Here is a 267,078-nt window from a genome sequence, read left to right as displayed (position 1 = left end):
AAAAAAAAAAAAAAAAGCTGGGTGTAGTGGCGGGCACCCATAGTCCCAGGTACTTGGGAGGCTGAGGCAGGAGAATTGCTTGAACCCGGGAAGCAGAGGTTGCAGTGAGCCGAGATGGCGCCATTGTACTCCAGCCTGGGTGACAAAGTGAGACTCTGCCTCAAAAAAAAAAAAAAAAAAGAAAAAAAAGATAAAATGAAGACTCAGAGAATGAAATCCAACTTAGACCTGAATTCAAAAACAAATTCTTGGCCGGGCGCGGTGGCTCAAGCCTGTAATCCCAGCACTTTGGGAGGCCGAGGCGGGCGGATCACGAGGTCAGGAGATCGAGACCATCCTGGCTAACACGGTGAAACCCCGTCTCTACTAAAAAATACAAAAAACTAGCCGGGCGAGGTGGTGGGCGCCTGTAGTCCCAGCTACTCGGGAGGCTAAGGCAGGAGAATGGCGTGAACCCGGGAGGCGGAGCTTGCAGTGAGCTGAGATCTGGCCACTGCACTCCAGCCCGGGCCACAGAGCGAGACTCCGTCTCAAAAAAAAAAAAACAAAAAAAAACAAATTCTTGGCATTTCAAAGACATTTCACTTTATGTCATCATCCTGCGTGGTGGCAGTTTGTACCTGTGTCAGCCAAAACGGTGATATCACTGAGCTTTTCACTTGGTAAAAAAGGACATCTTCAAGTACTCAGACTTCAGTTAGTTACAACTGAGCCTCAAGTCATGCTGGTTCGAAGTGCTGCAATGCTTGGATTTCCACCAGATGTCACCATTCACCATTGTTCTACTCCCTGCCTTTAAAAAGCATTAGCAAAGAAGAGCCCATCTGCTCTTGGGCCCCTGAGAATGCTTATTGCATCTGGGAGTGAGGTGGAGGGCTGTATTCCAAGAAGGGAGCAATGAGCTCTGAATCTTGACTCAGGGAGAAGGAATTTGAAAATGTCATGGCTGGGCATGGTGGCTTACACCTGTAATCCCAACACTTTGGGAGGCTGAGGCGGGTGGATCATCTGAGGTCGGGAGTTTGAGACCAGCCTGACCAACATGGAGAAACCCCGTCTCTACTAAAAATACAAAATTAGCCAGGCATGGTGGCACATGCCTGTAGTTCTAGCTACTCGGAAGGCTGAGGCAGGAGAATTGCTTGAACCGGGAGGCAGAGGTTATAGTGAGCCGAGATTGCGCCATTGTACTCCAGCCTGAGCTACAAGAGCGAAACTCCATCTCAGAAAAAAAAAAAAGAAAAGAAAAGAAAAGAAAATGTCATGAGCTCTCTGGTTCCCGATTTCCTAAAACCCAAAGGCATTCATTTCCCCCTCCCTTTGTGATTTAATGTATCTAAAAACCCAGCCCATTTCTAATGGATAAACCAAGCAGAATTATAACCTGGCTTTTGGCCAAAACTGCTTAGAAAAGGAGGAGATTTTCTTTTCTTTTTAGAGATAGGGTCTCACTCTGTCACTCAGGCTGGAGTGTAGTGGCATGATCATAGCTCACTGCAGTCTCTAACTCCTGGGCTCAGCAATCCTCATGCCTCAGCCTCCTAAGTAGCCGGGACTTAGGGGCATGTGCCACTCACCCAGCTAATTTTTAAATTTTCTTGTGGAGACAGGATCTCTCTTTGTTGTCCAGGCTGGCCCCAAACTACTGGCCTTCTAAACTGCTGGCATTACAGGGATAAGCCACTATGACTCGCCCTCCAGCTAATTTTTTATAAAGGAGGAGGTTTTGAAGTGAAGACAGAACCAAGGAACGCTGCACCTTCTCTGTGATCAGAAGTAGAAGCCAGCGGGATTTGCATCACGCTGGAGTGTGGCTTCTGAGGAGGGGCTGGAAGTAGCCCTGAACCCCAAGTTTCCCACTTGCTCAGATTTTATATGGTACAAATTACACTACTCAGATTCATTCTTGTGGATCTAATATGAATGTTCCCTATAGATTTCATGAGCAGGAGTAATATATGAATTCATTTACATCTAAGTGCGTATGAATTTGAACTTTTATTTCTTTGATTAAAGGGAGAAACTAGGCTGGAATAAGAGAATGAGGTTCCTAGGGTATGTCTAGGTGAGGAGTGGGTGAGAGAGAGGGGAGGTGAACTTCTCTTAACTTCTAGTTTGGTCCAGGCTAACGACCAGGGGCCTGAGGGACCCTCTTTTGCCTCCTGTTCCTCACATCCTCCTCACCTTCACTCCGTTTATCTTCAGGGTAGCAAAGAATCCATGCGGGGCAATGTGGGGCAATGGTTGGCGCCCCAAAGCTTGGACTCCCCATGGGCCAGCAAATGATGGGAGATGTGTGGCTTCTCCAAAACTGCAGCTCTGGGAAAGGGGAAGCTTACAGATCTTAATGATGCTAATAAGTTGTTAAAAATTATCAGGTGCAGGTATTTTTAAGACAAGGCAAAAACAGAAAAAAGGAGGCAATAGTACCTGGATTTTATTTGCTGATCATAAGCTTGCTTTTTAATTCAGCAAACTCATTCTTCAACAAAACTCTTGCAAAATTAACTGCATGTCCTCTTGGGATGATGTTGATGGTAATAATACTTTCTCTTCAAATGAAAACTTCAAAAATATGTCCTTCAGAACATGAACCTCTGGGCAAATGGTCACAGATGAAAGCCTTAAATACAACTCGCAGAAGCAGAGAGAGCAGATTTATGGCAGAATTCAGAAATGCAGTGTGACATTGGTGATATCAACTGCTTTGATCATTTCTTTCAAGTAATGTTTTATTCATTTCATTTGGTCATATTTTGTTCTACTATTTTTATGCAACTTCACACAGTCTATATATTTTGTTGATAACTTATAGGTAAAAATACTCATGTATCAGTGTGGGTGGTTATCTGATGACCCACACTGGGTCAACTGGCTTGACTCAAGAGAGGACAGAGGGTCACACAAGAACTTCACGGCCTGTGTCCCCTAGGGGCTGAGGGTCTGCTGACTCTAGACTTTAGTTTTGTGGGGCTCATCCACAGATACTTTTCAGAATGTCTGGTGGTGGGAATAGGAGATAAATAGAGAAGATGTGTAGAATCATCTCTGAGGCATGATTACACAGCTTGTGGGTGATAGATATAAATATGCCAGGCCTCAAATATCTAAATCAGGGCTGTCTACTTCAGGTGCCATCCTTGATTTGGGAACCCCATAAGCTGGTTTAAAGTTGCAATCAACCAAAATATGTGCTGGATGATGCCTTAAGATTGTCTTACAACCTACAGAACAGCTAGGACTGATGGATTTTTTTTTTTTTTTTTTTTTTTTGGAGACAGGATCTCACGCTGTTCCCCAGGTTAGAGTGCAGTGGTGCAATTTTGGCTGACTGCAGCCTCTGCCTCCCGGGTTTAGGCAATTCTCCTACCTCAGCCTCCTGAATAGCTGGGATTACAGGCATGTGCCACCACACCCGGCTAATTTTTGTATTTTTTAGTAGAGATGGGGTTTCACCATGTTGGCCAGGCTGGTCTCAAACTCCTGACCTCAAGTGATCTGCCTGTCTCAGCCTCCCAGAGTGCTGGAATTACAGGTGTGACCCACCGCACCCAGCAAGGCTGATGGATCTTGAGACAGAAACCACATGTATACTGGGCCAGATCCTCTCTCCTAGGAATTTGGAATGAGAACATGGAGCCACAGCTCTTAGAGGCGGTTTGCTGGCGTTAAACTGTCTTTCTAGCATCTTCCACATATTCCTGGGATGAGGTTCCTGGGCTGTTAGCCTCCTGCTTCCTTGCCATTACCTTTTGTCTTCTAGTCACATGCAATTTGAACAGACAGTTACAAAGATGTGAGACAATGTCTTCCATATTTTAGTTCATTTCCAGTCTTATTTTGAATAAAAGTTCTTAGAGTGATCTATCACTTGAATATAAATCCTTACAATTTTTAGTGTTGAGAATTCGAAATCATATAAGCCAAATGTAGTCTTATGGGAAAACATATTCGGTTACATAGTTGATGTCAAATCAAATTACTTTCGTAGCCTGTGATTTGGGTTTCTTTCTTGAATATTTGAATATATTCCAATTGTTACTATATAGTTTAAACTATTATCCTTTCAACATATTTGCTTCATCTTAAAATTTCATTTTTCAGTCATTTTAAATTCAAGAGCTATAAAACTATTCTATAGAAGTTTCTAAAATAAACTCTTAAATGACACAAGCTTGATTTGGATCACCTTTTCTTATAGAATGGAATTAAATGGTTTCTAGAGAACCTAGAAAAACAATTTTACTCCCTGATATGGTTTGGCTGTGTCCCCACCCAAATCTCATCTTGAATTGTAGCTTCCATAATCCCCATGTGCCGTGGGAGGGACCCAGTGGGAGGTAATTGAATAGTGGGGGTGGGTTTTTGCTGTGCTGTTCTCATGATAGTGAATAAGTCACACAAGATCTGATGGTTTTATAAAGGGCAGTTCCCCTGCACATGCTTTCTTGCCTGCCACCATGTAAGACATGTTTTTGCTCCTCCTTTGCCTTCCACTATGATTGTGAGGCCTCCTTAGCCGTGTGGAACTGTGAGTCCATTAAACCTCTTTTTCTTTATATATCAACCAGTGTCGGGTATTTCTTCATAGCAGTATGAAAAAGGACTAATACATTCCCTGAGGTTCCCAGTATAGTTTATCCACATCTTTATCTTGCAAGAGGGTAAAACTTTAATGTAAATTTTCTAAAGCATTTGCAGTGATTCTGTGGCTTTGTGAGGACTGGCTTGATTTCAGCAGGGAAGCCAACATGATTTTATGAGATCTTTTGAACAATGGAAATGATACTAGATATATTTTTCCCTAACCATTAAAACCATTTAAAATCTGAGAGTTGTAAAATCAATGAAAAGATAAACAGACCAGTATACTAAAGCTAGCCAGGATTTTTGCAGTATGCTTCTTTGATTTTCATATGGAATTTTTTTTCCATTTAAAAAAATTCCCCTGAAAGGTCAAGATGATGTGCGCAATTACTGAATGTTTGCTAGGTAGCATACACAACAGCTCCCACTGTGGTGTATAAATAGAAGATGAAAAGTTTGTTATTTAAATTTAAAGGCACATCGTAAGCTCTAGTCTTTGGGATTCTTAAAAATAAATGTATTATGTTAATTTTCAAAATACAAAAAACTGAGTGATTATCTTCATAAACCCTCATATCCATCACCCAGTTTCAATAATTAACAACATATTGCCAATTCTGTATTATCTCTTACACTCCTACTTCCCTCCTGCCCTGGATTATTTTAAGGCAAATCAAAGATCACATGTCTCTTTTGAAAACACTTGCAGTACTTCCCACTTCCTCTGCCTCACCCCCAATAGTTTTTTTTTTTTTTTTAACATAACCCCGGTTCCATTGCTGGATATTTTTCAGACAGTCAAGGAGGCATTGGACATGGCCTACAGGTTAAAAAACATGGGGCCACCTTAACTGTCACAAATAATCTTTTGAGCTTGCCCCAGCTGATCATGGGAGACCCTTCTCCACCTTCCTTGCTTGGGGGCGTCTCAGTTGTTTCTAAAACCTCCAGGGTGAATCAGTTATCACGCGCCATCTCCCTTTTCACTCTTTCCTGCCTCTCTTTATTCAGCAATGCCACCTCTGGCTCTTTGTGATATTACATTGACTTTTTTCAAGCCAATGTATATCTGGAAAGCACAAATACACATTATGCTTTCTTTCAGGTATGTGTATATATGTTTTTAAAAGGATGTGTGTGTATATATATTTAATTATATATATATATATATACACATCCATTTCTGATATAAAGACTGCTTTACTTTTTATTTATAGTCACTTGAGTTTTCTATTTATGACCTCTTCTGCTACCAGAGGGCCTTACCACAGTGAGATACTAGTCTGTTTCACTGATAGAATGGTTTTCCATTTTTCCTGTTCAGAGTCTCAATCAGAATTGTAAGTGGAGTGTGTAGGTGTTCAGATTAGAGCCCAGTGGATGGTGTGGTGACGGCTGCCAGTGTAATCCCAAATGTTGGGACTACAGGTGTGAGCCACCACATCTGGCCACCATTTACTTTTACATTGATCACCATTTCATTTATTACTTTGAAAGGTATTAGCTGGTATCTTAGGTGCTTAATTAATGTAAGGGATTGTCCAAGTTAGCTATATAAGAAAAGTCTCTGGGATAAGTACCTTTTATGACAAGCTGAAACACTATTTTATTTTTATTTTGTTTATTTTTATTTTTAATTCACACATAATAATTACATGTATTTATGGTACAATGTGATGTTTTAATATTTGTATACATGGTAGAAACCTTAAATAAAGCTAACATAACCATCACCTCATCTATTTTTTTTGTAATGAGACAGTTAAAAATTTACTTTCTCGCAACTTTGAAATACGAAATATACACGATTACAAGCTGAGTATTCCTTACACAAAATGTTTGGGACAAGAAGTGTTTTGGATTTCAGATTTTTTTCAGCTTTTGGAATATTTGCATTATATTTACTGGTTCAGCATCCCGAATCTAAAAATCCAAATCTGAAATGCTCCAATGAGCATTCTTTTTGAATGTCATATCTGCACTTAAGTTTCAGATTTTGGAGCATTTTGCATTTTGGACTTTCAGGTTAGGGATGCTCAAGCTGTATTAACTACGGTCACCATACTGTAGAATAGATCACTCAAGATTTATTTCTCTAATCTCGCTGATACTTTGTGGCCTTTGACCAATGTCTTCCCTTTCTCCTCATCCCTCTTTGTTTTGTTCTTAATGTCACATGGATTGTCCTGGGTTCTGTGAGCTTAGAGGCTGAATAATTGAAGACATTTTTTCACTTTCCCAAAGATCATACCCAAGGTCTTCCTTATGGTCTCCATCAAAGGAAGATCATGTAAGTACTGCTCACTGAGAATCCAAGGCCCTGAGCCGCAGGCCTGTGGAGCCACATCCCCTGGGCCTCACTTGGGAAGACCCTGCAGCAGGTGCCAGAGGGCCACTGAACGTATGCATGCTAGCCACGGCAGACAGAAGCATGGCTGACTTCCAAATGAGACTTTTCCTCAATAGGTTTGTGAACATCTCAAGTGTTAAACTAATTACTATGGAATTATTTTTGGAGGGCCTTCAAGAAAATAAGAAACAACTTTATTCTTCTCAGTGAACTTACTCTTTCACAAAAGGAGGCAGGACAGAATAATTCTGTCTTCTGAATACACTAATGGTAAGGTATTTGGCCAACAGGCATAATTGCTCTCTTACTAAGCTGTTTTTCTTTCCTTCTTTCCTCTATCATTTTCATCACACAAGGCTCCATTGTCTTTGTAGCTGCCCTTTGGTGCCTTGAGATTTATTTTCTCCTTTCTGTGTATAAGGTCTTAAAATAAGTGCTTTGATCAGCTGCTCAAGGGATCACACGTCTGGAACAGCAGAGCACTTAGAAGCCCACACTTTCAGAAGGGCATTGACTTTGGAATGGGCTGAAAAATAACCTTGTGGAAACAGCTCTCTTGTCTAAACTCTGACCACGTTTATTTTTGAGAAAGAATGCACACACATAAACATATATATTGACAGAGTTGACTTCTCACTAGAGCAGCTGTAACGCTTTCTCTTCCTCATGTTGATTGTCTAGAAAAACTGCTGGCCTAGAGTTCACCCACCCTCCCGCTTGCATTCCTGCCCTGAAAGGAAACAAAAACCCTGATGGAAGAAAAAAAATTCCGATCAGCTGGGCACGGTGGCTCACACCTGTAATCTCAGCACCATGGGAGGCCAAGGCAGATGGATCACATGAGGTCAGGAGTTTGTGACCAGCCCAGTCAACATGGTGAAACCCTGTCTGTACTAAAAATACAAAAAAAAAGTAGCTGGGGGTGATGGCGGGCGTCTTTAGTCCCAGCTAGTTGGGAGGCTGAGGCAGGAGAATCACTTGTACCTGGGAAGCGGAGGTTGCAATCACTGAGATCGCGTCACTGCACTCCAGCCTGGGTGATGGAGCAAGACTGAGTCTCAAAAGAAAAAAAAAAAGAAAAATAAAATACATAAAAAATAATCCGATAAAGACAAGTGTGTGAGTGTATATGCAGGTGTATGGGATTTTGTAGTAAATTAGTGGCCTGTGTTGGACTATTTTGGGCAGAAACCATACAGAAAGTACTATTAAGAAGACTGGCTTCAAGTCAAGGAAATTACAGTCCACTTTTTAAATCCCTGTCAGAAGCTATCAAATACTTATTGAAATCAGCGTCAGAAAATCCAGGTTCATTTTGACCTAGGATTGTCTTGGCAATGCGGGCTCTTTTTTGGTTCCATATGAACTTTAAAGCAGTTTTTTTCCAATTCTGTGAAGAAACTCATTGGTAGCTTGATGGGGATGGCATTGATCTATAAATACCTTGGCCTATGGCCATTTTCACGATATTGATTCTTCCTATCCATGAGCATGGTATGTTCTTCCATTTGTTTGTGTCCTCTTTGATTTCACTGAGCAGTGTTTGTAGTTCTCCTTGAAGAGGTCCTTTACATCCCTTGTAAGCTGGATTCCTAGGTATTTGATTCTCTTTGAAGCAATTGGGAATGGAATTTCATTCCTGACTTGGCTCTCTGCTTGTCTGTTACTGGTGTTAAGAATGCTTGTGATTTTTGCACATTAATTTTGTATCCTGAGACTTTGCTGAAGTTGCTTATCAACTTAAGGAGATTTTGGGCTGAGACGATGGGTTTTTCTAAATATACAATCATGTCATCTGCAAACAGGGACAATTTGACTTCTTCTTTTCCTAACTGATACCCCTTGATTCTTTCTCTTGCCTGATTGCCCTAGCCAGAACTTCCAACACTATGTTGAATAGGAGTGGTGAGAGAGGGCATCCCTGTCTTGTGCCAGTTTTCAAAGGGAAATTTTTCCAGTTTTTGCCCATTCAGTATGATTTAGCTGTGGGTTTTGTCGTAAATAGCTCTTATTATTTGGGTACGTTCCATCATACCGAATTTATTGAGCGTTTTTAGCATAAAGGGCTGTTGAATTTTGTCAAAAGCCTTTTCTGCATCTATTGAATAATCATGTGGTTTCTTGTCTTTTGGTTCTGTTTATAGCTGGATTACGTTTATTGATTTGCGAATGTTGAACCAGCCTTGCATCCCAGGGATGAGCCCACTTGATCATGGTGGATAGCTTTTTGATGTGCTGCTGAATCCGGTTTGCCAGTATTTTATTGAGAATTTTTGCATCGATGTTCATCAGGGATATTGGTCTAAAATTCTCTTTTTTTGTTGTGTCTCTGCCAGGCTTTGGTATCAGGATGATGTTGGCCTCATAAAATGAGTTAGGGAGGATTCCCTCTTTTTCTATTGATTGGAATAGTTTCAGAGGAATGGTACCAGCTCCTCCTTGTACCTCTGGTAGAATTCAGCTGTGAATCCATCTGGTCCTGGACTTTTTTTTGTGGGTAGGCTATTAATTGTTGCCTCAATTTCAGAGCCTGTTATTGGTCTATTCAGGATTCAACTTCTCCTGGTTCAGTCTTGGGAGAGTGTAAGTGTCCAGGAAATTACCATTTCTTCTAGATTTTCTAGTCGATTTGCGTAGAGGCATTTATAGTATTCTCTGATGGTTGTGTATTTCTGTGGGGTCGGTGGTGATATCCCCTTTATCATTTTTTATTGCGTCTATTTGATTCCTCTTTCTTTTCTTCTTTATTAGTCTTGCTAGCGTCTGTCAATTTTGTTGATTTTTCAAAACCACACTCCTGGATTCATTGATTTTTTGAGAGGTTTTTTGTGACTCTATCTCCTTCAGTTCTGCTCTGATCTTAGTTATTTCTTGCCTTCTGCTAGCTTTTGAATGTGTTTGCTCTGAGGCGTCACGCTACCTGACTTCAAACTATACTACAAGGGTACAGTAACCAAAACAGCATGGTACTGGTACCACAACAGAGAAATAGACCAGTGGAACAGAACAGAGTCCTCAGAAATAATACCACACATCTACAGCCATCTGATCTTTGACAAACCTGACAAAAACAAGAAATGGAGAAAGGATTCCCTATTTAATAAATGGTGCTGGGAAAATTGGCTAGCCACAAGTAGAAAGCTGAAACTGGATCCTTTCCTTACCCCTTATACGAAAATTAATTCAAGATGGATTAGAGACTTAAATGTAGACCTAATAACATAAAAACCCTAGAAGAAAATCTAGGTAGTACCATTCAGGACATAGGCATGGGCAAGACTTCATGTCTAAAACACCAAAAGCAACGGCAGCAAAAGCCAAAATTGACAAATGGGATCTCATTAAACTAAAGAGCTTTTGCACAGCAAAAGAAACTACCATCAGAGTGAACAGGCAACCTACATAATGGGAGAAAATTTTTGCAACCTACTCATCTGACAAAGGGCTAATATCCAGAATCTACAAAGAACTCAAACAAATATACAAGAAAAAAACAAACAACCCCATCAAAAAGTGGGGAAAGGATATGAACAGACATTTCTCAAAAGAAGAACATCCATACAGCCAACAGACCCATGAAAAATGCTCGTCATCACTCGCCATCAAGAAATGCAAATCAAAACCACAATGAGATACCATCTCACACCAGTTAGAATGGCAATCATTAAGAAGTCAGGAAACAATAGATGTTGGAGAGGATGTGGAGAAATAGGAACACTTTTACACTGTTGGTGGGATTGTAAACTAGTTCAACCATTATGAAAACAGTATGGCGATTCCTCAAGGATCTAGAACTAGATGTACCATATGACCCAGCCATCCACTACTGGGTATATACCCAAAGGATTATAATTACTCTACTACAAAGACACATGCACACGTATGTTTATTGCGGCACTATTCACAATAGCAAAGACTTGGAATCAACCCAAATGTCCATCTGTGACAGACTGGATTAAGAAAATGGTGCACATATACACCATGGAACTATGCAGCCATCAAAAAGGATGAGTTTGCGTCCTTTGTAGGACATGGATGCAGCTGGAAACATCATTCTTAGCAACTATCACAGAACGAAAACCAAACACCGCATGTTCTCACTCATAGGTGGGAACTGAACAATGAGATCACTTGGACTCGGGAAGGGGAACATCACACACTGGGGCCTATCATGGGGAGGGGGGAGGAGGGAGGGATTGCATTGGGGAGTTAACATGATATAAACGTCATGCACATGTACCCTAGAACTTAAAGTATAATAAAAAAAAAAAAAAAAAGAAAATCCAGGTTCAATCACCTCTCAGCTGACTTCACATATGCAACCAATAGTATATCCAAACTTGTTTTCTCATCTCTAAAACAGGTCAGACCACATCAATGCCAAGGAGCCAAATGAAAAGAACAACTGGAATAACCACAATACATGTAGGCGATTTGTGTGTCATATTGTCAGTTTAACCTACCTTTAGAGGTTTGCTTTTTAAGATTGCTTATTTTGAAATAATGCTATAGTCATAGGAAATCACGTACACAGAATGCACAGAGTGGTCCCATGTACTGATCACCCACTTTCCCTCAATGGAGACTGCATAACTAAAGAACAACATCAAAACTAGGAAATGAAAAGGGTACCATTCACAGAGGTATTCAGATTTCACTCATTTCTGTGTGTGCACATGTATAGTTTCATGCAACTTTAGCACATTACATGTGTAATGTGCATAACTGCCACTGCAGTCAAGACACAGACCTGGTTCATCACCACCAGGCTCCCTTTAAAGTATGACCCCTTTGTAGCTATACCCACCACCCTACCTAATCCCTAATCTTTGGCAACCACGAATCTGTTCTCTATGTCTATAATTTTATTTCAAGAGTGGCTTATGTAGGCTGGGCACGGTGACTCACATCTGTAGCCCCAGCACTTTGGGAGGCTGAGGTGGGCAGATCACTTGAGGTCAGGAGTTCAAGACCAGCCTGGCCAACATGGTGAAACCCTGTCTCTACTAAAAATACAAAAATTAGCTGGGTGTGGCGGCGCATGCCTGTAGTCCTAGCTGCTTGGGAGGCAGAGGTGAGAGAATCGCTTGAACCCAGGAGGCAGAGGTTATAGTGAGCCGAGATCACCCCACTGCACTACAGCCTGGGCGACAGAGCAAGATTCCATCTCAAAGAAAAAAAAAGAGTGGCTTATATAGAGTCATACACATATATGTAGTGTGTGACTTTTTGGAATTGGCTTTCTCTCCCCCGCTCAGCATCAGTCCCTGAAGTCTACCCAAGTTGTGTTGTGTATCAGTAGTTCATTCCTTTTAGTGGCTCCATGGGATTCCACGGTATGGATGTACCACGGTTTGTTTAATCATTCATCCCTTGAAGGGCTTTTGGGTTGTTTCTGGTTTTTGACTATTACAAATAAAGCAGCTGTGGACATTGGCATACAGGGTTGGTGTAAATGTAGGTTTTCATTTCTCTGGGATAAATGCCTAATAGTGAAATTGCTAGACCATATGGTAGTTGTATCTTCAATTTTATGAGAAACTGCCAAATTGTTTTCCAGATTGCTTGTACTATTTTACATTCCTATCGGCAATGCATGAATGATTCAGTTTCTCTGTATCCTTTCCAGCAGTTTGTGTTGTCACAATTTTAGTCATTTTAGCCATTCTAGCCATTTTTATAGCCACTATTTTTTCTCCATTTTACCCATTCTGCTGGGTGTGTAGTGATATTTCACTGTGACTTTAATTTGTATCTCCCTAATGGCTAACAGTGTTGACTGTCTTTTCATATATTTATTTGCCATCTGCATATTCTCTTCAGTAAAATGCCTGTTCATGTCTTTTGCCCATATTCTTGTTGGATTGTTTGTCTTTTACTCTTGAGTTTTGAGAATTCTTTATTCTCGGTTCAAGGTGTTTGGCAGACATGGGGGTGAAAGTATTTTCCTACTGTCTGTATGCTGTCTTTTATCCTCTCAATAGAGTCTTTGGCAGGGCAAAAGCTTTTTAGATTCTAATGAAGTCTTATTTATTGATTATTTTTCTTGCGTGGATCATGATTTTTTGGTGTCTGTGTACTCTTCACCTAGCCCTAGCTCATAAAGATTTTCTCCCATTTTTTCCCTAAAAGTTCTATAGTTTTCCATGTAGTTGTACATTTAAGCCCATGATCTATTTGGGGGTAATTTTTGCAGGAACTGTAAAGCTTAGGTTGAGGATTTTTGGAGAATTTGTGACTGACCTCTTGATGTCTAGATACATTTTAGCCCATGTTCCCTCTTTCTGCCTCTATATGTACGTTCTTAGACATTATTTCACGTCTACCTTCGATTTCACTGCTTTCACTCTAACACTGGGCTTCTTCAATCGTCTTACCCCAGAGTGATCATATTCCTCCTCTAATATCTTACTGATTGAAAAAATGTACAATAATTATGTAGGTACCTTATATTATTGACATGAGTCATGCTGATAATATGCTAAATGTTTGTCTTTCTCAATATACAGTAAGTCTCTAGAAAGGAGGGAGCATATCTTGCTCTTTCTCTTTATTCCCTATGGCTCCTAGCCCAAGGTTTTGCAGTTAGTAAGGATTCAATGATATCAGCAGACTCAAAATGAGTTGAGTGTTTCCATCCTTACAGTTGCTAGAAGAGGCACGTCTCCTCTTTCTGCATTCAGATGCAATATAAAAAGATTTTTTTCAAAAGGCAAAAACTGAATGAAGGAGCCAGTAGCATCCCAACTGGATCGCTTCCTTCTACCCTCACCTGTTGCTGTACAGACTGGAACCTGTTAACAGATTAGTGAGGTTAGGATAGAAGTTAGGTTGCCCAGCACCAGCGTGTGTGGTTGATTCCAGGATGCCATGGGAAGGTGTAACAGTGAATTTTAAATATTTTTGCATTTTATTTGTCTTTGATTCCACTTACAGCATACCTTCTCAAGACAGAACTTGGAAATTATATACATGTGTGTGTGCGTGCATATACATACATACATATACAACAGCATACATATGCACCATATAATGGGTATATTTGTTGTTTTTGCTGTCTGTTTCCTCAAAGTAGTCTCCACATTCTGTCTTTTAGAAATATCTTTTGCATGTGTTGCCTACATTAAGATGTCCATTAATTCAGGACTCTTGGCCACTACATCCCATTTCATTAGAGCTTGCTAAATTCTTAGTGCTTATGATAACAGGGGGTGTGGGAATTCATGTGTTATTTGTTCACATACGTCTGAAAGCTCAAAAGAACAGGCCCTTATATATTTACAAAAAAAACCTTTGTGTTGACCCTTTTTATTTTTATTATTTTCCCCTCCACTTGTGCCAAATGGTTAAAATAACACTAGGAGAAAGGGCAGACCTAGATAATTATATAAAGAGTTTGCAAATAAATAATGATTATTATCAGGATATGAGCCGTGGCAAAAGAACAGGTGAATTTTCTGGTGTTAAGGTATTTGAACAGTTTTATAGTTTTGCAACACTTAATTTTGAGTGTGCTCTTGCTTGTTAGACATTAACACATGTCCATATTCTATACCAAGTAACCTTTTACGAGATGTTAATAGCTAAGAGGATTTACAGACTCAAACTGTATGTTCTTCAAACATACACACAACATCCAGCAGGTAAATTGTCACTCTTTGGAGAAATAATGTTATTACCTACTGATAGAAACTCAAGCTTAGGAAATTCACCTTAGGAAACTTTTAATTTGGAAAAAACATCCCTTAGCTCCTTAATGTTCTTATGTTCTTAGTTTATCAATTGTTTTCCCTAGGAATTTTTTTTGTAGAAAGCAGTCTACAATTTTTCTTTCATTATTATATGGGATATAATATTTATATCTGAGAAAGACATCCAAGGGCTAACACTTATAGCCACAAAATCTGTCTAGATTTGTTGAATGTTATCACCTGAAACAAACAAACAAACAAACAAACAAAAAAGCAGTAAATAATAATTTGTTTTGGTAAGGGGAATCTGTTTAGATTGGAGAAAACTAGATAGATCAGGTAATTATCTTCTAGGTTCTAGATGTCCCTTGGGGTTGGTTTGAAAACATTTTTGATAAAACATTAAGATAAGAGAGCAATGACTCTAAAGCTTGCATATAGTTTTATATTCTTTCTGGTAAACACTTTCCCTTGATAGGAAAGGATCATGGATTGTAGAGATCACCTTACCTTGATATCAGGAATGGCCCTGGGGTCTCCTTCATTTTCTGTGATTTGGTGAATGTCTGCATTATATCTCTGAGCCCTAAACAGGGGCAGAAACGGTGTCCATATAGATGGCCTGGAGAAATGTTTCTGGGGCCACTCTTGGTTATCTTGGGAAAGCTGGGGCATGTTTTCACAATAAAGGCCCCAAATGAGTCCTGTTGCCTGGTTTTCCCAATATTAGCACAGGATCCACTCTGTTTCTCTTTGTTTGGTTAATGCTGGGCTGGCTCTGAGTCTGTGGGGAGCCTCCTTGGAAAGTTACACTAATGAAAGCAAAAGGATTATCTGCTTTGTGGATCAGTAGCTTATCCAAAGATCTTTCATGTTCTATTCCTGGTAGAGCTGCTTATTTTAGATGTGTAAGTGCTGTATGTTATGAGTGCCCTCTAAAGGTAGAAATGTATTCTTAATTAAAATGTAATCCTAAATCAAAAAGGAAAGAAATGATCCAAGTGATATATAGCTTAGCATATAGTGATAAATTAAATAGACTGTTTGGCAAAAATTCTTGTGTTAGTGGTGTTTGATAGCCAATAGTACTTGACAATCTTGGGCTGTGCAATTGACAGGCAGATGGTTGGCCTAATCTTTCCAGGTTTCTTAAAAGGTCATTTTAATAGCAGTCATCTCTGTAGGTAGTAACATATGCAAAACTCATACCCAAACTTAAACTCAAGGATTATTATACTTTTTACATACATCATGTGGAGTATGTTAAATTGATTTTCTTATGAGATGACTAGGTACCCAATGAGTAAGCCAAGAATTGGCTTCTAACACCATACTTCATATTTATAAACTGCTTTGTAAATACAAGATTATTAAGCAGAGTGGAAAAGGTAGAATACCTTTCTGTCAAGAGGCAACTAATGCCCAAGTAGCTTCTGTTGGGTTTGAGGGTGCACAAAGGTAAGAGATGTGTATTACTGGGGTTGATGTACTGGAAAAGTTTCCTTTTGTAAAATTGCTTTATAGATTCAACACAATGCCTATCATACGTCGGCTCCTTTCTTTTGCAGCGGTTGAAAGTTGATTCTAAAAGTCATATAAAATTATAAGGGGCCAGGCATGATGGCTTACACTTGTAATCCCAGCACTTTGGGAGGCTGAGGTGGGTGAATCACGAGGTCAGGAGTTCGAGACCAGCCTGACCAACATGGTGAAACCCCGTCTCTACTAAAAATATAAAAAGGTAGCCGGGTGTGGTGGCATATGCCTGTAATCCCAGCTACTCAGGAGGCTGAGGCAGGAGAATCGCTGGACTCCAGGAGGCAGAGGTTGCAGTAAGCTGAGATCGTGTCACTGCACTACAGCCTGGGTGACAGAGTGAGACTCTGTCTCAAAAAAAAAAAAAAAAATTATAAGGGACCCAGAATATCCAAAACAGTCTTGAAAAAGAACGAAGTTGAAAGATCACACTTCCCAATTTTAAAACTTACTACAGGGCCGGGCGCGGTGGCTCAAGCCTGTAATCCCAGCACTTTGGGAGGCCGAGATGGGCGGATCACGAGGTCAGGAGATCGAGACCATCCTGGCTAACACGGTGAAAACCTGTCTCTACTAAAAAAATACAAAAAACTAGCCGGGCGAGGTGGCAGGCGCCTGTAGTCCCAGCCACTCGGGAGGCTGAGGCAGGAGAATGGCATAAACCCGGGAGGCGGAGCTTGCAGTGAGCTGAGGTCCGGCCACTGCACTCCAGCCTGGGCGACAGAGCAAGACTCCGTCTCAAAAAAAAAAAATAAAACTCACTACAAAGCTACAGTAATTACCATTAACATTCTTCACAGAATTAGAAAAAACTATTTTAAAATTCATGTGGAACCAAAAAAGAACTTGTATAGCCAAGACAATCCTAAGCAAAAAGAACAAAGCTGGAGGCACCATGCTATCGGACTTCAAACTATACTACAAGGCTACAATAACCAAAACAACATGGTACTGGTACAAAAACAGGCACATAGATCAGCGGAACAGAATAGAGAACTCAGAAATAAGACCACACACCTACAACTATCTGATCTGAAACAAGCCTGAAAAAAAAAAACAAGCAACGGGGAAAGGATTCCCTATTTAATAAACAGTGTTGGGAAAACTGGCTAGCCATATGCAGAACATTGAAACTAGACCCCTTCCTTACACCTTATACACAAATTAACTCAAGATGGATTAGAGACTTAAATATAAAACCCGAAACTATAAAAACCCTAGAAGAATATCTAGGCAATATCACTCAGGACACAGGCACAGGTGAAGATTTCATGACAAAATCGCCAAAAGCAATTGCAACAAAAGCAAAAATTGACAAATGGGATCTAATTAAATGAAAGAGCTTCTGTACAGCAAAAGAAATTATCATCAGAGTGAACAGGCAACCTACAGAGTGGGAGAAAATTTTTGCAATCTATCCATCTGACAAAGGGCTAATATCCAGAATCTACAAGAAACCTAAACAAAGTTACAAGAAAAAAAAAAAAAAAAACCCATTAAAATGTGAGCAAAGGACATGAACAGACACTTTCAAAAGAAAACATTCATGCAGCCAACAAACATACGAGAAAAGCTCGACATCACTGACCATTAGAGAAATGCAAATCCGGCTGGGTGTAGTGGCTCAATGCCTGTAATCCCAGCACTTTGGGAGGCTGAGGTGGGTGAGGCCAGGAGGTCAGGAGTTCAAGACCAGCCTGGCTAACATGGTGAAACACCATCTCTACCAAAAATACAAAAATTAGCTGGATGTGGTGGCATGTGCCTATAGTCTTAGCTACTCAGGATACTAAGGCAGGAGAATCATTTTATTAGAGATTGCAGTGACCCGAGATTGCCCCACTGCACTCCAGGCTAGGTGACAGAGCAAGACGCTGTCTCAGGAAAAATAAAATAAAAAAAAAGAGAGAGAAATGCAAATCAAAACCACAATGAGATACCATCTCTCACAAGTCAGAATGGCAATTGCTTAAAAAGCCAAGAAACAACAGATGCTGGTGAGGTTGTGGAGAAATAGGAATGCTTTTATACTGTCGGTGTGAATGTAAATTAGTTCAACCATTGTGGAAGACAGTGTGGCAATTCCTCAAAGATCTAGGACCAGAAATACCATTTGACCCAGCAATCCCATCACTGGGTATATACCCAAAGGAATATAAATCATTCTATTTCAAAGATATATGCACACGTATATTAATTGCAGCACTATTCACAATAGCAAAGACATGTAATCAACCCACATGCCCATCAGTGATAGGCTGGATAAAGAAAATGTGGTACATATACACCATGGAATAGTATGCAGCCATAAAAAGGAGTGAGCTCATGTCCTTTGCAGGTATATGGATGGAGCTAGAAGTCATTATCCTCAGCAAACTAATGCAGGAACAGAAAACCAAACACCACATGTTCTCTCTTATAGGTAGGAACTTAACAATGAGAACATGTGGTCACAGTAAGGGGAACAACACACACTGGGGCCTGTCAGGGGTGGGGTTGTGGGAGGGAGAGCATTAGGTAAAATAGCTAAGTTATGCTAGGCTTAATACCTAGGTGATGGGTTGATAGGTGCTGCAAACCACACGTTTACGTATGAAACAAACCTGCACATCCTAAACATGTATCTGAGAACCTAAAAATTAAAATAAAAAATTTAAAAAAGTGACAGTAATTAAGACCGTGTGGTACTGGTGTAAGGATAGGTATGTACATGTGTAGATCAATGGGACAGAATTGAAAGTCCAGAAATAAACCCATACATTTATGGTCAATTGATTTTTGACAGGGTGCTAAGACAATTCAATGGGGAAAGAATTGTTTTTTCAGTAAATGGTGTGGGGACAACTGGTTATCCACATGCAGAAAAATTACATAGGACCTCTATTTCACGCTCTTTACAAAAACTAATTCAGCATGAATCATAGCTCTAAATGTAAGAGCCAAAACTATGAAACTCTGAGAAGAAAACATAAGGTTAAATCTTTGTGACCTTGGATTAGGCAAAGCCTTCTTAGATACAATATCAAAAGCACAAGAACATAGGTAAATTAGACTTAATCAAAATTAAAAACTTTTGTGTTTTAAAGTACGTCATGAAGAAAGTGAAAAAGCAACCCACAAAACAGGGGAGAATATTGCAGATTGTGTAAATAATAAGGGACTTGTAATTCAGAATATATACAGAGCTCTTATAATTCAAAAACAAAAAAAAATTAAAAATGAGTGAAGTGTTTAAATAAACATTTCTCCCAGGAAGATGTACAAATTTCTAAATAAGCACATGAGAAGATGTTCAACATTATTAGACATTGGGAAAAGGAAGTCAAAATCACAGTGAGATACCTATTCATACCGAAATGGATTTACTTTAACTAAAAAGACAGACAATGACAGTGTTGGTGAAGATGTGGAGACATGTAGATCTTTCATTCATTACTGGGTTGAATGCAAGGCCTTGCAACCACTTTGGAAAACAGTTTGGCAGTTCCTCAAAACGTTAAACATAGAGTTACCATACAAGTCAGCAATTCTACTCCTAGGTATCTACTCAAATAACAGAAATGAAACCTATGATCACACAAAGACTTACACAGAAATGTCTAAAAAATTGAAACAATCTGCATGCCCATTAACCAGTAAGCAGATAAACAAAATGTGGTACATCATACAATGGAATATCATTCAGCCGTAAAAAGGAATGAAGTATAGATACATGTCGCAACATAGATAAACCTTGAAAACTTTATGTTAAGTGAAAGAAGTCATCCACAAAAGACCCCATATTGTATGATTACATTTATTAAAGAAATCTCCTGAATAGGCAAATCTTGAGATATAAAAAAAATTAGTATTTGCCTAGGGCAGGGGGGTTTTTGGAGAGGAAGAGAGTGACTACTAATGGGTAAGAGGTTTCCTTTCAGAGTGACGAAAACGGGCTAAAATGGATTGTGGTGATATTTGTATAGTGCCGGGAATATACTAAAAACCATTGAATTGTACCTTTTAAATGGGTGAGTTATATGGTATGTGAATTATATCTTAATAAAGCTGTTAAATTTTCTAAAAAGAAAGGCAACTTCCACAAGTGACCAAAGTTTTAGAGTGGGGCAATAAATCTCATGCATTATTGGAGTTTCAGGAAGCAAGCTGCAGTATAGCTGTGTTTTCTGGTGCCAGGTATCTCGCAAGGCTGCAGTGAAGGTGTTGGCTGCTGACATTTCAAAGCTCAACTGGGCTCACTTTCAGGCTCACCCATGCAGTTGTCCATATTTGGTTCTTTGAAGCCTGTTGGACTAAGGGCTTCAATTTACTAGTTGTTCACTGGGGGCTATTCTTAGTTTGGCCACATCAGCCTCTTTATGGTTAACAAACAGCACCTTGCTTCATCAGACTGAGCAAGTAAGAAGAACCCAGGAGAATGCAAGCAAGGCAGCTTGCATTGTAACCTGATCTTAGAAGTGACATCCCTTTACTTTTGCCATTTTCTGGTCCTTATAGAAACATCAGTAGATCTAGCCCACACTCAAGAAGAGAGGATTCCACAAGGATATGAGTCACTGGGAGGTGGGGATCATTAAAAGCCATTTCAGAAGCTGTCTACCACATGGACCATATTTTTAAAATGTCAAATTGTGGGAGGTTGTCCTTATGGGGCCAATGGTGCAATGCAATGAAATTAACTTACCTGGAAAATCTGAAGCTTGGTTGCCATGAGTATTCAGGACACTGGTATGGAGTGTAAGTAAAAACCTGCATGTTTGATGATAGATGTACTTCAGCAATACCAAAGCAATCAGAAGCTGTTAGGGCAGTTGGTGAGAGCACTTTGTGAAGAGGTCATGACGTCACTACTCAGTGTTACCATTAGGCCAAACTAGGCCAGCTTCTTTCAAATGCCTGTTGTTCCCAAGGGGACTGTGTGAAAGAATGGAAAAACCATTCTTCCATTAAACTAATAATTTATTCAGTCACCTATAAAAACTTCTCAAAGTCCTTGTGTAACTGAAGGTAGGCTGGTAGCATAATCTTCACTTGGGGGTAGTAAGTTTTCATGACAAATATTTTAGAATAGGATTTTCTTTGACTAGAACTCTTCTATTTCTGTGGGAAAATATAAGTTCAATTCATACTTGGAAAGAAAAGATTGGAAATAATGGTGTTTATAGCATTCCATATATTTCAGACTGAAGAAATTCCTTTGAAATGTCATACATTGTCTACCTTCTGATGACTTCTAAGTGGTAGATCTTCCCCAAACATATAATTGTATTCCAGTGAAAAACTAAACATTAACTTAATAAATATATTATTATTTTCTCCTGTCCATATAGATTTATCTAACTTCCCCTTATGTGATTTCTGAATAACAAATCTGAAGCTCAATTTTAAAGAAATTACAAAGTAGCTCAAAGGTTATCTTTCTTATGTCATAATACAGCAGTCCTCAACCCTTTTGGTACCAGGGGCCAGTTTCAAGGAAGACAATTTTTCCACAGGCAGGGTGGGAGGTGATACAGCTGGTTTCAGGATGACACTGTTCCATCTCAGCTCATCAGGTATTAGATTCTCATACGGAGTGTGCAACCTAGATCCCTTACAATGCGCAGTTCACAATAGGGTTCATGCTCCTATGAGAATCTAATACTGCTGGTGATCTGACAGGAGACTTGCCCGCGGCTCACCTCCTGCTGTGCAGCTGGGTTCCTAACAGGCCATGGACCCCATCAGTCTGTGGCCCAGGAGTTGGGGACCCCTGGTATGATATATAATTAGGTAACTGAGATCACTGCTATGGTCTGAATGCTTGTGTCTTCCCAAAATTCCTATGTTGAAATCTTAACTCCCAAGTGATGGTATTAGAAGGTGGGACCTTTGGGAAATGATCAGGTCATGAGGGTGGAGCTGTCATGAATGAAATTGATGTCCTTATGAAAGAGACCCCGGAGAGTTCTCTCACCTTCTCTCCACCAAGTGAAGCTACAATGAGAAGTTAGCAGTCTGCAACCTGGGACAATCCTCACCAGAACCTCACCATGCTAGCACCCCAATTCTGAACTTTCAGCCTCCAGAATTGTGAGAAAATGAATTTCTGTTGTTTATAAGCCACCCAGTCTACAGTACTTTGTTACAGGAGCCTGAATGGACCAAGAAAAATCTCCAATAGAAGTGTTACAGAAATAATGTTAAGAGAGATAATGCCTGGAGTACCCGCCTCTTCTCTTCTCCCTATTCCAGGCAAATTGCCTGGTAATGTTGTGATGCTCGGAGAATGCCAGCCCAGGTGACCTGTGAAGCAGTCCCCTCTGCTCACTGCACTGTTCCTAATTTTGTTCCATATCTTTGTGCCTCCCAGAAAAGAGAGCCTCCTGAAATCTGACGAGACTCGCTGCATCACGCCTGTCTGTGGCTGCCGTGATACAGAAAGGAAATGCGAAGATCAGGCCTCATTGCCAGCTTTGTTCAGTTACACAGAAAACATGCTGTTTCAGCTTTTGGGAGTTCATTAGTACACGATCGGTTTCTTTTTCTCTTTTATGAAAGCTTCCCCCCTCAGATTTGCTTTCAAAACAACACTCAGACTTTCACTTCTGGCTAAGACGGAAGGACTGACCTAGTACAATTTTTGACACTGTTATTATATATTTTTATTCATAATCAATGCATGACTTTGATTAGTCTGACTTTAATTTTACTAGTAAAAATGTGTTGGTTATAAATCCTTTTCAATGAATTTTTTTTTTTTTTTGAGACGGAGTTTTGCCTTTTCTGCCCAGGTTGGAGTGCAATGGCGCGATCTCGGCCCACTGCAACCTCTGCCTCCTGGGTTCAAGCGATTCTCCTACCTCAGCCTCCCCAGTAGCTGGGATTACAGGCATGCGCCACCACATCCGGCTAATTTTTTGTATTTTTAGTAGAGATGGGGTTTCACCATGTTGGTCAGCTGGTCTCGCTTCAGCCTCCCAAAGTGCTGGGATCACAGGCATGAGCCACCGCACCCAGCCCCTTTCAATGTTTTTTAAAGAAAACGTGCTATCATATACACCTCACCTCAGGGCAGTACATTCTTACCTTAAGGCAAAGGTAGTTGGTGAGGCCTGGACTAGGGGAAAATTTGGGCTCCAGATGGGACTGCTGGATAAAATACCGGACGTCCTGTAAATGTGAATTTTAGATATACAACGAATAACTTTTTAGTATAAAAGTAAATACTGCAATGGAATTTATTATTTGCTAAATGTGCAACCCTAGGTTAAGTGAGCTTTTCTGACCCACTTTTCAGCCCCAGTTTTCTATTTAAAATCAGAAAAAGAACGCCTGCTTCATGGAGCTGTTAAATCCAAATGGAATTTAATTCGAAAGCGCGAAATCAAACTTTTCAAAAGAATGACGGTTAAAATAAGAGAGTTTTGGCCTCTGCTAGCTGCTTCCGGACGGAAGTCCTCGGCCTCCGCTAGGCGAGGCGCTGGGTCCGAGGTCGGCGGGTCTTAGCGTGCTCGCCACGCTCGCCGCCTCCCACCTGCCCTGGCTGGCTGGGGCCCGAGCCTTGCGTCCCTCCCGGACCCAAGTCACGGACTACCGCCCTCCAGTTGCCCGCACCGAACAAGCATCGCCGCAGCGGTAGCCCCTCCTCCGGCTGCTTTGGACTCTCCCAACTTCCGCCTTCCGCAGCAGTCACGTGCCTCCGATCACGTGACCGGCGCCTCTGTCATTCTCCTGCGGCCGCGCCGGCTTCCTTCTACCTGTGCGGTCCTCAACCTCTCCTTGGTGCGGGAATCGCTTCACTTTCCCTCCGGTGTCTCCCGCCGCTGCTCAGACCTCCGGACCTGACAGGAGACGCCGACTTGGCTCTGACTCGGCGCCTCAGCCCGGCTGTGGCTCCGGCGCCCCTGACCACCCTTCGTGACAGCTTTGGGTGCATTGTGGGGTCCCGAGAATTCGCGAGGTAAGGACTCCGTCGGTTGTTTGGTCTCAGGGTCCAGATCAGGTCAGGCGACTCTTGCAGTTTCTCCAGCTTGCCTGATGCGTGCTGGTTTCTCGCCGCTTGGTCTTCTCCTTCGGCCCCCGGTTGCCAGATTGCTTTTCTTCCAGGCCTCAACCAGGTTTATTAAACGAAATTCTGGAGCCTTTCTCGCAGAGGGAAGAAACGTGAGCGGCGGACCGGAGAGTGGAGGGGGAGGGGTAAAAATTATACCTTCTCCAGGACTGGGCCACGGCCCTGGCTCGCTGGGTGTGCAAGTAGTTCAGGGGCTTAGGTAATTGTCCAGAGACACCTTGAGCTACCCCAGGACGGGCTGCTGGGCCTGAGCCTCCTCGGCTGCAGAGTTCTAGCCTGACCCGGTTTAGGCCTGTTTTTTCCTGGGCCCTGTGGTTCCGCACTGCCCAGGGTTGTTTATGCAGCAAATCTTCAGATACAGAGATTAAGTTCCAAATTGATTAAGATCATTGGGAACCCGGAATAGAATTTTGGATTTTAACTTCTTTGTGGCCATGGCCATGAATTTATATTTTGCAGATGGCAACCTATATTTTGCGTTGTGTTAAAATCAGTCGTTTGTATCTGGAAGTTTAGGAGTGAGAATTACATAGAATTTGATTACTGTAGGTTCTTGCGTCCGGCCAGACCTCCATTGTTGGCTTACCTAAATTGTAATAGGTATTTGTTCTAAAAATTTCTCTCTGAATTTTGATTTTGTAAATACTATGAATTTTATTTGAAAAGGAAGACACTGTCTTCTGTTACGTTCCCACTTTGTGTATTTTAATTTGAGAAATTTTCGAAAGAATTCAGAATTTTTAATGTGCCACTTCAAAATGATGCTTAGTAAATGCTTATAAGGTAACTAGCCTTATCTGTACTATTCATATTTTTATTGTTTCTCTATGAGAAAAGTTAACCACAATTGTATAAATTTACAGCTTTTTCCCATATTTATACCTATTCTATTTAATCATGATTTCTGATTTCAGTATATTAAGTGATTACTTTAAATATCTTACTGCAATGTTAGTGCCAATAATGAAAATTTTTTTCTAGAAAAGCAAAAGCCTAAAGAACTCCTTCATGGAGCAGTGGACAAGATTTGAAATATAATGATACTTTCAGACTTAGGACATTTAATATTTTGAGTTAAATGCCTGGGGAGATTAAAGTGATCATGATATTCATAGTCACAATAATAATAGTTGTAAGAAAAAGAAACACCTAGTATTCTGATTTTACCTTGCATCTAAATTGAAAATTTGTTGAAAGACATTCAAGATTACGAAGTTTAGATGACCAAAATGGATATCAGAGGTGCTGTGGATGCTGCTGTCCCAACCAACATTATTGCTGCCAAGGCTGCAGAAGTTCGTGCAAACAAAGTGAACTGGCAATCCTATCTTCAGTAAGTACCAATTTGCTGTGAATCATGGACAGTCATATGCTTTTGTATCAGACTTTTTCATGGTCATGCTTCTATGAGAGAAATACTAGGAAAATACTGATAAATATGGAAGAAACACTTCCTCCTCAGAATAATTAGCTGTCTTGGAGAGTTAAGTGTAGTGGGATGGAAACAGCCTGGCGCCCTTGTGGGGAAGCAGAGCTGCTCATAGTGCTTTTGACCTTCCCTGGCTGCCTGGGGAAGTACTTTTTGAATGAGTGGGAAACATAGGAGGAATGTCCTTGGGCTATGGGGGGAGGAAGGAGATAAGGGGCAAAACCTGCTAGACTGGTCTTATATGCCCTGGCAATCAGCATGGGGGCAGGTGGCCTTGTTAGAGTGGTGTATACAACTAGTAAGAAGCATACATATTTGAGTTGAGAGACCTAGGTTTGAGTTTTGGTTCTTGCTATTAGTTTGGTGTTCTTAAGCAAATCACAACTCTGAGGCTCAATAAAGTAAAATGTGAAATGGGGAGACATACCCCACAGGCTTGTTGCTGAAATAATGTATTTAAAGTATTAGCACATTAGAATGCAAGCATTAGTATTGCTTGTTGAATACAATATGTTGAATACAATAAGTTTTAGTTCCCTCTTCTTTCTTTCGTGTATTAATATTTAATGTGCTGGTGTTTCAGTAGTTTGTATTTATCTGTAAAGTGAGCATTCATGTATTCTTGATCATATTTTATTGACTTCATATTTATTTTGGTATATTTATAACTGAGTTACCAAGGAATTGAGTTCAGATTTGCATATGCATTTTGAAAAACAAATTGAGGAATCTGTAGTTTTATATTAGTGTTAATTTTATATTAGTATTAATAGTTTGTATTGTTGTAGGAGGGATATATAATGTACAAAAATGATCCTTTAATTTCTGTTAATTTAATCACTTATCAAACATTTATTGATTACCTACCAAGTTTGAGGCATTTTTCCAGACTACAAAAGTTCTATATAGAGTACTATCCCTAGAGGAACTAAAGCTCTAGTAGGGAAGTCAGAGATATTAATGGATCATTTTAATTCAGTATTTTTTTTTTTGTTTTTGAGATGGAGTCTCGCTCTGTTGCCCAGGCTGGAGTGCAATGGGGCGGTCTTGGCTCACTGCATCCTCCGCCTCCCAGATTCAAGTGATTCTCCTTCCTCAGTCTCCCGAGTAGCCGGTATTACAGGCACCAGACACCTCGCCTGCGTAATTGTTTTGTATTTTTAGTAGAGACGGGGTTTCACCATGTTGGCCAGGCTGGTCTCGAACTCCTGACCTCGTGATCTGCCCCACCTTGGTCTCCCAAAGTGCTGGGATTATAGGCGTGAGCCACCGCGCCCGGCCCTAATTCAGTATGTTAACTGCGGTAATAGAAAGATGCACAGGGACTGGCAAGTGCACATAAAAAAGACAACTAATTCTACCCCCTGGAAATTTTCCTGAAGGGACTGGTCCCTGAACTGAGTGTTTGAGGATGACGGGTATGTAGCCATGTGGCAAGTAGGAGCAGCCTTGGGAATAGAACAGATACTGTGAGCAAAGGCAGGGAAGCAAAAACAGCACACTGGGTGGGAGTCATACATGTTTTGGAGGCAAGCAATGCAGAGAGCTGAGGCTAAAGAGGCAGCCAGCGGCCGATCATGAAGGTGCTGTGTGTGGGTGTGTGGTTGGAAGGAGTTTGGACTTGATCCTGTCAGTCAGTGCTTTTCAAGCTGATTTTTAAGCTGTGAAACCCATGACTGATGTGAAGTCAGCATGTAAAACAGACGGAAATGATAGAATGCAGGTAGGAGTGTGTGTCCCAGAGCTCTCTCTTTTTTTTTTTTTTTGAGACGGAGTCTCGCTCTGTCGCCCAGGCTGGAGTGCAGTGGCCGGATCTCAGCTCACTGCAAGCTCCGCCTCCTGGATTCACGCCATTCTCCTGCCTCAGCCTCCCGAGTAGCTGGGACTACAGGCGCCTGCCACCTCGCCCGGCTAAGTTTTGTATTTTTTTTAGTAGAGACAGGGTTTCACCGTTTTGGCCAGGATGGTCTCGATCTCCTGACCTCGTGATCCGCCCGTCTCGGCCTCCCAAAGTGCTGGGATTACAGGCTTGAGCCACCGCGCCCGGCCTCCAGAGCTCTCTTTTTGAGACAATTCACCATTTTCCAAGGAGCTGTAGGTGTTGGAAACCAATGAATCTTGTAGCTGGGAGTTAGAAGATCATATCTGCCTCTTGACTGAATTGTTCTACCAGCAGCGTAAAGGGTGAGTTGAGTTTGTAGGTGATAAGCCTAGAGGTAGAGAGAAGCTATAGCAGTAATTAAGGTATTGGAATAGACAGAATTGGATAGATTTGAGAGTCTTAGTGATTGATTTGATATGTGGGAGTGAAAGAGAAGTCTCGGATGACTTCTGGATTCCTACTTTAAGGAACTGGGTTATTGTGGGGCCACTGACTGAAGACAGGAGGAGGGGAGACTTGCTGATGTTTTCTCTGTTCATCACCGTCTGTGTAATTGTTTAAATTCCCTGTGAAATTAGGATTCTGAGCTCTGTTTCTTAATTTATTTAGTCCAGAGTGCATTTAGACTAGAGGACAGGGAGTTTTATGTTTATAAAGTCTGGATCTGTTTATAGCCTACATACATTGTTGATCATAAAGCACTGGTGGACTGGCCAGAGCTCCCCGTAACATTGGTGTTTGGAATGTTTTTAGTTACATGAAGTTTTTAAAATTGGTTTATTTCTGTTCTTCATTACCCATGGTCTATGACTTATGTTGTATTTTCCCGTTTTCCTATATATCCATCTTTTGTTCTGTTGTCCATCTCACAAATTTCTTTTGTAAAACCCCTCCACTCTGTAGGTCTGTGGGCAAGTGTTCACCAAATGGTAACTGTGGCCCTGTTGAGCCTGTTGACGTGTGGGCACTAGTGGGTGTGAAATGTGTCTCTCGTAAAAGAGCTTACAGATTGTTGGGGGCTGGAACCAACACAGGGAGAATCAGTGAATCTTCTATCACAGTCTATGCTGAGATAATAAGACCTGTGGAAGCATCCCCCAGTGTCGAGAGCCCAATATGCTTTTGTCTTTCACAAATTAACGTATTATTATGAAAATACAATATTTGAAACGTGCATTTGTATTTGATTAAGCTTTTTCTTAATAAATAGATGGTACATAAATGAATGGGTATGGCTGTGTTCTAGTCAAACTGGAATCTGGTAAAACTGTACCTTGAGGATACAAGAATTATAAAATACTATCCTTGCTCATGAGTTTAGATCTCATGAGGAAACAGACTTTTACCACATTAAATAACAAATTGTGCTAAATGTTAAGATAGAGAAATATATAAAGTATATATATTTACAACAAAAGGAGATACACAACAAAAAGTGGGAGCGAATAAATGCTGGGAGTATTAGGGGAGTTTTCTCAGAGTGCATAAAGACAGTCACAGGAGGCCAGGCACAGTGGCTGACACCTGTAATCCCAGCCCTTTGGGGGGCCAAGGTGGGTGGATCATCTGAGGTCAGGAGTTTGAGACCAGCCTGGCCAACATAGTGAAACCTCGTCTCTACTAAAAATACAAAAAAATTAGCCAGATGTGGTGGCAGGTGCCTGTAATCCCAGCTGCTTGGGAGGCTGAGGCAGGAGAATCGCTTGAACCCAGGAGGCGGAGGTTGCAGTGAGCTGAGGTCACACCAATGCACTCCAGCCTGGGCAACAGAGCAAGACTCTGACTCAAAAAAAAAAAAAAAAAAAAAAAAGACAGTAACAGGAGTTGTCCAGGCCGAGGAACAGCTGGAGTTATCCAGGAAGGGAGGTCCAGGCAGGGAGCTGAGGCCTGGGAAGACATGCAGTGCTTGGGAGCTTCAGGTGATTCAGTGTGGCTCTCTCCAGGCTTCTTTATTTACCAGCTTTGGAGGCCAGAAACCTTGGGGCCATCCTTGTTTCTTCCCTTTTGCTCACAGTCCATGTCCAGCCCATCAACACATTCTTCCAGCTCTATGTCCAAAAGTTGCCTCGAATCTGAGTGCACCCCTTTGTCTGTAGCTCCTGCCTTGGGCCTGTTGTGTTCCCCTCGCATGTGCTCTGTTGTTATTGCCTGTTGCCTGCTGTCTCTCTCTGCTATCCTTGCTGCCTCAGTAGGAGCAATTCTTTACAGAACTGCAAGAGTGATTTCAAAAAATACAGGTCTGTTCATGCCGCCTCACTCACAGCTCTCTAGCTCCTGCCTTCTTGATCTTTCTCACATAGCAAACTTCAGCTCTTTGGACCTGTGTGTCTGTCTCTCCAGAAGTTCCACTCTTAGATTCTTTGGCCTCTTCACTCACTTCATTCGTGTGGCTGCATAGGGGATCTCACAAGCCCCCTACCTGAACTGGTTTTTTTTTCATAGCATTTACAGCCTCAGCATTATAATGTGTGTGTGTGTTTTCAAGATTATTTGTTTTTGTATTTGCGTATGTTCTGTTTTCCTCACTGGAGTGTAGGCTCAAAAGAAGGGGTCTCTAATTTATTGCTGTGTCAACTGTTCTTAAAGGTGCCTGGCACGTAGCAGGCTGCCAGTTAATATTAGTTGACTAAATTATGAATGGAGTATTGTGCTTATCAGGAATTAGTGGAGATGAGTATTTGGAAAAGGAAGTAACATGCTTGGTCACTAACATCCTATTTAACATTATTTTCATAGAAATACAGTGACATAGGTTTTTCTATCCTATTCTCTCTTTTTTTTTTTTGAGATGGAGTTTCACTCTTGTCACCCAGGCTGGAGTGTAATGACGCGTTCTCGGCTAACTGCAACCTCCACCTCTTGGGTTCAAGTGATTCTCCTGCCTCAGCCTCCTGAGTAGCTGGCATTACAGGCACCTGCCACCACACCCGGCTAATTTTTGTATTTTTAGTAGAGACAGAGTTTCACCATGTTGGCCAGGCTGATCTCGAACTCCTGACCTTAGGTGATCCACCCGGCTCGGTCTCCCAAAGTGCTGGGATTACAGGCATGAGCCACCATGCTGGCTTCTTATTCTCTTTTAAAGATGAGTAGATAACTGTTCAGATAGGTTAAGTAACATGTGCGTGATTGTATAGGTGTTAATTAGTCAATTGATTTTAAATATTTTTACTGAATGCCTCTGCCTAAGTGCTAGGTAGAACTCATAGTCCAAAGGGAATAATATGACCCCATATATACTTGAGAAGGCCGCCTGGTAGTAGGTAAGAAGATGGTTTTGAAGAAGGTTGGATTGGAATCAGGGAAATCCACTGGTGGAAGGTTGTCCTAGTGCTGAGCTACTCCAGAGGCAGGGAAGCAGAGAGGAGAGTAGTTTTAAGGGGAAGATTATTAGATCTGGTGCCTGATTAGCTGTGGGTCATTATAGAAGACACCAGAGCCCTGAACCTGCTGGATTATGGAAATGTCAAAGGAAGACCCAGAGACAAAATAAATTAAACAAGGAAAGAAAAAGGTTAGCGAGTGGCTTGACAAATAGGAAACAGCTATTTAAATGGAAAAGAAAGCTGCAAAATTATAAGGTTACCAAGTGTAACCTTCATGGTATACCTTCTTCATGGTAGAACAACCACCACCTTTTGACATGATTTTCTTCACAGAGGTTGTGACATCCCTTTACATATCAGCATAGCAAAATTTAGGGGTAAAATTGCTTTCATCTAGGGAGTTCAGAGTTATGGGTATGCTCAACATTTCATTTATTTGGGGGCCAGATCTAGACCGGATGACCTTGTTATCTTAGTCTGCACCCAGAGTGCAGAGTGCTTTTTTCCTGACTGGTGTGTGAAGTGATTGGCCAGAAGGGCAAGTGGGCAAAATGTCTGTTTTTTGCTTCCAACTTCTAGCCTTTGGGATTAACAATCTCAGTTCTGTGCCTGTAGGGTCTGGAGTGCCTCTGCCATCTGTGGGAGGAGATGAGTGGGGACTGGGGAAGATCGTGCCAGAGTTCAGTGCAGGAGGTGGAGTGAGAAATGAAGAGAGCCTTTCATAGTAGCTGAGGCACAGGAGGCAGTGAAGACGAGTGACTTCAGTGGGATGCGAAGAATCTGGAAGCTAACGAAGAGAGTGTCAAGACGTAGTCATAGTATCACCTGCCTCAGAGAGATCTAGAAAGACAAAATTCTACTTTGGGTTGGTAATTAAGAAATCGTTGAAAAAAATAAATGCTTGAGAATAGTTTAAAAATGTTAAAAAATGAGCATGTGTGAAAAAAGTTACAGTGCATAAAACAGTTTGAAACTGATATAAGAAGACAGAACAGTGAAGTACAAAGTCCAGAAGCAAATTTGAACTATACAAAACAATTTGACATATAGCAGTGGTGTGTACAAAACCCAGAAGGGACACTGATAGATTTTTGAATGTGTAATAATCAAGGTCTTCTTGGGAAGAGGGTGGGATTAAGGGTAGAAGTAGCAGGACGTATGCAAGTTCAGGTCCCTTCTCTTGGGGAGGGAACAGTTCTGAGTGCTTCACCTTACCAGGCTCTCCTGTGGGCTTAGGAAAAGCTATCCTGGGTTCTTTGCTTGAATCCTGCTGAGTTTTTTTGCTTCAGTGTCCTGTGCCCTCCTTGCTTTCCCTGGCCTCTCCTGGGGGCTCTTCTTTCATAAGTCACTTGTACGTGAATCTTCATCTCAGGGCTCAGCTCTGGGAGCCTGACCCAAGGCAGCTCTGGAAGTGGGCCATCCTTCTATAATTATGCTTTTTTTTTTTTTTTTTGAGACAGGCTTCAAAAAATCACCCAAACTGGAGTGCAGTGACGTAATTTCAGCTCACTGCAACTTCTACTTTCTGGGCTCAAGTGATCCTCCTGCCTCAGCCTCCTGAGTAGCTGGGACTACAGGAGTGTGCCACCACACCCAACTTATTTTGTTATTTTATTTTTTGTAGAGATGAGGATCTCACTGTTTTGCCCAGGCTTGTCTTAAACTCCTGTGCTCAAGGGATCCCCCATCTTGGCCTCTCAAAGTGCTGGGATTACAGACATGAGCCACTGCACCCAGCCTAACTGTGCGTAGTGGGAACCTGCTTTACATTCAGTGTTTCTCCGAATGGGTTTTGTAGAACACCAGTCTCTCAAAATATTTGGGGTAAGGAGAGGAGGGACAGGTTTTTTTTTTTTTTTTTTTTTTTTTTTAATTTTTTATTTTTTATTTTTTATTTTTTATTATACTTTAAGTTCTAGGGTACATGTGCATAACGTTTATATCATGTATAACTCCCCAATGCAATCCCTCCCTCCTCCCCCCTCCCCATGATAGGCCCCAGTGTGTGATGTTCCCCTTCCCGAGTCCAAGTGATCTCATTGTTCAGTTCCCACCTATGAGTGAGAACATGCGGTGTTTGGTTTTCTCTTCTTGTGATAGTTTGCTAAGAATGATGGTTTCCAGCTGCATCCATGGGAGGGACAGGTTTTTAAACTACTGAGTTAAAAACTATATTGGGGCTGGGTGCAGTGGCTCACACCTGCAATCCCAGCACTTTGGGAGGCTGAGGCGGGTAGATCACAAGATCAGGAGTTTGAGAGCAGCCGGGCCAATATGGTGAAACCCCGTTTCTGCTAAAAATACAAAAATTAGCTGGGCTTGGTGGCATAAGCCTGTAGTCCCAACCACTCGGGAGGCTGAGGCAGGAGAATGGCTTGAACCCAGGAGGCGGAGGTTGCAGTGAGCTGAGATCACACCACTGTACTCCAGCCTTACAACAGAGTGAGACTCCGTCTCAAAAACAAACAAACAAACAAACAAACAAAAAACCAAAAAAATTATATTGGTGTTGTTTCAACAGGAAAATATATTACAAAATTTTTTAATTTTACACTTGCTTTTACCCATGTTCTAATATACAGCAAATGCTTTTTCTTATATTTTTTCATTTAATCTGCATAACCACCTAGTGGACTAGGGCAGGTAGTTTAATAGTTGCTGTTTTACTGGTGTGAATAGTGGTCAGATGAATAGTGACTTGCTAAGCTTTCACGCCTGGAACTGGAGCTCTTCCCCATATTGACTCAAATGCTGTGCTTTTCCTACCACACTGATGGCTTAAAGGAGTTGACTTGAATGAATCCTGCAGTGCCCAGTGTCTTACGGGGGGCTAGCAAGGCTGTTCTGCTGACACAGCTTTTAGACAAGGAAGGGTTTGTATTTAGAGATTAGGATGGGGGTTTGCCTATGGTATGTTTGAGTCCCTGAGGAGTGGAGAAGTTGGGAAGGTTGAGCTGTGTTTTCCTACAGAGATAGTCTTACCATTTTCAAATTCAGCACCATCACCACTGGGGAAGATGACAGCGGGATATCATCTTCACTGGGGATGACAGGAAGATGATGCTGAATTTGAAAATGGTAAGACTCTCTCTGGAGGTAGAAGACAGTGGAGATGATTGGGAGGGAGGGAAGATGGGACTCTTGATTGAATCTCTCATAGGAAGGAGTTTGGAAATCAAAAGCAAGAGTTCAGTGATTGAGTGCTGGGGAGGAACCTTGAAGGGTGAAGAGCCAGTGATGAAGCAACCCCTGGAAGAGATGGAGGAAAATAGGAGAGTGTGGGGTCAGGATGGAGAGTTATTTTCCAGAGAGGAGGAAAATCAGTTTTTTTTTTTTTTTTTTCCATCTGGAGGGAAAGAATATACTCGAGAGAAATGGCCATAGAAATTCATATAAAGTGGCTTTGAACTTGATAGATTAGATAGCCATGTGAGTTGTTTGGCTTGAGAGGGGGAATAAGGGTGAGACACTGGGTAATGCTGAGAGGTGACATTTTACTGAGTGCCTACTATTTGCCACATGCTACTAACCACCTTATGTGAATATAATTTTATCCTCAATACAGCCCCTTAGAGGCAATGTGATTATTGTTCGCATTTTGCAGATAAATTAACTCAGGTTCCAGAGAGTTCACACTGTCTTATTTGTGGTGAAACTAAGCGTTGAATCCAGGTCTGTCTGATGCCAGGGCCCTTGCGTCAGCCCTTGTGGTTTGCTGCCAAGGAGAGAAGAGAAAGACTGAAAATTCCTCCATCACTTGCTTGCATATTCAACTCTTACTGAACAAAACATCTTATTCTTACTTTCTAGGGGACAGATGATTTCTGCTGAAGATTGTGAGTTTATTCAGAGGTTTGAAATGAAACGAAACCCTGAAGAGAAGCAAGAGATGCTTCAAACTGAAGGCAGCCAGGTGATCGATAAACATTATCTAATGAACACTTCCTCGTGTCATCCAAAAGTTTTGAAAAATCTTAGTGATTATAAGTGATCCAGTTTTTTTGTTATTTTGGAAAAAATGTCATATTGAGTATGTTTACCTTCATCCTTTTCTGTATTTCTGAATATTTTGTTAGAATATACACCTAGAAGACAAATTTCTGGAAAAGAAATTACTGTTTCAGAGTATATTAAGTTTTAAAGGTTGCTTAACTTTTTTTAGAGAATTTTTTCCACTTGGTATTCTTACTAGTAATGTTTGAAATACCTAATATAATTGAAAATCTTTGAATTTGCTAAGTTAAAAGGGTTATCACTTTGATGACATGGGATTACATTATTTTCATGTTGATTTATTAAGTATTTTTATGTCCTTTGAAAATTTTTTTGGGTGGGCATTCTTTTTATTTTAATCTATAAGGTTTTGTTACTTTTTGATAAACAGTCTTTTTACATCAAACTCTATTACTGTTTGCCACATTTATAGCAAACATAGTTCCTTTTTTACTATGTATCTTTGAAGTGTTGTGGAGTTTTTTTTTATACAGTAGTTTAAAATGTTTAGTTACATATGTTGATGTTTTACCTTCTTTCATGGTAAGTTTATTGTAGAAAAATAAAATACTATTAAGCAAAAGAAAAAAGTTATTCTACCTAATATTGCTCTGTTCAAGGTGGCTTGTTAACATTTAGTGTATACCTCTCTAAATATTTTTCTGTGTGTAAAATAACTTACACACTTATTTCTATAAATGTGAACTTTTTACAAAAAGGGGTGATATGTACATATCTTTGCTCTTTTCATTTGACTGTATATTCTTCCCTCCCCTAACATGCCTGTAAAGATATTTCTGTGGTATTTAAAATAATTAATTTATTATTATTTCCCATTTATGGAAAGTTCCATTGTGTAATTTTCCATTTAATGGATGAACCATAGTGATCTAAACTAATTCTATACTGTTGCATATTTTGGCTACTTCCTTTTTTTTTCTGTTTTGAGATGAATAGTTAGTAATCTCTTTGTAATTAATTTGAGAAGTGCAATTATCTGTCTGGGTGCAGTGGCTCACACCTGTAATCCCAGCACTTTGGGAGACTGAAGCAGGCAGATCACTTGAGGTCAGGAGTTCGAGAACAGCCTGGCCAACATGGTAAAACTTTGTCTCTACTAAAAATACAGGAAAAAAAAAAGGTGTAATTATTGATTAAACTATTTGAGCATGTGAGAGTTTTGATACAATGAAAATGCCTTCTTGATAGATTGTACCAGTTTGCAGATCCTGCCAGCAGTATGTGAAGGGCCCATTCCCCTGCTCCAGCACCCACTCTGGGTCTAGCCATTCATCTTTTGGTCATTTTGATAGGTAAAAGGTAGTATCTTAACGTAATAGTGTTACACATTTTCAGATGGTTTTTGGCACCTTTTGTATCCATATCAATTGCTTCTGTACTGTCGTGCACTGACCACATAACGATGTTTTGGATGTTTTGGTGTCAGACTGTGTATGCAACAGTGGTCTTGTAAGATTATACTACCGTGTTTTTACTGCACGTTTTCTATGTTTAACTATGTTTAGACACAAGAATACTTACCATTGTGTTATAGTTTCCTATAGTATTCAGTATAGTTACATAGTGTACAGGTGTGGAGCCATAGGTTCTACCATATCGCCTAGGTATGTAGTAGACACTACCATCTGGGTTTGTGTAAGTACACTCTAGGATGTTCGCACAACAAGGAAATTGCCTCATGAATTTCTCAGAACTTTCCCCATTGTTAAGCGACACATGGCTGTGTGTTTTTTATTTACTTTTCTATGGAAGTGTTTATAAATCTTACTGATTTGTCAGATTCCTTTATGTTTTAAGTGTACCAGCTTTGTGCATGCCATATTTCCTCAGCTTGTTTGTTGAATTTTTAACTTGGTTGATGGGGCTCTTTGCCATATTGAAGTTTATGTTGTACAATGAAATCTAGTTCTTCCTTTCCTTTGTGATTTCTGCTCTTGGTGTCATCCTTTGAAAAAGCTTCCCCACCCCAACCGCTTGTGTAATGGAACATGCAGCTCATTCACTGTTTGTTCAGCACATGCACACTGAGTCCCTGCCATGTGCCTGGTGAGACTGGGGATGTATGTTCATAAGACAAGACTTTTCCCTTAAGGAGTTAGGAGTTAAAACAGCCCTTTCTTTTTTTTTTTTTCCTCATTTTTTTTTTTTTAACTTGTTTCTTAGTATGTGTACAAAAACAGTTCTTTCTTAATAGCAGTGTCTGGTGTAATGGGCCTTTTATGGGGCAGTTTCCAGGAAGCTTTTTATCCTAACAAAATGGCAGTATATCTGAAAAGAGTTCTGATAGGAATACCTTGGGCAACTTACATCTTTTTGTTTTATTTTTGCTTAAAGAGGTTAAAGTGTTTCCGCTTTAATGTTTTGATTAAAAAACACAATTATTTGTTACTGTTAACTTTTTACATTCAGTATGGTGAGTGGGCTGTCTATCCATGGAAGACATGTTTCATAGATAGTCGTAAGTTGTAGGATGAGTATGATTTTGATAAGATCTCTTTTTTTTATAGCATGGTTTTTATCACATACTGTTTGTTACATTGGGGATTTATTGAATGAATGAATGAGTGAATACCAAATGAAATACACTTTAATTTATACATCCTTAGGGTAGGGAAGTTTTTCAGTGTATGACTCCAAACCTATTACTGAATGATGTTTTTTGGGGAGTGATTTAAGGGATTTTATAGAGTGTTTTGATTTGTACCCTATTTGATTTATATGCTGAGTTTAGAGCCTGGCCCTATAATAAGGTCCAATTCTGCTGCCTATCAGGGAGGCCTCACTGTCTAAAGAAGTCCATATACAAATTGGTCTGATTCTTACAACAGTCCTGGGGAAGTTGGTAGGTAATATATTGTTGGCTCCAGTTTTTATTGAATTAAGGAGAGGTTGTCATGTAGTTGATATGCTGTAGAATGGAGACTAGTCAGGGCCTTCTGATTCCAATCTCTCGTACTCTTGTTGCTCTTGTGTTCTATTCCTTTTAAGTACAACAAATAAAATACTCAAAACCAGTTGTAATTTTTGATTGCCTATATAACTTTATGCTGTCATCGGTAATCAAGAGTTATTAGTGGCTCAGTATATCTATTTAAATATAGTAAACATTCTGAAACTTATCACTAGAAATGTTCATAAGCTGATGCAAGTCTAGTAAGGTCTTCCCATACTTCACAATATTTGTAAAAGGTGTCTGTTTTCTGTAAGTAAAATTTGTTAGTTAATAGTATTTGTATTCTAATTTATGAAAGAGAAACAATGTTTTACTGAAGTTCCATTGAAATGTTGTATTTGCAAATAAAAACAATAACCTTAATTTCATTTTTTTTAGTGTGCTAAAACATTTATAAATCTGATGACTCATATCTGCAAAGAACAGACGGTTCAGTATATACTAACTATGGTGGATGATATGCTGCAGGTAGGTACATTCTTTACTTAACACATTCGGTGACTTCATTTTTTGGCCGTACCTCACAGTAGCAACATTTTTGGTGAGATTTCACTTAGAACATTGGTTCTTTTCCAGAGCATAATAATATATTTTTCTTATTTATGTGGGTTGTAATTTGCTAATAGAGCTAAAGACAGAGATACACACAGACTATTTTTATGTTTCAGAATACCAAGTAATGAGTATATATGTTTTTCCCGGATACCTCAGAGTTTTTTGTTGAATGCCAGCAAAGCTTGCTGTATCACCTGAGGCTTTCTGGATTCTCTGTGTACTTACGGATGATACAACTTCTTCTCATTCAATTAGTCAACACATTTCAGTGCTCATATGTTCTAGGCCAGTGCTGGGCCCTGGAGGTTTGGTGCTTTTGTTCCTTTTGGGAACAGTTTTGTTTATCATTGAAAACTTTTCCAGTTGCATACAGTTTCTGTTTTCTGGTTGCTCATATCCTCAGATACTGTCCATATGTTCTTATCTATAAATTAACACCATGACATGCTGGTAGCTCCCATTACATTTCAGCGCAGCACCACAGGGTTCTTTGTCTCTCTTTTCCATATGTGTACCTCTTCTGTAACAGTGAGATTGTGAGTTCCTTAATCTCAGTGTGTTTACTTGTTTGTTCTACCCTAAAATACACAGAAAATAGTTTGAGAGTTGTGGACCCATACAACTCAATCATTGAGGAAAAGCAGTGTGGTGATTCTTCAAAGAGCTAAAAACAGAACTACCATTTGACCCAGCAATCCCATTGTTGGGTGGATACTCAAAGGAATAGAAATCGTCTTACTGTAAAGACACATGCCTGTGTTTGTTCGTTGCAGCGCCATTCACATTAGCAAAGACATGGAATCAATCTAAATGCCCATCAATGGCATATTGGATAAAGAAAACGTACATATACTCCATGGAATACTATACAGCCATAAAACAGAATGAGAGCACGTCCTTTGCAGGAACATGGATGGAGCTGGAGGTCTTTATCCTCCAGCTAAACTAGTAAACTAACACAGGAACTGAAAACCAAATACCACATGTTCTCAATTATAAGTGGGAGCTAAACGATGAGAACACATGGACACAAAGAGGGGAACTGCAGACACTGGGGTCTACTCAAGGGTGGAGGGTGGGAGGAGGGAGAGGATCAGAAAAAAATAACTTGGGTACTAGGCTTAGTACCTGGATTGTGAAATAATCTGTACAACATACCCTCTTGACAAGAGTTTACCGATATAACACACCAGCACATGTACCCCTGAACCTAAAATAAGAGTTGAAAAAAACACGTACACACAAAAAACAAGCCTTTTACCTAGCGTTCGGTATTTGTTTGCAGTTTTTTATTTTAAACTCAGGGTATATAGTCAGAATACCATGTTCAAGTTTCAGAGTGATTATTTTTCATGAAATACTGTAAGAGTAATTTGTTTCTGTTGTATTCTGTTTTAGTTTTTTCCTCATCCTTGTGCATTTCGTTATTATTACTTTTTTTTTTTATTTTTTTGAGACAGGATCTTGCTCTGTTACCCAGGCTGGAGTGTAGTGGTATGATCTCGGCTTGCTGCAACCTCTGTCCCCCAGGTTCAAGTGATTCTCCTGTCTCAGCCTCCCGAGAAGCTGGGATTATAGGTGGCTGTTACCACGCCTGGATAATTTTTGTATTTTTAGTAGAGATGAGGTTTCACCATGTTGGCCAGGTTGGTCTCAAAACTCCTGACCTTAGGTGATCTGCCCACCTTGGCCTCCCAAAGTGCTGGGATTACAGGTGTGAGCCACCATGCCCAACCTGTTTTTTATTTTTGAGTATGTAAAACATTAACATGTTTCCAAAAGTCAAAACTATGCAGAAAGATATACTCAGAGAAATGTCACTAATCCTAGCCCATTCCCACCTCCCTCTCGTAGGTGACCATTATCATTGTTTTTTTTTTTTTTTTTTTTTTTGAGACAGAATTCCATTCTGTCGCCTAGGCTGGACTGCAGTGGCGCAACCCTGGCTCACCTCAACCTCTGCCTCCTGGGTTCAAGCAATTCTCCTGCCTCTGCCTCCCGAGTAGCTGGGATACAGGCATCTGGCACCATGCCTGGCTAATTTTTGTATTTTTTTTTAGTAGAGACGGGGTTTCACCAAGTTGGCCAAGGTGGTCTTGAACTCCTTACCTTAAGTGATCTGTCTGCCTCGGCCTCCCAAAGTGCTGGGATTACAGGTGTGAGCCACTGTGCTCAGCCCAATATCATTGGTTTTTGATTTTTTTTTTTTCTGTGAACATAGACAGGCAGACATATGTATATTTTCTTATTTCCCCCTAATTTCTATAAAACACTTATTAGATATAGTCTCTTATTTTTTGCTTGTTTAAAACTTAACAAAATATGCCAGAAATCATTACATGTCAGTTCATAGAGCTCTCATCTCCCTGTTCTGTTTTTGACCGCTACATGGTACCCCATTAGTGGATGTACCATAGTTAACTCAGCCTCTGATGTAATGATGGACATTGTGATTGGTTCCAAATTTTAGAATTAGAAATCATGAAGAAAAGAATAACCTTGTGCAAATATATTTTTGTGTTGTTGGGTGTATATTTCATGGTAAATTCTTAGAAACGGGATTGCTGGGTAAGAGGGAACTCCATATGTAGTTTTGTTAAGATATTGCCAGATGTTCCATTTTGCATTCTCTTTTTTTTTTTTGTGGAGAACGAGGTCTCGCTGTATTACCCAGGCAGGTCTCGAACTCCTGGGCTCAAGCTATCCTCCTGCCTCTGCCTCCCTGAGAGCTGGGATTACAGGCGTGAGCCACCGCGCCCGGCCCCATTTTGCATTCTCATCAGCAGGGTGTGAGTGCCTGGTTCCCTGTAACCTTCTCAACAGAGGGCATTGTCAAGCTGTTACATTTTTGCCTATCAGAATGATGTCCAAGGCTGAAGATCTTCAGATGACCTTATAGGTTGCTTTTACATTTTTTTCCCTGAATTATTTGCTCATGTCTTTGCCCATTTTATTTTTAAGAGTAAGAGTTCTTTATATATTAGTCATATATCTCTGATACAAACTGCAAGTATTTTCTCCCAGTTTGTAATTTCCCTTTTTGTCTTAGCTTATAACATTTTTCACAGGGTAACACAGTTAATTTTTATTTTTTATGTAGTCTAATTTATCAAATTTTTTTAAAATCTAGATTTTGAGTAATAGAAAGCTGTTCCTTATACCCGAGTTTACAGTGGAATTCACCAAGGTTTTTTTCTAGTACGTGTATAGTTTCATCTTTAGTTAGACATTTGGCCTGCTTAGAGTTGGTTCTTGTCTATAGAGGTGTGTGTCTAATTTTATGTTTTCCAAGTGGCCATTCAGTTGACCATTTATTAAATTGTCAGTCTTTGCCATAGTGGTTGGAGATGCTGCCTTTAACATTAAACCTCCCTATATAACTAGGTTTATTTCTGTACTTTTTATACTTTGCTTCTGGAATGCCTGTGTATTCATGTTCCAGCACCACCCGGTTTAATGATAGAGGATCTTATGGCTAGTTCCCTTCGCAGTTTTTTTTCCCCCGAGTATTTACCTAGGTATTCTTGAATGTTGTTTTTTTTTTTTTATATGAAATGGAATGTCAGCTTATTTGATCTATGAAAAAGTTTGTTGGCATCTTTACTAAGTTGTGTTAAATCTATAGGTTACTATTAAAAAAAAAATCAAAACAAGGCCTGGCACTGGCTCGTGCCTGTAATCCTAGCACCTTGGGAGGCTGAGGTGGATCACTTGAAGCCAGGAGTTTGAAACCAGCCTGGGCAACATAGTGAGACCCTGTCTCTATTTAAAAAACTAATAATAAATGTATAAGTTAACTTAGGGAGAAATGACATCATTATATTACTGAATTTTTCTGTCCAAGGACAAGGTATGCCTCATTTGTTAGGTGTGTCTGTGTCTTCAGGAGTGTTGTAATTTTCACATAATGGTTTTGCAACATTTCTTGTTAAGTTTATACCTTAATATTTTATCTTAATTATTACTGTTAAAAACAGCATTTCTCTTCCATTTTATCTCTGAACTTTTGTTTGTTAATGTATATGAAAGTCATTGATCTCCGTATATTTTCTGTTCTGGTACCTTAGTGAATTCTTTTATTTGAATTAATTTTGTGATTGAATTTTTCTCTAATTTATAAAATTTGTGAATTATAAATTTATAACATTTTAATTAAAAATTTTTAATTAAAATTTTATAATTATCTGTTTTTGCAAAAGCATAATTTTACTTCTTCTTTAATTCTTATGGTTATAAGAACTTGTCAGTTCTTAGTTTTTGAGTGCTATTATTAAGAATAGGTGTCGAGGCTGGGCGTGGTGGCTCAAGCCTGTAATCCCAGCACTTTGGGAGGCCGAGACGGGCGGATCACGAGGTCAGAAGATCAAGACCATCCTGGCTAACACGGTGAAACCCTGTCTCTACTAAAAAATACAAAAAACTAGCCGGGCGAGGTGGCGGGCGCCTGTAGTCCCAGCTACTCCAGAGGCTGAGGCAGGAGAATGGCGTAAACCTGGGAGGCGGAGCTTGCAGTGAGCTGAGATCCGGCCACTGCACTGCAGCCTGGGCGGCAGAGCGAGACTCCGTCTCCAAAAAAAAAAAAAATTGGTGTTGAGTTTTTTCAAAGGCTATTATTTTCTGGGTATCTGCATAGATAATTGAGTGACTTTTTTCCCCTCTCCTTAGATATATCAATATGGTGAATTATAGTAATGGATTTTATAGTACTGAACCAACCTTGCATTCGAGGTTAAATCCCACTTGGTCATGTGTCTTATTTTCTTGATATGATATTGAATTCTCTTTTCTGTTATTTAGGATTTTTGCCTCAGTGTTCGTATGTGTAATTGGTTTATAATTTTATTTTATTTTTTGTTTTCTTCATTTGGTTATGTATCAGCATTATACTTGCTTGATAAAAAGGATTTGGCAGTTTTTCTTTATTTGCTATGCTTTGCAACAATTTATTTAGCATTAGCACTACAAGCTCTAATCTAAGTTTTGGTAAAATTCCCTTGTGAATACATCTGAACTTGTTGTTTTTGGTGGGGTAATTATTTGATAGCTTTCTCTATGTCTTCTACAGAAATTGGTCACTTGAGGCTTTCTATCTCAAATGGTGATAATTTTGATAATCTGTATTTTCTCTGGAAATTATTGTATTGAAACTTTTACATTTATTTTCATAGAAGACTGTAATCTTATTAAATCTTATGCTTCAATTTTTTTCTCTATTTCCATATTATGTCTCCATGTCATTTCTTAGTTCATTTATTTGTGCTTTCTGCTTTTTTTTTCCTTGATTAATTAGTGTTTCTCCCCCATTTTGTTAATTTTTTTCAGAGTCAGGATTTTCATTTTAATTGATATATAGTTTTTCTGTTCTCTACCTTAATTTCTGCTTTTGCCTTTATTATATTCTTCCTTTACTCTTTTTTGTTGTTTACTTTGTTCTTTTTCTAGCATTTCGAAGTGGGAGTTTTAACTTATTTCAATTCTTCTATTAAGAAGAAATAAATATTGGCCGGGCATGGTGGCTCACGCCTGTAATCCCAGCACTTTGGGAGTCTGAGGTGTGTGGGTCATGAGGTCAAGAGTTTGAGACCAGCCTGGCCAACATGGTGAAACCCCATCTCAACTGAAAATACAAAATTAGCCAGGTGTGGTGATGCACACCTAATCCCGGCTACTGGGAGTCTGAGGCAGGAGAATCACTTGAACCTGGGAGGTGGAGGTTGCAGTGAGCCGAGATTGTGCCATTGCACTGCTGCCTGAGCAAAAAGAGAGAAACTCTAACCCCTCCCCTCCAAAAGTATTTAAATATATGCATTTTCCTTTGATTACTGCTTATAGCATATCCCTTCAGCTCTGATATGTAGTGATTTAGGATTTTCTTAATTCAGTTTCTGTGTTCCCTTTCACAGAGGGTTGTTTAATATTTATATTTTAATTTTCAGGCAGAAATGCTTAAAACATTTTGTTAAAGATTTCAAACTTTATCATGTTTTAAAAACATTTCTACTTTGTGGAATTTACTGATACTTTTTTTATTAGTATATGATCAATTTTATAAATGTACCAGGTGTACTTGAGAAGATGTATTCTTTCTTAAGGGGTATAAGTTTGATTTATATTTATCAGATCTACTTTATTGATGATGTTATTATTTAGGATACAGGTTTTCTATACCTTTACTTTTTGTCTACTTTTTTCTTGGTCTGCTTTTTTTTTGTACTAAGAGTGGTATGTTAAACGTCTCCCCCTTATAAATGCATTTTTTAGTATTCTAATATCTTTTGTAGTTTTCACTTTATAAAGGTGGATGCTGTATTTGGTGCATATATACACATTAGTGTTATATTTACAGTGAATTGTGGTGTTTATCATTAAAAGTGTCCCTTTTATCATACTTAATACATTTTGGCTTAAATTATACTTTAATACTGGTATGGCAACTCATGGCTTCTTGTTTCTACTTGTCTGCATATCTTTCTTTGCCTGTCCCTTTTTTAGGTGAATCATTTTGTTCTAGGTAAGTCTTTTGTATACAGTGTAGATTTGGGTCTTGTTTGTGAGTTGAAACCCCTTTTTCTTTTAATAGGTGAATTAAACCATCCACATTTATGAATATTACTAAGAAATTTGATCTCAACTGTCATACTGTGTTATAATTACTGTGTGCATTACTATTTTATTCTTTATTATGTGTTTTGTTTGCATTTGTATTAAACTTTTTTGGCATTTAGGAAGTTTTCTGTGTTCTATTGGTTATCTTTGTATTTATATTCCTTTAATGCTGTTAATCCCCTGTTTTATTCATTTACAATTTCACTTGTAATTTTTAATAGTATTTTTTGATTTGCAACAATCAATGAATTTATTCTACTTTTCCTCTCTTCTCATTTTTAGTGGCTATTTTTTACTTTATCAGGACATACAACATTTATATATTATTATTCTACCCTTGTTCCCACTTTTGTTTTGTTATATTAAATTGTCACCACTGGGTCTTTTGCCGAAGTTTTCCCAGGGATCTCTTGATTAGATGAAGCTTATCTGCTAGTAGGTTCCTCAAGAATGTTTTATGTGTACAGTAGTCTTTAAATTTTTGCATTAAAATTTTTTCCTGTAGTCTTAAAGAGCAGGTTGGCTGACACAGGATCTCTGGTTCACAGTTCTTTGACTTTTGAGTCTGTTCTCTGTTGAACACTGTATAATTTAGTTTTAAATTTTGAGACCATTTTGCTCTTTTCTTTCATTTCTTTCCTGAATTCCATCAGCTATGTTTAAATTTTCCTTTATTAGGGGCACATTTCTCAGTTTTGGTTTTGAATTTCTGATTCAAGGTGGTATTTTATTTTTCTAGATGTTTGAGGATATTTAATTCAGTTTGCATCGTTATGTTACAGTTTTGTTTTGCAATTTTTTTGGGGGAGAGAAATTTCATCACCTGAGATATTTTGATTTGCATCTTTTGGTTTCTTTTTATGGTAGTTTTGTGTCTGTGTGGGGTTTTTTCATCTATTCATATCATGGATTTGGGTGGTTTATAATATTCTCACTCAAGAGTACCGTTTTTTTTTCTTCTTTTTTTCTTTGATACATGGTCTCACTTTGTTGCCCAGGCTGGAGTTCAGTGGTGCAATCTCAGCAATGATTGCAACCTCCACCTCCCAAGTTTAAGTGATTCTCATGCCTCAGCCTCTAGAGTAGTAGCTGAGATTACAGGCTTGTGCCACTGTGCCCAACTAATTTTTGTATTTTTAGTAGAGGTGGGATTTCGCCATGTGGCCCAGGCTGGTCTCGAAATACTGGCCTCAAGAAATCTCCCTGCCTTGGCTCCCAGAATTCTGGGATTCAGGTGTGAGCCATCGCACCCGGACTCTCTCTCTCTCTTTTTTTTGAGATGGAGTCTCGCTTCATTGACCAGACCAGAGCGTAGTGGCATGATCTCTGCTCACTACAGCCTCCACCTCCTGGGTTGAAACGAGTCTCCTGCCTCAGCCTCCTGAGTAGCTGGGACTACAGGCATGCCCCACCTTGCCCAGCTAATTTTGTTGTATTTTTAGTAGAGATGGGGTTTCACCATGTTGGTCAGGGTAGTCTCGAACTCATGACCTCAAGTTATCCACCTGCCTCTGCCTCTCAAAGTGCTGGAATTACAGGCATGAGCTACTGCGCCTGGCCTCTCTCTCTTTTTTTTTTTTCCTAGTGAGATGCAGTTTGTTTGTTTTGTTCTCTCTCTCCTCCCCCTTCCTTCCTTTCTTTTCTTTCTTTTTTCTTTCTTTTCTTTCTTTTTTTTTTTTTTTTTTTTGAGACAGGGTTTTGCTCTTGTCATCCAGGCTGGAGTGCAGTGGCACAATCTTGGCTCACTGCAACCTCTGCCTCCTGGGCTCAAGCGATCCTCCTGCCTCAGCCTCCCGAGTAGTGGGATTACAAGCGTGTGCTACCACGCCTGGCTAATTTTTGTATTTTTAGTAGAGACAGGATTTCATCACATTGGCCAGGCTGGACTCGAACTTCTGACCTCAGGTGATCCGCCCGCCTTGGCCTCCCAAAGTTCTGGGATTACAGGTGTGAACCACCGCACCCGGCCTCTTTTGTTGTGTTTTGTTTTTTTTTTTTTTTTTTTGAGACAAGCTCTCACTCTGTCACCCAGGCTGGAGTGCAGTGGTGCCATTATAGTGCACTGTAACCTTGAACTCTTGGGCTCAAATAATCCTCCCACCTAAGCCTCTTGAGTAGCTGAACTACAGGCGCTTACTACCACACCTTGTTAATTAAAAAAATATTTTAGTTGTAGAGATAAGAGTCTCATTATATGCCAAGGCTGACAGTTTCTTTAATAGATGACTTTCTTTTGATGGGGGCAGATTGTATGTCCTTGGATGTTTTTTTTTTGGTCTCATTTTGTCTTGCAGAACCCTGAAGTTTCCTCTTTTGTTTCTTTTTCTTTTTGCCACCCAATCTCCTAAAGATACTTTTTCTTCTTCTTCTTTTTTTTTTTTTTATACTTTATTATCTCTCAAAAATGATGCCTTTCCAAGACTGCTCCCTGCTCCCTGTAGCCTGTGCTCTGGTCTACCACTAGTCTTTTTCAGTTTCTTCATAGTTAGCGTTTATTTTATTTTATGGTGGTGATTGTAGATCCACCTTAGAACTTTTCCTTTCTATGCGCATATCCTTCCTTCTACACACATTTTTCCAATGCATCTTATCATCCACAAAAGCTTGTGGTGGAGTATGAGAGATAGCTTTTGCTGGGACTTGGTGTTTCTTTTATTATGGTTAATTACAAATGTGAATTCTCTGTCTTGTTATCCTGAGGGCATGGGTTTTGTGTAGTAGTTTTTTATTTGATCTTTTTGTTAACCTTTATTTATGAAAGATCAGTGGAGAGATTCAGATTTAGGTAACTGGTATTATTCTCATCCACCATTTCAATGTATGTATATGTATGTGTATATATATACACACACACTATATACAAAGTATATATATACTATGTATACAAAGTATATATGTATACAAAGCATATATACACTATGTATACAAAGCATATATACACACTGTATACAAAGTATATATATACTGTATATATACAAAGTGTATATATACTTTGTATGTATATACAATGTGTATGTGTGTATATATATACATGCTTTTTTTTTTTGAGATAGAGTCTTGCTCTGTTGCTGAGGCTGGAGTGCAGTGGCCTAATCATGGCTCACTGTAACCTCCACCCACCAGGTTCAAGCGATTCTCCTGCCTCAGCTTCTGAAGTCACTGAGACTACAGGCACATGCCGCCACGCCTGGCTAATTTTTGCCAGGGGTTTCATCATGTTGGCCAGGCTGGTCTCGAACTCCTGACCTCAAGTGATCTGCTTGTCTCAGCCTCCTAAAGTGCTGGGACTACAGGTGTGAGCCACTATGCCTGGCCCAATGTATATATTTTTATTTTTTTAATTTTATTTTTGTTTTCTTGAGACAGGGGTTTGCTCTGTCACCCAGGCTAAAGTGCAGTAGTGTGATCACAGCTCACTGCAGCCTCCAACTCCTGGGTTCAAATGATCCTCCCACCTCAGTCTCTTGAGTAGCTGCGACCATAGGCGTGTGCCACCACACCTGGCTAATTTTTTATTTTTTTGTAGAGATGGGGTATCACTATGTTACTCAGGCTAGTCTTGAACTCCTGGGTTCAAGCAGCCCTCCCACTTGGCCTCTCAAAGTGCTGGGATTATAGATGTGAGGTACTGCACCTGGCCCTCATTATAGTTTAGCAGTTGATTTTATTTGTAAAATTTTAGTTACATGGAGAAGTTTATATATACCTTTATCATTCAATTCCTTGTGCTATTTATAATAATTTTCTTTTTCTATTTTTAATCCTATCATTTCATCCTTATCACTTCTGAACAAAATGCTTTTCAACAGAATTGCTTATGTTTCCTCACATGCTTAGTTTTTAGCACATGATTTTGAGGATTAAATTGTTTTCTTTGCCTAGATGTCAACAGCAGTTGCTAAGTGTACCTGACCAGAAGGATTTATTTATCCTTATTCTCTTAAAGATCTGTAACCTGGGTACCTCCACCAATGAAGCAATGATGGCTCATCTGAATTTTGGATTCCTTGATAAAATCCTTGTCACAACTCTTTCAAATTGTTATTCTAAACAATAATGACTCATTACCTAAGGAGACAGTAGGCTATTCCTCGAATAGGTAATTATTAGTGTAGACCAATATTAACCAAAAAACAAAAAAAACCAAAAAACACTATATTTAAAAATAATTAAATGTTAATCTGAAAATAGGAATTTTTTGTTTATGTGGTTCTTTGTGCTTTTAAAAAGTATTAAGACCCACAGATCACCACTAAAGAACTTAACGTAACCAAATACCACCTGTTCCCCAGTAACCTAGGGAAATAAAATAAATAAATAAATTAATAAAAGTTTAATCAGAAAAAGTATTACTATTGCTGATATGGTGGTGTAGTAAAAGAATTTTGAAAAAAGTATTGCTATTTAACAACTATATGCACATAATGAACCAGAAAGTGGATCTCAGCCAATGATAGAGAAAATTTAGGTGAGTGGTGAAGTTTTAATGATTGGAACTAAGAATTTTCTGTTACTCAGATCCTATGTCCACTGGTAGCATATGCTGTTTTCTGCTGTCTTTATTTATCCCAAGTTTTCTACCGTGATATGCTAAGAAGTAACTTGAACATTTGAGATTAATTTAATTCTCTATTTCCCTTGCCTATTTGTTAGTAGTTCAAGGTGTATCTAGACCTAATTTGTGCTCTTCCTGCTGCCTTTCCGATTTTGATTTCCCTTGTGTGGCAGCCAGGTGCTCACACTTGGGTGTTGGTGGTGGGTGTAGACCTGCTACATTGGGAGTAACAGGTCAGAGGTGCAGGCCGAGAAGTGTAACTTGTAGTCTTACACTTTGTGATTTAAAATAATCATAATCATTAAAGGTGATTTTTTTAGTAAAATATCTGTCCCTACTACCATCCCTACCCCCTGCCCCGTAGTAATAATGACAGGCAAATCACACATACACACACACTGAAAAAAGAAAGAACACAGACTGATGGGAGGTTGAGAAGTGGTGTACAATTGTTACGTTCTTTAGCAAAATGTGTTCTGATTGGTGATACCATTTCTTTTCTTTTTTAGGAAAATCATCAGCGTGTTAGCATTTTCTTTGACTACGCAAGACGTAGCAAGAACACTGCGTGGCCCTACTTTCTGCCAATGTTGAATCGCCAGGATCCCTTTACTGTTTATATGGTAAATTTTGAATTGATTGGATTCTTTTTTAAAAATTTTTTAAAGGAGAGAGGGTCTCACTATGTTGCCGAGGCTGGTCTTGAACTTTAGGGCTCAAGCAATCCACCTGCCTTGGCCTCCTAAAGTGCTGGGATTACAGGTGTGAGCCACTGCCCCCAACTGGATTTTTTTTTTTTTTAGTACAAAGAAGAAAGGTTTTTATTTAAAAAATTTTGTTTAAAATTGACAGAATTGTGATTACATTCTCATTTAGGTAAGAAAGAAACCTGGGCCTTTTATGACATAGTAACCTGTCGGTTCCCATAGGAGTAACTACTGTGCCCTTTATAACATAGTAACCTGTCCGTTCCCATAGGAGTAACTACTGTGACATTAGCTTTCCGTATTGGTGTTCAGTAGAGAAAGGACATTGGGAGTTGGAAGGAGATAGGGTTGCTCTGACGCAGTTAAGGTTTTGTGGACTACAAGGAGTGCATCAAAGCCTGTGGAGAATTCTCACATGTATAGTGTTTGTAGTGGGGTTAACCACATTTTACTATATAGAAATTAAATTTTACTTTGAAGCAGCTACTGTGTTTCATTTTTATTTTACGTAATTACTTGATTGCTTTTCAATGTCTTAAATGCACTCTTGTTTTTTTTTTTTTTTTTGAGGCGAAGTCTCACTGTGTTGCCAGAGTGAAGTGCAGTTGCGCGATCTCGGCTCACTGCAACCTCCGTCTCCCGGGTTCAAGCGATTCTTCTGCCTCAGCCTCCCCAGTGGCTGGGATTACAGGCATGCACCACCATGCCCAGCTAATTTTTGTATCTTTAGTAGAGACGGGGTTTCACTATGTTGGCCAGGCTGGTCTTGAACTCCTGACCTTGTGATCCGTCTGCCTTAGCCTCCTAGAATGCTGGGATTACAGGCATGAGCCGCCACACCCAGCCTACACTCCTGTTTTAAACGTAGGCTATGTTTGGAAGCCCTAGTACTGAAGAATCTTTCATGGAGTCTGAAAGCAGGATTGAGAGAATAAACCTTTGTACAAACAGGCATTCTCTGTTTCCACTGGGGAGTGGGCTACGGGCTGGGGATGGCAGGAGCTGTTGGGGGGCATGTAGCTCCAGAGGCTGCTTGTTTCAGTAGATGTTTTTAAAAGTTTTCAAATCAGGGGCCACTGGCAGTGAAACATTTTTGAGCATGTATGTTGTCTCGCTCCCTCCCTCCTTCCACATGTATATGTATTCATATGGTATAGTTATATATTGTATTCATATAGCATATTTATATATTGTGGACATTATGAAATATCTAGAAAAAGAAATTAAGGAGGACTGATGAAATACACTGTATTTTAAAGAATACTTTTTTAAAAGCCAGTAATATATTTCCCTCTTTAAAATTGTAGAGGCTTGTTGTCTTCACTGTTTGATTTAAATGTCCTCCTAATGGTATAACAACAAAACTGACAAATACATTAAACAAATATACACTTAGGGAATGGTTCATTATTACTGTGTGGCCAAATCCATGTTAACTTCTTGATGATTTCATTTACTCTTGGCCAATCTTTGACATTCTGAGGGAGACTCCCATTGGTTTACCATGTGCTGATAAAGAGCTTATACTAGTTTATGCTCTTGTTCCTTTGTCTTGTGCATGCACTGCTGATGATATTTTCAATCCTTGGCCTCCTAACAGTAATCCTTTTAAGTCAATTGTCTATTTTGTGACAATAAGATGAGTTTAAACTAGATAATGTATTTATAAATTCATTTAGCTGGGCATGTGAAAACCTCAGCATGTCACAACTCAGTGAGCAAGTAAAGGTACCCCTGTTAGTCCCTATGTTGTGGAATTCCAAATACACCAGAACACTTAAGTGTCTGACATTCTGACCTTAGAAGTTCACCTGTCAGTCTGGTTTGCTGTATTCAAATATAAAAACAGACATGAGTCTACCAGCATGGGAAATTATTTTGAGGTTAGCTAGTGTAGCCTTTCATTCTCTACTGGGATGAATTATTGCTGAATGATTTGGAGTTTTAAGACAGTGATTTGCTCTCAGTTCTGATAGAATATTTATTAAATTGGTTTGTGTATGGAGAACTAGTCCTTTATATTGCCTATTTAAAAAATGGTTAGTTTTATAGCTTGAAGAAAATGGAGAAATCTTTGAGGAGAAAGGACATTTGTTTATGTTGGGAGAGATGACTAATACCTATGATATATATTATCCTAAGAAATGGATTTTTAAGTGTTAGAACTCCCAAGTGGCTTGGAATGAGTGTCGGAGAGGCTGGCAGTTTGTTGTAGAGATTGTTTAGATTTCTGGCAAGTGGTTTGGTGACAGTCTGCTTCTAAGACAGATTTTTGTGTTCTGTTTTTTGCTGGTCATATAATGAATTCCAATCTTACTTTTGAAACCCAAAATAATACAGGGAGTGTCAAGAAATTCCTAAGACCCAGCTAATTTGGGTTCACTTTGATGGAAATATTTAAAAATATATTTTTAATGTTTGTTTCAAAATATATTTTAAAAAATGAAATAGAAGCTATTATTTTTAGAGTGGTTGAGTGTTAAGAAATTGTGTAGCAAAATTGTTACAAATCCTTTTTTTAAGGTATATGATGTGATTTTTAGAATTAATGTTGCGTTCAAATGGATTTCTTATTTGTTTTCAGGCAGCAAGAATTATTGCCAAGTTAGCAGCTTGGGGAAAAGAATTGATGGAAGGCAGTGACTTAAATTACTATTTCAATTGGATAAAAACTCAGCTGAGTTCACAGGTAAAAGAAATTTTTTTAAAGTACCTTTGAAGGGAATATAACATCCATGTTCTTTTAAGCTATTTATAGTAAATATGTTAAATTACAAAAATGTTTTATTAAAATAATGCCATTTTGAACTTGACAAGTAAACCAAACTACTGTCAGATATGGGTGGTGTGCTTTGCTTTTGCTTTCTTTGACTGGCTTCATTTCAATCCTTTCTGTCTTTTCTGCCACTTGGGGTTTCTTATTCATGCTTTTCAGGGGTCAGGGAGTACCTTTCTTCTAGGTGGCTGCCGAGATGATACAGGCTGGAGAATTGAAAGGACCCACACAGCTCCAAAGAGCACGTGCGTGTGAGGCTTCAATACTGGAAAAGAAACGGTACAGCAGGAGAGAGCATGCCTCGGGCTGAGAGATTTCCAGGTGCAGCTCCCTCGGCTGCCCCAGGATTGTGAACCACCAAGATTTGTGTGGGAAATCTTGGTTTTGGGAGAGCTCTCTGAAAGTTTCGAGTGAGATCTTTTATGCCCTTTTGGTTACATAACGAGGCTAAGCTGTCTAACCGATTACACTAATAAACAAACTGGTCCTGGGTGCCACTAGGGGCATTTCAAACTGCAAACAGCATGTTCTAGATCTTTATTAGCTAACCTGCTTGTCCTTGTCTGGCCGAGTCCCTCCCATGCTTCCAGCTCCCCCTGGGTGAGCCTGGAGCTGTCCGGTCCAGTTGCAAGAGGACACTGTCCCATACAGTGGCTCATTCTCACAATTTCTCAGTTTCAGGGTGGGATTAGTTAGGCCTAATGAACAACTTGAAGCATGCCTACTGGTCATCTTGGTTGCTTGCAGGCCTTTCTAGCTCTATGTCTTCGTGGAGGAAAATAGCCTGCAGGTGTGATGGCTTGGAAAATGACAAATTTTCTGTTTTGTCTTCATGTTTCCTCAGGATAGGGCAAAAGGTAGGACACAAATGATGGTTCTGTGGAATGATAGTTTCAGGCTTACAGGGATAAAGTGTAGTAGGTATGAAGAGGTGTGGTGTTTGATACTCAGAAGAGGAGAGAACTGAAGGTGGATAGGGGAGGAGGATTCTGGAGATGAAAAGGTAGAAGGGAATGAGATTTTGATGTGAGAGTGACCTAGAGGAGGAATGGGACCAGGAGAAACAATATTGGTAGGTTGTTAGATTACAAATAAATGTCTATTCAAAATTTTTTGAAAGTTGCCATTTAGATTTCAGGTGACTTTATTAACAGATTTTAGTTTGAGGCATAAGAAAGACACCATATTTTGCTTAGATTTACTTTTTGTCTTGTTGCCTGCCTTTTTTAGGGGAGCCTAATTGCTATTTATATTTGGATAGAGATATTTTAGAGTTTCTTGATCAAAATCTTTTTTATGTTAATAACATCAATTTTACTGGTTTGGGGCTTGGTTTTAAAAAGTGTTTTTACAAGAGTCAACGTTTTATTGAGTTTGTGAGGTATTTAAAAAACAAGCTATTTAAAACATGTAAGAAACAAGCTTCTGAAAGAGTTTTAAAATTTCTAAATGTAGCATATCGTTTGGGATCAGAATGTTAGTTAAATAGGATACATCTCTCCCTTTTTTTCCTCTTTGAAATGATCTCTCCCCTTTAATAAACTTAATTCCAGGCCTGGTGTCGTGGCTTATGCCTATAATCCTAGCGCTTTGGGAGGCTGAGGCACGCCAATTGCTTGAGCCCAGGAGTTTGAGACCAGCTGGGGCAACATGGCAAAACCCTGTCTTTACGGAAAATAGAAAAATTAGCTGAGTGTGGTGGTGCACACCTGTAGTTCCACCTACTCAGCAGGCTGAGGCAGTAGGATCACTTGAGCCTGAGGAGGTTGACGCTGCAGTGAGCTGTGATCGCGCCACTGCACTCCACCCTGAGTGACAGTATGAGACTCTTGTCTCAAAAAAAAAAAAAAAAAAGACAACAAAAAAATCCCCAGAAAAACAAAACTTTATTCTGGGGTAATGTTAGCTTTCAGGTATAGTGGTAATAAGGCTCTGTAGCTGAATTCATAAAATGAAAATTGGTAGGGAAGAATGGATGCTGTGGCACGCTACTAGCTTTTTGGGCACTTTTACCTTAGACTTTTCCTCCTAGGAATAACATATACGTTGTGCCTCTCAGGTGACTGTCACTTCTGGAATGATTGACCATGCTTGTGACGATGTCCAACAACTGGGTGGAATATTTTTCTCATCACTAGTGGAAGTAAATATTTCAGTGTCTAGAATAGTTTTCATTAGAATTGAGCTTTTTATAGATAGATGCTCTTCAAGAATTTTCTGCATCTTTTTAGTGCACTCTTTTTATCACAGAATCTTTGGCTTTAAGTTGTAGACTTTAAGTTGTGCAATGCCTCTGCTATGTGAGTCCTTCTGCAGGGGACTTCTTCAGGGTACCCAGGCTTAGCCTGGCCTTGCTTCTTAGTCTGGCTACTGCTTCTGCTTGGCTCTCATTGCACTGTCCCTCTTGCTATGGGCAGGTACTTCTTCATAGCCTTCTATCATGATTAAAATCTAGACTCTTCGTTTTAAAAAGTAACAATTATTTCTGATATTACTTGCTACTTTTCTCAGTTGTCATGCGATAGTGCTACGTCTGGAGTGTCTCTTTTTTTTCTATCACAAGTGTTTTTCTCTCTCACAAAAAGTACCACAATTTCATGATTCTAATAGAAATAAACTTTCAAAAGTCCCAGTTAGTTGCAAGTTTAGGTGTTTTGTTCTTTGATCTTATAGTGGCCTTTGAAGCCTTTTTGGGTAGTTTGGAGTGTTGCACTTGGGTTGTGGGGACTCATGCCTGCACTTCGTAGATAGTAGTTATTGAATAAATACAAAATTTCCTTTCAGAAATTCATTATTGCTTTTCTCTTGCACTTTCAGCCTCTGACTTTCTTTAAATTTTCTTTGGTCATTTCTGTATGACATTTGAGATTTTGATTGGTCATTATAATTTGTTAGCTTTGCTGTGGATAACCAAGTCGCATATTATACCTTCCTGACATGAGGCACCTGTTTTTGAAAGCTTTGCTACAGAATATAGTGTGGATAGTTCAATTTAAGGCAGTCATCTTACTGGAAAAACAATTCAGTAAGTAAATCTTAAGACTTGGAAATTTACACTGGCTTTACCCATGACATTTACCTGGAGCTTAGTAGTCAGTTTATTATTGTTCCATTTTTAGCTATTTACTGATTAATATATTATCTGGAAGAGCGTAACGATATTTAGAGCATTTTATGTCATCCCCTTGCTTTTCATTGAGTAGGATTAGGAATAAAATTATGGGGGAAAAATTATTACATAGAATTAGGGGAAAAATTTGCTTAGCTCCCTTTTGTAAGCTGATACATTAGGATAAAATCAAAACAAAACAAAACTAAATAATGAGTTATTTATTTCATAATAGAAACTGCGTGGTAGCGGTGTTGCTGTTGAAACAGGAACAGTCTCTTCAAGTGATGTAAGTATATTCCTTCACTGGCCTCCTAAACATCCCCAGAATAAATTATTTTGAGTCATTATACACTTAAAATTTTGAAGATGTTTACTAGTTCCCCAACTATAAATCCGTGGTCACCTCCAGTTAGGTTAATTGTAATATAAACTATATATAAATATTGATAGTCTATGAGGATCATCTTTTCTGTGGTAGTCATAAGACTTGTTCTTCCCTGTTGCTCTTTTTTCCAGGTGACTTTTGTTTCAGACCTGAGAATCAAAGCAAAAATATGAATTCAGAAGCACAACTGGAGCAAATAATCATAAAATTTTCCTTTAAACTTCAGTTATCTGATTAAACTGTCTAATATCTGTCTAATCAACAGGTGAACAAAAGCATCAAACATTTGAAAGAAATTTGGTTACATTTATTTATTTATTTATTTTTTGAGGCAGAGTCTAGCTCTGTCCTCCAGGCTGGAGTGCAGTGGCACAATCTCAGCTCATTGCAACCTCTGCCTCCTGGGTTCAAGTGATTCTCCTGCCTCAGCCTCCCGAGTAGCTGGGATTACAGGCATGCACCACCACGTCTGGCTAATTTTTGTATTTTTAGTAGAGATGGCCAGGCTGGTCTTGAACTCCTGGCCTCAAGTAATCTGCCTGCCTTGGTCTCCCAAGGTGCTGGGATCACAGGTGTGAGCCACCGCACCTGGCCAAGAAATTCAGTTCCTTGATGGCACTAAAACTGACTGCTGTACTGTGAAGCTCAAGGCTTTATGTGGAGCTACATGGTAGCCAGCCCCTTGCTCTACTTTCTTTTTTGACTAATCTCTTTCCACATTTTTTTTTTTTTTTTTTTTTTGAGATGGAATGTCACTCTGTCACCAGGCTGGAATGCAGTGGTGTGATCTCAGCTCACTGCAACCTCCGCCTCCCAGGTTCAAGTAATTCTCCTACCTCAGCCTCCTGAATAGCTGGGACTACAGGCGCCCGCCACCACGCCCAGCAAATTTTTGTATTTTTAGTAGAGACAAGATTTCACTATGTTGGCCAGAATGATCTCAATCTCTTGACCTCATGATCCGCCCGCCTTGGCCTCCCAAAGTGCTGGGATTACAGGCAGGAGCCACCACACCAGGCCTTCTTTCCACATTTTTGTAGAGCCAAAAGGTTAAAGGTTAAAACTAATTATGGCTCTCCAAGTTCCTTTCCTGGCTAAAGTTACGTTTGCCATTTGGGAATGGCTTAACTTTGCTGTGCTGTAGGAATAGCTCAGGAATTGGAAGTAAGTTTGGACAAATTAACAGTGTTCATGATGAGAGCTAGTTAATAGAAAGACAGGGAAAATGGAGACAGAAACAGAAGTGTGTCTAGCTTCGTTTGCTAAAAGTATCTCTAGGAAACTAGGAAGCATCTTTAGAGGGTAGTTTCTGCAATCTGCCTGTAATAGACCCAAGTGAAGCTCTGTAGGCGCCATTTAATATCCCTATTGGTTACTGGTACTTCCATAATCTGAATGAATGTCATGGGTATGTATGTTCCAAGACCATAGATGGCAGCAAAATCCATTTTGAAGCTAGGCTTCTCTTGGAGCGTGGGTTGAAGTGTTTGATGACTCTCATGTTAGGCCAGAAAATGGCTATTAGCCTTCTGAAGTGGAATCAGAACAAGGTATGGAACTAGATGCGCGATCTTGGGGCCATGGTGGACTGAGGAAATTGTGGGTAAGACTTGTTTCTCAGTCAGAAGCAGATGTTTACATAGAGAATCTTTATTTTGCTTAAATTGGGAATCTTTATTTCATGTGACTTGAATTTCTACCGGCTTGAAAAATTATTTAGCTTATTTTAGACATATAAACTTATTTAAGTGATTGTCAAAGCATTTTAAGTTATTAAAAGCTTAAATAAGGAAATGCAAACTCTGCTGACATAACATCCTTATTTTGCTGCTTTCTGTGCAATGTATTAGAAAAAAAAAATTGAGTTGGCAGTGTGTTGGTCTAAGTGGTTTACCTGGTAGATTCATATATATCCTAAATGGAATTCACATCAGGAGTGATTGTGAGTTAGGAAAAGATGGCCTTTGGTTTCCTACCTTCTTCCCTTTAGTGACTCTCAACCCTGAACATATTTTTGGACTCCTCCTGAAGTTCTTACTTTTTTAGATGGCTGTCTACTTGAAAAGCAGACCTCCATGTGTTGAGAGTAGGGTGTCAGCCCTTCCTTTGATTCTTGTATTTCCATAGGGAAATCTTAATCTAGCAGCTAATATTCATTGAGCACTTACTATGTGCCTGGCACTGACTCATTTTACATTTACATCTCCTTGAATATTTACACTCCCTGTTCAATGTAAGTCATATCATTAGCCACATTTTATGGATGAGTAGTGAGACCAAACAGAAAAACATACCAACATGCCCAAGGTCACACAGAGACTGAAGAAATGGATTGCTTAGGGAATTACTTGTGAGGCAACTGAGTTGGAATTGCATCTTCAGGCATTCCTTAAGTCACATTGCCTACTCAGACTTTTTAAGGTATCAGTATCATATATTTAAATCGTATCTTTTCAGAGTGGAGAAAAGCAGTTTGGTAAACTGCATTACAAATTATTGCCACTTGATGTCAGTATAAAACAAGTTTTACACTGCAAAATGTGAAATAAACATGATTCAACAGTCTTACCTTTCCGAAATGACCTCAGAAGCATCATTTTAAGTTGAGTGGATCATTAAAAACTTTTTTTTTTTGAGATAGAGTCTCACTATGTCACCAGGTTAGAGTGCAGTGGCGTGATCTCAGCTCACTGCAACTTCTGCCTCCCAGGCTTAAGCGATCCTCCCACCTCAGCCCAACCACCACCGCCAAACCCTGACCCCGTCCCGCCAGTAGCTGGGACTACAAGCACGAGCCACCGTGCCCCGCCAATTTTTTTTTGTATTTGGTAGAGACAAGGTCTCACTATGTTGTCTAGGCTGGTCTTGAACTCCTGAGCTCAGGCAATCTACCTGCCTTGGCCTTCCAAAGTGTTGGTATTATAGGCGTGAGCTAGTGTGCCCAGTGAAACATTTTTATTTAAATGACATTAGATAAGTGGAATTTCCTTAAAGTCTATTATTTGTCTTCTCCTAATTGTGAAAATAGACATTAGATTATATGTACTTACTTTAGACTGATTCTTAAACGTGAATTGTAAGTCTTTTCTTCTGAGGAAGGCAGGACAGCGTGGAAGTGGATTGTTGTACTGATGCCCTGAGGAAAGAATACTGTGACTCTGTAGCAGGATGAGCCACAGACAAAACTCCTCAGACACCGAGTTAAAGAAGGAAGGGTTTATTTGGCCGGGGGCATTGGCAAGACTTCTGTCTCAAGAGCTGAGCTCCTCAAGTGAGCAATTCCTGTCCCTTTTAAGGGCTCACAACTCTAAGGGGGTGCATGTGAGAGGGTCGTGATTGATTGAGCAAGCAGGGGGTACGTGACGGGGGGCTGCATGCACTGATAATTAGATCGGAATAAAACAAGATAGGGATTTTCACAGTGCATTTCTATACAGTGTCTGTAATCTACAGATAACAGAACCAATAGGTCAGGGATCATTCTTTAACTACCAGGCCCAGGGTGTGGCACCAGGCTGTCTGCCTGTGGATTTCATTTATGCCTTTTAGTTTTTACTTATTCTTTCTTTGCAGGCAGAAATTGGGCATAAGACAATATGAGGGGTGGTCTCCTCCCTTATTCCCCCCTTTTGAGACTCTCACTCATTTTATTAGTGGGAGTTCTCACTTTCATTTTCACTACCCATGTCTTCTTGCAAAACAGATCAATAGTGATTCTTACAGCACACTTGTGCATTATGGTGAACTAAGGTAGCAATGAAGCTTTTTATTATTCGAAGAAGTACAGGTAGCAAACAAGAGAGCAGTAAGTAGGTTCTTATTACTATTACAACTCTTATTATAAGATTTTAAAATCCTCCTAGCTCTGGGAGCCATCTTCTAAACATGACCCTAGGATCAAATCTATGCCACACTTGGATGGGCATGTGTGCCAGTTTTGTCATATCTCTAACCATGTCTTCAACTGCTTGCACTTGATTATCTATGTGTAGGCAGCAATTAGTAAGGTTAAATTTCCTACAGACCTGTCCTTCAGCTGCTAGCAAGTAGTCGAGAGCTAATCTATTTTGATAGCATTTCTCATCTGAGTTTCTTGCCGGGCCAGAATAGTCAAGACTCTGCCCGTTTTATTAGTGGTTATTTCTAAGACAGCTTGTAATTGTGTGATTCGGTTGATCATGTAAATGGGGGTCCGGTATCCCCACGAGCCATCTTGTGCCCGTGTAGCAGGCCCATAATATTGTATCATTCTCTCAGGGGGCCATTTATCATTTTTTCAATTTCTTATAGCTATGTTCTCTTTTCGCGGGACGCATAGACGGGGAAGCCCAGTAGTTCGCCTGTTTTTGTGGGCAGTAGGAAGAAAGATGGTTTAATAGTGCCAATAACACAACTACCTGCCCACTGATCAGGTAATTTGGCATAAGCTGTATGCCCACATATCTAGTATAATCCAGTGGGGACTGTCCAGGCCCAGTGGGACTCCGGGTGGGTTCACACAGTTTGCAACTTTGGGAATTTACTAAATGGATTTCTTTCTGTGTGATTTGAACTCCACCAAGTAACTGTTTCTGTGGTACCGTTATACAGTTTCTGTCTCAGACAACTAAGTCGTCCTACGGGGGAGTGAATTCTTTCCCTTTTCTAGCTATGGAATATTGTCCAATAATTGAGGCTTTTAGGACCCAGAAATTATCAGGGTAATTCTTTTGAGCTGGGAATTCATCAGGTACTGGGTCTGTAGGTACTAATTCTCAGGCTTCCTATGGCCACTGATCTCTTATTACAGTTCCTCCACGTATATAACATGGAGTGACATTGAGAGACTGGGCTACATGCTCGGCTAATTGCAAAAACAAATTTTGGTTTTTCCTGGAATTTTTGGTACTGGCACATTTAGTTCATCATAGAAAGTTTGAAACACTGGTTCAGGAGAGCATTTGTGAACTTCTCCTCGAACCAAGATGTTTACTCGATCCAGTCCGGCCCCATTGATTCCTAAGGTCACACACTCCCCTTTTTTCCAGCGAGGATCAAGGGGATTGGTTATTACTAGCTCTAAGGGGTTACATTGTCCTTTAGGAAAGGAAAGGCCATTTTTTCCTTTCTGAAGGTGGACTGGATCCTTTTCATCTTTTTTTTTTTTTTTTTTTTTTAATACAAGTGGCCTAAATGACACAAGACCAGTATTTACATTTATTTCCACACAGTCCTAATTTATGACAAATGTGCTTATTTTCTGCCATATAGCCTCTTTTCTAATTAAGAGAACCACACCTTATTCCTCACTTATTGCTGTTAATGATAGCACAGGCATCAAATTTTAAGGTGACTTGTTTGGGCACCCTTTCTTCTTCTGTTTTGGCTAACACTTTACTCGTATCATTTGTGAGCTCCTACCAGTCTTCAGTTCTTAATCTTATTTCAAAAACTGTGGTCCTGGGAGGCTCAGATGGGTCATAACACACATCAGGTTGGTTATTTCCTGGGCTACATACCTTGTATAGAATAACATTATGCAAACAAGTTATTTTTAGAGTTCCAGTACACTTATAATAACTGTAAAATGGTAGGACCATAGCAACCTTTTGTCCTACCTCAGTGACTTGATGTATACACTGGAAATAGCCCTCAATCTGAGGAAGGTCAGTTGAAGTCCTTACTGTACAAGTCCAAATTCTAAGGAAAATGAGTCCCGCGATGAGTTTCCTTGTGCTTCGGCCGTGCGTGGACCAGTCAGCTTCCGGGTGTGACCGGAGCAGGGCTTGTCGTCGTCTGCAGAGTCACTTTGCAGGGGTTGGCGAAGCTGCTCCTATCCATGTACCACTTTCAGTCTACTCATATTCAAGGATGGTCTCGGAGGTTGGGCCTGCTAGAATAAACTGAGTCCAACACCTCTACACAGTTAGGTTCAACTGGGCTCTCTGATACTGGGAGTAAGGTGGTGGGGTTTAGGGTGTTGCAAACTTCAATGGTTATGTGGAGATTTTCACATAGCAAGGTTTGGTACTTGGTTAATCCAGCATTTGTTAACCAATGATGTCCTTTGGTATTTATTAAAGTTACCACAGCATGGGGGGCCTTTATATTCAGGTTTTACCTAAGGGTTAGTTTATCTGCTTCTTGTGCTAACAGGGCCTTTGCTGCTAGGGCCCTTAGACCTGGGAGCCAGCCTTTGGAAACCTTGTCTAGTTGTTTTGAGAGATAGGCCGCTGGCCTTGGCCAGGGCCCCACAGTTTGGGTTAAAACTCCAACTGCCATTTTTTTTCCTCTTTCTGACGCATAGAGTGTAAAGAGTTTTGTCAGGTCAGGTAGCCTCAGGGCTGGGGCCAACATGAGTTTTTCTTTTTTCTTTTTTTTTTTTTTTGTTTTTTTGAGACGGAGTCTTGTTCTGTTGCCCGGGCTAGAGTGCAGTGGCCGGATCTTAGCTCACTGCAAGCTCCGCCTCCTGGGTTTACGCCATTCTCCTGCCTCAGCCTCCCGAGTAGCTGGGACTACAGGCGCCCGCCACCTCGCCCGGCTAGTTTTTTTGTATTTTTAGTAGAGACGGGGTTTCACCGTGTTAGCCAGGATGGTCTCGATCTCCTGACCTCGTGATCCGCCCATCTCGGCCTCCCAAAGTGCTGGGATTACAAGCTTGAGCCACCGTGCCCGGCCTGAATTTTTCTTTTAACTCATGAAAAGCTCGTTGCTGTTGGTTGTAATAGATGTAGTTTGTCTAATCTACATTTTTATTAACTGTCACCTAGTAAAATATTGACTCAAATCCTGCAGCAGTTTGGGTTCGAACTTTAAATTATTCTGGTATTCCTCGTGGGACTCCAATTGCATCTAAATAAACATGAGAGTTGAAGGACCCATAAGGGGCTTCTCTTGCTCTATGATGTCTTATTTTTTTTCCTTCTGGTTGATGAAATGCCAGGGAGAAAGGGATAGCCAATTGGACTAAAGCACAAGTGCCACTCCAGTTATTCAGCCAAGTATAAAGGTCCACCACAATACCACCACACATCCGCTCGGGGATGAACAAGGGCTGACTGATTGATAAGCTCTTGAAAATTCTTAAGCTCACTGCATCCTTTCAGGTCTCCAAGGAATGCTAAGTTTCCTCCCTGTCGTGAGAGACACGAAGTGAACTTAGTGTTGAGAGACGGAAGCTGGATGGCCCTCGGGGGCTGAATCACAGGGTGCTGGACTTTGGGATATAGCAGAGAGAGCTTGGCATGACTTATTACTCCAGGCTGTAGAATCCTGCAAAAGAGCTACCATGCAGCCTACGCCTGGTCGACTGGAAGACCACCTTAGTGGAAAGGGGACAGTCTGGGCCTCTGGCCTGCCATGTGCCCCAGCATAACAATTGCTTTTGTTTAACGTGCAGATGGAATATTTGATCCATTTTAACCAGGCATTTGCATCTTGGTATCCTGTCTTAATTGCTAAAGTTTGTTTTAAGTCTTTAACTTCTATGATCCTCTAGTAAAATGAATGTATGGTTTTAGGGAAATTACAGAAACTGGTTGGGGCAGGCCATCCTTGCTCTTTAGTGGTCCACAGAATGTTGGACCAACTATGGCATGAAAGCTCTACATCGGGGTGGGCCAACACCCTTGGTTGGCACTGGGGTCTTCATCGACATCTCCCCGGATTAAATGGTCCTAGTTTACTAATGTCTAGTCTGAGGAGAGTCAGGAGGGACAGAAATACTTTTCTGAAGTGGAAAGCTATCTTTGACTTGGCAAGTCCTCACAGGGTATAACAAAGCAAGCATTAAATGCAATAGTTTGAGGCAAAATTGACTTGGTTATATTAATAACTAGACGGTCAGCAATAGAGCGAGGAAAGAAGAAAGAGTAATAGAATAGATGAAAAGAGTTAGATTTTTCTTAGCTTTAGTTTGGTAGGGTTTTCCCCTGGGACTATGGCCATGACTCTGGAGGGGGAGGCGCTTTCTTGACTCGGGTTTGTTGAGTCCATCCTTTTTTTGCTGCAGGAACAGCAGTCTTGGTGGTTAACAGCACAAGGTAGGGTCCTTCCCAGCCTGGCTCGAGGTTTTCTTCTTTCCACCTTTTGATGAGAACGTTATCTTCAGGCTGGTGCTGGTTTGCTGGAAATTCTAAGGGTGGTACATGTGCTAAAAGACTTTTAGTTTTTTTTTTTTTTTTTTGTGAGAAAAGAAAGTGGAAGGTAAACCAAGTATGTAATTTTTAAGAAACTGACCTTTTGTTTTAAATGTGGGGACCTTGGCAGTGGACTTTATAGTCCTTAGTGCCTTTTTACTGAGAAATTTCCTTTAGCACCTATTTTTAATTAGTTTTTAAACCAAAGAAAGCCAAATACCATTTTTACATTTAGCAATGCTTCTCGTATGATTTTTATATCAGATCAGCTAAATGTTATCTTTATAGTAGTGTGTTATTAATGTGAAACCTAATTTTAATAAAACCTTGTAGACATATTTATTTAATTTTTAATATTTGACCCTAAGGTAAGATTTTATAGACTCTTTTCAACCTTTTATAATTTTTGCTAAAGAGCGGGTTGGTGCTTTAAGAAAAACCTGTTATGCTTTTACTTTAATGTCCAGTTCACAGAAAAACTGGATGATACGTCTTTAACTTTAGCTAATATGTTTACACAGAATGTTCTTTACAATTAACATTTTAAAACTTGCTTAAACCTTCAAAGCAATAATTTTTTAAAACTTTTTAATGTAGGTAAAAATGTACATTCTTATGCCTTCTTAAAATTCTTTTACCAAAGGTATATTTTTCTTTTCTTATACACCTTGCACATAAATTTTTTGGTTTTTTTTTTTTCAATAGTTTTACATTCAGGAGGCCTAGTTACTTTTAAATTATACAACATTTTTTGCATAAATCCTTTTTTTTTTTAACATACTTTTTTTATAACCTTTGTTTTTCTTTTACGACTTTTACAGGCAATTTTTTGACATGCCTTAACTTTCTGACTTATTACAAGTACTTCTTTTTTTAAACAACCAGTTAATTTATTTCAGGACAAGAATTTACCATATAACACTCTTTTTATATAAATTCCGCCCCTCCCCCCTTTTTCCCCTTTTTTTTTTCGAAAGTGATAACCATTCTTTTCCAAAGCAAATCTTTTTTTATGTCTGTGGACTAGACTGTCTAAGGCCACAAAAATAGAAGTTACTATAATACATGTTACACTGTTAACTTTTAGCAAACTTGACTTTTGTTGAAAACCTTGTAAGTCTGGGATTTTAATTATCCTTTGCTATTAATAAGACCTTGTTTTGTCCACATTAGAATTGGTATGATGGCTTTTAAAGGAATAGTGTAAATTTTTTTTTTCTTTTTTTAACTACTTGTGTATCTCTCTCTTTCTCTCTTTGACTTTGTCTCTCTTTGACTTTCCTTTTGCCTCTTTCTCTTCTCTCTCTCTGCCTCTGTCTTTCTCTCTCTCTCTCTCCTTGACTCCCTCTTTGTCTGTCTCTTCCTCTCTCTCTCTCTGCCTCTTTTCCTCTCTCTCTCTTTCTTTTCTCTCTCTCTGCTGGTCTTTCCTTGCCTCTGCCAGCCGCTTATGCTGCTCTTCTCTCAACCACTGTGTGTTGGGGGCAGGGGGTCTAAAACCAGCTGTAACCAAGTGTCTGTGTACAGGAACTGGTCTGGGTTCCCTGGCTTGCATGTCACCTTGTGCTATACCTTTGAAACAAGGGATCTGTCCAGGTATCCTTCTAATGGCCAACCTACCTCTAATGCTGGCCAGTCTATCTTACACAAAGTTTTAAGTTTTCCTGGTGTCATAGTACTCCATAGTCTCCCTTAAATTCTTTTTTTGAAATGTTTCAACATAGTTCCTAGTGGGGTGGGCTTACTTTGTGCCTCACCCATGTTTCCTCTAGACAAAACACCACGCTCATACCACACACACACCACAAAACAAAGAATGGGTAAAAAGGGCACACACACACTTTTGTAGTTTACACAAAACCAAAATCAAAACCAAAATCAGAGTATCCAGAAATCCAAACCAGGTCAAAACCAAAACCAGAGTATCAAGCAATCCAAGTCAAGTCAAAAACAAAAACCAAAGTGCCGGTACAGGCACACCGTGGGTGATTAGGCCACGCTTCCACTCAAATGGAGTGGGCAAGTTCCCAACACCGGTCCTGTCAAGCAAATCAAACCAAATCAAAACCAAAACCGAAGTGCCGATAAAGTCACACCATGGGTGATAGGCCACGCTTCCACTCAGATAGAGTGGGCAAGTTTCAAAGACTAGTCTTACCAAGTTTGAGATGTCCAGATTCCAAGTGCCCATTCCTTCCCGGTGTTCAGCCACGGCGTTGATCCTCCACGGGGGCCTGCACACACTGCCCTGGCGAGGCGTCCCACCGGGGCAAATGCCTACCCAGGAGCGCTCTCAGGATCCGCATCGCTCAGGCTGGCTGGAGTCCCCCGCAGGGATGTTCCACAGGGCAGGCTTAAGCCGCCTAAGGAGCTGCCTCGACCATCCGCCAGTCACCTCGCTTCCGGGTCAGGGAACCAAGAAATGTAGCAGGATGAGCCACAGACAAAACTCCTCAGACACCGAGTTAAAGAAGGGAGGGGTTGGCCGGGCGCGGTGGCTCAAGCCTGTAATCCCAGCACTTTGGGAGGCTGAGATGGGCGGATCACGAGGTCAGGAGATCGAGACCATCCTGGCTAACATGGTGAAACCCCGTCTCTACTAAAAAATACAAAAAAAAAAACTAGCCGGGCGACATGGCGGGCGCCTGTAGTCCCAGCTGCTTGGGAGGCTGAGGCAGGAGAATGGCGTAAACCCAGGAGGCGGAGCTTGCAGTGAGCTGAGACCCGGCCACTGCACTCCAGCCTGGGCGGCAGAGCGAGACTCCGTCTCAAAAAAAAAAAAAAAAAAAAGAAGGGAGGGGTTTATTCCGCTGGGGGCATCGGCAAGCCTTCTGTCTCAAGAGCCGAGCTCTCAAGTGAGTAATTCCTGTCCCTTTTAAGGGCTCACAACTCTAAGGGGGTGCATGTGAGCGGGTCGTGACTGATTGAGCAAGCAGGCGGTACGTGAAGGGGGGCTGCATGTACCGGTAATTAGATCGGAACAAAACAAGATAGGGATTTTCACAGTGCATTTCTATACAATGTCTGTAATCTACAGATAACAGAACCAATAGGTCAGGGGTCGATCTTTAACTACCAGGCCCAGGGTGCGGCGCCGGGCTGTCTGCCTGTGAATTTCATTTCTGCCTTTTAGTTTTTACTTCTTTCTTTGGAGGCAGAAATTAGGTATAAGACGATGTGAGGGGTGGTTTCCTCCTTTAACTCCTTCACCAGCTTTGGAAGATTTAGAAAGAACCTGGAGATTTGTTTCTTTCTCGGTTTTCCTTTTTGCTCTGCCTCGCCTCATACAGTGCGCATAGGCAGGAGAACGATTGATGAGGGAGCCCTCCATGTGTCTGTGTCTTGTTCTCTGTGATTTGTGTTGCAGAATCAGTCCGGCATGAGTAGTTGCTAGATGAATGCGGTGTCACTGGTAGTGACTTAAGTTGCCAGGTCCTTCTTGCTTGTTTCGTCTTGCCTCTTGATTTAGTGGAGCAGTCATGTCCAGTAGAATTTTCTGTGATGGTAGAAATGCTCACGATAGCTCTACTGTCCATTAGGGCAGCCCCTAGCCATATGTGGTTCTGGATCCCTTGAAAGTGTGGCCAGTGTGAGTGAGGAAGTAAATTTTCAATTTTATTTAGTTTTAAAAAGAGCTTTATTGAAATATATTTCAAATGCTATAAAATGCATCATTTTGCCATTCAGTGGTTTTTAATATATTTACAGAATTGTGCAGCCATTACCACAGTCTAACTTCATAACATTTCAACATCTCAGAAAAACAAACCAACCAACCCTGTACACATTAACAGTCTTCCCCATTCCTGTTCTTGCCTCCAAGCCCTGGCGACCACTAACCTACTTTCTGTCTTGGGATTTGCCTCTTTTGGACATTCCATATAAATGAAATCATACGTGGTCTTCTGTGACTGGTTTCCTTCACTTCGCATAATGTTTTCAAGATTCATCCGTGTGTTAGCATGCAGTAACAGTATTTTAGATTGAGAGGAAAGGGGACTTAGGTTTTTTTTTTTTTTTGTAGAGATGGGGGCTTCGCCATGTTGGCCAGGCTGGTCTCGAACTCCTGACCTCAGGTAATCTGCCCATCTCAGCCTCCCAAAGTGCTGGGATTATAGGTGTGAGCCACCATGCCTGGCCCAGGACTTAGGTTTTTTTTGGCTTTTGACCAGATTCCTTAAATTGTTTTCTGTGGCAGTTCTAATATTCTTGTTAATGGGAGGCTAGTTTCACTGCTTTGGCTTTGTTTTTAATTTAATGCTGTGCTGATAGAATACTTGTCACCGCTTCAGAAGAGGTGGAAGACTTATTTGCTTTAGTTCTTTACTGCTTTGTTTATAAGTCCATCAAAAGTGTTGATTAAGTAGCAGAAATTAGTGGGCCACATCATTTATATACTTCACATACTGCAGGCCTGTTCTTAAATTGCAGTCTGCTCTAGCTGGTGAGTTGTGAAGTTTGTGGGGACCTGGAGTAACTCACAGGCAATTACAGACAGTCCCTGACCTATGATGGTCCAACTTATGATTTTTTCAACTTTACAATTGTGTGAAAACCATATACATTTGGTAGAAATAGTACATCAAGTATCCATACGACCATTATGATTATCACTTTCAGCATACTCTTCAATAAATTATACAAGCTGTTCAACACTTTATTATAAAATGGGCTTTGTGTTGATTTTTGGAAGGATTGCCTGGAGATATATTCTGAAATGCAAAAGAAAATTAACTGGTAAAGTGAGTATAAGACTTTCTTTTACATGTCATTTTCAAAGTATAGCACTGATAGCAATAATAAGCTAACCTAATACCATGTATTTATTAGTTATGTTCTTGGAAGTTGCATACAAAGCAATAATTTATAAAGAAAATCACGTTTTTTTAATTAAATGCCAACAATTTTTTTCTGTAATAAAGATTCTTACTAGTCATGTAACTGAATTACTAGATTAAGCACATTAGATTGAAAGCAGTACTTTGAAGATTTATAAATTTTTAAAACATTAATAAAACTATTTTTTTTTTTGTAAAACTGTATCTTAATTTAGGTATTTTGTGACTTGACTAGAGGGTGTCTTTTAATCAACCAACTTCAAGAGAATTCTTGGGGTATATCTGTATTTTAGTTCCTGAATATTGATGATAATAGTATACTTTACAATTGTTTAGTGTTTTATAGCAATTGATTTCAGTGTCAGCAGTTTTTTTCCCCCAGTGGTAGAGATGATATTATTTTTCTTTTTCTTTGCTAACAAGAAAACAATTTTCAATAAGTTAAGTGATTTGCCCAACATTATGTGACAAAACTTCTGATTCCTGTTGCAGTGTTCACTCTGTCCTTCTCCCTCTCTAGTCCTCTTTTACTTTTTTTTCTCTATTTCTTTTTTAAAATTATGTCATAACTTACATAAAGGAAAATGCACAGATATTAAATGTTCAGCGGGATACATTTATACCTCATAATTCCTCCTACTGCCTTGACCTCAACTTGCACAAAGTTTATCATTATTATGACATCTATTACCATAGAGTAGTGTTGTCTGATCTTGAACTCCATTTAATGGAATCATATACAGTATAAACTGTTATGTGTCTGAACTCTCTTGCTTAATATTGTGTCTATGAAATTCATTCGTTGCATTAGCAGTAATTCTTTTTCACTACACTGTAGTATTTCATTATATGAATATTACTCATTCTCTTATTGTTGGATATTTGGGTTGCTTCTAGTTTTTTGACTGTTGTGAATAATTTTGCTGTGAACATTCTTGTACATATCTTTTGGCAGATGTATACCTTTATGTCTGCATCACCTAATTTTAAAATTAATGGGGTGTATGTAAATTTAGTTTTAGTGAGTCTTGCCAGTTTTTTGTTTGTGTGCCCTTCAACAAAGTATGCAAATTCCATTTGTTTCAGTTCTTTACTGACACTTGAGATTGTCCTGTGTTTCTTTAAGTAAGTGTCTGTATTGAAGTAAAAATCACACATACACATGTATACTATCACCTTTTAGTTTTAAGAGAAAAAAAAAGTTTAATAGTCATGAAACATATTAATTACTTTTAGAACTTTGATCAGCATCTTTTCATTTCACTTAAAACTGCTTTCTGGGACTTATTTTAGTCAATTGTGTATTTGAAAAGTTCATCTTTGTGCTTCACTGATACCAATGTACTGTGCCTTTTCATCATGTATCTGTGGAACAGATGCCTTTTATTCCAAGCAGACTTGTTTTCTCAAGTGCTGACAATTCCAGAATGTAGATGAATACTTTCTTTATTCTTTTTCACTTAGTTTGCACTTAAATCCTAGCATTATGAAGATGAATATTGAAAATTTGTAAACGTTTTTATAACATTAGTTTTACTTTAGTACATACAGTATCCTTGATGTTTTTATGTTTCTTTTATTGCCGACTTATTTTGCAGTTCCTCAATTATTGAATTTGTAATTCTGTATTGTATGGATCTTTGAGACCACATTCACCAGGAAGGTGAATACTGTGTTTGCTATTTTCTTTGTGCTGTGACTTTCACTGTAATATAGTAAGAGTTTGCATTTTCAGCAACATTGAAGAATTTATCTAAATGACGTTCTCTTAAATGTGTTGAGAAGTGAAAATAGTGTTTTTCTCTGCCATTGAGGTTTGCCGCATTGAAAGTGCATGTTGTGGCAAGTTCTTAGCCCAGAATGCTTGGCACAGTACAAAGAATACTAGCTCAAGCGTGAAGAGAGTTGACTTCTAGTGCCAATCTAAGATTAACTCACTATTTTCTTTTTTTTTTTTGAGAAAGGGTGTTACTCTGTTGCCCAGGCTGGAGTTCAGTGACGCCGTCTCTGCTCAGTGCAGCCTCCGCCTCCTGGGTTCAAGCGATTTTCCTGCCTTACCCTCCTGAGTAACTGGGACTACAGGTGCATGCCACCACACCCAGCTATTTTTTGTATATTTAGTAGAGACAGGGCTTTGCCATGTTGGCCAGGCTGGTCTCAAACTTCTGACCTCAAGTGATCTGCCCTCCTTGGCCTCCCAAAGTACTGGGGTTACAGGTGTGAGCCACTGTGCTTGGCCAACTCAGTATTTTCATTTCAGCAAATTATATCACCTTTTTATGTCTTGGGTTCCTCTTCTGAAAAAATGAATATCATAATAATAAGCTGTTGGTATCATAAAAGGGGAAATTTTTATATCACCTTTAACTTCAATTTAAGTGAAAGACAAGGATGTAATGCACTCTACTTTGCATAATTGAAGGCAATAATTTAATCATTTTTCATGCTGATTCTGTCTATACTGTGAAGTAATCTCTGGAATGGTACGGCTACTGCCTGATAGTGTGCAATAGGAGAGAGTATGTCAGGTTTAGGACCAGCACTTTTTATATGCTCATTTGTAATGGGAATACTGAAGCTATAAATAACAACCAAGAATCCATCCTTGTGGTTTGTTATGTATTTCAACATAGCATGGTGAGTAGCCACAGAAAAGAAAGACTTACCCTGAAACAAAGAATTTTTGTGATGAGAGGAAACTGATGGTAAATGGGAGAGAAGAGGGTGCTCAACGTTGCCATTTTATTCATTTGTCTAGAAATCTTGCTTGGTTATCTCTCTAAACAGGAAAGATGGGATTCCTCTTCTTTAGAAAAAGTTTCTACCTGATGACTTAATTGGAAAAAATATGTATTTTTTTCATTATGGAATATTGTTTTAGAGCTGAAAATGCACTATTTATCTGTCTTTAATTTTTGCTAATGTTTTGAGTTTTCAGACAAATTATGTTACTAGATTTATTGTCTTTTTTTGTGGAACTAAATTAACTGCTTTTTAGGTACAACCCAAGATAACCTTTTCTTGAGACGTGTGACTGTTCCCCCAAATGTACTTATATTGTTGTGTTTCTGTATTAAAATGCCTGGAATTTCTTTGAAGTGTTAGGTTTTTATGAACGTTTTTTAAATTAGAACAAAGTTTAGTAGCATCATGTATGTTAGGTTCTGTGAATTTATATAACACCCATGATTCTTTCCTTAAAAACTTTTTTTTGAAATTAGCATGTTCATTTTGAAGGCTGTTGTCTGAAATTTCCTTTGCTTTCTCTACTTCTTGTTTTTTTTTTTTTTTTTTTGGGGGGATGGAGTCTTCCTCTGTCACCCAGGCTGGAGTGCAGTGGCGTGATCTTGGCTCACTGCCACCTCTGCCTCCTGGGTTCAAGTGATTCTCCTGCCTCAGCCTCCTGAGTAGGTGGGATTGCAGGTGTGCGCTACCATGCCTGGCTAATTTTTGTATTTTTAGTAGAGATGGGGGTTGGCCAGGCTGGTTTTGAACTCCTGAGCTCAAGTGATCCGCCCGCTTCAGCCTCCCAAAGTGCTGGGATCATAGGCGTGAGCCACCACGCCCAGCCTCCTTTCTCTACTTCTTAAAGTCTTAAGGCTTATTGTATATATTTAAGGAAAAGCCCAGGTCAGATGTTCCCACTAGCTTTGGTAAAATGAAGGGACTTGCAACTTTCTGGGAGTATTACTCCTGTTTAAGTTTCAGGTTTAAGCACAATTTGTAAGGGACAGTGTTATTGAACTGATGATTTTAAAAATCATAGTCTTTTTCAAGTGTTTAATTAGACCTTATATACCATATGGGTTTTTTAATAAAGTTTTTATTTATTGAGTTCCTGTGTTTGTCTAGCTGTGTTGTGAAATGAATTATTTATTTATTTACTTTTTTTTGAGACAGAGTCTCACTCTGTCGTCCAGGCTGGAGTGCAGTCGTGTAATCTTGGCTCACTGTAACCTCTGCCTCCCGGATTCAAGCAATTCTCGTGCCTCAACCTCCCAAGTAGCTGGAATTACAGGTGTGCGCCACCACGCCCAGCTAATTTTTTGTATTTTTAGTAGAGGCAGAGTTTCACCATGTTGCCTGGGCTGGCCTGGAACTCCTGAGTGCAGGAAATCCACCCACCTCAGCCTCCCAAAGTGCTAGGATTACAGGTGTGAACCACTGTGCCTGGCCTGAATTTTTTTTCTTAAATCTAACAATATTCAGGGTGCTTGGCAGTGTTGTTCTCAAAAGGATGAAGAAATTTCATATTGAAAAAGTTCAGTAACTTGTCCGAGGTTATTTACATATAGGCCTATCTTGAAGTTTTTACTCTTCTTTTTGTTAATTTTATTGTTCTTTGATAGTTCTGTAATTATGTGGAACAGTATTCTCTCTATATAGTATCTTTATTCAGGGATATGTGAAACGTTGTAAGGCAATATGCTTATTTATCAAACTGTATCAACTATAAATTATTTTGTTCCAGATTTCCCTAACTGTGTGTTAAGTAGTCTTGACTTGTGTAGATTTAATTCAGGAGACAAAACCTTGTTCATTTCTAAGAGGTAGAGATTAAAGCAAACATGAGGATTAACTTTTGAAAAGAGATTAGGGAATTTTGGATGCTCAGATGCTAATTCCAGTAAGTAATCAGACTTTTCATTTAGAAATGTGTGTCTGATCGCATAACTTTAAATGCTTTCCAATTAAAAAACTCAACATTTCTTCTTGTGCAGAGTTCACAGTATGTGCAGTGTGTGGCCGGGTGTTTGCAGCTGATGCTTCGGGTCAATGAGTACCGCTTTGCTTGGGTGGAAGCAGATGGGGTAAATTGGTGAGTGCCCTTTACTTTTAATGTAAAATAACATTTACAAGCGTCTCTCCTTGACATTTTCAAAGAAATATGTAATCATCTAAAAGAAATATTTTATTTTTTTCGTATCTGTTTAACAATTGACTATACTAACCTTCTTAGAAGTCAGTAACTATCAAACTGAGCGCCTTTCCTTGATGTGTGCTTTTATAAGAGGTTAAGGCCTCTTAAGAACCCTAATGCTTAACAGGACAGATTCCAGGTACTCAGAATATAAAAAATTTTAAAAAATATTTTATGATGAATGTAGGCAAAAATCAACAAGAAAAGTTCTTACCTAAGAAAGAGTGAATATAAACCTTTCTTTCTAATGCCATATAATTTAACCCAGTCTTTGTGAGATTCTAATTTGCAGGTATAGAAACTTTGAGGAGCTGTCTGTTCAGGCTTATATAGACAAGCAACTGAAAACCTCCAAAACAATGGAAATCTTGTTTTACTGTCAGAAAATCAACTTATTTGTTCATAATGAGAGATCTAACTGCTCTTTTTTTTTTTTTTTTTTTTTTTTGAGACGGAGTCTCGCTCTGCCGCCCAGGCTTGAGTGCAGTGGCCGGATCTCAGCTCACTGGAAGCTTCGCCTCCTGGGTTTACGCCATTTTCCTGCCTCAGCCTCCCGAGTAGCTGGGACTATAGGCGCCCGCCACCTCGTCCGGCTACTTTTTTTTGTAATTTTTAGTAGAGACGGGGTTTCACCGTGTTAGCCAGGATGGTTTCAATCTCCTGACCTCGTGATCCGCCCGCCTCGGCACCTCAAAGTGCTGAGATTACAGGCTTGAGACACCGCGCCCGGCCCTCTTAACTGCTCTTAAACCAAATATTCTTTTCAGTTAGCAAGGCATTGTTTCTCTGTTAGAAAATCTACAGAGGAACTTAGGTTATCAACAGTAACTTGCTTGGTGGGTGAGGATTTAAAGCAAGCATTGGACTCTTACCTGTATCTCCAGTGTAGGATATACCTGTGAAGGGACCCAAATATTCTAGATCTTTTCAGTCAGTATTTGTATGCAATTCCTTAGAATGGGTTACTTCTGCAAATAGCTGTTCTTAGGAATTGTATTCGAATTGTCACAACTATTCAAGATCCATCAATTCAGTAAGTTAGTAATTATTTTTCTATTAATCTGTAAAATTTCAGTCCATTCTTGTTTATTTAATCATCAGTTTGCCAGGAAAAATAGCCATCACAGTTTGTCATCTGGGTCCAACAGACCCTTTAAAAATATATTTTTAGTCATTTTGTGAAAAATTGACGGAACTAAGAATAGAGTGAAAAACAACTATTAGAAATTTCAATAAAAATTAAAATATAGCAAACCTTTTTGTAAAAAGTACGTTTTGATACACAAGTATCATAAAAGATGACAGAAAATCATCACATGTCCTTGAACGAAATGGTCTAGGTTCTTGTTGCAAAATACTGTCTGGAAGTCTTTCATGTTCAATGGCTAACTAGTTGAGAATACTATATTTCCCTTTTGTCCTTATAAATATATTCCTCATTTATCAGTTCTTGAGTTTGAGAAAAGTCATTTATAATATAGATATCTAGAGACTCACAGTTTAAGATTTCACTTATTTGACCCATTTCACCATTATTGTTAGAGAATAGAGTGTAGTCTATCTCTTTGTTTTCATCTTCTGAATAATCTAATAATTGTGAAACACTTTCCTCTGTTGGTCATTATTATAGGCAGAAAATAAAACATTCACACGTGTCCGGAGGTTCATTAGACTCACCGACATAGCATATAGTTGTATTCACAGATAAGATTTATTACGGAGATGTAGTGAGGACACACAACTGTAGCATAAGGGACAAAGACACAGGCAGAATGTGGAGGAATCCATGCGCAGGCTCCCTTATGCTCTCTTCCTCCCAGAGGGGTCTCACAGGGTATCTTCCCCTAGCATTGAAAATGCAGCAACATTTGTGTGAGGTTTCTGTCCAGGAAACCCATCAGAGACTCAGCTCTCAGGATTTTATTAGAGGTTAGTTATGTAGACACACTCTGCCTAGAACACACCAAAATTTCAGACTCCTGAAAGAAAGTAGGTGTCTTAATCTATTTGGGCTGCTTTAACAAAATACTGCGTGGCTTATAAACAGTGGAAACTTACTTCTCACATTTCTGGAGGCTAGGAAGTCTAGGATGAAGGCATGAGCAGATTTGGTGTCTGGTGAGGGCCTGTTTCCTCATTCATAGATGGCCATCTTTTCACTGTAAACTCAGATGGCAGAGGGACAGGGGTCTTTCTCAGGACCCTTTTAGAAGGGTACTGATTCCATTCATGAGTACCCTGCCCTAATTGTAAGATAAAATGAATTTTAATTCTACTAACCAAAAATTAGATTTTTTTCCCCCTGTGGAGGACCTATAAGAAAGAATCAAAGTCATGAAATAGCAATCTCTACAAATAGTTGTAATTGTTTATAAAATAAGCTCAAATACCAAAATTTGGTCTCTCTGAACTCTCATGGTATACTGAGTACAACAAATGCTGCTGTCCTAATGACTAGTACCTTAGTATTTTAGAGACCATTCAGCAATGTTAACCATTCAACAGCAACAAGATCAGGCATAAATATGATCTAGACTATTTCATGTTCAACCAATATATTTTGGTATGCTAATGACCACTAATAAGATTAGCAGTAATCAGATTAAACCTTTAAGTGGAGAAATGGGCATTAATAAAGGTGTAATAACTTGCTGAAAGTATAGCAATTTCAAAAAGTCATTTAATCTTTTCATTTTTTCAGAAATAGGTACTTTCTACTTTTTGAGTTTTTGCTCAGCATTGAATTTGTGTGTGCGTGTGTGTGTTTCTCACATTGCAAATGGGAATAATGTGAGGAGAAAAATTTTCAAGTATAGCTCATTTGAAGAGTGGAAGATAACTGAGGTCTTTTTTTTCTTCTTTCTGAGACAGAGTCTCGCTCTGTCGCCCAGGCTGGAGTGCAGCGGTGCAATCTCAGCTTACTGAACCTCCTGGGTTCAAGTAACTCTCCTCCCTCAGCCTCCTGAGTAGCTTGGATTACAAGCGTGCATCAACACGCCTGGCTAATTTTTGTATTTTTAGTAGGGATGGGGTTTCACCGTGTTGGCCAGGCTGGTCTTGAACTCCTGACCTCGTAATCAGCCTGCCTCTGCCTCCCAAAGTACTGGGATTGCAGTTATGAGCCACCTTGCCTGGCTGATAACTGAGGTCTTAAAAAAACTCAGTACATTTTAATCTATATAGTTTGCTGACTTTTTTGTTGTTAAAAAGCCTATTATATACATAATACAACACTGAGTATTTGTATACCTATATAAGATAAAACAATTTACATTATATTGTGCTATGTATTGTTAGCCTCACAGGAATGTCTGAAGGTTAACGTTAACTTCCTAAATATTGGAGCTATAAGTGGACCTTTGCTGGGGGTAATTGCCTCTACTGCCCAAAGTAATTTATAGATTCAGTGCTATTCCCATTCAACTATCATCGACATTATTTTTTATTTTAACATAATTTGATATGAAGAATTATTAACTAAGTATACATTTGCTAACTATTTTTGTATTTTTTTGGAAATCTTTTGGTATTATTATTATTATTTTTTGATAGAGATGGGATTTTGCTATGTTGCCCAGGCTAGCCTCAAACTCCTGGCTCAAGAGATCCACCCACCCTGGCCTCCCAAAAGGCTAGGATTAGAACCTTGAGCCACCATGCCCAGCCACTGATTTTGTTTAAAATGAAACAAACAAAAATGACTCTTGAGTGTCAGAAATGTAGCAAGTATAGATACCACCCATAAGGCGGGGTGGGGGATGTAAAGTAGGCGTGCAGTGGTAAGAGATTGGAATCATTAAAATTTGCATGCTTGGAGGAGGGGCCGATGGTACAGCTGAAATTTAGACATTTGAGGAGGTTTTGCCCAGCTGATGTTGGTGTCTCTGAACTCCGAGGAAAAGCCTCGTGGATTTAGAACCCAGGACTCTGGGGAGGGGAGCCAGCTGGCTGGTGCTGATGTCTCAGGAAATGTGATGAGGCTTGTTCTGCTAGAGCTGAAAAACTGCAAACTATATTTGGCTGCTGCCAAGGGAAAGAACTGCTGCTGCCGGGTTGAAGGAGTGTTACTGGGGTAATGCTCTCAGGATCAGGAAGCCAACAGGAGGAAGTCCATTCTTCCTTCCTTGAAGTCAGCCTCTAGCTCCTGTTCTTGGCATAGCCTAACAGGGAGCCAACTGGTAGAACAGAAATGTGGTTTTCAGGGTCTCAGCAACAGCATCACAAAGCCAAGTGCAGAAGGCTTGCCTTAATAACTGGAACAGAGAGCAAAGGAAACCAGGGACTAGGGTTTTTACAGTATAAAATGACATGATTTTACAGCAGCTTATATACCAATGTCAATATTAATTAAAAAGCAAGTTTTGCATAGAAACCAAAAATAGAGAAGACAAGGCAAAAGTCATGCATGAGAACATTAAAAACAATTAGTGAACTGAACTATATACAATCATACAAATGGAGAAATAACACAGATAAAAGCCTTTCAGTAAGTTACAGTAGGATTAGATTGTAAAATCAGGCTTAGCATTTTAAACGTGTATATTATTAGAGCAGCTTTAGTTTTACAGAAAAACCGAAGTGCAGAGAGTTCCCATTACATCCTCCACTCTCCCCGCTGCAAACTCCCTTATCATGAACGTCTTGCATTAGTGTGGTATGTTTGTTCCAAATGATGATCCAGTGTTAATAGATTTTTATTAAAAAGTTCCATAGCTTACATTAGGACTCACTGTTTGTGTTGTACATTCTGTGGTCTTCGAGCTCTTAACCCCTCTGGTCTTTTTTTAAATAGTAGGCTCTGCTCCAATATGAAGGTTACTTTTAATGGTCTTATTTGATGATTTTTTTTTTTTATTTGATGATTTCTGAACTCCATTGTTTGAATGTAGGTATTCCCTAGGGCGGTTTCCTTAGCTTTTCTTCTGTTGTATATATTATCTCTCTTGGTGTAACCTCCTTCATTTCCGTGTCATTTTCCTAGTTTCCTTATCAGTAAAGTAAGAGATCAAAATAGAAGTTTGATCAAACTGAGTTTTTGATCTCTTGATCAAACTGAGGTTTTTCCTGACCCCCGAATTCAGTAATTGGCTATGTCAAATTTGAACCTATCACAGGTTTTCACCAAACTCATCCCTTCTTTTCTCTGTTTCCTCTATATTTTAAAGCTATCAGTGGTCTTATTGGTTGCCCGAACTCAAAATCTCCATGTAACTTTTGGCTCTATTGTCTGTCCGATTGCTGTTTCCATTCCCGTTGCCATATTGCCTGTCTTTGTTCCCTTCTTGCCGCACAGCAAGAGCTCCTGCTTCCTGAGGTCCTGTGACTTTTGGAGAGAGGGTTAAGTGGAGCTGTACTGGAAATTGTTCTCTGTGAGTAACAATCTAGCTGCTTGTTATTGCTGGCAGGAAAGAAACAGAACATAATTCAGAGAGACCTGTTCCGTTAGTGCAAAAAGAAAATAATTGCTTATTTCTTCTTTCTTCTGCTCTCATATTAAATGTTTTGTAAATGTGTTGGTTTTTTTTTTTTTTTTCCAGCATAATGGGAGTGTTGAGTAACAAGTGTGGCTTTCAGCTCCAGTATCAAATGATTTTTTCAATATGGCTCCTGGCATTCAGTCCTCAAATGTGTGAACACCTGCGGCGCTATAATATCATTCCAGTTCTGTCCGATATCCTTCAGGAGTCTGTCAAAGAGAAAGTAACGAGAATCATTCTTGCAGCATTTCGTGTAAGTGTTTTATGTTGGTTTGTGTGTAAGTGAGGCATTTTTGACTGCAGTATATTTGAGTTTTTAGCAGGTGGGAAACAGTTACTTGTTCTTCTAGTGGTTATGAAACCACAGAGTGTTGGTGAATATAGAGTAAAATATCACTAATTTGTATTTATGGTGTGGGCAGTGGGATAGGTGAGAGGAAACCATCTAAGTGAATGAAATATGTGAGTTATATAGTATGCTTGTAGGGAAATGTAATTAGATTATGTTCAGATGGAGGAAATCCTTTTCTGCTGCAGTGTATTCCAAGAGACTGTTCTTGAAGGAGTTTCTCTCTTATGGAGCATGTATTTTAGTATGGAATTGTGTTTCAGGTTCTGGACCTACTGACTGGAGTACATTTTTGAGGCAACTATAAAAATCTATCATGATTTAAACAGTAAACTTTTTAGGATATTAGATTTGTCAGTTATCTAAGTCATCTTCCTCCTTTGAACAGATGAGGAAGTTGAGGACAAGAGAAAGCCTAGCTAGAATCGAAATCCTAGGTTGCCAGGCGGTTTTAATGCTTCACATTGCTAATTGGCTACCGAGAGCCAGTGTATTTGCTGTGCCCATTGTCTACTGATAATTTTGTTGGTCACTTTAGATGGGCTTCTGTGGGATGGCTTGGTTGAAGTAATCTAAGAATGCTCTTCAAGGTTAGTAATAGTGGACATGTCCCATATAGTGCCTACCCTCTGCCATACATTGTTCTAAGATCTTTCCATTTAACTCATTTAATGCTCACCAGAGTTCTGTAACTCAACAGTTATCGTTGTTACTGTTAACGTATAGGTGTCATTGCTATACACTGGGAATACTGAGGCATAGAGGTCACATTGCTGATAGGTAGCAGACTTGCAAATCTAGAATGTTGGCTGTATAATCTGTGCTTTTAACCATTTTTGTTCTTATACTTTCTTTAAAAAACAAGTAAAAAATAAAAAGTAGGGCTGGGTGTGGTGGTTCATGCCTGTAATTCCAGCACTTTGGGAGGCCCAGGCAGGCGGATTATGAGGTCAGGAGATCGAGACCATCCTGGCCAACATGGTGAAACCCCATCTCTACTAAAAACACAAAAATTAGCTGGGCATGGTGGTGCGTGCCTGTAATCCCAGCTGCTGAGGAGGTTGAGGCAGGAGAATTGCTTGAACCAGGGAATCGGAGGTTGCAGTGAGCTGAGATCGTGCCACTGCACTCCAGCCTGGGCGACAGAGTGAGACTCTGTCTCAAAAAAGATAAAATAAAATGAAAATAAAAAGTGGTGCACATGTATTGCAAAAATTTAAATAATGTAAATATCACATTTGCCAAATATAATTACTAGCATCTTTCAGATGTTTCTAAGCACAGATAAATAAATAGATGTGTAATTTTGTTTTATATTTAGAAATAAAAATGACATGTTATACTGGTCTATAACTTTATTAATATATAGTGAATATGTTTTCATTTCTGTATATGTGGATATTCAATTTTTTTTAATGGCTGTTTTCCACTGTGTTGGTGTAAAGCTGTGTGTTTAACCAGTGCTCTATTGATGGCCATGTGGTGGTGTTTCTAGTTTCTTTTACATATGTTTGCCCACTTTGATGAATATTTCTTTTGGATTTAGTTCTGGAGATGGAACTGCTGGGTCAAAAGAATGTGTTTTTATACTTTTTTATTTTTATTTTTTTAAGACAGTCTCACTGTGTTGCCCAAGCTGGAGTGCAGTGGTGCAATCTCGGCTCACTGCAACCTCCACCTCCTGGATTCAAGCATTTCTCGTGCCTCAGCCTCCTGAGTAGCTGGGATCACAGGCATGCACCACCACGTTCAACTAATTTTTGTGTTTTTAGTAGAGACAGAGTTTTACCATGTTTCCCAGGCTGTTCTCGAACTCCTGAGCTCAGGTGATCCACCTGCCTCGGCCTCCCAAAGTGCCAAGATAACAGGCATGAGCCACTGCACCCCACCTTTTTTTTTCTGAGACAGGGTTTTTACTCTTGTCACCCAGGCTGGACTAGAGTGGCGTGATCATAGCTCACTGCAACCTCGGACTCCTGAGCTTGAGGGATACTCCTGCCTCAGCCTCCCAAGTAGCTGAGACTGTAGATGCATGCCACTGAGCTTGGCTAATTTAAAAAATAAAATCTTTTGTAGAGAAGGGATCTTGCTTCATTGCCCAAGATGATGTTGAACTGCTGGGCTCAAGCAGTCCTCCTCCCTCAGCCTTCCAAAAATTGTGGGATTACAGGTGTTAGCCACAGCACCTGGCCTACACTTTTGATAGATAATATCATACACTTTTCAAAAATGTGCAGATTTACATTTCCATCAACTATGTATTGGGAGTGCATATTTTTCTGCTCACTATGATTTAATATTACCCTTCTTTTAATTTTTACAAAATCTTGGTTGGAAAACTAAATCATTGTTTTTTTTTTTAGACGGAGTCTCGCTCTGCCGCCCAGGCTGGAGTGCAGTGGCCAGATCTCAGCTCACTGCAAGCTCCGCCCCCCGGGTTTACGCCATTCTCCTGCCTCAGCCTCCCGAGTAGCTGGGACTACAGGTGCCCGCCACCTCGCCTGGCTAGTTTTCTGTATTTTTTTGGTAGAGATGGGGTTTCACCGTGTTAGCCAGGATGGTCTCGATGTCATGACCTCGTGATCCGCCCGTCTCGGCCTCCCAAAGTGCTGGGATTACAGGCTTGAGCCACCGTGCCCGGCCTAAATCATTGTTTTAAATTTGCATTCCGTTAATAATGAATGAGGCTGAGCATTTTTTAATATTATTGGCCATTTATATTCTTTCTATAAATTGCTTATTCATAGCATTTGTCACCTTCCAAATTTTAAAATTTGATGTGCAGGAACTCTTTTCTAGATGTCTGTAGTTAATTAACAGCTAATGTCTATTGAGAGCTTATTCTGTGTCAGGCACTGTCCTAATTACTTTAAATGTATTCCACATATAATTGTCCCAGGAACTCCATTTAGTGGTCACTAGGACACGAGAGGTTAAGTAATTTGCTGGAATAGCTAGAAAGTGGCAGAGCAGGAATTTAAACTCAGGCAGTATGATGCATGCTTTTAACCATCATGTTAATCTGTCTTTGATGCAGAGAATAATAATTGTTAAAATTTATTAAGTAATTTTTATGCATTGCCTTATTTAAGCTTCGTGATTACCCAATAAGTTCTATTACTATTTTTATTTTATTGATAAGGAAACCAAGACTCGGAGATAATTCCTCAGTAAGTGAAAGGATTGGAATTTCACTGAGATCTGCCCAGCTCCAAAGCTGTCCTCTTAACCACCCTGCCATCTCCTTTTTTTCTTGTCTTGTTGCATTTTCTCAGGAACCTTAAGACTGGCATTAAAAAGGGGGAAACGTGAAAAGGAAAACCAAAGCTACCATCAGGGGAAGATTTCTTTGCTTAAGATACCAGCTGGATGTGTTGAGCCCCGTGTATTTCCTGGCTGCCTGCAAGGGCTGAGTGAGTGAGTGATGGCATGGAGGAGTGGTGTTCAGTGTGGATTCTGAGGGACTGTACAGTAAGATCCAGGTGTGGCCTGCTGGGTGTGATAATCACTGACCAGCTATTGACCAGGTGTTAGGCTGAGCATTAGATTTTCTTTCCATTATGTTTATTTATGAAAGTAACACTCTTTTTCATATAAAAATCATTCTGTGGTCCTTGAAGTTCACGCTTGAGAAAGAGGCAAATGCGGAGCCTCCTTGCTTCCCTCCCTCCCCATGGTGGCTCTGCTCTTCGTACTTCCTGCGCACTCTGTCCACATGAGTTGTCACAGTAAATTCAGTCCAGCTAAAATAATAATCAGTTCTTAAGTCGTTAAGGTTGTGTTAATGAGGCTTTACTTTGAAGTATTTTAGTAGGTAAACTGAATGTATGTTTTTCTTCTACTTACGTGCTTCATTATCCATATTCTTATTTATTTAAAGTAAAAAATTCCAGAAATGGAGTCTTTTGCCAATCTCTCCTAAATCACAAAACAGTTGTGGATTCCATGTATGTGCCAGGGGCTATGCTAATTATTAGGGGACACAGATGACCAGGATAGAGCTGGACATCGAAGGTCTTATGGTTTGGTGAAGACAGTCGACATGAATAAGCAATGCCAGTGCAATGCAGTGATGAGTGACGAAGGGAGGAAAGGCGGTAGAAGAGAGGTGGACAGCCAGAGAGGGGGTATGAGGAGGAGACAGGGCCCGAGGGGCCTTTTGAACGGGGGTGTGAGGAGAAGAGAGGGCTCAAGGGGCCTTTTGAACCAGGAATAGTTATCTTGGAAGTGCAACGGTGGGGAGAGGTTGAATGTTAACAAGTGAAGAAAGAATCGTCTACAATCATCAGTAATTTGTTCTTGTAGGATTTGTTATTCCTTTCCCTGACCCAGGTGAATTCTGAGAGAGTAAATGCAGCACATGAATCTGGCTCTTGAAGATGCAATCCTGGGATTTGTGGCTGTTTACTTTCTGAAGGCACAGACTTGTTCTGTGAATGGATCTTTTGCCCCTACCACTCTGGGCATAGAACTAGTGGGGCCAACATGAATATTTCAGTCATCCTGGTTATCACCTGACACTAACTAGGCACAGACTTGTTCTGTGAATGGATCTTTTGCCCCTACCACTCTGGGCATAGAACTAGTGGGGCCAACATGAATATTTCAGTCATCCTGGTTATCACCTGACACTAACTAGGCACAGACTTGTTCTGTGAATGGATCTTTTGCCCCTACCACTCTGGGCATAGAACTAGTGGGGCCAACATGAATATTTCAGTCATCCTGGTTATCACCTGACACTAACTTGTGCTCACACTCTTGGGCATCACTCACCAAGCATGGCACCTTCAAATAAGACCCTTTGTCAGATCTACTTTTAGCACTTTATTCTGTACTCTCCTGCTCTGAGGGAACATGGAATAATATCTGATTCCTCTTTTAAATTTGTTCTCTGTGGCACAATAGATATTGCATCTTTTCAATTCAATAAATTTGTTCTCTGAGGGCTTAATGCTCCTTCTGTTCCATTTGTCTTAGTTTTGAGTTTCTCCCTTGTCTTTCCTTTTTTTAATTCTACAGTTGTCACAGGAGCCTTTATTTTGTCAAAATCTTCTAGTGTAAATTAAGCATCTACCATTTGCAAAAATAGAGCTAGTTTGATCTTTTACTGTTATAAAAATTATATGGTTTTATGGTTAAAAAGATACGATAGAAAAATATTAAGTAAAATTGTAAATTACCCACAATATCACTCCCACATATGGAACCCCCTTGATGTTTTAAAACCTGCAGTTTATCTCTGTTCCTTTACTGCATACAACTAGGCTTCAACTCTGGGTGAATTGTGGTAGGCACTGAATAGCTGAAGGAGTCGTTGAAATCTCATCTCTTCATGATTTGGGTGAATCATGCTTGACGTTCCTCACTAGAAAGTCTGTATGCACTCAGGCCTGTAGTGAGTGTCCTGGCATGTGCAGTGGCAGTCAGGTTCTCTGGGCTGTTGGGCTGGCCTCCAGGCTTTTGGCCAAGTTACTTAGCCTCTCTGTGCTTTAGTTTTTTTCATGTGTCCTGTTAGAGTAATATCATCTCTCCTACATCCGTTACTTTGTTGATGCTCACATGATAATACCCTTTGAAAAATGTGTGCTAAATGAACCTTTGGCACCTAATAGACCCTCAGTAAATATTTGTGACTATAAAGGGCTGGTCGTGGGGTGGTTGTTGGCACCAGGGCTACAGCAGTCATCGTGAACTTACTTCAGGTTATGTGAACACTGGGTTCATATGGTTGTCTCTGTGGGGTTTGTCTTTGGATGTTACCTAGACAGAAAGAATAGTGAAAAGCCTTTTGGAATGAAAGTGTGTTATTTATAAGGGAATTGCGATCCAATGAAAAAGTTACCTGGAAGTAAAGACTGGCCCAGTTACTAAATGTTCACATTTTTAAAATTAAGAGAAAAGTAAAAACATGTTTACTTAATTTGATGAACATATCACAGAAAGCAAGACTGGAGAGAGAGGGTCCCTATTTTCTGTTAGTACGTGGACTTTTGTCTAAATTGGAAGCTGTTAATAAACTTGGTACTGAAAGCTTTTTTTCAGAAAAGGAGGTATATTTTGTAATTGCTAAACTGTTAGGAAAGATGGTTACCTTTGACTCAATGTCTTTGCAATTAGATTATCCTAGAAAGGATATTGTTATCCTAGAAAGGATATTGATAAAAACAATTATTATTGTTTTTATTATCTTTTGTGTGACTTTCTCTGATGGGCAATGGAAAGGTCAGCAGTTTCCTAAGTAGTTAATATGGCATTTACCTCTACCTGTTCTTTTCTGTATGTTATATAGTTTTTGGAGTTAAAATAACTATTTTTCAAATTGTTAAAGATTGTAAAAAATTATAATTATTTCTTGTTATAGGCTTTTGATAATTTGTTAATAACTTGTCTATTTAAGGTGAAATAGAGGTGTGGGGAAGAGTTGTAATAGAAGTTGGGGTCTTATTTTAGCTGTCCTGTTTTTTCAAAGAATATTCTTTCCCTTATATCTTTTTCTCTCAGTTTCAAGAGACTACATGACTTATTATTTAGAAAATATTTTAAGTGCTGCAAGTTTCTATGAAAAACCAGGTACTAATAATTTTTTTTTTCTTTTTGAGACAGAGTCTTGCTGTATTGCACAGGCTAGAGTGCAGTGACATGATCTTGGCTCACTGCAACCTCTTGCCCCCCGGGTTCAAGCAATTCTCCTGCCTCAGCCCTCCAGAGTAGCTGGGACTACAGGCATGTGCCACCATGCCCACCTAATTTTTGTAGTTTTGGTAGAGACGGGGTTTCGTCATGTTGGCTAGGCTGGTCTCAAACTCCTGACCTCAAGTGATCTGCGTGCCTCGGCCTCCCAAAGTGCTGGGATTACAGGTGTGAGCCACTGCACCTGGCCTAGGTACTACTTTTTACTAGTGGGCTGAGATTTAATCTAAAGTCCAGCAAAAGCTGCTTTAATCATTATATGATATTCTATCTAAGCTTCCCACATACCCTACTTTTTTGTCCCCACTTAGTTCCTCCTCCTTTCCATTATTTTTCGTTTTGAATCATTAATTAAAATAAAAGGTTATTGGAAGCACATATCTAATACTGTAATATCACAGAAGAGAGATGTTAGTTGATGTTAATTGAATCCTGCCTTTAAGTTCTTCCTTCTCCTTTTCTCTTCCATTTTTCCTCTTGTATTTATTCATCTATCTATCAGTGCATCAGATGTTTATTGAAGACCAAATATATGTAAGGCAATTTGTTGGTTACTAAATGTGTGGAAAGATGCATAAGATAGAATACCTTTTCTCAGAACCTTTGCATTTTGTTTAAACCTTTGATAGAGTAACTTGATGAAGTCACTGTGTTTACCATATACAAAGCTCAAAAAGTCACCATAAGTGTAGAGCCAGACTGAGATTCCTAAGTTTTTTTCTTTTGACCTCATTTGGGAGCTTTCTGAATTAATTATGCACTTTTATGGAAATTTGAGAAATAGAGTAGAGTAGCTCTTTTGTAATGGCGCAGTAGAAGGATAGACAAGAGTCTCTCTGGAATGGATAGACCTAGGTGTGAATTCCAGCACTTGATTGTTTAGTGTTGGGAGAGTGGCTTGAACTCCCAGAGCTAGTTTCTTTATGGTGAAAGGTGGTAGATGGTACTTAACTCATTTAAACTCATTTAAACATTAGGTAAGGAATCCATGAAATAACAGTTAAAGTGTCTGCAATAGTAAATATACAGTATGTATTTATTTCCCTGCCTTTTTTCTCCATAAAATCATGGAATAATAACATTTTCCTCTTTATCTCTGTAAGTTGGATTCTTGCTAAGTTAATATTAAGCCCAGGTAAAGATCTAGTGCTGTTTTGTTTGATTTAAAAGAGACAGCATGAATATGTTACTAATATTTAGAAAGATTTAAAAATCTTCTTTAAACTATATTTATAATTTCAAATTTTTACCTATAATGCATAGAATCTCATGATTTATGGGCTTCTATTGTCTAATTTTGGGTTTCAGAATATTTAAAATAGACCCAATCCAATGGCAGAAATACTAGTTTTTTTTAGATTCTCATACACTAAATTTGGGGTAATGCAATCATTATGTGAATATGCTGAGAGCAGAAAGAAGAACATCTTTAGACATCCACAATTTTGATATGCACAGTGGAACTAAAATTGAGCCATTGATAAAGACATAGTAAAGCCATTTGATTTATACCATCAAATTATTTTAAAAATGATGATTTTTAAAGTCATTTTCAAGTTCCTATAACCTTTAAAAAAGATTTTACTGATGAGGTTATTTGGAGATAGTATAGACACATCCTAAAACTTAGGGAAATATATTTTTGTGGGAGGCTTTAGAAAGCTTGCTGAACTACTGTGAGCTGAACAAATCTAGCAGCTGCTAATGATTATTATTAGTTTTCCATTTGGCTGGATGAATTTTATTTTTGAAAATGTCCATCTCATTTATTCATAGTACATGCTGAACTCCAGGTCTCTGCATATATTACTGCTGTTGGTTAAATTGATTTGTCAGTCTTTAGGTTCTAAAATAAATTAGGATGTTTTAGGGCTGTGACTGATAAAGACATTGAAGATCATCTTTGTTGCCTAGAGTTTTACATCTGTATGTTGTGCATTTGATTTCTCTTTTGGGCTCTGCTTAGTCAAAAGCCTACATTATATGTCAGATAAAGTGAATCATATTTTTACAGTGATATGCTTTTCATCAGAAAGGCTTAAGAATTACAGCCAAATTAGATAGACTAATCATGATGTTTAACTCATATCTACACATGTATACTCACTAGACATAAACATGCACACACATGTACATGCATTTTTCCATGCAGGCAGTTCATAGTAATAACCCTTTCAAAGAGGCTAGCTCTAGGCTGAGTGTGTGGAGCTGTTCTGGCCACTGCTATGGAAGTATTGCCAGGAAGAAATTTTATTCTAGAGTCTGTCGCTTATACCCTGTTTCAGGAATTCTGCCTCATCCTCTTTGCCTAACCTCTATCTTGCTTAGTAGATACTAGGTTTGGATGAGGTCTCGTAAGACTGAGACTTTTTAAATTTTGAGGTGAGTCCTTTAATACAGCATTTTTTAAAGTGTGGTCCACATTATCAGTGCAGTGCAGTGAACTGTTTGTTAGTAACCTGCAATGGATAAGTACAGAAAGTGAAAGTCAGCATAAGTACAGAAAGCATAGAAACTTGTGGGAATTTGACAGAATAATGGTTTATTGAATTTTATAGGAAAATTGAACTTGTATTTTACATGTCTTAAAATTTATTCTTACTGTGTTTTATAAAAGTATTTGTTCATGAGTGATTGAAAATCAAAAAACAAGCAAAACCGGTCTTTACCACCGATGGTTTTCGAAGCACTGCTTTCACATATATTTTACAAGGCCAGCAGTTCAGTTTTGCTGACAGAAAGATCTGAATTGTCACCTGATTCCACCTTGTTCTTAGAGATGTCAATATCCCTCTGCACCATTAATTTGCCAAAGGCAAAAATGATGTTTATACTGGATTGGTCACTTTTGCTTTTGTTGAGGTGAAGATATCATTTACTTTTAGAGAAAGAATAACGTATTTCAAAGAAAGTGTTGCTGCCAGATTAGGTAGATTGTTTCTGGCAGATTCAGTTTCTTAACTACTTTTTATAACCCATTTATTCCTTCTTTTCATTTTTTATAGTAAGATGAAGCAATGAAATGAGAATATGTATTTAAAGAAGAATAGAGAAGGCTTAATGATTGATTTGACACAGTTGAAGAAAAAGGGAGAATCAAAAATGACTAATCTTTGAAATGCTGTTATCTTGGACAATTGAAAGAGAAGTTCGTTTTAGAAGAATACCATAGGACTGTTCTACATTAGTTATTGAATGTGTTGAAGTTATAGTTGAAGCCATTAGTTATGATAATATCTTTTTTTTTTTTTTTGAAACGGAGTCTCACTCTGTCGCCAAGGCTGGAGTGCAGTGGTGTGGTCTCAGCTCGCTGCAACCTGTACCTCCTGTGTTCAAGCGATTCTCCTGCCTCAGCCTTCCATGCAGCACGACACCTGGCTAATTTTTGTATTTTTAGTAGAGATGGGGTTACACTGTGTTGACCAGGCTGGTCTAGAACCCCTGACCTCAGGTGATCCGCTTGCCTTGGCCTCCCAAAGTGCTGAGATTACTACAGGCATGAGCCATCGCGTTCAGCCGATAATATCTTAAAGATGGAGTTTAATTCTCTGGTCAACAAATACATGTAATGAAATTAACAAAACATACAAACAAAAGAGCTTTGGTATGTTTCTAAAGTTAGAAGAGAGGGTAATAGGTAAAGTAACTGGAAAAGACCATAGAAAGTTTAGTAGAAAAATAAGTGAAATCTCACAAAAGGAAAGGAAGAGAGGAAGAGTTTTATAAGAGTAAGAGGTTAACAGATTTACGCCTCCCCATAGTTGAAGGTCTCAGAAAATAATTTGTTTAGAAAGAAATAACAGGTGTTCTGAAAGAGAATAGTTTGTAGTAGTCATACAAGGAACTGGGGATTAAGAAAAGAATTAAAAATAATCTGTGATATCTAATATGTCCTATTTACTAGGATCTCACATTTTAGTAAAGGAGACAAGCGTGTAATAATATTAGTGTCATACATCATGATTTTTTTCTTTGACTTTGGATTACATAGGAGTGCATTGTTAAATTTCCAAGTAGAAAGTTACTGGTGTTTAGCTTAATTCCATTATGGTTAAGAACATATTCTGTAAGAATTCAACCCTTCAAAATTTGAGACTCATTTTATGGCTTGTCTTATAGTCTGTCATAGTGGATGTACCAAGTGCACTTAAAAGAATGCATATTTTGCAAGTGGAGTTGTGTTCTGTGTCATTTAGGTCAGGGTGGTTGACAGTGTTATTTAGATCTTCTGTGTACTGATTTTTTTGTTTAGTGGTTCTATCAATTGCTGAGAGAGCTGTTAAAATCTCTAGCTATTACTGTGGATTTGTCTCTTTCTTCAGTTTTGTCAATTTTTGCTTTATGAATTTTGAAGCTCTGTAATTAAAACACTTACGAATGTTACATTTTCCTGGTGAATTGGCCTTTGTATCATTGTGAAACATCCTTCTTTATCACTGGTAATGCTCTTTGTTTACTTTATTTGAAGTTAATATCACACTCCAGCATTCTTATGCTTATGGTTGCATGCTATATCTTTTTCCTTCTTAGTTTCAACTTACCTGTGTCATATTTAGTTTGTCTCTTTTAGGCAACACATTCTTGGGTCTTAAATTTTTATCTGTTCAAATATTTTCTGCCTCTTAACTGGAGTATTTAGTTCACTGGCATTTACAATAACTGTTGATATGATTGGATTTAGGCCTGCCATTTTACTCTTTGTTTTCTCTTTGCTTATCTGTTTTTTTGTTCTTCTGCCTTCCATTTTTGCTTTCTCTTGGGTTAAGTGCATCCTTTAAAAATTTCATTTTACTTACCGTAATGACCTCCAGTTCTGTCCATGTTGCTGCAGATGAGAGGATTTCATTCTTTTCTATGGCTGAATAATCTTCAGTTGTCAGAGGCTGAGAAGGGTACCAGGATAGGAGGGGATGAAGTGAGATTGGTTAATGGGTACAAAAATACAGTTATATAGAAGAAATAAGACCTAATGTTGTACAATTCAGTAGGTTGATAGTAAACAGTAATCTACTATATATTTCAGAATAGCTAGAAGATAATAATTTAGATGTTCCCAACATAAAGAAAAGATAAATGTTTAAAGTGGTGGGCATCCCAATTACCTTGATTTGATAATTATAAATTATATATGATTGTATCAAAATGTCACATGTACTCCCCAAATAAGTCCATCTGTTATATATTAATAAATTTTAAAAAATTATCATAACATTTCTTTGGGGTCTTTAACTGTTTCTTTTTGCACTATTTTATTTCTTAGAGGTGATTTTGGAGTCACAGTCCACATCCTTTCTATTGTACTAACTTATGGAAAATGTAAGCACTTGTCTTTCATGCTACAGTTGTCATATTACTGTATTTACATGTTGTAAGCCCTACAATACAGGGTTTTAACCTGTGCTTTAAGCAATCTCATGTATATTATGGAAGTAAAGAGGGAAAATAGTGTTTTATATTTATCCAGCTATATATTAATATGATATCTGCAGTTCTTTTTTCTTTTCTGGACACTCAGCTTTCTGCTTGTGGTATCACTTTCCTGTAGCTGCAGAATTTTCTTTAGCCCAGGGATCAGCAAACTGTGGAAGCCTATGGGCCAAATGTGGTCCACCTGTTTTTATAAATAAAGCTTTATTGGAACACTGCTTTGCTCATTTATGTTTTTTAATGACTGCTTTTGCACTGTAATAGTAGAGTTGTGCAGTTGTGACAGAGACTGCAAAGCCTAAAATATTTACTCTTCGGCCTTTCACAGAAAATGTTAGCCAATCCCTGCTTTTGGATATTTTCCAGCGTATGTCTGCTGGTGACTGATTATCTCAGTTTTATTATACAAAATGATTTTATTTTACCTTTATTCTGGAAGGATATTTTTGCTGGATATAGTTCTGTTTTTTTTTTTTTTTCTTTCAGTACTTTCAAGATATCATTCCACTTTCTTCTGACCTCTCTCCTTTATTTTTCTCTCTTTTTTTAATGCTCTCTCTCAGCAGAATTATCTCCATCATTTCTGATGAGAAGTCACCTTTCCTTTGTGTTTTTGTTCCCTGTATATAATGTGTTATCTTTTTCTGGTTGCTATGAAAATTTTACTATATTTGGTTTTCTGAAGATTGACTATCGTGATGTGTCTGGATTTAGTTTTATTTGTATCTACCTTTTACTGAACTTATAGATTTGTAGAGTTGTATCTTTTGCTAAAGATGGAAAATTTTGGCCATTATATTTTCAGGTATACATTTGCACCTTTTTAATTATCCTTGCCTTCTGGCATTCTGATTCCACTTACATTAGACCTTTTGATACTGCACTGCAAGTCACCGAGCCTTTGTTCACTTTGTTTGTGGGAGGGAATAAACAGTATTTTTTTCTATCTGTCTCTGGAGTTGAATAATTTCTATTGTTCTGTCTTCATGTTCACTGACTCCTTTGTTATCTCCAGTCTACTTTTAGGCTCATTTGTAAATTTTAAAATTACAAATCATCTATATTTTTATTTCTAGGATTTCCATTTGGGAATTTAGTGTCTGTGTCTCCACTGAACTTTCTTTTGTTGCTTTTTTATTGGTACCGTTTTTTTCTTTGGTCATAGTCGTAATGTTTACTTTAAATCTGTTTTTGCAAACTCCAATATCTAATTCATCTCAGGGTTGGTCTTTCTCTGACTTTTCTCTTGAATGTTGGTCACATTTTCCTCTTTCTTCATATGCTTATTAACTTGGGAGTATATTCTGAATGTTGTAAATGATACATCCTAGAACTGGTTTCTGTTATGTTTCTCCATAGGACATTGAGGTTCTTTAGCAGGCAGTTAACTTGGCTGGGCTCCAACTCCAAGCTCTCTCTTCCTGTGGTGAGAAGCAGCTTAAATCTTTTTTCAGTTCTTTTAGATGTAGTTGGGCTGCTGGGAGTCTGTCCTTGCATTGCATAGGTCCCTGGTCAGCTAGAGATTTGGGCAGAGTTCATATACAGAATTTAGGTCTCCTTTATGTTTCTCTCTGATTTCTCCGCTCACTTTCTAGCTGCTATCGTCACTCTAAACTGTCCTCTGTTTCTCTCTGATTTCTCCTCTCACTTTCTAGCTGCTATCGTCACTCTAAACTGTCCTCTGTCTCCTTAGGCGATTGAGGCTGTGGTTTCTGTCTGAGTTTTACCTGAATTTTTCTGAGTGGAGCCTATCTTCAGGAGGAGAGCCATATATAAAACTAGAAATTTTCCTAGTGCCATTCCTTTCTTTTTTTCATATCTAGACTCCATTCTAGTTTCTGCTACCTTTTGTTCCTTCGGGTAATCTTTTATATTTCATCCAGATTTTATAGTTGATTTCTATGGAAGGGTTGATCCGATAGAAGCCACTTTACCATTCCTGGAAATGGAGTCTCTGGAATATATTTAAAATTGAACCAGTAAATATACACTTTGTTCACAATGTTTTACATGAAAGGATAAAACAGTAACATGATAGAAATTCAGAAGTAACCTGATGAAAATATCACAGAATCGTAGTTTTGTTTTTCTGACTTAAGATAACAGTTCAAACTGAACTGTCCTCTCTCTCTGAAATGAATACTTTCTACTTTAAGTAGATGGAAGTTTTGTTAACTTCAGTAGTCTTGAGCTTGATATTCACTGGACATCTTGTGTCTGAAAATTTCTCTGACATTGAATTTGGGAAACTTTCAGCCATTATTTCTTTAAATAAAATATCAGCCCCATTCTCTTCCTCCTCTCCTTTTGGTATCCCAGTTGCTCATATGTTGGGTCATTTGATAATATGTAACAGATTACTGAGCCTCTATTCATTTGTTTAAAAAAATCTTTTATCTCTTTATTCTTCTCCTTGGATAATTTTAACCATTTTCAAGTTCACTTACTCTTTTTCTGTTTTATCTCCACTTGGTTCTTAACTCCATCAGCTGATTTTTTTATTTCAGAAATTGTAGTTTTACTTCTGGGATTTCTGTTTCTTTTTAAATAATTTATATGTTTTTTGTTTGAAATTTTTCATGTATTGAAAGCATTTTATTTCATTGAGGATTTTTATAATAATTGCTTTGAAGTCTTTGTTCTAGTGTCTGGTTCATTCTGGAGCTGTATTCAGACAGGATTTGGGTCTCCTTTATTGCTCTTTGTTTTCTGGGGCTCCCCCCAGCCTTACCCCTCAGCGTTCATGTTTTTCCAGCTTCACTTTCCTGGTTCCCCAGGCGAGAAAGACTATTTTTGGCTTTTCTGTGGCTTCTCTGCCACTGTGCCTTAGCTTCAGGATAAAAATTGCAGTGACAGGAACGTACTTGTATTGTTCCTTGACTTCCCTACTGTATGTGAGTATGAACTTCATACCAGTGTGTCTGCTTCTATTTACTGTTTTTTTAAGTAGTTGCCTTTTCAGTCTGTTCAGGTTTTATAGTTGTTTTCTGCCAGAGAGAGGTTGGTTCAGTAGGTTCTTAAATCCATCATACCTGAGTGGACGTTCATGTTTTAGTTTTGAAGTAATTTTAAAAGCAAATTAATTTAGTTATACTGTTGCTGTTACTCTACTCATCTATTCATAATAAGGAGGATTGCAAGTAATTTCTCCTATCTATAGATGTAAGCACTGAGGAGGAATATTAGGTTCACAAACATTTTATTATTAAATATCAACTCTGAGCCGAGCACTTGTGATAGAAAGAAAAATAAGGCAAACTACTCTCAGGGTACTTAAAATCTGGTAGAAACATAAAGGGAAGATTGGTGGGCATTGGTTTCACTGACTTCTGCATGCTAAGCTAAATCACTTTGTGCATTTGTTCAGCCTCATTATTAGGGATAGAACTAACTTGTAAAAAGAAAAAAATTCAAATTTTGTTACAATTGAAGTTAATTGTTACTGTGTGTGTGTTTTTTTAAATTTGACAGGCTTTTTAAACTAGCTTTGTGAAAGTAACTTTTTTGAAAACAGAGGTCTGTCTTGTTGCCTCTTGTTCCAAGAGTTTATAGCCTGGTCCTTACTTAGAAACATTGCTTAATTCCATGACAGCTTATTGTTACAAATTTGTGGATTCTTTTGCTGTTTTCTTAAGTATTTTTAAAAATAGAAAATCCTAGAAGAGAACTCAGAAATTTGCCTGAATGTTGCAAAACTTTTCTGATAATTGTTCAAACAAGGGAGTTTTAAAAATTGTTGTGCCTTGTGCACTTACAGTTTTGTTACAGACGTGGGAAAATGGTGACAGACTGGGAACTGGAGAACTTGGCTTGACTGCGAACTTGAAGAAACACTCTTTCTTAGTATCCTGTGTGGTCTAGGTGGGCAACAAACGAGAGCTCACAGCCAGAGCAAGGCCGTGAGAAAGGATTCTGGTGGATTTCATTGTAAACGTGTTCAGTGTTGTAGGGCTCATCTGGGTCAATAATTAAAGATGTTTGGTAATCCAGGAAATACAAAAGTGATCAGAAGTAGGCTTCTGATATGGGACAGACACTCAGGAGCGAAGTAAGGATTTGAGATAGAGTCATCCACTTAAAGGTGATAGTTAAATTTGAGAATAGGAGGAGGAGAGAGACTATAAAAGAATGTGCGGAGGTCTGTAAACATCACATAACAAATTATATAATTTCTCACTATCACTTTGTCTAACCCAGAACTTTTTAGAAAAATCAACTGAAAGAGAAACTCGCCAAGAATATGCCCTGGCTATGATTCAGTGCAAAGTTCTGAAACAGCTGGAGAACTTGGAGCAGCAGAAGTACGATGATGAAGATATCAGTGAAGATATCAAATTTCTTTTGGAAAAACTTGGAGAGAGTGTCCAGGACCTTAGGTGTGTTATTCTTTTTAATTCTCATGTGCTAGATCTGTCGGACTTTGTTTGACTTGCATAGCATTTTAAAAAAACCTGAATTTGTTGTCACCTGTACAAATCAAGAGAGTTCACTAAAATACATTAATGTCTCCTGTGAAGACATCATACTGACATGGCAACAGCTGGACAGAACTGTGTGTTATCTCTTCTCATTTAGGGAGATTCCCACTGTTTTCTGCTGTCTAAACTCTGACCAGCTTTACTGCCTCAGGATGTGACTCCACCCTGGAGCTCCTCGAGAGTCTTCTCTTAGAGTCTTTTTAAGCAACAACGGTAGTTTGTTAATTAGTGGAGGAGGTTTGCCTGTATATGGAGAAAGTATTTGTTTTCCTGCTTTTTGAAGGACTTTTGTCTCATTTTTTAATATTAAAAGTAATGTAAATAATGTATATACAGGGAAAGAATTAGCCAGTATGGAAGGAACGGCATGCCACTCCCACCACCTTCACTGCCTCGCCTCACTCTCCCTCGGGTCTCTTGTGTTTGCTTCCAAAAAGCCCTCTAGCCCCTCTCTGCCTGTCCCCTACAACCCACAAATGGGGCTCTGCATATTCTTTTGGATCTTGTTCTTTTTCTGTTTCGTACATAATATCTTGATGATCTTTTCCATTAACACTTGTATTCTTTGTTTTTAAATTACCATTGGCACTTTTTTTAAAGAGTTACTCTCTGGAAATAGATACTTGTCTTAGGTGGACTGGGGTTTGGAGCCAGGCTGATTCTTGGAATTGTTTGGCTACTTTTTCCATGTGTGGTCTTGCACAAGCTTCTTGAGTTTTTCAAGTCTGTTTTCCTTTTTGTAAAACAGTAATAAAAATGTTAACCTTGCAGGATTTGTTGTGAGGTTCCGTCTGCTCTGCGAACGCCTTCAGCATAGTATGTGCTCCAGAAATGTATTTACCAGATGATTCAGTGCAGCCATAATCCCAAGGCCCAAAGATTTCCCAGAGGTGGGAGGTGTTATCTGTATCAGTGGTTTGTAATGGATTTTGTGGAGGAAGAAAAATGATTTTTATTATTCTAGAATTTCAAATATTTCAAATATGGATACATTGATTATAATAGGCAGGCCAGGAATAGGCTTCACAGCTATACATTCTGTTACTATGTTTATTAAAAACTGATGACTGGTTCTCTGTAATAGTCATTTAAGGCCTGTTTTTGTAAAAAATAAGATTAGTGATCGCTTTCTAAATGATTTAATCCATTTTAGCTAATTGTTATTGTTTTTTTACCTTGAATATGGTAATTTCAAAAATACTATTTACATAAAGCTAATAGGGTGATGGGCGCAGCTAAAAGAGGCTGGTCTCTGTTTTTGCTATTATAGGATTAGGATATGAATATTAAAAATACTAGTTTACTTCTTGTACTAACTGGCCCTACATTAAAGTATTTTACTGCTTTATTCAAATGGTACCCTCTGATCAACTTATCTAGTACAGCTTGGTTATACTGAATTACTCGTAGTATTTGAATGGTTACATCTTTTTTAAATTTTTACTTGAGAGAAAGTCCAAGTATGTTCTGACAGTGTGTTTGTCTGCTGGCTAACCACATTAAAAATTTTCATACTGTAAAGCTTGGAGTAATCAAGTTATTCTCCAGTGAATGGTTTTAAAATTAAGGTGAATTGCAGTTTGTTATATGTACAGAGGCTTTTGTCTTTAGTCTGTAATGGATTAATTCAGTTATTTCTGTCTATACTCTTTGTCATCACATTGTAAAATATTGTGCCAATACGTGTGATTTTGTTTTTGTGATGTATTATTATAGTTTATGATATTTATAGTATAATGGAGTTTATTATGTTAAAGTACTATGCTTTTACATAACATATTATTTTGCCTATTGGTCTGGGAAATATAGTATTTCAAGTGTCATGGTAGAAATTCTGATAGATCTATCAATTTTTTTCTTATACACATTCATGTATATATTGGAGTAAGAATTTTGAAAGCAAGTGTTGATTTTTATGTCTCATACCCAGCATTCAAATTTGACAGGAGGGTTGGACGTTACTACACTGAAGGACATTTCACATGATTTATTAAAGATTATTTAAACTGTTTAAAGTTCGTTTAGTGGTAGTTTGTTAATGTACAGGATGGTCAGTCTTTGTAATTAAATAATAAGTGAAGACATTTTATTTTGCTTAATTTTGGAGTAACTGTCAGATTCTTACAAACCTTGAATTCTTTAAACATTTTTATAGTTCATTTGATGAATACAGTTCAGAACTTAAATCTGGAAGGTTGGAATGGAGTCCTGTGCACAAATCTGAGAAATTTTGGAGAGAGAATGCCGTGAGGTTAAATGAGAAGAATTATGAACTCTTGAAGTAAGTTTATTGTTCCACTTTACACTCTTAATGTCTGTTATCCCAAATCCTCACCAACACTTGTTTTTGTCACTCTAAATTTTAGATATTCTGTGGTTTTAATTTGTATTTTCTTGCTGACTAATGTGGTTAAATACCTTTTCATATCCATTTGGCCATCTGGACATCTTTTCTTGGAGAAGTGCCTGTTCAAGTCTATTTTCTTTCCTTCTACAGGAGTTCTATATGTATTCTGAACATGAGGGTGTTGTCTCATATGTGTATTTTCATCACAGCCATTTTGTCCCCACTCTGTCGCATGCCATTTTACTTTTTAATGGTGTCTTGATGAAGAGGTGCTCTAAATTTTGATGTAGCTCAATTCATCGGTCTTTCCCTGTATGGCTAGTGCTTTTCTGTGTCCTGGTTAAGAAGTTTTTGCCTACTCAAGGTCACGAAGATGTCTTTATATGATATCTCCTAGAAACTTTATTGTTTAACTTCTTATAGGTAGATACCCAGTCCATCTGGAATTGATTTTTGGGTAAGGCATAAAGTAGGGAACAGGATTTATTTTTTTCTTTCCATAGATATTTAATTGAACCAGCTCCATTTGTTGAAAACGTTTCCCCCAGTGCTCTCCGGGTTTACCTTTGTCATAATAAGATGACTGATATGTGTAGGTTTGTTTCTTTTTTTAGTGAGATGTAGTTTATATAGCATACAATTCATATGATTAAGCGATAAAATTCAGTGGTTTTTAGTATATTCAGGTATTTGTGCCCATTGCTTCAAAAAGAAACCTCATATCCTTTGGCCATCAGCTCTGTATCCACCCATCTGCCTAGCCCTAAGTAACCACTGATACCTGGATTTGCCTGTTATAGAAATTTCATGTAAATGGAATCATGTATGTTTTTCGTGACTGGCTTCTTTCACGTACCGTAATGTGTTCAGGGTTCGTCCATGTTGTGGAATTTATCACTACTTCATTCCTTTTTATGGTTGAATGATTTTCCATTATGTGGATAAGACCACGTTTTATTTATGCACTCATCAGTTCATGAACTTTTGGGTTGTTTCTACCTTTTGGTTATTATAAATATTGCCCATAATAGTTGTGATACAAGTTGTGTGGGCATATGTTTTCATTTGTCTTGCTGTTAGATGCTTGGGCGTGAAATTACCGAGTCATATGTTAACTCTGTGATTAACCATTTGAGGAACTGCCAGACTGTTTTCCTAAGTGGCTACACAATTTGCTATTCCCACCAACAGTGAATGAGGGTTCTGGTTTCTCCACATCTTTGCCAACATTTGTTATGACCTGACTTTTTGATTCTAGCCACCTGAGTGAGTGTGCAGTGATATCTCATTGTGGTGTCTATTTGTATTTCCTGATGGCTGATAATGTCAAGCATCTTTTTCATGTGCTCGTGGGCCATTTGTATATCTACTTTGGAGAAATGTCTGTTTAGATGCTTGGCTCATTTTTCAGTTGGGTTGTCTTTTTATTACTTAGTTGTAAGAGTTCTTTATATATTCTGGATACAGGTCCCAGATCAGATATGTGATTTGTAAATATTTTGTCTCATGTTGTGGGGTATCTTATCACTTTCTTGACAGTGTCCTTTGAAGCACAAAAGTTTTAAAATTTCTATCAAGTCTAATTTATTTTTTCCTTAGTTATTCATGCTTTTGGTGTGTTGCCAAAACTGAGATTATGAAGATTTACTCCCATGTTTTCACAATATTTTTATAGACTTGGCTCTTACATTTGGGTTTTTGATCCATTTTGAGTTAATTTTTGTATATGGCATGAAGTAAGGGTACAACTTCTTTCTTTTGCATGTGGCTATCCAGTTGTCCTAAGTACTATTTGTTGAAAAGACTATTCTTTACTTATTGAATTATCTTGGCATCCTTGTTGAAAATCAGTTGACTGTAGACTTGGGTTTATTTCTGGACTCTCTGCTGGTCAATAAGATTACAGTGATAGCAGTACCACACTGTTTTGATTGCTGTTGCTTTATAGTCAGTTTGGAAAACAGGAAGTATGACTTTCTACCTTTTTTCTTTTTATTAAGAAAAAGAGTGTATCTTTAATGAGTCTGTAATTGGTAGATATTTTAAATTGTTACTAGAGTTTGCTGTCACACACAGGGTGAGAATTGCTAATATATACCTTACTACAACTTTTAAAATAGACTTTAATTTTTAGAACAATTTTAGATTCACAGAAAAATCGAGCAAAAAGTAGATTGCTTTCATATGCTACCTCTACCTCCACCAATACCATTTCCTGTTTCTAACATCCAGTTTTTAGCATTAGTGTGGTACGTTTGTTACAATTGATGAACTAATATTGATATGTTATTATTAACTAAAGTTCATACATAGTTTGCATTAGAATTCACTCTTTGTGTTGTGTAGTTTCCTCATTCTGAACTTTTCAACTTTGTGTTTAGTTCTGTGGGTTTTGACAAGACTTATCTTTGCTCCAATGAATTGCCCTTGCTCCACTGTCACAAGATCAGTTGACTGTATTTGTGTAGGTCTATTTCTGGGCCCTCTCTTCTGTTTTAGCGATCTATTTGTCTATTCTTTTACCAATACCATATTGTTTTGAGTACTGTTTTTATAGTAAATCTTGAGGTTGGTAATGTCAGTCCTCTGACTTTGTTGTTCTTTAATATTGTGCTGGCCATTCTGGGTTTTTTGCTTTTCCATAACTTTAGAATATATGGAAACAAACTTTAGTTTGTCAGTATCTACAAAATAACTTGCAAGGATTTTGATTGGGATTGCATTGAATCTGTAGATGGAGTTGGGAACAGTGGTATCTTGACAGTATAGAGTCTTTCTACTTGTGAATGTGGAATATCTGTTTATTTGTTTCGATTTTCTTTGATGCCTTTCATTTGGCTTTTGTTTTCCTCATATAGATCTTGCACATATTTTGTTACATTTATACCTAAATATTTCTCTTTCTCTCTTTTTTTTGGTGCTAATGGTCTTGTGTGTGTGTGTGTGTGTGTGTTTGTGTGTGTGTGTGTGTGTGTTGTTGTCCACCCCCCTGCCCTTTTTTTTTTTTCTGAGACAGAGTCTCACTCTGTTGCCCAGGTTGCAATGGTGCAATCTTGGCTCACTGCAGCCTCCGCCTCCTGGGTTCAAGATTCTCCAACCTCAGCCTCCTGAGTAGCTGGGATTACAGGAGCGCACCACCATGCCCAGCTCATTGTTGTATTTTTAGTAGAGACGGGGTCTCACCATGTTGGCCAGGCCAGTCTCTAACTCCTAACCTCGTGATCTACCCATCTCGGCCTCCCGAAGTCCTGGGATTACAGGCGTGAGCCACCGTGCCTGGCCTTTTCCCCCTTTTTTAAGAGGCAGGATCTAGCTCTGTCACCCAGACTGGAGTGAAGTGGTGTGATCATAGCTAACTGTAATGTCAAACTCCTGGGTTCAAGAGATCCTTCCATCTCAACCTCCTGAGCAGCTAAGACTACAGGCATATACCACCATGTCCGGCCAATTTTTTTTTTTTTTAATTTTTGTGGAGATGGGATGTCACTCTGTTGCCCAGGTTGGTCTCGAATTCCTGGCCTCAAAGCAGTCCTCCTGTCTCTGCCTTTCAAAATGCTGGGATTATAGGCATGAGCCACCATGCTTGGCCTAGTGCTATGTTTTTAATTTGAAATTCCAATTGTTCAGGGATAGTGTATGGGGAAACAAGTGAATCATAGATTTACCTTGTATCCTGCAACTTTACTGTAATTATTTCTTTTATTTCCTTTTTTGTTTTATTACACTTAATAATACTTCCAATATGATGGTGAATACAGTGATGAGAGGGTACATCCTTGCCTTGCTCCTGATCTTAGGGAGGAAAGCATCTAGTTTCTCATTATTCAGTATGATGTTAGTTATAGATTTTTTTTTTTGCACACCATCTTTATCTGATAAAGTTGAGAATGTTTCCCTCTATTCCTAATTTGCTGAGAGTTTTTATCATGAATGGATATTGAATTTGTCAAATAATTTTCTTGAGTCTATTGGTATGATTTTTCTTCTTTAGCCTGTTGGTGTGATGGGCTACATTAATTGATTCTCAAATATTACACTAGCCTTGCATAGCCAGACTCAATCCTGTTTGGTCATAGTTTAATAATTCCTTTTATATGTTATTAGATTTGATTTGCCAATATTTCTGTTGAGGATTTTTGCATCTGTGTTCATGAGAGATAGTGCTCTGTAAATTTCCTTTCTTGTGATGTCTTTTTCTGATTTTGGGATTATGGTAATGTTGGTCTCATAGAATGAGTTAAGAGTTGTTCCGTCTGCTTCTATTTTCTGGAAGAGACTGTAGAGAATTGGTATTGTTTCCTTCTTAAATGTTTGACATAATTTACCAGTGAGAACATGTGGGCCTGCTGCTTTCTGTTTTGTAAGGTTATTAATTACCCATTTCTTTAATAGATATAAGCCTATTCGATTATCCACTTCTCCTTTAGGTGAGCACTGTGAAGGCCACCTAACTTCCATAAGACTGGACTCCTTGGGGTTTTTATTTCTGTAGCTAGTTTTTGTTCAATCTTTAGCAATTAGTCAGTTTCCCTTTAAGTGTTTCTACCAGTTGATAGATCCAACAGCAGTTTCTGCTCCCAATAAGCTTTGATTCTCTGTCACCCATCTCTCTAGCTTCCAGGGAGGTGGTTTGTCCTGGGACCTCAGTTCTCTGGTGGATCCCGATGGATCTAAGAAGACGTGTTTTGTTCAGCATTTGTTTTTTTTCCTGCTGTGAGGATCGGAGTGATGATTTCCAAGCTCTTTACATGCTATACCAGAAACTGGAAGAAGTCTGCTCTTTTGTTTCCAAGATGATTTTGGCTATTCTGGGTCCCTTAGCATTTCATATGAATTTTAGAATCACCTCGTTAAAATCTACAAAGAACCCAGTTTGGACTCTAATAGGGATTCCGTTGAAGCTGTATGTCAGTTTGGGAAGTATTTGGTATTCAGATCCATGAACCTGGGATGTTTTCTGATTTGTTTAGATCATATTTGATTTCTTTCAACAGTGTTTTGTAGATTTCAGGATATAAATTTGGCATGTCTTTTGTTAAATTTATTTCTAAATATTTTGTCCTTTTGATGCTATTGTAAATGAAGTTGTTTTCTTTTTTTAAATTATTTATTGCAAGTTTATAGAAAAACAATTGAGTTTTGTAGATTGACCTTATAATACCCTTTTCTTTATTGGATTCCTTTGCATTTTCTGTCTGCTGTTGGCCCTCGAATATGCAGGAATTAGGGATGCCGACCCTCCTTCCCCACAGTCAAAAAGCCATGTATAATTTTGAGCTTCTCCAAAACTTAACTACTAATAACTTGCTGTTGACTAGAAGCCTCACTGATAACAAACAGTTGATTAATACATATTTTGAATGTTACCTGTGTTATATACTGTATTCTTACAATAAACTAGAGAAAAATATTATTAAGAAAATCATAAGAAAGAGAAGATATATTTACCATCCATTAAGTGGAAGTGGATAATTGTAAAGATCTTCATCCTCCTCGTCGTCATGTTGAGGAGACTGAGAAAGAGAAGATGTTGGTGTTGCTGTTTCAGGGGTGGCAAAGGTGTAAGAAAATCCATGTGTAAGTGGACTTGTGCAGTTCAGACTTGTGCTGTTCAATGATCAACTGTACAAGATTATGTCATCTGTGAATACAGAGTTTTACTTTTCACTTTTTCAATCTGGGTGCGTTTTATTTCTGTTTTTTGCCCAATTGCTCTGGCTAGAACCTCTCCTATGCAAATGTCTTTATGAATTCTTTGTTACATTCCATAATCTATTTGTTCTTACTCTAATACTATGTTATGTTAATTGCCATTCATTTTTTCTGTCTTGGTGTCTGGTAGTATGAGCTTGCCTGTTCTTCCAAGGTGTCTTGGTGCTTTCTGGACCTCTGCATTTCTGTATGCATTTTAGAATCAGCTTGTCAAACAAATGGTTTGACTGGTAGTTCGATTGGGATTGAAACCATAGTTTATTCCAGGGGGAACTGATATTATTTTAATTTGGAAGGAGGGTCCTCCAATCCATGAACATGGTAGTATATCCCTTCATTTATGTAGGATTTCCGTTGGATAATGTTACCCTCTTGTCCGTCTTTCATTACATTTTTTCCTTTGTGTGTGATTTTTTTATAGTGTTCCTATAGATCTTGCATTACAGTTTTTCACCTTCTACCTCAACTTCAATGGAACTTTTTGTGATGATAGAAGTAGTTTATATCTGTGCTGCTCAGTACAATAGTTTGTCACTAAAGGGCACTGGAAATGTTCTTGGTAACTGGGAAACTAAATTTTAACCCAATTTAACTTTAAAACAAACCACATGTGGCTAGTGATTGTCCTATGAGGCAGCACAGTTTGAGTCTGGTATCTAAAAATACTGGTATAAATAGTTCTGTGTTGTAAATCAGGTTGCTCCTTTGGCTTACCTCCCTGCCAGCTTGGTATTTGGTTTTCTCATATTTAACATTTGTTCTTCTGACTTTCCGCTTCAATATTTTATTGTTTTTGTTTCATTTCCCATTTCGTCCTTCCTTATAGATTTATACTTTTAAGAAATCCTCTTACTGTCATTTAAATGACGCATCCAGATGGAGCATTTTTTAGATCCACCTGTCTGTGTTGTTTAGACTCAATTTTCTGTGTATTACTGAAAATGATACATTATTCTTATTTAAACAAAGTGTGGCAAATCAGAGTGAGTGATTAATGTCAGCAAGACTGACAGAATAGGAAGTGGGAAGGAATGGATTAGTTTTTCATTGTTACCTTTTGACTTTGAGTTTTAACAACAAAAAGAGCTTGGATTTATTTTTTAAATCTAGTTTTTAGAAAACTTGAATATCATGGAGGGGAACATTTTACAAATTGTTACAAAAGCATTATGTATATCTTTATTATGATACACTTAAAGAGACTTTTGAAAAGGGTACCTTCTATATTTTGGTGTTAGGTTTTAATTTTTGTGGCTTCTTCAGATTATTCCCTTTTCCTTTGTATGACACTGTGATTTTTCTGAATAGCCAGGAACAATGGTATATGGTATTTTTCTTTTTTTTTTTTTTTTTTTTTTTTTTTTTTTGAGATGGAGTCTTGCTCTGTCACCCAGGCTGGAGTGCAGTGGCACGATCTCGGCTCACTGCAAGCTCTGCCTCCCAGGTTCACACCGTTCTCCTGCCTCAGCCTCCTGAGTAGCTGAGACTACAGGTGCCCGCTACCACGCCCGGCTAATTTTTTCTATTTTTTAGTAGAGACGGGTTTTCACTGTGTTAGCCAGGATGGTCTCGATCTCCAGACCTCATGATCCGCCCGCCTCGGCCTTGCAAAGTGCTGGGATTACAGGTGTGAACTCACCGTGCCCAGCTGATGTATGCTATTTTTCTTTTATGTTTGTATGATGATGAAAAATTTAAAATTATTGTTTGTCTTTAGTTTTTATTCTTGTTAATGGAGAAACCAAACTCTGTGAAATATTTTTAAGAGGTTTCTTCTGAGCCAATATGAGTGACCACCATCTTGGGAAAAACAGTCTTATGGAGCCCTGAGAAAGTGTACCTGATTTCTGATTTACATTAATGGTGGCCAGTTGTGCCTAAACTCCAAAAGGAAAAGGGTATTATGAGTTTTGTCTGATCCCTCTTCCCATCATAGCCTGAAACTCAGTTTTTGAGGTTTCTCTGGGGTCCCCTTGGCCAAGAAGGGAGTCTCTTCTGTCACTTGGGGTGTTACCAGTTGTGAATCTGTATGGGTCTGCAGCAACTCGATCCTTGCCTCCTTGGAGGAAATAATACTGCTGAGGGGCAGAAATAGGTTTAAGGCAGAGTGAGAGACCAGGGCAAGTTTTAGAGCAGAAGTGAAGGCTTATTAAAAAGATTTTAGAGCAGGAATGAAAGGAAGTAAAGTACACTTGGAAGAGGGCCAGGTAGGTGACTTAGGAGATCCAAGTGCCCTGTTCTGCCCTTGACTTGGGGTTTTATACATTGGCATGGTTCTGGGGTTTCCATTTCTCCTCCTTCGATGTTTCCCTTGGGCTGGCCTGTCACGTTCAGTGGCCTGCCAGCACTTGGGAGGGGCCACATGCACAGTATGTTTACTGAAGTTGTGTTCATGCTCACTGGAGGCATTTTTCCCTTGGTTGAGCATTCCTAGAGGAAGGTCATATACCAGTTAAACTCTGCCATTTTGCACCTTAGTGCGCAGGCTTGAGCCTGCCCACCCCCCACTCTTGAGATATTATTGGGAAGCTGCTAATCACCAGCTTCAGGTGTTTTCTATTGTTGGGAAACTGTCTTTCCCTGGCGCCAGCTGCAACCAATTATTATTTTTTTTTTTTTTGAGACGGAGTCTCGCTATGTCGCCCAGGCTGGATCTCAGCTCACTGCAAGCTCCGCCTCCCGGGTTCACGCCATTCTCCTGTCTCACTACAGGCGCCCGCCACCTCGCCCGGCTAATTTTTTGTATTTTTTAGTAGAGACGGGGTTTCATCATGTTAGCCAGGATGGTCTCGATCTCCTGACCTCGTGATCCGCCCGTCTCGGCCTCCCAAAGTGCTGGGATTACAGGCTTGAGCCACCGCGCCCGGCCGCAACCAATTATTATTTTAGAGCGGCAGCTTAACAACCTCCTGATCATGTCACCTGATATTCTTTACATTCTTATAAATTATCTGCAAGAAGTCAATGACAGGTACTAGTGCTGCCCATTTGAGATAGATCTGGATGAAATCTTTATTTGATTCTGCTGTTTAAAAAGCACCATGCATACTGGTCTTCCTTTTATCTGTGGATAACCACACTTACATCAGGTAATTCCAGACTTGGCAAGTAGGTAAGTTAATTTTTCCCTCTCGCTTTTGAACTGTAGAGAAAATACCTTGTAGCTTGTATGTTAGTAGTTTTGAAATAAATAGATATTTTGAATAAGGAAATACTCTGAAATATAAGAACCCATGGTGATAGAAGAAAAGGAAAAGCTGAGAGGGAAAACAAGTTTCTAAAACTGAGGGAAAACATTGTGAAAGAGAATGAACGTATTTGTTGAGTGATGAATTAGAATAATAATGTAAATTCTAATTTGATTTGAACAGATGCTTTTCAAGATTACATTTCTAGCTAATGTCGAGGCAGAAATCACATTTGGTCTAACTACAGAGCTGTGGTGTGTTGCTGCCTGGATCCATTGGACTATTTGATAGAATCATGACTTGTGGTTAATGTGGCAAAAGAGGTTTGGATTGTGATTGATGAATCTATTGTTGACTTAACTGTATTCAGATACATCTTGGAGGGAACTCTCTCATTGAGTACCATAAAAATCTCTTTTTTTGAACCTGTTCTTTTGAACATTTTAATTGATGATTTGACATGAGAAATAGCATGCTCAGCAGGTTTATAGCTAATAATACAAAGATGTTTTCTTTGTTGCTGAAGATATTCAGTGGACTTAATGGTTCTGAAGGGTAAGAATTAAAATCATGTCCACATTTTGCAGATTTGACTAGAAAGTCTGTGATTCCTTCCAGTTGTAACATTATTTGACTCTAAGACTGTGCTTCTCAAATGTTAATGGAGATCTTGTTAAAATGCAGATTCTAATTCAGTAGTCCTAGATTAGGGTCTTTGATCAGCATTTCTAAGTAACCAGGTGATGTCCATGCTGCTGGCGTGTACACCGTATTTTGGGTATCAGGGAGGGTCTCAGCCGTATGGAGAATGGCTTAAATCACTGAGAATGGTTTAAGGCAGGGATTGGCAGCGTGATTTGGTAAAGACCCAGGTAGTAAATATTTTTTACTTTTTGAACCATTTTGTTTCTATCCCAAATTACTCACCTCTGCCATTGCAGTGCCAGCTATGGGCAACAAGTAAACTAATGAACCTGGCTGTGTTCCAGTAAAACATTTACAGAAACAGATGGCATCTGGGTTTGGACTTGAGCTGTTATTTCCTGACTTCTGGTTTGATGTATTCAGAATGTCAGTCTTAAATAACGAAATTCAGAAAGTAAGATTAAATACAGAGATTGTTCTAGCTCAAAGCTTGAAGATGGCTACCTGAGAGCATAGATTCAAGTTGCCTTGAATATACACTCCAATTAGTAGCAGTTACAAGTGGGCTTTTAAGGGAAAAAGAAGAGGCCGTTCCTAAGTTGTTTATCAAGAATTTACATTAAAATGACATAAACTGTTGATTAGCTGTACATTGATGTTCGTATCACAAATTCCAGGAACATGAGGGTAATGAGTGGGACAGTTAGGGACAAACTGCCTTTAAATAATTGCCCTTGGACCCACACTCTTGTTTCTGGGTGTGAAAAATTTTATATATTTCACATAGCTTTGACGACTCTGAGCTATTTTTCTTTTCTTGAGAACAGATGTTATATTTTAAATAATTTTTGTTAATGTAATTTGCTTATAATTTCATAAAATTTCTTGATATTTAAATTTTCAAAATAAAAACATAGAAGTAATCTTTTGAAATTATCAAATTGTTTCAGTTGAATTAAATTTAATTTTAGAATAATTTGCAAGTTAGCCTTTTAAAAACATACATAGTTTGAAATGTTAAAAACATAAATAGATATATGAGAAACTGAATATATGTCTTGTTTCATCTTGAAGGCAGAGAGAACTAAAGTGGAGAGGTTTCTTCACTGCTATTCAATCTCAGACTCTTCCTGAGGAGGAACTAGGATCAGCAGGCCGTGGTCTCTTTCGGTGCCTAGACATACCTTACCTACATCTTTATATACCATTACTTATACATGTCATCAGACTAAATGTATTGATCTGTGATCTGTCATTTTTCCTTCCTATGACTTGAAGTCATTTAACATGACTGTCTTAATACATATTACAATGGCAGGTGGTAATTAGTACTATAAAGAAAAGTGGAGTAGGAAAAGAGAGTGATGGGAAGAGTACTGCCTTAGGGTAATCCTGGGCTCTTATACAAGAGATGACATTTGAGCTGAAAACTGAATATTGTCTCTCAGTGTACTAGTGGGTTCAGTTGGCTAATTTGTTAAGGTTTATGTATCTGTTTCTGAGTTGCTGGGATATTAGAAAGAGTTGTTTTTATATGTTGGTCTTCTGCCAAGCCATTTAAAAAACCTTCATTCTGACTGATTATCACAGTTATGCTCTGCTTTTAGAATGAATTGAGAAGTTTTCCATCTATTTTTAGGCCCTTGAGCATTAAAATACCAGTAGGTCCTAGGGTTTACAAATAGCTTATGGAAATATATATAATTAGCAGTTTTGTGTTAAAATAACTTTTATTCATGTTCTAGTTTTCTTGAGGCGGGGAGTCCCTGATATTTTGGAAATTGTGCATGGCCTACATTGTGAATCTGAAAGAAACTTGTTATATATGTATGACGCTTTGAAGGTTTGAAAAGTGCAAATTTATGTGTAATAGTGAAATCTTTAGAAGAATATGAATATACTAATAAATGTCTATTTTCAGGAAGATATCTTCATTATACCTGTGCTCTGTTGTATTCTATAGAAAAATTAGAACTTGATCTCTCTTTGGATAAAATTTGTTTCAGAATCTTGACAAAACTTTTGGAAGTGTCAGATGATCCCCAGGTCTTAGCCGTTGCTGCTCATGATGTTGGAGAATATGTGCGGCATTATCCACGCGGCAAACGGTAAGAAAAAGCCATTCATTTCATTTGGTTTCTTGAAACCTTCAATGTAGAGTCTAAAATAATGTACTTATCTAAAATGGAGTAGGTTAGCAAAGGAACTAACAAAGTAAATGAAATCAAGTTTGCCACAGTAGTGAGAATTATGATAAACCCAGTTAAAAATGAGTAGTATAGGCCTGGCGTGGTGGCTCATGCCTGTAATCCCAGCACTTTGGGAGGCCATGGTGGGCAGATCACGAGGTCAGGAGATTGAGACCATCCTGGCTAACACAGTGAAACCTCTTCTCTACTGGAAAAAAAAAAAAAAAAAAAAAATTAGCTGGGCGTGGTGGCACGCGCCTATAGTCCCAGCTACTCGGGAGGCTGAGGCAGGAGAATTGCTTGAACCCAGGAGGCGGAGGTTGCAGTGAGCCGAGATCGCACCACTGCACTCCAGCCTGGGTGACAGCGAGACTGTCTCAAAAAAAAAAAAAAAAAAAGTAGTATAAAAATATAAGTACACTTGTATAATACTACTGTGTAGATCACATTAGATATTTCATGTTAAATATTTTCTTTGGTTTGTATGATTTAATTCAGTAGCCATTTTGCGAGCACTGGCTATTTTTTGTCTACTATTTGTACTTACAGAGATGAATTAAGCATAAAATATTTACTTATCTGGCCCTTAGGAAAAGAATTGCCACCCCCCGTAACCTGAATCATAAGGAAAAGGACTGCTTGGTTAGTGCTTGCCAAGTCCCTCTGTAGTGACTCACGCACACTAAGACGAAAACTTTAATGGATTTCTCCAAGTTTCGCAGAAATGCGGTTGTCCCTTTTGTACGTGGCCCTTTCAGACCAAATATCTGGATACAATTAAGGGATGGTTAAAAAGTAGTGAGGTTTGCTATTGGAATGGGCCACATAGATTTTGTAGCAGTGGAAGGATAACAGCAACCTCAGCATCTGAAGAATACCTCAGAACCTGGAGATACAGGGGAGGGAGGGACATCAGTGATCTTTGTTTCCAGTGAACTGCCTCTAGAGCTTTCTTCAAAGGAAAACACACAGATCTCCCAAGCTGTTGCCAGTGACTTCTGTTTAATTGAGTGCTGGACCTGTCACCAACTGCCAGATAGCTCTCACTGCTATACCATGGCCACTCTGTTTAACCTTACTGAAAAATTTATTGGAAACAGAAGAGATAATGGTAGCTCCTGCACCTCCTAAGCAAAATGCCTGTCAGCAACTCCGTATGTCTCTCCCATTTCCCCAATTCTAAAGCTATCCCTCAGCCATCCCATGGTGCGGACAAATGTCCTCTGACTGGTGGCATCGACAAATAGGCCAGTCTCTCCTTAAAATAAGGACTCAGTTATTTGAACTGAACTCAGACTCTGAAGGTTTATCATCCAGCCAGGAGGTCACCCAGCCTGTTTCCTTAACTCATGAAGGTCTCACTTGGGTGGCCCTAGCAATGATAAACCACTTTCCAGGGGCATGGTGAGTACCCTGGTGTTATACTTTATGGAAGCCAGGCATTAACTCATCTGCCTCTTACAGGGACAGTAACTTGCACTTTAGGGGTGGTCTTAAGGAACCTTCAGGTAATTCAGGAAACACTACCAGTAGATTGCGTAGTCATCAGACAGGTGTGGAGAGCTCTGTAAAAGCAGGCTGTCCTTGTAGACTCTGATGATTCATTGCATTTGTTTAGGTGGTTGAGTTCAGGACCCTGCGGGACATGGGTGGTGAGGTCAGTGCTGCATGTTGGCCTTATCCTGGTGCTTGGAGTTTTGTAGGTAGTAGCCTTAATGAAATGGCATATAAAACTAATTAAGTGGACCTGGTCCCAGCCTGTGCCAGCCAAATTCATCAGAACCACCCACAAGTGTTGTGTTTATGGATAAATTTTTTGGAAGGTAAGATGGTGTAGAAATGAGGGGTTGATATTGTACAAAGACATTTCTCATGCCTTTCTTTTTTCTTTGTTTCCCAATAAGCCTTTTGGACTCCTCTCTCTCAGCTTTCTGAACTTCTTGCAAGACGAGGCACTGAATGCCCTTTACAGAGAGGTTCGTCTGCCTAAGAGCAATGGGCAGATGTGCTTACTGCCATATGAGAGATTGGGGTTTCTCTAAGTTTAGGGTTCCTCTTATACAGTGTACAGGGCTCATCTGGCTCCCTTTATGTTGGCTTGTGGAAATTGAGGCTTGGGGGACCAGCACTAAAATGCTAGTATCTTGCTATTTCTGTTACTGTGAACAATAAACTATCTTTTGTCTCAGACCTAGGAGTCTCATGTCTTCTACCAGGATCCATGAAACTATGGCAGGCTAACTTGTTAGCTGCAAGTAGGGTAAAAACTAAGACCCTCATAGTTCTTGACACTGTAATATCAAGAGCTGTCCAAAATTAATACCATTCCAAAATAATCTGTTTTTCTATGGAAAATTAAAGATCTTTAGATAAGGCAAATATAAATGTAGCTAATAGTCAAATCTGTAACTCATCTAAAATGTGTTAAACATGAAAAACAGATGATCGATGGTATATACAGTTCTCTTAGATTTATAAGTGCTAAAAAGCAAATGAAGATAAAAATATGATCGTTCTAAAATCCTGAAAGTGAAAAGCTTGTTGAAGAATTTATCTTCTCACAGCACTGCCTCAGTAGCCAGCCAGTGTTTCAGATGTTTCTTATGGCTGTGTTGTGCACACCTGACCTGCAGCCCAGGCAGAAACCTGCTGTGCCTTCACGTGATTCTGCTCTACTGCTCTGTTCCTTTCTTTCTCCCTGCCTTAGAAAGGATGATCTCTCCCACCGTGCTGTACCTTCGTTAGACTTCCTATCACCAGTAACTGCTGTAGTCGACCCTCCGTGCTTTTCCTAAAATAGCCTTTTTTGGCCCAAAACCGTGGCCATGCTAACTCTTTTCTACGTCCTTCCAGTGGCTTATATTTACATCATGGACTAATATAGTCATTCTTTATTCTGAAGCCTCTCACCAGCATAACTTATTTTCTATGCAAGCTCCAGATCCTTCTGCTTTGAGATATATTTTTGAATTATTTTCTCCTCATTAAGACTCTGCCTTTTGAAACTTCTCAAAAAAAAAAAAAAAAAAGGCAGTGTTTTCTCTCATGGTTATAGGAGGTTTTTTTTTTTTTCCCCAAACTTTATGGATGTTCAGTGGATTTGCAGACCAACAATTTGAACTAAGTTTTCAAAAAGATTAATCATAATACTCAAACATTTTAAATTACGTAATTCTTTCATGTCAAGTATTAGAATTATTTTGTTTTTGAACTTTTACCAAGTTATCTAGAACAGACTTCTTGAGTCATAAGAAAGGATCGCTGGGCGCAGTGGCTTACGCCTGTAATCCCAGCACTTCGGGATTCAGTCGTATTTTGCTCACAACATGGCAGTTTTCTGAGATTGTATTTTGATCCTCATTATTCATTGGTTCCAGAATTGTGAATTTGCCCACCTCCTAAAAAGTTTATTTTCAACACCTGTGCCAGTGCTGAGGTGCTTTCGCAGTTATCCGTGGACGTGTATAGAGTTGTTGAATAATTGGAGTCGCTCATGGACACATCCGCAGCTGTGGGGGAACAAGGCAGCGTTTCGCCATCCTGTGTTTTCTCTTATGCTAGAAACAAGCGTCCTTTACGTGGTCTGTTTAGTGCCATATTTTTTTTGCAGTTTTGTGGGGTTTTTGTGTGTGGGGGGGCGATTTTGCTGTTTAAAATTGCCTCAAACCTTCTGCTGGAGTGCTGTGTAATGTTCCTAAGCGCAAGAAGGGGCTGTTACGTGCCTGTGGAGAAAACTCCTGCATTAGGGAAGCTTCCTTCGGGCAGGAGCTATGGTGCTGTTGGCTGCTAGCTCAGGCCTCAGAGGCAGTCTAGAGAACAAGCAGCCTGTGACTGTGCTCTGTGAAGCTCAGTGGGGCTCCAAAACCGACTGTGAAAGGACCTTGTCAGCTATTTTAAGGATTTGGGTCCTTTGTTTTATTTTTATTTATTTTTTTAAGAAACAGGGTCTCACCCTGTTGCTCCAGCTGGAGTGCAGTGGTGTGATCATAGCTCACTGTAACCTTGAGCTGGGCTCAAGTGATCCTCCCACCTCCGCCTCTCAAGTAGCTGGTTCTACAGGTGCACACCGCCATGCCTGGCTAATTTTTTATTTTAATTTTTTTGTGGAGACAGTGTCTCATTGTGTGACCCAGGCTGGTCTCGAACTCCTAGGCTCAAGCAGTTTGTCCTAACTTGGTCTCCCAAAGTGCTGGGATTACAGGCATGAGCCTGGCCTGGGTCCTTTTGTTAAGAGAAGTAGAAGCCACTGGATTTTAAGTAGTAAAAATAATATGCCGAGTTTTGCTAAGATCCCTTGGGCTACAGTGAGAATGAGAGGAGAGCATCTTGTATCATCGTCGCTGCAGAGCTGGGCTTGGTGTCCTGCAGGGACATAGGCTTTATGTCCTTTAATCATCACAGCAACGCTGTAAAGATGTCCTTGTCCTCCCTATTTGTCAGGGAGGAATTTACCAGGTAAAGGACTCGTCTAATGAACATGTTTGATAAATGGCTGAGCTGATATGTTAGATAATGTTTTAAAGTACGGTGCCTGGCATGCAGTAAGCACTCAGTTAATGTTTGATGATACTTACATTATGTTCTTTTTGTTCCCCTCAGTTCAATACATTTTTTTTAAAAACCATGCTTTAAAGAATAAAATATGAAAAGGTATGCAGATAAAAGCTTCCCTTTCACTCCCACTCCATCTACTTCTTTCTTTCTGACCCCAGAAACCTTACTGATCTGTGAGATTGTCTTAAACCACCAAACACCGTACTGTATTAAGGTGCCACTTGTCACTGACTGTATAGTAGGTATCCTCCACTAGACAGGACTGGTGACTGAAGAATGGACAGGGCAGTCCACACTGTTTTGTGGAAGTTGAGACTCCACAGCTCTGTCTGTAACCACACTTTTGCAAAGAACAGAGGACCTATTTCTGTGCATGACGAAAATAACCATTTTTACTTTCCTTTGTGTATGTAATAAGTGGATTTTCAGGGTGTTGGAAGTGTGGTGATAGAAAGCAGTGTTGGTTGTCAGTCATCTTGGTGCTCTCAAAGATATGAATGTTCTCCTCCATCTCACTGCCCAAGTCACATGGCATATCCCGTTGTTCTGAGAAATGGGTGGTTATCTTAAAATCAGTAGTCTTTTCCAGAAAATTACCATGGGTGCTCTTTAACCCTCTGTTCCCTGCTATCTACATCTAAGCCCCTATCTGTCACACAGCACAGTCACTGGTGGGCTTGATATTGATTGTATGTTGTGATGAAAATTAGATGGTGTTCAATACTGATTTTAAACAAGCAAGAAATACTGATAATAAAAACGTTAATACTCAACCACTTAGAAAACCACGATCTAAAATGCTGGTGACTGGGTGATAACTGGGCAGATCATACTTTTCTGGATTAGAGATGAGAAATGAGAACAACTGTTGGATTTATCATTAGGAATTCAAAAAAGAAAATATTTGAATACTGTAAATCTGTGGTTCAGGGAAAATGATGTAAAAAAAAAGACACGTTTGGTTTATTTACACACATCATTACTTTCCTTTTTAGCATTTTGGTATTTGAGATGCTTACAAACTGTGAATTTGAGAGTAATTGCATCTTCCTCACCACGTCTCTCCTGTTTGCAGGGTCATCGAGCAGCTCGGCGGGAAGCAGCTGGTCATGAACCACATGCATCACGAAGACCAGCAGGTCCGCTATAACGCTCTGCTGGCCGTGCAGAAGCTCATGGTGCACAACTGGTATGCCACAGCTTTTTGCTCACACTCGTACATTAGTCTGCAAAATCTCACTTGCCATTCTAAAAGTTCTTATGTAAATGCCTTGAATGACCATTTTTAAAATCAGTGATTTTGATTCAAAATTTAGAAATATATTTTAGTAATTCAAAGCAATAACACAATAGTTTTAAAAAGATGGGCTGCACTCAAGGTCTCAGGTGTATATTCAAAATAATAATTTCAAAAACAACTCCAGAGGTAACTCAAAGGATCCTGTGACATAAGTCAGTCAGTTCTTTTTGGAGTTGAATGCAGTTGGACTACTGATTCCTTTAGAGATGCCACAATTTTGCAAGGCTTAACTATTCAGCATATGGTAAATTGAATGAATTTTACCAATTCACATAAAAACACTAAAAGCTGATGAAACTCAGATTCAGCTCTCACATTTCATTCATATAGTTTATGCTTTTGAAGTAACTAAAGTTGTGCTTCTTTGTTGCCTGTTTTCATTTTTAAAATAAAAATTAGTGACTTTTTTGTATCCACTTAAAACAAGATCCATTAAAGAGTAACTACTTAGACATAATGGTGAGCCCTTTGTGTACATAATAGAAGAAATGAAGAAATGAAGATTCCCCTTGGCATAGCTGCTTTTTAGCTGTAGGTTGGGTGTTCAGTGCCTTCATCACTATCCTAAACAGTTCAAATGCCTCTCCATTCCCCAGCCTCTGGAAGGATGCTCTGTTTTGGACTATTTTTGTTAAGGCATCAGGAACAAATATACATTGCTTTTAACTGACAGTAATGCTACCAGCCTTTCCAAAGGAGAGGATTAATGATGCACTAGCATGGGTGCGTTTTGAGGATGCAGGCAAATACAATGTAGGAGAATATCCAGGAGTGCTGCTGTGGTATCATGTGTTAAATATTATGTTCCTGCCACTTAACACTTTTATCATAAATAGTGACATTTATGTAAATTCTTACAACTGCTTTTTGAGCACTTTGTACTCTAATAAGTTAAGTGTACAAATTTGTGCCCTGATAAGTTAAATGATGTTAGGTATGATGGAAGTGGGTGCAACTTTATATAAGATGATTAGAGAAAGCCTCCCTGAGTAGGCCACAGAGCTAAGATGACAGTAATGAAAAGGAACCAGCCATACAGCTCTATTACTGGGGTGAATAAGCATTTTAGGTAGAGGGAATGAGAGGTGAAAAGGCCATGAAGTAGTAATGAACTTGGCTTGTTTAAAGCAATGTATAGGGACTTATGTGGGTTGTAACACTCAGGGTTGGAGGTGCTGCTGGCATCTAGTGGATAGAGACCAGGAGTGCTGGTAATATCCTGTAATGCAGACAGTCCCCAGCATTAAAGAAGTCTATGTCAGTGCTGAGGTTGGGAAACTCTGATATGAAGGATGGTCAAGGGCAAACTCTGACATGAAGGACGGTACAAGGGGAAAAATACGGTTCAGGAGAGGTAGGCAGAGACCTGATTGTGTAGGGCCTTGTAGGCTATAATTTGACTCCAATAAGATGAGTTGAAAACCATTGCAAGGATATTAAATAGGGGAATGACAAGATGTAGTTTATGTTTCGAAAAGGTCACTTTGGCTACTCCCTGGAGAATGGATTGTGCAAGGGTAAGTGAGAAAGAATGAAGAACATTTGAACTGGTTCTCATGATAGTCTGGGGCTGAGATAGTTGGTGGCTTGGTATAGACGATAAACATTGAGATAAGAAGTAGATGGACTTGGGGTAGATTCACAGCTAGTGCTGACAGCACTTGATGGGCTGAAAATGTTTTTACTTTTTTCCATAACTTCAGTGCAAGAAGAATGGGATCAAAACAGAAGGTAAAAACGCCAGAATGGTTTTTATCTGTTTAGCAGGAGGAAAAACTTCAGGTCTGTCAGTAAAACTTAGGATACACCACTGGATTTCTCTCCTTACTTCACTTTACCCCAAGCTAGATTTTTCAAGATAAATCAATTATTTAGTAATTGCATATTTTATGGTTTGTTTATATCTCTTTCAGGAATTTAATTTAAAGGATGTTGGCATTTAATAGAATTTGAGTCCATTGCAACCAATGAGCTTATAGTTGCCAGATGTTTTTCTAAAGTTTCTATGAAAGTCAAAGTCTTATTTTCCCATTGTGTCGAAATTAAGGCTATTGAAATATAATTATTATTTTATTTATTTCTCTTGAAATCTTTCTTGTTGGATCTAGTGGTTTTCTTGTTTTAAAAAATGTATATTCCTAATATGAAAGTCAAGATGTGTGTGAAACAGGATGTTTGCCAGTGGAGGAAATTTTTTGGTTGAGAATTTTTGTTGTTCAGATGATCATGTATTGAAGGTGAAATATTTAAAATTTGACTTTTTTCTTGAATTTAGAAACTTGGTGTAGCCTCATAGTACCTTTCTCCGTGTATGATTGTAAGAGGAAGAGTATTCTGTCTTTACAGGGAAATACTAGTTTATTTGCTCTTTATGAGAGAGTATTCTTTTTTCCTTTATCTTTCTAATTATATGCCAAACTTTTAAAATTTTAATGTTTTAGCTATGATTATTTCCTTTACATTTAATGGAGAAGTTTAGTGTTAGTATTTTCCCACACTTCCTTCATAGAGAAATTTTTGTATAAAGGAAGATTAAAATTCACCTGTGATCTCTGTATTTGATTGTGACTTATAAATTTCTGTGGCTCCGTGTGCCAGAGAATGAAAGTTACTCAAGTAATAACAATTTATTACAATACCAGTTTAATATGAGACTAAATAGAATACCATTTGGAAAGTAGTCTTTTGCAAATTATATCCCCAAATGTAAAAGAAGTTTGGATCAATATCTTTTTTCAGGTAACCTAGTTGTCTGTACTAAACTATACTTATAAAGACTACCTTTCTACCTGCCTAAAATAGGGGCTTTTTAACCTAAAATATGTTACTGGGGTTATAAAGAATCTATAAATTTCTCTAAATTGTTTTCTTTTGCATCAAGTGAAAATTTGAAATACAGTGGAGTTTTTCTTTTAGCATTGGCTTGATTTAAGTGGAAACGAGTTATTATAAATGGTGTATTTTAGCCCTCCATAGTGAAATAGTTATTTGAACATAATTAAAATGCAAGCACAGATGAAAGCATGAAGGTCTGCATAACAGGCAGCAGCAGCAGCAGCAGCACTTTGCCTGCATCCCTGGGCTTTTCTGCCCTAAAGGATTTTTAGGTTTTTGGTATTGCATTATTCCTGAAGTTTTTGTTTATCAGATTACATTGTAACTTTGGATACAATAAAGTTAACATTTATTACTTTCTGCCATGAATTTAAAAAATTATAATTTCAAAATTACATTTTAAGTGTAATTTATGTTACTTAAGAAATCATGGAACTGGGTCAGATATGGATTTTGATTTTGATTCTGTTACAAGGAGTTAAATATTAAGTTTCTTGATAATGTAGAGATACATTTTGAGTTTATATCACATGGAGTATAGAGTTATATAATGGGAAAATACTTATTTAATTATTTTATGATTGATTTTAAAACTGCATCCTTGAATTGTAGGTGTTAGAATACCAGCGTTTCTCCCCTTCCACATCACATCTGTATTTCTGTGGAACAATGGATTATAAATAACCCTGACTGAGAGTGGGTGAGGAGCGGTGGGGGAGGAATAAAGTTGCCGGGGAGGGAGGGGACAGTGGCACCCACTGGGCGCCCTCAGATGGGGAGCCTGAGCAGGCCAGTCCTACTCATGGGCCTCCACATCTCTCATCTTTTTGTGCCCACCATGGCATTCCTGGCGCGCCCTTTGTTCTTTTGTGCAGTGCTGGATTTTTATATTCATAAATTTGGCAGAATATATAAACAGTGACAACTTAGAGAACTTGTGTTTATACACCTAATTCATCCATTTATGTTAAATAACATCATAAAATGTCAATTGTTTTTCTCCTACAGAATGATTTTAAATGTAATCAGCCTCTAATGCAGAAGCAATAATATGTGCATATGAACAGTTCAAGACTTCAGGAAAGAAACACTGATGTTTATAGGTAGAGGATCTCATGTAGAATTTTCTATTTTTGTCTCTAGATTCTTATTCAGCCCTTTCTTAAGCAGCATAATAAGTTATAAGAGTGTTACCATCTCGATTTTTTATGCTTAGGTAAATTAATGTAACAAAAACTCAGCAGGCTGAGGATGATATTACTTTGTTCTCTGGTATTTTTATTAGCTTTGCATATTTTAGTACTGTAAGTGCAGAGGCATAAATACTGTAATTAGAAGAGTTACGAACTAAAGAGAGAAAAAAAAAAAACTCTTATGTGTTTTAGCTAACTTTTAGGATAATAATCAAGTTACCAAAACATTCCACATGATTTTCAATAAAAATAACATTTCTAGATTTAATGTTTTCCAGAATTAATTTCTAATTTCTAAATTAATTTCTAGATTCTCTTTCTGGGTTTCTGGATTTTCCAGGTAGCTGAAATTTTCTGGGTCCCTGGTCTCTTTCTGGGTACCTGAAATTTTCCACTTTTTTTTTTTGTTTTTGTTTTTTTTTGAGACGGAGTCTCGCTCTGTCACCCAGGCTGGAGTGCAGTGGCCAGAGCTTGCTCACTGCAAGCTCCGCCTCCCGGGTTTACGCCATTCTCCTGCCTCAGCCTCTGGAGTAGCTGGGACTACAGGTGCCCGCCACCTCGCCGGCTAGCTTTTTGTATTTTTTTAGCAGAGACGGGGTTTCAACATGTTAGCCAGGATGGTCTCGATCTCCTGACCTCGTGATCCGCCCGCCTAATTTTCCACATTATTACGACATTTTTAGTGGAGGAACATTTGAAAATGTTTTTAATGTCAAATGTTTTGTGTCTTTGAAAAAAACAAATATAACTGGATTTTTTAAAATATGAAAGCTAATTTCAGCTGTAAAAAGAGGAATTTTTTACAGCTCTTATCTCACTATCAACTGGTAATTCAGCCTCCCAATCGAAGGTTGCTGCTTCTTTGCAAGTTAGCAATGTTCCCTAAGACTGTATTAACTTTAACTTTTCTGGACACTATGCACCACTGAATTACAGTTGATTTGGAAATACCAGCATAACATAAATCTCAGATTGTTGCAAAGTATCAGCCTAAGTAAACATTCAGAAGAGCTGGAAAATAAGCATTTGACAGTAAAGAAAACCCCTGATGGATAATGTAGTCTGTGGACTTTATAATTAAACATAAAATCAATTACAGGTTTCACACATAAGTGCACATGACTAAGTGTGGGGATCTGTGGATGTAGTTAATGTTTTAGTTTTGTTTGCTTATGATTGGCTTCTTAGACAAACAGGTACCTGAAGTGGCATTTAAAGGATCAGTAAAGCATAGACGAAAGAAAAGGCTGGTCTAGTAAGGAGAAGTAGAGAAAAATGAATTAACTTGCTTTGGTTTTCATTGCTTTCTCTTCCTTCTGTGTGGGTGGAGCAGTTACATTTGTGGTCAGTTGGCATATTTCATTTCATGGGCTTTGTGTGTGCACATGCACGCATCTGTTTTTTGTTTTTGTTTTTGTTTTTGTTTTTTGAGGCAGAGTCTTGCAGTGTTGCCTGGGCTGGAGTGCAGTGGCGTGATCTCGTCTCACTGCAACCTCCACCTCCTGGGTTCAGGCGATTCTCCTTCGTCAGCCTCCTAAGTAGCTGGAATTACAGGTGCCCACCACCACACCTAGCTAATTTTTTTGTATTTTTAGTAGAGACGGCACATCTTTTAAATCCAATAAACCTCACTAGAATGGTTGGCAGAATATACTATAAATTTAATTAAGATTAAGCAAACTTTATATTCACTCTCTAAGAGATTTAAGTTTTCGAATTATTTTCTCAGTGTCCCTTTATGTATGTCACCCAGGTGTTACATCTTGATGGGGGAAAAATGTTTCATAGCTAATGGAAATGAATTGACAGGTTTTTGTCATTAGTAAAAACCTAAGGAATTGACCAAAAAGAGGGGGAGAAGTATCAGCCTATTGTCTTAAGAAAGGTACCTTTTGATGTAAATATTCTTTAATTGAATTTTTATTCCATTTAAATTTTAAAAGAATTGTACAGCAGTGCAGCAGTTACATTTAAAAATCTAAATCCTCTTAGATGAATTAGATAAAGTTTATCATCTGTTTTTACTTCTGTTTTAAAAAAGGAATTCAGCATAAAGGTGCCAAAGTGTTAGTACAGGGCCAGAGGTTTTCCTAAAAGACCAGATTTCTCCCACCACACTGTATCAGATCTGTACGGCATTCTCCTAGAGGCACCTCTCACACTGGTAGGAGCTGTGCTCTTCTTGCCTTATTTTCCTTAAGGGCTAGGCATTTAGAAGCCTGAAATGAAAACAGTCTCTTGGATGACAGTATTTCCTGCCTTGCTAAATATCCCAGAAATGTATTCTGAGAAAACTTTTCAGTGTCTGGTTTGAACACTATGCTGTTCCATTTGTATCCAGCTCTTTTCTCAGTTAAGAGAGTTATGGGAGTATTTACTTTTATCTCTGTAACTGTCTCTAATTTAGTTACAGACAGAAATACTTGTTAGAAAATTCAGTTTGTGCTAAAGTAGAGAAATAAGAAGTAGAAAATAAAGGTGTAGCCCACAGTTTCAGTACACTGTGGTAGCAGGACGAGCCGCAAACAAAACCTTTCAGATACCAGGTTAAAGAAAGAAGTGGCTTTATTCAGCTGGGAGCATCGGCAGACTTGCGCCCCAAAAACTGAGCTCCCCAAGAGAGAAATGCCTGCCCTTTTAAGGGCTTACAGCTCTAAGGGGTCCATGTGAGAGGGTCGTGATCGATTGAGCAAGCATGGGGTATGTGCCTGGGGCTGCATGCATCAGTTATCAAGACAGAACAGAGCAGAAAGTTTCACAGTGCTTCCTTATACAATGCCTGGAATCTGTAGATAATACAAGAGGTTAGGTCGGGGGTTGATTTTTAACTACCAAACCAGGCCTGAGGTGTGGCACCGGGCTGTCTATTGATTTCATTTTTACCTTTCTTTAACTTTTACTTCCTCTTTCTTTTTCTGAGGTATGAGACAATCAGAGAAGTGGTCTCCTTCCTTATTCCCCCCTTTGAGAATCTCACTTATTAGTGGGAGTTCTCATTCTCATTTTCACTACTTAGGTCTTCCTGCAAGACAGATTGATAATGATTCATGTAATACATCTGTGCCGAGGTTTTCTGATTAACTGAGGTAGCAACAAAACTTTTTATTATTTGAAGGAGCAAGGGTAATACACAGGGGAGCAGCAAGCAAGTTCTTATTACTAGCAATACACATGCGATGAGGGTTGTAAATTCTCCTATAGTTGGAAACTATTTTTTAAATAAAGACTTAGGATTAAACCTCTGTGACACCTGTACAGGCACGTGTCCCAACTTTGTCATGTCTCTAACTATATTTTCAACTACTTGCCCTTGATCATCTATGTGCAGACAATTGGTTAGGCTGAATTTTCCACACATTTCTCCTTCAGCTGCTAGTAAATAGTCTAGGGCCAATCTATTCTGATAGAGAGCATTTTTCATTTGGGTTTCTTGCCAGGCTAAAATGGTCAAAGCTCTGCCAGTTTTATTAGTGATTATTTGTAAGATGGCCTGCAACTTGTATGATTTAATTGAGCATGTAGATGGGGTTTGACTTTTAATAATAGAAGTTTTTAAGAGCTAGACGTTTGAACTTGTGGGCGTCTGTTTGGGGAAAGAGTTAGTCAGAGTAAACTTATTTGAGGCATTAACTTTTTTGCTTCCTAAGGCCATTGGTCTCCTATGTTAGTCTTTCCACAAACATAACATGAGGAAATGCCTAGGCTGCTGGCAATGTTTTTAGCTAAGGGAGGAGGCTCTGGTAACTTTTGGTTTATATGCTTAAATAATGACTTAAAGACTTGGAAATGCTGGTGGGCCAGACGGGTCTGGGTTCTTTGATTTAAGTAGTATGTGTACAGTGGGAACACTTTTATATAGGTGCTAGCAAGGACAAAAGAGGTCCTTACCTGGGAAAAAGATTGAGTACAGTGACAGAACAATAGTAAAACAGTATTCAGGAATACTACTAGTCCTAAGATGTCTAACTACATTACCTGTTTGACGAGTCCTCAAGCTCGGCAGTGCTTAGACTAGTCAGCTTCTGGTGTGTGACTAGAGCAGGGATTGTTGTTTCCTCAGCAGCAGCTCAGTCTCGCCTTAGGATTAGCCGGGTTGGTTGATCTGAGTCCTGCTGGTGGTTCACTTGTCCCGAACTGCCGGTGTCAGCCGACTGTGGTGGATCCAAGACACAACACCTGCAACTTTAACAGCAGTGGGAGTGAACAAGATTACAATATAGGGCCTATCTCATATGGATCCTAGAGAAATTAGATTTTACTTTTTGACCTAAACAGAGTCACCAGATTTAAATGGGTGTCAGGCTTCTAGGCATTATTTTTACTTATTAAATCATGAACACTGTGTATGGCTATTTCGAAAGGCTGCATTTGCCGTTTTTTAAGGTCAATTCCCCTAGTTCCTGGAGATTACCTTTAATTTTGTGGACTTATGATTTGGGGGTGGCTGACTGAACAAAATCTTTTTTTTTTCTTTTTTTTTTTTTTGAGACAGAGTCTCGCTCTGTCACCCAAACTGGAGTGCAGTGGCCGGATCTCAGCTCACTGCAAGCTCCACCTTTCGGGTTCATGCCATTCTCCTGCCTCAGCCTCCCAAGTAGCTGGGACTATAGGCGCCCGCCACCTCGCCCGGCTAGTTTTTTTGTATTTTTTAGTAGAGACGGGGTTTCACCGTGTTAGCCAGGATGGTCTCGATCTCCTGACCTTGTGATCCGCCTGTCTCGGCCTCCCAAAGTGCTGGGATTACAGGCTTGAGCCACCGCGCCCAGCCGTGACTGACCAAAATCTTATAGGGAAAATACCTAGTTTGTTTGTTGGGGGTGCACCTGACTTGGAGGATGACCATAGGCAAAAACCTGATTTTAAATGAATTTCCTGGCAATATTTCTTCAGTAGCTGCTTGAGTGTCCGGTTTATGCATTTTACCTTTTTCTGAACTTTGTGGCTGGTAGGCGGCATGCAGTTTTCATGTGATCTTTAATACCTTTGCTATTTTCTGTACCAAGTCAGCTGCAAATGCTGGCCCATTGTCTGAGCCGATTCGTAAGGGCGGTCCATATCTAGGAATAAGATCTCAGAGGCACACGGGTTACTTTACGAGCTTTTTCAGTTTGTGTTGGATAAGCCTCCACCCACCCAGAGTAGGTACACACAAGAGCTAGTAAATACTTGTTACCTCCACACTTTGGCACTTCTGTGAAATCCACCTGGAGATCTTCAAAGGGGGCTGTTCCGTAAGCTTGTATGCCGGGCAGAATGGCTGGACCTTGCCTCGCATTGTGCTGCTGGCAGGTAATATGGCTGTGCCACCGTTTTGGCAAGGGCTGATAAATGTGAGATGTAGAATAACTGGCCTAACAACTTTTTAGGTGACTCTTGGCCTAGGTGAGTGGTCTCATGCACAGCCAGTACAGCTGTGGCTCCTAGCAGTTGTGGCACAGCTATCTTTTTATCCGGTAACCAGATCTATCCTTCTTCTATTATTTGTCCTCCTTCTGTCTGGAAAAAGTCCTTTTTTTCTTTAGAATAAGTAGGTACAGGGTCAGGTGCTTGAGGGAGAAGGGGGACTGTGACTGACGCCCGGAAGGGGGTGGATGCAGCTTTCCGAGCCTCTGAGTCAGCCCGGGAGTTCCCGAAAGCAACTTTAGTGGAAGCTCACTGGTGTCCCCTGCAGTGCGTGACTGCCACCTTTTGGGGCCTCTACACTGCTTCTAGTAGTTGCAAGATTTCTTGCTGATGTTTTATGTCTTTTCCTCCGGAGTTTAACAAGCCTTTTTCCTTGTATAATGCCCCATGTACTTGGAGGGTTAAGAAGACATACTGAGAGTCAGCATACATGTTCACAGTCTTACCTACACTTAGTTCTAAAGCCTGAATTAAAGCAATGAGTTCATCCTTTTGAGCTGAAGTACCCTGGGTCAATGATTGGGCTTCAATGACAGTCTCCAGGGTTACCACTGCATATCCGCACATTTTTCTCCTTGTGGATTGACGAAGCTGCTCCCATCCATATACAGCTCCCAGTCCACTGATGTCTAAGGCTGGTCCCAGAGGTCAGGTCTGCTAGAGTAAACTGAGTCTAGCACCTCTACACAGTTAAGCCCGACAGGGCTCTCTGATACCGAGAGCAAGGTGGTGGGGTTCAGGGTGTTACAAACTTCAGTGGTTATGTGGGGATTTTCACAGAGCAAGCTTTGGTACTTGGTTAGTCTAGCATTCGTTGGCCAATGATGTCCTTTGGTATTCATTAAAGTCACCACAGCATTGGGGGGCTTTTATATTCAGCTTTTGCCCAAGAGTCAGTTTATCTGCTTTTTGTGCTAGCAGGGCAGTTGCTGCTAAGGCCCTCAAACACAGGGGGCAACCTTTAGAAACCTCATCTAGTTCTTTGGAGAGGTAGGCCACCGGCCTCAGTCAGGGCCCCACAGTCTGAGTCAAAACCTCAACTGCCATTTTTTTCTCTCTCTGACACATATAGTATGTGTCAGAGTCAGGCAGACCCAGGGCTAGGGCTGGCATGAGTTTCTTTTAAGTCACGGAAGGCTTGCTGCTAACACCCCTATTCAGCAGGTTCCTGGTCACCCTCCTTTGTGACTTGGTACAGAGGTTTGGCCAGTACTGCAAAGCTTGGGATCCATAACCTACAGAACCCTATAGCTCCTAAGAATTCTCTCACCTGCCTTCTGGTCTTAGGCTCCGGCAGGTTGCAAATGACCTGCGTTGTTTCTGATCCTAGACTGCGCTCCCCCTGTTGGATAGTAAATCCTAGGTAGTGTACCTGCTCTCTGCAGATCTGAGCTTTTTTTTGGACACCTTATACGCACAGTCCTCCAGGTGCCGGAGCAGGGCATCTGTTCCTTTGGTGCACCCGACTGCCATGGCGTCTCCCAGCAGGAGGTCGCTGATGCACTGGAGCAACACGCAGCCTAGGTCTCTGGCGGGAAACTTTTGCAGGTCTTGTGCCAGGGCCTCCCCGAAGATAATGTGGGAGTTCTTGAACTTTTGGGGAAGCCAGGTCCAAGTGTATGAGTGGTGACACCTGACCCTGGATCTTCCCACTGGAAAGCAAGTCGTTTCTGGCTGTCAGGAGCTAGTCTGATGCTAAAGAAAGCGTCCTTCAAGTCCAGGCAGGTGAACCAGCTGTCCTCAGTACATGAGCAACTGGTGGCAATCAGCCTAAGTAGGTTTATGAGTCTGGATAATAGTTTGAAACAAATTAGTTAAGGCTTGAGGCTTTTTAGTATAAGATGGGGTATTGTTCTCTCAATTGAGGAGATCAGCAGAGGTGAAGGGTTGATACACAAAGGCACACCTTTCTACCATACGCCTGTCTTCGTCTACCCCAGTATATCGCTGCTCCCTCAGGAGCATTTGCATAGCTCGAGCAAGGCCAGATTTGAGATTGCCCGCTTGACTATCTTGACTTCCTTCCCTGGCCTCTCAAGGCTCTGATCCTCCCCTTCGAGGTGAGACCTGGGGCGTGTTAGCTCCTAAACCTGGTTCCTGGGGTGCTATTGGCCTCGGTAAAGAAGGGGTAGACTGGGACATATGAAGGAAAGATTTCTGTTACCTCTGGCAGCTCCTGCAAAACTGGTTTCTCTTGCTGTTTCTGGGATTTCTTCTTTTAACACTGTCTGCTGGCGAAGCTGCTCTTTTACTTTTGGCTTTTTTTTTTTTTCTCAATAAGCCGTTAAACAGGGCTGGATCTATGCTGGTTTTGTCTATGTTATATTTAACTATGAATCAGTATAAAGGAATTTGATCTGGGTACACTGGCTCCCTCCGACCCCTGTCACCACCTGAAATACATGGCCAGTTGTTCCCTGTCTGTAGTTCTTTCGGTTGGCCATCCAACACCAAAAGAGGGCAATTCTGATTTACATTCACAGAGAGTTCTCAATCTCTTGGGGGTTAACTCTATAATCCCCTGCAAAACCTTTTTTAAGGTTCTGTAACATGCACTTTAATAGCATAAGTTTTGGATGTTTCGATGACTTTTTTCTTATTTTTTTATATATGTATGTTTTTTAACATAGTTCCTAGCGGAGTGGGCTTACTTTGAGTGTAACTTTTTTTTTTTTTTTTTTTGAGACAAAACAACTCTCACACTACAAGAGAAGGAAAGGGTAAAAGGTCACTCAGTTGTCTAATTCACACTAAATCAAAACCAAAGCCAAAGTGTCGATAAAGGCACACCTGTTCATCAAGCAATTCAAGCCAAGTCAAAATCAAAACCAAAACCAAAGTGCCAATAAAGGCATGCCGTGGGTGATCAGGCCATGCTTCCACTCAAATGGAGTCGGCAAGTTCCTAAGACCGTCTTCCTGTATTCCAGATGTCCGAGTCCAAGCACCAGTTCCTTCCCAGTGTTCAACCATTGCGTTGATCCTCCGCAGGGGCCTGCCGTGCACCGCTCTGATGAGGTATTCCACCGGGGCAAATGCCTACCTGGGAGCGCTCTCAGGATCCGCGTTGCTCAAGCTGGCTGGAGTCCCCACAGGGATGCTCCAGAGGGCAGGCCTAAGCCCCGTAAGGGGCTGCTTCGACCATCTGTTAATTACCTCACTTCCTGGTCAGGAAACCAAGAAATGTAGCAGGACGAGCTGCAGACGAAACCCCTGAGACACCAGGTTAAAGAAGGAAGTGGCTTTATTCGGCCAGGAGCATCAGCAGACTTGTGTCCCAAAACCAAGTTCCCCGGGAGAGAAATGCCTGCCCCTTTTAAGGGCTTACAGCTCTAAGGGGGTCCATGTGAAAGGGTCGTGATCGATTGAGCAAGCATGGGGTACGTGGCTGGGGCTGCATGCATCACTAATCAAGACAGAACAGAACAGAAAGTTTCACAATACTTCTTCATACAATGCCTGGAATCTATAGCTAATACAAGCGGTTAGATCAGGAGTTGATTTTTAACTACCAAACCAGGCCTGGGGTGTGGCACCGGGCTGTCTGACTATTGATCTCATTTTTGCCTTTCTTTAGCTTTTACTTCCTCTTTCTTTTTCTGAGGTATGAGACATTAAGAGAGGTGGTCTCCTTCCTTATCATGAGAGCTGTGACAGAAGTGTATGTAGGTGTCACAGGAGCTTGGGAACAGGCGGGAACAGGCAGTGCTAGAGGTGTTAAGGGTTAAGGAGTGAGTTAGTGGAGATGTGGCTGGGGTACCAGGAGGACTTCGGGCAAAGGCGCCCTGTGAGCACGCTGTGTGTAGGGAGTCGCAGCAGTGCTGTCAGAAGTGGAACTCGGATTCTAGCAGTAGTGGAATTAACATCAGAAGACATCCTTTGAAGTTGTGTGAAGGCTTAATAAAATTACAGTCACCTGAATGTTAATTTTACTTCTTTTTGGATTTTATTTTACTAAGTAAGAGGTTTATCTTTCTCATGTCATGTGGACTGTGGATATTGGTGAGTCCAGAGCCCAACAAAATCATGAAAGAGCCAGAGTCGGCCGGGTGCAGTGGCTCATGCCTGTAATCCCAGCACTTTGGGAGGCCAAAATGGGCGGATCACAAGGTGAGGAGATTGAGACCATCCTGGCTAAAACGGTGAAACCCTGTTTCTACTAAAAATACAAAAAAAAATTAGCTGGGCGTAGTGGCGGGTGCCTGTAGTCCCAGCTACTTGGGAGGCTGAGGCAGGAGAATGGCGTGAACCTGGGAGGCAGAGCTTGCAGTGAGCCGAGGTCACGCCAGTGCACTCCACCCTGGGCAACAGAGTGAGACTCCATCTTAAAAAAAAAAAAATAATAATAAGCCAGAGTCTTTCACCCTACTGCTCCCCTCCCCTCAGTATGGCACTTTTGTCCTCCTGGTTGAGGTGGAAAAGGGAAGTGTGGAAAGAAAAAATGTTCTCTTGAGTTTTTGTTTTTGAGTTTTTTAATTGGAAAGAATTTTAACTATTGAAAAGCTGCTTTCATCTGTAGTCCCCAGCTTTGACATTATGCTGTATCTGTGTGTGTTCTCTTTATCTTTCTGAGCTGTTGGAGAGTAAGTGGCAGACGTTATGGCCCTGCAGCCCTGAATACGTGGGCACGGATCTTCTCAGAAGTAGGATATTCTCTTACATAACTGAGGTCCATTGATGCAATATATGGTGCTTACTCAGACTCATGGTTTTGGTAAAATTGATTGTTAAATGATAATCTAAAAAAACTTTGCAATATTTTAATAAACTCCAGAAGCTATACCTTAAGAAATAATGTAGATGATAGAAACAAGGTAGCCACTAGAAGATCCATCAGAACAAAACAGGAATGTAATTGATTCTGCTAGTGAGAATACCTTAGTTAAACTAAGTCTAAACATGTTTTTCTTGTTCTTCTCCAAGAATAGTTTGTTTACAAGAAACAAATACCTACCCGAGTTAGCTTAAATATAAGGAGACAGGTGACAAGGATATCAGGTGGCTCACAGAATCTAAGTTAAGTGAAGTCACACAGTCCACTGAAACTGGGGACCAGAAAGTTGGCGGGAAGCGCGGCAGGCAGCAGTGTTTTCCACCTCCCATTCTCACGTGGTTTCTCACATTCATAGCCAGGCTGCTCACTTCTTCTCTGTAGACTGCTTTTCCTGCCCAAGACCCTGTCATGATTGCTCGAGAGGCGCAGGCTGAGCTTTGTCATCATGACGTTCTAGCTCAGCTTTCCACATGCAGTGGGCATGGTTTGGATATGCCCTTCCAAATTCCTGGGTGCAGGAAGCTCTCTTGCTTCCTACCTGGCCTGTTCATTGGCTGGTTGTCTCCCCTTTACCTGCTGAGTGAAGCCAGAGTGGGAGGATGACCTGGACTAGTACAGTGCGTGAGGCCCATTCCTCAGAGGACTTTGCAAGACTTCCACAGAGCTGCAGCTGGACTTCCTGCCCTGTCTGCAGGGCAGTTCTTCTGGTGTCCTTTGACAGACTCAATTCTGTCTCCTTTCTCACTTGCAGTTTACAAGAATAACTGTAGATATGCTGGGAATGTAATATCCTCAGATAGGGAAGGACAGCCTGGAATAGCCTGGGCTCCGTTCCATGCTCTCTTCCTCCCCGCAACAGGGTGAGCTTCAGCACGTTAGCCCAACACATCACGTGGCCCCAGGGTGTAAAACTCAGGGTGGGCTACTTTCTGGGGTCCTTCAGCTGCCTTGCAAGTGAGGCATGCACAGATGAGACTTCATCTGCCCTGGGCTGCTTTCTTGCACGTTTTGGGGACTGGCTTGCCATGGATCCCAGGCCTCTGTTGTCCCTTCCTGCCTATCTGTAAGTAATAAATAGGCTTCATATAGACTCCTGTATGTGGGTGTTCTGTTTCTCCAAATTCAGCCAAGTTGGTAACCAGTGCACAGTGAACTTGTTTCATATTTTCTTCTTCCTCTCTTCCAAAATATCAACTTTTTCTGGTCTGGTTGTCCTAATTTTAAAGACAAAAAGTATAACTTAAAAAAAAAAAAAACTGGGCTGGCCAAAAAAATCATGTGGTGCTAGTCTCTTATGTTTGGTGTGGGGAGGTTTGAGGAGGGCAGCTGCTCTGGCCCAAAGGTTTTCAGCCTCTGCCCTCGAATCTCCAGCTGTCAGTCATCAGCCAAGAGCAGAACTGGAACCGCAAGACTAATTGTATTAATTATTAATTCGTTCACTGGGGAAAGATGAGTGAAGCGTTTATCTTGGTTCTGGTGAAATCAGGACTGTCTTCCTGGAGGCAGGCGGCCTGTGCTGAGGCCTTAAGCAGGGCTGACCCATGTGATGGCGAGGGGGAGGGCGGGGCTTTGTGCTTTGCTGGCCCTCTCTTAGCTCACATTTGGTGCCCACCTCAGGGTAGCACCTAACAAATACTGTCGAGTGGATGGCATTGCCAGAAGGGACAAAGCAGGGGATCTGCATGGAGTTCTGTTGCGTAGAGGAGCACGGCCCAGTGAAATTTAATGCAAGCGACACAGGAGAAATGTAAAAATTGCAAGTAGCCATAGTTTTAAAAGTTAAAAAAAAGTGAAGTTAATTTTAATAATGTTTTATTTCACCCACTGTATCTACATTATTTCAACAAGTAATCGGTGTAAAATTTTCTAATGAGATATTTTCCACTTTTTTCACACTGAGTCTGAAAAATCTGGCAAGTTCTTCACACTCAGCACAGTTCAGTCTGCATGTGCCCCATTCCTGGGGTTCAGTAGCCACCCATGCCGAGTGGCTCTTGGCCCCTGTGAGGCTGAGGACAGAGGCTGAAGGGGCGAGTTGGGGAGATGTGGCTGCCGAGGTAGGGGAGCCTTCCTTGTCACGTTAAGGAGTGTGGACATTTTCCCGGAATAATGGAAGCAATCAGAGGACTGAACAGAGGGCTACTATGAGAAGGCTCGTGTTTGATGTCACCCTTCCTGCTGCGTGGCAAGTTTAGAGGCAAGAAAACCAGGTGGGAACTCTTAGATCACTCTAGAGATGAGGCAGTTGTTCCCTAGGTAATAATGGTGACAGCAAAGACAGAGGAAAGACCAGTTTTTTTAGTTATTAAAAATATGGAAGTGACAGGGCTTAATGATTGCATGGAGCTGGTGGCGAATGAGTCACATCAAGATTGGCAGTCTGGCTTGCGACCTGCAGCTGGATGTTTTCCATTGACTCACGCACGAATGTCGACAGAGGAACAGAATTGGGGTGGCACTGAGGAGTTCATTTTTTAGACACATTGAATTTGATGTTTCTGCTTACTAGCCGAGGAGAAATTCAAAAGCTGGAAATACAGGTTTGGAGTTCAGGAGTAAGACATAAGCTAGATTGAGAGATTTAAAGTAATCAGTGGAGTGAGAGTGGAAGTCGTGGAAGGGGATGAGATTACCTGAAAAAGTGTGTGTAGAACAGGGGCTCTTCACTGGGGAGGTTTTGGATGAACTCCCTGAAATTGTACGCAGTAGGGGAAGAGCCCATGCTTTCCACAGGAGTCTCGAAGAGCTGTGTGATCCAAGAAAGGCTAAGAACCACCTGCTGCCGTGGACTCTGACAAAACATTGAATGGGCTGACAGAAAAGGAGTAGATTTTACCCAGGGAGGGTGGGGTGGTAGCAGTTAAGACCTTAACTGCTTAACTCTAAGGAGAACTGGCTGGAAAATTAGGTGAAAACCAGAAACATGTGCTGTTAGGGAAGGAAAGGAAAACAAGTATATTTCAGGAAGGATAGAGTAGTAGTGAGCAGTGTAAAATAAGCTGACAGGATGAGGAAGGGAGGACTGAAAAGTATGCAATGGGTGTGGCAGCGAGAAGGCCATTGGCCACCTGGGCCAGGTAATTGATGGAGGCAAGACCCTGAAGAGCCAGGATGGGATGGTTACTTAGGGAAAGTAACCAGGTGGGACTGTCTACCATTAAAAATGCAGAAAACTTTCCTGCCGATACTCCTGCTAGTGAGACCAAAACATCTGTCCAGACTAGCTCAGATCGACTGACTTAGCAAATATGTATTTATTAAAAGGAATTGCTAATTCAGGGGTGGGGTGAGCTGTCTGATTCATGCTGAATAAATGTTTTCCTCATAGCTAAAGATTTAACTTGTTATGGTCCAAACTTGTGATTTGGAAGTGGAAGTGGGGCTAGATAGTGGGGAGGAAGCAGAACCATTCTTGAAACATGGTCAGAGTATTCCCTGGTCTTTCTCCATGATCTTGTGTGCCACAGATAGCAGGAGAGAGCGGAGGAAGACAGTCCTATTTCAGATAATGGGAGGGAAGAGAATTCGGATTATTGAGGCACTAAGGAGGCACTAAGGAGGGATGTTATCTTTTGAATCTTTACACATCTCTACAGTAGATGGGTAGATGTTCTCCTGTTTAGAGATCCTTCCCTTTTTTATTTATTTTTTTATTTATTTTTATTTTTTAATTTTTATTTTTATTATACTTCAAGTTCTAGGGTACATGTGCATAACGTTTATATCATGTATAACTCCCCAATGCAATCCCTCCCTCCTCCCCCCTCCCCATGATAGGCCCCAGTGTGTGATGTTCCACTTCCTGAGTCCAAGTGATCTCATTGTTCAGTTCCCACCTATGAGTGAGAACATGCGGTGTTTGGTTTTCTCTTCTTGCGATAGTTTGCTAAGAATGATGGTTTCCAGCTGCATCCATGTCTCTACAAAGGACGCAAACTCATCCTTTTTGATGGCTGCATAGTATTCCATGGTGTATATGTGCCACATTTTCTTAATCCAGTCTGTCACAGATGGACATTTGGGTTGATTCCAAGTCTTTGCTATTGTGAATAGTGCCGCAATAAACAAACGTGTGCATGTGTCTTTGTAGTAGAGTAATTTATAATCCTTTGGGTATATACCCAGTAGTGGGATGGCTGGGTCATATGGTACATCAGGTTCTAGATCCTTGAGGAATCGCCATACTGTTTTCCATAATGGTTGAACTAGTTTACAATCCCACCAACAGTGTAAAAGTGTTCCTATTTCTCCACATCCTCTCCAACACCTGTTGTTTCCTGACTTCTTAATGATTGCCATTCTAACTGGTGTGAGATGGTATCTCATTGTGGTTTTGATTTGCATTTCTCTGATGGCGAGTGATGATGAGCATTTTTTCATGTGTCTGTTGGCTGTATGGATGTCTTCTTTTGAGAAATGTCTGTTCATATCCTTTCCCCACTTTTTGATGGGGTTGTTTGTTTTTTTCTTGTATATTTGTTTGAGTTCTTTATAGATTCTGGATATTAGCCCTTTGTCAGATGAGTAGATTGCAAAAATTTTCTCCCATTCTGTAGGTTGCCTGTTCACTCTGATGGTAGTTTCTTTAGCTGTGCAAAAGCTCTTTAGTTTAATTAGATCCCATTTGTCAATTTTTGCTTTTGCTGCCGTTGCTTTTGGTGTTTTAGACATGAAGTCCTTGCCCATGCCTATGTCCTGAATGGTACTACCTAGATTTTCTTCTAGGGTTTTTATGGTATTAGGTCTAACATTTAAGTCTCTAATCCATCTTGAATTAATTTTCGTATAAGGGGTAAGGAAAGGATCCAGTTTCAGCTTTCTACTTATGGCTAGCCAATTTTCCCAGCACCATTTATTAAATAGGGAATCCTTTCCCCATTTCTTGTTTTTGTCAGGTTTGTCAAAGATCAGATGGCTGTAGATGTGTGGTATTATTTCTGAGGACTCTGTTCTGTTCCATTGGTCTATATCTCTGTTGTGGTACCAGTACCATGCTGTTTTGGTTACTGTAGCCTTGTAGTATAGTTTGAAGTCAGGTAGCGTGACGCCTCCAGCTTTGTCCTTTTGACTTAGGATTGTCTTGGCAATGCGGGCTCTTTTTTGGTTCCATATGAACTTTAAAGCGGTTTTTTCCAATTCTGTGAAGAAACTCATTGGTAGCTTGATGGGGATGGCATTGAATCTATAAATCACCTTGGGCAGTATGGCCATTTTCATGATATTGATTCTTCCTATCCTTGAGCATGGTATGTTCTTCCATTTGTTTGTGTCCTCTTTGATTTCACTGAGCAGTGGTTTGTAGTTCTCCTTGAAGAGGTCCTTTACATCCCTTGTAAGCTGGATTCCTAGGTATTTGATTCTCTTTGAAGCAATCGTGAATGGAAGTTCATTCCTGATTTGGCTCTCTGCTTGTCTGTTACTGGTGTATAAGAATGCTTGTGATTTTTGCACATTAATTTTGTATCCTGAGACTTTGCTGAAGTTGCTTATCAGCTTAAGGAGATTTTGGGCTGAGACGATGGGGTTTTCTAAATATACAATCATGTCATCTGCAAACAGGGACAATTTGACTTCTTCTTTTCCTAACTGGATACCCTTTATTTCTTTCTCTTGCCTGATTGCCCTAGCCAGAACTTCCAACACTATGTTGAATAGGAGGGGTGAGAGAGGGCATCCCTGTCTTGTGCCAGTTTTCAAAGGGAATTTTTCCAGTTTTTGCCCATTCAGTATGACATTAGCTGCGGGTTTGTCATAAATAGCTCTTATTATTTTGAGGTACCTTCCATCAATACCGAATTTATTGAGCGTTTTTAGCATAAAGGGCTGTTGAATTTTGTCAAAAGCCTTTTCTGCATCTATTGAGATAATCATGTGGTTCTTGTCTTTGGTTCTGTTTATATGCTGGATTACGTTTATTGATTTGCGAATGTTGAACCAGCCTTGCATCCCAGGGATGAAGCCCACTTGATCATGGTGGATAAGCTTTTTGATGTGCTGCTGAATCCGGTTTGCCAGTATTTTATTGAGAATTTTTGCATCGATGTTCATCAGGGATATTGGTCTAAAATTCTCTTTTTTTGTTGAGTCTCTGCCAGGCTTTGGTATCAGGATGATGTTGGCCTCATAAAATGAGTTAGGGAGGATTCCCTCTTTTTCTATTGATTGGAATAGTTTCAGAAGGAATGGTACCAGCTCCTCCTTTTACCTCTGGTAGAATTCAGCTGTGAATCCATCTGGTCCTGGACTTTTTTTGGTTGTTAGGCTATTAATTGTTGCCTCAATTTCAGAGCCTGCTATTGGTCTATTCAGGGATTCAACTTCTTCCTGGTTTAGTCTTGAAAGAGTGTAAGTGTCCAGGAAATTATCCATTTCTTCTAGATTTTCTAGTTGATTTGCATAGAGGCATTTATAGTGTTCTCTGATGGTTGTTTGTATTTCTGTGGGGTCAGTGGTGATATCCCCTTTATCATTTTTTATTGCGTCTATTTGATTCCTCTCTCTTTTCTTCTTTATTAGTCTTGCTAGCGGTCTGTCAATTTTGTTGATCTTTTCAAAAAACCAACTCCTGGATTCATTGATTTTTTGGAGGGTTTTTTGTGTATCTATCTCCTTCAGTTCTGCTCTGATCTTAGTTATTTCTTGCCTTCTGCTAGCTTTTGAATGTGTTTGCTCTTGCCTCTCTAGTTCTTTTAATTGTGATGTTAGAGTGTCAATTTTAGATCTCTCCTGCTTTCTCTTGTGGGCATTTAGTGCTATAAATTTCCCTCTACACACTGCTTTAAATGTGTCCCAGAGATTCTGGTATGTTGTATCTTTGTTCTCATTGGTTTCAAAGAACATCTTTATTTCTGCTTTCATTTCGTTATGTACCCAGTAGTCGTTCAGGAGCAGGTTGTTCAGTTTCCATGTAGTTGAGTGGTTTTGATTGAGTTTCTTAGTCCTGAGTTCTAGTTTGACTGCACTGTGGTCTGAGAGACAGTTTGTTATAATTTCTGTTCTTGTACATTTGCTGAGGAGTGCTTTACTTCCAATTATGTAGTCAATTTTGGAATAAGTGCGATGTGGTGCTGAGAAGAATGTATATTCTGTTGATTTGGGGTGGAGAGTTCTATAGATGTCTATTAGGTCCGCTTGGTGCAGAGATGAGTTCAATTCCTGGATATCCTTGTTAACTTTCTGTCTCGTTGATCTGTCTAATGTTGACAGTGGAGTGTTGACGTCTCCCATTATTATTGTATGGGAGTCTAAGTCTCTTTGTAGGTCTCTAAGGACTTGCTTTATGAATCTGGGTGCTCCTGTATTGGGTGCATAGATATTTAGGAGAGTTAGCTCTTCCTGTTGAATTGATCCCTTTACCATTATGTCATGGCCTTCTTTGTCTCTTTTGATCTTTGATGGTTTAAAGTTTGTTTGATCAGAGACTAGGATTGCAACCCCTGCTTTTTTTTGTTCTCCATTTGCTTGGTAGATCTTCCTCCATCCCTTTATTTTGAGCCTATGTATGTCTCTGCATGTGAGATGGGTCTCCTGAATACAGCAGACTGATGGGTCTTGACTCTTTATCCAGTTTGCCAGTCTGTGTCTTTTAATTGGAGCATTTAGTCCATTTACATTTAAGGTTAATATTGTTATGTGTGAACTTGATCCTGTCATTATGATATTAACTGGTTATTTTGCTCGTTAGTTGATGCAGTTTCTTCCTAGCCTCGATGGTCTTTACATTTTGGCATGTTTTTGCAATGGCTGGTACCGCTTGTTCCTTTCCATGTTTAGGGCTTCCTTCAGGGTCTCTTGTAAGGCAGGCCTGGTGGTAACAAAATCTCTAAGCATTTGCTTATCTGTAAAGGATTTTATTTCTCCTTCACTGATGAAGCTTAGTTTGGCTGGATATGAAATTCTGGGTTTAAAATTCTTTTCTTTAAGAACGTTGAATATTGGCCCCCAGTCTCTTCTGGCTTGTAGAGTTTCTGCCGAGAGGTCTGCTGTTATTCTGATGGGCTTCCCTTTGTGGGTAACCCGACCTTTCTCTCTGGCTGCCCTTAAGATTTTTTCCTTCATTTCAACTTTGCTGAATCTGGCAATTATGTGTCTTGGAGTTGGTCTTCTGGAGGAGTATCTTTGTGGTGTTCTCTGTATTTCCTGAATTTGAATGTTGGCCTGCCCTACTAGGTTGGGGAAGTTCTCCTGGATGATATCCTGAAGAGTGTTTTCCAACTTCGTTCCATTTTCCCCCTCACTTTCAGGCACCCCAATCAGACGTAGATTTGGTCTTTTTACATAATCCCATACTTCTTGCAGACTTTGTTCATTTCTTTTTCTTCTTTTTTCTTTTGGTTTCTCTTCTCGCTTCATTTCATTCATTTGATCCTCAATCGCTGATACTCTTTCTTCCAGTTGATCGAGTAGGTTACTGAAGCTTTTGCATTTGTCACGTATTTCTCGTGTCATGGTTTTCATCTCTGTCATTTCGTTTATGATCTTCTCTGCATTAATTAGTCTAGCTGTCAAATCTTCCACTCTTTTTTCAAGATTTTTAGTTTCTTTGCGCTGGGTACGTAATTCCTCCTTTAGCTCTGAGAGGTTTGATGGACCGAAGCCGCCTTCTCTCATCTCGTCAAAGTCATTCAGCTTTGATCCGTTGCTGGCGATGGGCTGCGCTCCTTTGCAGGGGGAGATGCGCTCTTATTTTTTGAATTTCCAGCTTTTCTGCCCTGCTTCTTCCCCATCTTTGTGGTTTTATCTGTCTCTGGTCTTTGATGATGGTGACGTACTGATGGGGTTTTGGTATAGGTGTCCTTCCTGTTTGATAGTTTTCCGTCTGACAGTCAGAAGGACTGTCTGTTGGTCTGTTGGAGATTACTTGAGGTCCACTCCAGACCCTGTTTGCCTGGGTATTAGCAGCATAGGTTGCCGAAGATAGAATATTGCTGAACAGCAAGTGTACCTGTCTGATTCTTCCTTTGGAAGTTTCCTCTCAGGGGTGACTCCACCCTGTGAGGTGTGGGGTGTCAGACTGCCCCTAGTGGGGGATGTCTCCCAGCTAGGCTACTCAGGGGTCAGGGACCCACCTGAGCAGGCAGTCTGTCCGTTCTCAGATCTCAACCTCTGCGTTAGGAGATCCACGGCTCTCCCCAAAGCTGTCAGACAGAGTCGTTCGCGTCTGCACCGGCCCCCGCTGCTTCCCCTATTGGACTGCAGCTGTGAGCTGTCCTCAGAGGTAGAGTCTACAGAGACAGGCAGGCTTCCTTGAGCTGCTGTGAGCTCCACCCAGTTCGAGCTTCCCAGTGGCTTTGTTTACCTACTTAAGCCTCAGCAATGACGGGCGCCCCTCCCCCAGCCTGGCTGCTGCCTTGCGGATCGATCGCCGCAGACTGCTGAGTTAGCAGTGAGGGAGGCTCCCTGGGCGTGGGACCCTCCCGGCCAGGTGTGGGATATATTCTCCTGGTGTGCCTGTTTCCTTAAAGCGCAGTATTGGGGTGGGAGTTACCCGATTTTCCAGGTGTTGTGTGTCTCAGTTCCCCTGGCTAGGAAAACGGATTTCCTTCCCCCTTGCGCTTCCAGGTGAGGCGATGCCTCGCCCTGCTTCAGCTCACGCTGGTCAGGCTGCAGCAGCTGACCAGCACCGATTGTCCGGCACTCCCTAGAGAGATGACCCCAGTACCTCAATTGAAAATGCAGAAATCACCGGTCTTCTGTGTCGCTCGCGCTGGGAGTTGGAGACTGGAGCTGTTCCTATTCGGCCATCTTGCTCCGCCCCCCCTTCCCTTTTTTATGCCTTAGGGTTTCAAATATACAGAACTAACTTGGCGGTGATAGCATATATTTGTTGTTTGAATCTCTGTTCTTCAGATAATGTTCTGAAGTTCCTCTGGGTAGCAGGGTAGAATAGTATCTATTCAGAATTTGATAGGCATGATTTGCTTTAATCTTGTTGAAACCTCTGTCCAAATAAAAAATGTGAAGCACCTTAGATTTAAAATATGATATACTTAAAAACATTGTTACTGTATAAGAATAGTCTTTTTATATTGTGGCAGCTAGGGACCAGTTAGTTTCCTGAAATAAATTTTTAATTTGAAGCTTTAAGAGAAAAAAACTTCCAATTTGGAAAAAATTGTTACAAATTATTTTGCCATTATGTCATGTTAAATGAGAGCTAATATAAAGTATGGGTATATAATCAAGGTTGATTAATAAATATAAAAGTAAATGTATAGGGGTGTCTGTACAACAGATTATTTACTATTGTTGAAAGTGTTTTTATTTGCAGCATAGCACTGGAAAGAGTAACAACTTTTTCAAAGAATAGGGAACTATTAGAGTGGCTTGTATTAACATTTTTTAATGGAATAATCTTTGGATAGTTTTGAGTATAAGTTGTGGTCTAAAATGTTTAAAACAGAATTTTGATTTATTTTACATTTTACTAATTAAAAATTTTGCCTAGTTTTCTCCCACTAAATGATTTCTTGTCAATGGTCAGTGCCCTTCAGACCAAATTGTTCATATATTATGCTTTTAGGAACATCATTAACATGCAGTTTGAAACTTAGAGCTCTTTATAAAGGAGAACATACAAGCAAGTCATCATACTCTGGCATTTTTTTCCCAGCTGTTTTTGTCTGTCTCCCTCTCCTTTCTTTCTTCTCTTTGTTTGAATTGTGCTAGTCTCCCAGTTGGGGTAGATGATAGTATTATATGGTCCTAATGTATTTTAACCTTGCTGACTGTCCTTTTGGGTACTCAAGATTTTCTCTGTCGTATGTTGTTACACTTGATTTTGTTGGTTCTGGCCTGATATCATAGTCCATCTTTCTGTTCTTCGCTGTGTAAGGGAATTAGATGGGGCAACCTAGATGACAGATGAGCTGTCAGGTGGAAATGGTGTCAAGACTGCTGCATGCTCAGACAAACCACTGAGCAAAGTGTCTTTCTCCATTTTCTGATGCTTATAATAGAATACCTGAACTGGGTAATGTCTGAGGAAATGGAATTTATTTCTTACAGTTACGGAGTTTGAGAAGTCAAGGTTGAGGGGCTGCATCTGTTGAGGACCTTCTTATTGGTGAGGACTCTGCAGAGTCCCGAGGTGGCACAGGCATCACATGGCCAGGGGGTTAAGCGTCCGCTCATGCTAGCCTAGGGTTTCTCTCTCTCTTTTTTTTTTTTTTTTTGTATTTTTAGTAGAGATGGGGTTTCATCGTGTTAGCCAGGATGGTTTCGATCTCCTGACCTCGTGATCCGCCTCGGCCTACCATAGTGCTGGGATTACAGGCGTGAGCCACCGTGCCCAGCCTCTTCTTATAAAGCCATAGTCCCACTCTCAATGAAAAGCCGTTCATCTATTAATTCATGAATGGATTAATCCGCTCATGAGGGCAGAACTGTCATGACCCAGTCACCTCTTTAAGGCCCCTCCTCTCAATACTGCCACATTGGGGATTAAATTTCAACATGTGTTTTGAAGGGGCAGATACTTAAACCATAGCAGAAAGTTTCAGAATTCCAATATTTGGGGAAAAAAATATTGGTTCTATTGTCATATGTCTAGATTTATTTAAGTTTGTAGGTAAGCTGTTACCTAAATATATTTTAAATCCCAAGTTGACTGATCTAGTCACATATACTTGCACTAAAGCCAGTGTATATCTAGTATAGGTGCTATTGTTGTTGTTTTTCCAGCCAACGTTATGTCTCAAGGATAGTTATTTTTGTTCAAGAGAACAGTAATGGGAAGGATAGGTTCATCTAATGATGTAACAGAAACCCCAAATACCATGACTTAAGAGAGAGATTTGTTGTTATCTTACATCCAGGGGTGGGCTGGGCAGACCAGAACTAGACAATGCGCAGAGATCCAGCCTCCTTCAGCTCAGTGTACTGCCATCCCTGGGGCGTGGCCTGGTCCTCTTGGCTGTCGGGGTGGCAGGGAGCAGGGGTATGTTCCAGGCCGTGGGGAGGCTCCTGGAAGTTGCCCCTCAACACTTCCACCTTATACCGTATTGGCCATTACTCAGTCTTCTGGCCATATGTAGCTACAAAGGAACTGGGAAATGAAATCTTTCCTCTGATAGGCTATGTGGCCTACTAAGATGAAAGCGTTCTGTTACTGAGGAAGGAGAGAAAAAGGATATTGGGGAACATTAGCGATCTCTTCCCCAGGAGTTATAAATCTGTACTCGTCTGTACTAGATTATAAATAATTGCTTTGATTTTAATTCTTAGGTTTTGGGGGGCCATATGACCTACTTCCACTGGCAGATAATTTAGAATGCTGTGGTTGTGCTTGGATTTCCGGACCTTTTAACGCCCCTCTTCCTTTCAGAGTTTGAGAAAAGTCTTGTAATCCGTTGTTTGTAGGTTTTTGAAAGTTAATATTTGGTAATTCCGATGGCATAGGCTTTGCCAAGAATTTTTGTTTTAATGTTTGAAATGTTTAAGAAATTAAAACAACTGAAGTAGTTATACTACTTTTATTAGCTTACTTAGAAAATAGTAAATTGTAGATCACATTTAAATGAGATTTAATTTAATTTAAAAACTGGTTTTTGACAGAGAGGGTTGGTGATAGTAGGTCCATTCATCACCTCCTTATAAAAAAGTTTATATTGGATTTACAAATTTCAACATGTCTAACTTTTCTGTTTACCATTTTGGGGAAAGCTAGAGAGATCGATGGTTCATCCCACGGTGAGGCAGCAAGCGCATGCTGCGCTGCGACCCCATGGGAAGGACGCACAGCCACGTGACCACATGGAGAGTAGGCTTACCACATGACCACATGGAGAGTAGGCCCAGGAGGGTTCTGGGCAGAGAGGAGATGGGGACTGTGAACAGAAGGAGGAAGTGAGGGAGAGAGCTGTGCATGCAGACACATCCGGGTAGGGAGATCCTCACCCAGCTGGGGAATTACCAGACAGCTGGAGTCTGTTATGAAGCTAAAATAAAGTAGGAGACATGCAAAGTGGCCACATCACGATAAACCATCTCTGCTTTGATGTTCTGAGTTCTTTCCTGAAGGCTGTAGAAAACCACCGAGAGGTAAAATAACAGTGTCATTTTAGCACGGCCACTTTAGAGACAGTGGTTGTGGGGAGGGTACTGGATTTTGGATTGTAAAAGACTAGAGGGAAAAGACCAGTAGAGAGGCTGCAGATCCAATCCAGCCATGGTGAGAGGCGGGATCAGGGGTGAGTAGGGTGGGAGAGATTCAGCGTATGGAGGAGAGGGGATCTGTGAGACCTGGTTACCAGTTGGATGTGAAGGAGAAATCCGAGGGAGGAGGCCAGCGACTTCCCAGGTTTATCCTTGACATTCTTAGTTACCAAACAAAATCACACACACAAATCAAAAACGTCTGTCACCTTCTATGTAGTGTGCCAAAGTTGTATAATCTGCTTTATTCTTTAAATAGCTCTGAGACTCATTTCAGGTGATTATATTCATATTGAAGAAACATCTGGCCCACGTGTTTTGGTTTATTTTAGTTTTTGCATATCTTGTGGGAAAATGGATTCTCTAAAGAATAATTTTGTAGGCTAGGAGATCCTTCAAGTATAATTATAAAGCTGATTTAATTCATTTTCTACTACATATCATTAAAACATTGAACTAATCTTCTAAAATATTATTTCTTTATTGTGGATTTAGTTGAGTTTTCTTATGTTATATGCAGATTCTAATTAAAAATAACTTTTAAATTTTGTTTGAGCAATTCTGCAGTTAGATTATGGAGTAGTTGGTAGGTTTAACTGCTGAAGACTGGCTCTACAGTGTTGCAGCACATTTTCCTTTAGGAGAAAGATGCATCCTTTTCCGGGTCTAACTCTCCTGGAGGACTCTTCAAGTACCCTTTATTCAACAGTCATCGATCTCTTAGTTTATACCAGGGACTGATCTGAAAACTGGAAGATGATAAATGGGATACCATCTCCACTCTCATATGCTCTCAGTCTTCCTAAATATAATTTGAGAGAAAGAAATCTGCAATAAGTCTTAAATGTGGACTTCGCTTACATGCTATCGTTGTAATAAATAGAAAATAAATATTCTTATTAGAAGCTCTTGTAACTGCACAGGCATTTCTCCCACACTGCGCATTGCGTGACTGGATTTGTATGCAGTGCAGTTGGCTGGGGTGTGCCCTGTGTTGTGCAGGTTGCTTTTGGTTATAAGTACTTGATGATCAGGAACCAGCATTTAAAAGGTAAAGGAGTGTTTGCTGCCAACTCCAATTCTTTGAGTGGCTCAGTGCGTTGCCTGCCCATCATAATCACGCATTGGAAAAGCAATGAAACACGGAAGATCCTGCCTATCTGTGACAGAGCTGGTAGCAGCAGGGGACGAGGACAACTCTTGAGCATAGCCAGACATAAAGAAATGCAGGTTTAAACTGTTTAGTGGCATTTAGATTTTACAGCTTATTAAAAAGAAAAATAAAAAGATTTGATTAGTGGAATTCCTGTAGGAAAAATAACTTTGTTATTGCAAATTTTACGTAAATTGCTTTTAGAATACACTCTTTAATGCAATTTCTTTTAAAATGTACATTTTTGTTTCTTAGAACTACAAATCCTATAAACAGACTCTAGAATAGACTTTTAGAATCACTGATCTCTTTTTTTTTCCTTTTTAATTCCATGAATCACCTCTTTAGGGAGATTGCTAACCTATTAGTCTTTGGATTTAGATGCTGTTAGAAAGTGAAGTGTCTAGTGATCATGAAAATATGTTTGAGAAAATAAATTGAGGATTTGCACTGTGATGTTCTTAATCTTTTTTATTCTCACAGCTGTACAATAACGTATCTCTAGCCAGTGAGAGGAAGAATAATGTACCATGAGGTTGTACTATTAGTCATTAAAACTGTGAATTTTGAAATCAGACTTGGTACCAATACACTCCCCACTAATCTAGTTGTCCTAACCTTACAACATGTTAGTTATCATTGCTTAACTCGAGTTACATATCTATAAGTGGGGCTCTTCTGTACCTTTATGGGTATTCTTGTGAAGAGTACGTAAGAAAATGTATGTCAAGCAGCTAGTGCATTGCTTAGTAACTAGCAGGCACTAAAAAATGGTACATGTTGTGATGTTAAATACTGTTTTTCCTAGGCTGAGATCAAAATACTGTAGAAAGAGTTGGACTATATAGTACTTACTCTTGGAATTTAAATGTTTTTGTAAATTAGATACAGATGAGAGAAGGCACTGCGGTTTTCATATAAACACAATTTGTTTTTTCATAAAACAAAATTTGTTTTTTTTTTTTTTTCAGTTCATAAAACAAAGTTTGCTTTGTGTTAAAAATGATGATAAAAGCTAGAGGAATCACTGAATGTATAACTAAACTATAGTGAGTTAGCATTAAAGAAAGCAGAGCTATATAAAATTATTGATGATTTATTTTTCCCCTTAACCAAATATAAATCTGTATTATAAACAACTATAAAGTTTATATTTTCTAAGATAAATTGTGTTTATATATTTATAAAAGAATAGTTTGTTAATGATTTATTTTATACCAACTTGTTTTCCAAAACAGGATAGGTAAAGAGTAAGAAACATGTAATTATGACTCAGATGTAGTTTTAATGATCATTATGACAAACGTACTGAAAGAAGTAGGCTGTAGAATTCTAATAGCATTATGGTTTTAATTATGAAAAATTTGCATACCAAAGGAAGACTAGAGAAAACAGTACAAAAATGCTGCTAACAATGGGTTTTCTACTTGACTTGGTGGGCAGGCAAGGCCAATAAAGGAAAATAAAAGAGACTTAGTAGTTTTCATTGATTAATATATTTGACAGTAGAAAATCACTTTTTTCCTGTCACTAAATTACACAGCTGAAGTTACCATGTATTTCAAGTTATGTAGGTAAAGTTTGTATGTTGAAATACTATTATAGTGTCTTCAATTACAGTTTTAAAGAAAGAAACATCTATAATGTTTGAGTCTTTAAGCAACTAAATATACTGTGACGGTGAGGCATTTGATTAGAATGGGTAATGGTCTTTCTGTTGTTTGAAGAGTTACTATAGCTAAGTAAGTGCTTCCTGGTGCCCTAGCTCCTAACAGAATAGAACCCAGATAGTTAGTCACCTTCAGAATGCCCCCGTCAATTCTCAGCCGCTGCAGTGGTGCCTTGTGGGAAGTGAAAGTCAGTTTTTCAGGGTTTCTTCATCAGACGTAAACTCTATTGCAGCAGTGTGATCTCTTTTGTGAGCCGTTTATGTACTTGGGTTTTTAAAAAGGGGAGTAGGTTTTCAGACTGCCCTTTTTTCAGTTGCAGAGATGTTGAGATCTCAGGAGATTTCAGGTGTAGATGAAGTTAAAGAAGAAAAATACTGCCCCTCACAAATTTTGCATCTTAGGTAGCAGAAGCACAGATTTAATGTCACATTTCTGTAAGTTGCTTGTACAAGTCAGGCACCTTTTGACTGAATTATAAGTTGAAATTTTTGCCGGGCGCGGTGGCTCAAGCCTGTAATCCCAGCACTTTGGGAGGCCGAAACGGGAGGATCACGAGGTCAGGAGATCGAGACCATCCTGGCTAACACTGTGAAACCCCGTCTCTACTAAAAAATACAAAAAACTAGCCGGGCGAGATGGCGGGCGCCTGTAGTCCCAGCTACTCGGGAGGCTGAGGCAGGAGAATGGCATAAACCCGGGAGGCGGAGCTTGCAGTGAGCTGAGATCCGGCCACTGCACTCCAGCCCGGGCGACAGAGCGAGACTCCGTCTCAAAAAAAAAAAAAAAAAAAAAAAAAGAAATTTTTTTGTATTGATCTTCATGTATAGAGAGAAAGGCTGACTCAATATCAAGATTAATTGACAAAAGATCTCCTTGCATCCTTTGTTCTAGATACATTATTATCCCCTGAGGTAAAATCTATACTAGTTTTTCCTTTTGCACTCCAGCCTGAGCAATAAAGTGAGACTCAGTCTCAAAAAATAAAATAAAATAAAATAAAATAAAATAAATAAAAGCCAAGTTCAAAGGAGTGGATTTTTCCCAAAGTTCGTATAGGTTAGGTGTTTTTAATACCCTTTTCAGTGGAGCCACCGTTCAGTTCCTCCTGGTATGTTAGCAAGCCATCTAACACCCCACATGCCATAACAAACAGCAATTTCAGGAAAGCTTGAGGAGGAAATTGGATGATTCTTTCCATGAATCCTGTCTGGGCTCTTCTCTTGCTGGGCTTTTGGCATTTTGACCTACAACACTCAAGCCAGGCTCACAAAGTTCCACCTTGGGCCGCTGATGTGCAGGTTCTTAGTTGGACCCTTTTTCATCTATATGAGTCCTTGCTCTTCCCCCAAATCCAAATTACATAAACCCTCAACTAGGCAGAAGAAAGGAGGTGCTGATTTTTCTATGTGTCACGTACTTAGGTCAGGAAGAAGTGGATGCCTCCGGGCTACCTTGTATGTACGAAAAAACGAGAGTGAAAGCCTGGCTGGGTGTGATGGCTCACACCCGTAACTCCAGCACTTTAGGGGCTGAGGCAGGCATAAGCCCAGGAGTTAGCGTCCAGCCTGGGCAACAAAAACTAAAAAAATTAGCCAGGCATGGTGGTGAGCACCTGTAGTCCCAGCTACTCAAGAGGCTAGGGTGGGAGGATGGCTTGAACCCAGGAAGTCAAGGCTGCAGTGAACTGTGATCTCACCACTGTACTCCAGCCTGGGCAACGGAGCAAAACCCTGTCTCAAAAAAAAAAAAAAAAAAAAAAATTGTGTAGGAGAGGATGTTACCTGTAATGTATATCTTTGACCAGGAAGACAAAAAACGAGTGGAAGATGGTGGGGTGGAAGCCGTGGCTGCATGTGTCTTTTCATTCTCTGCTGGAACAGCCCACCTGTGCCGAGTTTTACTGTCCTACTTTGGCCCTACAAGAGTGTTCCTTTTGTGAAGAAATAATTATCTTCACCACTTGTTGTCTCCTAAGTATTAGTGAAGTGTGATATGGGGAACAAACTACCCTCATGCCTCTGGAAGGGACGGAGCAGGTTGGGAGCCTGTCTGTGACCACATACACAGGACCCTTTGTGGTAACTTACCAGTTCCCTGCCTGAGCTCCTGGAGGCTTTGTCATACATTCTTACTAGTCGTTTTTGAAAACTTACATTTAAAACTTGGTCGTTGACATCAGTCCTTCAGGGAGAGAACCATGTCTTACTGTCATTGAAGAGTGGCACAGTGTCTTTGAAGCACACTTTTAAAATGTTTTCTAAGGCTCCGCACTAAGTAGTCTAAAATTGAAATATTTGAAGACCTCTCTAAAATGAAGCATATCTAACTTCAGGCTTGATTTCTCACATATATGCAGGAAAAATATAAGATCTGGAAATTTGCCATAAATATTATTACCTCCACCACCAAGAAAACAAATCTGTGTGATCACAGATGCTCCCAAGTTGCAGGCATTCCCAGAGTGGCAGCATGATAGTGGCTGTAAACTCTTGTTTTTCCTGTCTAACAAAGATAATAGGATGTCTTCCCTTTCAGCCTTTCCATGAAGTAGACATGACTATTTACTTAACTTCTGGTTGGAAATAAGATCCTGTTGTCTGTGTGTGTCTGTGTGTGTCAGCACAGTTCCTGGTAGCACAAGAATATTAAACACTTTAATATAACATCCAAAATTAATGAGTCAGTTATAAGAACTTTCCTTGAGGGATGGAAAAGATCATAACCCACTTCTGTGTCCTGGGACGCTTCGTTCAGTCTCACGGTATTAGAAAGTGAGCAGCCTTTGGGTTGGGGCGGGGGGCGTGGCACTTTACATGCTTTGGGCCACCGGTTCCTCCTCCCTGCTGCTCTGCCACTGCGTGACATCTTGTCCGCATTCCCAGTGCTTCTGTCTTTTCTGTCTTAAAATCTTTGCAGCTTTGGCCTAGGCTGCAGTAGCAGGGGAGAGCAGCGCAGGCGAAATGCTTGCCTTCTTCTGGACCACTGTGGAGAGAGACGGAGTCACATTTACCTGTGGACATCGGTGGCCCCCAAAGGTGGTTTCTTGGTAACGCTCACACAGTTGATAGACAATAGGCAAGAGAGGATGGCATTGACAGTGTACCTGCTGCTTGCAGCCTAGCCAGGGCCTGCATACCCAGTGCCTCCTAGAGCCCCCATGGGAATACCTGGGAGGTTATGGAACTGGAATGTAAACCTACGTCTCTATTCCAAACTCACGCTTTTTTGTAAGAGGAAAACTTTTAAATAGTTTTTTCTTGAATAGCTTCTTTTTCTTCCTAATTGGTTCTAAAACAAAAGTTTGGGCAAGTGCCTCAAAGGAAAATAGGGACAAGATTGTTTTCTGTCCTGGAATTCACAGTGGTGTCTGTGTGTACTTTAGAGCTAAGTGTGCACATACTGTGGGCGCATGCTTATTTTCTGAAGGAGAGTGCTCTAAAAGGATTGGGGACCACTGCTCTGAGCCCCAGTTGCTCTACCTGTGGAGTGAGTGCTGCTACTCAGCTCCTGGAATTGTTCTGTGGCTCTGGCCTGACCATCTCTGTGCGGGCTTTAGACTGTGCTGGGGCAGAGTGAGTGCCCCAGACCAGTAGCTCCTGTTAGTGTGGGGACTCCCAATGCTAGTTTTGGTGATTTATTTTCATGTACTCTTGTGTCATCCCAGGGTGAAGATACACATATTCTCTAACAGCAGGACATTTGTTTTTCATTTATGAGGTCATTCAGAATCGTAATTGAGCTGATTTTGAACTTCTTAGATTGCAGAAGTGGCAGTAGCAGTAATGAACAGGAAAGTAGTCTTTCCCCAGGAAGTAACTACACTTCCTTGTAATCACCTGTTTGTGTAATTGTAATAACTTTACAAGTTATTCATAAAAATTCAAGAATGACTAGTTTGTCTTCATAACTTGTGTATGATACATGAAGTAGAAGTCATACAGTACAAGTGCTTTTGAAATTTGGAAAAGTTTAATTTTGTAGGATTTTATTATTTTTGGATGTTAAATATGACAGTGCCTAGTGTGTTTCAGTTTTGGAAGTGATTCTTTGCTATTGAAATTCTCATTCTCCTTATTTCATTCTTATTTTTTAGGGAATACCTTGGCAAGCAGCTCCAATCCGAGCAGCCCCAGACCGCTGCCGCCCGAAGCTGAGCCTGCCTCTGGCCTTCCCCTCCGCCTCGATGCAGAACCAGTAGTGGGAGCACTGTTTAGAGTTAAGAGTGAACACTGTTTGATTTTACTTGGAATTTCCTCTGTTACGTAGCTTTTCCCAATGCTAATTTCCAAACAACAATAACAAAAAAACATGTTTGCCTGTTAAGTTGTATAAAAGTAGGTGATTCTATATTTAAAAAAGATATTACTGTTACATATACTGCTTGCAATTTCTGTATTTATTGTTCTCTGGAAATAAATATAGTTATTAAAGGATTCTCACTCCAAACACGGCCTCTCTCTTTACTTGGACTTTAAACAAAAGTCACCTGTTGTCTCTTTTCAAACCAAATTGGGAGAATTGTTGCAAAGTAGTGAATGGCAAATAAATTTTTAAAATCTATCGACCTATCAATCTCTATCGATCTATGGCTCTATCCAGCTCTCTGTTCATCTATATATCATCTATGTATCTACACACACACACACACACACACACACACACACACACACACACAGTCTGCAACTATTCCTTAGTGGTAGCGTAGCTTTAAAATCTTAGTTTTTAACACGATACTGTGGTTCAAAAGACTTGCTTTTGGAGTTCGGTGAAAAGTTTTAGTGTTAGATTTATTTTCAATACTTTTATCCTTGGTTTTTAGTTCCTGAAGTTTGTTTTGTCTTATTACATTTTGATTTAAGCATTGCCAATAGATATTTTATTCTCTCCCCTTTTGTTTCTAGAACCACATCCCTTTAGCAGTACATATATGGCATGCAGGCCTCCTCTGAGGCTTTTGTTTTTTTAACCCCATCAGCTGATCTCTCTGAGTCTCATTTTTCATTCATTTTCATGTTATTTTCACTCTTTATTCCTAGCAGTTCTATGAATGTTGAGTAGATGTGCTAAAGCTAATAAAACATTTATTCTAGTAAGTTTTTTCTCCTATAGAAAGCCACTCATAGAATCCATCTCCTGTTTAAGAATCAAACATTGTTTCATTTTCAACATAGAATTCCTGTGGGAGAAATTAGTTAAAAATATGGATAAATTAGTCAGTGGGTTCATGTGACTCGAATGATTTTCCTTAAAGGGGTTCATGTTTGCCAGAAAAGAGGTAGTCTGATCAATTTTTTCTTTTACTAAAAGTTTAAACATTGCTTATATGTAGTTTACTTTTCGAAATGTGGAAAATCATTAAATAGAGCTTTTCTTGTAGTAATTACAGAGACTGCATTAGCAGAAGATCAGTTTTCATGTTAATATATTACTAGTCTGTAAAATCTTCAGGATTTTAAGGCACTCAATTTCTAGAAGTCCTGGTAACCAGAGACACTGCCATCTTCTGAATTTCATAAGAATGCATTGATTGTTTGGTGTCATAGTTCCTGATTTTAGTTTCATTTTGCACAGCCATAGCTATAGTTGTAAAGTAGAAATCAGTGACAGTCACTCTTGTAGAAAGTATTAGTGCTTTAGTTCCTAAGAAGTGCTTTTGTACATGGGAAGCAATACTCCCATGTAATCATGCTTTACTTATTATCTTGTATATTAGAATTAATTCCCTTGAGGTACCTTTTTTTCTGCCTTAAACCTTTACACTCAACTTATAGAGCATATAGCAATTATGAAAGCAGTCACTTTCATTTTTCCTTTGCTTATCAATGTTTTTGATTAACATTCAATGCTTAAACCCACCTTAAACTATAATACCACCTACATGTTCAATTAAACTGCAAACACCGAATGGAGCAGACTTACAAATATGACAAACCAAATCTTAGAAATTGCTCATGAGTCAAATACAGGTGACTCTACCTAGGGATACAGGTAGTAAAAATACTGTTAAGCATTTTTATGTATCTTTAAAACACCCTAAACAAAGAGCCCAGTTACTACAAAATGTGTTATTACACCTAGGTATAAACACCATTTACACAATGTGATCAGTATAGGATTGTTGAATTTCATTTTCTCTGTACTTATTTTGACATTTTCCTTGGTTTCATAAGTCCTCACCTAATCTAGACCAAGACCGGGCATTTTAGGCCAGCCATGGTTAATGGAATAAAACTGCTATGGATCACAGAACTGTGGGTGACACTTTATGGTGACCATCACAGGCACTAAACAACAAACCTTGAGACTGGCAGTCTTAGGACCTGGGTGTGACCATCCAGACGCTGGTGGGGTACATTTCTTTTTGTGGTCAGTCTCCACCCGTCCTCCCCACCCCATGTCTTTTTTTTTTTTTTGTCAGTTGAGTTAAAAATCCATGCTCTTCAACTGGGTTTGAATCTGTTATCTATGTGTCTCTTTTTTGCAACCCAGTGTATGAGGGAGGTTTCTAAGTTCTTGGATATTGCTCATCTCAGTGATAGATAAAACCCTGATTTAAGTGTTGAATGCCTTCTCCAATAGGAGGCAATCTCTCCCCTTTCTGTCTTAAAATCCTATTGTGTCTCATTGACCCTCTGTTCTCAATTTGTCAGGAATAATGTCACTAAAAAAATACTGAGGAAAAAAAATGTAGAGTTGAGGTATTGCTTTACTGGATTTTTTGTTGACGGCATAATAGGTTATACAAAGTTTACCAGAAACCAAACTAAATAAACCAATTGCTAAAATGTCCAATCTGAGCAGGTATACATAGTCATTTTTAAAAAGAAAACTTCTGATTTTTAGATTTTGAGAAGCATATAGACATTAAAGGGAGAATGAAATTATATCTTATTTTCTTAGAAAACTCTTATTTTGGGTCTTGTTGACTCTAATTTTTAAAAAGATGCACCTCCCGTTGGCAGGTGAAGCTCATTCCCACACATTGTCCCTAGCCAGGCACAAATATTAAATTTACAGAATGTCTCCAGTTAGATTTTTTTTCTGCTTTCTATTTAGCTGCATCAGAGTAATTGGTGTTAATTTTCATATAATTAAAATTTAAATAATTTCTAACCTCTAGCTCTTAAATCTTGGAAAGCACAGATCCAAATTTTGATGCTTTTGATTATCTGAAAATAAAAAGTTCTCTGTTCTCATTCTTTGCCTTTGAAAATAAGAATATTTTAGACTAAATTTTGAAACCACTCAAAGTTGGTAGGTGGCAAAGTTACTTCCCAAATACGAACCTTGTGATGAAATATCTTTTTAGTTTGAAATTTCTCTCTTGTTTTGCTGTACAAAATGTTCTGTTCTGGTTAAGAGATGTGCCTTTAACTTTCTGAACAAATTTCCAATGAAAAAGTCAGTTGGAAAGAAAAAGGAGCTATAAATAATTTTAAATTCCTTCAACATTGTATGCAAATCTGACGCGAGTTCCCTTCTCTTTTAGTTCTTAACGAGTGTTGATTACTCTTCTAAAAATAGGATAAAAGTGGAAGAGACACTTCCGTGATTGAAGGAATACTAGTCTGAGATGCTTTTATCTTTCAGTACTATGTAGACCTGTGTCTTTTTCCCTTTACAAAGGAAGAAAAAATGTATCCAGGAAGTTGGTTGAAAGAACCAATCTACAAAGAACACCAAATAATAAAGTTTGTTAGCTTGTAGAAATAAAATATTTGAAACAATAGCACAAAGGTTGCATGGTGAGGCAACGAACTTCTGCTCTTGTAAGACAGCTGATTACATCAGATAGGAAGTGATATAACAGGAATAAGAAGTAGACTGTGATGAGTTAAGGATACGTATTTAATTCCCTAGAGCAACCACTGAAACAATAAACAAACTGAAATTACAAGGTATAGCTAGCTAAAGAGCAATTGGTGGAGATAAAATTGAATACAAAAAAATGCTTGATTAACCCACAAGAGTGCAGGAGAAGAACATGGGAGAGAGAAGACACATAGAAAATGAGTAGCAGGGAGGCTGGGCGTGGTGGCTCACACCTGTAATCCCAGCACTGTGGGAGACTGAGGTGGGTGGATCACCTGAGGTCAGGAGTTCAAGACCAGCCTGGCCAATGTGGTGAAACCCTGTCTCTACTAAAAATACAAAAATTAGCCAGGCGAGGTGGCATGCGCCTGTAATCCCAGCTACTTGGGAGGCTAAGGCATGAGAATCACTTAACCTGAGAGGCAGAGGTTGCCGTGAGCCAAGATCGCGCCACTGCACTCCAGCCTAGGCGACAGAACGAGACTCAGTCTCAAAAAAAAAAAAAAAAAAAGATAAGTAGCAATGAAGTAGACTTTACGTCCACCAATAGCAATAGCTACAGTAACTGGCAAGGATCCAGGACTCCTGCCCTTACGCATCCAGAACTTTAAGTGTTTCAGCATGGCCACCTCCAGGAAACTCATTGCTTCTAGGTCTCAGATTTGTGGAGAGTACGTTTTCTGGCGTGCTACATGGCTTATTTCTGTCACCACTCCCAAACGCCCACCTCTTCGCAGGCTGCTGATAGAGTGGAAAAAGCAGAAACCTAAGTTATCATTTGTCCACCAACTCTCCTGCTACCAAAATTTTCCTGATAGCATTTGCTGTCATCTTGTTTTCTTTGTCCTTATGGGCTTATTCCTTTTGTTTGTCCCACCCAATCTTTTTTTTTAAAATCCCTTCTAGCCTTTCAGTTGGGGTTGCAGAGGAAGCAGAAATGAGTATGTGTGTTTAGTTCATCATGATTAAACTGAAATCCCAAAGGATTTTTTGTTATTTTTGAGACGGAATTTCGCTCTTGCCACTCAGGCTGGAGTGCAGTGGCATGTTCTCAGCTCACTGCAACCTCCACCTCCCAGATTCAAGCAATTCTCCTGCCTCAGCCTTCCAAGTAGCTGGGATTACGAGTCCCTGCCCCCACGCCTGGCTAATTTTTGTATTTTTAGTAGAGACAGGGTTTTGCCATGTTGGCCAGGATGGTCTCAAACTAGTGACCTCAGGCGACCCACACACCTCAGCCTTCCAAAGTGCTGGGATTACAGGTGTGAGCCACCACGCCCAGCCTCTAAGGTGGTATTTTTAATCATTGTTGATGTATAAGGTCCATATTAGAATAAGCATAGATTAAATTTGGAAATAAGGGGGGCAGACGTACCAGAGTATATGGACTCACAGTTGAAAAGATTATAAAGGCCATTCATTCTAACAATCCTTAGCATCTGCAGTTGTGAGAATTAAAATTAGTATGAGTTGAGGATTACAAACAAATTGTAACCATCATACGTGTTTGATATGATTATTTCACGTAGCAAGTGAATATCCTGCTTCTACTTGATTGATACCAGCAACAGGCAACCTGTCCAGTCAGAATGTTTCTAATTTTGAACCAGCGTCACTTTCTTGTAATTTTCAATATTTGAGCCAAATCCTACCTTTGGAATAAAGAGCAAGGGTTAAATTTAAGAGTCTACTTTTAAAAAATGTTTATTCTAAAACAATAATTGTTTATTTTTGTCATTTAAAATGTTTCTATTTCAATGTTAAACATTTTAGGTCACATTTTAGGTCAAGGATGCATATTTAATATTATCTAGAGCAACCATTAAACAATAAACTGAAATTACAGGGTATAGCTAAAGAGCCATTAGTGGAGATAAAACTGAATATGCCTTAATTTGACATAAGGAGGTGAGGCAAATGTGTGTCATGTGATGTCAATCAGACCGTGTGGCCGTGACCCACCTCCCGAAGTGTTTGGAGAAACGATCACACACGTGAGGTTTTGAGTTGGCTGCTTGCTGCAGAACTATCACACAACACAACACCTGTGTGCTGGACTTGACCCTCTGAGGGCCAGCCCTCTGGTGGGCAGCCGTGCCCTTCATTACCCTTGAAGGAGTGGGCTTGTCTGGGCTTTGTGTGGCGATGTCACCCGGGTTGCTCTGTGACCCTCTGTGCCTGCACTGCTGGCTGGATCCTGACCCACCCACAGGCAGCAAACAGGAGATGCTGACCATCATCTCGGGTGGCCTCCTGAAAGATACACACAGAGTGCCTTTTGTATGGAGTTAATTCCCACTGGCAGAGGAGAAGGTGCTGCAGTGAAGCTTGTGTGATGAAAGAAGAGACAAGCTTGTCTGAGAAAAACCTTTTTGGTACTTGTAAATGGAAGGGTCAGGCCAGTTATGAAGGAGAGTGAACTACGCAAGGTCAGAGTAGAAAGAGTTCCAAATCCTTCCTGGACATCCAGGTAAGTTTATTCCCTTGTTAATCCACCCTTCTTTCTACAGGCCCATCTGCCCGTCCATCTGCCCATTCACTCATCCTTCCCTTGCATCATCTTATCACAGTTCTGTTTTATTGCTACTGAGACCTCAGTGCTTCAGAGACATTTCAGTGATTGTGAAGATGAACTTGTTGGCCTCCAGTCTTCTTAGGCTGATTAAAAGGTGGACTTTCTGACCTAACTCCTGAACACAGTGCTTTATCCCAGTGAGTGTCCAGTCAGCCTTGCCTGGTTGAACACACCAGGGAATTGACTTCCAGGTCCCTCTCTCCAGGAGCCCTCCCCACCTGAGACAGAAACCCTGGCCTCCCAGGGCCTGCCACCCTGCCCAGAGGTGACTGGGCCTCAGTGGACTCTCTTCCAGGGATTTGCAATTGGGATCTATTCAGAGATATAAGTCTCTGTGGTGTAATACAGCGGTCCCCAACTTTTTTGGCACCAGGCACTGGTTTCGTGGAAGACAATTTTTCCATGGACTGGCCAGGAGAGGGATGGTTTGGGATGATTCAAGCACATTACATTTATTGTGCACTTTATTTCCATTATTTTTACATTATAATACATAATGAAATAATTTTACAATTCACCATAATGTAGAATCAGTGGGAGCCCTGAGCTTGTTTTCCTGAAACTAGACAGTCTCATTTAGGGGTGATGGGAGACAGTGACAGATCATCAGGCATTAGATTCTCATAAGGAGCATGCAACCTGCATCCCTCACATACACAGTTCACAACAGGGTTCGTGCTCCTGTGAGAATCTAATGCTGCCCCTGAGCTGAGAGGAGGTGAGGCTCAAGCAGTCATATGAGCAATGGGAAGTGGTTGTAAATAGAGATGAAGCTTTGCTCCCTCACTGCTCACCTCCTGCAGTGCAGCCTGGTTCCTAACAGGCTGCGGTCCATGGCGGGGGTTGGGGTGGGGACCCCTGGTGTAATAGACTCAGGGGCTGTGGGCACCCATATTGACTTTGATATAATGTCATTCCTTATTTTGATGTTATGTCACACATACAGAAAAGTAGCAAGAAGAGTAAGAAGAGCTCCCGTGTGCCTCTACTTGGGTCCATGCTGGCTTTATTGTTGTTTTATGAGAACTTGTAAGATCTGGTAGGCCCACCTGTAATAACTCTTGTCCCCTTAACACTTTTTAGAATTTTTATTTTTTGTCAGTTCCTTTTTCTAGATGAGATTTGAATCATTTTTTCAGGTCTTAAAAGATTCCATTGAGATTTTGATGTGAGTTTTTAAAATCTGTACATTAATTTGGGAAGACTTTTATAGTGCTAACTTTTCCCATCCAAAAAAATTGAATGTCTCTGCATTTAGTCAATGTGTCTAAAGTTATTGGAATTTCAACATAAAAATTCCATAAATTCTTGTTAAAGTGATTTCTACTTGTATTTTAATTTTTTTGTCATTGTCATGAAAGGAGTTTCCATTATATTTTCTAACCACTATTGCTAGCTTATAGGAACATTATTTATAATTATATGTAAATAGTTATACTGTATCTAGTCATTTACCATATTATTATTAACTTTAACAGTTTTTAGTCTTTTTTTTCTGGGTATAAAATTACATATTCTATAAGTAATGACAGTTTTATTTCCTTTCCAATAGGAATGCAATTCACTTCTGTTTTATGTCAGTAATAGAGAGATCTAGGCTCAGTAAACTCTGCCTCATACTGTAAACTCAATACTGTCACATTTGTTTAGACTTCAGCTTCATTGCCTGTAAAATAGAAAAATGACAGTACCTATGTCATAGAGTTGTGAAGGTTAAAGAACACTCTGTACATAAATAACAAGCACTTAAAATGTTTCTTACTAGTTATCACATTGGTCTGAATTCACAGGACATTGCTGCTTAGTGGGGCATCTTTTGTGGGGCTTAATTTGAAAGGTGATGCCCGTGGCGTTTCACTCTTCTGCAAGATACAACTGTCGGTCTGAGATATTTATGTGAAGGAGGGATATACCTGCTCCCAGTCTACTCTTGAGTTTTCTCCCCATCAGTGATAGATGTTGAATTCTCTCCGTGCTCTTGTGGCATCTATTGAAATAATTCTGTAGATGTTCATATTTCACTTATCAATGTAATCTCCTAAGGTAACCTCTAAATTAGTCTATGAATTTCCTAATACTAAGATATCTTTATAGTTGTGGAATAAATTACATTTGCTCATGGAAAATTATTATTATAAAATACAAATAAATTCTGTCCATATTTTCAAATGCTTCATCTATGATTCGTTTATTAATCAATGCCTCTCAGCTTTGGCCACTTGCCCATTTATTTTATTTAGTGTTTTACTCTTTGAGACATGGTCTTGCTCTGTTGCCAAGGCTGGAGTGCGGTGGCACAATCATAGCTGACTACAGTTTCAAACTCCTGGGCTCACACAATCCTCCTGCCTCAGCTTTCTGAGTAGCTAGGATGACAGGTGTGTACCACCATGCCTAGCTAATTTTTAAAATTTTGTTGTAGAAATGCAGTCTTGCTGTATTGCCCAGGCTAGTCTCAAACTCCTAGCCTCAAGCTATCCTCCTTCCACAGCCTCTCAAAGCACTGGGGTTACAGGCGTAAGAGTCACTGCACCTGGCCAATCTGCATTGTATTTAATAACTATAACTTTTATGTCCTTATCCAAGTGGTTGATTAAAATACCAGACCATGAACATATAAATAGATGAAGGGAACCCAAACATTCAGGTTAGAACTTCAATTCTATGATGCATCTCGCTTTTTATTATACAATTCATTATCGGTAAGGCTATAGTAAACAGAATTGGAATTTTGGGTTTGTTATAACAGCTTTGGCCTGCAGAGTGTTTAGTGTTGAGTGATGAGCTCTAGTCCTTTAAGTCTTACATAAGTGTATCTTTAAGATACTTTTGGCTGCAAGCAGTAGGAAACTTGACTGAAAGTAACTTAAAGACAATAACTGAGTCCCCTACAAGAAGCCCAGGTATGTCAGTCTCCGGACTCTCACTTGGGCCCACAGCCCTGTGACTGTGTGCTGCAGCCAGCTCCCCTCTGTCCCAGACACCAGGCCTCAGCCTCTCTCCACGTCTTTTATCTACAGGTCCCCACTTGCTTCTCATGGGCGGAAGCCACCCACTTGCTTCTCATGGGCGGAAAGCAGTGCACGGTCAATGGCAGGGCAGTGAGGTTAAATAGGATGGCCTTGCACGCTTTTACAGTTGGTGGGTTCATCTGTTTTGTGTTACCATAAAGGAATATCAGAGGCTGGATAATTTATAAAGAGAAGAGTTTTATTTGGCTCTGAGTCTATACAGGCAAGTATAGACTTGCCTGCAGTCTATACAGGCAAGTTCTGAAGGCACCAGCATCTCCTCAGCTTTTGGTGAGGCCTCAGGAAGCTTTTACTCCTGGTGGAAGGCAAACAGGGAGCAGGTGTGTCACATGGCAAGAGAGTGTCTGAGAGAGAGAGGAGGTGTCAGACTCCTTTTAACAATCAGCTCTCACGGTAACTAGTAGAGGAAGAACTCACTTATTACCAAGAGGACAGCACCATCCCATTCATGAGGGACCCACCCCCTGCAACCCCAACCCAGACACCTTCCATTGGGCCCACCTCCAACGTTGGGGATCACAGTTCAACATGAGATTTGAGGGGCACACACGTTCAAACCACATCAGTCGGGATCTGGCCAAGCACCACCTTCCTCTGAAGCAGGTGGAGGAGTGGAGGTGCCTGAACATAGCAGGATTCCACCAGCAAAGAAGCCCAAGGCAGTACAGCTGGATCCACAAGCCCCTCTGACTCTGGGGTGGCGCAGAGGGTGACTTCCCAAGACCTTGGAGGACTGGAAGGAACCGGGCGCTCTGTCAGGGTTCTGTGCGAGGCCTGGATTGGGATGTACACCATTGCCAGTGTAAGAAAAGCACCAAAACAATTCCTACTTAAAGGGAACGCCAATGTGCTCTCCAGCCCTTCCCCAGCAAGCCTATGTTGGTAGCAAGTGAGATGAAATCGCTATTCTGTAATGATGCTTATAATCATTCAGTACATGCTGTATTCATCTCCGGCAAGAAATCCCACAGGATTTTCAGTGTGAGTCTGCCTGTCTGGGTCTGTTGGGCTCCCCTAAAGTACCTCCTCCTTGGTTTCTCTGTCAGGGTGGCTTGCTGGGGAGCCAGGGGTTAGGAGAGTGAAGTGTGGGTATGCAGGAGGAAGGGGTTCTAGAAGGAGAGCCCTGCAATGGGCATGGGTCTAGCACATCAGCTCACCCTGAAGATGACTGCACCCACCCTGGGCCTTGGAAGACTGAGTCCCCTTGTGAGCACACTCAGAAGCTGATGCTGGTGCCCTAGAAGCAGATTCCACAGGCCCTGCCTGCTTTCCCTAAGCCTGTCACCAACAGGTGGCCCCAAGAAGGGTGCTCCCTGAATGCCCCTGCTGGGCAGGGGCTGTGTGTCTCCAGGCTGGAGACTTTGTTTTTTAAAATACTGGTCTGAACTTTTGAAGTCTTTTACAAAGCGCACTTACACTGAGGAAAATCAATTCCCAGGTTTCTAGGAAGCAACTCAGTGGTACATTTCAGGTTAGGGGAATATAACCCATCAACGTTAAACGTTTCACTGGACTAGGCTCTTAACATCCTTTTATGCAAAGAGGACACATACTGTCCTTGGCAGGTGTGACTCCGATGGCTTCTTCGAGGACAATCCCCCCATCACTGGCCTGGATTCCATTCTGGAATGCTCGTTTCACACAACCGTGAGCACAGCATGGGGAAGGAGGGGACACCAGATGGAGGCAAATATTATCAGAGATAAAGAGAGAGATAAACCCTGGTACAATAATATCTAGAGATTTCAACACTCCACTTTCAGCATTAGACAGATTGCCCATACAGAAAATCGACAAAGAAACATCAGCTTCTCAATCTGCAATATTAGGTCCAGTTGGTCTATAGTGCAGATGAAAAAATGTCAGATACTGTTTCTTCTTCTGCACTATAGACTAAATGGACCTAATCAATATTTACAGAACATTTCATCCAATAACTGCAGAATACACATTCTTCTCCTGAGTATATGGACCATTCTCAATGATAGACCACATGTCAGGCCACAAAACAAGTCTTAAGACATTCAAATAAACTGAAGTTCAGAGAAGTATCTTCTCTGACCTCAATGGAATAAAAGTAGAAATCATAAAAAAAGGCCAGGTGTGATGGCTCACGCCTGTAATCCCAGCACGTTGGGAGGCCAAGGCAGTCGGATCACTTGAGGTCAGGAGTTTGAGACCAGCTTGGCCAACGTGGTGAAACCCTGTCTCTACTAAAAATACAAAAGTTAGCCAGGTGTGGTCATGGGCACATGTAATCCCAGCTATTCAGGAGGCTGAGGTAGAAGAATCACTTGAGCCTCAGAGGCGGAGGTTGCAGTGAGCTGAGATTGTGCCACTGTACTCTAGCCTGGGTGACAGAGTGAGACTCTTAAAAAAAAAGAGAGAGAGAGAGAGAGAAAGAAACTTGGGAAACTACACAAACACATTGAAATTTAACAGTATGCTCCTGAATGACCAAAGGGTCAAAAAAGAAATTAAGAAGGAAATTTAAAAATTTCTTAAAACAAATGAAAATGGAAACACAACATACCAAACCCTATGGGATACAGCAAAAGCAGTCATAAGAGGAAAGTTTATAGCAATAAGTGCCTACATCAAAAAGCAGAAAAACTTCAAATAAACAACCTAACAATGCATCGTAAAGAACTAGAAAAGCAAGAGCAAATTGAACCCAAAATCAGTGGAAAAAAAGAAATAATAAAGACCAGAAGAGAAATAAATGAAATTTAAATGCAATAAACCCAAAAGATGAAAAAAATGAAAAGTTATTTTTTTAAAAGATAAACAAAATGGACAAACCTTTAGCCAGACTAAGAAAAAAAGAGAGAATACCGAAATGAAATCAGACATGAAAAATGAGACATTATAATGGATGCCACAGAAATTCAAAGGATCATTAGAGACTACAATGAGCAACTATATGCCAATAAATTGGAAAACCTGGAAAAATGGATGAACTCCTAGACACATTCAATCTTCAAAATTGAATAAAGAAGAAATTCAAAACTTGAACAGACCAATAGCAAGTAATGAGATTGGAGCCATAATAAAAAGTCTCTCAGCAAAGAAAGGCTTGGGACCTGATGGCTTCACTGCCAAATTTTACCAAACATTTAAAGAAGAACTAGTACCAATTTTATGCAAACTATTCCAAAAAGCAGAGGAGGAGAGAATATTTCTTTTTTTAAAATTATTATTATTTTTTGTTATCCTTTAAGTTCTAGGGTACATGTGCACAACGTGCAGGTTTGTTACATATGTATACATGTGCCATGTTGGTGTGCTGCACTCATTAACTTGTCATTTACATTAGGTATATCTCCTAATGCTATCCCTTCCCCCACTCCCCACAATAGGTCCCGGTGTGTGATGATCCCCTTCCTGTGTCCAAGTGATCTCATTGTTCAATTCCCACCTATGAGTGAGAACATGCAGTATTTGGTTTTCTGTTCTTGCGATAGTTTGCTGAGGATGATGGTTTCCAGCTGCATCCATGTCCCTACAAAGGACACGAACTCATCCTTTTTTATGGCTGCATAGTATTCCATGGTGTATATGTGTCACATTTTCTTAATCCAGTCGTCACTGATGGACATTTGGGTTGATTCTAAGTCTTTGTGAATAGTGCCACAATAAACATACGTGTGCATGTGTCTTTGTAGCAGCATGACTTACAATCCTTTGGGTATATCCCCAGTAATGGGATGGCTGGATCAAATGGTATTTCTAGTTCTAGATCCTTGAGGAATCGCCACACTGTTTTCCACAATGGTTGAACTAGTTTACAGTCACACCAACAGCATAAAAGTGTTCCTATTTCTCCACATCCTCTCTAGCACCTGTTGTTTCCTGATTTTTTAATGCAATTTTTGAATAATTGCAATGTGGTGCTGAGAAGAATGTGTATCTGTTGATTTGGGGTAGAGAGTTCTGTCGATGTCTATTAGGTCCGCTTGGTGCAGAGTTGAGTTCAATTCCTGGATATCCTTGTTAACTTTCTGTCTCGTTGATCTCTCTAATGTTGACAGTGGGGTGTTAAAGTCTCCCATTATTATTGTATGGGAGTCTAAGTCTCTTTGTAAGTCTCTAAGGACTTGCTTTATGAATCTGGGTGCTCCTGTATTGGGTGCATATATATTTAGGATAGTTAGCTCTTCCTGATGAAGTGATCCCTTTACCATTATGTAATGGCCTTCTTTGTCTCTTTTGATCTTTGATGGTTTAAAGTCTGTTTTATCAGAGACTAGGATTGCAACCCCTGCTTTCTTTTGTTTTCCATTTGCTTGGTAGATCTTTCTCCATCCCTTTATTTTGAGCCTACGTGTGTCTCTGCATGTGAGATGGGTCTTCTGAATACAGCAAACTGATGGATCGTAACTCTTAATCCAATTTGCCAGTCTGTGTCTTTTAATTGGACCATTTAGTCTGTTTAAATTTCACGTTAATATTGTTATGTGTGAATTTGATCCTGTCATTATGATATTAGCTGGTTATTTTGCTTGCTAGTTGATGCAGTTTTTCCTAGCATTGATGGACTTTACATTTTGACATGTTTTTGCAATGGCTGGTACCTGTTGTTCCTTTCCATGTTTAGTGCTTCCTTCAGGATCTCTTGTAGGGCAGGCCTGGTGGTGACAAAATCTTTAAGCATTTGTTTGTCTGTAAAGGATTTTATTTCTCCTTCACTTATGAAACTTAGTTTGGCTGGATATGAAATTCTGGGTTGAAAATTCTTTTCTTTAAGAATGTTGAATATTGGCCTCCACTCTTCTGGCTTGTAGAGTTTCTGCCGAGAGATCTGCTGTTAGTCTGATGGGCTTCCCTTTGTGGGTAACCCGACCTTTCTCTCTGGCTGCCCTTAAGACTTTTTCCTTCATTTCAACTTTGGTGAATCTGGCAATTATGTGTCTTGGAGTTGCTCTTCTTGAGGAGTATCTTTGTGGTGTTCTCTGTATTTCCTGAATTTGAATGTTGGCTTGCCTTACTAGGTTGGGGAAGTTCTCCTGGATGATATCCTGAAGAGTGTTTTCCAACTTGGTTCCATTTTCCCCATCACTTTCAGGGAGACATCGCAGATGTAGATTTGTTCTTTTCACATAATCCCATATTTCTTGGAGGCTTTGTTCATTTCTTTTTACTCTTTTTTTCTCTACACTTCTCTTCTTGCTTCATTTCATTCATTTGATCTTCAATCGCTGATACTCTTTCTTCCAGTTGATCGAGTGGGTTACTGAAGCTTGTGCATTTGTCACGTAGTTCTCATGTTATGGTTTTCATCTCTATCAGTTCTTTTAAGGTCTTCTCTGCTTTGATTATTCTAGTTACCCATTCATCCATTCTTTTCTCAAGGTTTTTAGTTTCTTTGCACTGGTTGCCTAGTTCCTCCTTTAGCTCTGAGAAGTTTGATCGACTGAAGCTTTCTTCTCTCAACTCGTCAAAGTCATTCTCCATCCAGCTTTGTTCCATTGCTGGCAATGAGCTGTGTTCCTTTGGAGGGGGAGATGTGCTCTGATTTTTTGAATTTCCAGCTTTTCTGGACTGCTTTTTCCCCATCTTTGTGGTTTTATCTTCCTCTGGTCTTTGATGATGGTGATGTACTGATGGGGTTTTGGTGTGGGTGTCCTTCCTGTTTGTTAGTTTTCCTGCTAACAGTCAGGACCCTCTGCTTCAGGTTTGTTGGAGTTTGCTTGAGGTCCACTCCAGACGTTGTTTGCCTGGGTATCAGCAGCGGAGGCTGCAAAAGATAGATTATTGCTGAACAGTGAGTGTTGCTGTCTGATTCTTGCTCTGGAAGCTTCGTCTCAGGGGTGTACCCTGTGTGTGAGGTGTGAGGTGTCGGTCTACACCTAGTGGGGAATGTCTCCCAGTTAGGCTACTCAGGGGTCAGGGACCCACTTGAGCAGGCAGTCTGTCCATTCTCAGATCTCAACCTCCATGCTGGGAGATCTACTGCTCTCTTCAAAGCTGTCAGACAGGGTCATTTACCTCTGCCGAGGTTTCTGCTGCTTTTTGTTTAGCTATGACCTGTCCCCAGAAGAGGAGTCTACAGAGGCAGGCCGGCCTCCTTGAGCTGTGGTGGGCTCCACCCAATTCGAGCTTCCTGGTGGCTTTGTTTACCTACTTAAGCCTCAGCAATGGTGGGCACCCCTCCCCCAGCCTCACTGCCACCTTGCAGTTAGATCTCAGACTGCTGTGCTAGCAATGAGGGAGACTCCGTGGGTGTGGGACCCTCTGGGCCAGGTGTGGGATATAATCTCCTGGTGTGCCATTTGCTAAGACCCTTGGTAAAGTGCAGTATTAGGGTGGGAGTTACCCGATTTTCTAGGAGTTGTGTGTCTCAATTTCCTTTGGCTAAGAAAAGGAATTCCCTTCCCCCTTGCACTTACCAGGTGAGCGGACCAGCGCCAACTGTCCGACATGCCCCAGTGAGATGAACCCGGTACCGTGGTTGAAAATGCAGAAATCACCCTTCTTCTTTGTCGTTCACACTGGGAGCTAGAGGCTGGAGCTGTTCCTATTCAGCCATCTTGGGCACACCACCTTGAGGAAAGAATATTTCTAAACTCACTCTCTGAGGCCAGTAGTACCCTGATAACAAAACCAGACAAAGATACATCAAAAAACAAAAACAACAATAAACAAACAAACAAACAAAATGGAATTACAGGCCAATATCCCTAATGAAAATTGATACAAAAATCCTCAACAAAATCCTAGCAAACTTAATCAAGAACACATTATTAAGATCATTCATCATGACCAAGTGGGATTTATCCCAGAAATGCAGACAAGGTTTAACATACACAAATCAACCAATGTGATACATTGTATTAACAGATTGAAGGACAGAAACCATATGATCATTTCAGTTGATGCTGAAAAAGGATTTGATAAAACTCATTATAAAAACCCTCAAAAAACTGGGTTTAAAAGGAACATATCTCAACATAATAAAATCTGTATTCGACAGACACACAGCTAGTGTCACACTGAATGCGCAAAAACTGAAAGCCTTTCCTTTAAGATCTGGAACAAGACAAGGAGGCCCACTTTCACAGCTGTTACTCAACATAGTACTAGAAGGCCTATCTGATGCAATCAGACAAAAATAAATAGAGGGCATCCAAATTGGAAAGGAAGAAGTCAAATTATCCTTATTTGCAGTTTATATGATCTTAGAGTTGGAAAAACCTAAAGACTCCACTAGAAGCCTATTAGAACTGATAAACAAATTCAGTAAAGTTATAGGATACAAAATCAACATACAAAAAATCAGTAGCATTTCTATATGCCAACAGCAAACAATCTGAAAAACAAATCAAGCAGTAATTCCATTTACAATAGCTTCAAATAAAATAAGATACCTAGGAATAAACTTAACCAAATGAGTGAATGATCTCTACAATGAAAACCATAAAACATTGATGAAAGAAATTGAAGAGGACACAAAAACAATGAAAAGATATCCCATGTTCATGGATTGGAAGAATCATATTGTTAAAATGTCCACGCTACTCCAATCTACAGGTTCAATGGAATGTCTACCAAAATACCAGTGACATTCATTCTTCTCAGAAATAGAAAAAATAATCATAAAATTTATATGGAATCAAAAAAAAAAAAAAGACCCAGAATAGCCAAAGATATCTGAGAAAAAGGACAAAACTGGAGGAATCACATTATCTAACTTCAAATTAGATAACTTCAAATATATACTGCAGAGCTATAGTAACCCAAATAACATGGTACTGGCATAAAAACCAACATATAGACCAATGGAACAGAATACAGAACCCCAAAATAAATCTATACATCTACAGTAAACTCATTTTTGACAAAGGTGCCAAGAACATATTGGTGAAAGGACAGTCTCTTTAGTAAATGGTTCTGGGAAAACTGGATATCTAGATGCAGAAGAATGAAACTAGAACCCTATTTCTAATCATATACAAAACCAGATCAAACTGGGTTAAAAACTTAAATCTAAGACTTCAAACTATGAAATTACTCCCAGATGACACTGGGGGAACTCTCCAGGACATTGATCTGGGCAAAAATTTCTTGAGTAATAATACCCTATAAGCTCAGGCAACCAAAGTAAAAATGGATAAATGGGATCACAGCCAATTAAAAAGCTTCCGCACAGCAAAGGAAACAATTGACAATGTGAAGAGACAACCCACAGAATGGAAGCAAATATTTGCAAACTATCCATCTGACAAATGATTAATAACCAGAATATATTAAGGAGCTCAAACAACTCATTGGGAAAACATCTAATGATTTGATTAAAAAATAGACAAATGATCTGAATAGATAGAGGCTGGGAAGGGTAGTTGTGAGAGGTGTTGGGGGAAAAGTGGGATGATTAATGGGCACAAAGTTATACGTAGAATGAATAAGGTCTAGTATTTGATAGCACAGCAGGGTGACTACAGACAATGGTAATTTGTTATACTTTAAATAGTAACTAAAAAAATATAATTGAAATGTTTGTAACACAAAAAAATGATAAATGCTTGAGATAATAAATACCTCATTTACCCTGATGTAATTATTAGGCATTGTATGCCTGTATTGAAATATCTCATGTACTCCATAAATATATACACCCACTATGTACCCATAAAAATTAAAAGTAAAAAAATTTAAAATGAAAAGTAAACTAAAACAGGTATATATGTATGCAATGGAATATTAATCAGCCATAAAAATAAAATCCTGTGATTCTCAGCAACAGGGATGAGCCTGGAAGACACTATGTTAAGTGAAATGAGCCAGGCACAGTTGCATACCACATGTTCTCACTCATATGCAGAAGCTTCAAAAGTTGAGTTCATCAAGCTAGAGAGTAGAATAGTGGTTACCAGAGGCTGGGAAGGGGAGGGTAGATGGTGGATAGGAAGGGATTAGTTAAAGGATGCAAAATTACAGCTAGATAGGAGGAATATATTCTAGTATTCTATAGCACTGTAAGGTGACTATAGTTAACAATAATTTATTATGTATTTTGAAAGAGCAAGAGGAGAGGATTTTGAATGTTCCCAACACAAACAAATGACAAATGTTTGAGGTGCTGGATATGCTAATAACCCTGATTTGGTCACTTTACCTGCATATGCATTGAAACTTGCTATGTATGTACCCCATAAATATGTACAATTACACGTCAATTTTTAAAAATCAGGTTTCAACACATATTTCAAGTTTGTCAAGAGGTTACTGCTGAGGCTATGCTACGTATAATCACACAGAGCTGTGGGGCCACTAAATGAGAGTCAGGGTGACTCATAAATTGTTGCAGGAAGCTCTCTACCAGGACCCCGCTCTGCATACCCTTGCTAATAGGAAGGAGATGTCAGTGTTCCCGTCAGCTCAGAAGTCTCAACATCAATTCAGTTTGAAGTCCCTGCTCCTCTTGCTCTCTCTGTCTTATTTTTGTCCTAGTAAACCTCCACGTCACCTAACCTCTCAGACAATAACAGCTTTAATATTTTTACTAAAGGTAAAAGTGGGAAAACAATTCCTTGGGAATTCCATTATTTAAGGGTCTGGGTTTGGTCCACACCAGGCCAAGGATCATAACACTAGTAGCACCTGTTACCAAAAAAACCATGCTCCAAAGGTCCAAGGCACTGCCCAAGAGCTCCTACCTAACTCCCACTGGAAGTGATCAGCTGCTTCAGAAGCAATGCCCACTTGTATGCTTCCCAGGCCATGGTTCCCTAGGAAAATTGATGGTGTGGAAAAGCCATGAATTAAGGAAAATAAAGGATTGTTGACCAGGATCTTTTTATGGCTGGTTCATTCTCTGATGGGCTGATGGGCCCTTTAGGGGCATGAAGCCCCGTGTTGGCCGGCAGCTACGGGAGGAGGTGCTTCACTGGCCGTGGATGTGGAAAGGGTGCTCCACCATCCATGCTTTCCTTGTTCTGTCTATTTCTCTGGATCTCAAGTCCTTGCCTTTTTCTATGCTTTCTGGGGTCTGCCTCCTGTGCTTGCTCCCAATCCCTGGTGCACATCTGGGCATTTTCATCAACAGAGGATGGGACGAACCTTACCTGGCAGGACACTGAGAACCCTCATATTAAGGGGAATCACCTACAACCAAAGCAAAGGAAAATAGGCAATCCGCATTTCTGAAAAAGATTGCAACTATGTTGACACACATCTCTGGCATCCCAGTAAGAGGTGTAGAACTATTCTAGAATGCTGGAAATCGTGATTTGAGTTTAAGGATACCATTAAATGCCACCTAAATTGGAAAGGTTCAGGGCCATTACCATGAAGCAAGCACCTTCCTGTCCTTTGCGAGGTGGACACTGCTCTCCCCTCTGGGCCCTTGAAGGCTGCCCCTGCCAGCCCTCCCAGGTTGAAGAGGGCACACAGAGTAGGCTGAGGGGCAGTGACGGATGTCACTTCCAGGCTGAGGCTGTGAAAAGCCCATGACAGAGCAGCTCTAGCATCTCTTCCTCTACCTTGGCAATCAGGAAGGGTACATGCTTCACTCTTTACTATTAAGAGACGAAAACGGGGGCTGTGAGAGGTCACAGGAGACAAGTGACCTTGAGGGAGACTGCAGTATTTATGAAAAGAGGCAGGCCCATAGGACAGATGAAGGGCTCCCTCAACCAGCTCCCCTCCCTAAAGCCGAGTTAGATGAGGCTCCAAAATGTGTGGGTGCTGGAAGCAGGGGATAGTGGCGATCCATTTGGATGTTCCTATTTGGATGTTCCCTGAGCTGTGGTGCTGGCTGATCTGCCCTTTGGCAGCTGGACCCGGGGAAAGTGCATGGTGAGAGATGGAGTGACAGGCCGCTGTCAGACAGCATAGGACGAGCCAGATTTCCCTTAGGGAGAGGGACTTGGCTGGGGAGCGGGTGAGACTGGAGGCTGTAGGTTTACTGGAGAGCATCTCAGTGTGGGAAAAGTAAGGAGACACATTTGAGAATTTTTGCATGATGCCACCAGGTGGGGCCAGCTGAAAGACACACCAGCTCTTGCCAGTTACCTCTCAGACATTAGAGGGCGGCTTGGAATTCAGCTGTCAGTGGGTCTGGTGGAGGTCCCATCCTCATCAATTCTACACACAAGGAACTAATTTTAGACAATCATAATCAATACTAACACAGCAGCAGCCTCTTTCTCACCATGTTCTTGCTTATATACTGGATTAGCAGTTATAGCCAACTTGGTAAACTCAGCAGGTACAGAATCATGCAGGGAAATAGCATCTTCTTCTTCATCCTTTTTCCAACTGCAAAGGGGCAAGCGGAGGTGTGTGAGAGGCAAAGCAGAGCCTCTCTGCTCCTGGTGACAGCAGCGCCCCATGCAACAGGAGTGAATGCTGCGGAGAAGAGAGAGTCATTTTTAGACATGTATTTACTTATTTATTATTATTATTTTTAATTTTTTTAGATGGAGTCTCACTTTATCTCCCGGGCTGGAGTGCAATGGGGTAATCTCAGCTCACTTCAATCTTCACCTCCCAGGTTCAAGCGATTCTCCTGCCTCAGCCTCCTAAGTAGCTGGCATTACAGATACCCGCCAACACACTTGGCTAATTTTTCTACTTTTAGTAGAGACAGGGTTTCACCATGTTGGCCAGGCTGGTCTCGAACTTCTGGCCTCAGGTGATCCACCCACCTTGGCCTCCCAAAGTGCTGGGATTACAGGCGTGAGCCACCACACCCGGCCTTGTTTATTATTTTTAACTGACAAACGATAACCATATATTTATGGGGCACACAGTGGTGTTTTGATATGGTTATAAATTGTAGAGAGATTAAATCAAACAAATTAACATATCCATCACCTCCCCTGCTTATTTCTTTTGTTTTGAGAACATTTAAGATCTACTCTTTTACCAATTTTGAAATATACAACAGATTATTATTAACTATAGTCATGATGCTGTGAGTAGATCACTAAATCTGATTTCTCCTGTCTAACTGAAACTTGTACTGAAAGAGTAATTTTAATTGAGTAGGAGATTGACATGTTGACCAGGTTGTTTTAATCATTAAAAGTGACCGAAAAACATGGAATCAGACTGAAAGGTCATTCAGGGCACTCACTTCAGAGAAAGGAGGACTTTGATGAAGCAAATTAATATAAGAATAGTTTCCAGAAAAATAGTATTATTTAATATATGTATTACAGTAGGATTCCTCAACCAAACCAATCACATTCTTATCTATGTATCTACCTATCTAATGTTCTCCACACAAGATCGTAAGCATCACGGGATTGGAGACCACGTCTAATTTATTCGCCAGAGTATTTATTGAAGTCCTGTACAAAGTACAGTTTGGTAAATATTTGCTGCATGGCTGTTTCAGAATGTTCTTCAGGATCTGTCCTGACCGTTCTTTTTTTTTTTTTTTTTTCAGAGATGGAGTCTCCTTATGCTGCCCAGGCTGGTCTCAAACTCCTGGGCTCAAGGGTTTTGCCTGCCTCAGACTCCCAAAGTGCTGGAATTACAGTCGTGAGATCACGCCACTGGCCCTGGTATTGGTCACTAGAGGTTATGAAAGTGTTATTTAATCTTGCTCACTTCACTGAAATAACAAATATAGCACCTAAAATGTCTTGAACTCTTCTGTGCTTGGCACTGTGGCAAGCACTCTACTTGCACTGGCCCATCACCCTGCAGGAATGCTGTGACTCAGGTGTTAGTCTCACTGTACAGATGAAGAAACAACAACCAAGAGAGGTAAGGAGTAGCAAGTCCCCAGGGGCAAGGCCAGCATTTAAACTCAAGTCAGGATGTTCTTAATCCCCACCTTGTAAAGGATCTTGATGTCTGGAGCAGCCATCACTCATTCTCTTACATTTGTTTTTATTTTAATGACACTCATGATCTCTTCTGTAGAAAGCAATATGTTTATGGACTTGTAGAGCAGGATTTCTGCTTCTGCCCCTGAAGTATTAACTGTTATGGGAACTGCCTTCTGTATTAGTTCTCTCTTGCTGCATTAACAATAGCACTGCACACTGAGCAAGTTAAACAACACACATTTATTACATCACAGTTCCCGTGGGTCAGGTCTGGGCATACCTTAGCTGGTTTTACTGCTTTAGGGTTTCACAAAGCTGCAGTCAAGATATTGGCCAGGGCAGTGGGCTCATCTGAAGTTTGGAGAGGGATCCAGTTCCAAACTCACACGTTATTGGAAGAGTCCGGTTTCTTGCAGGGTGCTGGTTTGAGCGCTTCCTTTCCTTGCTGGCTGCGGCCAGAGGCCATGCTTAGCTCCTCGGCATGTGGTTCTCTCCAACTGGCAGCTCACACCAAGGCCACTTGCTTCTTCAAAACCATCAAAGAAGAGTGACTCCACCCAAGATGAGGATTACAATCTTATGTAACATAATCACATACAACCCACCGCCTTTCCCAAATTCTATTAGTTAGAAAAAAGTCCCAGGGCCTGTCCACACTCAAGGGGAGATAGTACATGCTAGAGGGGGACAACAGGATATGATGGTCCTGGGGCCACTCTAGAGTCTGTCTGTCATAGTTCCCTACTGTAAACAACTAGAAAATTGGACAAAACTTGTAAAACAGCTCTTCCAGACATTGGACAACAGGCAGTGCGGGAATGCAATTCCTGAAAGGATTGTCCTGGCTGACTACCTGGAGGCAGGGTCCAGGTCACAGTGCAGACACGAGTGATTCTGCTTAGTTGAGGAAAAACATATTAGCATTTGTAAAGACCAAAGCAGCTAGAATTTTAGGACCTTTATGGAACTAACTCATAAAATCTAAAGAAGCATCCCTTGCAATCTTTGGTGAATACTGGTTTGTGGACACATGGAGTGAACCTCCATGAAGCTGATGGGCAGCAGGCTGAACACTCAATCCCCAGAGCTCACACAGGGCTGAGAAGAGTCTGTGTTCCCACCAGTAGGACAGAGAGACCTCATAATACATGGACAATCAGATGGAGTTTTTGAAAATGACACTCAGTTGTGGGGCTAAATTAGGACTAAAGGCTTGCCCTGGGCCTGCCCTAACAAAGCTTAAAAATAAGGTTCGAAAGGATTGCTGTTCCTAAGTAACCTGTGTGCCAACTTCCTCTAAAGGAATACAATGAAATATAAAACGCGCAATGTCTAACATCCAATTAAAAATCATACAGCATGAAAAGAAGCAAAACAAAAAAAATGACCCGCAATTGTGAGAAAAATCATTCAAGGAAAACAAACCCAGAAATGACAAAAAGAGAGTATTAACAGACAAGGAGGTTAAAACGACTACTAGAATGTGCTCCAAATGCTCAAGAAAATAGAGGAAAACATGAATATAATGAAAAGAGAAATAAATGATATTCAGAAAGACTCAAAATGAATGTCTAGAGATAAAAGAAATATAATCAGAAATGAATACGCACTTGATTGGCTTAACAGCAGTTTAAACACTGCAGAAGAAAAGAATAATAATCCTGAAAACATAGCACAAGAAAGTATCCAAAACGAGGCACAGAGAGAAAAAAGTCTAAAAAAAAAAGTTTCAATGAGTTGTGGGATAATATCAAGTGGTCTACATATGTGTCATAAAGTATGAGGAGGAGAGGAGACAGTAAAAATATGAAGAAATAATTAAATTATGTACCATAATTTAAGAAAAAAAATCAATGTCAATTTTGTATAAATTTCTCCAGGCAAAGAAAGAAGAGGGAACAGTTCCCAGTGCATTTTTCAGAGCCCCAAATTACCATGACATACAGCCAGAAAACAAAATTACAAGAAAAGAAAACTACAGGCTAACATCCTTCATGTATGTGGATATAAAAGTCTTAACAAAATTTTAGCAACTGAATTCAACCATCTATAAAAAGGATAATACTTCCAGCAAACTAAGGATAAAAGGAAACTTCCTCAACTTAGTAAAGACACATGCTGGAAACCTACAGTTGACATTATACTAAATGGTGAAAGACAATGCTTTTCCCCTAAGATTAGGAATAAGTCAATGATGGCTGTTCTATCCAACATCATAATGTGAGTCCAAGCCTGCACAAGGTGACAAGAAAAAAGAAAGCATGTAGGTTGGAAAGCAAAAAAAATTTTAAATTTGAAGTAATGTATAAAAATTCCTAGAACTTATACATGAGATATAAGGTCAATATATAACAATCAAATGCACTTATTTTCGTGAAATAGAAATTGAAATGTAAGAGTGTAAAAATATGAAATGCTCAACAAAATTCAACAAAATGGATGCAAAACCTTCACATTGAAAACCACAAAACATTGCTGAGACAAATTAAGATGAAATAAATGAAGAGAGATACTATATCATGATCATGAATTGGAAGATGCAGTACGTTTAAGATGTCGATTCTCCCCAATTGATTTATAGATTGAATACAATCTCAATAGAAATGCATTCAGTTTTTTTTTTTTTTTTGAAACTGACAAGCTGATTTTAAAATTTATATGGAGGCCAGGTGTGATGGCTCACACCTGTAACCCCAGCACTTTGCGAGGCCAAGGCAGGAGGATCACTTGAGGCCAGGAGTTTGAGACCAGCCTGGCTAACATGGTGAAACCCCATTTCTACTGAAAATACAAAGATTAGCTGGGCATGGTGGTGCGCATCTGTAATCCCAGCTACTCGGGAGGCTGAGACACGAAAGTCTCTTGAACCTGGGAGGCAGAGGTTGCAGTGAGCCGAGATTGCGCTCCAGTTTTGGCAAGGAAGCGAGGTTCTGTCAAAAAAAACAAACAAAAAAAAAAAACAGACAACAATAGACCGATTTTTGAGATTTGTGTTCTGACTTTGTGTTCTAAGGTCCTCGCTTTGTTTGGAAGGAGGAAATTGATGCTGCTTAACTTTTAAGTTTTATGTTAAATATTCATGGTGGCATATTTAGGATAATTCTTAAAATAAAAATAAGAGAAAACCAAGCCATGACTGTCGAGGTCAGATAGAGAGAAGCTGAAATTCCAGCTCCCCCACCCACCCATCAGCTTTGAGACCTGGTCCCCAAAACGTGTTCCAATGAGACAGGGCTGGTGACCATCAGGCGGGAGGAAGTAGCTCAGAGCCTGGCGCATGCGCAGGGAGCGCTGGTCTTTGTCCGATCCCGGGTCCCACCTGCGGTACTCTAGGCCGGGCTTCTTCCTGAGCTGCCAAGGCCGTTCCAGGATTTTCTAGTAAATGAAGGAGCGTGCTGGTCCTCCGAGCCCTGCACAAGTTTACTCTCCGATAGGGTGTGTGTGTGTGTGTGTGTGTGTGAGTGTGTCTGCACTCCTGCCCCTGTCCTCCAGGCCTGACTGTCCAGGCAGGCGAGCAGGCCCTCCGAGCAGGTCTCCTCACAGAGTGTGCACGCCGGACTGTTAAGAGGCCTCGTATTCCCAGCGCCTTGCACCATCTCCTACACAGAGTAGTCGCTTAGTAAATATTGGTGGTTTTTATGAGATGTGCATCTGCAAATCAGCCCTCGGGAAGAATTCTGGAGGATTTGAAAATAAGAAAAAAGAATCAAAGCGCATAAAACAGTTGGGTTTCTATTTAAATAGGTTTTAAAAAGGAAAACCTGACTTAGCCTTTAAATAGAGTGAGTGCAAGGTGCCTTGAGTTGCTTAGTAACCTCACACTGTTCTATTTATACAAGTGTATTGCACAGGAACTTGTGGTTCCGTTTAATTCCTTTAGGATGGAGAACATTTCCCAGGGATTCTGAGTTTATTCAGAGTGAAGAGCTTGACTGATGCAAAGGGGTGTTAAAAATTAACATGAAATTAATTTTTAAAATTGTTTGGAAATAATTTCAAGTTTGCTAAAACAAAAATAGTACCAAGAACCTTTATACATAGGTTCATCTTTTAAAAATATTTTACTCCATTTGCTAAATTATTATTTGCACATTCTCTCTCTTCTCTCTTTCCTTCCCTCCACACAAATACCTTCTTTTCCTAAACCATTTAATGGTGACCTTAATATTACAATGTGTATTTCCTAAGAATAGGACTATCCTCTTATATAACCACAGTACAATGACCAACTAAATAAGTGTGTATTTACTTTTATCTGATTTACTGTCCCTATCTTAAGTTTTTTAGTTTGACTTAATATCCCTTATAGCAATATTTCCCCTTCAGTACCGGAGTTAGGTAAGGATCGGGTATTCCATCCTCAGAAATTCACACTTAATAGATTTGGTCTGAGGCCCAGGAATCCGTTTCTTTTTACATTTTATTTTGCCAGAAGCTTCCTAGATGATTATGATTATGAGAGGTTTGGGGACACAGGTGAGATATGCTGCCTGTGTGGCCAGGGTCATGGGCACCATCCTGACGAAGGCCAACCCGTCTGCAACAGCCAGAGGACAGTCAGAAGAGCAGGGGGAGGATGGTTGAAAGCCATCTACTGGCTCTGTAAAGGTTCATTTCCACCTTGGGAATCCCCTAGCCTGAGTTGTTCGGGCCAGCTTTGCAAGACACAGACTTACTGTTGCTGGGTTTGTGGCATTACCTTTGATAAGCAGTGCCACCATGATAGCTGCTTATGACTGTTCTGAGGGTTGAAGGAGATCATACATGCAAAATATCTGGCATGGAAGAGATAATAAATGCTAGGTGAGTTGGATTTTGAATACACATTATCAAAAAGATTAATATGGTACTTACACAGCCTTTTGCATAGTACCATGGACTCAAAAGTTCCTTGATATTACTTATGTCAAAGTCTTAGCTATCAGTGAAACTCATATTAAAGTCTTAGCAATCAATGACACACATACTATATGAAAAGGCAGGGTTTGGGAAACAAAATATATTAAGTTAGGAAAAAGTTAGAGTGAACTCATGACTACCTGATGCTAAAATTTATAAGGAAATGCAAAGGACCTAGAACAGTCAAAACAATTTTGGGAAGGAAGAACAAAGTTGGAGACTTACAGTGCCTGATGTAAGGACTTATTTTAAAGATACAGCAATTGATCAGGGTGGTATTGGCATAAGAATAAGTATAGAAATCAACGCAATTTAAAAATCTCTATTCTTAGGAAGAGTCCAGAAACAGACCCACACAGATACGGCAATTGATCTGTCAAAGTGCAAAGGCAATTCAGTGGAGACATGACAATCTTTTTAACAAATATTCCTGGAGCAATTGGATATTCATCTTTTTAAAAGTGAACTCAAACTAAATTATTGACCTGAATGTGAAACCTGAAAACATCACATTTCTGAGTATTTAAAGTCTACTTATTTTCCTCTGACCACAGGCACCACGACCCCTCCTTTGCATGCCTTGCTCCCTCTTAGCACCTCAAAGGCTGGGCCCAGAGCTTATGTTCCTACACTGGTTCCTGTCTTAGTCCATTAGTGCTGCTATTACAGAATACCAGAGATGGAGTCATTTGTGGAGAAGAGAGATTGATTTCTCACAGCTCCGGAGGCTTGAAGTCCAAGATCGGGCACCGGCATTGGAGTCTGGTGAGGGCTTGGTCTCGCTTCCAGGATGAAGCCTTGTTGCTGGAATGCTGTGCCCTCGCACAGCAGCAGAGATGGAAGGGCAAAAGGGGCCTCGTTAGTTCAGCCTTTTCATAAGGGTGCCAATCTCATTTGTGAGGATTCTACCCTCATGACTTAATCACTTCCTAAAGTCACCACCTCTTGATACTAACACCTCTTAATACTATTACATTAGAGTTTAGATTCTAACACATAAATTTTGGAGGAAACACATATATTCAAACCACAGCAGCTCCTAACTTTCTCGCTGGAGACTTAGAAGGTGCTGGGATTACAGATGTAAGTGACCATGCCCGCCCAAGGCAATCTCATTTTTACCATTGATCTGGAACACAATAATCACATGCACAGAGATTGCATTTCAGTGTGGCTTTATTTTTCGACAAACTGGATTAAGCAAGTAGGATCTCAATGACCACTGGAACTGTCATGCATGTAGAATTTTACCTCGACGTTATTTGCTTGCCCTGCAATGATGATTCACGTTATTTACCTCCAGATAATTTAACTGTTACCATCACATATAAATGTCTATTGACTTTGCTGCCCTTTTCAAAGTGGACACAAGTCCTTCTAAGAGATCTCCTAGGTGGCAAGCCTTTTCTCCTTAAGGATGGGGTAGGCTCACCTGGAGGATCCCTGATCAGTATCAGTGAGCAGAGGGTATGGAGACAAATCTCAATGGGAAGGAATCCAGCCCTGTTTAGCTCAGTAAACCTACCTACTGGGCAACTTCCCTCTATGTGGCCTGCATAGACAATGGGCACTCTGTCTTTCAGTAGCTTACAGTCCATTGAGAAGAGTCAGCTGTAGATGAAAATTTACACTAGTTTTGCTAAGAGGAAAACCAAGCAAGGCACTTTTTCCAAGTGATAACTCACCTGGCCTCTCTTGAGCCCTTCACTCACTTCACCCAGAAGAGAGGGAGTGATTTAGCTAACAGTGAATTTGGGAGGAGAAACTTGGCATGTGGATCTCAGGTTCTTCTTTTCCAGTTCACTGGAGGAAGCTGCTTGTAGGGAAGTTGACCGTGTTGGGAGGAGTTGGTTTATCACAGCCATGACTAGGGATGAGCCCGCCAAGGTCTGGAGTTTGGAATTGTGAAGCTTCTTGCTTAAAGCCAACAACAGCTACGTTAGTAATAAAGATGATTTTTGGCCTTATTTTCAATGGGTTCAGTATCTGTTAGGGAAACGAATGTCATTTATCAGGGCCCTCAAAGATACCTACAGTAAGAATACCTACAAGGAGAGAACAGAAAATGGAACCCCTAACTAGCCTGGGGCTCAGGGAAGCTTTTTTAAAGCATGATCCCAGACCTGAACCTTTTTTTTTTCTTTTTTTTTTTTTTTTTTTTTTTTTATTATTATACTTTAAGTTCTAGGGTACATGTGCATGACGTTTATATCATGTATAACTCCCCAATGCAATCCCTCCCTCCTCCCCCCTCCCCATGATAGGCCCGTGTGTGATGTTCCCCTTCCCGAGTCCAAGTGATCTCATTGTTCAGTTCCCACCTATGAGTGAGAACATGTGGTGTTTGGTTTTCTCTTCTTGTGATAGTTTGCTAAGAATGATGGTTTCCAGCTGCATCCATGTCCCTACAAAGGACGCAAACTCATCCTTTTTGATGGCTGCATAGTATTCCATGGTGTATATGTGCCACATTTTCTTAATCCGTCTGTCACAGATGGACATTTGGGTGATTCCAAGTCTTTGCTATTGTGAATAGTGCCGCAATAAACACGTGTGCATGTGTCTTTGTAGTAGAGTAATTTATAATCCTTTGGGTATATACCCAGTAGTGGGATGGCTGGGTCATATGGTACATCTAGTTCTAGATCCTTGAGGAATCGCCATACTGTTTTCCATAATGGTTGAACTAGTTTACAATCCCACCAACAGTGTAAAAGTGTTCCTATTTCTCCACATCCTCTCCAACACTGTTGTTTCTGACTTCTTAATGATTGCCATTCTAACTGGTGTGAGATGGTATCTCATTGTGGTTTTGATTTGCATTTCTCTGATGGCCAGTGATGATGAGCATTTTTTCATGTGCTGTTGCTGTATGGATGTCTTCTTTTGAGAAATGTCTGTTCATATCCTTTCCCCACTTTTTGATGGGGTTTTTTGCTTTTTTCTTGTATATTTGTTTGAGTTCTTGGTAGATTCTGGATATTAGCCCTTTGTCAGATGAGTAGGTTGCAAAAATTTTTTCCCATTCTGTAGGTTGCCTGTTCACTCTGATGGTAGTTTCTTTGGCTGTGCAAAAGCTCTTTAGTTTAATTAGATCCCATGTGTCAATTTTTGCTTTTGCTGCCGTTGCTTTTGGTGTTTTAGACATGAAGTCCTTGCCCATGCCTATGTCCTGAATGGTACTACCTAGATTTTCTTGTAGGGTTTTTATGGTATTAGGTCTAACATTTAAGTCTCTAATCCATCTTGAATTAATTTTCGTATAAGGGGTAAGGAAAGGATCCAGTTTCAGCTTTCTACTTATGGCTAGCCAATTTTCCCAGCACCATTTATTAATAGGGAATCCTTTCCCCATTTCTTGTTTTGTCAGGTTTGTCAAAGATCAGATGGCTGTAGATGTGTGTTATTATTTCTGAGGACTCTGTTCTGTTCATTGGTCTATATCTCTGTTGTGGTACCAGTACCATGCTGTTTTGGTTACTGTAGCCTTGTAGTATAGTTTGAAGTCAGGTAGCGTGACGCCTCCAGCTTTGTCCTTTTGACTTAGGATTGTCTTGGCAATGCGGGCTCTTTTTTGGTTCCATATGAACTTTAAAGCCGTTTTTTCCAATTCTGTGAAGAAAGTCATTGGTAGCTTGATGGGGATGGCATTGAATCTATAAATCACCTTGGGCAGTATGGCCATTTTCACGATATTGATTCTTCCTATCCATGAGCATGGTATGTTCTTCCATTTGTTGTGTCCTCTTTGATTTCACTGAGCAGTGGTTTGTAGTTCTCCTTGAAGAGGTCCTTTACATCCCTTGTAAGCTGGATTCCTAGGTATTTTATTCTCTTGAAGCAATTGTGAATGGAAGTTGATTCCTGATTTGGCTCTCTGCTTGTCTGTTACTGGTGTATAAGAATGCTTGTGATTTTTGCACATTAATTTTGTATCCTGAGACTTTGCTGAAGTTGCTTATCAGCTTAAGCAGATTTTGGGCTGAGACAATGGGGTTTTCTAAATATACAATCATGTCATCTGCAAACAGGGACAATTGACTTCTTCTTTTCCTAACTGGATACCCTTGATTTCTTTCTCTTGCCTGATTGCCCTAGCCAGAACTTCCAACACTATGTTGAATAGGAGGGTGAGAGAGGGCATCCCTGTCTTGTGCCAGTTTTCAAAGGGAATTTTTCCAGTTTTTGCCCATTCAGTATGATATTAGCTGTGGGTTTGTCATAAATAGCTCTTATTATTTTGAGGTACGTTCCATCAATACCAAATTTATTGAGCGTTTTTAGCATAAAGGGCTGTTGAATTTTGTCAAAAGCCTTTTCTGCATCTATTGAGATAATCATGTGGTTCTTGTCTTTGGTTCTGTTTATATGCTGGATTACGTTTATTGATTTGCGAATGTTGAACCAGCCTTGCATCCCAGGGATGAAGCCCACTTGATCATGGTGGATAAGCTTTTTGATGTGCTGCTGAATCCGGTTTGCCAGTATTTTATTGAGGATTTTTGCATCGATGTTCATCAGGGATATTGGTCTAAAATTCTCTCTTTTTGTTGTGTCTCTGCCAGGCTTTGGTATCAGGATGATGTTGGCCTCATAAAAAGAGTTAGGGAGGATTCCCTCTTTTTCTATTGATTGAAATAGTTTCAGAAGGAATGGTACCAGCTCCACCTTGTACCTCTGGTAGAATTCAGCTGTGAATCCATCTGGTCCTGGACTTTTTTTGGTGGGTAGGCTATTAATTGTTGCCTCAATTTCAGAGCCTGCTATTGGTCTATTCAGGATTCAACTTCTTCCTGGTTTAGTCTTGGGAGAGTGTAAGTGTCCAGGAAATTATCCATTTCTTCTAGATTTTCTAGTTGATTTGCGTAGAGGTTTTATAGTATTCTCTGATGGTAGTTTGTATTCTGTGGGGTCGGTGGTGATATCCCCTTTATCATTTTTTATTGCGACTATTTGATTCCTCTCTCTTTTCTTCTTTATTAGTCTAGCTAGCGGTCTGTCAATTTTGTTGATCTTTTCAAAAAACCAACTCCTGGATTCATTGATTTTTTGGAGGGTTTTTGTGTCTCTATCTCCTTCAGTTCTGCTCTGATCTTAGTTATTTCTTGCCTTCTGCTAGCTTTTGAATGTGTTTGCTCTTGCCTCTCTAGTTCTTTTAATTGTGATGTTAGAGTGTCAATTTTAGATCTCTCCTGCTTTCTCTTGTGGGCATTTAGTGCTATAAATTTCCCTCTACACACTGCTTTAAATGTGTCCCCAGATTCTGGTATGTTGTATCTTTGTTCTCATTGGTTTCAAAGAACATCTTTATTTCTGCTTTCATTTCGTTATGGACCCAGTAGTCATTCAGGAGCAGGTTGTTCAGTTTCCATGTAGTTGAGCGGTTTGGATTGAGTTTCTTAGTCCTGAGTTCTAGTTTGATTGCACTGTGGTCTGAGAGACAGTTTGTTATAATTTCTGTTCTTGTACATTTGCTGAGGAGTGCTTTACTTCCAATTATGTGGTCAATTTTGGAATAAGTGCGATGTGGTGCTGAGAAGAATGTATATTCTGTTGATTTGGGGTGGAGAGTTCTATAGATGTCTATTAGGTCCGCTTGGTGCAGAGATGAGTTCAATTCCTGGATATCCTTGTTAACTTTCTGTCTCGTTGATCTGTCTAATGTTGACAGTGGAGTGTTGAAGTCTCCCATTATTATTGTATGGGAGTCTAAGTCTCTTTTTAGGTCTCTAAGGACTTGCTTTATGAATCTGGGTGCTCCTGTATTGGGTGCATAGATATTTAGGAGAGTTAGCTCTTCCTGTTGAATTGATCCCTTTACCATGATGTAATGGCCTTCTTTGTCTCTTTTGATCTTTGATGGTTTAAAGTCTGTTTTATCAGAGACTAGGATTGCAACCCCTGCTTTTTTTTTGTCTCCATTTGCTTGGTAGATCTTCCTCCATCCCTTTATTTTGAGCCTATGTATGTCTCTGCATGTGAGATGGGTCTCCTGAATACAGCAGACTGATGGGTCTTGACTCTTGATCCAGTTTGCCAGTCTGTGTCTTTTAATTGGAGCATTTAGTCCATTGACATTTAAGGTTAATATTGTTATGTGTGAACTTGATCCTGTCATTATGATATTAACTGGTTATTTTGCTCGTTAGTTGATGCAGTTTCTTCTAGCCTCGATGGTCTTTACATTTTGGCATGTTTTTGCAATGGCTGGTACCGCTTGTTCCTTTCCATGTTTAGGGCTTCCTTCAGGGTCTCTTGTAAGGCAGGCCTGGTGGTGACAAAATCTCTAAGCATTTGCTTATCTGTAAAGGATTTTATTTCTCCTTCACTGATGAAACTTAGTTTGGCTGGATATGAAATTCTGGGTTTAAAATTCTTTTCTTTAAGAACGTTGAATATTGGCCCCCACTCTCTTCTGGCTTGTAGAGTTTCTGCCGAGAGGTCTGCTGTTATTCTGATGGGCTTCCCTTTGTGGGTAACCCGACCTTTCTCTCTGGCTGCCCTTAAGATTTTTTCCTTCATTTCAACTTTGGTGAATCTGGCAATTATGTGTCTTGGAGTTGCTCTTCTGGAGGAGTATCTTTGTGGCGTTCTCTGTATTTCCTGAATTTGAATGTTGGCCTGCCCTACTAGGTTGGGGAAGTTCTCCTGGATGATATCCTGAAGAGTGTTTCCAACTTGGTTCCATTTTCCCCTCACTTTCAGGCACCCCAATCAGACGTAGATTTGGTCTTTTTACATAATCCCATACTTCTTGCAGGCTTTGTTCATTTCTTTTCTCTTCTTTTTTCTTTTGGTTTCTCTTCTCGCTTCATTTCATTCATTTGATCCTCAATCGCTGATACTCTTTCTTCCAGTTGATCGAGTCGGTTACTGAAGCTTGTGCATTTGTCACGTATTTCTCGTGTCATGGTTTTCATCTCTGTCATTTCGTTTATGATCTTCTCTGCATTAATTAATCTAGCTGTCAATTCTTCCACTTTTTTTTCAAGATTTTTAGTTTCTTGCGCTGGGTACGTAATTCCTCCCTTAGCTCTGAGAGGTTTGATGGGGTGAAGCCTTCTTCTCTCATCTCGTCAAAGTCATTCTCTGACCAGCTTTGATCCATTGCTGGCGATGTGCTGCGCTCCTTTGCAGGGGGAGATGCGCTCTTATTTTTTGAATTTCCAGCTTTTCTGCCCTGCTTCTTCCCCATCTTTGTGGTTTTATCTGTCTCTGGACTTTGATGATGGTGACGTACTGATGGGGTTTTGGTATAGGTGTCCTTCCTGTTTGATAGTTTTCCGTCTGACAGTCAGAAGGACTGTCTGTTGGTCTGTTGGAGATTGCTTGAGGTCCACTCCAGACCCTGTTTGCCTGGGTATCAGCAGCAGAGGTTGCCGAAGATAGAATATTGCTGAACAGCGAGTGTACCTGTCTGATTCTTTCTTTGGAAGTTTCCTCTCAGGGGTGACGCCACCTGTGAGGTGTGGGGTGTCAGACTGCCCCTAGTGGGGGATGTCTCCCAGCTAGGCTACTCAGGGGTCAGGGACCCACCTGAGCAGGCAGTCTGTCCGTTCTCGGATCTCCCTCCGCGTTAGGAGATCCACGGCTCTCCCCAAAGCTGTCAGACAGAGTCGTTCGCGTCTGCACCGCCCCTGCTCTTTCCCCTAATGGGCTGCAGCTGTGCGCTGTCCGCAGCGGTAGAGTCTACAGAGACAGGCAGGCTTCCTTGAGCTGCTGTGAGCTCCACCCAGTTCGAGCTTCCCAGCGACTTTGTTTACCTACTTAAGCCTCAGCAATGGCGGGCGCCCCTCCCCCAGCCTCGCTGCTGCCTTGCGGATAGATCGCCGCAGACGGCTGTGTTAGCAGTGCGGGAGGCTCCGTGGGCGTGGGACCCTCCCGGCCAGGTGTGGGATATATTCTCCTGGTGTGCCTGTTTCCTTAAAGTGCAGTATTGGGGTGGGAGTTACCGGATTTTCCAGGTGTTGTGTGTCTCAGTTCCCCTGGCTAGGAAAAAGGGATTCCTTTCCCCCGGCGCTTCCAGGTGAGGCGATGCCTCGCCCTGCTTCAGCTCACGCTGGTCAGGCTGCAGCAGCTGACCAGCACCGATTGTCCGGCACTCCCTAGCGAGATGACCCCAGTACCTCAGTTGAAAACGCAGAAATCACCGGTCTTCTGTGTCGCTCGCGCTGGGAGTTGGAGACTGGAGCTGCTCCTATTCGGCCATCTTGCTCCGCCCCCCCCCAGACCTGAACCTTAACGCATGAGCAGAGATTCACCAGCCAAAAGGAGAGGAGAGAGGGTGTGAGGACTCTTATTGCCTGAGAGAGCATTATGGTGTAAGGGCCTGGGGTCAAGAAACAGCCCTATTTGTGTGAGGAACAAATAATGCAAGCTTCCTAAGAAGTGAGGTGGACTGGGGGACATGTAAGATGAAGCTGGATAGGTTAAGTGTGTGGAGTGGGCTTTGTTTTCTACCTTCAACTGTGGCTCTCACCTGAGACTCATAGTCCAAGAATTCCCAGCAACTTAAGTAACTGGGCTGATACGTATTTTTTTTTTTTTTTTTTTTTGAGACAAAGTTTCGCTCTTGTTGCCCAGACTGGAGTGCAATTGGAGGATCTCGGCTCACTTGCAATCTCTGCCTCCTGGGTTCAAGCAATTCTCCTGCCTCAGCCTCCCGAGTAGCTGAGATTACAGGTACCTGCCACCATGTCTGGCTATTTTTTTTGTATTTTTAGTAGAGATGGGGTTTCACCATCTGGGCCAGGCTAGTCTTGAGCTCCTGACCTCAGGTGATCGGCCCTCCATCAGCCTCCCAAAGTGCTGGGACTACAGGTGTGGGCCACCACGCCTGGCCTGGGCTGATGTGTCTTGACAGTGAGATGTGGGAAACCGGCTCAGGGACTTTCAAGAAGAGCGTCCCTGCCATGGATCAGCAGTGGCGCGTGGCTGTCATCGACAGGCCATGTGAGTTGCACAAGTGCAGTAGAGCATGCAGGATGCAGAAGGAGAGGGAACTGGCGTCCCGAAGACGGGCATGGTAACATTGGGAGCACTGTGCTCAGGCTTGGGCATCGTGATTTGTGAGAAACCTGGAAACCAGAGAACACTGAGTGATGCGAGAGCAGCACTTAAAACTGGGTCATACGAAAGGGGACGAAAGAAATTAGGGAAGGTTAGACTCCTCAGTATTGTCAGGTAATAGATTTTTGGCCCTATGTAAAGAAAGAAATTTCTATTAGAGTTGTGTAGGATAAAGTGTTGCTGAGAGGTAGTATTTCTGAAATTAGCTAGTACACAATGAGTCCTACTTTGTGGGAGGCACTGTGTGAAATGCTTTAAATGCCTTATCTCATTTAAAGCTCAGAGCAGCTGTATTGTGAGCAGATGATTCTTATGTTCTTTTTAGACATTAGGAAATGGGTCTTAGCAAGCTGATGTGACTTGCCCAAGCTAACAGGATTTGAATTTAGCTTTCACAATTACTTGGTTGGGGTCAGGAAAATCAGGGATAGCAACATGTCAAAGATGTTCTAAAGTCAAAATAAATATCAAATGTTATGGAATGAGCAACTTTCAAAGGTTATAGTGCAGTAAAGCCTGACTTTAAGGGAGTGGAATCCCAGTATTTATCACAGACAATAGTGGACTTGCTCTGTATTAACAGGATATAACTGCACCTTCTTTCCCAGCCCCCTATGCTGCCTGAACCTCGAGCATCTTTGAAAATCCTTAGGACTTACCTGTGCAAAGTTTGAAAAACTTCTGAATTAGGTGCCTTTTAATAATCTTGTTGTTTTCATGGGCGTGAGAAGTGGTGCAAGAGGAATCAGGTGGAGAAAGCTAGAAAGCAGCTGAGGAGATCAGAATTCAATGGCCCAGGCTACTGAAGGAATTTTTTTTTTTTTAATTAAACTTCTTTCCCAAGCAATTGTGGATTCATATGCAATTTTAAGAATACAGAGAGATTCTGTGTACAATTTACCCAGTTTTCCCCAAGGATAACACCTTGTAAAATTCTAGTACAATATTAAAACCAGGAGATTGACGTTGATATAGTCAAGAACATTTCCCCCATTGAAGGATCCCTCCTTAGGTAGCCACACCCACCTTCTTCCATTCTCCTTCCTTAACCTGTGGTAATCTCTAATCTGTTCTCTATTTCTTTTATTTTGCATTTCATGGAGTCATATAGTAAGTCACTTTTCAGGATTGGCTTTTTTTTTTTTTTTTTAACTCAGCATCATCCTCTGTAGATTCATAAAGGTTGTTGCATGTATCAATAGTTTTGTTTCTTTAACTGTTTACCCATTGAAAGATATCTGGAATGTTTCCAGTTTGGGGCTATTTTGAATAAAACTGCTCTAAACATTCATGCAAACATTTTTGTATGAACATAAGTTTTCATTTCTCTGGGATAATTGTCTAGGAGAGTGCAATTGATAGCTGGATCAAATGGTTGTTGCCTGTTTAGTTTTTTTAAGAAACTGCCAAACGGGCTCCCAGAATAGCTGCACCATTTTACATTCCCATCAGCAATGTGTGAGTGACCCAGTTTCTCCACATCCTCATCAGCTTTTGGTATTGTCACTGTTTTTGAATTTAGACACTTTAATAATAGGTGGGTAAGTGTTATCTCATCATGGTTTTAATTCGCATTTCCTTAATGGCTAGTGGTGGTGAACATTTTTCATGTGCTGATTTGCCATCTGTACAGTCTCTCTAGGAGATGTCTTCATGTCTTTTACTGATTTTCTAATTGGATTTTTAAAAACAATTTGAGTTTTAAGAGTTCCTTATATATTCTAGATACAAGTCCTTTGACAGGTATATGGTTTGCATGTCTTTTCACCTCTTAAAAGGGTCTTTCACAGGGCAAGTGTTTCACTTTGGGATGAAGACCAATTTATTACTTTTTCCCTTTATAAATTAAGCTATTGGTGTCACGTCTAAGAACTCTTTGCCTAGGCCTAGATCCTGAAGCTGTCTCTTATTTTATTGGGGGTGGTTAGAGTGCAATTAAAATACATATAATATAAAATTTACTATCAGTGACATTTAGTACCTTCATAATGTTTTGCAACTGTCACCATTATCTAGTTCCAAAACATTTTCATTTCCCCAAAAGGAAACCCAATGCCCATTAAGCAGTCACTCTCCACTGCCATTTCCCCCAGCCTCTGGCAACCACTAATCTTTTTTCTATCCCTATGGATTTGCCAACTCCGGATACTTCAGATAATTGGAATAATAGCATATGTGGCCTTTGTGTCTGGTTTATTTCACCTAGCATAATGTTTTCAAGCTTTATCCATATTGACGTATATATCATACTTAATTCCTTTTTATGACCACCATTTTACTGTATGGGTGTACCACATTTTTTTATTTTTTATTTTTTATTTATTTATTTTTTTGAGACGGAGTCTCGCTCTGTCGCCCGGGCTGGAGTGCAGTGGCCGGATCTCAGCTCACTGCAAGCTCCGCCTCCCGGGTTTACGCCATTCTCCTGCCTCAGCCTCCGAGTAGCTGGGACTACAGGCGCCCGCCACTTCGCCCGGCTAGTTTTTTGTATTTTTTAGTAGAGACGGGGTTTCACCGTGTTAGCCAGGATGGTCTCGATCTCCTGACCTCGTGATCCGCCCGTCTCGGCCTCCCAAAGTGCTGGGATTACAGGCTTGAGCCACCGCGCCCGGCCTTTTTTTTTTTATACTTTAAGTTCTAGGGTACATGTGCACAATGTGCAGGTTTGTTACATATGTATACATGTGCCATGTTGGTGTACCACATTTTCTTTTTTTTTTTTTTTTTTTTTTTTTTTTGAGACGGAGTCTCGCTCTGTCACCCGGGCTGGAGTGCAGTGGCCGGATCTCAGCTCACTGCAAACTCCGCCTCCGGGGTTTACGCCATTCTCCTGCCTCAGCCTCCCGAATAGCTGGGACTACAGGCGCCCGCTACCTCGCCCGGCTAGTTTTTTGTATTTTTTTTTTAGTAGAGACGGGGTTTCACCGTGTTAGCCAGGATGGTCTCGATCTCCTGACCTCGTGATCCGCCCGTCTCGGCCTCCCAAAGTGCTGGGATTACAGGCTTGAGCCACCGCGCCCGGCCTTTTTTTTTTTATACTTTAAGTTCTAGGGTACATGTGCACAATGTGCAGGTTTGTTACATATGTATACATGTGCCATGTTGGTGTACCACATTTTCTTTTTTTTTTTTTTTTTTTTTTTTTTTTGAGACGGAGTCTCGCTCTGTCACCCGGGCTGGAGTGCAGTGGCCGGATCTCAGCTCACTGCAAACTCCGCCTCCGGGGTTTACGCCATTCTCCTGCCTCAGCCTCCCGAATAGCTGGGACTACAGGCGCCCGCTACCTCGCCCGGCTAGTTTTTTGTATTTTTTTTTTAGTAGAGACGGGGTTTCACCGTGTTAGCCAGGATGGTCTCGATCTCCTGACCTCGTGATCCGCCCGTCTCGGCCTCCCAAAGTGCTGGGATTACAGGCTTGAGCCACCGCGCCCGGCCCACATTTTCTTTATCCATTTATCAATTGATGGACATTTGGGTTGTTTCCGCATTTGGCTATTATGAGTAGTGCTGCTATGAACATTTGTGTACAAGTATTTGTTTGAATACTTGCTTTCAATTCATGTACTTATTGTCCATTTTTATAACTTTTCCAGAGAGATGACTATTCAAGTCTTTGCCATTTTTAAACTGGGTTGTTTGTTATTTTGTTGTTGAACTGTGAGAATTCTTTATATATTCTATACTAGGTCCTTATCAGACATGTGATTTGCAAATATTTTCTTTCATTCTGTGGGTTGTCTTTTCACTTTCTTGAAAGTGCCCTTTGGGGCAAAACAATTTTTAACTTTAGTGAAGTCCAATTTATCTGTTTTTACTTTTGTTTATTGTGCTTTTGATGTCACGTCTAAAAAAACCATTGACAAATTCAAGGTCATGAAGATTTGCCTAATGCTTTCTTCTAAGAGTTTTATGGTTTTAGTTTATATTTAGATCTTTGGTACTTTTTGAGTTATTTTGTATGTATCATGTGACATAAAGGCCCAACTTCATTCTTTTGCATGTGGATATATCCAGTTGTCTTAGTACCATTTGTTGGAAATGTCTATTCTTTCTCCATTGAATGGTGTTGGCACATTTATTGAAAATCAACTGACCATGGAGTATGGTTTCTGGGCTCTCAATTCTACTCCATTGCTCTATATATCTATGTCTATACTAGTACCACATTGTCTTTATAAATCTACATTACTGTAGATTTATAGTAAGTTTTGAAAATGAGAAGTGTGAAAACTTCAACTTTGTTATTTTGGCTACTTAGGGTTTCTTACATGCTTACATAAATTTAAAGATCAGCTTTTCTATTTCTGCAAAATGAACAGTTGGATTTTGGTAAGGATTGCCTTAACTCTGTAGGGGATTGTTTTCTGGAAGAGTATTGTCAATTTAATAATATTTATTATTGCAATTCATAAACACAAAATGTCTTTCCATTTACTTAGGTCTTTTAAAATTTCTTGTACCAGTGTTTCACAGTTTTCAGTGTATAAGCCTTGCATCTCCTTGGTTAAATTCATTCCTAGGTATTTTATTTTATTTTATTTTATTTTTGATACTGTATAAGTAAGGTAAATGGAATTAATTTTCTTTGTGGAGTACAATGTTAACTGTTAGTTTTCATAAATTCCCTTTATCATGGTGAGAAAGATCTTCTATATTTCCAGTTTCCTGAGTGCTTTTCCTATGAAAGGCTGTTGAATTTGTCAAATGCCTTTTCTGTGTCATTTGAGATGGTCATTTTTTTTTTTAACCCCTTCATTCTATTAATGTGGTGGTATTACATTGATTGATTTTAGAATGCTGAACCATGTTTGCTTTCTGGGGATACATCTCACTTAGTCATATTGTATAATCCTTTTAATATGCTGCTGGATTTAGTTTGCTCTTATTTTGTTGTGGATTGTTGCATCTATATTCGTAAGGGATATTGGTCGCAGTTTTATTTTCATGTGGTCTGTTTGTCTGCCTTTGATATAAGGGTAATACTGGTACCATAGAGTCAGCTAGGAAGTGTTCTCCCTTCTATTTTTTGGAAGAGTTTGAGATGAATCAATGTCAATTCTTTAAAGATTTGGTAGAATTCACAAGAAGCCATCTGATCCTGCACTTTTCGTTGACAGAAGAGTTTTTGACTGGCTCAATATCTTTACTTGTTATAAGTTCGTTGAGATCTTCTATTTCTTCTTGAGTCACTTTTGGCAATTTGTGTGTTTCTAGGAATATGGCTCTTTTATCAAAGTTATCCAATTTGTTGGTGTAGCATTGCTCACAGTATTCTATTATAATTCTTTTTATTTCTGTAATATTTATAGTAATGTTCCCATTTTCATTTCTGATTTTAATTATCTGTGTCTTCTTTCTTTTTTTTTAAATTAGTCTCATCAAAATTTGTCAATTTTGTTGATCTTCTTTAGGAACCAACTTTTGGTTTCATTGATTCTCTGTGTTGTTTTTCTATACTTTATTCCATTTATTGCTCCTCTAATCTTTGTCATTTCCTTCTTTTTGTTGGCTCCACATTTAATTTATTCTTTTCCCTCTAGTTTCTTAAGATATTGTGACCCCCAAATATCTGAGATAGGTCTCAGTCAATTTAGGAAGCTTATTTTGCTAAAGTTAAGGATGTGTACCCGTGACACAGCCTCAAAAGATCTTGATAGCATGTGCCCTAGGTGGTCCAAGCACAGCTTGGTTTTATACATTTTAGGGCGATATGAGACATCTATCAATATGTGTAAGTTGAACATTGGTTTGGTCTGGAAAGGTGCGACAACTTGAAGCAAAGGCGGGACAACTCGAAGTGGGGAGGGAGCTTCTAGGTCATAGGTAGATAAGTGACAAATTGTATTTTTTTCAGTTTCTGATTAGCCTTTTTAAGGGAGGCAGTCAGATATGCATTTATCTTGGTGAGCACAGGCATGACTTTGAATAGAATGGGAGGCAGGTTTGCCCTAGTTGTTCCTAGCTTGACTTTTCCCTTTGGCTTAGTGATTTGAGGGCCCCAAGATTTATTCTCCTGTTACAGAATAAAGTTAGGTTGTTGATCCAATATCTCTCTTCTTTTTAATGTAGGTATTTATAGCAATGAACTTCCCTTTGAGCACTGCTTTTGTGGCATCCCATAAGTTCAGGATTTTGTGTTTTATTTTCATTCATCTCTAAGTATATTCTTAATTTCCCTGTGAATTCTTCTTTGACTTGTTGATTAGGAGTGTGTTGTTTAATTTCTACACATTTTTGAATTTTCCAGTTTTCCTTCTTTTATTATTCCATTGTGGCTGGAGAACATGCTTTGTATGATTTCAGTCTTTAAAACTTATTGAGACTTGTTCTGTGGCCTAACATATGGGCTGTTCAGCAGAATGCTTCATGGGCATTTGAAAAGAATGTTTATTTTGCTCTTGGTGTGTGGTGCTCTATAGCAGTCTGTTAGGTCTAGTTGTTTTATAATATTGTTCACGTTTTCTATTTTCCTTATTGACCTTCTGGTTCAATGTTTTATCCATTTATTGAAAGTGAGGTATTGAAGTCTCCAACTATTTCTTTAAAACTGTTTGCTTCTCTCAGCAATTCTGCTAATGTTTGCTTCATATATTTTCGGGCTCTGCTGTTTGATGTATGTAACTTTATAATTATCCATATATAATGTTCTTCTTTACCTTTTGTAACAATATTTGACTAAAAGTCTACTTTGTCTGATATTATCATAGCCATTCAAACTTCATTTCGGTTACTATTTTCATAGTAAAAAAAATAGCACTATTTGCGTGGAAAAAGACTTTTCTCATCCTTTTACTTTCAACTTCTTTATGTCTTTGGATCTACAGTGACAGCTTAGAGGTGGATCATATTTATTGTCCATTCCATTAATGTCTTTCTTTAAATTGCAGAGTCTAAACTATTTATATTTAAAATGATTATAGAAAAGGAATCACTTAATTCTGCCATTTCGCTACTTGTTTTCTGTGGGTTTTATCTTTTATGTTCCTCAATTGCTCAATTATGGCCTTATTTAGTGTTTGATTGATTCTTTTGGTAGTATACCATTTTGATTCTCTCCTCATTCCTCGTTCTGTATATTTTAAGTGTTTTTTTTTTAGAGGTTACTCTCAGAATTGCAGTTAGTATTCTAAATTTATAGCACTCTAGTTTGCATCAATACTAATTTATTTTCAGTAGCAGTAAACACTTTGCTTCTATACAACTCCATACACTCACTCTTTATATTTTTGTTGTCAAACATTATATCTTTATACATTTTGTCAGCTGACATATTTATAATTACTGTTTATGCATTTGTTCTTTAAATCATATAGAAAACTAAAAAAGAAGTTAAAAACAAAGAATCCAATAATACTGGCCATATATTTACCTACATAGTTACTTTTACTGGTGTTTTTTTTTTAATATGGATTCAAGTAACTGTCTAGTGTCATTTCATTTCTTCCTGAATGAGTCTCTTAAGTATTATTTGTAAGACAAATCTCCTAGTAATAAACCTCCTGAGGTTATATCTGGAAATCTTAATTTGTCTTTCATTTTTGAAGAATAGTTTTGTCTGAGATAGAATTCCTGGTTGACAGGTTTGTTTTTCCTTTGTTTCTTATTTAATCTTAATTAAATAAGATTAATTGGCTGTTAATCTTATTGAGCATCCCTTGTATGTGATGAATCACTCCTCTCTTGCTGCTTTCAAGATTCTTTGACTCTGTCTCTAGGCAGTTTAGTTATAACTTGTATCAGTGTGCTTCTTTTTGACTTTATCTTACTTGAAACTTGTTGAGCTCCTTGGTTGTATAGATTCACATCTTTCATCAAATTTGGGAAGGTTTGGGCCACTATTTCCTCAAACATTCATTTTGTCTGTTTTTCTCTCTCTTCTCTACTTGGACTCTTATTATGTGCATGTTGGTGTACTTGATGGTTTCCCACAGATACTTCAGGCTCTGTTCACTTTTCTTCACTCTTTTTTCTTTCTGCTCCTCAGACTGGATAATTTTAATTGTTGTATCTTTAAGTTTACTGAATTTTCTATCTGCTCAAATCTGCTGTTAAACCTCTCTACAGATTTTTTTTTTATTTCAGTTACTGTGCTTTTTAGCACAACATTTTTTATTTGGTTCCCTTTATTAATATTATCTATTTGTTCACATATTATTCTCTTTGTTTCCTTTGGTTATTTGCCTTTAGTTCTCTTTAGTTCTTTGAGCATGTTTAAGACAGTTGATTTCAAGTCTTTGTCTAAGAAGTCTAATGTCTGGGCTTCTTCAGGAGTGGTTTCTGTCCATTTCTTTTTGACTTTTTTCCTGCATACGAGTCATACTTTTCTGTTTCTTTTTATGCCTTGTAATTGCTGAAAACTGGATATTTTGAATGCTATCATGTGGTAAGTATGGAAATCAAATTTTTGCGCTCCCCATCATTTGCTGTTGGTTCTTGTTGAGGGCTGCAATAGTCCATTTGTTTAATGATCTTTCTAAACTATTTTGGCAAAGATTGCATTCCTTGTCATCTGTAGTCACTGATCTCTTTTCGGTTATTTTAGCAGTAAGTTTGTGACCCAACAGAGTTTTCCCCAAATGCCAAAATGTAGTAACCATTTTCTATTTATCTCGGACTTCTCTGTATTTTTTTTTCTTTTCTTTTTATGGAGTCTTGCTCTGTTGCCCAGGCTGGAGTGCAATGGAGCGATCTTGGCTCACTGCACCCTCTGCCTGCTGGGTTCGAGAGATTCTCCTGCCTCAGCCTCCCAAGTTGGGATTACAGGTGTGACCCACCATGTCTGGCTAATTTTTGTATTTTTAGTAGAGACGGGGTTTCACCATGTTGGCCAGGATGGTCTTGAACTCCTGACCTCAGGTGTTCCACCCGCCTCAGCCTCCCAAAGGGAGGCATGAGCCACCATGCCCCACCTGACTCTTTAAAATTAGATTTACCAAGTCCTGAAAAAGTTTTCTCTTGTTTCTCTCTTTCTCTCTCTCTTTTTCTTTTTGCCAACTTAATGGTTGCTTCAATGAGGAAACTAAACCTTGGTCCTCTCTACTGCACCATTTTCTACAATGTCTCTTCTATTTTTTTTCTTACATTTTACAGTTCAGTCCATGATCCAATTTGAGTTAAGTTCTGAATAATATGTGAGATTTATATTGAGGTTATTGATTTCTTTTTGTATATGAATGTCCAACTCCTCCAGGACAATGTGTTAAAAAGACTATCTTTCTCCCACTGATTTACTTTTGCACCGTTTCCAAAAATAAATTGGCACATTTGTTTAGGCCTACATTTTTAAAAAAATTATGTTTCATTGATCTTTGTCTATCTTTTCACAAATACTATACAATCTTGATTATCAGTACTATACAGTAATTCTTGAAATTGGGTAAACTCATTTTCCCTACTTTATTCTTTGTTTTCAAAATTGTAGAGATTCTAGGTTTTTTGTTTTTTGCTTTTCTATATAAATTATGGGATAATCTTGTCAATATCTACAAAAGTTTGCTTAGATTTTGATAGAAAATGCTTTAGACCCGTGTATCAATTTGGGGAAAATGGACATCTTTATGATGTTGAGTATTCTAATTTGTAAACGCAATTTGTATTTTCATTTATTCAAGTCTTATTTGTTTTTTATTAGCAGTTTGTAAGTTTTAGCATAAGAATCTATATATGTTTTGTTAGATTTATACTACCTATGTATTTCACTTTCTTTGGGTGAATATAGATGGTACTGTGGTTTTAATTTTTGGTTTCCATATGTTCATTGCTAGTATGAAGAAATATAATTAATGTTTAATGTTGATTTTGTATCCTACAATCCTGCTGAACTCACTTATTAGTTTTAATAGTTTTAAAAAGAATTCTTGGGATTTTCTATAGAGACAGTCATGTCATCTGCACATAGAAACAATTTTATTTCTCCCTTTCTGATATATGTGCTATTTAGTTTCTTTTCTTGCCTTACTCACTGGCCAGAATGTCAAGCATTCTGTTTACAAGAGTGGGGACAGCACACGTCCTTGTCTTGTTCCCACTCTTGGGAATCTTTCACCATTAAGTACAATTTATCTTTAGTTTTTAAATAAGAAAATTGACCACACAGTGATATGATTCTTATTATTCATCAAGAAAAGTGAGACTGGTAAGTTGAATTAATGAGCTTTAAAAAATGTCCAACACCACCAAGCACGGTGACATGTGCCTCTAAGTCTTACCTACTGGGGAGGTTCAGGCAGGAGGATCACTTGAGCCCAAGAGTGTGAGGCTGCAGTGCACAATGATAGCACCTGTGAATAGCCACGGCACTCCAGTCCAGGCAACATAGGAAGACTATGTCTCTAAAAATAAAAAATAAAAAATAAATAAAACCCTGGATCCCAAATCAGGTCAGAAAACCAGAATCTCTGTGAGTGAAGCCTGAACATGGGCATGCCTTTGAGGTTTCCCAGGTGATAGTGAGGTAAGGCAGCATTGAACGGGACTGGGTGAAATGATTTCCCTCAGCCTGCTGAATTAGTGAGTAACAGATTTTAGGCTGTTTTACAGAGGTAAATCTTTTGAGTCAATCTTCCCATCCACTGACTACAATGTTTTTCTTATTTTCTCACTACTAAAGTTTTTGAAAGCATAATCTCTATACCAGTGAGTCTCATGGTGTGATTTCCAGACCAGAAGCATCAGCATCACTTAGGAATTTGTTAGAGATGCAAATTCCTGGTCCCCACTCAGACCTACTCAATCAGAAGTTCTAGGTGAGTGAGGCTGAAGCCGAGCGCTTTGTGGTGGACAAGCTCTGCAGGTAATTCTGATGCACCCTTGCATCTGAGGAGCAGTGCTTTGCACAAGGCCGGCACCTTCCCGATATATTCTTCTTAATTCGGGTAATTTGGCTTCTTCTGTCAATATTCTACTGCTATGATTCTCAACCTTAGCCAGGCAGCTCATTAGAATTTCCTGAGAAGCTTTAAAAATCCTGATGTCCAGATCTTAACCCAGGCTTTTTAGACAAGGATCTCTAGGGATGGACTTGAGGCAAGAAACTTCTTAAATTTCCAAGAGAATACAGTGAACAACGTAAGGTTGGGGATTACTGCTTTATTGCAAGTGCTCCCTCAGACATCACCAATCACCTCCCAGGCACAGAATCAATAGCTTTTCCCCACTGTCCCTTAAGCCTTTTGTGACATGGTACAGGACGTCTTTCTTGGCCTTCAGATTCTGGTTTCCAGGATGCTGCTTGATCCAGGCCCTCTTCTGGCTCTGTCTGCTCCTGGTTCTTCCTCTTCCTTCACCTCAAGGCTATACTCTAAAGCTTCCCTCTGCTCTCTGATTCTTGCTTCATATTTGGCCGCCAAACTGTTGACTGTGATCTTTCTTAGGTTTAGTATGAGTGTTGCTACTCCCCTGATCTCAGCAAGTCAGGCTCACTTCTCATTCAGACATCCCTGTGGCTTCCCTGCGACCACAGTCGGGAGTACAGCATTCTGCCATTAAGGTTCACAACCTTGTGACTCACTGTCAACATGTCTTCAACTTACCAAGTCATGTAGATCCTGTTTTACAGTATCTTGCCCGTCTTCCCCAGGCACTGTGCAAAGCAGGGACATTAATAAGATACACAGGACTTAATCATGTCTATGAAGAATTCCTAGTCTGGCCATCAAGATCTGTCATTTCAACTTAAAAAACAGCCTGTCTTTATAAATGCCATTTCACTTGCCACTCTTATAGTTTGGGTCTCATGACCTGTCAATTGGTTAATTGCAGAAGTGTCTGAATTGACTACTCCAGTCAATTCCAGATGCTGTTGTTAGAAGATTTTTTCGAACTCTAGATCTGGCCTAGAGTCCATGCTCTTCTTTCATACCAACTTAGGAGTCAAAGGACACTCTATTTTAAGCCCTCACTGCCTCTTCTTTTCATCTGAAATTCCTGCTGTCCTCATTCTTTCACATCTTACCAATCTGTCAAAGTCTAGCTCAATGCGATTGCCATGGCCTTCCTGGTCCCCCCAGTGGAGTGTGCTCACTCCTTTCAGTAATTCATGTAGGAAACTCTGTCACTTCAGTGACCCTTGTCTCGCTTTGCCTTGTATTAGTGTTGTGTGCTGTTTTCTCTCTTGTCTCTTTCTTGCCTGTGAGTATCTGAGCACGAGAGTCATGTTTACCTTGAGCCTTGCAAAGGATCTTGCATCGAGCAGGTCCCCTGGCCTTCAGCATCCACTGAGACTGCTGACTGTGTCTTCATGTCAGAGGTTGGAAAGCCCAAGCTACCCTCTCCAGACTCCCTGCTGTATTCAGCATATTTTTTTTTTGTGTGTGTGTTCTGATGCTTTGGCATTTGGAACCTTGCTGAACCTGGAAAGACTGCCCCTCCCAGGCTTGCCAGTTCCTAGAGATAGCAAACCACTTGCCATGAGAATGCTTTTCAAATACAAGCCAACCAATCTAAAGTTCACACCTCAAAGGCCTGCTTTATTGGGATCTCACATCTGGGCCACTATCTACCTACCCTAATGACCTCAGACAGCTGGGGAAAGTACCTATCTCCCCAGAACCTACTGAAACTATTCAACCTATTCAGCCCTAAGCCTGCTCACCCTGCCTCACACATTCTTTCCTGTGGAAACCACCATAAAGGCTCTTGCCCACAGTTACCGCTCCCCAACCCTTGACCACCCTCAGTGTTATTCTCCTTGGTCCTGCATGGCATGGCATGCTTCATCCTCTTGGGAGTTGTGAGTGAAAAACAATCTTCCAAATTGCAATCATTTCCTGATCTGTTGGCCTTACTATACCCCAAATTTTCTATTAATAGACTATATTTAAAACACCTGCTGCCAGTGCTTTGGATGAGAATGAGGATTTCCTGTTAGATGAGATCTGGAAGATGCAGTTGAGGCACACCCCACTTCCTGGTGTTTTGGCTCCTCTGTGCTGGGCAATGTGTGCTGGTCAGACAGAGTGGGTGTGGCATCCCGGACAGCCGCACTCACTTCCTAAATGGGTGAATTAGTGTTTTGCTTACATGACACTCTGTTCAGCAGAGCATCTGAAAAGCTGGTCAGCTTTCAGTGTTTTTGGTAATATCATGGCTCTGGGACTTGAAAATTGAGGAGCACATGGGTACCCAAGAGAGGTGCAGTCTAGGAGAGGCCTGTCTGCCTTGACAAAACTCTGCTCCAAGCTGAGACGTGTATGATGAATCTTCACATTACACACGGAGTCACTGTTTGCCAAGGATGTTAAAATTCACTTGACATCCCAAGTGAAAACTAACTCAAGCATTGAGCTCTAAAAGACATGCTGTGTATATCCATGCTTCCAAAGAATATTTAGTAAGCACACGATTAATGCTGGGTGTCGATTTATTCAAATCGAGTTTTATTTGGAGGTGAAAACATGACACTGAGATGGAAAGAAATCAAATGATCAGAAAGGAGTTTCTGTATCACCGCTGTATATAATTCAACAATAAACCAGTGGAATAGAGTGTTTTAAAAAACGGTAGAGTACTTTAACTCAATTTAAATTAGCATTTTAAACCAACTACTGTGTGTTGGAATGAATCCAAGCACATATGCCTGTGTAAGTTTGTTGTGTGTGTGTGTGTGTGTGTCTGGTTTGTATGTGTGAGGTGTGTATGTCTATATGTGCAGTATTTGTGATGTTTGTGGTGTGTGTGTGCTGTGTGTGTATGAGTGTAGTGTGTGTGTATAGTGTAAGCAGTGTGTGTGAGCTATGTGGTGTGTGCAATGTGTATGTGTGAGATGTGTAGTGTGTATAACATGTGTGTGGTGTGTATGTGTAGAGTGTGTGTTTATATGCAGAGTGTGTGTGATGTGTATGTGTGTGTAGTGTGTGTGATGTGTGTGGTGTGTAGGTGTAGAGTGTGTGTAGTGTGTATATGTGTGTGGTGTGATGTGTGTGGTGTGTATGCATATAAATGTAGAGTGTGTGTGTGTTTGTGGTGTGTGGTGTGTATATATTGTGTGATGTATGTGTATGTGTAGAGTGTGTGTGATGTGTTGTAGTGTGTGTTGTGTATATGCAGAGTGCGTGTAGTGTGTATGTGTGTGTTGTGTATATGCAGAGTGCGTGTAGCGTGTATGTGTGTGTTGTGTATATGTGTAATGTGTGTATGTGTAGAGTGTGTGGTGTGTGTTTGTGGTGTGTGGTGTGTATATATATGTGTGTGTGGTGTATGGTGTGTGTGTGTCATGGGTGAATAAGAGAATCTGTGATTGATGCTACTTTTTGTCTTCGGAGAGTTCATGATATAGGAAGAGAGAGAAATCATGGCTTCAACATAAGGTAAAATGTGATGACTATTTTAAGAAAAATTAAAAATGTTTCATGTGGCTTCCAGGACTGATGCATTGCTGTGGTTTGGAGAAACTGGGGAAAGTTTCACAGAGGAAAGGATGAGATTGGAGATCCACGCAGCCTTTCCAGGGATCTTTCAGCACGTGCTCAGCTCACTGCCAGCTGCCTCCTGTGGCACTCCTGGGACGTAACTGCTCTCAAATACTTTACCTTGCTGCTAAGTTCAACAGGTACTTGTTGGTCCTTATCCACCAGACTTCATTATCCCTGCTTTCTTTGAAGGATGCTCCATTTTCAGTTTTATCTCTGGTCCCACCAGGATGAGACTTTCCCACCCACTCAGGAGAGAAAGACACACTGTTGGAGCCTCGCAGAGCCACTCGTGAGATCACTTAGCAAAGCTGCAGCTATGAAAAATGGCACCTAGAAAAAATGCACCAACTGGAAATGGGCATTCCGGAAATGAGACCAGATCATCTGGGATGGGGCCACCGTGGAACGCACAGAAGGGGCTTCAGACTGAGCCGGCAGAGCAACAAGTGAAGGAGCAAATAGTTCCCTAGGGAGGAGGAACCAGCAGGTGTCTTGGCATCTACGTGAATCCTTCAGGACAGCAGCCTTCACACGGGTCCTGCTTTGACAGTCACAGCTGTTCTTCGTTCTCCCTGCCCCTGTAAGGACAGCCTTTCTTCCACTTCACAAAACAAAGGAACAATGTGAGATATTGTCATTTGCATTGCTGTCTTAAACATGTTTCTGTTCAGAGTAAAGAAGACATTAGAAACAGCATTTGGTCACTATTGGGAGGTTCTGAGTTCTGAAATATTGCCCAGTGGGGCAGTGCAGAAAGCCACTTTTGATTCTGTGATCTCACCTTTCCTGTCCTGACTGTTGCTGAGCTGTGCATCCATCTTTCAGGACAGTTTCCTGACAGCAAATCTTGGCAAGTATCAGTAAAAGCATGAAGGCCATGAGGGCAAGGCACTTATCCATCCGAATACAGGCTCACAGCAAAGCTCCAGGCTTTTTTTTGAAGTATCCGTGGAATCAAATACTAAAGATTTGTAAAAAGCACACAAGGAAGCATCTCTCTGCCTCCAAAGGAGCCCTCAGTAATTCCTCCCCTCAGACAGGAGACAGACCCCTCTCACGGGCTTATTTCTTGGACTGTGACTCAGTTTCAATTTTGCATGGTTTCAAAGAGGAGAATGTGAAAAGATTCATGTTTACTTCTGGTGTTATAAATTTGCAAAAAAAGAAAAGCCACGTAGAGCACATATACATAATTATTTTATATTTTCACAAACCTTTATTCAGACCCAAGGGAAAAATATTTACATTCATGTTTGCCAGGTTATTGGAGACTGTGAGTATACTGCACTTAATAAGAATTACTAATACATATTTTATAAGTTCCATAACTACTTGTAAACAGTAGTACCTCTTCTTTTTGCTGTTTATTTCCACAGAGAAGATTAAATTATACTCTCTCTCTCCTTTTTTTTTTTAGACAGAGTCTTGTTCCATTGCCCAGGCTGGAGTGCAGTGGTATGATCTGGGCTCTCTGCAACATCTGCCTCCTGGGTTCAAGCGATTCTCCTGCCTCAGCCTCCTGAGTAGCTGGGATTATAGGCGCCCACTACCACGCCCAGCTAATTTTTGCATTTTTAGTAGAGATGAGGGTTTCACCATCTTGGCCAGGCTGGTCTTGAACTCCTGACCTCTAGTGATCCACCAGCCTTCGCCTCCCAAAGTGCTGGGATTACAGGCATGAGCCACCACACCCCACCTAAATTATACTCTTAAGAGCAGACCTCGGCTGGGCGCGGTGGCTCAAGCCTGTAATCCCAGCACTTTGGGAGGCCGAGACGGGCAGATCACGAGGTCAGGAGATCGAGACCATCCTGGCTAACATGGTGAAACCCCATGTCTACTAAAAATGCAAAAAACTAGCCGGGCGAGGTGGCGGGCGCCTGTAGTCCCAGCTACTCTGGAGGCTGAGGCAGGAGAATGGCGTGAACCTGGGAGGGGGAGCTTCCAGTGAGCAGAGATCCAGCCACTGCACTCCACTCCAGCCTGGGCGACAGAGCAAGACTCCGTCTCAAAAAAAAAAAAAAAAAAAAAAAAAAGCAGACCTCCTTATGTAGTTAGAGGCAAAACATCTCCCATACTCAGTCTGGGATATAATGAACTAGGCTTGAACTTCAGAAAACTCATTACCGTTAATTAAGAGTTGGGGCCTTTAGGAGGTGATTAAGCCATGGGGGCTCCTCTCTGTGAATGGGATTACCCGTTCATAGGGGTTTGGAGGGGGAATTTCTCCCTTTCACCCCCTGCCTTCCGCCGTGAGAGGACTCAGCATTCTCCCCACTCCTGAGGAGGCAGCACAAGGCACGATCTGGGAGCAGAGAACAGCCCTCACCAGACACCAAATCTGCTGCCACCTCCATCTTGGAATTCCAGCCCCCATAACTGTGAAATCTAAATTTCTGTTCTTCATGAATGACCCAGTTTCAGTTATTTTGTTATAGCACCACAAACAAATGAAGAAGGAGGTGTGTAAGCAAAAATGTTGGCAAACCACTGCTCTTTGCTTCCTTTAATATAAGCGTGTAAAGCCCTGAGTGGGGATTCTAGCTTCTCAGTGCATCCTTTTGCTCCTTGATTAATCCCCAAGTCAGGGAAGCTTTGAGGGATTGTTTTAGATTCATATGCAGATGGTGTGAGCAGTGTAGATCTTTCCTGAATTTTAAAGTGACGATTCCAGTTCCTAACCTTTCAAATAAAGAACATAGCTTGTTAGGATTCTCTCTTAATAAGTTGTAGCTTCGTCTGGAGGTACTAAGTGTTACACTCCTCATGAGTCATTTCATCCCGCATGTTTGCAACACATAAGATTCATCTTGATCTTGTGAGGATTATGGGACATGTCTTACTTTTATGTCTTTTTGCAGTAAGAGTAAGGAGGCTAGATAAGAGTATAGTCTTAGTTAAGAAAAGTTTTAACCCTATTCTCAACTCTAACTTATATAGCTTATAATTTAGAAGTTATAACATAGAGTTTATTCTTAACTTTATAGTAGCCTCAAGGAGAGATGGTACAAATTCCAGAATCAAACTTTATCAGCAAAAGTAACTGGAATTTAGTTTACTCTGCAAGTTTAAAAACAGCAAAACCCATGAACTGTTTGGAAAGAATGGCATGGAGGGGTATCTGCCATCCCTCAGCCTCCCATCTGTTGGTGATGTCTCTGAGGCCTGCTGGCTGAACTCATGGGAGGTGACCCTTGCCGGCAGCTGGTAACTGTTCTCCCATCTCTGGGGAACTTTCTGTGGTGCACTGTGCTCAGTCTGATGCTGGACCATGCAGGGGAGTTCCTGGCTCCTCCTAAACTCAGTGGACTTTGCTATGTTGACATCTCTATGGGATATGATTTTTTCTTTTGGCTTGTCTGCTACACTGTAAACTAGAAGTGAGGTTGAGTCTCTCTCTCTGCTATGAGGAGTCAGCCTGCTCAAGGTAAGGGGCATTTAAGCAGCTTATCTACATTTAAAAGTAAAAACTAAATGGTGTGCTTAAAAATGGTCAAGATGGTAAATGTTATGTGTATTATATCACACACACACACACAAAAACTGGCTGCTAATCCTTCTCGTATGATACAGTGGATTCCTGGCTGTTTGTGCCGAGGATGCAGAACTGCAGCATAGATTGCTGAAAGCAGGAAACACCCAACAAGACTGGGTCCCCTGCTGTCCTCATGATGGTGCAGTTTCTCTCCACTGGAAACAGTCAGAAGGCCAGCCACTGAAGGTGCCTTGCAGTATAGGGCAGGTAGTCTGCAGCATCAATTGCGCATGAAGTCAGAACATACTTGACCATAATGTAATTTCAAGAGCTCCAACTGGGATGGCAGCCTGGAGGCGGCCTTCAGAAACAGACGAGTCTCTGTTTGGCAACTCCCAGGCTGTGACCTCAGGCAAGCCACTTCACTTTGTGAGAAGTTCCTTTTGTCTACTAGAACTTGAGGGATAATAATTGTACTGACTTCAGAGGGTGACTGTGAGACTTAAGTGAGTGCACAGCATGCGCTGTGGGTTGTCATTGCACTCTCCACAGCGACGCCCTGGCCATTGTCAGTGGATACTTTTCCAGGTATGCATTTGGAACTTGACTTCTTTGCAGTGTCGTCAGACAGCCGGATATCAATGCCGTATATGGAATAAAGGTCTGAAAAGAGGAAAACTATAGTAAAAAAATACTGTATAAAATTCATTCACTCATTCCTTAAGACATTTCTTGAATGTCTGTTACATGCCAGACCCTTTGGTTAGACAATCGAATCGGAATCGAGCCTGAAGACTGAAGTGGGCCATTAGGTTCTGGGTTGTGTTAATGACATTCAGAGAAGTTTGGTACAGGATAGGTCTCTGGATTAAGAGACGGGATATAATTGGCCTGCACTAACCTGCAGATTGCATGCATTATGCTGTTAGTTTTCAAGTAAAAGATTTTCGCTGTGCCATTAAATGTACTTTGGGTAAATCATTTGACATTCCCAGCACTCACCTTTCTCTGGTACAATAAGAATCTCAGATTCAGATGTGGATTGCTAATTATTTCACTCTGTGGCGTGGAAGGGGTGATGGTGAGGGTCTGGACCAAGCTGGCCACTCGCAGGCCACAAACTCGGGGTGTAAATCCTGCACTCTTAAAATAACTCAACTCAGTTCTGTTTTGAACCTTTCTTCTACTGAAGGCAGAAAATTAAATTCAGCTCAAGGCCGTTCATTCAAGCTTTCTGGGTCCGTGCAGGGATCCCCTTTCTCCTTCCCTTTGGAGCTGCTCTCCCCTGGGCAGCAGTGGTCATCTCCTCCTCCTGTGCTGGCATCTGTGGAGAGGGACCGCAGTCCTGCTCACTCTGGGTCCTCAGATGCGGCCACCGCAGCCTGCCGGCCCTCCCTGTCACTGTGATGGAGTCCCATTTTTGGTACTCATTTTTTCTTCATTGCCGGGCAATGAGCCGCTTAGGTGCTTTCTGCGCTATGCCTGGGCTGTGCAATCCCTTTCCTGCTGTGGCAGTCCTGCTGCCCCACACCTGGGGAGGCAGACACAAGGCAGATAAAGGTTAGTTAATGTAGAGTCCTCTGGTATCATCTCCAGACGTTGTCTCCAGGCAATGAAGGTCCAAAGCTGTGCTCAGTGGTTAAACTTTGATCTTGGGGAGGTGGGAGGGTGGAGGGTGGAGAGAAGGGGATGCCTTTAGCTTTGTAAATCTCTGTCCTGCTTTTAGGCAAATGGAGGGCAGAGAGCTTCCCTGCAAACCTGCACCCCTGGCAGCCCTTCGTGAGCAACGCTTTCTCTCTGATCCTGCAAGCCTATGGCGAGGTCGGTTCTTCCCTTCTGAGCCTCCACCCTCTGTGCACCCTGCTGGGGCTGGGCCTTTCTCCCATGGGTGCGCAGGAGGTAGGGCCATCTGAGCTCTTCCCTCTGCTCCTGGTCCTCTTTCCCAACTTGTGGAAACTTTCTGAAGCCTGTCTTTTCATCTCTGCTGTCTAAATCTGTTGTTTATCTGCCACTTCTATTTCAGGCAAGTCATCCCATTTAGTAAAGACACAGAATTGATGGATCTAAATCAGGGCTTCTCAGCATTTTATGGTGTCACGGACCCCTTTGAAAATAGCATAGATTTTATAAATCCTGTTCCCCCCAAAATGCCACAACACATACACACACACACACACACCACACACACACACACATTTAATATTTCATGGGATTTGTCAATGTATTCATCTATTCTTGCATTGCTATAAAGAAATAACGAAAAAAAAATCCTGAAAATAAAAAAAAAAAAGAAATAACGGAGACTGGGTAATTTATAAAGAAAAGAGGATTTATTGGCCCAGGGTTCCTCAGGCTGTACAGGAAGCCTGGTGTTGGCATCTGCTCTGTCTCTGCAGAGGCCTCAGGAAGCTTCCAATCATGGTGGGAGGTGAAGGTGAACAGCCACATCACGTAGAGGGAGCAGGAAGAGGGGGTAGGTGCTACACACTTTTCAACAACCAGGTCTTGGGAGACTTACTCATTGTCACCAGAACAGCACCAAGGGGATGGAAGGAAGCACCAGCAGCTTGGAGGATGGAGGAGAAGGCAAGGGCAAGATGAGCTGATGCTCATGACTGTGGGGTTGGGGTGGGGTGGGGTACGGTTAATTGGTGACCCTGTTTATAAAAAATGTTTAATGCTTTCTGATTTTTTTATTTTTAAATATATATGTTATTTTGAAATAATTTTTTACATTTTTAATTGACATAATAATTGTACATATTTAGGGGGTACAGTGTGGTGTTTTGATACATGTCTACATTGTGTAATTATCACATTGTATATATGATGATTTGTGTAATAATCATATCAGGATAATTAGCATACATATCACCACAAACATTTATCATTTCTTTGTGGTGGGAACATACAAAATCCTTTCTTCTAGATATCTTGAGATATCCAATACCTTATTGTTGACTATTTTCACCCTATTGTGCAATAGGACACCAGAGCTTATTCTTCCTAATTGTAGCTTTCTACCCATTGACCAACCTCTCACCCCCCACCACTCTAGCTAGGGTCTGGCAACAACTGTTCTATTCACTACTTCTGTAAGATCAACTTTTTTAGATTCCACATATGAGTGAGAACATGTGCTATTTGTCTTTCTGTGCCTGGTTTATTTCACTTACCATAATGTTCTCCAGGTCTATCCATGCTGTCACAAATGACAGAATTTCATTCTTTCTAAAGGTTGAATAGTATCCCATTGTGTATATGTCCTGCATTTTCTTAATCCATTCATCTGTAGAAGGACACTTAGGTTGATTCCAAATCTTGGCTATTGTGAATAGTGCTACAATAAACATGAGAGTGCAGGTAACTCTTAGCCAGATTGTACTGATTTTATTTCCTTTGGATATATACCTAGAAGTGGGATTGCTGGATCATATTGTAGTTCTATTTTTAATTTTTGAGGAACCTCCATATGGTTTTCCATAAAGGCTAATTTGCATTCCCACTAACAGTATGCAAGGGTTCCCTTTTCTCCACATCCTCACCAACACTTGTTATCTTTTGTCTTTTTGATAATGGCCGTTCTAACTGGAGTGAAGTGATAGTTCCTTGTGGTTTTGTTTAGCATTTCCCTGATGACTAGTGATGTTGAACATTTTTCCATATACCTGTTGGCCATTTGTATGTCTTCTTTTGATAAATAAAGGCACAAAGCTGGAGCGATCATACTGCCTGACTTCAAAATATACTACAAAGCTATAGTTACCAAAACAGTATGATGCTGTCACAAAATCAGACACATAGAACAATGGAACAGAATAGAGAACTCAGAAATAAATCCATGCATCTATAGCCAACTGATTTTTGACAAAGATGCCAAGAATGCACATTGAGAAAGGATAGCCTCTTCAATAAATGGTGCTGGGAAAATAGAATAGCCACATGAAAAAGAATGAAACTAGGCCCCTATCTCTCACCATATACAAAAATAAACTGAAAGTGAGTTAAAGACTTAAACCTAAGACCCAAATCTATAAAACTACTAGAAAAGAACACAGGGAAAATGCTTTATGACATTGGACGAGGCAAGAATGCTTTGGATAAGACCTCAAAAGCACAAGCAATAAAAGCAAACATTGACAAATGGGATTACATCAAACTAAAAACTTCTGCACAGCAAAGGAAATATTCAAGAGTGAAGAGACAACCCACAGAATGAGAGAAAAATTTGTAAACAATGCATCTGACAAAGATTTAGTATCCAGAATATGTAAAATGATCCTGTTTTAAAAGGCAATATAGCAATAAGTTTCAAGATCTTTAAAAATATACCTTCTAATATTGTCACTCCATTTATAGGAATCTAGTTTAATTAAATCCTAAGTGATGCTCCCAGAGATTCATATAACTATTCAGGGAATAGCTAGACCAATATAGTTTGGAAAAATGCTCTAAATGATTAATGAGAAAATTAATACATCAGTCAGACACATTTATATTTAAGGCTACTATGCTGACATTGGAAGTCAATTTGTTTAAGAATTCTTAATGATACAAGACAACTTTTCAAGATATTTTAATTAAAAAAAGAATAAAATAAATTATAATTTTGATTAGGTGAATTGATATATGCTTATATATGTATATTTGTAGAATAACAAGTTTCTGCGTTGTATTTAAAATTTGGGCCTATTAAGATCATAATTTACTTTAAAATCTTAAGTACAATAATGCATTGTATGTAAAATTTGTATGTGCTATGATTACTAGTTACTTTTACTTATAAATCCTATGTTAGGAAGAAAGAAACCTCACAAATGGGTTTTCATAACTTTTAAGAGAATCTATACATGTTCATACTGTGATTTGGGTCAACTGAAACAAGGCCAGTAAAGTCAAAGTTGAATTAAGTACTGCAGGTCTCACAGGTGTCACAGTGGAACAGCAAAATAATGAACATAACTAATTCCATTTTTGTTTAAGTAACCTTTACTCATCGCTGCACATAGGCTAGGATAATTGAAGAGCACTGAGAAAAAATGCAGAAACAGCAATTACGTAGTTTTTGGAGCTAACTCTGGGATTAAAGGGGAAGTATGTAAACGACTAACAATGTTTTGTTGAAGATTTATGGGTGCACTGTGACCTGACCAAGAACAAAAGACTTCCCAGCCTCCTCGGACCCTCGCTGGAGCCCAGATGTCTGCCGTCATCGATTACCTTGCAATCCCAATTTCGTCCTCTTCCCCCTGCCTATAATATAAGAAGACCCTGAAATTGTACTGACTTCATATGTTACTTTAGGACATTGGTTACCATCTTCTCAGTTTGCTGGCATGTCAAAATAAAGTTGCCTTCCTTGCTTTAACTTTTGTCTCTCAATTTTTGGCTGGTGCAGTGAGCAGAATGAGTTTGGATTTAATTACATAGTAATTTTAAATTTTAATAACCCTATATAATAAATAAAATTTCTCACAAACAAGTAGAACAGGTATTATAGTCTCAAGATCAAGGGTTTTACAAAAACCATTTTGACTACAGTATAAACTCACAGTGGTATTGATTGTAAATAAATCACTCCATTTCATGGTGGAAAATGCAAAATACAAATGCCTTCAAACAATCTTTGCTGGATTTGGCTCATCGGATAATTTTTATTGTCTTCAAAGCCTCTTCTCATGTTCTCCCAGGTTCCCTCTTTTCTCTAATGGGTAGATCAGCACTTGGCACCCTCAAAATTATAAAACTCCACTGTAATTGCTTTTGGATCTTGTGGCCTCGGGTTTTAATGATGATTTAAATAAAAGGTGTCCACTCTTTTGGCTTTCCTGGATCACAATGGAAGAAGAAAAATGGTCTTGGGCCACCAATAAAATACGCTAACACTAATAACAGCTGATGAGCTTTAAAAAAAGTTACAAAAGTATCTCATAATATTTTAAGAAAGTTTACAAATTTGTGTTGGGCCACATTCAAAGCCATCCTGGGCTGCAAGTGGACCACAGGCTGAATTGGACAAGCTTGATTTAAACCAAGGCTAAACGAGTATTGGAGCTCATGTTTCCCTCTTTATACACATCTACATCCCATGATATTTTACCTACAAAATGTATCTGGGATGTGGCCTCTTGGTGGCCACACCCATCTCTTCCTCCCGCGGGGTTTCTCTCCTGTTCCTCATGTTTGCCAGGAACCTTCTGAATCTGGGCTCTGCGCAGGCCACTCCTCGCCCAGGCTTCCCCAGGAAGCCTCCTCGGCTGAGGAGCACAGACTTTGGGCTAGCGGATCTGGCCTGGGCACTTTCTTCAGGGCTGAAGAGCTTCCTTCCATGCTGTGGCCCGCGCCTCTCACGTCTCCCCTGGAGTCAGCTGCCAGGCACCTTGGCCTCAGCGCTGGACTCCTCAGAGTCTACTTCTTCCTCCCAGAGGCCTTCTCTGACCCGCATCTAACTGGTATTCCCTTGTTCTTCTCCTTCACAGCAATCTCTCACACCCTTCCTTCACAAACTTGATGACAGTTTATGAGGTTTTTATTGTGGTTCTTTGCTCACCTTGTGGCCTCCCCAAGGCAAATCAGAGGAAGCCAGAGTCACTCCCCTGCACCCGGCTCCTCATGCAGCGCCTGGTAAATGATAGATGCTCAATGTGTGTGTGAACAATGTGCACACGGAGTGGACAGTAAACAGGCCCTGGCGAGGCCTTGGTAAGCGTATTCAACAACGCTGGTCTCTGGCAGGTTGAATCAGGACTGATTTAATTTCCTGTCTATACATTTATGTATTTTGCAATTTTTCTCAACGAGAATTAATTAATTTTGAGATCAGAGAAAAGCCTTAAGAAAAGGAAGGCCAAGGAAAGAACGCCCGCCCCCTGAAGTTTCAATGAAGGGAGGACAGATTTCAGGATTCTGGGCAGGTCCCTTGCAGAACCACAGAAAGGTCCAGGTGGAGGTGGTCCTTGCAGGCACATGGGCTCCTGGGTGGGAGTGAGGGGAGAGTGAGTTGAGCTCCTTCGCACCCCAAGGGCCTTGGGCTCTGGAGAAGAATGGACAAATTCGGCTATGGCATAGCAGAGGGTTGAGCCACGAAAAGTGAGAGGCACTTTGGGGTTAAATCAGCCTTTTAAAAAAGTAGTCAAGAGGTAGGGAATGAGTTGCTTGATTTCCTCAAGAGTGCATGCAAGGAGGGCCTGGGAGGCAGTGCCAGGGTCTGGTGGGATGCCTCCTGATAAAGGGTGGTGATTTACATTGGAGCTGTGGTTCATACTGCTAAACCCTTTTTGGAGGTTCAGTTTTTCCATCTATAAAATGGTGTTAATTGTTTGGGTGAGGGAGAAGGGACAAGATGGAGGAAGGTGAACAAGAAGGCACAATCCATGTTGCTTCCGGGTTCTTCATCACCAACTTACCTGTGCGCGGGAAAATGCAGCCCGCACCCGGGAAAATGCAGATCAACTGAGCAGGCGCCGCATGACCTCAATCTGAGGAAACCGAAACTTACCTGGCCACGCCTACGGAGATGCCCCTATCACGCCCTTATCCCACCCACTGCCCTCCCCCTTCCAGTACCAATGCATAAAAGTCCCCCCGCCGGCAGGAGCCGGTGTGACTTCTTCGGCCCCCGCATTGGTGGACCGGGGAACCTCACCTGAGAGCACTGGTGCGACTTCCCTGGCCCCCTACACCTGAGGACCAGAGAACCTCACCTGAGAGTGTGTGCATATTTGCAATAAAGGGCTGCCGCTTTCTTATGTACTTTGGCCTCATGTTTAATTATTTAGCTCTCCTAAATTAAGTTACATTAAATTAAATTAAGACAGATGGTGCCGAAACCCGGGACGTCAATCTGAAAAGATCGAAACTTACCCGGCCAGGCCTACGGAGACGCCCCTATCACACCCTTATCCCGCCCACTGCCCTCCCCCTTCCAGTACCAATGCATAAAAGTCCGCGGCAGGCAGGAGCCGGTGTGACCTCTTTGGCCCGCATTCGTGGACAGGGGAACCTCACCAGAGAGCACCGGGGTGACTTCCCTGGCCCCATGCCTGAGGACCGGGGAACCTCCCCTGAGAGTGTGTGCACATTTGCAATAAAGGGCTGCCGCTTTCTTATGTACTTTGGCCTCATGTTTAATTACTTAGCTCTCTTAAATTCATGTTTAATTATTTAGCTCTCCTAAATTAAGTTACATTAAATTAAATTAAGACATTAATAGTGCCTGTTTGACAGCTTTGATAGGAAGATTAAATGAGATCGGGTGTTTTAGTTAGGGGTTTATTACAGGTCCTGAGGCAAAGTCAGTGCTCACTTACTTACTCTAGTAACCAGAAACAAATTCTGTGGGGTCATCTCCCTACAAAAGAGAGGCTTCCCAGGATGGGAATTGTGCTGTACAATTTAAGCTAGAATCCAGTTTGGGAGCCATTGTCTTGAAGCATTCACTGGCCTGTAATTGTCCATACTTTCCTCTTGCCCTAAATTTTCAAAAAGAGTGGTTCCAAGTCACCTGCCAATATCCGCTTCTTGAATACCCCTCGGCAATTACCGTTGCTATGCTAATTTAGGTGAAAAAACACAAAAGAATTCTTTTTAAAATTTCCATTAATGCAAATGGGTTTCTGGAAGTGAATATCATGGCCTTGTTTTGGTCACTAATTCGTGGGTGGACATTGTGAAATGTCATTTCCAATAGCAGGTTTGTTTTGTTCTGGAACTTTGACCCGCAAGTGACGCCTCTGCAATTCCTTTCAGTGAGAGAGACAATGGAATGACACTCCGTGCTCTTGCTTTCTTGCTTTTATGTGTGCATCCGGACAAGTTGAAAGCGGAGTGGAAAGCAGCACTTTCTTACAGTTTTCAAAGGTGCATTGAAGATAAACATCATTCGAATTGTTAAGTCAATCTTCACAGTAGAGGAAGAAAAATTGTGAGCAGCACGGATAGAAAACTGGGGCAAACCAATGTAAGAAATGGTCTGGCTGAGTCGTGTTCCTGTTCCCTTCAGATTTTCCTGTGAAAGACATGAGGACGGACGAAGGTGGAGGTAAAGATGGCAGGTTCTTGGCCAAATCACAATCACTTGTTCTGGCTTGATATTCTTAGCTAATGCTCTTGTAACTTCATAAGCAAACAACTCATAAAGACAAATTATGAGTCAGCACATGAAATAATTTCTAACATCACAATAAAATCCAGGCCACCACACCCATCCTCAGTGCTGTAGAGTGTTTACAGGGCATCTCTGGTATCTTTGAGGTTGTCTCATTCACTCCTTTAGTGAGCACAGATGACCCCAGGGCAGTGGTGGGGAGGTCTGGGATGTGGATAAGGTGCCACAATAAATCAAGGGATTAGGTAAAGCTGGTGTGTGTGTGTTGGCAGGGGAGTGGGCATAGGGGATAACAGAAATCATAAAGCCAGGGAATGGTGTCTAAATGGGTCTTCAAAGTGTCAGGGAAACATGTCTAGGAAATTCAGCTTTTGAAGGCAAGAGACTGATAATTAGGGCGGAGAAAGGGGACACCTGGGGTGGGGCATGGACCCTGGAGGCTGCTGTGGGATCTGGGTGAGTGGGATGGCTGTGCTCAAAAGGCCAGGATGGGGCCAGCGGTCCTTCCCAGGTCACAGCAGCTGGAATGCAAAACATTCTGCACGCTCAAGACCAGGGTGTTTCTGGGCAGCCAAGGGAGGGAGGCTCAGCTAGATATGCTTCACTTGCTTTGTGCGAGGGATTCCTCACTGTAACCACTCGGAAACACTCAGGAGCATGCACAAAAGTGAGCCCTGAGATCCTGGGCCTCTTCAGACAGCTTAATATCCCTAATGTCCTGTGACTCACAGCCCTGCAGGTGGCCAGCATTTGCCACCTATAGGGCCGTGAGAGGACTACCTTCCCACTCTCCCTGTCACCTGCATCACCACACTCTGTGGTGTGGTCAGAGCCCGTGCTAGGGAGACAGAGGGCCTGGGCAGAAGTCCTGGCTCTGTCCCTCACTCGCCAGCTCTGAGGCCTTAGACAAGCAACTTGACCTCTCTGTGCCACTGTTTCTACTTCTGTAAAATGGTGATAACAAGAGTACCTAACTGGTAGGCTGTTTTAGGAATGCGTGAGATATGGCCTTAGAATAGAGCTCAGCACATAATAAGCTGTAGACGTGTTAAATACATCCCATCCATTAGTGCCTGATGTCCTAGCCAGTTTTTGGAATGAAGTATAATCAAACAGACAACATCATCAATAACAGCTGGCACTTCCAGCGCAGAAGAAATGTGAGCGTCCTGAGCGGAAAATCTGAGTTTCACGGGGAGATAAAGCTGTGTTCTTTTTTCATACAGCCCCAGAATCCAGGGCTGTGTTTCCAGCAGTCCTTTTATTCCCTCCCCTTTCTGTGTGTCTCTATCCCATTTCCAATGGGTAATCTGTCTGGATGATCTGAAGATCTCAGGGGACCGATCTGCCCCTTCCGCCCGTGATCATTTTCTCTAATTGCTTTGTCTTGTTTTGAGTCTGTGCTGCTAAGCAACACGCACTGAGCGCTTTCTCTTTCTGATTCTTTCTTTACTCCATCCAGCTCGGTAGGAGTGCCCTTTGAACCAGACACACACAGCGAACAAAGACAAATGACAAAGGAGGAGAAAGCCAGCCAAAGGGAGCGAAAGGTCCCAGCCCCACACCGTGCAGAGCCTGGCGCTACAGAGAGTGCAGGCGTCGCCCACAGAGTGAGGATGGGGGATGGGGGGATGGTCCCAGCTCTGCGGAGGGGAAGCCAGGTGGGAGCTGCGCCGTCGCCTAGGCAGTGGGGGGCAGCCCTAGCCTTCCCAGATCAGCCTCTCGCCTCGTCTTCTCTTGAGGGTCTCCTTTCCTTGCCCCTGCCTTGGTGAGAGAGAGAGGGAGGGCGGCAAGCGCCTTGCTGGTATGGCCCTCATCCCAGAAGTCCCGAAAGTTTGGTAGGATGCGCGGGGAAGGGTTCTTTGATGAATTTGTGGAAAAGGTTTTCAGCCCAGAAACTTGGGTCCTTAACACAAATGAAAGCTGCAAGGCAACCATTTTATTTCGGATTCTGCATAAACTGTCCCAGCCGTGGCGGACCCCCGAGGCTGAGCCTGCCTCAGTCTACCCTCACTGTGCGCGTCTCCGACGCTGCAAGGGGGTCCGTAGGGCGCACCTTGCCGCTGCCTCTCCTTCTGCAGCCCCCATGGGACCGCCTTCTCTGTCGAAAGAGACGGATAGTGTTCACGACTGTTCTAATATTTGTTTTCTCAAATGCACAGAGCCGACCCAAGGCAGGAGCCCCGCGGGCACTTGCGCACAGCGTGCGGGGTAAGCAGTCAGATGGGTTTGCGCTTCCTCCCCGCAGGTTCAGCCTCATTCATGGAGCACGACCTGACCCCTCTCACTTGGTCTACAAAACAAGAGGCCAGGACGTCTGCTGTCAAGGGAGCCAAGCAGAAGACACTAGTGTTTTCTGCCTTCCTAATGATGTAGCCGAAGTGCTAGGAGCCAACACAACACCTTCAACAGCGTGGGGTCTGTGTCTCTTTGTCTCTCTCTTTGCTTTCGAACCTTAAACATTTTTGTTTATAAAATATTGGATACCTACTAAAACGCATTTGCATATATAAAGATATAAATAATACTGTAGTCCTCATCATCACTAAATGAACACCTGGACACTTCCCTCTATCCTCACCTGTTTAAGGAAAATCTCATGTTAGGCCCTCCCAGCTCCCTGGCCCCTCTGTAATCCCTGCCCCTCCCCCATTTTTTCAGTAACCACTATCTGTTGCCAGGCTGGGGATCAGTGGCGCGATCTCGGCTCACTGCAACCTCTGCCTCCCAGGTTCAAGCGATCCTCCTGTGTCAGCCTCCCGAGTAGCTGGGATTACAGGAGTGTGCCACCACGCCCAGCTAATTTTTTGTATTTTTGGTAGAGATGGGGTTTCACTGTGTTAGCCAGGATGGTCTCGATCTCCTGACCTCGTGATCTGCCCTCCTTGGCCTCCCAAAGTGCTGGGATTACAGGTGTTAGCCACTGCGCCTGGCCACCAGGTTTTTTTTTTTTTTTTTTTTTTAAGGGATGAGCTCGCTCGGTGGTTTTTAAAAAGATGCCAGTCATTCTGTCAACTAAAATGAAAAAATGAAAAAAACGGTTAGTTTAAAAAAAAAAAAGCCTAGTTCAGTTCATAGCTCAAACAGTTGCACAGAGAATTTTCCTCAGTATAATCATTGTGCACACGCTGGTGCCCTGTACTTCCTATTTAGTCACACAGAATATTAAAAAGACATGTAATCAGGCCCTAGATTTTGTAAAATCAATTCAATTTCAATTTCACTGGGGTGAAATGGTTAAGTGAAACTGGCTGTTTATTTTTTAGTTGCAAACGCTTGGTGGTGGTGGCCACATGACTACTAGCGTGGTTTGGTGCCATGGCCTTGGGTCATGCTAAGCACCAGCAGTTTTACCCACCATGGCTTTTGCACCGCCGTGCAAATGTCAGCACAATGTAAAAAGCATATAATGTATTCGTATTATCATGAAAAAAATAGTTTTGACTCGGTAGAGCACTCAAAAAATATCTCTAGGGGCCCCTCAGAGTTTTGTAGAACACACTTTGACAGCCACTATCTAGGGTACAAACTTAGAAATGGAACTGCTGAATTGTAGGTTGTGTTTTTGTTTAACTTCCAAAATACTGCCAAATTGTTTTCCAAAATGAATGTACCAATTTATACTTAAACCACCAGTGTATGAATTCTGGTTTCTTTGTCTTCCCTAAACTTAGTATAGCCACATATCTCTTCTTTTTAAAAAAATGTATCATTATTATTTTTTTGAGACGGAGTCTTGCTCTGTCGCCCAGGCTGGAGTACAATGGTGAAATCTCAGCTCACTGCAAACTCTGCCTACTGAGTTCAAGTGACTCTCCTGCCTCAGCCTTCCGAGTGGCTGGAATTACAGGCATGTATCACCACATGGCTAATTTTTTAATATTTTTGGTAGAGACAGAGTTTCAGCATGTTGGTCAGGCTCATCTCAAACTCCTGACCTCAAGCAATCCGCTCCCCTTGGCCTCCAAAAGTGCTGGGATTACAGGTGTGAGCCACCGTGCCTGGCCACGTATTTCTTCTTAAATTTGTGCTGTTCTAACTAGTATACTGAAGAATAAATTTAGTGTTGATTCATTAATTGCTTATTTATGACAAAAAACATAAAACCTTATTGACATACATTAAAGAAAACCTCAATAAATGGAGATAACATGTTAATTTTTAATTGTGTTGTTATAGATGAATGAGCTTACTAAAATACCAGAACTTTCTATTACTTAATCTTTAGGACAGTCTTAGGAAGTAGTTACTATACTTTCACACCTGAGAACTGAGGCGTAGGAGGGGCAAGGATCTCATTCAGGGTCCCACAGCTTGCTGGGAAGGTAAGCCAACACTACGCCACCCTCATGGACTCAGGCACCACACACATTCTACCTGGTGGGGGTTTAGGAAGAAAAAGGGAAAATAGAGAAGACACAATATTTATTTTTTATATAAGGCTGTCACTGGGCCAGGTATAGTGGCTCACGCTTGCAATCCCAGCACTTTGGGAAGCTGAGGCCGGTGGATCACCTGAGGTCAGGAGTTCGAGACCAGCCTGGCAACATGGTGAAACTCCATCTCTACTAAAAATACAAAAATTAGCTGAGTTTGGTGGTGCACACTTCTAATCCTAGCTACTTGGGGGGTTGAGGCAGGAGAATCGCTTGAACCCAGGAGGTGGAGGCTGCAGTGAGCCAAGATCTCGCCATTGCACTCCAGCCTGGGTAAAAGAGGGAAACGCCATTTCAGAAAAAAAAAAAAAGGCTGTCATTGATTTCTAATGGAATTTTGGCTGGGATTTATCTGTATGTAGGCTTTCAAATTGTTATAAATCTTTCTGACTTATTTAATGCCAACAGTATTTTGTCTGCTATACAGTACTTCAGGAAGAAGACCGATTTATTCCTTGAAAAAGTGGCAGTGATACCATAATTTCAAATTGATTTCAGCTGTTTTCTTACTACCTTAGTACAGATGCTCCTCAACTTATGGTGAAGTTACGTTGTGATAAATCCATCCTACATAATCATAGGTCGAAAATACACTTAACACACCTAACCTACTGAATATCATAGCTTAGTCTAGCCTAAATGTGCTCGGAACACTTACATTAGCTCACACTGGGCAAAATCATCTAATGCAAAGCCTATTTCATGATAAAGCGTTAAATAGCTCATGTAATTTATCGAATGCTGTATTGAAAGTGAAAAACAGAATGGCTGTATGGGTACTCTACTTTATGTGTATCACTTTTGCACCATTGTAAAGTCAGACCATTTTAAGTTGGGGTCTGTGTGTAGCAGACATCAGAAGTGGTGTTCATTCCCATCCCATGTTGGCTGAGTAAGCACAGCTTGTGGTGTGTGGAAAATCGCTCAGGTATACTACCAGGCAGGCTGTTCTATTCTACCACACAGAACAGATGGGCTCATGGACCCAATTAAAATGCTCAAATCATATTGTTAACTTAATTGAAATCACACAGTGAGAAGCAAAGGAGAAGAGAAGCGCCAGTTAACACACTTGGGTGAGGTGCAGTAAGAGGAAAAGATTCCTCTCTGAATCTTGGGGCACTCAATGTCAGATCATCTGAGACCTGAATGGGTGTCATTCGTGGGTGGCCAAATGAAGACTCATGAATATTAAGTACTCGTGTGTTTTTAGCATATCCCAAATACCTAGTGTCTCTTCTATACTTTTTACATTATGACTATTTAGTACCCAAGTGGTGCTTCATGATTATTAGATTTATTTTGATCCTTCCTTCTGTCTATGTTTAGCACACATGGTCTACTGATTAACTGCTAATCTTGTGCTTAACACATCTTATGAGTTCTGTTTATGTTCAACAATATTTTTGCTTTCCAGTTTCTTATCCATTTAAAACATCTTAAAAAGTTTTGCTTATGTTTGAGAAACTATAAATTTATTAATCTGATAGGATTGAATAGTCTCAATGCAAATGCATGTTATAGTTTGGAAAATGGCCGTTTCAGGAATCATTATTTCTATTTGTTTTACACAAAAGCAATATATTTGTATAATGAAGGTAGCTAACAGTTGTAGCTAAGAATCGAGCACTTTTATGAAGTCTATATTATCTTACTGTTTTAATCACCTAAAATTGTACTGTCTAATAGGTAGCCTCCGGCTACATGTGGCTACTGGGTACTGGGACCTTGGCTGGTCCATTAAGGTCACATTGAGATGTGCTGCAAATGTAAAATATGTACCAATTTCAAAGATTTAGTATGAGAAAAGCAAAATGTCTTACTAATAATTTGTATATTGATTACGTATTGAAATGATAATGTTTTGATTATATTGATTACTTAAATTATTAAAAATAATTTTACCTGCTTCTTTTTGCTTTTTAAAATGTGGCTACTGGAAAATTTCATTATACATATGGTTCATATTGTGTTTGTACCGGAAAATGCTCATCTAGAAAATAGTACCATCTAATTGCTTATTGGGTTTTGAAATGCACCCATGAAAATGGATTAAAAACCCCTTTCTGTTTAAGCAAACAGGAAGTCTTTCTTAGCCTTTTGAGATATTTAAATTGTTTGTTCACAGATGGACATTTTTGTGTAAAAATCAGTTCTATATTTTAATATTATAAGCTACTAAGACCTCTTTTTAAGATGAAAGGGTCTGTTCTCTCAATTATTCCAAATCCATCAATATTTTTACTTCTCCCTAACTTGCTCAGTATAGATAAAATGTAAATGCTTCCTTTGGTAGCATTTATTCATACATACGGTATTACATTGTTTTTCGTGGCCACTCAGAAGGTACAGTGAACATTACCAATTAAGTCTGTGAAGCCGCTCCACACTGGATAAGGAGAGCACAGTGTGAAGGAGAGGGGGTCTTCCTCATGGGCTGCCCTTTGCTTTTACTATGTAAGCAGTTTTCTTCCCCATTCCTCTGAAAGGGCTAACAGGAAGCAGAGTGGAAACCAGTATTCCAAGAGATGGTGGGAGGCAGGCAGCCAAGACACGGATGATGGTGGATAAGTCATTAGGATGCTTTTAGGTTGCCTTTTAGTTTTCCAGACTATAGTATTCCAATAATACATAGTGATTTCTAACCAAGGGGAGGTGAGAGGAGGTATGCATAAAATATTTATGTTTATTAAAGGAATAATAAGTTTAAAAACCTCAAAGTACACTCATGAGGATGACCTTGTAGGTGATATCTAGCCCTATTTGTTTTTCAGTATCTAACCATTAAAAGGAGTCATGTTAAAGCTACCTTAAGCCCTCTTATGCAAAAAGCCTGTGTAAAGACCTCTGGTAGCTCACAGTGGGTACAGACAGTCCTGCTGAGAGCTCTCAGCAAGTAAGTAGGAGCTGAGGTTAAGTCATTATGGATACTAACTCACAATCAGTGCAGATGTCCTGGGGTAGAGAAGGAGGTGGCAAATGGAAGCCATTTAGACACTCTTGCTGCATGGTGTGGTCTGGGGGCAGCCCCTGCTCCTGTCTCCAATCTTGGCTGCCACACTGAGGAAGTGGGATACCAGGGAATAGTGACATGGAGCAAGAGGACTTGGTGCTCTGAGGAGCTCAGTTTGGAGGGAAATTTTAAGCCAGAGCTTGGGCAAAGGTTTCTTGACTGTGAGTGCCTTAAATAGGGCAGGGGTCAAGCCGGAGAAACAAGGGGACCAGGAGCCTTGGAGACGATGTGAAGAAGTGTTCAGCAGAAAATGGGAAAAACTGTGTAGCTGTCTTCTTAAATTTGAAATCTGAAATCACTGACTCTTAATAGTTTTTCATGTCCTCATTTCAAAGACCTTTCCAAACGAAGATCTGTCACATGTAAAGCTTTCCTAAAGACTGCACAGTAACAATGCGGTGGACACTTGTCTATTTACACAGGTATACTTGTTGCCCTCTGAAAATACAGTTTCCTCTGTTTTTCTTTTCTCCTTTATTTTTATTTTTATTTTTTGTGCTTTAGAAACCACTGTGCTTCCCACTTTAAAAGGACATTGGGTGAACTACCCACTATTTAACTCGTCCTCTCCAAGTCAAAGGCCTTCTGGGTGAAGAGGAGATTAGACAAAAAGTCAATCAATTTCTTATTTGCATATATTGTCTTGACATGTTACTAAAACAATTGAGAATGACTAGTCATAATGTTTTCATTATACAGTATAGATCTCATAGCCTTACTCATTAATGTGAAATGAAAATGAGGGCTAAATGTGTATTTTAGCCATAATCCCATTGTAAATTTCCTCAGGGGTATACATTGTACTTAATAAAGCAATAACTTAAGGGAATTTTGTTCTTGCAGTGAGTTTTGGTATAGTATTATTGCTTTAGAGAAAATTTAATTCTAAAAAACTAATTTCCCATTTGCACATCTGAAAATATGTTAAGTCTTACCATTTTTATTCTCAAGAATTGGCTGTCAACTTTTAGTTACTACAATTATTAGCTTTCTCCCTAAAAACTCATCCTTTATATGTACCTCGGAGTCTCTGTCCTTGAACTCTCCAGCCCTTGGGAGTCACCTTCCTCTTGAATATCTAACCAAAATAATGAGCCCTTATCTTCCATGATTTGCAGCAAATCAGTCCCTTTACCAAAGAATGTCTCTCCAGCCTGGGCAACATAATGAGACCCTGTCTCTACAAAACAAATTAAAAAGATTAGCCAGGCATGGTGGCTCATGCCTGTAATCCCAGCTACTCAGGAGGCTAAGCTGGGAGGATCCCTCGAGGCCAGGAGTTTGAGACCAGCCTGGTCAACATAGGAAGGCTCTGTCTCTACAAAACATTAAAAATAAAAAAATAAGCCAGGGAATGGTGGTGGGTGCCTGTGGTCCCAGCTGCTCAAGAGGTTGAGGCAGGAGGATCTCTTGAGCCCAGGAATTCAAGGCTCCAGTGAGGTATAACACAGCCACTGCAATCCAGTCTGGGTGACAGAGTGAGACACTGTCTTGGAGTTTGAGACCCTAAGGGTGTCTCTGAAGATCCTGCTTTCTTCTTAGTCTGCCTCCCCACGACCCCCACCAACCTTGGTTTTTGCTTGTTTCCTCTTGCTTCAAGTGGCTTCTACTATTTGCCATCTCTGGCCATGCACGATGTCACTGACTCTGCTTGTTATTGTGAAGTTCATCCTCAACTCAAATGTTGAAACAATGATATCCCCATAACTCACAAGACAGAGCAAACGAACACAAAGTTGGTGTGGAGGCCAGGAGGTGAGAGCAGAATTAGAACCCAGAACAGGAAACAGGTTACACCTTGCTAGCCTCATAGGCATTACCTGCACCCTGCAGAGTCCTCGCCTACCAAGATCCCCTTTTCCTCGCTATCTTCTTGTTACGTTACTCACTTGCATCTCCTGGAGGACAGGGCAATTAGGGGGTGGCAGGGATGGACTGTGCGGCTCCTGACTTATGTCTTTCCTCCCCACAGAACACTAGGACCCCAGATTTTATGATTGCAAGCTTGTTAGTGGGAACCCCAAATTTGGGATCCACAAATCCCTTACCTCATAATTATCCCCACAGAGACACATTCCACCCACAATAGAGGGAACTTTTCCTGTATTTAGTCATAATAAAGTGAACATAGAAGCATCTGCATTTGGATAATTTCACCAAAGTTCAAGACAAGGCCAGCCATGATGGCTCACACTTGTAATCCCAGCATTTTGGGAGGTAGAGGCAGGAGAATTTTTGGAGCTTAGGAGTTTGAGACTAGCCTGGGTAACATAGTGAGACCCCATATCTACAAAAAATTAAAAAGTAGCCAGGTATGGTGGAGTGAGTCTGTAGTCCCAGCTACTTAGGAGGCTGAGACAAGAGGATCACTTGAGCTTGGGAGGTCGAGGCTGCAGTGAGCCTTCATCATGCCACTGTGGACTAGTCTGGATAACAGAGTGAGATCCCCTCTCCAAAAAACAAAACAAAACAAAGTTAGAGACAAGCTTATACCTGTATAGGCAAAATTGCTTATAAAAATGGTCCCTCTCAGGACAAAGATAAAGTTTTTCCATAGATAAAGGTCACCTTCTAACCTGGATGGAGTTTTGAAAATAATGTTGGGAGGTTACTTATCTACCTATACCTGCTTTCTTATCTTCCTACCTATCTATCCATATGGTGGAGGCTTGGCTACACATATATGTATAAGGACATACCTATAATGGTAGACACCTTTGATTTCAGAGTGTCAAGTTGCATTCATAGTTGTGAAGTGTCATTTTTGCATACCTTGAGAAGTGGTGCATAAACTTCAGATAACTTGGGATCAAAACTTAAATAGCTGACACCAAAGTTGTCTTAGATAGTAGTCATTAAACAATTACATTTAATGAGACAAACAAACAAACAGACACACAAAATGAGCCAGAAAGCTGGCTGCAATAGACATTCTCTAGAGATACTTTGTGTTGAAAGAGGTTGTACAGTGTGGCTGTCAGAATGTAGACTGGCTGAGTTTAAATCTAGACTCTACCATTGATTAGCTTCACGATATTGGGAAATTTTTTTTTTATGATTCTACTTTTTATTTTATTATTATTTTTATTATACTTTATGTTCTAGGGTACATGTGCACAACATGCAGGTTTGTTACATATGTATACATGTGCCTTGTTGGTGTGCTGCACCCATTAACTGGTCATTTACATTATGTATATCTCCTAATGCTATCTCTCCCTCCTCCCCCAACCCCACAACAGGCCCTGGTGTGTGATGTTCTCCTTCCTGTGTCCAAGTGATCTCATTGTTCAATTGCCACCTATGAGTGAGAACATGCAGTGTTTAGTTTTCTGTTCTTGTGATAGTTTGCTGAGAATGATGGTTTCCAGCTGCATCCATGCCTCTATAAAGGACATGAACTCATCCTTTCTTATGGCTGCATAGTATTCCATGGTGTATATGTGCCACATTTTCTTAATCCAGTCTGTCATTGATGGACATTTGGGTTGATTCCAAGTCTTTGCTATTGTGAATAGTGCTGCAATAAACATATGTGTGCATGTGTCTTTACAGCAGCATGATTTATATCTTTTGGGTATATACCCAGTAATGGGATGGCTGGATCAAATGGTATTTCTCATTCTAGATCCTTGAGGAATCACCACACTGTCTTCCACAGTGGTTGAACTAGTTTACAGTCGATCTTGGGAAATTGACTTAATTTCTCTGAGCCTCAGATCCCTTATCAGAAATGATGACGACGATGATGATGATGATGACAGTAATATTTGCCCCATGTCTGCTGGGAGGCTTATGTGGGTGAACCCAAGCGAAGCCCATAGCACTATGTCTGGTGTGCAGCTCTGATTATAATGCACTGGAACACTTGTTTATCCCACATTTCATAACACATGGTTGACTTTCGTCAGAATCACACTTCAGTTGGGAGTCACCTGTTCCCTTACATCACCAATTGATGACCTTTTCAAGTTTCTCTGATGTTTTAATCTTTCATTTGATAAGCAGGTTTTTCCCTGGCTTGAGGATTTCTTGATCCAGTTCAATAATTCTATTTTCTTGTCTTTCTAGAGTATGTGGTGACTATGTTTAGGGGAGAACTGTAAGTCATGGTCAATGCCAAAATCCCATTTTATTAGTTTATTTAAAGCTTCAATTTTCTCTAAACTGTGAATCATCTAACTACAAAACCTCATCTTTTCCATCATCAGCCAGAAGTTGGTTTTCTTTTGAAGGTAATTTCATAAAGAAACCAAATTTTCCTTCAGAAGGGTCACTGAGTCTGGCGATTGGTAAACAGCAGTGGGCCAACATGGCATGTACTTACTGGCCTGCCCATGCTCCCCACTGTGCAAGTCAGTCCTGCAGCTTCATGGGGATGCACACCTGTGCTTCGAGAAAGATGGCAATCCTTCATTTTTGGTCACTCTAGAAACTTTGTTAAAAGCAGTACCTGCAAACCTAGCAAAGTAAAAGATTATGAGCTTTTTTCATATAAAAAGTATATAAGAATAAAAGTAGTATAATTTGCTATTCTCTCTGGCTGCTAGCACACTTCTCTCCTCAGAATTTTGGTGACAGGCTGACTCTCTCACATAAGGGAAGCCAACCCTCCTTGCAGCTATGCACAGGCAAGTGACTGTATTAGTCAAGATTCTTCAGAGAAACAGAACCAATAGGTTATACAGAGGGAGAAAGAGAGAGAGAGAGAGAGAGAGAAAGAAAGAGACACTGAGATTTAATTTAAGGCATTGGCTCAACTAATTGCACTGGCTGTAGATCTGTGTAAGAGCTGAGGTTGCTATCTTGAGTATGAAGGCTGGACACTCAGGCTGAATTTTTACTTTGCAGTCTGGAGGCAGAATTCTTTCCTATTCGGGGAATCTTCATCTTTGAAGGCCTGCAGCTGGTTGGATGAGGCCCGTCCACGTGATTAAGGGTGATCTGTTTGATTCAAACTCTACTGATTTAAATGTTAATCATATGTAAAAAATACCTTCAAGGCAACATCTGTGATAGATGGCATTTGAGCAGGTACTGAAATGGGTACTGTAGCTTGGCCAAGTTCACGCCAAATTGTCCATCACAGTGATCCAGTTCCCTTCATCAGAAGCACCTGCGTAGCCTTGGCTCAGGAGCTGGTGTCCTAAAGAAGCAGGAGCTACAGGGACTCCTTACTGCTGAGGACAACAGCATGGGTGGTGACCACTCTTGGGGACAGCTGGTTGGGGGAGGGACCTCTAGCAGAGTGTCCACAGTCTGGAGTTGGAGATGGTAGCGGGGAGGGCTCCCTAGGGCAAGTTTATGGTATAATTTTGCCTGGCTATGTAACCTCAGATGCTGGCTTTCTAGGAACCAAGAGATATTTTGAATATCTCAATGTCATTTGCTAAATTCCTTCTGAATTAGAGAAAGTCCATTTCTATGATTTACAAATGATTCAGGAGGTCATATTCATATGACCCATGGGTGTCTGCTGTCTTACAGGCTATGGGAGGCATTTCCACAGTGTGAGAAGAACTCACTCTCTATAGAAACAGAATTGAGAGCCGTGAGCAGCGCAGCTGGAGCAAGCCCCACTGGAGGGGGCAAGGTCATGGGCAGACCGGCCCATCACTGGGAGTGGGTGACTATGGCCATGAAAATGCAAGAGTCTGGTTTCTGCTTACTAACCCCTGTGGGAATTATACCTCCTATTGGCATCCTCTAGATTCAGGAAACACAACCTCCTACGTTGAGAGCAAATTTTGCACCCATTTCATCAGGAGTGTAAAGGACATTCCATCGTGTAGAAACTGTGTGGTGCTGCCTCCTGCCCAAAACAGATGCGATTTCTGGCTGAAAAATCTAGAGAGAGAGAAAGAGACAGGGAGAGGGAGAGGGAAAGGGAGAGAGAGAGAGAGACAGAGAGAGAGAGCGAGAACTCTTGTAAAATACTTTAGCTGGATATTTTCACTGCCCTTGAAGCACATCAGATAGTTCTTTCTTCTTGCAGATACGGTATTTCTTTTGATTGCTCTAATTACAGTAGTCCTGGTGATACTTATCTTCAAATATTCATGTAGCCTTGATATACTACCTGTGAGCTTTTTCATCTTTTGTGAGTTTATCAGAATTCTCAAGGTTAATCATTTCCTTAGATTCTACAGAGAGGACCATGGGCAACAGCAGCAGAATAATTGCAATGCTTTGGATAGCTTGGCAACTTTACATTTTTATGTAACTTTGCAACACATTTTGCTTGCTCTCCCTCCCAATTTCTGTCCCCAACTTAAATTTTCCACATGTGGAGTCAACCAGAGAAAGTGTGGCTGTCCTGTCCAAGGCTACATTGTAACACGATAATGTGTTAAATTGAAACTCTGGGACCCTGAGCCTGCCAGATGTTCTTAATTTCTCACTTGGAATTGATAATTGACTTAGGGAGAATTCAGTGTGTTTCTATTAGACACCAAATTTCATAAACAATCAACAGTGATAAGCAGATAAACAAAACTTCTAAAAATGAGAAAAATATAACTTAAAAACAGTACATCAACAAAGAATCTATGCAAATGAAAAACCGGGCAAGAGAAAAATGAACCAGTTGCATCTTGTGCAAATAGGACACGCACATAGCTCCCCCAGGCAGGGCTGCAGGGCCAGGTGAGGCGAGGGACATCCCTGTGGTGGCTCTGTCTCAGCAGGTGAGGGAAGGCAGGCAGCTAAGAATGGGGAAGGAGGGAGACAGTGGAGCTACAGCAGAGGGGTTGAAATAAGGATGTGGCTGGACAAAGAAGAGGGTGAAGCTGGCAGGGGATTCATTGACTGGATTAAGTGAAAGCGGTCAGCATCCTGGAGGTGCAGTGGAAATAATGGAGATGAAGTTCACACCATCAGAACTTCTAATCAATCTACAGTTTCAAAGAAGGATTGTCTCAAGTGTCGACAATTCTCATGAGGATGGCAGTGGAAGAAGAGGGAAGGGCTGGGAATTAGGAGGTTAGAGTACTGAGAAGCCCGCTGATGGCTGGCCTCGTGCACACCCACAACATGAGGTACAGCAGGATGGAGGGGCTGAGATGTAGAGAGGTTCTGAGCTCATGTCTCAATCTTTGTAAAGAAAATTTGGTACATAAACTGGATGGAATACTACACAGCCATAAAAAAGAATAAAATCATGTCCTTTGCAGCAACATGGATGCAGCTGGAGCCCATTATCCTAAGCAAATTAATGCAGAAACAGAAAAACAAATACCACATATCCTCACGTATAAGCTAAACAATGGATATACATGGACACAGATAGAAACAGTAGACACTGCAGACTCTAAAAGGAGGAGGCAGGGAGTGGGGCAAGGATTGAAAAACGGCCTGTCAGGTACTGTGCTCCCTATTGGCACAATGGGAGAATTAGAAGGCCAAACCTCAGCATTCCACCATATGCCCACATAAGAAACCTGCACATGCCACCCCTTCAATCTAAAAAAAAAAAAAAAAATCTTTGGGGTGGAGGGAGGAGGTGGTATAGGTGAATAGCAGGAACCTAAAAGAAAGAAGGCTTTTCACTGAGGGTGGAGGAGTCTCAGCCTGGGAGAGGAGTGACAGAGAAGGCTCAGGCATTCCCCACTGCAGGCCTGGGGGGCACTGGCACACACACAGGAATGACACAGAGGCCTGTTGGGGGGATTACCAGGGGAGCTGGGACTCAGTGGAGAAAAGGAGGGTATGGGAGACTTTGGACAATGGATTTACTGGTGTTTATTTGCTTTGGAGTAGGGGCTAGTGGAAAGGTCTTGGGGAGAGGAGAGCTGAGGGAAGTTGAGTTAGGAGTATAAAATTCAGGACAGAGGGGCAGGGCCAAGATGGCTGACTGGAAGCAGCTGCGGTCAGAGGCTCCCAAGGAAAAGATCCACAACAGCATGCGAATCCTGCTTCGGAAACCGAGGTATCCAGGTTCTGATACCAGGACTGACTAGCCGGCTGGCGTGACCCCAGAGGAAAGAAGAGCAGTGTGGTGCTGCAGCCCACCTGAGAGCCACACAGGACAAGGGAGCCCCCAGCCAAAGGAGGCGGCGTTTGAGTGTGCTACCCAGCCTGGGAAACCCTGCTTTTTCCATGGAACTGTGCAACCCACGGATCGGAAGATCCCACTTGGGAGCCCATGTTATCGGGGCCTTGGGTCTCAACCACAGAGCTGCACAGATTCTCATCAGCCTCTGGGCTAGAATCGGCATAAGCCTGCCGAGTTCCCAGGGTGGAGGGGCGCCCATCACCACAGCTGCAGCTGCCTGTGGTCTAAGCCATCCCGAACTCCTTTGGGGAGGGAGTGCAGCCAACAGTGCTGCTGCAGGGTCTCCCTGCACCAACTGCATCTCCAGTCGAGGACTCAGGGACAGAACTCTGATCTCCCTGGGCCTGAGCCCCTAGAGGGAGGGGTGGCTCTAGTTTCAGCAGACCAGCAGACTTAGTCTTTCCTCTTGCTAGCTCTGAGGAATCAGGGCAGCCCAGATGCCTATGTTTCCCCCCAGTGCAGCACACGCCCTCCACCAGGGGACAGCCAAAGTGCTTTGTTAAATGGGTCTTGCTTCCCGTGCCATCCAACTGGGTGAGACCCCCCAACAGGGGCTGTCAGACATCCTATACAGAAGCGTTCCTACTGGCATCGGTTGGGTGCCCCTCAAGGTCAGTGATCCCAGAGGAAGAAGCAGGCACCCATTTTGCTGTTCTCTAGCCTTCTTGAGTGACATCTCCAGGTGTGGGAGCAAACCAGATGAATAGGGCCTGAAGTGAACCCCCAGCAAACTGCCACAGCCCTACAGAAGAGAGACCTGCCTATTGAAAGAAGAACAAACAAACAGGAAGCAACGACAGCATCAACAAAAAAAGTCCCCACAAAAACCTCATCCAAGCAGTCTCAAAGACTGAAACTAGACAAACTCATGAAGATGAGAAAGAAACAACAAAAAAATGGTGAAAACCCGAAAGGCCAGAGTGCCTCTTCTCCTCCAAATGATCACAACACTTCTCCAGCAAGGGCGCAGAACTGGATGGAGTATGAGATGGACGAACTGACAGAAGTAGGCTTCAGAAGGTGGGTAATAACGAACTTCGCTGAGGTAAAGGAGCATGTTCTAACCCAATGCAAAGAAGCTAAGAACCTTGATAAAAGGTTACAGGAGTGGCTAACTAGAATAATGAGTTTAGAGAGGAACATAAATAACCTGATGGAGCTGAAAAACGCAGCACGAGAACTTCGTGAATCATAGACAAGTATCAATAGCTGCTTGAATCGATCAAGCGGATGAAAGAATATCAGAGATGGAAAACTATCTTGCTGAAATAAGGCAGGCAGACAAGATTAGAATCTTGTCTTTCAAAAAAGAATGAAAGGGAACAAATGAAACCTCTGAGAAATATGGCACTATGTAAAAAGACCAAACCTATGACTGATAGGAGCACCTGAAAGAGATGGGGAGAATGGAAGCAAGTTGGAAAACATACTTGAAAGTATTATCCAGGAGAACTTCCCCAACCTAGCAAGACAGACCAACATTCAAATTCAGGAAATCCAGAGAACACCACTAAGATACTCCAAGAGAAGATCAACCCCAAGACACATAATCATCAGATTCTCCAAGGTCAAAATGAAGGAAAGAATGTTAAGGGCAGCCAGAGAGAAAGGCCAGATCACCTACAAATGGAAGCGTATCAGACTAATAGCAGATCTCTCAGCAGAAATCCTACAAGCCAGAAGAGAGGAAGGGGACAGTATTCAACATTCTTAAAAAGAAGAATTTTCAACCCAGAATTTATATCCTGCCAAACTAAGCTCCATAAGCCAAGGAGAAGTAAAATCCTTTTCAGACAAGCAAATGCTGAGGGAATTCATCACCACCAGGCCTGCCTTGCAAGAGCTCCTGAAGGAAGCACTAAATGTGGAAAGGAAAAACCAGTACAAGCTACTACAAAACACATGAAAATATAAAGACCAATGACACTATGAAGAAATGGCATTGACTAGTGTGCGAAATGACCAGCTAGCATCATGATGACAGAATCAAATTCACACATAACAATATTAACCTTAAATGTAAATGGGCCAAATGCCCCGATTAAAAGACACAGACTGGCAAATTGGATGGAATCCTGACCCATCAGTATGCTGTATTCAAGAGACCCATCTCATGTGCAAAGACATACACAGACTCAAAATAAAGGGATGGAGGAAAATTTACCAAGCAAATGGAAAGCAGAAAAAAGCAGGGTTTGCCACCCTCATCTCTGACAAAGGAAACTATAAACCAACAAAGGTAAAAAAAGACTAAGAAGGGTATTACATAATGGTAAAGGGATCAATGCAACAGGAAGAGCTACCTATCCTAAATATATATGCACCCAATACAGGAGCACCCAGATTTATAAAACAAATTCTTAGAGACCTACATAGAGACTTAGACTCCTACACAATAACAGTGGGAGACATTAACACCCCACTGTCAATATTAGACAGATCAATGAGACAGAAAGTTAACAAGTATATTCAGGACTTGAACTCAGCACTGGATCAAGTGAATCTAATAGACATCTACAGAACTCTCCACCCCAAAACAGCAGAATATACATTCTTCTCAGTGCCACATGACACTTACTCTAAAATCGACCGCATAATTGGAAATAAAACACTCCTCAGCAAATGAAAAAGAACTGAAACCATAACAAAGTCTCTCAGACCACAGGGCAATCAAATTAGAATTCAGTATTAAGAAACTCACTCAAAACCACACAACTACATGGAAATTAAGCAACCTGCTCCTGAATGACTCCTGGGTAAATAATGAAATTAAGGTGGAAATCAAGAAGTTCTTTGAAACCAATGAGAACAAAGAGGCAACATACCAGAATCTCTGGGATGCAGCTAAAGTGGTGTTAAGAGCAAAATTTATAGCACCAAATGCCCACATCAGAAAGCTAGAAAGATCTAAAATTGACACCCTAAAAATCCAATTAAAGGAACTAGAGAAGCAAGAGCAAACCAATCCAAAAGCTAGCAGAAGACAAGAAATAACTAAGATAAGAGCAGAATTGAAGGAGATAGAGACACGAAAAATCCTTAAAAAAATCAATGAATCCAGCATCTGTTTTTTTTTGAAAAAATTAATAATATAGATAGACCAGTTGCTAGACTAATAAAGAAGAAAAGAGAGAAGAATCAAATAGATACAATAAAAAATGATAATGGGGATATCACCACTGACCTCATAGAAATACAAGCTACCATCAGAGAATACTATAAACACCTCTACGCAAATAAATTAGAAAATCTGGGAGAAATGGGTAAATTCCTGGACACATACACCCTCCCAAGACTAAACCAGGAAGAAGTCAAATCCCTGAATAGACCAATAACAGGTTCTGCAATTGAGGCAGTAATAAATAGCCTACCAGTAAAAAAAAGCCCAGGACCAGATGGATTCACAGCCAAATTCTACCAGAGGTACAAAAAGGAGCTGATACCATTCCTTCAGAAACGATTCCAAAGAATTGCAAAGGAGGAACTCTCCCTAACTTATTTTATGAGGCTAGCATCAACTTGATACCAAAACCTGGCAGAGACACAACAAAAAAAGAAAATTTCAGGTCAATATCTCTGATGACCATCGATGAGAAAATCTTCAATAAAATACTGGCAAACCAAACCCAGCAGCACATCAAAAAGCTTATCCACCACCATCAAGCTGGCTTCATCCCTGGGATGCAAGGCTGGTTCAACATTCATAAATCAATAAATGTCATCTATCACATAAGCAAAACCAATGACAAAAACCACTTGATTATCTCAATGGATTCAGAAAAGGCCTTCAATAAAATTCAACATCCCTTCACATGAAAAACTCTCAAACTAGATGTTGATGGAACATATCTCAAAATAATAATAGCTATTTATGACAAACCCACAGCCAATGTCATACTGAATGGGCACAAGCTGGAAGCATCACCTTTGAAAATCGGCACAAGACAAGGATGCCCTCTCTCATGACTCGTATTCAACATAGTGTTGGAAATTCTGGCTAGGGCAAACAGGCATGAGAAAGAAATACAGGGTATTCAAATAGGAAGAGATTAAATCAAAATGCCTCTGTTTGCAGATGACGTGATACTATATTTAGAAACCCCATCATCTCAGCGCCAAACTCCTTAAGCTAATAAGCAACTTCAGTAAAGTCTCGGCATAAAAAATCAATGTGCAAAAATTACAAGCATTCCTATACACCAATAATAGACAAACAGAGAGCCAGATCATGAATGAACTCCCAGTCACAATTACTAGAAAGGGAATAAAATACCTAGGAATACAGCTGGCAAGGGATATGAAGGACCTCTTCAAGGAGAATTGCAAACCACTGCTCAAGGAAATAAGAGAGGACACAAACAAATGGAAAAACATTCCATCCTCATGGATAGAAAGAATCAATACTGTGAAAATACCCAAAATAATTTATAGGTTCAATGCTATTCCCATCAAGCTACTATTGACATTTTTCACAGAATTGTTAAAAACTGCTTTAAAATTCATATAAAACCAAAAAAGAGCCCACATAGCCAAGACAATCCTAAGCAAAAAGAACAAAGCTGGAGGCATCATGCTACCTGACTTCAAACTATGCTACAAGGCTACAGTAACCAAAACAGCAGGGTGCTGGTACCAAAACAGACATATAGGCCAACACAACAGAACAGAGACCTCAGAAATAAGACCACACATCTACAACCCTTTGATCTTCAACAAACCTGACAAAACAAGCAAAATGGGGAAAGGACTCCCTATTTAATAAATGGTGCTGGGAAAACTGGCTAGCCATATGCAGAAAACCAAAACTGGACCCCTTCCTTACACCTTATACAAAAATTAACTCAAGATAGATTAAAGACTTAAAGCCACAAACCACAAAAACCCTAGAAAAAAAGCTAGGAAATGCCATTGAAGACATAGGCCTAGGCAAAGGTTTTATGATGAAATCGCTAAAAGCAATTACAACAAAAGCTAAAATTGACAAATGGGATCTAATTAAACTGAAGGGTTTCTGCACAGAAAAATAAACTATCATCAGAGTGAACAAGAAACCTACAGAATGGGAGAACATTTTTGCAATCTATCCATCTGACAAAGGTCTAATATCCAGAATTTACAAGGACTTAAACAACTTTACAAGAAAAAAACCAAATAATAATCCCATCAAAAAGTGGGCAAAGGATATGGACAAACACTTCTCAAAAGAAGACATTTGTGTGCCCAAGAAACATGAAAAACTCAACATCACTGATCATTAGAGAAATGCAAATTAAAACCACAATGAGATACCACCTCATGCCAGTCAGAGTGGCGATTATTAAAAAGTCAAGAAACAACAGATGCTGGTGAGGCAGTGGAGAATTAGGACTGCTTTTACATTGTTGATGGGAATGTAAATTAGTTCAACCATTGTTGAAGACAGTGTGGTGATTCCTCAAGGATCTAGAACTAGAAATACCATTTGACTCAGCAATCTCGTTACTGAGTATATACCCAAAGGAATATAAATCATTCTACTATAAGGATACATGTACACGTATATTTATTGCAGCACTATTCACAATAGAAAAGGTATGGAACCAACTCAAATGCCCATCGATGATAAAGTGGATAAAGAAAATACAACACGGAATACTATGCAGCCACAGAAAGGAAGGAGATCATGTCCTTTGCAGGGACATGGATGAAACTGGAACCCATCATCCTCAGCAAACTAACATAGGATCAGAAAATCAAACACCGCATGTTGTCACTCATAAGTGGGAATTGAACAACGAAAACACATGGACACAGGGAGGAGAACAATACACATTGGGGCCTGTCAGTGGGTGGGAGGGGGGAAGGTAAGGGGAGGGAGAGCATTAGGACAAATAGCTAATGCATGCGGGGCTTAAAACCTAGAAAACAGGTTGATAGGTGCAGCAAACCACCATGGCACATGTATACCTGTGTAACAAACCTGCACTTTCTGCACATGTATGCCTAGCTTAAAGTAAAAAAAAAAAAAAGAAAAGAAAAGAAAAAAAGGTCTTAAAAAAGAGTGAGAAAAAGGGAACTACAGTTATTTCAATGATGTGTATTGTGTTAAAAACTAAGTTTTTGATGGCTATACAGGTTAATAAAATATGCACCCCAACCTCAGTTTATAAATCAAATAGTACATATTTATACAGTTAACTACAAATGTAGATACTTTAGTGCAAAAAAAAAATTTAGGGCTTTGAGACCTATAGCAAATTGTATGCCCAGAGAATCCCACAGGAAAGATATCACTTGCTTACACCTATACCATGGTGTGTGGATTAATTCAATGTTAACTTGGCTAGGCCATGGTATCTGGTGTTTGGTCAAACACCAGCCTACATGTTGCTGTGAAGATATTTTTAAAGATGTGAATAATGTCTTAATCAGTATACTTTGAGTAGATTACCCTCCATAGTGTGGATGGGCCTTATCCAATCAGGTGAAGGCCTTAAAAGAAAAGACTGAGGTCCCAGAGGAACAGGAACTTCTGCCTCCACACTTGAGCTGCAGCATCAAATCTTCCCTAGGTCTCTAGCCAGCTGGTCTATCCTGCAGATTCAGACTTCTCAGCCCAACAATTACATGAGCCAGTTATTTAAAACTAATCTCCCTGTTTAGATTCACATTCTATTGGTTCTGGTTCTCTGGAGACCCCAGATGAATACACACACTTACTATTTTCCAGTCATTTTTTTAGGTACTTTGTGGGTATTAGCTCATCTTACCCTAACAGGGATCTGAGACCTTCTGGGATCAGTGGAGAGAGGGAGGACACAGCCCTCTCTGGAAGGCATAGGTAGCGGCCTGGTCTGATCTTGCCTTGGATGAACTACTGGCCTGGGGTTTAGAAACTCAGACTAATTAGAAGTGTCCAAGTCCCTGGGAAGAAATTAGATTGTGCATTCAATTATGTACACCTCTAGGGTGATATTGAATTATTTCCATTGGAAATATGAGAATGTCTCTAGCATTAAAAGGAACATAATAACATAAAATGGGGTATTAAAATCCAGGCAACAATTGTGTTAGAAATTACTAATTTTAGGAACTTTTAAAATGCAGTTAAATTAGGTTATTAGAGCATGTGTGGAGCTCTAAGCGTTGCAGGTCTATGTGTGAATGTATTCAGATTCTGTCTGCATCTGTAATTGTAATAAAGGGTTGATTTTCTCACAGCAAGCAAAACAAGGCACACAATAAGCCCATTTGCTCTTCTAGTTGAAATGATTAATTCATTAACATGTATCAGTTGGAAATACTTAAAAGACATTGATTCATGTCAACCACAATTAGTGAATGTTGCCTTCTTATTGACCTAGTCTTTCAACTTTAATTAGCAAGGGGTACCTGGAATACGATATTGAATGGGCTTTTCAGATTGAGACAGCACATTCAGCCGCAAAAATATTAATTGAGGACCTACTATGTGTAGGTGCTGAGTTAGACATTGAGGGTGTGATAGCAGATAGAACATCCCAGTCCTTGCTTTCAGAGAATTTGAAGTGTGGTGAAGAAGACGATTAATTCAGTAATTCCAATAGAAGGGGCAATGCTGTGTGAGGACAGGTGGGGCAGAGTTGAAACATCTCACCTGGTCTAAGGGGTCTCAGACAGTTCCCTGTAGGAAGCAATGGTCAAGGATTTGTAGGGGCAGAGAGGAAATAGGAAGATGGTGTTTGCAATGGCATGGGAGGTCATGGTATCTTGTGTTCTGTATTTATGTTAGACCCATTTAGAAGCACTTAGATAAGTTCTCAAGAGGAGGAACACGGTTTTGGGGTGTCTTGTAACTACGTCCATAGTCACTCAAAATGGAAATCTGGGGTAATGAAAAGTCAATAGGAGAAGTAAGTGGATCACTCCCACTGGAAAAATAGCCTGGTGGCTTCTCAGCAAATGACACCTGCGACTTCAGTCTGACCCAGTAATTGTGCTCCTGGGCAGTTATCTAGAGATATTAAAATGCGTATTTACACAAAAGTCTGCACACAAATGTTCAAAGGAGGTTTCTTTCTAAGTGCCCAAACTGGAATGAACCTGGTGTCCTTCTGTAGGTGAATGGTGTGGTCCAGCTGTACCACGAAATACTATTTAGCAATGAAAAGCCCAAAGTATTGATACATGAAACAACCTGGATGAATTTTCATGAAGTATGCTGAATGTAAAAGATTACATACTGTCTGAGGTTACATGCTGTATAACAGTTTACAAATGGTGAACAGATTAATAGTTGCCAGAGAAGAGAAATTGACTTGGTTATAAACAGACAGCACAAGGGGTCCTTGTGGAGTTGGAACTGTTTGGTAATTGTGGATACACAAACCTATAATGGTGATATAAATGTATAGGATTTAATACTCACACAGAGTCCAAATTAAACTAGGGAAATTTCAGTAAGATCAGTGGATTCTATCAGGGTCAAGATACTGACTGTGATATTGTATTACTATTGTATTACAGTTTTGCAGAATGTTACTACTGGGGGAAACTGGATAAAGGGTAAAAGGGCCCTCTCTGTATTATGTCTTAGAACTGCATGAGAATATATAGTTATCTGAAAAGGGATAGACAAAGAATCAGAAAAACATTTAAAAGTCAACTAACATTCTACCAAGTCCAGAGACATGAGAAAAGTGTGGATGGAGCAAAGGAGGCTGTGAGAGAAGGGGCATGAAAGGAACTCCCTTGAGTTGCTTAATGAAGGATCAAAGCTAAGGCTTCAGAGAGCTGGACAACAGCTTCATCATGCTATGTGGTGGCTTTGATTGAAACTCTTTAAGAGTCTCAGGAGGGGATCCACCTGCATGGGCCCCTTTGGGGTGGTCTTGCTGGCAGGAGTTGGATGGCAGTTATAGCTTGAATGACACAACAGCAATAGGAAAGTTTAAGAGTTTCCAGTACTTATGGACCATGGGACATACACTGCATGCTGGGAGCACAGGCAGGGAGACAGAGGGAAAAGCTGTGGCAACTAGCAGTGTATACTGGGGAACAGGGTGTGGGTCATTGTATGTTCATGGGCAAATGCTCAAATGGAGCCTTTAAAGAGAGTGGTGGGGAAAGCCAGGAGCCGGTCCACTAGGTGGAAGAACTGCCATTGTGTGCTAATCTCTGACCACCGGCTAAGGCCATTTGGGTGTGATGCAGAGCTGAGTACTGTTTTGGGGGTGACTGAGCCCTGCCTCTGACACAAGAAAGCTAAACCTGACCTCAAAACAGATGTGGGGGCAACGTGTACTGAATAAGCACTACGATCTCTCACAGGTTAGCCTGTCAGAAGAGTAAACTTTATTTCATACATCAAAAATTTAATGGTGGTTATCGTTTAAAAAACCCTGATTCTAGGACGGGTTTAATGGTGGCTCACCCCCTGCAATCCTAGCACTTTGGTAGTCCAAGGCAGGAGGATCCCTTGAGCTCAGGAGTTCATGACCAGCCTGGGCAACATAGTGAGACCGCATCTCTACAAAAATCTAAAAATTAGCTGGGCGTGGTGGAGTGTGCCTGTAGTCCCAGCTACTTGGGAGGCTGAGGCAAGAGGATTGCTTGAGCCTGGGAGGTCGAAGCTGCAGTGAGCCATGATAGCACCACTGCATTCCAGCCTGGGTGACAGAGAGAGACCTTGTCTCAAAAACGAACAAACAAACAAACAACCCTGATTCTTTAGAAACAAAGACACTAACAAATATATTGGTGATATGCTTTGGCTGTGTCCCCACCCAGATTTCATCTTGCATTGTAGCACCCATAATCCCCACGTGTCATGAGAGATACTTGGTGGGAGGTAATTTACTCATGGGAGTGGGTTTTTCCCATGCTGTTCTCATGATGGTAAATAAGTCTCACAAATCTGATGGTTTTATAAAGCGGAGTTCCCCTGCACGTGCTCTCTTGCCTGCCACCATGAAAGACATAACTTTCTCCCCCTTCACCTTCCATCATGATTGTGAGGCCTCCCCAGCCTTGGGGAACTGAGTCCATTAAAACTCATTTTCTTTATAAATTACCCAGTCTTGAGTGTTTCTTCACAGCAGTATGAAAATGGACTAATACAATTGTGCTTCAATATTCCCTGGATGGAAACACAGGCTGTGTTGGGGGTTTCCCAGATCATCCCTGGGTTCTGATTCACTAGGAGGACTCACATCATATACAGTGATACTTGTGACTATAATGGATTACAGTGAAAGGATCAATGTAAAATCATCAAAAGGAAAAGGCATATGGGGCAACATTTTGGGGAAAGCAGGCATGAGCTTCCAGGAATCCTGTCCCAGTGGAGTCATGGGGGATGCACTTAACTCCCCTTTACGATGCTTTATGACAACACATGTAAAGTGTTGCCTACCAGGGAAGCTCACTAGAGACTCAGTGCCCAGGGTTTTCATGTGCTGCCTAGCACATGTCAAAATTTCAGACTTCTAAAAGGAGAGCAGGTATTCTCCACAAACCACATTGTACAGTGATCCACAGTGATCCCTTATTAATTAGGGCAATGGGAACCCTGACCTCCCTAAAATCCAAGTTCCCAGAAACCAGCTGAGGGCCAATCTCATAAGCAGATCTTTCAAAGGAGAGCAGTCAGGCCTACTATGCTAACCCTTTTCTGCATATAAACTTGCAGTAATCCTGTGTTTCTGGCTGATGGGCTGATGCTTTAATGCTTTGACACATCTGGAGTCTTGCTGACTCTGGAGAGACTGCTCCTCTTAGGGTAGCCAAGTCCTAGAAAGAGTAAAGGACTCACCTGCAAACTGACTCTTCATATGCAAGCTACCCAATCCGGTGCCCACACCCCAATCACATCCTTTATTGAGCTTTTATACTCTGGGCCACTATTCCCCTGTCCTAATCAGGTAGAGAGAAAATAATTGATCTTTAGAAGTATATTTAATATGCCAGAAACCTTGAAAACCTTCTTTTTCTAATGATTATGTTAGATAAAATGTTCTCTCATAAAGAAACACAATTTTTTTTTTTTTTTTTTTTTTGTGGGCCAGGTAACAGACAACAAAGGACAGCCTCTATGCCCCAGAGTCCACCGAAATTATTCAAGTCAGCCAATCCTCAGCCTGCTTATCCTGCCTCTCTCATTCATTCCTCTGGAAACCACAGTAAAGGCTCTTACCCACAGTTTCCTTCTCCCTCTGCCTCCTGGCCCACCCTGGTGCCTCCTCCTGTGGCCCATCCCCACCCCATGGTGGTGTTCCCCCTCCTCTTGGGGTCTGTGAGTAATAAACTACCTTTTCAATGGCAGCCATCTCCTGGTCTATTGACCTCACTATACCTGAATAATAATGAAACCTACACTTAAAACAAGGTCAAACATCGTTTTATACATCTCTCTCTCTCTCTCTCAAGGCATAGGACATTGAAATACCATTCAAAGTTAGCATGTCTTTTAATACCTCATGTAGAAAGACTGACATGCAGCAGTGCATCCAGAAAATGGGGCAGGGAGCTGGGCACCGCGGCTCTGCCTTGGTCTGCCAAGGAGCTGATAGGTGCCATCTCCTCTGAGGCTCATGATGGTGGAAGAAAATTAGGGCTATTAGTAGCTGAAATCCTACCTAGCCACTTACTAGCTTTGAGGCATTAAGCAAGTGATATTCTAACTCTGAGCCTCAATTTCTTTACCCGTAAACGTATTTCATCTTATTGTTACTTCCTCGTCTGATTGTTGTTAAAATTAAATGAGAGGAGGCATGTGATGTCCCTGGCACATCATAGGCTCTCAATCGATGCTTGTTCTACCAATCCTCCAAATGAACTATGGTTGCCAGGTGGGGAAGAATGCTGCATTATTATAAAAAGCTGATTAGCAGGCCACATTCATTATAAAGAAAAATTAAATTATGTAAGATGTGATATGTGTATGTAACCTGACATTTTTGTGAAAGTGGTTAACAGTGTAGCACATTAGCCTTGACATCATTAGACCATCAGGAGACTTAACTAGTTAAAGCTAGCACCTTCCATCATATTAAAAACAAATTATGTATATAGCCATTCATACATTTTTATTGTGTTTCTTTATGAGAGAACATTTTATCTAACAATAATCATCAGAAAAAGAAGGGTTTCAAAGTTCCTGGCATATGAAATACACTTCTAAAGATCAATTATTTTCTCTCTACCAGATTAAAGAGTTGGAAAACTAAATAACAAAGAGTGTCATATGTCAAAGTATTAAGAGTGTGAAGGCACTTAAATAAATCTAGCAACAGATATGGGAGACCTCCATGCAGAAAAGTATGAGATATGGTTCAAAGTGACTTAGATCAGAGGGAAGATATACTACAGCTGTGGATCAGAAGACTCAATATTGATACAGGGTCAGAGTAATTGCAATAAAAATATAGCAGAAGTTTTTTTTTTTTAATTTGGCAAGCTGATTCTGAGATTCATAACAAATGCAAAAATCAAGAATAGCTAAGACACACATGGAGAAGCAGAGGAGGTGGAGTAACTGGCCCTACCAGATGTTAGGAGATTATAAAAGCACAGTAAGTGGTAAGGGAAGTGTCAGTGCAGGGTCAGGCTTGGGGTAAAAATTAGACTTGGGGGCTCAGAAAGAGACCAAGGCACTATGGACACTTGATACATGACAGAGTTGGTACTACACAGCAGTGGGGAAAGAACATTGTTTTTAGCAAATGATGCCGGGGCAGTTGGATAGCCCAGTGGACTCTAACTCACACCATATTCGAAAAATAAATTCTGGATTGGTTAAACAACAAAATGAAAAAAGCAAAAAAAAAAAAAAAAAAAAAGTCAAAAATAATCTTAAGTGAGAATCTTCATAACCCAGGACACAGGGAATAATTTCATAAAAAGACACAAAATCCACTAGCCATAAAGGAAAGTATTGGTAAATAAAATTTACCTTGGTAAAAAGGCTGGGTGTGGTGGCTCACATCTGTAATCCCAGCACTTGGGGAGGCTGATGCAAGAGGATTGCTTGAGGCCAGGAGTTTGAGACCAGCCTGGGCAACATAGCAAGATCCTGTGTCTACAAAAAAGTTAAAAATTAGCCAGCCACAGTAGAGTGCACTTGCAGTCCCAGCTACTTGGGAGGCTGAGGTGGGAGGATTCCTTGAGCTCAGGAGTTCGAGGCTGCAGTGAGCTATGATTGTGCCACTGCACTCCAGCCTGGGTGACAGAGAAAGTCCCCATCTCAAAAAATAAAATAAAATAAATGCACAAAAATTCAGTGCAAATTTCGTCAAAAGAATCCATTAAAGAGACTGAAAAGATAAGCCAGTAGAAGATATTTGTGACATATGTTATTTGAGGAAGAACTTATATCAAGTTATCATTATATATTCTTGTATCAAGAATATGTAATGAGCTCCTGCAAATCAGTAGATAGAAAACCCAAAGGAGGCTAGGTGAGGTGACTCCTGTAATCGCAGCACTTTGGGAGGCCAAGGCAGGCAGATCAGCTGAGATCAGGAGTTCAAGACCAGCCTAGCCAATATGATGAAACCCTGTCTTTACTAAAAATACAAAAACTAGCCAGGCTTGGTGGTGGGTGCCTGTAATCACAGCTACTTGGGAGGCTGAGGCAGAGGAATTGAATTGCTTGAACCCAGGAGGCGGAGGTTGCAGTGAGCCCAGATCATGACACTGCACTCCAGCTGGGCAACAGAGTAAGACTCTGCTTCAATTAAAAAAAAAGAAAGAAAAGGAAAAAGAAAGAAAAACCAAAGAAAAGATGGGCAAAAGACTTGAATAGATATTTTATAAAACAGGATATGCAAATAACCAGTAGAGACTGAAAGTAAATCTAACTTTTTGGGAATCAGGAAAATGCAGATTCAAACCACAGTAAGATTCCGTTACATACCCACCAGATGGACAACATTAAAATAACTGACAATTCCAAGTGTTGATGAGATTATGAAACAACTTCATACACTGCTAAATGATGGGCAACATGTATGCAACTACTATGAAAAATAATTTGTCATTGGTTACTGGAGTTCAATATATTCACACCTAAGATCCAAGTTCATTCATAGATTTCTCCAAGGAAGTATTACATAGTTATGAAATAAACCATATGAATGCAACATGGATGAATGTACAAACATAATACCATGTTAAACTAGCAAGACACATAGGAACACAAGCACATACAAAAAACTCATATGGTATGATTCCATTTATATAACATTCAAAACCAGGCAAAATTGGAATACCTTATTTACAGATATATACGGAAGTGGTAAAACTAAAGCCATTATCGTAACAGTTAGTGGGAGGGCAACCTCCAAAGGGAAAGAAGAGAACAGTGGTCGTCTAGGAAGGATGCAGGAGGGAGGGGCAGCTCTGGGCCCTGGTACAGGATTGCTTGACCTGGTGTTAGTTACAGAGGGATTTGCTTTATGATTATTATTTACGCTGGATATTTACAGGTTACAGTTTATATATTATATAGTATACAGTATTTACAGTTTAAAGAAACACCTTGTTCTTTAAACTGTTATTCTGTTGTGTGCCTTTCTGCATATATGTTATAACTAGTAACAAAGAAATCATGGAAATATGTCTTACTTTTTGGCTTATAATTAATAGTCAATATTTTCTTTTTTCTGGTCTTTCTCCCTTCTTCTTAGGAGCCATGGTATGTTTATTTCAATATATTCTTAATTTTAAGCTTGCTGGCAAGTAAAGGAAAAGTAGGAGAGGAGTCGGCAGTAATTATGTTGGAGTTTGAGATTATTAGTATTCTCTTCAAGTTCTGGTGTAACTATAATGCCAAGTGAGTGTGTGTTAGATTCAGCAAGTTGCAAGCAGGGACGTGGCTGTCTTGCAGGACTTCTTCTCACAGTATCCCTCCTTGTCTCTGAACCCAACCTATAATACTGACAGAGGAGACAGTCAAGGGCCAAAAAGCTCAGCATCACACACTGGGAGTGGGAGGAGCTCCGCGGTCACGAGGTGCAGATTAGGAGAAAGGGACGTGTGAATAGACCAAGGCCCAGCAAGAAGAGACCTGTGTGTCCTCTCATTCCACAGCGAGTTGGGCCCGCAGTGGGTTTTCCAGGCTGGGTTTGTGTTTCAGGGGAGGGACTTTACCCTTTTGACCTTTTTAGAGGATAAGCTTGAGGTCTGTGAATTTCCCCAGTGATTATCATCTGGATTACTAGCTATCCAGAAACTGGAGTCTGCAGTGTCCTTGGGAATGAGCAGGTCATTTGCTGGCAGACAGGAGCCACTGATTCTCTGGTGTCTTGGTCTGTTTTGGCTGCTGTTATTGAATACCATAGGCCGAGCGGGATTCCAACACGTATCAGAGTTCTGGAGGCTGCATGTCCAAGATCAGGGTACCAGCAGGGTTGAGTCCTGGGGAGAGCCCTATTCCTGATTCACAGATGGCTGCCTTCTCATTGCTTCCTAGCCTCATTGGGAGAGGGCTGGCTGGCTCTCTGGAGGCTTATGAGAACACCGATTCTATCCATGAGGGCTCCACCCTTATGACCTAATCCCCTCCCAAAGGACTCACCTCCTATTACCATCGCCTTGGGGGTTAGCATGGCAACAGAGGAATTTTGGAGGGGCACCAGCACCCAGTTCATGGCATGTGGGAAGCTGAGCTTGACCTCAGTTCCCTCTGTCTGGGGGAAGGGAGAGTTCCAGGTTCCAGCTGGCTGTGGTTCAGAGTGAGAGCCCAGAGCTGCTTCCAGACAGTTCTGTTCACTGTGCCACAATTGTCCTGGTTACAATTTTAAAGAATAATCTACCTTTTATATATAATATCTAGCATATCTATTTTTATTTTTCTGCCCCCAAATATACTTTTATTTTTATTTTAGACTGTACATGTCCAGGATATGAGTAAAAATATGTACACACTATATGTAATAAAAATTTATACAAGTGTTGAATATCATATTAAATTTTAAGATTCTACCTGTTATCTTATAACTAAGTGTTAAGATTCCACACTGTAGCAGGCTTTTTCACATACGGTCTCCTTTGACATTTATTGTAACAGTAAATGTTTTACTGATGCTGGCTTAAGTGAGATGCAAGTCAGGTTCATGAACATGAGACCACTGAGGCAGATGAGGGAGGTAGCTCAGTACACATCACTTAGAATTATTTGTGATCCAATGATTTTTTGTGGGCATTTTCTATTTTTTTTTTCACAATTGTGGTACAATATAAATAACAAAATTTACCATTTTAGCTATTTTAAGTGTATATTACGTGTACAGTTTTTCTTTCTTTTTTTGTTTTTTAGAGGCTGGGTCTTTCTCTGTCACCCATGCTGGAGTGCAGGGGCATAATCATAACTCACTGCAGCCTCCAGCCTCAGTCTCCCGAGTAGCTAATACTACATGAACACACCACAACACCAGACTAATTATGACAATTTTGTTTTTATAGAGATGGGGGTCTCCTATGTTGCCCAGGCTGGTCATAAACTTCTGGCCTCAAGCAATCCTACTGCCATGGCCTTCCAAATTGTTGAGTTTATAGGTGTGAGCCACTGCACCTGGCCCAGTGTACATTTTTAAATATGTATTTTCAGTGGCATTAAGTATATTCACACTGTGGTGCAACCATCACCACCATTCACCTCCAGAACTTTTTCATTTTCCCAAACTGAAGCTCTGTACCATTAAACACCAACTCCCCACCCCTGGCAGCCATCATTCTACTTTATGTCTCTATGAATTTGACTACTCTACATACCTTATGTAAGTGGAATCTTTGTTCTTTTGTATCTGTTTTTTTTTTTTTTCCATTTAACATAGTGTCTTCAAGGTTCACTCATGTTATATCATGTGTCAGAATTTCCTTCCTTTTATGGAATATCCCTTTGTATGTATATCACATGCTGTTTACCCAGTCATGTGTTGATGGACATTTGGATTGTTTCCAACTTTTGTCTTTGTGAACAATGCTGTTATAAACACTGGCATGCAGATATCTGTTTATGTTGATGCTTAACATTCTTTTGGGTGTATGTCCAGAAGTGGAATTGCTGGATCATGTGGTGATTGATGTTTAATTTTTTTCAGCAACTGCCATATTGTTTTCCATAGTGGTTGTACCTTTTTACATTCTCACCAGCAATGCACAGGGTTCCAATTTTTCCCCAACTTCTGTGCATTTTCTTTTTTAATTTAAAGAGTTTTCTTGCTTTATTTATTTATTTATTTATTATACTTTAAATTCTAGGGTACATGTGCATAACGTGCAGGTTTGTTACATATTATACTTGTGCCATGTTGGTGTGCTGCCCATCAACTCGTCAGCACCCATCAAGTCATCATTTATATCAGGTATAACTCCCCAATGCAATTCCTCCCCCCTCCCCCCTCCCCATGATAGGCCCAGTGTGTGATGTTCCCCTTCCCGAGTCCAAGTTTCCTCATTGTTCAGTTCCCACCTATGAGTGAGAACATGCGGTGTTTGGTTTTCTCTTCTTGTGATAGTTTGCTAAGAATGATGGTTTCCAGCTGCATCCATGTCCCTACAAAGGACGCAAACTCATCCTTTTTTATGGCTGCATAGTATTCCATGGTGTATATGTGCCACATTTTCTTAATCCAGTCTGTCACAGATGGACATTTGGGTTGATTCCAAGTCTTTGCTATTGTGAATAGTGCCGCAATAAACATACGTGTGCATGTGTCTTTGTAGTAGAATAATTTATAATCCTTTGGGTATATACCCAGTAGTGGGATGGCTGGGTCATATGGTACATCTAGTTCTAGATCCTTGAGGAATCGCCATACTGTTTTCCATAATGGTTGAACTAGTTTACAATCCCACCAACAGTGTAAAAGTGTTCCTATTTCTCCACATCCTCTCCAACACCTGTTGTTTCCTGACTTCTTAATGATTGCCATTCTAACTGGTGTGAGATGGTATCTCATTGTGGTTTTGATTTGCATTTCTCTGATGGCGAGTGATGATGAGCATTTTTTCATGTGTCTGTTGGCTGTATGAATGTCTTCTTTTGAGAAATGTCTGTTCATATCCTTTCCCCACTTTTTGATGGGGTGTTTGTTTTTTTCTTGTATATTTTTTGAGTTCTTTGTAGATTCTGGATATTAGCCCATTGTCAGATGAGTAGTTGCAAAAATTTTCTCCCATTCTGTAGGTTGCCTGTTCACTCTGATGGTAGTTTCTTTTGCTGTGCAAAAGCTCTTTAGTTTAATTAGATCCCATTTGTCAATTTTTGCTTTTGCTGCCATTGCTTTTTGTGTTTTAGACATGAAATCCTTGCCCATGCCTATGTCCTGAATGGTACTACCTAGATTTTCTTGTAGGGTTTTTATGGTATTAGGTCTAACATTTAAGTCTCTAATCCTCTTGCATTAATCTTCGTATAAGGAGTAAAAAAAGGATCCAGTTTCAGCTTTCTACTTATGGCTAGCCATTTTCCCAGCACCATTTATTAAATAGGGAATCCTTTCCCCATTTCTTGTTTCTCTCAGGTTTGTCAAAGATCAGATGGCTGTAGATGTGTGGTATTATTTCCGAGGACTCTGTTCTGTTCCATTGGTCTATATCTCTGTTGTGGTACCAGTACCATGCTGTTTTGGTTACTGTAGCCTTGTAGTAGAGTTTGAAGTCAGGTAGCGTGATGCCTCCAGCTTTGTCCTTTTGACTTAGGATTGTCTTGGCAATGCGGGCTCTTTTTTGGTTCCATATGAACTTTAAAGCAGTTTTTTCCAATTCTGTGAAGAAAGTCATTGGTAGCTTGATGGGGATGGCATTGAATCTATAAATCACCTTGGCAGTATGGCCATTTTCACGATATTGATTCTTCCTATCCATGAGCATGGTATGTTCTTCCATTTGTTTGTGTCCTCTTTGATTTCACTGAGCAGTGGTTTGTAGTTCTCCTTGAAGAGGTCCTTGACATCCCTTGTAAGCTGGATTCCTAGGTATTTGATTCTCTTTGAAGCATTGTGAATGGAAGTTCATTCCTGATTTGGCTCTCTGCTTGTCTGTTACTGGTGTATAAGAATGCTTGTGATTTTTGCACATTAATTTTGTATCCTGAGACTTTGTTGAAGTTGCTTATCAGCTTCAGGAGATTTTGGGCTGAGACCCTGGGGTTTTCTAAATATACAATCATGTCATCTGCAAACAGGGACAATTTGACTTCTTCTTTTCCTAACTGGATACCCTTGATTTCTTTCTCTTGCCTGATTGCCCTAGCCAGAACTTCCAACACTATGTTGAATAGGAGTGTGAGGAGGGCATCCCTGTCTTGTGCCAGTTTTCAAAGGGAATTTTTTCAGTTTTTGCCCATTCAGTATGATATTAGCTGTGGGTTTGTCATAAATAGCTCTTATTATTTTGAGGTACGTTCCATCAATACCGAATTTATTGAGTGTTTTTAGCATGAAGGGCTGTTGAATTTTGTCAAAAGCCTTTTCTGCATCTATTGAGATAATCATGTGGTTCTTGTCTTTGGTTCTGTTTATATGCTGGATTACGTTGATTGATTTGTGAATGTTGAACCAGCCTTGCATCCCAGGGATGAAGCCCACTTGATCATGGTGGATAAGCTTTTTGATGTGCTGCTGAATCCGGTTTGCCAGTATTTTATTGAGAATTTTGCATCGATGTTCATCAGGGATATTGGTCTAAAATTCTATTTTTTTGTTGTGTCTCTGCCACGCTTTGGTATCAGGATGATGTTGGCCTCATAAAATGAGTTAGGAGGATTCCCTCTTTTTCTATTGATTGGAATAGTTTCAGAAGGAATGGTACCAGCTCCTCCTCCTTTTAATCTGGTAGAATTCAGCTGTGAATCCATCTGGTCCTGGACTTTTTTTGGTTGTTAGGCTATTGAGCCTACTATTGGTCTATTCAGGGATTCAACTTCTTCCTGGTTTAGTCTTGGGAGAGTGTAAGTGTCCAGGAAATTATCCATTTTTCTAGATTTTCTAGTTGATTTGCGTAGAGGCATTTATAGTATTCTCTGATGGTAGTTTGTATTTCTGTGGGGTCGGTGGTGATATCCCCTTTATCATTTTTTATTGCGTCTATTTGATTCCTCTCTCTTTTCTTCTTTATTAGTCTTGCTAGCGGTCTGTCAATTTTGTTGATCTTTTCAAAAACCAACTCTTGGATTCATTGATTTTTTGGAGGGTTTTTTGTGTCTCTATCTCCTTCAGTTCTGCTCTGATCTTAGTTATTTCTTGCCTTCTGCTAGCTTTTGAATGTGTTTGCTCTTGCCTCTCTAGTTCTTTAATTGTGATGTTAGAGTGTCTATTTTAGATCTTTCCTGCTTCTCTTGTGGGCATTTAATGCTATAAATTTCCCTCTACACACTGCTTCAAATGTGTCCCAGAGATTTGGTATGTTGTATCTTTGTTCTCATTGGTTTCAAAGAACATCTTTATTTCTGCTTTCATTTCGTTATGTACCCAGTAGTCATTCAGGAGCAGGTTGTTCAGTTTCCATGTAGTTGAGTGGTTTTGATTGAGTTTCTTAGTCCTGAGTTCTAGTTTGATTGCACTGTGGTCTGAGAGACAGTTTGTTATAATTTCTGTTCTTTGACATTTGCTGAGGAGTGCTTTACTTCCAATTATGTGGTCAATTTTGGAATAAGTGTGATGTGGTGCTGAGAAGAATGTATATTCTGTTGATTTGGGGTGGAGAGTTCTATCGATGTCTATTAGGTCCGCTTGGTGCAGAGCTGAGTTCAATCCTGGATATCCTTGTTAACTTTCTGTCTCGTGATCTGTCTAATGTTGACAGTGGAGTGTTGAAGTCTCCCATTATTATTGTATGGGAGTCTAAGTCCCTTTGTAAGTCTCTAAGGACTTGCTTTATGAATCTGGGTGCTCCTGTATTGGGGCATATATATTTAGGAGAGTTAGCTCTTCCTGTTGAATTGATCCCTTTACCATTATGTAATGGCCTTCTTTGTCTCTTTTGATCTTTGATGGTTTAAAGTCTGTTTTATCAGAGACTAGGATTGCAACCCCTGCTTTTTTTTGTTCTCCATTTGCTTGGTAGATCTTCTCCATCCTTTATTTTGAGCCTATGTATGTCTCTGCATGTGAGATGGGTCTCCTGAATACAGCAGACTGATGGGTCTTGACTCTTTATCCAGTTTGCCAGTCTGTGTCTTTTAATTGGAGCATTTAGTCCATTGACATTTAAGGTTAATATTGTTATGTGTGAACTTGATCCTGCCATTATGATATTAACTGGTTATTTTGCTCGTTAGTTGATGCAGTTCTCCTAGCCTCGGTGGTCTTTACATTTTGGCATGTTTTTGCAATGGCTGGTACTGGTTTTTCCTTTCCATGTTTAGGGCTTCCTTCAGGGTCTCTTGTAAGGCAGGCCTGGTGGTGACAAAATCTCTAAGCATTGCTATCTGTAAAGGATTTATTTCTCTTTCACTGATGAAACTTAGTTTGGCTGGATATGAAATTCTGGGTTTAAATTCTTTTCTTTAAGAACGTTGAATATTGGCCCCCACTCTCTTCTGCTTGTAGAGTTTCTGCTGAGAGATCTGCTGTTAGTCTGATGGGCTTCCATTTGTGGGTAACCCGACCTTCTCTCTGGCTGCCCTTAAGATTTTTTCCTTCATTTCAACTTGGTGAATCTGGCAATTATGTGTCTTGGAGTTGCTCTCTGGAGGAGTATCTTTGTGGCGTTCTCTGTATTTCCTGAATTTGAATGTTGGCCTGCCTACTAGGTTGGGGAAGTTCTCCTGGATGATATCCTGAAGAGTGTTTTCCAACTTGGTTCCATTTTCCCCCTCACTTTCAGGCACCCCAATCAGACGTAGATTGGTCTTTTTACAGAATCCCATACTTCTTGCAGGCTTTGTTCATTTCTTGTCTTTCTTTTTTCTTTGGTTTCTCTTCTCGCTTCATTCATTCATTTGATCCTCAATCGCTGATACTTTTCTTCCAGTTGATCGAGTCGGTACTGAAGCTTGTGCATTTGTCACGTATTTCTCGTGTCATGGTTTTCATCTCTGTCATTTCGTTTATAACCTTCTTTGCATTAATTAGTCTAGCTGTCAATTCTTCCACTCTTTTTTCAAGATTTTTAGTTTCTTGCACTGGGTACGTAACTCCTCCTTTAGCTCTGAAAAGTTTGATGGACTGAAGCCTTCTTCTCTCATCTCGTCAAAGTCATTCTCTGACCAGCTTTGATCGTTGCTGGCGATGGGCTGCGCTCCTTTGCAGGGGGAGATGCGCTCTTATTTTTTGAATTTCCAGCTTTTCTGCCCTGCTTTTTCCCATCTTTGTGGTTTTATCTGTCTCTGGTCTTTGATGATGGTGACGTACTGATGGGGTTTTGGTATAGGTGTCCTTCCTGTTTGATAGTTTTCCTTCTGACAGTCAGGACCCTCAGCTGTAGGTCTGTTGGAGATTGCTTGAGATTCACTCCAGACCCTGTTTGCCTGGGTATCAGCAGCAGAGGTTGCAGAAGATAGAATATTGCTGAACAGCAAGTGTACCTGTCTGATTCTTACTTTGGAAACTTCCTCTCAGGGGTGTACTCCACCCTGTCAGGTGGGGGGTGTCAGACTGCCCCTAGTGGGGGATGTCTCCCAGTTAGGCTACTCAGGGGTGAGGGACCCACTTGAGCAGGCAGTCTGTCCGTTCTTAGATCTCAACCTCCGTGTTGGGAGATCCACTGCTCTCTTCAAAGCTGTTAGAGTCGTTCGCGTCTGCTCAGGCCTCTGCTCCTTCCCCTGTTGTGCCCTGTCCCCAGAGGTGGAGTCTACAGAGACAGGCAGGTTTCCTTGAGCTGCTGTGAGCTCCACCCAGTTCGAGCTTCCCAGCTGCTTTGTTTACCTACTTAAGCCTCAGCAATGGCGGGCGCCCCTCCCCCAGCCTCCCTGCTGCCTTGCGGATAGATTGCCACAGACTGCTGTGTTAGCAGTGAGGGAGGCTCCGTGGGCGTGGGACCCTCCCGGCCAGGTGTGGGATATATTCTCCTGGTGTTCCAGTTGGCTTAAAGCGCAGTATTGGGGTGGGAGTTACCCGATTTTCCAGGTGTTGTGTGTCTCAGTTCCCCTGGCTAGGAAAAGGGATTCCCTTCCCCCTTGCGCTTCTCAGGTGAGGCGATGCCTCGCCCTGCTTCAGCTCTCGCTGGTCAGGCTGCAGCAGCTGACCAGCACCGATTGTCCGGCACTCCCTAGAGAGATGACCCCAGTTACCTCAGTTGAAAATGCAGAAACCACAGGTCTTCTGTGTCGCTCGCGCTGGGAGTTGGAGACTGGAGCTGTTCCTATTCGGCCATCTTGCTCCGCCCCCCCTCTTGCTTTTTTAACTTAGAGGATTTTTTGTAAAGGATTTGTGAAACCATGGTTGGGGTGGCAGGCAGCATTCTGGAACATAGACCTGTAATTCATTTAGTTTTAGGAGCCTTTCTGTTAGGAGCATCTAGGACTTGTTCAAGTAACTTCTTCCAGGAACTCCCTGAAGCTACTTCAATCCACAGAGATCTCTCCCTTCTCTGGGCTCTGATAGTCTTTCTAGTGAATATCACTTAACACTGGAGTATATGTTGTCTTTATGTAAACTTTAATTCTCTATTTTATTGAATCCAGTCTAGACATGCCTGGCTAATGAGCCATTTATTATTTATTATTTTTTCTTTCTTTTAAAGATTTTTTTCTATCTTTTTATTTATTTTCTTTTTATTGTTTGGGCCATTTATTTTAATGTTTCTGATTTTTACTTTCAGAATTTCTATTTTCACATTTTTCATCTCCATCTGTTCTTAATTATAACTCTATTTTAATCATATTTTTATTATTCTTTGTTACTATTAAGAATATTACCTATACTTATTTAAAGTCATTTTTGGGTTGTTCTACTTGGATTTTAAGAGCAGTAAATTTATATCATGATTGTTGCATTTGCTGGCTGTCTCTTACAAATGTTTTCTTATGCACTTTGGAGGTTTGATTTGTAGCTTTATCCTGAGTGGGAAATTTTCTTCTCTCTAAGAAGCTATTGTGCGGTTGCTTCCTCTCATCTCCCTGGAAGCCTGGTCTGCAACCAGCTGTTGTATTGGCGGCTTTGGGATCCTTGCCTGGGACTGATGTGGGAGAGATCATAGATTGAGAAATGAGAGGTTTGATCCCAGTTTGGTTCTATTTAGTTTGATTCTATTTAGGCACAGCCATGGGTAGTGATTGCTGCAGATATGTTGGTGTCATTTCTTAGGGGTGGAATTCTTATTTCAGCTCCTGGTTTCTTATGAGGAGCATGGCTCTGGGAATAGCCATGCAAGGAACTATTTTGGTTCTAGCTGACCCTGCAGTGATAGAATGCCTGGCTGCTTCTGTCTGCTTTCAGTTCTGGAGTTCAGCAAACCCATAGCTTCTGTGCCCTGTGTGTCCCCTCTGTGTGTCCCCACCCACCAACTTGCAGTCTTCCCAATCCAGAGGACAAATGTGTTTATGGTGTGTTGAACATGCTTACATCTTTTGCTGAGACCAGCTTGGTCGTGGAGACCCTAACCCAGCAGTGTTAGAGGAATTAAATACACACACACAGAAATATAGAGCATGGAGGGGGAAATCAGGGGTCTCACAGCCTTCAGAGCTGAGAGCCTCGAACAGAGATTTACCGACATATTTATTGCCAGCAAGCCAGTGATAACCATTGTTTCTATAGATTACAGATTAACTAAAAGTATTTCTTACGGGAAACAAAGGGAGGGACCAAAATAAAGGGATGGGCTCTAGCTAGTTATCTGCAGCAGGAACATGTCCTTAAGGTACAGATTGCTCATGCTATTGTTTGTAGTTTAAGAACATCACATACTGAGGCCTATCATGGGGAGGGGGGAGGAGGGAGGCATTGCATTGGGGAGTTATACATGATATAAATGATGAATTGATGGGTGCTGACGAGTTGATGGGTGCAGCACACCAACATGGCATAAGTATACATATGTAACAAACCTGCACGTTATGCACATGTACCCTAGAACTTAAATAAAAAAAAAAAGAAAAGAGCACCTTGAGCAGTTTTCCACCCTGGGTGGGCCAGGTGTTCCTTGTCCTCATTCTGGTAAACTCACAGCCTTCAGTGTGGGCGTCATGGCCATTACAAGCATGTCACAGTGCTGCAGAGGTTTTGTTTCTGGCCAGTTTTAGGGCCAGTTTATGGCCAGATTTGGGGGCCTGTTCCCAACAGTCTTTAAAATAGTTTAAACTAATTTGGGGGGAGAGGTAAAGACTACATTATGAAACTCAAGTGTCTTTCCAGATATAATCTCTGGTTGTATATTAAATTTTATTTTCCAAATAGATTACACATTGTTTATGTCTCTCTAAATGTTATTCCCTCCAAATACCTTGCAAAAACACCAAGTATCCATTGATTTCTTTTATTTGATTTAATTAATAAATATTTGTTGACCATTTACTGTGCCTATTAAGGAAATAAACTGATTAGTCATTTTGTTCAGTAAATACAATATCTGTATCTAGGATTAGACAGAGGCAGTGAAACTGTTGCTTGGTCAGAGAACTTTGGATTACAGATTCCCTGGGATCTAAGGTTTTGATGCTAAGCTTGGGTGCATGGATGCCAGTTCTGTTTCTTTTCTTGGAAATCCAGGATTAATAACAGCAATTTTAATTCCCCCAGTGGGGATTGGGGGCATTTTCCTAATGGCTATAATTTTTCATGGAAATGAGGTAAGATGAAACCACAGTATCCAACAGACACTATGTTTCTGCCTCTTCTCAGTGGTGCCCAGACTCCCCACTCCTGGAGGTTCCCTGGACAGTGCCACCAGGCACCAGCAAACAGGCTTTGAGCACAGTCTGTGTTGCAGACTTTGTCCCCAGCATGTCATGCATGTTGAATTATGCAACTCTTACTGTAATCAGGCTGTTATGATTCCCATTTGTAGATGCAGAAGCAGAGGCACAGAGTTGAGGCATGTTCTCAATGTCTGTGGTTGGGAAGGGAAAAAGCTGAGAAGGCCGGCTCCCTGGATGCTCCCTGAGCCAGAGCTGGGGACACAGTGAGTCTGGCCAATGCACCTTAATGTAGCAGTTTCTCATTGTCTGAACTAGTACCTGGGATTCTTTGTCCTATGTCCAAGAAAATTAAGGAGTGCAGACACAAGGAGGGATTTAGAGCGAAAGTTGAATAAGCAAAAGAAGAAAACTCTTCAGTGAAGAAGGGAGTCTGAGTGGATTGCTGGGTTACTGCTGAATTCAAAAGCTTTTATAAGAAACTCTTCTCATCTCTGTAGCAGTTTGAGTAACTTCTCTTACCAGTAAAACTGTCTGTGCACCTCCCTTATGCTGCTGTGGGTATGTCTCTAGGCAAGTACAAAGTGCAGCTTTTTGTGTTGGTTTGTGTAACTGTGGGTTTGTTTTAGGTAAGCCTCCTCCTCCCTGTGAAAGTTCCCACAGTGCCCACCGTGTATATTCCTGAAAAAGGGAAGAAACTTTTTCCTGGGAGCTCACTAATTATACAAAGAATAAAAGGCTTCTGTGCTTTGCTGGCTCCTTATCCGGCCCAGCTTATCTGTCCCAGCTTATCTGTGCAGCTGCAGCAGCTGCAACTTTTCAGGCAGGCGGCTTCTCAGGGCCCAGTCTTAACTCTTTACCTAACTGACTTTTCCTTTTTTTCTCCCTTAGGAGCCGGTTCCCTCTTCAGGGTGAGTGGCCTGAGGAGCTTCTTGCTGTGACATTGGGACTCTCTCCCATGTCTCAGAAAGTCAGGTCACCACAGACCCAGAGCCACCGCTCCTGATGCCTTGGCCCCTTCATGCTCCAGGATAATGCATGACCTGGGCTGCAGATGAGCTTGTGAATCTGGCGTTGGGTGGTGGGTAGTGGGGCACAGAGCCTCTTCGTACATCATGAACCCGTGGACACTGCCAGGTTCCCTGGCTTTGCAGGGTTCACTCCCAGGAGCCTCATCTTTTTAGGTGAACATTTCCAGAACTGCAGTTTGAAGACACGGGATCGAGGTCTCACCCGCCTCAGCGGAGTGGCTCGGGTTCTCCCTAGGCCTCTGGGATTCTCTCTGGAGAGCAAAGCAGCGACCCGCCCATGTCACTGGTGCAGGGTCTCTGTAGAAGGAATACTACCGAATGCCCAGCATATGTGGGGCTGTGCCCTGCGCTCCTGGGGCGCTGCTCCAGGGCCCCGTCAAGTCTCTGGTGTGAGCAAAGTACGGCGCTGGGGCAGGGTTCGCCAAGCCCAGCCCGTCCTTAGAGTTCATACAAACCTATTTCATTCATTTTTGAGAGAGACCAGTTTCAGCTACTCCCAATGACATGGGATTTCTTTCTTTCTTCTTCTTTTTTTTTTTTGGATAAAATATTTTATTACCTGTCTTGTGGGGGCTTAGAAATGTAAGATAAAAGATGAAATTAGGAGATGAGACAATAAGAGTAGGGGAAGTAATGTTGAAAGATACTGTGTGTTATAAATACTTTGGCTGAGCAAACTTACAGTCAGCCCAGAGGACATACTGACAGGTGGTTTTGGCACCCATAAAACAGAAACAATTTGGGAGAAATGACATGGGATTTCTGAAGAAAAGGCTAAGCTTGTTTATTTCTTATGTTTCTTTGTTGTTGTTGTTGTTTTATATTTTAATTTTGTTTAGAGATGGGGGCCTCACTATGTTGTCCAGGCTGGTCTTGAACTCCTGGGCTCAAGTGTCCCTCCGTCCAGGGCCTCCTGAGTAGCTGGGATTACAGGCCCAGGCCACTGTGCCCAGTTATGCTGCTGCTGCTTTTTTTTAAGTGCCCTCCTGGAGGGACTTAATCCAAGGCAAGTTAGTAAAAGTCATATTTAAAGCTGGTAAAATAAGCTGCTTAAAGATTATTCAATTTATTTCCCTTCAGGAGTGGAAACAAACCCGGGGACCATCTATTCTTTCTCCCTCCTCTCATTGTCCTAAGGCCAGGAGAACTGAAATAAGCGCGTTAGAGTTAGAGCCGTGCACCTTGTTAGTGGAGACTTTGAAGAATGGTTTGTTGCACTTTCTAGTACATCACACCCCTTCATCAGGGAGGGAACCTGAAGATGATGGAAGTCTGTGATGAAAGAGAGCCCTGGGGGAAAAGCAGGCATGCAGTAAGGATTCATTTTTGAAAAAAATGAATCGTTCACAAATGAACTAGTGACATGTGAGGGCGTTTTACACAAAACAAAATTTTTCTGATAGTGGTAAACTGAGTTCTATGGGATAATACTTAGAGACAGAGCCCAGGTTAATCATTTTATTGTTGAGGGCTCCCTCACCTTCTTCTGTCCCAGAAAGACCCCATGCCCCGTGGCCCTCACCACCTACTGGCTGTGAAATCCCCCTGAAGGAGATGAGGCTTCGTGCCTCCTGCTTCTCCTGGTGGACTCACAGGAATGTGACTTGATTGTTAGATTTGAGGTTGCCAAGAGGAGGATCCTGAATACAGTAAATTGGTAATTGCCAGGATTTTGCATGTAATTGGGCATTTTTGAGGAAAGTGATTGTCTTTGAGGCAAAATGGGGAAGCCACACAGATGTCATGAATGCAGTTGACTAAAGCAGGCTTTCAAGGAAATTTTCGTTTGGTGAGAGTTCTTACATTGATTTGGCACCTGGGATATTAGAGGAACTCTTAAGCTAATCAAGTGACAGTTCTCTAGACCTCGAGTTTTGCCCTGGCTTCCACTTGTGGTGTCCTCACTGGCCCTGTGGCTACACCTGAGGCCACTCTGCCCCACCAGATGGGGTAGCTGAACTCCCAGGGAGAAGCTTCTGGAGCTAAAAGCCACCATGCTGCATGTTTGCCTGGATGTGGAATTAGAGCTGCCTGGGAGCTCCCCTCCTTGTCCAGCAGCCACCCTCTGATCATTTTTCTTTCTCCAACTTTTATTTTAGATTCAGGGAGTACATGTGCATGTTTGTTACCTGGGTAAATTGTGTGTTACTGGGGTTTGGAGTAAAAATGATTTCCTCATCCAGGTAGTGAGCATAATACTCAATAGATAGTTTTTTGATCCTCACCCTCCTCCTCCCACCCTCCCCACTCAAGTAGTCCCCATCTTTGTGTCCATGTGAACTCAGTGTTCATCTCCCACTTATAAGTGAGAATAGGCAATATTTGGTTTTCTGTTCCTACATTAATTCCCTTAGGATAATGGCCTCCAGGTGCATCCATGTTGCTGGAAATCATGCGATTTCTTTTTCACAGTGCATAGTATTCCATGGTGTACATGTGCCACATTTTCTTTATCCAGTCCACTATTAATGGGCACCTAGTTTGATTCCATGTCTTGCTATTGTGGATAGTGCTGTGATGAACATATGGGTGCATATGTCTTTTTGGTAGAATGATTTATATTCCTTTGGGTGTATACCCAGTAGTGAGATTGCCAGGTCAAATGGTAGTTCTGTTTTAAGTTCTTAGAGAAATCACCAAACTACTTTCCACAGTGACTGAATGAATTTACATTCCCACCAGCAGTGTATAAATATTCCCTTTCTCCATAATCTTACCAATACCTGTTATTTTGTGACTTGTTACTAATAGGCATTCTGACTAATACAAGATGGTATCTCATTATGGTTCTGATTTGCATTTCTCTAACAATTAGTGATGCTGAACTTTTTTTCATATACTTCTTGGCTGCATGTATGTCTTCTTTTGAGAAGTGTCTGTTCATGTCTTTCACCCATTTTCTAATGGGTTTGCTTGTTTTTTGCTTGTTGATTTAGTCCTTAAAGATTCTTTGTTGGATGCATAGTTTGTGAATATTTTCTTCCATATTGTAGGTTGTTTACTCTCTTGAGATTTTTTTTTTCCTCTGAGAAGCTCTTCAGTTTAATTAAGTCCCACTTGTCAATTTTTGTTTTTGTTGCAGTTGCTTTTGGAGACTTCATCATGGAATCTTTGCCAGTTCTAATGTCCAGATTGGTGTTTCCTAGGTTTTCTTCCATGGTTTTTAATAGTTTTAGGTCTTACATTTAAGTCTTTTACATGATGAAAGGAAGGGGTCTTGTTTCATTCTTCTGTGTTTGGCTAGCCAGTTATCCCAGCCCCATCTATTGAGTAAAGTCCTTTCTCCATTGCTTGTTATTGTCAACCTTGTTGACAATCAGATGGTTGTAGGTGTGTGGCTTTATTTCTGGGCTCTCTAACCTGTTCCATTGGTCTATGGGTCTGTTTTTGCACCAGTATCATGCTGTTTTGGTTACTATAGTCTTATAGTATAGCTTGAAGTTGGATAATGTGATGCCACAAACTTGGCTCTTTTTACTTAGGATTCCTTTGGCAACTTGGGCTCTTTTATGGTTCTACATGAATTTTAGGATAGTTTTTTTCTAATCCTGTGAAAAATAAGGCTGACAGTTTGATAGGAATTGCACTGAATCTGTAAATTGTTTTGGGCAGTAGAACTACTTTAACAATATTGATTCTTCCTATCCATGAGCATGAAATGTTTTTTCCATTTTTTCTTTCACAATAGTGTTTTATAATTCTCATTGTAGAGATCTTTCATTTCCCTGGTTAACTGTATTCCTACATATTTTATTCTTTTTGTGACTATTGTGAATGAGATTGCATTCTTGTTTTGGCTTTCAGCTTGGACTTTATTGATGTATAGAAATGCTACTGATTTTTGTATACTGATTTTGTATCCTGAAACTTTACTTAAGTTGTTTATCAGAAGTTCAGTTTGGTTCTTTCTTAAAAGGGCTATGTCATCTTTCAACTCGGATTGTTTTACTGGTTTCCTAGGAGTCTTTGGGCAGAGACTATGGGGTTTTCTAGGTAAAAATAATATCATCTGCAGAGGGAGATAGTTTGACTTCCCCTCTTCCTATTTGGATGCCTTTTATTTATTTATGTTGCCTTATTGCCCTGGACAGGACTTCCAATACTGTGGTGAATAGGAGTGGTGAGAGTGTGCATTGTTGTCTTGCTCTAGTTCTCAAGGGGAATGCTTTTAACTTTTGCTGTTCAGTATGATGTTGGCTGTTGGCTTATTATAGATGGCTCTTATTATTGTGATGTGTATTCCTTTTGTTCCTAGTTTATTGAGGGATTTTAACAGAAAGGGATGTTGAATTTTATCAAAAGCTTTTTCTCCGTCTATTGAGATGATTGTGTGGTTTTTGTTTTTAGTTCTGTTTTCGTGATGAATCACATTTGTTGATTTGCATACATTGAGACAACCTTGCATTCCAGGAATAAAGCCTACTTGATCCCGGTGGGTTAGCTTTTTCTTGTGCTGCTGGATTTGGTTTGCTAGTATACTATTGAGGATTTTTACATCTATGTTTATCAGGGATGTTGGTCTGAATTTTTCTTTTTTTTATTGTGTCTCTGCCAGGCTTTGGTATCAGAATAATGTTGGCTTCATAGAATGAGTTGGGGAGGAACCCCTTCTTAATTTTTTGGAATAACTTCAGTAGGATTGATACCAGCTCTTCTTTGAATGTCTGGTACAATTTGGTTGTGAATCCATCTGATCCAGGGCTTTTTCTGATTGGTAGGTGTTTTGTCATGGATTCAGTTTCAGAACTTGTTATTGATCTGTTCAGGGTGTTAATTTCTTTTTGGTTCAATCTTGTGAGGTTGTATGTTTTCAGGCATTTATCCATCTTATCAGTTTTCTAGTTTCTAATCATAAAGTTGTTCGTAATAATCTCTGAGGGTTTTTTGTATTTCTGTGGGATTGGTGGTAATCTCACCTCAGTCATTTCTGATTATGTTTATTTGGAGCTCATTTTTTTCTGTTTATTAATCTAGCTAGCAGTCTATTAATCTTGCTTATTTTTTCAAATAACAAGCTTTTGGCTTCATTGATCTTTAGTGTGGATGTTTTTGTCTCGATTTTGCCCAGGGCAACTCTGGTTTTGGTCATTTCTTTTCTTCTGCTAGCTTTGGAGTTGGTTTTCTCTTGTTTTTCTAGTTTCTCTAGGCATGATGTTAGGTTGTCAGTTTGAAATCTTTCTAACTTCTTGATATAGAAACTTAGTGTTATAATCTTTCCTCTTAATACTGCTTTAGTGTGTCCCAGAGATTTTTGGGATGTTATATCTTTGTTTTCATTGTTTTCAAATAAGTTTTTGATTTTTGCCTTAATTTCATTCTTTACCCAAAGGTCATTCAGGATAAGGTTGTTTAATTTCTATATAATTATATGGTTTTGAGAAGTCTTTTTGGTATTGATTTATATTTTTAATGCACTGTGATCCAAAAATGTGGTTGGTGTGATTTCAGTTTTGTTGAATTTGTTGAGAATTGCCTTATGGCTGAGCATGTGGTTGATTTTAAAGTAGGTGCTGTGTGTAGATGAGAAGAATGTATATTCTGTTGCTGTGGGGTGGATTTTTCTGTAGATATATGTTAGGTCCAAATGGTCAAGTGTTGAGTTTAAGTCCTGAATATCTTCTTTAGTTTTCTGCCTCAATGATCTGTCTAACATTGTCAGTGGGGTGTTGAAGTCTCCCACTATTATTGTGTGGTTATCTAAGTCTCTTCACAGGTCTCTAAGAACTTTTTTTATGAATCTGGGTGCTCCAATATTGGGTGCATATATATTTAGGGTAGTTAAGTCTTCTTGTGGAATTGAACCCTTTAACATGGCATAATGCCCTTCTTTGCCCCTTTTGATTGTTGTTGGTTTAAAGTCTGTTTTGTTTGAAATAAGAATAGCAAAGAATAGCCACCTCTGCTCTTTTTTGCTTTCCATTTGCTTCATAGGTATTTCTCTATCCCTTTACTTTGGGTCTATGTGTGTCATTTCATGTGAGATGGGTCTCTTGAAGACAGCATACAGTTACATTTTGCTTTCTATCCAACTTGCCACTCTGTACCTTTAAGTGGCATTTAACCTGTTTACTTTCAAGGTCAATATTGATATGTGAGGATTTGATTCTGTCATCATGTTGTTAGCTGGTTGTTATACAGACTTAATTGTATAGTTGCTTTAGTGTCAGAGGGTTCTGTACTTAAGTATGTTTCTGTGGTGGCAGGTATTGGTCTTTCATTTCCATGTTTAGCACTCCCTTAAAGAGCTTTTAGAAGGTAGGTCTGGTGGTAACAAATTCCCTTAGCATTGCTTGTCTGAAAAGGATCTTATTTCTCTTTCTCTTATGAAGCCTAATTTGGCTGAATATGGAATTATTGGTTGCAGTTTCTTTTCTTTAGGAATGCTAAACATAGTCCCCCAATCTCTTCTGTTTTGTAGGGTTTCTGCTGAGAGTTCTGTTAGTGTGGTGTGGTTCCCTTTGTATGTGACATGCTCTTTTTTTCTAGCTGCCTTTAAGATTTTTTCTTTCACATTGACTTTGGAGAATCTGATGACTATGTGTCTTGGGGATGGACGTCTTGTACAGTATCTTGAAGGGGTTCTCTGAATTTTTTGAATTTGCACATTGACTTCTCTTAATGAGGTTGAGAAAATTTTTGTGGATGATATCCTTAGATATGTTTTCCAAGTTGCTTTCTCTCTCTCCATCTCTTTCAGGTATATAAATGAGTTGTAGGTTTGGCCTCTTTACATAATTCCATATTTCTTTGAGGTTTTGTTCGTTTAAAAAAATCATTTTTTCTATATTTTTGCCTACCTGTCTTGATTCGAAAGAGTAGTCTTTGAGCTCTGAGATTATTTTCTCAGCTTGGTCTATTCTGTTGTTAATGCTTCCAATTTCATTATGAAATTCTTATACTTAATTTTTCATTCCCAAAAATTCAGTTTTGTTCTTCCTTAAAATGGTTATGTCATCTTTCAACTCTTGGATTGTTTTACTGGTTTCCTTGTATTGGATTTCAACCTTCTCCTGTATCTTGTTGAGCTTCTTTGTCATTCAGATTCTGAATTCTATGTCTGTCATTTCAGCCATTTCAATCTGGTTAAAAATCATAGCAAGGGAGCTAGTGTGGTTGTTTGGAAGTAAGAAGGTGCTCTGGCTTTTAAAGTTTCCAGAATTCTTGCACTGGTTCTTAGTCATCTCTGTGGGATGATGTTTCTCTAATCTTTGAAGTTGCTGTTCTTTGGATGGGGCTTTTTGCTTTTGTATTCTTTTATGCCCTTGAGGGTTTAACTGGTATAAGTTGGCTTTAGTTGATTGGCTTTGGTTCTGGATGGTTTCAGGGGGCCAAGGCTTAGCTCAGCACTCCTGAGCTGCACACTCTAACTCAGGCTCATGGCTGTTTTCCGGCCCTTCGAGGTAATGCACCTGCTGTGCTGGAGGGGCTGAGATGTTCCCAGTCCGCTGGCAACAATACTGCAATGGTGGCTGGAGGAGCCATGGGAGAGGGTGTTGCAGTTAACGGCTACAGGTGCATATGCATTGGTGGAGAAGCAGGGTGGGGGCATGCACCCCCTGACCTTGAGCCTCCAATAGGCACTGAGTACGAGGCAAGTATAATGATGGAAGGATCTGGGACTCAAACGTTCAGTTCTGATTCTGTCAAGAACAAATTAGTTAAACTGAACTTCCATTTTCTAATCTGCAAAATAGAGGCAATAATGCTTATTCTACAGGGAGTTCATGGGGATTTGAAGTATTGTGCACAGAATTCATGACATCTATTTTCCCTTGGCTAAAAATTTCCGTGGAAAGAATGGCTAAAATTGTTTTGGTATGGAAGTTACCTTAGGTGATACCATGTACTGATAAAACCTAAACCTTGATTTCAGTTTCAAACAGAATAATTTTTTGGTTGGATTGTCTAATCTACAAGTATTTTTCTTATGAGAAGCAGAAAGCTATAAAGAGAGTAAATTTATAGAAATCCACCTTTGTAAACCTCCCATCCACTCCTGCTCTGGAAAGTGAAGGCACACCTGGAAGAGGGTGGTTGTACCAGTGTCCTCCCTGCCATAACATGAAAAGCCACTGTGCAGGATATCTACAGTGAGCAGAAAGATGCCTGCTGAGGAATTTTTGCCAGGAATGCCATGAGAGTGCTTACGTAAGACTACATCTAGCCAACCATGTGTTCTCACTTATAAGTGGGAATTGAACAATGAGAACACTTGGACACAGGAAGGGGAACATCACACAGTGGAGCCTGTCTTGGGGTGGGGGCAGGGGGGAGGGATAGCATTAGGAGGTATAGCTAATGTAAATGACGAGTTAATGGGTGCAGCACACAAACATGACACATGTATACATATGTAACAAACCTGCACATTGTGCACATGTACCTTAGAACTTAAAGTATAATAATAGAAACAGAATAATAGCCTGAGGGGCCCCTAAAATGGCTGAATAGGAACAGCTCCAGCCTCCAGCTCCCATCATGAGTGACACAGAAGATGGGAGATTTCTACATTTTCAACTGAGGTACTGAGTTTATCTCACTGGGGTGCGTCGGACTGTTGGCGCTGGTCAGTGGATGCAACCCGACCAGCAAGAGCTGAAGCAGGGTGAGGCATCACCTTACCTGGGAAGCACAAGGGGGAAGGGAATTCCTTTGCCTAGCCAAGGGAAATTGAGACACACAACACCTGGAAAATCGGGTAACTCCCACCCTAATACTGTGCTTTACCAATGGTCTTAGCAAACGGCACACCAGGAGATTATATCCCACACCTGACCCGGAGGGTCCCACGCCCACGGAGCCTCCCTCATTGCTAGCACAGCAGTCTGAGATCTAACTGCAAGCTGGCAGTGAGGCTGGGGGAGGGGCGCCCACCATTGCTGAGGCTTAAGTAGGTAAACAAAGCCCCTGTGAAGCTTGAATTGAGTGGAGTCCACCGCAGCTCAAGGAGGCCTGCCTGCCTCTGTAGACTCCACCTCTGGGGATAGGGCATAGCTAACCAAAGAGCAGCAGAAATCTCTGCAGATGTAAATGTCCCTGTCTGACAGTTTTGAAGGGAGCAGTGGTTCTCCCAGCATGGAGGTTGAGATCTGAGAATGGACACACTGCTTGCTCAAGTGGGTCCCTGACCCTTCAGTAGCCTAACTGGGAGACATCCCCCACTAGGTGCAGACCAACACCTCACACCTCACACTGCTGTGTACACCTCTGAGACGAAGCTTCCAGAGCAAGAATCAGACAGCAACACTCACTGTTCAGCAATATTCTATCTTCTGCAGGCTCCGCTGCTGATACCCAGTTAAACAACGTCTGGAGTGGACCTCAAGCAAACTCCAACAGACCTGCAGCTGAGGGTCCTGACTGTTAGAAGGAAAACTAACAAGCAGAAAGGACACCCACACCAAAACCCCATCAGTACGTCACCATCATCAAAGACCAAAGGCAGATAAAACCACAAAGATGGGGAAAAAGCAGTCCAGAAAAGCTGGAAATCCAAAAAATCAGAGCGCTTCTCCCCCTCCAAAGGAACATAGCTCATCGCCAGCAATGGTACAGAGCTGGACGGAGAATGACCTTGACGATTTGAGAGAAGAAGGCTTCAGTCCATCAAACTTCTCAGAGCTAAAGGAGGAACTACGTACACAGGACAAAAACTAAAAACCTTGAAAAAAGAATGGAAGAATGGATAACTAGAATGATCAATGCAGAGAAGACCATAAACGAACTGACAGAAATGAAAACCATGACACGAGAACTATGTGACAAATGCAGACGCTTCAGTAACCAACTCGATCATCTGAAAGAAAGAGTATCAGCGATTGAAGATCAAATGAATGAAATGAAGCGAGAAGAAAAATGTAGAGGAAAAAGAGAAAAAAGAAATGGACAAAGCCTCCAAGAAATATGGGATTATGTGAAAAGAACAAATCTACGTCTGATTGGTGTGCCTGCTGAAAGTGATGGGGAAAATGGAACCAAGTTGGAAAACACTTTGCAGGATATCATCCAGGAGAAGTTCCCCAACCTAGTAAGGCAGGCCAACATTCAAATTCAGAAAATACAGAGAACACCACAAAGATACTCCTCGAGAAGAGCAACTTCAAGACACATAATTGTCAGATTCACTAAAATTGAAATGAAGTAAAACTGTTAAGGGCAGCCAGAGAGACAGGTCGGGTTACACACAAAGGGAAGCCCATCAGACTAACAGCAGATCTCTTGGCAGAAATGCTACAAGCCAGAAGAGAGTGGGGGCCAATATTCAACATTTTTAAAGAAAAGAATTTTCAACCCAGCATTTCATATCCAGCCAAACTAAGTTTCATAAGTGAAAGAGAAATAAAATCCTTTACAGACAAGCAAGTGCTGATTTTGTCACCACCAGGCCTGCCCTACAAGAGATCCTGAAGGAAGCACTAAACATGGAAAGAAACAACAGGTACCAGCCATTGCAAAAACATGCCAAAATGTAAAGACCATTGATGCTAGGAAGAAACTCCATCAACTAACGAGCAAAATAACCAGCTAATATCATAATGACAAGATCAAGTTCACACATAACAATACTAACTTTAAATGTAAATGGACTAAATGGTCCAATGAAAAGACACAGACTGGAAAATTGGATAAAGAGTCAAGACCCATCAATTTGCTGTATTCAGGAGACCCATCTCACGTGCAGAGACACACATAGGC

At 40.4% G+C, this 267,078-nt stretch overlaps 1 protein-coding gene across 5 annotated transcripts; it reads left to right on the top strand.

The window, feature by feature from the left end:
• Positions 1 to 23,602: 23,602 nt before the first annotated feature.
• ATP6V1H (ATPase H+ transporting V1 subunit H) lies at positions 23,603 to 151,377 on the top strand. Of its 5 annotated transcripts, none has more exons than XM_033202146.1 (14): positions 23,603 to 24,106; positions 25,415 to 25,550; positions 34,665 to 34,767; positions 38,200 to 38,289; positions 50,047 to 50,160; positions 52,829 to 52,933; positions 56,365 to 56,418; positions 74,191 to 74,288; positions 79,928 to 80,120; positions 96,534 to 96,712; positions 98,970 to 99,095; positions 110,713 to 110,814; positions 116,525 to 116,638; positions 151,025 to 151,377. In XM_033202146.1, exons 2-14 carry the CDS (start codon positions 25,438 to 25,440, stop codon positions 151,083 to 151,085), a joined length of 1,452 nt encoding a protein of 483 aa, XP_033058037.1. In that variant the 5' UTR covers positions 23,603 to 24,106; positions 25,415 to 25,437; the 3' UTR covers positions 151,086 to 151,377. The 5 variants fall into 5 exon arrangements, with proteins under 5 accessions (XP_033058037.1, XP_033058036.1, XP_033058038.1 ...); XM_033202145.1 differs by having other exon boundaries at positions 25,403 to 25,550; XM_033202147.1 differs by lacking the exon at positions 56,365 to 56,418 and having other exon boundaries at positions 25,403 to 25,550.
• The last annotated feature ends 115,701 nt before the right edge of the window (positions 151,378 to 267,078 follow it).

This window comes from Trachypithecus francoisi, unplaced genomic scaffold (genome assembly GCF_009764315.1).
Source record: "Trachypithecus francoisi isolate TF-2019V2 unplaced genomic scaffold, Tfra_2.0 Lachesis_group7, whole genome shotgun sequence".
NCBI lineage: Eukaryota > Metazoa > Chordata > Mammalia > Primates > Cercopithecidae > Trachypithecus > Trachypithecus francoisi.
Note: the sequence above shows the minus strand (reverse complement) of the source record. Positions and strands in the feature narration are given on the sequence as shown.

Excerpts from the sequence above, each read along its gene's own strand:
- ATP6V1H (XM_033202146.1), top strand. The coding sequence starts at position 25,438 with ATGACCAAAATGGATATCAGAGGTGCTGTGGATGCTGCTGTCCCAACC. Across the intron at positions 56,419-74,190 it reads GAACAGTCTCTTCAAGTGAT|AGTTCACAGTATGTGCAGTG; the intron begins GTAAGTATATTC and ends CTTCTTGTGCAG. Across the intron at positions 116,639-151,024 it reads AAGCTCATGGTGCACAACTG|GGAATACCTTGGCAAGCAGC; the intron begins GTATGCCACAGC and ends CTTATTTTTTAG.